The 288,358-nt window shown below is 41.9% G+C and overlaps 2 protein-coding genes across 8 annotated transcripts; both read right to left on the minus strand.

Moving 5' to 3' along the window:
* Positions 1 to 11,954: 11,954 nt before the first annotated feature.
* Positions 11,955 to 19,148, minus strand: FRRS1L (ferric chelate reductase 1 like). Its single transcript, XM_032181108.1, has 6 exons — positions 19,040 to 19,148; positions 18,074 to 18,247; positions 16,890 to 16,974; positions 16,270 to 16,408; positions 12,856 to 13,102; positions 11,955 to 12,396 (listed from the first exon to the last, which is right to left on the minus strand). The coding sequence occupies exons 1-6, from the start codon at positions 19,146 to 19,148 to the stop codon at positions 12,224 to 12,226; spliced, it is 927 nt and encodes a 308-aa protein (XP_032036999.1). The 3' UTR covers positions 11,955 to 12,223.
* A 24,777-nt stretch (positions 19,149 to 43,925) lies between these two features.
* On the minus strand, positions 43,926 to 215,985 carry EPB41L4B (erythrocyte membrane protein band 4.1 like 4B). Of its 7 annotated transcripts, none has more exons than XM_032181451.1 (26): positions 215,692 to 215,985; positions 166,895 to 166,999; positions 150,897 to 150,939; positions 148,746 to 148,824; positions 145,666 to 145,710; positions 144,856 to 144,908; positions 139,988 to 140,108; positions 139,304 to 139,391; positions 138,184 to 138,272; positions 137,785 to 137,854; positions 137,443 to 137,612; positions 137,237 to 137,346; positions 136,008 to 136,038; positions 135,224 to 135,257; positions 134,319 to 134,386; positions 117,699 to 117,880; positions 113,406 to 113,521; positions 105,931 to 106,056; positions 102,363 to 102,437; positions 94,846 to 94,913; positions 74,479 to 74,583; positions 70,794 to 70,932; positions 70,229 to 70,306; positions 50,911 to 50,979; positions 46,849 to 47,012; positions 43,926 to 45,192 (listed from the first exon to the last, which is right to left on the minus strand). In XM_032181451.1, the coding sequence occupies exons 1-26, from the start codon at positions 215,983 to 215,985 to the stop codon at positions 45,123 to 45,125; spliced, it is 2,592 nt and encodes an 863-aa protein (XP_032037342.1). In that variant the 3' UTR covers positions 43,926 to 45,122. The 7 variants fall into 7 exon arrangements, with proteins under 7 accessions (XP_032037342.1, XP_032037345.1, XP_032037344.1 ...); XM_032181454.1 differs by lacking the exon at positions 215,692 to 215,985 and adding an exon at positions 209,385 to 209,435; XM_032181453.1 differs by lacking the exon at positions 102,363 to 102,437.
* Between the last annotated feature and the right edge of the window lie 72,373 nt (positions 215,986 to 288,358).

Below are 288,358 nucleotides of genomic sequence, written 5' to 3' on the forward strand. Positions count from 1 at the left end.
GCAGGCACGTTTCCATCTGTGAGGACGACAGCTCATGTTTTACAGACAGTCCGAAAGCCTCAATAAACATGCTTGTTCTGAGTTAAGTTTGCTGAGTGCTGAGACCCCCGACAATCCAACAGTTTTCCTTTCACACCCCCCAAGCAGCCTTCACCCCGCTGCTGAAGCTAGCGGTGATGCCACCACAAAGCCTCCCTGGTGACCTTCCCCTTTCCTTCCGAATAAGAAATGCACGTCCCTCTCTACGACACATTGCAGAGGTGCATGCCCCTGAACATATAAAAAGTCCAATTGATTTACGAATTTAATATTTACATACAATTTTAACATTACATAACATCACGGTAGACCTGTGTCCACCAGGACCTCAGCCTTTCTGGTATGCTGTAGATACCCCCAGGCTGAAATTACTCCGAGCACAACCATTTCCAACATATAAAATAGGAAACTATTTCGCCATTTTTAAAGGCAGAGCAGTAAAGACAGCCGAGGAGTGCTGCAACCTATCTGTCCCATCGGCCCAGGAGGGAAAGACTCCGGTTTTTCCCACACTTGCTGTAATGTGTTGTGTCCTGCAGCTCTAGGTGGGGCAGGACCCAGCCAGTTTCTGCGAGCTTTTGGCTCGCAGTCCCTACTCTTCCATGCTGCAAGGGCTTTGCTGCCAGTTACACGCCCATTCCTGCTTGCAGAGGGCCCTCTCAGCTCACGCAGCTGTTTTCCTTTGCCAAGCAAACTGTGTGCCAGTTAAAAGGATTTTAATTTCATGCAACTGAGGCATTTAGAGACCTACGGGTACCTTGTTTGATCCTGATGGGAATGATGCATTACGAGCAGCTGTCCATAGGAGAGAGAAGCTTTTACTGCACCTGAAAATGATACTGTCACTCACAGCTCTTTGATCAAATACAACTACCTTCTGGCAGGGCGCTGAAATAGGTAACAAGCGCACATCGCTACCCCAGCCTTTTCTCTTTGGTTCCTGCAGACAGGAGGAAGCATGCCAAAAAGAGACTCTAATGGCTCATTATAATACATCTATTGCATTAAAGTTCAATTAGCAAGTGTCAGCCGAGATTTACAGAGGGGGAGAGTTGAGAATACAAATCTTTCCATTAGATACACAGAGATGCTGGCAAATCGAATCTTCATAGGCACATCGTTACTCCTTTGATTCTTCTTAACAGACACAGGCAGTCATGTTCTTCACAAACAGAAATTAATGTCACCTCTTTGACTTGAGTGAGGCTATAAATACTGACTTCCACAAGCTGAGGATTTGGCCCCTACTGTAGAAAGCCTTTCCTATCCAACTGTATTTCACTGTTCATTATAGACAACTAAATACACCAGAAATTTAAAACACAAAACAGAAAAATCAATGAGATAAAGATTGCTATCTCATGTGTATCTCACATATTGCAACACAAACACTTAAGAACAGGGAGATAAATATCAGGAAGCAATCTCTGAGGTGACAGCTCAGGGAGGATCTTCACAAAACACATCTAAAAGGTCTGAAAACTTAATTCCACAGCAGATTTCAAACAGTGCCTGCAGCCTGAACCGCTGGTCTTGTTTAAGGTTGAAGTACAATGTGATTTTAGATTCAATGGGAAACTAGGTATAAATTGCACTGACAATTTGTGTTTTTGGCATTCATATGGCCATAGGTATACAGTGCATCTCAGGAATAATGGAAAAGGAACTCTTCTGTGGCAATACAGAAAACATGTATGTGCCTAAAAGTACCCATGTGGTAAGTATCGATGGTCCTTGATGCTCTGTTATATAGAGTAATATAAAGTGAAACATTACCTAGCAAATAAGTAAGCTTCTCACTTCCATCTGCTGCTGCATTAGTGCCTATGACTGTGTGTGTGCTGAATTTAAGCTGTTTGAGTCTTCTCCCAAACAATTCCAGGCACCCACCCACAGTTCTTATTCACTCCTTGTGCAGCTGCAAGTTCCAGGCTGCCTTAAAAGTGCTACCAAAACATGGGATGCTGAGGTGGCCAGGAAGCACGGCAGACAGACAACAGCAAGTTAACAATGATTTATCCCTGTAATAACCACAGGAAACTATGCAATAGCTCAGTAACAAAGCCACCAGATGTCAGCACTAGCCTGTACACTTGGAAAATAAGTCTTGAGAAATCTTTGCTGTTTTTTTTTTTTAGCTCTGTATAGCTCAATATTTGTGATCACTCAGCTGGGGTTAATCTCATTTCATTAATTCACCGCAGTTTAATAGAAAAGTAATCTCTTCAGATGAGTGAAAAAAAATATTTAAACCACTACAGATTCAATAAGAGCAGGACCAAGGGAATAAAATATATGTAGCCCTTTAAGTTCATCATTTGGATGTAAACCTTGTATTTTTAGGTGACCAGCGCATACCTTTGTATTTTAGCCTACAGGAAAAAAGTTAATCTTTTATGCAGATTCACCAGATTGACTGTTAAAGAGGGATGACTCCAAATTAAATATGATTTACAAAATAGTGGTGAAAAGAAAATGAAAGCCAGCCCTTAGGAGCAGCAGGTCTGGAAATACCCAATGATTACAGCAGTGACTGACTGCATTGTGGAAACAACTTTGTTCAAGGGTTCTGTTAAAGTAAATGGCATTACCAGTGCGTAGCACTAGAACTATTCGGGGCAGAGTCTTGTTAAGTTAATGAGGGGAATCAAATGCACGGTGGTAAGGCACAGCAGTCAACAGCATCAACAAAAAGATGTGCATTCAGTTGGCCAGCACACAAAAACACTAATAATCTGGGATGGACAAGATCTAGAGCACTATCTCTCAGGGTTAGCCCACATGGCAGCTGTGTGCTTGGAACAAGAGCTGGATCTACACCAACCTGAGTGACAGAAGGGTATTTTGGCCTTGTCCAGTTTGTGACAAAATGCCTTAGTAATCATCAAACATTACATGGTGCAACGTGGAGTAAGATCTAGGACTGTTGATCATGACCACTTGGAGTGTGCACAAGCAGGAGATGCTAACGAGACCCACCCTTTCTTGCATTGCAGGCTGCAGCTTCAGGGTAGCAATACTGCATACACAAACAGAGCACACACCATAAAAGCACTGTATTTCTTGGTGCCTTGAGCCAATTCTTCTCAGCCTGTCAGCAAAGAGCTAAAATGCATACCCAAGCTTGAGAGATCTTGAAAATTGAAGTTTCCCGTTTTGAGAAACTTCTAGAGCTGCTGTTGCTTGCTGACTGCTGAGACTTCCTCCCCTCCCCGTTTCCAATCTCCAGCTTAATTTCATCGTCTTTTTTTTGCAAAAGCCTGTTCTCACCACTTCAGGAGCTGCTCTGGTTGGCCATGCAATGGGGCAGCGATGACAGCAGGACACCCCAATTTAAAATAGTTATCACGATTGAAGCTGCATCACACGGGTTACAAGCACACAGCAGAGGTCACCACAGGAACCCCTGCATTCTTTTTACTTCATTTGTTAAGATACAGATGATTGCTTTTACTTACAGCTTCACAGCAATTCTGATGGTGGAAAGAAAGAAAAAAAATTGTCTCCCACGTCTGTTAAGTTGCTGTTGTGACCAGTCTCACTGACTTGCGTGGAATTACGCAGGATAAATTCAAGCCCATGGCACAGGAAGGAATTATTAACACAGCACAGGGCAGCAGCAGAGACTTCAGCCTCACAGAGAACTTCTTTTTCTCCCTTTCACAAATGCCATACCACACATTTTCTTAGACTAAAAAAGCATTTATTATAACAGGTTTATAAATATCGTTGTATGTCACTGTCAAATGGCTAAGAAGGCTCACTTTAACACCAACATTTAGTATAAAACAGATGTTACAAAGCAGTATTTTAGGGCATGCATTGATTGTAAGATAGTCCCATAGGTCACCACAATTTCATTATCTATTCATCCAGTGTTATTTTTTCAAAAAGACTACTGCATGAATATAAATAAGTTTGATGATTACTTCTGGACTACAAAGCCCCAGCTCGGCACTCCCACCCAGCCAAAAGCTCACCGTCTTCAAATGGATGCTGGGTGTTGGCAGACAGAACTGAGCCTACAAAAAGGCAGAATACCAGCTAACACTATACTTACAAAGTGCTTATTTGTGTGTTTTATCTATGTATGTTAGATTGAAGTTTACTCTTGAGAGCACTGAATAAAATCAAAAGGTACAGCTGACATTTCAGCTTCACTTTACGTAACACAACACCAAGTGGCAAGAGTTAATGCACTTATGACAGTCTGCTTACTTGCAAAGAGGTTAAGGCAAACCAGACCTCAGGATATATTAATCAGAAATGCCAAGACATACCAGGCATCTGTCTTAACCTAAACAGAACTCACCACGCTTCAAATATGTTAACAAAATTTATCTCCCTAAATGAAGGCTGGGGGCATCACACAGAAGTATCACGGTCCCATTTTCCCAATGAAGTTAATAGGTTTGGAATTTCATCTTAGACTTTCCGTGTCAAAATTTGAGTGATACTTCCAGTTTAAGAGAAGATTATTGCGGTAGTTTTTTCAATTTGATTTTTATCACTGGTTTCATATCACCAGCTATGAAAAACTGAAAAAACAAAACATTGCTTTCCAAATATCTCTGAAGCAGATATAATATTTTGTGTTTAAACAATAAGCCTTTCTCCTCCTAGATTTGAAACATGACATCTGTGTCTTCTCTCCAATTATCCTAATATTCTATATGACATAATTTCTCTTACTTCTTGAACTGCCTTTTTTTTTTTTATCTTATTTTAAAAAAAAAAGAAGAAAATAATGGGAGGCTGATTTTTGTACCGAAGAAGTCAACAAAAGTTAGTACATGAAAAAATGAAAATATAATACCCTAGTAGGCAACATGTCAGGTTTGCATATATTTTTGGACAATGATACAGAAGAAAATATCACCTACAAGTAAGGGAACATGTAAGATTCTGTCTTTTTTGTTGTTGTTGTTGGAAAGTACAGCCTATTGTTTAGTTTTTAAACTGCCTTCTATACTTTTCAGATTTGCACACGTACACACTAATACATTTAAAAAATTTACTCTGCCTAAATATTAAGTCTGGGAAGAATAATTTTCATGAATATGAACTTTGCAGATCACTGTTGTGAAAAATCAGCAAGGATGTTTTTACTCCTTTGCACAGAATCTAGGTGATTTTTTCCTTTAGTTTAGTCCTCTACTATTATCATCTCATGAAATTGAACCAAAAGGTGTGAAGCTTAAGAGAGAGCTGTGAGACTAAATTCTAGTCCCTCTGATGGGACTCCAGACACCTCTGTGGGAGGTGTCCCTGACCGTGGCAGGGGGTTGGAGCCAGATGCTCCTTAAGGACCCTTCCAACCCGAGCCATTCTAGGATAAATTCAGTAATGCTCTGCAATTGCTAGTCGCCATGAAACGTTCACTGCCATGAGTAGGCTTTGAAGCCATAAAAGAATTGCAGCTGTTGGGTACTTTTGAAAAATCCAGTTCTTTAAAAATCCAATTTCTTTAAAATACCTTTAGAGAATGTTTCTTAAAAGTGCCATAGAAAATTTCACCTTGTAAGGACGTTCCTAAATACACTCTAAATGCAGATCAAAATTAGCCTATCCTGAGAAGCAGCCTTTCTACAAACATGGGTGGTGAAGCTCTACATATGCTCCAACCTCACATCAGTGAGAGAACATCCCTGCTTCAGTGAGAGACATGGAAGCAAGTTAGAAATTAGTACAATTCAAATTATTTAGCAATCCAAGAAAAGATAAAAATCTGCCCTTTTCCTTACAGCAGATTCTTTGCTATTGCCAATGCAATCACAGATTTTCAAAGAAAGTAATACCTGTTCAGTCTGCTTTTTCACATCTATTGACTCCACAAGCTGTATAAGTCCTCCTTAACATTTCAAAATTACACTGATTTTACCTCACTATCTGAGTCCAAATTAGAGAAGTTAAATTACAGAGTACACACAAATAGTTTTACCAAACTCAATGTAAAATTGAAAAAGTGACCCAATTGATTTTTTTCATACTAATAGAAGGTGAAGAAAAGGGAAGTTTACCTAGATCTTATTCTGTATCTGCAAAAAAATCAGACATATAAATTGCACAGAAATAGCTAGAAAGGAGAAAAAAAAAAAAAAAAAAAAAAAAAAAGAAGCGATGAAAAGTTGGCATATGGTAAATAAATATAAATGATTTTCTTTTGATTAATTTTTGTACTCAGGAAATTAAGATTTTCTTTACAGCCATCAACAGGCTTCCAGTTAGATCTCTATCTGAGCTGGGCAGGCTGTGGAAGGACTGCAGTAGGCATTATCACACTGTTACAGAAATAATGATAATGAAATTTTAATTAGGGGAAAGAGACAATGGACAAAGAAAGCTGTTAAGACTTAGAGCTCCCACCTTCTGAGACTTGAACTGTCACGGCCAAGCAGTTTGCAAAATGCCCAGTGAGCAGGTACGTGTGCAGCAGCCAACTGTTGCTGCTGTGCGGGTGGTCCTGATGTGTTTTTTCTAAATTTAAGGGCAAGATCAAGCCTCTAGCTCAAGCCTTGAAGTTCCCTGGGAGTACATATCTCAAGGTATGAATCTGACCATCTGCCCGCATCATCCCTTACACAGCTAGGACCTGTATAAAAGTTAAAGTCTTGTTCAAGTCAGATTCCGCACCTTTTCATATCCAGTAGTATTTTCATGTGATTTACATGTGGCAGAGCCAAAGTCATGCACGAACGGGAAGTTTGACGTAACCATCAACCCATCCTTCTCCTTCAGCCTTACTAACAAACTCTCCACTCTTCTATCTTGAAGCATTGGAGGTTGCCTCTGCCTCATCGTACAGCTCCACCTGTTCTTCACGCAGTGGCATCAGGGCTGAGATGGAGGATGCCAGTTCATGCAGGGTGTGCAGCACATGCACAATTCTGTGAAGCACCAAAACAACTGTAATATTGAAATGTTTCTACTCCTACCACAAATTTAAGGCTCTGGACCTTGTATAAAATATTAGCACTTTTAGAATAGGCATCTGTAGAAAAGAGTGATATTAGACCTTTCGTAATTCGCTCTGTGAAATATGTTCCTTTCTCCTAAAGCTACTACTGAATGCTTTTCTCTGGGGAAACCGTGTGGAGAAGTTAAAAAATTAAAATACACCTGCTACAGATCAGTGTGGTAAACCAAGGGGTCACAAAATGTAATTTAAATGCTGGTAAAAAGCTACCAGATATAAGTTCCAGTTCTGCCCCTAGAGAGCAGCACAGTGCAAACCTCCAGCACCACCCCCAAAAAAGAAAAGGTTAGAAATCAGAGTCTATTCCACAAAAGGAGAATTTACAATTTACTTCTCTTTAAAGGGGTTTTTAAATGTCTGGTGCATTAGAGGGACAGGAAAGTAAGGATAATTAAAAAGATTTGGGAGGATCCCTGCCTCTTTCCTCCCCCTACAGCTTACAGCAGTATTTACTTACAGGTAAGTGGAGTAATGTCCACAGCACAGATTTCTAACCATGACCTGGGTAATCATGAAGACAGCTGTGTTTCCATCCTCCTTATCCACTAACTCCTCTTCACAGCTGGGCTAAAACTTCTCAGGATCCAGGTGCTAAATCGCACGCGGCAGCTGTGGGAAGGAGTACAGGACATAGGCTAGCGACAAGGACAGATCTTTTCAGAGGAAAACTGGGCATTGGCACTCACAGTAGGAATATCATCCACAATTTGGCAAAAGAAGGTAGACATATTTAAGGGATTTGGTGTCAGATGGGCCATGCTGTTGGCTATTTCCACTTCACAATAGTCATTGAGTACATGGAGACAGGCGAAGAGCTTTTCTTCCTCGTCCAGCCCCAGGATATGGAGCCCCAAGCCAGCTTCAGAGCTACCATCAGTGTGCTGATGCGCACAACACTCCAGTTATTCTCTAATTCTTGTGTTAAAGACTGGAAAAGTCAGTGCCAAACACAACCTTTGGCAACGTTTAACCCAGCCTGGGGAGGTTCCATCAGATTAAGGCAGCTATAAATGCTTATTTTCTTGCTGTCCAAGAATTGCAAACACAATCCATCAATAAGGACACAGAGGCCTCAGAGGGATTTCAAAATGCCTAATCAATATATTCTCTTTCAAAAACAGAGCAATTCCCTTATAATTAGAGGATTTCGGATGAAAGCTTCACCCTGTATCCAGTGACATTTTAAAATCTGCTAGGCTTTCTTTGGAAGAAAAAAGCCAAATCAGCATCTAGAGGTATCTCAACTATACTTAAAAATAGTTATTTGAATCCACCGAAGGAAAACAAACTTTATAAAGGTCTGTTCTCTCTGCTTTTTTTACCCTTCCCCACCCTACTCTTCACTAATTTCACGCCTAACTTACTATTTGTAGTGGAGTACCTATCAGACTCCACAGTCAAAAATCAAAGCCCCTTTGTGAGAAGCACTGTCACAAAGGATCTCATTTCCTTATCAAATAGCTTATAAGCATGTATACATTACAGGCAAGGTGGACAGAGGGAGCGGAAGGTGGGATCGTGTTTAGTGTCACATGCAATGGTCACAACTGAATGTTGCTGCACGTGGAAAGAATAATATACTCAAGCTTGCTAATTAGTGCTTTGTGGTCTTTTCCAGTGCTATCATTCTAATTAATTATCTTTCTAATTAACATTCAAAATCAAATTTCCAAAGGCCACCATACTCTAAACGTTACTTTTCTAAACCTTATGTTTCTATATTAGGTCACCCTGCAGCAAGACACTCTCCCTCTCAAAATGAAAGCATTTTCTAAATGTGCTGCTGCTTGCTAGTAGGCACCATAAGGAATCTAGAAGTGGTTTAATTTGGAGAAGGAGCTTTCTTCTGAGGGAGACGTTTTACTTTGTTATATATTGGTACACATTAAATAGAGAAGTCAAAAAAAAAAAAGGAATTGAAATGCCATATTCACTTTAAAATTACTTTGAAGAAAGCTGCTTTTTAGTGATTTTGTACAGCAGGGATCAATCCTGCTTTTCAGTCTTAAGAAAGAAAACATGAAAAACAAAACACTTCCCATGACAAGTTAATGTGCCCACTCAAATGTTAAGACAGCAGGTACCACACAAAGTTAAGTACCATTGAATTAAAGCCTTTTCATTTCTCTTATTACATTTTTGTCCTCATACTTACTCCCAAATACTAATTTCTAAATACTTGCACATTCTTTGTACAAGATTTGTGTTCCTGTTTTTTCCACTCTGAAGAGTGACTCTCAAAGTACCACAATACAACTAACTTTTTTCACTGAAAAGAAAAAAAAAAAAAAAAAACACCTTACCCCAACTCCTGCTTCTAATTTGGTATTTTCAGCTCTCCTTAAGCTTTCTGCAAAGCATTTAGAGAAAGAATTGTAGCTTTTCTCAGAAGTATGAAGTAGTACCTAAAATTTTAGAACAGTTTACTGGGGAGTAGTAACAAAGCTAAACTCAATCATCAACTTAAATGCCAAATAACAGATTGCCTTGTTGCTTGTTGTGGACTTTTATTTCCTCCCATTTGATTAGAGACGCTTAATTAGTGCTAATTAGGTCCTTTGAAGTTTGGGTCAAAGATTTTTTTTTAGAAGTGCACATTTCTGCTTATAGTTCAAAAAGAGGAAAGTACAACAAAGCCACCAGGCAGCACACTTAAAAGTAACCCTTAAAAAAAAAAAAAAAAGAAAAAAAAAGGAAAGAAAAAAGAAAGAAACTGTATTTCTCTCCTAATTCAGCACATGGTACAGCTGGGGCCTGAAGCAGTTTCTGCTGTGCACTGGGTATCTCTGTAAGTGGCTGTGCTTCAGCTCTGAATTCGCTGTTGCTTTAGAGCCTGAACTTTCAACCTTGAAGCAGCTCTGACTCCCAGTGGGCTGCCTCGCAGTGGAAAGCAGCTCCACGTGTGTGTTGTACATTTACCGTGGTATCATTACTGTCATCTTTAACGTACCTCTGAGCCCGGGTCCAGCCAGGCTGCCTTGCATCCAGCACTGTGTTAAAGAAGTGAAGAGGAGCCCAAATGGGCTTCTATTGTACTTCAGTACCTTTCGATTATTAAATTAAGTCTTTTAGTGGGTAATCAGGGAAACGCCTGAAACTAAACCAGTAAATTACAAGGCCATAAACTAAAGCAACCCTGAAGCTACTTTAAATAGCTGCAATCTCTGCGAAGGAGCTGTGCTATCTCAGCTCCCGCAACTGCCTACACTTTAGCATAAAGGAGAAGTAATTTGCCCGAAAGATTTCTTCACTTCAGCTGGTTGCTTAATATAAAACTCATTAACCATGACTTCAGCTCTCTGCTTCAGCCGCTCTTATGCCCAAATTTTACAGCCATGATGGTCCAAAGCTTGACCTTCCCCATCAGGTGGTTTCCACTAAATATTTTATCAGATAATGAGTTGGTTTTTCAGTTTGCAAGAGGTAATTTATACTAAGTAAGCTACTGTATACACTTTTCAAGTTCATTTCCCTCTGAATTCCTCTCTCCCCTCCTGAACTCCAGGTCCAGCAATTTTAAGCAAACAACTCCTTAAAGACATCAATGCAAGTATTACATGTTACAAAGTAAGCTTTCTTTTAAAATGGGGGCAAGGGAGTTGTGATGGAGACAAATTCCTTTTCAAACCTATTTTTAAATACTTAAAGCATAGGTTTCAAGAATGCAGAGCCTAAAAAAAGTATGTCTATTAGCCTCAGTCTGTGAATAATGGTGCAAACCCAGCAAAGCCAGTTCCTTTTTTTACACTCTATGCAGCAACGAAAATACAAAGGAGGTCCACTGCGTATTTTAACAGCTCCTACATTACAGAGTCCTCAAGCACACGACATTAGAGAGAGTTTTGGTGCAATGATGCAAGTTGGGAAGTAAGCAAGCAACCTTATCCAAGCACATTCAGCTGCTCCATGGATGTGTCATACACTTCCTGCTAACGAAGTACAGAAAATCTCCACACAAACTCACATTTTTTCAGTTTTACATGGCTCATAAAATACATTCTGACACTTTCCAGTTTGATAAGATTTAGTGTTCATCTTTATAGCATTTATTGGTGATAAAATTTCTGGTGTATTTCCTCTTCAGACCATCTTTTTCTACAGTAACTTCATTTTAGCAATGATTTGATGAAATTAAAGATACCGATCCTTTTATTAATTCCCATCTCTCCTTACAAATAATCTCTTATATTTCCATTTCTTTATAAGCACGCATCAGCTGCCCATATTCATCTTTAACATGAACAGGATATACAGGCATACAACACAGGAAAAAAAAAAAAAACAGATTTCTCGGTACTACTGCACAACTACTTAAAAACATTATTTACATGTCAGCAATATCACTGTTTTGTCGTAAAAAGAGAAAAAAGGAGTTTATTCACTGGGAGGATATCCTATGGCTTGTTGGGAACTTCTCTGTGTTTTAAACTTGTTTTTCCTATGGATGGGGAATTTAAATAACTGCATTCTCCCTTCCCCTTATTTAAATAACTTCATATCTCACTCATAAAAGAAGTAGCCTTTATTTTCAGGAAGGGTGTTGAAACACTATTGTTATGAAGACGTTCATCGCTTCTTCTCTACTGAAGAAAAATCCTGTTCATGCTTGATTATGCAAGTTTAGTCTTGGAAAGTACCAGAGCAAGAAAACTTTGATAAATATTAAAAAAATAAATTAAAAAATGGGATTACTGAAGGTTAGGTTTTAAACTGCAGTGTCAGTATTCTGATCTTAAGTTCAGAAACCTGCACCTGGGAGTTGTTCTGTCTGCACCAGAATTACCAAACAGCACTGTAATGTTTTCCCAAATTTGCTTTCTGGGAGCAGTATGGAAGGCAATTTTGTTACTTGGTAAGACGTCCATCACTAGGCTCTCCTAAACACACACACAGACACCTCTCCCAAACACACACACACACGCGTGCACACACACACATTCATTTTACAAAAGTCTTTTCTTCTTTAAGCGAGTAGTCACAACACTGAAAACATTGTCCTACTTGTTCACTGATTATTCTTAAATGATTTGTCACCACTCTGCCGCTCAGAAATGGTCACTTCCTTCTTCTGAGAAGCTAACTATGTCCAAAAGCAGCGAGATGATGATGGTGGTGTGATATAAATCCCAATAAAAAACGCATCATCCATCCGTGTATCCGTCCATCCTGAGAAACTTTCACTGACAAATCCTTGCTACTTTCCAGAGGTCACGGGGTTCCCATCAATAAATAGAAGGTCAGTGCAACAATGAGGAGCAAGCAGAATGGAGAAGAGAAGGTCTGATAGGCAGCTGATGGCATGAAAATATCTTCGTACTTGTAAATACTGACCACACGCTCTGATACAGGTGGTGAGTCTATATCATGACGAGTTATAGAACCTTTAATAGGTAAGGGCAGAAAGAAATAATGTCAGGTGCATTTTTTTTTCTGTAACTTTGTCAAAGAAATAGGCAGAAAGACAAGTAATTTCCAAACCTAGAGGAGCATGCACTGTTACACTGTCAGTGAGTAGTTCTCTGATTTCTGAAATTAAACATCTGAATAAAATAAGTGAAATTCAAGTAAACAATAAACACTCCTCAAAGGAATTCAGAACTTCCAGCTGTGAATTATCCTTACTTAAATTTAGCTTTGGGGAGTGGGGATAATAGCTACATAGCCAAGAAAATGTGATATGGAGGAATCTGCCAGCTTGCTCACCTTCTTGCTTATTCGTTCGTAAGCCCGATGCTGCCATAATTTTAGTTCATTAAGAAAGGAGGGGATCTAGTAATAATGAGGAAAGGCATTATCATATTTTGGTACCTCAGCTGTTGGTAACACAGATATTGACTTACCCTGAATGGCTGGACCCCATGCAAACAGGTAGTACCAACTCAAGTGCAGATCTACGATCGTTTCCTCTCGGGGAACATACACGGGACGCTTGAACCGACAAGTTACACGATTGTTTTCAAAAACCCCTTCTTCATCTCTGGCAGGATTTCTCTGGATTTCCTTAGCCCACTGGCCAACATTATAGAAGTGCTGTATTCGGACTCTTCCGTTGTCATCATGAACACAAGCCATGACATCATCTCCTCCCTACATGGTAAAAACATTTAGGTAGAAGGAAAACAAAGAGCGTCACAGAGCATTTCCTCATTTATGTACATAATTTCAACTATTAAAAACAAAGACACAGGACTCTCGTTCACTTTTTCTTAGTTATATATACACAAATAGTCTTTTCCCAGCAATGTTTCTTCATTTAGACTGAACAGCACAGAGTAAACATTAATATATGCTTACCCTTACTGCCTCTGCATTTTCTTCTGGATCTTTCTAAGATCCATAACAACCTAACACACATAATCTATTTGTAGACATGGTATTGCCCTGACATCACACAATTAATTGACCGGTAGAAGGCTGTTTTCTTCTGTAACATGTCAAGTTCTGGGATCCTGCTTCAGGAAAACTGGCAGCCTTGAACCCTTGCTGTGTGCAAAACCCACTGCATCAACATCACGGACAGAAAAGCAATCTAACTTAGTAAGATAGAGGAGATGAATCTACTCAGTCTGGGCAAATAATAGCATCAAGTACAGTCTGTCTTTTCTAATCTCTTGTCATGTTCACTTACAAGAATATCACTTCTCAGCTATCTTAAGAGAAAACACAAAATGTTCAGCAAACAGTGACAGAATAGAGAATACCACACAAGACAAGGAAAGGCTAGTTGACGTGTGCTTCTCCCCATAACATACACGGCCACCAACCACAGAAAGGACAGAAAGAAGTGAGCCAATTATTCCTATAGGTCATTCACAGAAAGATTATACAGTTATTGGAACAGTTATTCACGGTAACTATCATAGTGGAGCGCTCAAGAATTAGCATTAATTTTAGGAGTGCTATCTTGTAGAAGCCCCTGTGTCAAGGTCCATCCAAACACCGTGCAAGTTTGATGTGTGGCATTTCACTGAATGCCAGTGCTGTGGGGATCTGCACCATGTTAAATGCAGGTCCTCATTCTACACCAAAAATCTCTGTGATAGGACACGCTGATGACACAATCAATGCTCGTGAGCACCATCTCTCAGTTCTTTGTTATAAGGAAAAAGGTGCAGTGCAACTATTCCTATGTAAATTTGTAAAAGACATGCCGAAAGTGAAGGGAAAAGGGAACAGCTAGGTAAAACACATGCTTGAACACTTTTTGCACCTCAGTACTGCTGCAGGCTACCTTTCCAGCTTCTGTCCTGAGCCTGTCACTGCTTTCCATAACTTATTTGCCACGTTTACATGTTGTACCTCTGAGCACCAATGCCTCATTTTTAAGTACAAAGAGTTTTCACAGCTTTTCACAAGGAAAGAAAAAAAATCATTTTGAACCTCAGCAGGCATGGAAGTCTACAAGTGCAAAAACGTAATGGTATTTGAGACAAAGAAATAGGTCATAGGACTTTTTAAAAATCTACTGAGAATCCAATGTACTTTTTTTTTCCCCTGAACTTCTCTATCCAGGCCACAGCATTTGGATTAGGGCCTCCAAGGTACAGCCCGTTTCTCACAGCCAAGCTGTTTCGATGGAAAGTCATTTTCCCAGTAAAGTCTGTGTATCCCAGGACACCAAATACTGCATTACACAGGATGGGTGAGGGATGTGACAGAAAGCTTGCCAAGGTAACACTAACAAATTGATAATCATACTCATAACTGATCATCTCTTTAAAGTCTGTCTAACTACTGAAGTTCAGTGTCTTTGCTTTAAAGCGGTGGCAAGGCAGATCTATTGCAGGTACATCAGAGTTACAAATTGGTAAATGATCTCTGACAGCTTGAGGCCAAAACTTTAAAGCTGCTGAGCTGCTCTGAAAATCCTATTGAATACTTGCACTTCTAGGCCTCTAAACTCCTCCCAAAATTTAGCTATAAAATTATTCCTCACATTAAACATGAACTGGTTCTTACAACATGAACTGCTCTTTATGACACAGAAGATTGCTATCCTTGCTGTGCTTATTTGCAGCATCATACTAAGGCATAGTTATTAATGAGTGAAAAGCACCTACCCTTGCATTTTCTATTTCTCATTTTGGGTCTGACAAAAGGTTGTTAAGTCAGTGCAAATCTTCACTTTGCTTTTTGTGGCTCCTAGCTCAGGACTTCTAAGCTGTCCTTTTTCAAACTACTGCTTCCATCTATACATAAAACACTCCTCTCTTCTAACTCGTGATATAGCACACAGACTCAGTATTTTCTGATATGCTCAGGAGCGTTTCTGTACAAGCACACCCACGTTATGAACTGCACTTTTATGCTAAACATTTTATAAAGAGCATAGTAAAACATGTGAAGGTGGTGAGGCACTGGCACAGGCTGCCAGAGAAGCTGTGGATGCCCCATCCCTGGAGGTGTTCAAGGCCAGGCTGGATGGGGCTTTGGGCAACCTGGTCTGGTGGGAGGTGTCCCTGCCCATGGCAGGGGGTTGGAACTAGATGGTCCTTAAGGTCCCCTCCAACCCAAACCATTCAGTGATTCTATGATGTTTATTGCTCAGTTATTTTTACAATCCATACATTATATATACATGCTCCTGTTTTGCTCAGTGAAACACAACGAAAAATAAGGCTTTTGAATGAAAAAGTAAGTAAAAGAATATGCATAAAACCACACACAGTAAAATCCATGAGAGATAGAAGAAGAAATCTTAACAAGATTGCTTTCTAGAGCATGTATATAACTGAGTAGCAGCCATTTATTCACACCTTTGTGGCTTTCCTGGAACAACACACAGGTACAAAAGAAGAAGAAAAAAAAACAAAATCCAAAGTTTAGCAGTGAAATCCATATTTGTACTTCTGAAAGATTTCCTAAAGAATAAAATTATTTGCTATTTAGTTTTGGATGTACCTTTTGGGCAAGTAACACTGAAATAAAATACAACAGGACATTCCCACAGGAGTTGGCTTATGTCTGAGGGCTTTTCTAATAAAAAGACCAAAAGCTAGTAACATTCGGACAGTCAGACCTAACCTAAAATGCTATTATAATATTTAGTTAAGAAGGGAAAGGACGTGTCAGTAAGGATGAGGGTTTTTTGGGAGGCAGCAGACCTGGCTCCTGCTCCCGGATGGCTACTGAATGGTGCTTTGTTGTCAGCAAGTCAGTTTCTCCTTATATGCTCTGTCTCCGACAGATAAAATATAAACCATTTGTGTGGTAGCATGTGAAAGTGTGTACATTGTCAACATAAAGAGTCTTACCATTTTCTTGTCTGAAGAAAACCCCACCGCCACCCAGCCATCGGTATCGGCACTCAGCTCAAACTCAACATCAGCTCCTATCCTCCGGTAACTCAGGAAATAGTCACAGGTCTCTGCATTACATCCAGGTTTACCATACCTAAAGGGAATGGGAATTGCATGTAACCTTTCTTTTCAATTTGCTGCTATGGAGTTGATTATATTTCTGCAAGAAAATCTAAAAGAATGTATTTTGGTATAATGACATTAAAACATTTATTATGCTATACTGAAGTAGTACTATTGTTTGCAACTATTACTTTTTTACAGTAAGAATATATAACATTTAATCATTATGGCAATAAATTAATTACGCATATCGTCACTCTGTAGTCCTTCGGAGGCCTTGTTTTGTAAATGCCTCATGAAAATGAAAGAAACATTAAACAGTCTAGTCTGTAGCCATGACGTATATACTTAAATAATTGTTTCTTCAAATAATGTAGTCCATAATCATAAAGTATGTTCTCAAATAATAGACTTCTTTTTTTTAATGAATATAGAAAATTGGCCAAGCTCTCAAATGCAATCAGTCAGCATTTGCAAACGTAAAGGTACCTGCATTTTTATCTCAGACTGACCTGAAGCATCCCTTAGTTTTTCCACAGTCATCCACTCTGATTTTTGCAAATGGATCCACAGGAGGTGCAGTAGGGAACGGGTAACCTGTATAATGAGAACAAACCATTACCAAATAAAATACAAGGCGTAAAAAGCAGTAACACTGAAGAGAAAGGGTTCCGATAGCATTTACTTTGCTAATAACTGAGCTGTATTGACACAGGACTACTTTGTCACAGGCAAAATCCCTCAACCAGAGGGTCCTGATACCAGTGTAACAGAGAGGAGTGAAAACAAAATTTTCTCAGGTTTGCAATGAAGAAGGATGCTGGAGCATGGCTTTGCTGCAGTGAGGGTGTGAGGTTTCTCACAGACAACGTCACGTTATGGCAGCATGAACACAGAGTGGGGCAGTCAGCTAATGAACAGGGATCTCCGCTGAGCTAGCTCGTCGTGCACTCCTAGACCCCTTGGGAAACCTGTCAGAGAACTAAGTCTGACTCCTTAGCCACAAATGATGGTAGTAAGAGTAAGTCCAGGGCACCAGCCTCAGAGCTGTAGGCATGGATGCCGAACAGACCTTATCGTAATTTTCCTTACGATACATTCTCCTTTCAAAACTAAATAAAATATTCACTGGATTAGAAGGTAGGAGTATCAAAATAGGGAACTGCCTGCGGTGATGGCCTGCAACCACCTGTGAACTAAGACACAGAAGAGCCAGACACTGAGGGATTCATGACTCTGGGCTCTACAATAATGCACTGAAGAGACACCGACACGCCTGCAAACAGGACCCTTCCCCTCCTGCCTTGTAGATGCTAGCTTTTGATCCATCCCCCTTGACATTTATATACATTATTCTACTTACCCAGCTGCAAAACAAAACACACCTAGCCACATGCAAACCCCATCACATGCAAGATCAGCTTAATAATTACAAAATACAAGCAGCGGGGCGGGACGGGGCTGTGCCCGAGGGCGCTGTGGGGGTCCCCGTGCTGTGGGGTCCCCGCGCCGTGGGGTCCCCGCAGGCGCCGCGCAGGCCGCGGCGGGCAGAAGATGGCGGCGGGCGCTGGCCTTCGTGCTGAACAACGCCGCCGCCGCCAGCCCCGCTCCCCACGGCTCCCCCATGCCCCGTCCCGTTTTGTCCCGTCCCGTTTTGTCCCGTTTTGTGCCGCCCCGTCCCGTCCCCGCAGCGCACCCTCCTCGGAGAGGTAGCGCAGGTCGTAGAACTCGCTGGCGAAGGTGCCGTACGAGGAGTCGTGGGGCGCCGCCTCGTCGCCCGGCTCCCCGCCGCCCGCCTCCCGCCGCCCTCCGCCGCCCTCGTCCGCCGGGCTGGCGGCGGAGCCGGCCGTGAGGAGCAGCAGCAGCACCGGCAGCAGCAGCGGCACCGGCACCGGCAGCAGCACCGGCAGCCGCCGGGCGCCGCGGCTCCGCTCCGCCATGGCGGCGGCGGCGGGGCGGGGAGGCGGCGGCGCCCGAGCGCGCCGTGAGGGGCGGCCGCCCCCGGCTCCTGCGCCACCGCCACCGCCACCACCACCGGCACCGGCAGCGGGGAGAGGGCAGCGAGGAGCCGGGAGCCGCCCCGGGGCTGGGGGGGCGATGGGGAAGGGGACGGGGAGGTCCCAAAAGCGCCCCCGCGGGAGGGAAAGGGGCGGCCCGGCGGGGAGATGCGGGGTGGGCGCGGGGTGGTGGGGTAGGGCTTGTGGTGTGGTGGTGTGTGGTGTGGTGTTGTGTGGTGTTATGGTGTTGTGGTGTGGTGTTACGGTGTTGTGGTGTGGTGTTATGTGGTGTTACGGTGTCCTGGTGTGGTGTGGAGTTGTGTTTTGTCGAGCGCTGTGGTGTTACGGTGTTGTGTCATCATCTTGTCTAGTGTGGTGTTTCCTTCTCTCCTATTTATGTCCATTTTTCCCATGATTTCTCAGACGGGATCGCAGAGCACCGCGGCTTAACGTCCATCCCAGGTAACACCAGCTGCTCCCCGTCCGGCCGCGCGTCCGTGCTTGGTCCCGTCTGCACGCCGCGTAACGCGATGGCATGAGTGTGGCGAGCCAGGCAGAAGGAGCAAAACCCTTCCTGGGTCTCCAGCGCCTTCCCCAGGCTCCTACAATCAGCCCTGGGCTCGTGGCTGGAAGTCTGGGGTCTGCTGGTGCTCCTGCTGTGCTACCTGTGGGTTCGTGGAGAAGCGACGGCTGTCCAGCCCCGTGCTCTTCTCCAGGGGCTGGGTTGCCGTCTTCTGGTGAGGACTGTAATCGTTTTGTTATCTCGTTATGCATGACGGTGCTTCCCCTTCTAAGAGGCTGAACGGAGACTCTGAAAAACATTGGGTTTGGGAGGGGGATACTGAAGAACATGCCGTGGTCAGCAGTGCTCAGAAAATTAAAAGACCCCTCAATTTGCATCGTTTGTTTTTTAATACCGATGACTGCACTGAGTTACTTTTTGGTGGTGTGCTGAGACTTCCCGAGATCTAGGCTGCATTAGGGGCGAGCTCATTCCTTCTGACTGAGCAGTCGCTTGTAGTCCCGGAGTATGCCCAGGTGCATCTAGCAGAGGATGTTAATTCCCACCTGCATGCTCCATCATCCGGTGGAGCAGTGTGTGATTTCTCACCCCAAACAGAGGAACGGCCACACAGGGGCAAAAAATAAGGTGCAAAAGCAATTTTTGACCACGTGCAAATTCAGCGTGTTCCATAGTAGCCTCTGTAAAAAGCCATGGGTGACCAACACCAAGCTCAAGTACAAAATAATGAGTCGCTTATTCCCCCCTCACTGAGCTTGGAAAACTTTACCAGGCCAATGCAAACAAGCAAACAAACAGCAATAGAAAAAAAAACCTTATAAATCAGGCTAACAGGAAAATGAGGCTGTGGCTTTTTCTTTCTGGCAATAATCAACTCTGATGAAGGCTCCGCATCTCCTTTTGGAAATAGCTACCCAACTGCTGTAATGCCTGTGAAGAAGCATTTGCTCAGCAAGGGAACAGCTGTCAGCTGCGTGCTGTTTTCCCCTCCTAGGAAACAGGCTTGAGAGCACTTTGATGCAGGCGACGCTTCACAGTAATAGTAAACACCTAGGATATTTATCATGTATTGCTTGCACCTACATGAAAGCTATCCTTTTAAATCTGACAGCTGAGGTACTGTCTTTGATTGGAGTGAGGCTGGACTCATTAGCTACGCTGAAGACATGGCTAAGAGCCTGACCCTGTTGCGTGTGCCTGCCTCCTGTTAAATCCTTAAATTAAAAATTAAAATAAGTCCTGATACTCTTTTTTTTTTTTTCCTGAAACCTCTTGTGTTCACCTGAAGGTTGTCCCTGTCACAGAAATGGTTTCCTTGTAGGAAGCGGCATCATATTTAGACTGCTGGAGCACTAATGATGACCCTCATTTTTTTTCACAGAGAAGAGCACAGCGGTGTTTGCAGCAAACAGGAATGTCCACAGTGCAACTAATAGCCCTGCCCGTGCAGCAGCACTTTGCAGGACAGATCCTGATGTGATCGAGTAATTAAGGCTGCCATTAAAAAAATACATATTAGCGGAGGGAGTCTAAACTGCAGCTTCATGAGCAGCTTTAATCCTTGAATGTCCAAGCTGCCTGAATGTCATTCTCTTCAGCTTGCATGTCCTGGTGACACCTTTCCTAGGCGGACACACACATGCCACAAGAGGAAGGCCTTGTGGCTCTCCAACACAGAACCATACAGTCACAATGTCCTGAGTTGGAAGGGACCCCCACGGGTCATCAAGTCCGACTCCTGGCTACACACAGGACTGCTATTGCTTTTCTGCTTCTGTGCATAATCTAGAGAGCTTTCGCCATTTGATAGTCCTCTTTTAAAAGGCTCAACCTCCTTACTCAGCTCTTGATAACTTAATACTATTCTCAATTCACCCCAAAAAGCAGAAGCTGTTTGAGTTCTTACTGCCCGGCCTCTTCCTCAGCATATCCACGCCTCAAAAAGAGCTCCTTAAACTTTAGAGCTTCTGGTTATTTCCACCAAATCAAGGCGTATTGAAAACCCAGTACGTACCCACCAGTGCTGAGTAACAAAACAGCTGATGGGACAGCAGCTTCCTTGCAATAGCTCGGCAATAATCCGAACTGGAATTTGTAACTCGTGCGCAGTTTCCTCAACCCCTTACCGCAGTCTTGTTCAATACGGTGAATGTGTTTACCGGTAACTTATCTGAGGCTTGCCTTTATTAAATAACAATACATATTTTTGTCAAGAAGTCACTCCTACCATGCTGTAGTTAACCACCCGTGACTATCCAGAGACATGCTTACAGTGCTAGTAACTTAGACCCAGATACAGGAGAAAATACATTAGCAATTCCTTGCAATCAGATCTTCTTCAAGATGATTGACAGAGGAAAAAATCTTGAACGCCAATTAATAAAGAATATCTTCTATGAGGAAAATAAAATATAAGTGATCCCCTTAGAAAAACAGAAAGCTACAGAGGAAAAAGAAGTGTGGTATTTCTGTAAGCTACTAAGCAAAGGGATGTGTGAGCTCTTTGGAGGCACGTTACTGCTTTACGTCTTCTGGAAAGGCAAGAAAATACCAACCCTGAATATGTTATCATCCAAATAAAAACAGCTTTAGATCATTAGATCATCTCTTGCTCAGCACTGGTAAATCTTTCTTTTTCTGCCTACACTGAATTATGTATCTGGTCTCGCTCCAAGGGCAATCATGCCTCTGCAGCCAATACTGCTCACAACAGCACTCTTTCTATAAAATTAATCTACTGTAGGAAAAAAGCAATGTCTCTATGTTCCTTTTTTTTTTCGAAAGCATAACATGCACCAATCTGGAGACTAAGTCCTGCAGTCTTAGACACTAAATCAGCGTGAATTTTGCTTCAGCAAGCGTTACGGGACCTTCACGAGGTATATTAAAATGGTGCAGCTTTTTTTTGTGCTAGTTTACATCAGGCAGCTCATTTATTTTCTCCCAAGACTATGTTTGTGTTTTGTTGTTGTTTTTTTTTTTTTTTTTTTACCTCTCTGGCACTCTTTGCTACCCCAGCGTGAATGAAGTGCTGGGAGGTAAAGCTGCCCTGAACGCCAGATCTGCCAGATGGTGGCACAATGTGCACCAGGAGGTTTTGGAGCAAAACTTTCCACATTTTTAAAAAGTCCTTGCTACAAAGAGGCTATTTATAGTGTTATTCTAATAAGGAGCCAAAACAGAGCAGCCTTTTATTAGAATTTGCAATAGAGGGCATTACGCTGAGGCCTCCCTGTGCATAAATACCATTTACTTATTGTGCAAAAATTGGCCCGGAGAGCTGAAAATTCAGCTTGTATTAGCAAAGAGCTCATTTAGGTAGGAATGTCTTAAAGAGTTTAAGCAGCACTGGCAGAATTCAATTAATTCCATGTGTGACAATGTCATTTCATCCTAATTAGTTAAGAATTCAGAAAGAAGAATTAAAAAAAAAAAAAAAAAAAAAAGCTCTCTCCTGAGACTCCAGAGAGTTATGGGGAAAGTTTTTAAAGTTCTGCAGGTTGGAAAACAAATGTTTAAAACAGCCTTTCTCCAGCCCAAACTGACTGCTCTGAGCGTAAAGAAGAGCAGTAATAATAATTAATAATAATCATAATAATAGTAGTAGTAGTAGTAGTAGTAGTAGTAATAGTAATAGTAATAATAATAATATAGCCTTGTCTTCCAGGTGAATATAAGTGGGCAAGAGACATCAGCAGAGAATTCATTCAGGTTTGCTTCTCTTGCATTCTGACCACGTACGCATCGTCCCCTTGTGAACAAAAGTTGCAGGAGAGGACACCTTGCCTCAAACAACCCAGGGATAAAATCCTGGGGCTGAGGGAACTTTCTGTCACATGGGGAACAAGGGGACACTGCCGAGGGATGTTGGTGTCCCACCATGAGCTCAGAGCCTGCAGGATTGAATCGGACAGTGGTTTCTTGGGGAGTTCAGGAGATCAGAGGCATCCTGTTCTGTATTCACCCACTGAACGTGTATAAACTGATTTTTATTCTATTTTGTTTCACGATGAAGCTGTCAGCCCGTTGCAGAATAGATGGAGCAAGACATGCACACACGTGACTGGAAAGCACCTGTAGGACTGCAAGGTTCAGGCTGCTCTGCATTTAAGCAGTAAGAAGGTAAAGGCTTCTCAGGGGGTTGGGGTGAGCTACATAGCACTGAAGGGAAATTACAGTACACATTCTTCCCTTTGTCTCCAGCTTCTCTCTTTGCATGTAATTCTCTGAAGTCATTATCTGTGCTCACGTGGAAGTCGGAGGGTCAGGTGCACAAGTGGATTTGCTGACTTCAAAATGATCTGTTCTTTTGTTCGTATTTAAAACAAAGGGGAGGCAGTCATACCAAAGGCTTTTGGTACAGTGGAGGTATGCTAATCGAGAAGAGTTAAGCCTCTCAGAAGCCTCGCTGCAGGCTTTATTAACATCCGCGAGGTGCATAAGAGTCTTTGAACCCTTGATGTGGGAGTGAACTAAGCGTAAAACAATTTACTCTGCTGTGAAAAAAATCCCAGAGGTCTACTAATGGCAGAATCACAGCCAGCAGCCTTGGAGAGCCTGAAGATACTGTTTGGAAATGTTTGTAAACAAAGTACAAAAAGAGACATTTTTAAATATTTTACTTAAGTTGTTATTACTATTTAAATTAGCCGAGTGTGGCTGTACTTCTCACAACGCCAGTGAAGTCAGACTTTAACGTAGCTTATTTCTCCAGAGATGTTAGAATATGGGAGTGTTTTGTAAAACACATATGCCACTCGGACTGTGCGTAAAAACATCATATCTGAGGGTTGACAGAGGAGAATTTGCCTCCTTCGGAAAGGATTGTAGCAACAGTTGCTTCTCTTGCTTCTGTTAACCCAAAAAGATCGCAGGGTTGATGAATGGTTGGCATTTTTTGCAAAGACCTTCATGTGACACCAGCAATAAATAACATTAAACTTATGTTTTCTTGTTTCTACGGTGCAGCTACATAATATATCCTCAGGTTACTCCAATGTTTTTCATACAGATGCTAACGAGGATAAACCTAATTAAAGAACAGGTATTTAACTGGCTTGTCTTCATTTGGCAGTGGGCGTGCACAGAGCAAAGGCTTCAAACAGCCCAAGGTGTACACTGTGCAGTAGCCCCCTCCCTTACGCTTCAAATTAATGAGAGCATACTACGAATTCAGAAACCATTTCAACGTGTTGTTAACTTGATGCTTTGATTTTGGCTCTAATGCTGTTGCTATGCCAATTTGAGAGAGGAAAGTAGCCTGTACAGCATTTACTGAAAACAGCGCTCATCAATGGGGGAAAAGGAAAACAGGGGGGAAAGATCCAGACATCAGTGTGGTAGTCAGAGAAAAATCTGAACTTTTCTGCTCTGATTTCCCATTTTCGTGCATGTTCACAGAGCCCTCTCCCTGACCTTGAAACCATTTGCGTTGTCAACACCCCCAAAATGTACCAGCAGGTAGCCAAAAGCTGAGGCTTTTGTACTGCTCCCCACAGGCAGCAGCAGTACTCTGGCACCCAGCAGCTTCACCAAACCCAGGCAGTGCTGGGGCAAGGTCCTTTCTCTCCCTGCAGCAGAAGGGCACGAACCCTCAACCCAAATGCTATAAAAGCAGGTGAGCTGGTGGTTGCACATCCCCAAGAGAGATGAGTTTGCCCATTCCCTAACCCCTCTTGCATGCCAGCCACACGCTGAAGAGAGAAAACCTGGAAAACTCAAATTTTTCAACACCCACATTTGTAGGAAAGTACCAGCACTATTTTCAAGTGATCAAACGGCTTTCTCTTTAATTTTGTTTAGGGAATCAGAATTTCTGATTCTAGCATTTTTCCTCGAACACATGGCGTAATACTGTTCTTACTATATCCAAATTTATTCCGTTTGCCATTGTCCACAGAGTTTAGTGTCATTAGAAAACTGAGTTTTGATACTTCACTTAGTTTTATTCACAGGGGGTTCTGGCTTTTCGCCCCCAGATTGGAGGAAGTTCTCAAAACACAATAAATTCCTGCTTCTGGCCAGCTTTGCCCTGAAGGCCAGGCCATGCTAAAGCTAAGGCTGCCTGCAGCCACCCCAGCCCTCCACCCTGCTACCCGTGCATGCACGGTGACTCAACGCGTAATGACACAGTCACACATCAGTTTTTCCACTGAACCTGTCCCATTTGACAGCTTGCGATGAATGAAAGAGTTGAGCAGTGTTTATTTTTACCTTAGTCTTTTCTATTCGAGCTCTACTTTTTGGGGCAAGGGAACGAGGAGACCTGCATAGGCTGGTGATGCAGTGTTGGCATTGCAGCTCCTGGGGAAGAAGGGAGCTCTTCCAGTTCTTCCACAGCACCGTATTTTTGACAGGGACTGCCATCCTGCTCCGTTTTGCAAAGGAACACTGTTACAGGTACTGCGAATGAAACGTTTAGCAGGACAGCTGGCCACAGGCTCCAGAGATACTCTCATGGACAACACAGGCTGTGCTGACAAATGCTAGCTTAACGAAGCATGGGCGTGCAAGCAGAATCACAAAACCAAACATTTATGGTGCTTCCCTGTTCCTTGATTAAGCAATCGACCCTCACACCCTTTCCCTGTTTCACTCACTGCTGTCCCTCTGCCATCAGAGGTGTGATCTCCTTGCGCTTCCCTCCTTCCAACCTTCCCCATGCTGGGGAGTTTGGGCAGGAGGCTGACAGAGGCCCTGAACGGAGGCTGGGTGGTCTCTGTAATCCCTCAGCACTTTTTTCTCCCCCCAAATTTCAGTGCTAGCTGGCCCTCTGCTACAAGCCCACCCATTCCCCTTCAGTGCTACTGGGATTACTGGAGGCATCAAGTCTTCCTCTAGCTGTTGACAGCCTCGATGGGCAGCAGCTTCTCACCCAGCAGAAACATTAAGCACGTAACTTTCCAGCGTAAGAGCCCTGTGGTGAAACCTTTGCTACATGAAGCAGAGCATTTGGATCCATTCATCCAGTGCTTTCATTTCTCCACTTTCTAAGAGACGATATGATAAACGTTTGGGGGTGTGTGCAGTGGAATGACTCTTTGGCTCTGTCTGCTCTTGAATGAGGACTCCCACTTCCTCTTGTCAGCTCCCATTTATGGATCAGTCCCACCAACCTCTGTGACAGGGGAGCAGTTCAATCACAGAGGATCTTATCATTCATTAGCACTGTCCAGGTTCATTTATTTCTTTGGCACGATGGGTGAGCAGGCGTGCTGGTTTCCTAACAGATGCGGGCTCCTGCAGTCCGTCCTTGCCTAGCTGTGCATCCTTCAGGTGAGCTGCTCACCTTACGTGACAGGGGCACATTGTCTGAAATGAATTGCAGGGCAGTAAAAAAGGAAAGACCTCCTGAGTGTGATTGTGTACAGGTCTGCAGGACATCGAAAGTGACTCCAGTTGTTCACTGCTTTGCTTTCGTCGTGTAATAAAAGAAAGTAGAAAGTGATGTCAGGACAACATTTACGGTATCCATCAGTCAAAAAAAAAAAAAAAAAAAAAAAAAAAAAAAAAAAAAAGGAGGCTTTGTAAGAAACCTTTTCTTATGATTATTCACACTCACATCTCACAGTGCTTAATTAGGACTCTGCCCATCCCATCTTCTTTCCCCCCAGATTACTGCTCAGTGGGTACCACAGGGGGAATGTCTTGAACCAAAATCATTATTCAAAAGCTATTGATGGTTCCTGCAACACGAGGCCCACAGATGAGATCAAGGCTTCGTTGTTCTAGGTGATACAACCACGCGGATGCCACGAGTGCCCACTGCAAGGGTGGCAGGGAAATGAGACCAGAGATCACAGCGATCTTTGAAATATTACCCCCGGCTGCTTGTTCGAGGATCCGCTAACCCAGCAGAGTTCCCCAGAGAGTGACATTACCAAAATCTCTTGGTGAGCTGACTCCACAGGCTAGAAAGGAAGAATAATATTTCAAATAAGTGGACTGACAGAGTTCAAAGGGATAATAAGCATTTAAATTCAACATGAAAGACATCTTCCTCTGCAGAGCTCTAGGATGGAATGCAGCCAGACAGATAAACTATTTAAAAGCCCCTTTAATCAAGACTATTAACAAAGAGATTTTTGTCTTAATTAAAAACATCCCCCATTCAATCACATTAAAGAGAAAGTGATACAAAATGTAATTTATTTTTCTATTTGAAAATTTTAAAAGAACAGTAAGAACATTTTTCCTTGCAGAGAATCACTGCCTCATTAAAAATTATCTTTGAGAGAAGATTAATTTAATCTATTCCACTGCTCACAGTTTCACTTCAAGTGAACTGTTGCATTTATATTTCAATAATAAAAAAAAAAAAGGTAGAAACCTGCTTTTTTGGATTCCCAAATGTTTAATTTTCTGACCATGAGCAATAATGAGAAAGGAAAATGTTTCTTTTCAGAAACCTCCTGGGGGTCTCAGAAACAGCTATAGAAAACAAGGCTAGCTCGCATGTACAGAACATTTTCTTTCTTTGCACTCTTGGAAAGAAACTGTGCTTCAAGGATCCTGTCCATGCTGTTTAAGCTGGAATATTACCATGCACTGGTATCCTGCAAAGCCTTTCAGCAAGCACCAGAAAGGAAATGGGGCTTCAGGGCTGAGGTCCAGATAGATTCTCCTTGCAAGGGCGAAGAACAAGAAGAAAATGAACAGGACCAGAGAAACCCCTGAAGATTGGCAGCACCAGCGAAACTTCACACAGAAGCACAGCTTCTGCGTGGAAATACGTAGTCCTTAGCAGGACAAGGGTTGCTGTTCACTTCATTTTCAGCCAGATTTGCAGACCTGTGTGGTTACAGAGGAAGAACAGCATATGGGACAGGCATGAAGCCACCCTGAGCCTCCCACACGGTGCTAAGTCTGCCAGCTAAGAAACCTAACCCCAGGCAGGGAAAAATATCACCATCTGACAGAGTTTTGCCCGTGTGAAGCAGCATTTCTCACAAGCTGTGAAGAGGTTCAGTGGGACAGCCGTGGTGACGCCGAGGCCAGATGCTGTTGGTATTACTAGATCTGCAGAGGCTGTAAGGGTCATTTGCTCATCAAGCTCCTGTTTCTTTGCCCTCCTCAGACTTTGAGGTAGCTTCTCTGCTGTGACTCAATCTTCCTTCCCTGGCTGTTATTGACTAAACAGGCAGAAGAAGGAGCATATGTGGTAATATATCAGATATAGCAAGGCAGTGACACATCTCATTTATTGTACAGCCAAGTCAAGGGGCTCTTTACCCCCTCATGATGGCCAAAGTGATCAAATACCCCACTACCTGAACTAAGAAGCCACATCAGAGCAGCAGAACAACCAAGCACCTCTTGGTGAAGTGGAATGGCCCCACACAACCACATGTCCATACAGCTGGGTTCTTCCACATCCTCCTCAGCTCCACCACACTTGGCCACTTTCAAGTGACAAACATCTCAGCTCTGCTGTCTTGTGGTGGTCGCACTAACTTTGTCCTGAGGTAGCTGTCCCACCTGGGCAGGAGCTGCACCATCAGCAGCCTGATGGACTCTTGCAAGAGTACAGTTTCTCCTTATACATAAAATATTATGTATGTATATATTGGCCTACAGACTGTATGGCTGCAGCAGGAAGGAGCATCCACATCGTCATGGCTATCTCAGCTTAAACTAACCTCTCAAGGTGGCTCAGTCCCCCTCATTTTGCCCTTCAGAAACCTGAGGACATACACTAATTTTCACCAGCCTCTGTTGCCTCATTTCTTAGAGGGGACGGAGCAGACCTGTGCCAGCTTATGGCAGCAGGCATCTGGCCCCTTCTACCCCGTGAGATGTCATAAAGCTTACTTGCTTTCTAAGCCCTGAGCATTGCCTTGTTCTGCTTTGTGTATTACAGACAACCTTTCCTCGAACATAACATTTCTGGAGATGCAGAAAAGGCAGAGTCTGCCCGAGGTATTTGCATGGTTCCCAGGCATTAAATCTATTTACCTGTTACTTGAAACTAAATCCATTTGAGGGTTGTTCGATGGCTTTAGTTAATTAACCAGTTTTTTATTTGATGCTGGTTACTCTTAAATTCAATGAAAAAAAGATTATTTTCAGTATTGTCTCTTCAGATAAGAAGCGATACCTGCGTTTCCTTATATAACCATCTCTTAGTAAGTAGCCCAGAAAGATTTGTTATTGCCTCTTGAAGCTAAAGAAATGTCAGAGGTATTAAAACATTGACATTTTGTTGCAGTTAGATTTGTGAGATAAACCAGACAGCTGCCTGAAGGCAAGCTACAAGATTACTCATCCGATTTTGTTGCTGCGATATGGCATTGTTGCATACAATTACCGTGACTCACTGCCGCTGTTGTCAAGCTCTACACCAACTGCCTTGCCCCATTTGTCATGGTTATAATGGACTCCACAGAGCCAGCACCAGAAACCCAGAGCTACTTGTAATGTTTGTTTTGATAATGAAATAAAGGGCTTCTCAGAATCCTTATTTCCTTCACCAATGCAAAGTGAAATGCTGCATGCGACCCGTTCAGCAGATGCTGAGAAAAACCCTACTAAATCCTTCAGGTGCAGAAGGTCTGGATAGCTCAGCCATGCCTAAATGCCCTAAGAAAATATTGATTTTAAAATAAATAAATAAATAAAAAATTTTTCTTCTTCTTTCTTTCCTTCCTTCCACCCCTCCCAGTCCCATTTTCATTTTATTACAGTCCTTTCCAAGAGCACTGAGTAGATGAGATGAAAATAGCTTGCCTGGTGCCAGGAGGTCGTCTGTCTGTGCACTCAAGATGCCTGTTCTTCTTGGTCACCTACTGTGACCTCTGACTATGTGCAGATGTAGCTCTGTCCTTCGGCTTTGTGTCGGTGCCTTTGCACTTCCCATCACCCCTATTTTTGATCTTGCTAATTTTAGACATTGAGAAGGCAGACAGCAGTCATTCCTCAAGACAAAGGCAGAAGCAGCACTGGTTTCTCTTCCTGTTGGCCAGGACAGCCTGCGGGGTGCCCTGGACTTACTTCACCAGTTCTCCAGGCTGCCTAACTCATTGCAGGTCACTGTGAGACAACTCACTAGCACATTTCTTCCCTTTCTCTGAATATATGTTTCAGAGACAATGAATACGTCTGGGAATCGCTTTCTTTTTCAGAGAAAGCAAACAGGATGAATAACTTTTTGACAGCTGTAAAAAACAAACAAACAAACAAACAAACAAACAAAAAAAACAGCTTTACCTGTCTCCATTTGGGGGTAAGAGATGTGCTCTAGCAGTACAGCAATGAGATTTGGCTGACAGTGTCATGACTTCTTCCCTAACCCGTGATCTGGCTGGGCAGGCAAAGCAGTGCAAAAGCAAAGGCCTGAGTAACATTAGGAAATACCATTCCTCAAATTCCCAGCTTTGAATTACAATGAATTTTAAGAACATAAAGCTTACCGCCAACATCTCTGCAGTCTTCTTAGTGCAGGGAAACTCTGCTCAAAATCCAGCAAGACATTACCTGCCTCCTCACTGGCTCTGTTCTTGGTCTTTGTGCTCCCACTGGGTTGTGCAAAGGTTCAGAACAGCACTGTAAAACTTAGAGGAACAGCAACAACATCAGCAGGGGGCCCTCCACATCAGTATACCATGCATGTTTCCTTTCTTTCAGCTGGAGGTGAGCACATCAGTTCAAAGCCAGATGTCCTCCCAAGAGCATGCTTGAATGCTGTGACAGCTAGTTGATAAGGGAGATGGGGAAACCCACAAAATGACAAAAACAACTCAGAAGCTGCCAACCTACTGAAAGATATTGATATTTTAATTGATTCAGGTTACACTTGATGATCTCTGGAGATCTTTTTCAACCAATGCCATTATGGCTATGTCATATTAAAACCACCTGAAATGTTAGAGGAGAAGCACTGGAAAAATCAATACAAATTTTTTCTAAGGCACCAAGCTGTTGATTACACAAGGACGCAAACCTAGCAGCATTACAGAGTGTGTAGCAGGAACACCATGCCAGAGAGAGGCAGCAACCTGTCTTCTCTGTGGCATCGCAGTCTAAGACCAGAGCAAACCATGCATAACACTGTCCTCTGCAGCTGGACCACTTCCAGCCACTGGTTCATTGAGAGAGCCGCCACCTCCATCCTGCCTAGGACACTACATGCATCTCAGTGCAAGTTTAGAAGCATTCTAGTAGCTTATTTCAGCAGTTCTTGTGTATACACATGTGCACTGCTTCCTTTCAGCCAGTTATGTCTACCAGACCTTTTTCTGCCCTGACCACAGCTTGAGTTATGCTGAGTCACAAATTGTGGTTTATTATATATTATTTTTTGCAAAGATTCCAGATTCCTACTCCTGTAAGCCTATGGATTGGTAGCAAAAGAGGCCATAGATATTTCTATCTCCATGTAAGTCATATATATTTCTATCTCCATGTAAGTCATATATATATATGACTTACATGGAGATAGAAATATATATAATATATATATATATATATTTCTATATATTTCTATATATTTCTATATATAGAAATATATTTCTATATATTTCTATATATGTGCAGGTAGTATTTTCTGGCATGACAAGACAGGAAGGAAACATTCTTGTATTCACCTGGATGTGTTTAGAGTCTTCCTTATCTTCTGAAAGGCTTATAGTCCAGCCCCCACAGGAGCATGGTACTTTTATCAAGCACATTTATCATTTACAAATTACCTCTCTTTGTGCCTGAGGTCCCCTGGCTACCTTTCCTGCATGGCACATTTCTGCCTTTGTCTTTGCACTTGCAAACCATGGTAGCTCTAAAGAAAAAAAAAAGCAAACTGTAACCCCCCCACTTTGTAGGACTGGTGCCTCACCTTTCAGCTTTTCACATGGAGCAGAGAGCTCTGCCTGCAAGAGAGCTTGATCTGTTTGCTTGTTTATCTTGCTCGATACACAGCCATTGTGCAGAAAATCTCAATGAAGTTTAACAATTCCAGTGAACCGTCACCTACCACCTCTGTGAACTACAAACCAACACAGTCTGAAAGTAAACCCTTTGGGCAGAAAGAAAAGGAAGTCAATAGATTAGAGAATGCAGGTATGACTATGAATAAAGCATTTTCCAGCAAGTTTGGAAAACCACCAAAGCAAATAGACAGAGTTATTCATTCCTGACGGGTATTGTATATGTTTCTTCCAGGTGTGTGCATGAGTGTTTATTCATGTGAGAGGAGTTACCCCACTTCTGCCCTTTTAGCGCCTCAGTTTTTAGGACTCCCACTAGTTTTCCTCTTTAAACTTTTCTGAACCACGCTGATTGCACAGCAGGATGACCTCCCCCAGTTAGTGCCAACCATCGGGTTTTCTTCATCACAATAAGCAAGAACTGCCTCAGCTTCAAATGATAGGGTTTCTTCAGAGCAGGGGCAATGATTTATTTCTCTCCTTAGCTCATGAAGAAGCCTGACAACTGCAGGGTGTACTCTGAGCTCACAGGAAAGAGGCTTAGACTCTCTTGGTCAAGAGCCCTCTCCCTGTCTCTCAAGAGCCCAAAGGCCAGGAAAGTCTATTCAGTAGGACTGCCCCAACTGTGAATTTCAGCCTGTTTTGTGAGTTATCCCGTGTTAATTGCCAGCCTGTGCCTTTAGAGGCATGCCCAGCACCTCAGCCTTAATGTGCCCTGTATATCCTATCCTTGCTGGTGCTATGTCTAGGCTCTTGGCAGCAGAGGTATCTCCAGAAAACAAGAGTCAAAACAGTATGTTGCTTTTTTATATCCCCCTGGTATCTACCCAACAGAAAGTCTGTCAGCCAACTGCAGCTTTCACATTTTTACAACTTCAAGACTTCTGTTCATGACGCTGGTAAACCAGAACTTTTCTAGGTTAGTTGTTTAGACATCATGTTATATATCAGTGCTGCCTCGTTTCAACTTTTTTGGTGACAGTCTGTTTGCTCCAGATTGGGCCAGAAGGCTCTAACTGAGCTGTTTCGAGGCAGATGTTTGCATTTGCCCAATGTCTTTCCATTGAAGGAAAGGGATGTCAATATCAGGATTTTCTTTAGATTTCACTACATCTTTATTGAAGAGTACTCACGTTTCTTTGGGTTCACTATCTAGTTGTTATTTGGACATTGGTACTTCCATTGCTAGGCTTTCTGAAGTGATCCCATTTCCACGTGGATGCTTTAGCTGAAAGCCCGTTGTATGAAGTTTCTTTCTGTTGCTCACATATACACTAAAATAAGAGAAATCCAGTAACACAAAAATAAGTTAAACGAGAGAGTAACTGCAAACCAAAAGCTATGTTTCATTGATTCAGAAGCAGAAAAAGGCCCACCCATGAAGTGGCCAAAGCTCTCCAGTGCCCGTGCAGACTTTGGCACAACTCTCTTGTCCTTTGCTCTCCCTGCTTCAAAAAGTCAGCGCTGGAGTCTGTCTGATGCCAATGCTTATCCCTGCCCGTGGCAGGGGGGTTGGAGTTAGATGATCTTTAAGGTCCCTTCCTTCCCAGGCCATTCTGTGGCTGGCACAGCCTCTGCTGTGCTCTCCTGGGGGACATGTACCACGTCACTGCCTAATTGCATCCTTTTCTGCTGGCCATGGAGAACGTCTCCTCATTTTTAACCTGGAGTTCAGCCAAATGGTTTTGAAGGACTTTGTCTAGAAACACAGTCTGTGGCCTAAAGAAGTCCTTTCTTTCCCTGCTCAGGTAGCTTCAGCCCCTACCAGGCTTTCACTTAGCTCTTGCTAAGGGTTTTATATCATGTTTGGTCTCTTACTGCTCCTCAGAAACATTCACAAAATGGAGAGGAGTGAGTTCCTCTTCCTGTGTTTGAGCTGCTCAAGCCTCCACAAGTTGTTTCATAGGAGCGCTCAGCCATTCCCCACCTCTCCCTTGCTGGAAAGCAGTCTCCTTCCCTCTCTCCCTCCCAAGACTATCTCACAGCAGCTTACTTCTTTCCTTTAATTTCCCAACCAAGCTCTCCTTCCACATGATGTCCCCTGGGAGGAGGACACCATGCTTCTGCCTCAACACCCCCATGTCCTCCACCCTCCTGCAGCTGGCGAGGTCCCCTTATGTCCTGAGCCATGCAAGCCCAACAGGTGAGGTTCAGTGCAGAGTCCTTACCCAGACCTGACCACGTCACCTGCAGGGAGGAAAGCAAACCACCCACCTTTCTCAGAGCAGGCTGCAGCCTCTAGGCTTCATTATGTGGTACTCTTTCCATCAGCAAGAAGGCACGCAGTAAGGCAGCAGAGCCTTGCTGATCAAATGGGGCTGGTGAGAGCATCTCACGATGTGAAGCCTTGGTACTGCACTCAGCTGCTTGAATTTACCCATTTATTTCGGGTGAGGCCTGGGAGAAAGCCACACAGTGCAGCAGAATGTGTGTTTAAGTGCCTTGCTGAGCACAGGTCAAAGTTTACCTAGAAGAAACAGGCAGGATTTGTGTGTGGAAAAAAAAAAAAAAAAAAAAAGAAAGAAAGAAAAAAATAACTGTCAGTGAGGCATGGAAATGAGAAATATATCAACAATAAATTAGCCAGAGATGAGCATTTGGGTTCATTTTTCATAGGCTTGCACATCTGGCTAATAATGAGACATGTTCTGCTGCAAGTTCTCTCTCTGTATATGAGCCTCTGTTAGGTGCTTAGGGGGGGAGGAATCCCCCCATCCCCCTCAATGCTTCATTTCCTGTTTTAATTTCATAATGGACAGTTTGTGTTTCCTACAAACAACGATGGGATCTGTTTTCTCTCCCGGGAGCCTGCTCGCTGCATTTGGTAGATGAGCAGGAGAGGGAAGCAGCCTTTAGGAGGAGATGGATGGCACAGCCCCATGCGCTGTCCACTGTGATGGGCATGGCAGCACCACAAAGAGCAGCAATCTGCCTCGAAGGGGAAGATTTCCTGTTTACCCCGAAGGGCAACAAGCTGTTTATAGAGGAACACTCTTCCATACTAATGAAAGGGCTTGCGGTCAGATTGCTGGCAGCTGAGCCCAGCCCCAGGCATCCGGCAGGGCCGTCAGGCAGTGCCAGCCTGGGATGCTCTGGGCAGCTGCAGGGGCTCAGGTCATTCCTCCATGAAGCCCATTCCCCCATCCCAGCCCTGCTGGGCTCCTGCAGATCTCCTCCAGGTGTCAGTGGTCCAGTCCCTTCCCCACTGCTTTCCTTCAAGCCATTCTGTGCCACAAAAGGACATGACTTTGAAGTCTGATGTCGTAGGAGTTGCCAAAAAGGCAGTCTCCGTCCTCCTGGGGTGGGAGCTGGTGGGATGAGATTCACACCTCTTGTTGGGCACAGGAAAGCAATAACTCCAAACAAAACCCGTGTATGTTCCTGTTTACTCATAAGGAAGTGTGAGGTGTGTGAGTGAGACGTTAAGCAGCCTGTGTTTCACGGGGTGGCTGCCAGGAGTGCACTCGGTAGCTGCTGGAGCCCACGGTTACATTCTGCAGAAGAGATATATGCATAATTCATATACTTTTAATTAAACGGTGGTATCTTGCAATATATTGCATTTATTTTAATTACATTTATCTCCTTACACTCTTCGACCTAGTGAAGCATCACTTTTTTTTTTTTTCCTTTCGGTTACAATCTGAGCATAAACAACACTAATTGGACGTTAGGACTAGACGTGCCAAAGGAGCTGTGCCAGGCTCTCCCCACCAGAGGCAGCAGTGCCAGAACAGGATGCCTGAGAGCTACTCAGGGAGCTGCCCTGAGGTGACCCAAAGCTGTAGGAGACCAGTCCTGCACATTCTAAAGCTCCTCTCCTGGGCATTTGGGGATTGCCTGAGCCGTTTCAGTGTTACAGAAAGCTTTCTTTCAGGAGTAGGATGTCCCTAGAAAGAGGAGCCTGGAGTTTTTGCTGCTCCATACATAGGTAATGCACCCATCTAGGAGATGTGTCCCCCTTGAAGACAAAGCTGCTGAAACCTACCAAGACACCCTCTTTTCTACTGAACTCATTGCTGATCTCCACGTGGTTTTATGACGGGCCCCATCAGGTGCAGTGAAGGCAGCAGCTTACCCTCAGCTCCCAGCATTTGGGTGTGCTGAGCTGGACAGGCACGGAGCAGCATCCTCAGGGACAGCTCTTGTGTGGGAAGGTGTTTCACACCACCACAGGTGGGACGCAGGGCTGGCAGTGCTGGGGTTTGAGTCACTGCGCTGACACAGCTCTCCCAGAGGGGGAACCAAAACCACGTTACTGGGGAAGGATGGGAGATGGATATCCCACAGGTGGATAAGGGTGTAAATTGCTTGGAAAAATCCTTCTGTCTGCCAAAAGTTGCTTTTTTTTTTTTTTTTTTCCTCTCCAGGAAGGTATTTATGGAGCAGATCCTCCTGAGAGTCATCATGCAGCACTTGCAGGGGAAGCAGGCGATCAGGCCCAGTCAGCATGGGTTTATGAAAGGCAGGTCATGCCTGACAAACCTGATCTCCTTCTATGACAGAGTGACGCGCTGGGTGGATGAGGGAAAGGCTGTGGATGTGGTCTACCTTGACTTCAGCAAGGCTTTTGACACCGTCTCCCACAGCATTCTCCTCAAGAAACTGTCTGCTCTTGGCTTGGACTGGCGCACGCTTCGTTGGGTTAGAAACTGGCTGGATAGCCGGGCCCAAAGAGTCGTGGTGAATGGAGCCAAGTCCAGTTGGAGGCCAGTCACTAGTGGCGTCCCCCAGGGCTCGGTGCTGGGGCCGGTCCTCTTTAATATCTTCATCGATGATCTGGACGAGGGCATCGAGTGCACCCTCAGTAAGTTCGCAGATGACACCAAGTTAGGTGCGTGTGTCGATCTGCTTGAGGGTAGGAAAGCTCTGCAGGAGGATCTGGATAGGCTGCACCGATGGGCTGAGGTCAACTGCATGAAGTTCAACAAGGCCAAGTGCCGGGTCCTGCACCTGGGGCGCAATAACCCCAAGCAGAGCTACAGGCTGGGAGAGGAATGGTTGGAGAGCTGCCAGGCAGAGAAGGACCTGGGAGTGATGGTGGATAGTCGGCTGAATAGGAGCCAGCAGTGTGCTCAGGTGGCCAAGAAGGCCAACGGCATCCTGGCTTGTATCAGGAACAGTGTGACCAGCAGGGCTAGGGAAGTGATCGTCCCCCTGTACTCAGCTCTGGTGAGGCCGCACCTCGAGTACTGTGTTCAGTTTTGGGCCCCTCGCTACAAGAAGGACATGGAGGTGCTTGAGCGGGTGCAGAGAAGGGCGACAAAGCTGGTGAGGGGCCTGGAGAACAAGTCCTACGAGGAGTGGCTGAGGGAGCTGGGCTTGTTCAGCCTGGAGAAGAGGAGGCTCAGGGGTGACCTTATCGCTCTTTATAGGTACCTCAAGGGAGGCTGTAGCGAGGTGGGGGTTGGCCTGTTCTCCCACGTGCCTGGTGACAGGACGAGGGGGAATGGGCTTAAGCTGAGCCAGGGGAGTTTTAGGTTAGATGTTAGGAAGAACTTCTTCACTGAAAGGGTTGTGAGGCACTGGAACAGGCTGCCCAGGGAAGTGGTGGAGTCACCATCCCTGGAGGTCTTTAAAAGACGTTTAGATGTAGAGCTTAGGGAAATGGTTTAGTGGGGACTGTTAGCGTTAGGTCAGAGGTTGGACTCGATGACCTTGAGGTCTCTTCCAACCTAGAAAATTCTGTGATTCTGTGATTTAACAATTTTGGTTTCTTAGCTGCTGCTCTACAGGCTGGATTTTTATTTATTTTCTCAGCACACATACATAAAGGAAAAAAAATACAGTTTCACTGAGACTTACTGGTATGTTTCTCGTGCGAGACCAGGTGGGCAAACCCAGAAGTTTGTTATTGATTTTATTGTGAGAGCAGTAGCTCAAGTTTAGCAGGTGAGAGGTTGTGCTCTTATTAGGAAAAAAAAAAATGTAAAAGAAGAAAAAGAAAGGAAGAGAAGGAGAAAAGCACCCAGCTTGTGCTGCCCTTGTGATTTATTACACATAATCTGCTGCAAGATTAACGCCAGCTGAGTTGCTGTGGGAAGAGAGCACTTACTTTGGAGCACCTGAAGGGGATTAACGAGTTGTCAATTTGGCTTTATGAAGAGATGAGATGCTCCTGTTCCTTTTCTGGGGTTCGAAGTTTGGCACAGTAGCACACAACAGTGTAGCTGATGACCTGATGAGAGGTCACCTCATGGTGGTTGTTGAGGTGGCCCAGGCAGCCTGGGAGCAGATCACTGCTGCAGGTGCAGGTGGAGGAGCACCTACTGATGGCCAAGGAAAGCAAGGGGCTTCAGAAAAGCCCAAGAGTTTCACTGGAGAGGAAACAAAGCCAGAAGTACTTGTGTGTGAGGGGAGGGATGCTGCTGGGGGGTGAAGGAAGCTGTGAAGGAGTAGAAGGGCACGTGTTGAGCAGAGGAGGGCTAGTGAGGCAGCATGGATGGATGTGAAGGGGCTGAGGAGCAGGTGGGTGGAAGAGAGACCTGTTCACGGTGCCTTGTGTTAACCAGCAAAGTTATCACAACCAGCCTGAACCAACATCAAGCCTCAGCTTGTCAGGCTGGAAACGAAAAAATGAACGGGCTCCTGGGCTGTGAAGCTAAACTCAGGCTGTCCCCAGCCCCAAACCCTCCCCTGGTGGTCCTGGAGGTGCCGATGTCCTCCAGCAGGGCAGCACGGGGCCCACTGCTGGGGGTGATCACTGTCTTCTCCCCCCCTAAAAAAAACCTTCCCCCCTCTTGCCAAACTACCCCATGACCTTGCCAAGCCTGGAGCTTGCAGGAGGGCCCAGCTCAGCTGGAGCAGGCAGCAATTAGTGCAGAAATCTCACTGTTTTATTTTGTTGTTTTGGAAAGCAGCAGGGCAAATAATTAAATTTAAAAAATAAACCTCGAGTTCTTTAAATCATTAGGCCCAGCGATGCTAAGCCTCAGTGACTAAGTATCTTTGAGGAAAAGAGTTTATGTTGCATTTTCCTTGCGTTTCCAAAAGAATTTTTGCTAATGAAAGGCAGCAGAAGAGCTATGCAGGAGGGTAACTGGCTCCCGGCTTGCAGAGCAGGATAATCAGTGCGTGAAGCAGTAAAGATCCACGTGGCTTTCATGCCTCGCTGCTGTGAGATGCTGTGCCAGATACTCTGATGGCAGAGCTGTGTGGCCACTGGAACGGCGTCCCACAGCAACAGTAGAAAGACTCACTTAAAAATACATAATTGGCATCAACTGCGTATGCAATGATGCAGTTCTGTATGTGTAGCTTTAGAATAAACTAAAAAGGCAAACATTTTAGGTAGTGCTTTGCTGTCAGTGCACACAGCATCGGATGGCGTGGGTTTTGCTGCTCTCTTTTGGGGCTTGTTCCACCAGCACAGGCACCTTTCTGCCCCTCTCTGTGGCAGGTTGTGTGCAGCACAGCCAGGCTGTTAGCTACTGTCTTATCTTCCCCCCGCCGAGTCAATCGTGCCTGCGTGATGACTGTTTTCTGCTCTAGAAAGCATGTCCCCTGAGAATTTATCTTAACGGCCTTGTGTCCAGTCCCATAGATCAGACATCTGATAGTAAAACCAGAAATTGTTCAGATTTGCATCTCTGAAGTCCTCACGCTTCTCCATCTCAATGAAGTTATACAGGAGTGTTTGCTGACCTCTTAGAAGACAGCTGCTCATTTCCCTGCACCCCAGGACACTATTTCTTTAGCGAAGACATGTATTAAGAGGAATTAATTAACTACGTTTGCTGGCTGGATAATCAATTTTCTTGGAATAAATTGAGCACTGATGGAAGAATGTTGATCTGTTGCTTTCCCTGCACAGAGATTAAAAATAGATGAATACCCAGCTGGAGAAATCGTGATGGGATCATATTCCTTCCCAATATAGAGTTTTGGCAACCTCAGAAAATGGGGTGAATGTTACTGGGATTTCATTTCATAAATGCACCGTGAAAGTGAATGTCAAAATGTCCTGATTTAGAGATCTTTGAACAAAAGGAAAGGGAAGTGTTTCATTCTGAAGCAACTTTTTATTTAGTCATTTAAAAACCAGCAAAATCAAGGGAAAATCTAAGTGAAATGTTTTAGTTGTGTGAAAACAAAAGCTATTTAAAATTCTATTTAATTAATTAACTATTTAACTACTTCTTATTATTAATTTAATAGTTAAATTAATTAACTATTTAACTACTTCTATTTAATTATTTAACTTCTTAAACATATTTATTTATTACGTGTTCCTTCATAAGTCAATTTAATAAATTGGGGTCTCCCAGCACTGTGTCAAGCAGATGCTTTCTCCCCACCCCTCCATTCCAGTAGTGATTTTGCCACCTGTTGAGCCCCAGCTCAAAGACCAGCAGCATGCCATGGTTCATGCTTCTTTACCTTGGTCCTGACAATGTTTCATCACTCTAGTTTTCATCAACGCGTGCCCCAGCTAATGACCCGACCGGCATGCTACAATGCAACCTGGTGTTTCCTTTATATATATGTATTGCCCCCATGCCTCCTAAGTCACTGATTTGACTACAAACTGCTCGGACTCTCGGGTTTATTTTTCATTTCATTTATTGCAGGCATGAATACAGGAACAGGTAAACAGCTGAGCCGTAAAAGTTTCTCTCCAGGAATGTTTTCAACAAAATGCCATCAAATACTGCCTGATGATACACGCTGCTACTAGGATGGAACAAAACGATGTGAGCAATCTTTCTTTAAAGCTGCTACCCACCAGTCAAAGCTGCAGCTGCCAAAGAAGCCTTCTCCTCCACTTGCTTGCTCCCTTCCCTCCTTCTCCCTGCAGGTTCTTTTACGGCACTTAACTTTACAAAACACAGTTGTGAGGCTGATCTTACATGCAATTACAGATCAGCACCAGTATATTTATTGCAAACTCCTTGAACATCAGGACATCAAAAAAAAAAAAAAAAAAGTTTTTTAAAAAAAAGAAAAAGGGAAAAGAAAGAAACAATATTTGATTGCATAATTACAAATAGTTTTTTGTAGCCAATGAACCAGAAATGTATTCAGGAAAAAGAAAAAAAAAATAAAGAAAGAAAAAAAAAAGAAAAACAGGATATTTGTAAACAGTTCAAACAAAACATGATGCTGCCTCCAGTGAAACATTTCACTGCATTGCCAGCTCTGTTTCAAATGGGCACGTAGGCAACCTGTTGCAAGAGAGTTGTGAAGCCATGAGCTGAAACTTCTGAGGAGTTAATTTTCAAACATTGCACTTTTCAGGGTCTGAGCACATTTGCAACGTGAAAAATCTGCACACACTGTGGGATCTGATAGAGATTTGGGATCTCAAACAGCATTTCTTAAGAAAACCTGGTTATCCCTTTTAAAACGAAATAGTGAAAACACCAGAACCGCACAAAACCAAACCACAACTGGTTGTCTCCTATGAGAGACTGCAACATGAGAAAATATTCAACTCCTTGCATAGCTATTTAAATGGCCAATAAATTTTGCTGGAATCACCCAAGCACGACAACATTGCGTTCTGCCACTTTGCAACTTCACACTTGAAAGCTGGGCTCTGCTGACGGGGTCGGAGCACCCTGGGGCACTACCCCAGGTGGGCTTTGCTGGCGTGGTGATAGCAGAGGGTTCACCACCAGCTGCTCCCAGACTGGACACAGCTCTAATGATGCCTCCAAGCTTCTGCCACCGTAAGCTCTCCCAGCTCTCTGCTCTCCCCGTAAGGGATAAAAGCTGTTCTGACAACAGGGTGTTTTTGGTGGTGTATTTACACCTAACGTGCAAGGCTTTTGCTGGCAGAGCTATGTCGATCACAAATCGTACCTCAAAGGACCCCTGGATGATGGAGCCGTGTTGGCAAGGGCTTGCAATGTAGACCTAACCAGAGGGACCGAGAGCAGGATTCATCTCACTTAACTTTAAGCAATACAAAGGTAGACTTTTAAGTCAGAGGCACCTCCAGAAGGCAGTCCCTCTCACCTCTCTTCAGGTGAGAGTTGGGCACGTAACGTTAGGTGAGATGAACCCTTTCCCAGGAGAGCTGAAAAGACAGAGTCCTTTCAGATACCCCTTTTTGTCACCAGCTCTGGAGACCATGCTTCAGAAGGCTGCTGTTTAAATGCGTTATCTTTACACGTGTCAATGTACATGATAATGATAGCCTGTGCTGGGCTTCATGCTGCCACAACTACATATGCAAGCTCATTAAAGCTAGCTCAGATACCTCTGCGCTATTATATAGACATACCTTCAGGCAGAGTATCCTTTAACACCTGTAAAGTTAAAGCCTGGGGGCAAATCTAGACTATGTGCCCCTCGGCTATGTTCACGTTGACGTTGTCTTGTTTGCAGTAGTTTTGGGTAACAGGTGTCCTGACACTGTAATTCCCAACCAGAGGCGAGGCAGGAGTATTTATTCAAAGGATGTGAAAACTGAGACGCTTAAGCGTGGCTGAAGAAAGTACATAGTAAGAAAGAACAACGTGATGGCATTCTGCAGTTAAAAGCCGAGTTCGGTATCAGTCAAACATTTTGAATAAAGCTCCATTAGACTGCAGAATAGGAAACAGTGGCAGCCAGTGGATAAGACACTAAAACAAGACAAGGCAACGTACGTGGGGTTGTTCTGTGGGACCCATCCCACCGGAACTGAGTGGCCACACGAGCCTTTCCCTCTCCATCTGGGGGCACCAAGGAGGGAGCACTCTGCCCTCTCCCAGCTATGCCAGAGCACACCCCAGCCATGGAGACCTGGCCACTGCAAAGTCACCTTGGTTCGTGTTTTTTTTTTTGTTTTGTTTTCCAGTTCTGAGCAGCTCAGCTTAATAATTTTTATACAACAGGAGTAAAATCCTGCATTCAAAATAATAAACTAATAGCTCGTTTAAGAGCCAGAAAATCAGATGGGCTGGTCTGAGTCAGGCATTCCGTTTCGCTAAAGGCTTTTGCATATGTGACCAGACTGCCCCAATGCAGGTAATCGGATGTCTGTCCCCAGACCTGAAGGCATATTGCAGGGTTCCTAATGTCCATTCCAAGGCAATCAGTACAACCAAAGGGTGTGCTCAGATCTGTTTTCTTCTTGATAATGACTTTGTGAAACAGCTGCCAATGCACATACAACTGGAGGCTGTCTAACAGCAGGCAGCAGACCAGATTTCAGCTAGGGTCAGTGTTGTGCCATTCCTAAACCTACTTGGCTTTCCTCTCCCAAAACAGCATCTCTGATTAGAATCTTCTTTTACTTATTCTTCCAATGCTCAGTTTTACTTGGGTGCAGACAAAAGGTGCTGTCGCTTCTACCTCTACCAGCACCTTCTGGGAGGCAGTGAGCAAAGAATAATGAGAAACAGAATATTTTCACCTCCTTTCTGATCTCTTCACAGGGATTTAAAGTTCCTAGTTAATTTTTAATAACCCTGGGTTGATGGAGAGGTACATGGATACATAAGGAACAGAAATGCCTTGGCACTGTAACTAAAAGACGGATGGTGTACAGGTTGTATCCGATTACCCAGCAAAGCCATCTGAGTGCTCTGAAATCTGCAATCCAGGTGTGTTTCTATAACTCCTTGTGCCCATTCCTCATGTCGAGCTACTTCATTACATTTTGCATTGCAGGTTTCTGCCTAACACTTGCGCTGTCTGTTTTGCCCCATCTTACGGCAACAGGAAAGGTTTGGGGTTGCCAGATTTGAACTGGGGAGCCTAATGCTATTTTCTTGTCTCAGTGAATATAAAATAGACAAGTCATTTTATACCTCTGACATTGCAATCCACAGTCCTATAATGCTCTCAAGATTATCTCATTTCAGCAAAAGAGCACAAGCTAACTCTGAAGGAAACTCAGTCTCACAGCAGTCACTTCCCAGCCTCCACACAAGCAAACGGGTTAAGCTGAGATAAAGCCATCGTAATCAGTACCAAATTAAGGACAATCTTTTATCTTAATACAAAACAGAGAACACAGTGTACAGAGTAACAGAAAAATAAACATCTTCAGCCATACAAAACGCACAAAAGCTTTCCTGTTGGAATAGTACCTTGTAGCTGACGGTCAGTTGGTGGTGGCGTTGTAGATAACCCTGCACTGCTGAACAGGGGGAAATGGAGAACTATATTTTTTTTAAATTGTTTTTAAATAGGAAACTGTTGGTCGCGTTACCTGCATGCCACAAACACACTCCTTGAGGTCCTGCTAACAGGGGAACACCCACCACCGAACCTTGTGCCTGAGACATTCCCACCACAAGCGCAGGCGGCCTGCGTGCGTGAAGCCAACCTTCAAGGCCTTGCCCCTAGGGATGTGCTGATTAGTAGTGTGAAAAATGGGTAGAGACACAGCTAGGCCACAAACTATTGTTATTTTTCCATGTGATCCATCCATTACTGCTGGTCAGGAAGGTGGTTTGTCTATCCAGGAGGGAAAACACCCTCTCTGTATAGGCTGTGCCCACGCTGATGCGGCTCTGCAAACCTCCAGCGCAGGGCAGAAGCCCTCTGAGTGTGGGCAGGCCCTCGTGCCTAGGCAACCTGGAGAAGTTAAAACTTCCCACTGAGTTAAAAAAAGTCAGTATCAAGCTAGAAAGTCAGTAGCAAACTACTTTAAACAACTGTTTTTTTTTTTTTTATCTTTAATGGAAATAAAGTAAGATTTAGTTTCAGGTTTAGGTCAAGACGGCGGACTAAAGGGAGCGTTGGGTGTGTATACCTGTACGGAGGGGTGTCCTCCCCCTTGCAGCTATTTATATCTCTGAGTAAAGGTTAAGGTTAGGAATTTAATAAGACAGCCATTCGTTTTTTCTGTGGAGACTAACAGTCCTGGGGTTAGGATGTAATAATCATTCTTCTGCTTTAAAAATGATTCTTTAACAAATAGCAGTAGCTCATTGCAATTTTCAGTTGTACAAAATGACATATTTTCTATGTTACTATCAAAATATTCTGCATAACATTAATTTCTGTGCACTTATTAACATATGTACAGAACAGTGTTTCCCAATAGAAATCAGTATGCTCCTTGCTGATCCTTTTTGCCCTAGATTTACCAAAACCAAACCTGAAATTAACTGTGTTAATAGTATAAAATCTCAGGAGAGACAAAGGATTGAAGGTTTATTTCCCAGCAGCAAACGAATAAAGGAACTCCTTCAAGTTAAAGTCTAGCCGAGACTTAATTTTAACCGACCATGGTGAATCCAGGCGAGTCAGGAATATCACACGTTTTCCCGATGCATTATGTTGAGTACACAGAAGCAGAGGAATGTAAACAGACAGAAGGCACATGAAAGGCCCCAATCCATTCTCCATCTGACGGAAGCGAGAATTTCATAATTCTGTCATCAAGAGTCTTTTCATCATTTTCTCTCTCTCAAGTTCACGCCTCAGAGTCTCAGCGCTGTGTAATTAATGCACAAACAGCCAATTATGGGAACAACAATAAGTCTCAAATTTCAATTTAAAATAATTAACATTTTCAAAATACCAAAGGAGGGGGAAAAAGGTCAAACTCAATTCAGTGAAAAGCTGATAACTGATGGCTGATTCAACAACAAGTACCGCTTGATATTTCTGAAGAGCAAACAGAAGCAAGAAAAAGGACACAAAAAGACCCACATGGCAAAACAGTTTATGTTTTAACCTCATCGCCATTAAAGGCTGCCGATTTCAAAGGAAGCTGGACTAGGACTCTAAAAATAAAACAAAGCAGCTACAGTAAATGCCAACAAACAAAAGACTGATGTTACAGCCCTCTGCTCCTCAGCATGGTTTGAGCTGGGGGGGACAGCTATGTAAACTGAATTTAGCACAGCCCTACTTCACCTGCACCCATCAGGGTGGAGAAGCACAGCCTGAATGTCCTCGCTCTCACATCGAATTGCTCTCGAGCCTGTGGGCTCTGCAGCACTGGGAGTGCCCTGGGCTGCTGATCCAATCTTTTTAATAAATAGCATGGGGAAGAAGACCAACTGCTGGCTGTATTGTTCTGGGAATTTAGCAGCTAATGCTTGGAAAGCAGTTTGCAGACATTTTGTTCATAGACAGGGCAGGGGTGGAATCACTCATTTGAGCTGGGGACATCCTGTGGAAGCTGAGCTCAGTACTGCAGCTTCAGAACTACACTTCCACCGTAACGATATATTTTTAGGTGAGTTAGCAATGTTGACCAAGTGTGCAAGTGCAGTTAAACCAACATCTGCCAAAATAGTTAACAAATGAAAGTGGGAATTGACTGTAAATCCAAAAGTAAAAAAGGCTAATGTATTATGATGCCAATGAATGATTTCTGTCTTCAGCATAAGCTTAGGACTTCTTGTGCTCCAGAAGTATTGAGTACATCCACTCCTGCATTTGTATTCAGTAAATTATCAGCTTGGGAAATTCAGCTTTGATTAAACTCTGGAATAAGAAGCCAACATGCAAAACCAGCAGGATGGGAGAATAGAAACTGAACGCAGCTGCTTGTGGAAAGATGGAATGGCATTTTATTTCTCTGAAAAACTATAAGAGAGGCCAATGTAGCCTGACATTACAAAACAAAACAAAACAAAACATACAAACACAAAAATGAAAAAACAATCAGTGTCTGCTTTTCATTTAGAAGAGCAGGTATTTCTCAACCTCAGCTTTCCCCCATGGACATTTAATTTCAAAAAACAAATTGCGACAGCGATTATTAAAGGAAAACCTTTGTGGTTCATGGGAAATGACTTGCCTGAGGAAAATCTGTAAAACCCTTTCTCTACAGGCCATTGGCTGTAGAAATGGTACACTGCTGGCTGCAGCTGTTAATTAATCTTTTTTTGTTGTTTTTGTTGTTTTTTTTTTTTTTTTTCTCAGAGCAAATAGGAAGTATAGCTATTTCTTTACAAAGCTCACTTATTCTGAAGTAGGTGTCAAGCAGCAACTCAAAATCTTTTGGTATCAGCAGAAAAGGCACTTTAGAAATATGGTGAATTATCCCCACTGTAATTATGATAGAAAAAGAGAAATCCGGCTGACTCCCTCACTGCACAGAGCATCATAGCATTGCTGTGAAAGAACTGCACAGTACCTGTCCGCCAGCGAAATCGGTTTATGTGACGTGTATATTGTCTGCACCGTTGGAGTCGGTATAGTCTCTGCCAGAGATCTCAGGACGGGCGATGGAGCTACCGGCGATAGCTTAGGCGACGACTGCACCGCACAGCACTGCAATTTGCTGTCCGTAAATTCTGCCTACAACAAAAAAAAATGCATACAGACACGGAAGGGAAAGGTATAGGTTAGCTTCTACTGCTCTTGTGTACTTTCACCACCCAATTCATTGCCAAACACTCAGTAGCAGCAAGCCCTAAAGAGAAAGTAGGCTGTAGCTAGAGCTGCCCAGTGCAACATCTGTGGGCACAGAGCAGGCTGCCCTGCTGGCAGCTGTGCCCGAGGACGAGCCTTATGGCTCTGTGAGATGAAAACGCCCTGTGTGGGACTGGCAGCATTCAGATGAAAGGCATAATCAGTCTGGAGAATGCTGCTTATGATTGCGTTTTCCCTAAAAACACAGCAGCATGCTGATGAGAAGGGTTTTCTGGACTGTTCTTCACAAGTTGTGTTCAATTTGCTTTGTGGGTCCTCTGACTACACTGCTTTGTGGCACACACTTGTAGTCTAGGTTTCAAAGTCCCCATCCCTCAGGAGGAATGCTCTCCAGCAGCAAGTGATGGGCAACGTTAAACCAAGGTTGGAAGTGCTGGTTACAGACAAATGGCCAAATCTTTCAGGTGAGGCAGGTCAGTACCACAGGATTACAGAGAAGATCAACCCTCCTATGTGGCTGGGAGGGAGGGGATAAGCCCTAAAAATAAATTAGCCCTGCTTTGTGTTTTGGCAAGCACCATTTCTCATGCCAAACCACAGTGGCTAGTGCCTACAGTGCTTGCATGGCCCTGACCTGGGAAGGGCACAGAGCAACTTCAGTTCGTCAGTGTGTTGGGACCACTAGGGGATGCTCCTGCTGGCACCAGCTCAATTTCTGTCGTGGCAGCTCTCCCTCCTGTTCAGACTTTGTGGCAGGGAGGAAGAATAGTCACTGTCATAAGGGAGCATATGATAGTGATACAGCTCTTTGAATAGCGACTTTTCTTTCTTAATTAGCTCTCAAAATTTGCAAGCCACATAGTATTAATCTAAACAAACAAACCAGTTTAGTCATTGGGACAATTATTTGAGCCCAGGAAGGAATGGCTGTGGTAGGTTTGCTCGCTTATTCTATTTTTTTAGCATGTCCCTGCTTGTGTTTCAACTAAAAGCATGTGATATGCTCCAAGACAAGCTCTGAAGCATTAGAAATTCCATTAATTCCACAAAATTAATCAAAATGGAAAACATAAAATCTACTAAAGAAAGCCTCCCTCTTCAACCTTGGTCAATTTTATGTGCAAATACTGGCTAATGCAGCCTGTTCAAACTTCTCTGTCATTCAGCTTTCAGAACTCAGCCTTACTGGCTACAGGGATATGGGGTTTAGTGTTCCTCGCACAGGATCCCCATCCTCTGAGGGCTGCCAGGTGATACTCATGGCAAGAGCATGAGACACCACCCTGTGAGGCTGAGGTAAATTCTCCCAGCCTCACTGAAATCAGCAGAACTATGGCAAATTACACTTGCTGAAGATTTGCCTTGAGTCCTCAAGTGTGTTTGCTCCAGATAATCGTTTTACTGTATATATCCAAAGCATCTTTTAATAACTGTTTACAGAGTATGTTTGAAAATATATATATTTAGTTGGTTTAAACAGATATAATTCCATTAATTTTAAGTTTATGTGACTTATTCCCACTGAGAATATGGTCATCAAGCCATGCCTTTTCTTTGTGGAAGTCTCTGAAACTCAGGGGGGTTCCTGGCACGAACCTTCTTTTTAAGCATTCCAGGAAAACAAGTTCTCTATTTTTTCCTCAACACCAGTGGACAAAGAGAAGCCCTCTGCTCAGTAAGATTTCAATGTCTTGCTCCAAGCAAAATAAATGAATAAATAAGTAAAAGTGAAGGGGGAGCAAGGAGGAAAAAAAAAAGGAAAGAAAAAAAAAGGAGTCTGAAATGCTGATAGCTGTGTGCGACTGGAGGACACTCGGAGATAGATCTTGCTAGGTGCAAGACCTAGCACTGATCTAGAGCTTTCCCTTACAGCTTCCCTCTGGGGTTCAGCTACCTCCAAGCCCATGGAAGAGCCCATGAATCAGGGTGGACTGAAACACTGCTGAGGAGGAGCACATTTCCTTGGGCTGGGACAGAGGAGCATGAAACACAGGACCAAAGTGTAATTAACATTCCTAATTGCTCTCCCATCCTCAAGCAGTCCTCCAGGTAGTGGCTGGTTTACCAGCTGGTTTACCAAAGATATTTGTACATAACTCACTTAAAGCAATGAATGGGATTTCATGATTAGGTTTTTATTGTAATGGTGTTTGAAATGTTTGTGATCTAGATTCTGCCACCCCTGCCCACGAAAAGGAGAGAAAGGGAGAATTTCTGAAAGCTAAGTTTGAACTTTCCTTCTTTTTTCCTGTGAGTATAACAAAAATTTCAGCATTTGAATTTGCCATGAAGTAACCACTTTCTACAGGATGGAAATAGCTGTGGAGAAAACATATCTGGGTAGCTTCTGTTTGGATTTTAAAGTTCTATGCCCACCAATGGAAAAAAATAATTAATATTGCTCTCCTATATCTTACTTTCATTATAATCATCATAGGGAGAAAAATAATTTCCTGACAATCATTACCCTTTAACAGGAAAGCTATTCTGGGCAAATCTTTTTGCTTACATAAAGCACTGTGATGAAAGATATGAACAGTGTAACTTTGGCTTAGGTTTTACAACAGACATACTATCTGGACTTGGGCAATCTAGTGAAAAGTTGCTGTGACATATTCCTTTTCGGATTCATTTATTAAAAGCTCAACAGTAGCACTGACTTATCCTGTGGAGCCTGACCAACTTTGGCTTTGAAATACTCAGGTGGAGAAAAGCAGCATTTAGATCCAATCTCACGATCAGGTTTATTGTGAAAGAAAAGCCTCGCCCTTCAATTCATTAAGTGCAGACAGTCACTGCACGTGGCCCAACAGAGACTGAAGTTGCTTGTCTCTGATCATATGCTAGATATAGATCAGAGATACCAGTAAAACTTAAGGTTAAAGGCTGATATGCTTCATTCTGTCAGTGTAATTTAAAAACAAAACAAAACAAAACAAAACAAAACAAACTAATAAACTATAAGCCAGTTGTTGCGGTTTACAATTAGAAGCTGGGAATTTTTCTTACAGACCAGAATCCATTCTCCCATTGGAAAGGACGGGAAAGGTTATAATTAATCCCACATCACATATTCCATTATATCAAGTCCTCCAAAAATCTTTCAGAAGGCTCTGAATTGCCTGAGTAGATCATTTTGTCACACTTATTACATAATGCTCCTACCCTTAAAGTAGGGCTTGGATTGGACTTTATTTTTGAGTGGTCAAATAATTGTTTCTGTTCACATGTAGTTTACTTTACTGAAAAAATCTAAATCCCAACTTCTGTGAAAGCTTAGTAAGAATTAAGTTCAATATTTGATTCAGATTATCAAGTAAACACAAGAGTTTATACAAGGATATCATTGTAGTCGTCAGCACACTAACCATAATTATTCCTTAAAATTCAGATGCAAATTCAATGAAAATCAGGCCCCTTTTTGTGATGGCACAGCAAGCAGTTTCAGGCAGCAGGCCATGCAGTCGCTAGACAGAGGACTGAGTCATTCCCACTCCATTGGAGTGACACTACGGAGCTTCACGAGTCCTGAACTGAACAGCATTTGGGGTCTGACTGCATTAGCAGTGAGCCTTGACCTTTAACTCTTAGTCCTCTGTCTAGTAAGCAGCAACGTCTGAATGCAGGCAAGTTAATTATTTGCATAATGGGAATATTTAACAGATTTTCACTCTAAATTCTGCTTGGAATTTATCTCTTTTTTTTTTTTTTTTTTTTTTTTTTTTTTGAGGACTACTTAACACATAAGTTTCTGAGACTGTTAAAAAAAAGTCACTTGGAAGTGCATTAAATACACAGTTTTTTAGTTGCACATTCTACTTACAGAAAACTGTGGTACTGTTGTAAAAGGATCGAAAAAAGGATTAGATGTATCAGCAGGGAATGTCTTTATCTTTAAAAAAGATAAAGAAAAAGATGTTACTTTCAGAGCATAAAAATGGAAAAGAAAAAAAAAAAAGCAGCAAAGCATTGCAACTATAGTGACATATCCAACAAATTAGAGCAGTTCAGCAGCCCTTGGACCAGACCAAAAAAGAACCCTCCAAAAATGCATACAGAAACCTGATGATGAATAGTCAAAGCATAAATATGAAAACCTAATAGACTGATTTTTACCATGTAATTAAATTTGTTGTGCAGGTTCTGAGCTGATTGCATACAATATACCTTCCAATTCTGTAAACAGTCACTGGATCATTACCTGCTTCCTTCAGCGAGCACTGCATTTAAAAATATGCAATATGAAGTGCAGAAGCAATTTTTTACAGTGCAGAAACTTCAGTTGAAGAGCTTTACATATGCTTTACATATACGCTTTACATATTTTACTCCCCCACATTTTCAGTTACACAGTTGTTGTGCAAGACAAACGATCACATAAGATGGGATCGAAAGATAACTCCATGCAAAATAAAAGATATGCATGGACAACTGTTTGCTTCAGGCAGCTGCTGGGACCTGTCTGTCTGTCTGTGTCAAGCGCTGGGCTGTGCTCAAGGATGAGCTCAGGAGGTTTTTATTACAGGACCTGGAGTGGACAGGTTAGACACCAGCACGTCCCTGCACGGAGAAGGCTCAGCCCAGAGCACTTCTTTATTGTCACTGCCCCAGGCCCTGCTGGAAGTCACTTCTGCCCTGAAAATTATTTCAAACGTCCATGGAAATTAAAGAAATATTCAAAGTGGCAACAACCTCTGCCCTGCTCCATTGCGAGTGATTCCTCTTTGGAATGCAGTCATTATTCATGCCTTCAAAGGGAGGACAAAATATCAAATGCAGGTTTTGAACCGCTCTTCATGCTTTCCATTTGGAAAAACACATTTTTCAGTGTACAGGTGTGTTTTTCACTTTATTATAGAAATCGCTGTGCATTTGTTATGCATGTATTCCAGCATAATTTGCTAACTACAGCTGTGTAACTGCTGTTGAATAACCAGGAAAGCTACCCTGAATGCCCTAAGCCCTTGTAAGCCAAAGCAAAACCTGAAATTATGACGTCAGATATAATTAAGTAAATATATAGTGTTTATTTTGCAAATAAAATAACAGAAACATATTTGGCTTATAAGGATGCCAAGGGAAATTAACAGCCATCTGTAGGCCTGCTTCTGCGAACACGTGGCATTAGTCTTGGCATTAATCGTTGGGCTTCTTAAACATGAGGAGTATAGATGGCAAAAATACAGCTCAGCATTTAAACACCTTTTTTAACAGAACAGACGTGGCTATAAATCAATCATACAGGTGCAAGCAAACAAACATCTGTGCAAGGGAGAAATTCATTTAAATCATAATTTTCTATGCAAACACTTAAAAGAAAATTTCACACTTTTTTATAGATGTATATTTCTGTCAGCAAAGTGTGTGTATACTATACTGCTGGTTGAATCTACTCATCACGTTGAAGCAATAGCTCCTTGCAAGTACAAACAATACAAAACATAAGCATGCTCCATCGCAAATCCCATCCTTTAACCAAAGGCAAAGCAACACCGGGATGGGAAGTTGGTTGTTCATATGCATTTTTGAGTCTGATATACCATGGCCAAACTTTTTTCTCATTTTGCAGATTGGGCTCATTAAGGAAATGAAGTGCAGTTCCTGAATATAGAAAAGGAAAAGGATGCAGAACAATTTTTGGCCCCCCTGGGATTTGGGATATTTCAGGACGCCAGCCGGCCCTGGCTGCACGCCGAGGCACGCAGTGGTGCAGAGCACCCTCTTGCAAAATCAGCGCTGCGGCCCGTGCGTGTGGCTGAGGCCAGCCTGCCTATCAAAACCCAGCAAAAAGCAGTTAATCTGGCTTAGTTATCAGCATGACTTCCTCTCCAGCAGGGCTGCGTTTATTTAATCTCAGGAACAAGGCAATCCCAACAAATGAAGGGCTCTGTGGGCTCTAAACCCACCAATTTCCGGCATCCGAATGAAACTGAAAACAGAAATTAAGGAACAGAGGGTGGAAAAAAAGCACGCTTGTTTTCCATTTAAGAGTGAGAAAGAGAAACCATCCCACTCAGCCTTTAGGATTTAGTCTTTCTTTTTCTTGTTTCCTTCTGAGAAGAGGCCGGTGCAGCTCAGATGGCACAATGGCGTTTGTTGGTTTGCCTGGGCCTGGTTGGCCCTGGCCTGGTCCTTGATAAGGCCACTACTGCTGTCTGCTCAGCACCAGTCCTTAACTATTCACAGCTTGGTTCTTTTCAGGAGGAAAAGAAAACCCTAATCTACGTAATTGCAGAAAAAAATCCATATATTCAAAAACACTTTTCAGACTGAGGCTAAGGTAGGACGGCAAGACAGTAAGGGAAAGCACCGGTTAGGCAACCGGCTTATGTAAAATTGCATATGGAAACCTCAGACTACTTCACCCATGAACATGCCTTGTCCTCCTTATCCTGCGTGTCCACCCTGGCCAGCAGTGTTGTGAGGCGAGCAGCAGCCAGCAGCACCTGCCAGCAGGAAGCAAACCCTGCCTGTTCATGCCCCACCACACAAGGACAGTGGTGTTGGGTGCGCGTGTCTTCCTGATCCTTGCTTTGTGGATGAATTTATTGCATGGTGTCAACATTCAGAGTAGCTCAGAAAGCAATACTATTCCCTGACCAGAACAGGAGGCCAAGACCGAAATGTTGCCACCTGAGGGCTGAGAATGGAAGAAGACCAGACCCATCTACCACAAACCTGCAGTTTCTCCACCCTTGGAGACCTTCAGGAGCTTCCAGGCTTCACTTGGGACTGTGAATGTAAGGGGATGAGAGAGAGGAGGTGGGCAGCTCCGTGTGTAGGACAGTCTCACGCAGCTGAACCGTAGCTGCCCAGACTAGCAAAACACAGTAGCTGCTAGAGGACTGTCAACTGATGGGCTGCTGAGGTATGCTGTCTGCTTCGGTATAAAGCAAACCAAGAGAAAACAGCTTTAAAGCACACAACTGGGCACAAAAATCCTCATGCTGGCAGATGGAGTGGCAACAGTGTCCACGCTGCAGAGTTGTGCTGCGCATTCCAGCAGCACCTCGTGTGCTGAGGGCTTGTTTCACAACCTCACATGCCTCTAGCTTGAAAGGTCAGGGTGCACTGCTGTAGCAGAACTATTTTGGACAAGTGTCTCCTTGTCTAGAATATTTGGCTTGGCAAGTTGAGAATTTACTAAGCCTAAAAGAACACTTGGATCAAGAAAGAAATAAAGGGAGGAAGGAAGGAAGGAAGGAAGGAAGGAAGGAAGGAAGGAAGGAAGGAAGGAAGGAAGGAAGGAAGGAAGGAAGGAAGGAAAAGGAAGAAGTTACATAAAAATTATCTGTGGATAATTTTCTGCTAGTACTCAAAAATTCTTGTTGCACTCAGCCATCCATGGGGCTGACACATTTTGGAGGTATCTGTCACAACCAGAAAGAACTAACAGCACTAGCTTTCCTTGATATTTATACTGCAGGGAAGATTGAAGGAGGGTGAAGGAAGAAAAGGGACAACATAATAAGAACTTTCTCCTTTTCATGTGTTTGCAAAAACATCTTCTGGACAGCATTTAAAATCTCAGTAAAAACACTTGTACACATTTTAAGTGGGTTAGAAGAAAAAAAAAAAAAAATGAAATGTTCTCATAAAAGCAAACTGAACTTGGAGAGACAAAGAAGGAGTATTCCCACCTGAAATGAAAACAGCAGGAGAATTGTGGAAAATGAGTTAGTAGTTGGAATGTGTTAATTGAAATAAAATGAGCTATTTCTGGTATTTCTATCAGAGGGGAATATTATAAATGTCCTTGCTGTTCCAAAAAAAATGACACTTCGGGGAACAGTGGGCTTAATTTGGGTATGTTCTTCTACATTTAGAGTACCCAGTGTATCCACTGCCCTGCCACAACAGCTTCTCCTTCTGCAAAGGTCTGATAAGCTGCTGTGCTGTTGACAGGCAAATGTTGTTCTTCACTTCACTTGGCTTCACCCCCATCCCATGCACCTTGACCTTACAATATGCTGGAGAAGCTGTGTGCTGTCATTGGGTTTACGCAAGACAAACACTTCACTAAGTTACTGTGCCTTGGAGCAGAAGCAGAGCTGCTAACACCTGAAATGGTGCCGTAAACACATCTCTCAGTATACACATACAGCCAGAGGAATATTCGGTGGTGCTTTATTTAAAAACGCATGCTATAAGTTAAATACCATCACATCCGTACAGCACAGAGGTGAGATTCATTTCGACTTGTCAAACTAGAAAAAATCAGCAGCTGAAACTCCTGGAGTAAACTGCATTAGCATTTCCCAGTCCTGATGAGTGATACAACTTAAAAACCATGAGTTATCTATTAGACCCACTTTCCAAAAGCAGTGATAGGATTCTGAACCCTGCAATTATTCAGTAAAGCTCCATTTCTGCTGTCATATCACTTTGGTGGCTGTTTCCATAATGAGGTGGAAAATGTGAAAACAAAGATTTTCTGGTATTTTTCACCACGCAATATGTTCATGGCCAAACAAACTATTTTGTGTGGAAGTAGTTCTTGGCTCCGATGACCACTCACATAACATTAACGCCAGCTCATTCCCTTTGTGTGTGGCAACAAAAATGACATGACAGGCAAGCATGCATAGTCGCTGCCTGGGTGCACAAGGCAAAAATCAGCCTAAACTATGAACTTGTGACAGGATGGAGATGTAAACCAGCAATACCATTGGCTAATCACTCTTGGAAAAGGCTGTGTGAACTAAATGCCCTGATGAACCAAACTTGGTGTGAATCCCATGCGTGCTGCATCCCAGGCCACCTTCTTCTCAAGGAAGGCAGGATGCTTTCTGCTTGTCGAAGTAATATCCAGGTGTCAGTGTCAGCAGATGGATTTAATTCACACACATTAAAGAGGGGCAGTTTTGCAGAAGTGTGCCATTGAAAACGCCCTAAGGCACCAAATGAGACATTTCAGAAGAGGATGAGAGTGCTCTGCCAATCTGGGAACACTCGGTGTTCATAAATCTCCCTGGCTGCTGTTGTTCCCTCTGTGGAGATGGAACTAGGATGTCTCCCTCCCAGCTCCACCTGGTCTTCAGGTCTCCCTTGATCATGCAAGTGCCATGTAGAGAGCCACACTCATCCCATGCTGTCTGAGCCAGGCTTGCTTGTGAATCCCTCAGATGACAAGTATTTTGTTCCTCTGCTTGTTGCAGTACACCAGCCCTTCTCTGAGTCTTGCTCGGCACTGAATCCACCTGTCCTCAAACGTGCCAGCCAGCAGACACCTCGTTCTTGATGTCTCAATGGGCCTCAGGCAATCCTGCTAATACTTTCCTCTTCTTCAGACGCTTTCCTTCCTCTTAGAGTCACCTTATGCAACCATTCCTACCAGGGAGGAGTTGTCAGGAGGTGGCTGTGTGGCTCCTTGGTTGTGCTCCAGCGATCTCTGGCTCCCACATGGATGCTTAAGGGAGTTCATGGGAGCGATGTACGTGGCTCAGCCTCTGCTGAAACCTTGCCTTGCTGTAGCTGTAGCATTTCATAGGTACTTAACATACAGTAGTTTGTGGCTATAGTATAAGGCATATGATATTTACAAGTAGGTCTACCTAAAACACAGTAGTGAAGATAAAATCCTGAATCTTCACGCCAACTTTTGTACTAACTTGGAGGGACAGCCCTGCAAATTGTGTAGGTGCTAGCATCCCTCTTATACTGCCCTGACAGACAGAACTCTGCCAATCCTTGCTCTAAGGATTGTAATTCTGAGCTGCTAGCACAGTGATTTCAGAAGTAGTGGAGCAGGGGGCAGAAATAACGTTATTAAGTCAGCACAGCAGCTCTACAGCACATCAGAAGGGAATGCATGTCCTGGGTTTGGCTTTACAATGTAGCTTAGACTTGAGAGTGTTTTGGAGAACACGTTTAATTCTTCAAAACAAGACAGAGTAAGGACAATTCAGATGTGGTGAAAGGAAAACAGTGTCCGTGCTGTCACAGTCCTAGGGATTTTCAGTACTCCTTTGCTGCTGCTGTGAAGGTGAACAAGCTTAAGCAGAACATAATCTCAGCATGGGCTGTCAGCCTAGTCACCATCCCCTGAGGAAAATGTGGTGAGGCAAAATGATGTCACAGTCTTGATGTGTTGGCTAAATGCATATTAAAGACTGCAGCATTTGCTTGGTCTTTGTTTAAAACACAGAAAGGAAACAAACAAAAAGCAGCAGGTACATTCACTGGATGTGGTGGGTTTTCTTCTCCAACATCGCTGCAGAATAAGTTAGTTGCATTGCTAGGACAGCTAACACAGTTACCTTTTTAGCCCCTTGGTCTTTACCAATGAAACCAACGATGTTCCAGGTGCCTAGATCATGTGCACAGCTAGCAAAATCAAGTGGCATCTTCTGCAGGTGTAGACTTTTGTCACAGAAGAAAGTCACTAAAGATGGATAACATGAAGAGGAGGAAAGGAGTACTGTGATTACTGCCAGATGAGAGTGCCCCAGGTAAGCCAAATATTTCCCAATTTGACAGCCAGCAGGAAGACTATACATAAATTTTGTACCAGATGGAAACTCACCACTAGCCACACCTAATTATTTCTAGGGACAGACACCGACAGCTCTTCATCCAATAACTGTTGGTTCACCATGCCTTATTAACACAGAGACTTCAGATCCAGGTACGTTTTGACACAGGCTGACTAACAACCACATAACATACATTAACATTTTCAAAAGCTTCGGGATCACATTCCTCTGTTGAAAAGTTATGACAGATTGACACAAACAGTGCACTGCCTGACTTCTGTCCAACACAAACAAATAGCTTGTCTTTCTACTGTGAGCAAACTCTACTGGTATAAGAGCAAAGTTGGCTGATAGTCCTAAAGTGTCTGGAAACTCAACCAATCATGGTCTTCTTGAATGTCAGGATAGTAAGGAATATTTTGTATTAATTTTCTGTCCTACTTTTATGGGCTATTGAGCTCTGTCAAAATCCCCAAGAGTTTATACAATTCATTATTCTACAGGAAGAGAATAGCATAGGTAGATTAAAGTCAGTGGAGCTACGGAACAAGTGTTATAATGACAAGCTGAACCACTTTCTAATATATCCATCCAGGAGGACAATTGTGCTTATTTTCAGCTTCAGCATGTGATCTGTCCCAGTGACTACCACAGTATTAATCTGTGCACGTGCCTAGAAACTTTGGTGACCCCCCTTGTGGGTTAGGATCTACTCAGATACACAGAGATGCTGACTCCTGCACTGTGCTGCTGCTTGCCAGTCTCACTACTCTAAAAGTCTGCTCTAAATTGTGCCTCTGTATGGCAATAAGACATTACCATCGCAGTAAGCCACCCTTTCCACATGAACACTGCTTCCTTAAATATCACAGATACAAAATTATTTGGTCCTAACACTGAGCTCAACTGGATCAGAAGCTAAAAGTCTGTTAAGAACCATGGTGTGGTTTAGGATCAGTGCATGAACAAATCCAATCCCATATCTAGCAAATCTTTTCTGATATATGTTACATATAAAAACCTATTTATTCATAACTTCATGCCCTTGGCTACTGAATCATTCATATTGACAGCCACTAAGCACTGAAATAAAGAACAGGTCCTGCCTTGTCTGCAAGTAAAATCTTGGGACAAGCATTCAAGCACAACAGCTCATTAAGCACATACATTTACGAATTCAAACACTTGCATTGTTACACTTTGTGAATTCAATGCCACAAAACACATCAGATGCCTCTGTGCCTGTTGAGTCCTTTATTAAACCAATCCAGCAACAAAGTGAATGTGTTGTTCCTTTTCTCGGCTTATTTCCATCTTTTCAAGAGCAGATCGGGATGCTGCCTTAAAATCCAGTCCTCCAGTCCCAGACACTGTGCTCAGGCATCTTCCATAACTAAAGAGATTAGTCCCAACCAAGGATAATCCCAATCGATTAGGCCTATTAGCACAGAGCTCACTCTCCCCCATCCTTAATTACAGCAGAAGTTTCTCCTTTGGACTGAGTGGAAAAGTACAGAGCTCTTCTGTTTGGGCCAGGAATGACGGCATTTTGAATGCCAGAAGGCTGCTGTACCATCTGAGCTGAGCCCTGCTTCCCTGAAAGTTGTTTGTTGGGCTGAGGATGCAGGGGATCCATTATTAAAGACATCTCTTTGAAAGCAACTGAAGGAGATTATAATGCTGCAGTGGACAGGAAAGGAAGAAGGAAATAGGAGCGAGGCCAAATGATGACAGTCCCGTCCCTGGAGGTCTGTTTGTGGCACTAGCTCAGGGGAAGAAGCACGCTGTGAATAAGTGTCACGAGCAGATCCTGGTCCCCAGGCAGGGATTCCTGCCCATCCCAGCAGGAGCTTGCAGGTGAGCCAAACGGGGAGCTGGGGGTTTCCTGCGAGGCGCGTTTCCAGCACTGCTGCCTCCAAGGGCCTTTCCCAGTACCACATTAGATGGGGACCAAAGCACACAGAGGTCTTGCAACCTCTGCTGATGTTATGGCCCCTGGGAAAATTGTGGTTAACTCATTCAATTCAGAAAAACCTTGAAGCCTTTCTAAATTGTAAGAGGAGCAGAGGATGTTCCTGTCAACCCCATTCAACCCCATAGTGAGGGAGTAATGAGGGGACTTATGATTACCTTTCTGAGCTTCTCCCCAAAAGCCTTGGGACAGCTGAAGTCTAAGACCTAGGATACTCTGCTTTCTTGGGGAGTTTTTTTTTTTTTTAATTTATTTATTACTTTGTGATTTTTTTTATTGCCTGCTTTAGGAGTGTGATGCCCGTGAGTTTGGGAATTAGCTGTTCGTGGTGCAGGAATATGCCCACTTCAGCCATACTGTAGATGGGAAGGAAAGCCTTAACCCGTACTGCCTAAGTGCCCATGTTCTTGGTGGGGGAGAAAGCACAGTTTCTCCAATCCTTTTTTTTTTTTTTTCTTTTCTTTTTTTACTTTTTTTTCCAAACCATAGCAACAAGACAGGAGGGATCTGAAGGGCAAACCTGCTTTAGAGGCACACACAAACGTGTGGCTCTGCTGATCACAGACACTTTGAAGAGGCTGAGCTTTGTCTGAAGTCTGGGCAGCTCAGCCACTGATGCAAGCACATGGGCTCTAGCTGGATGTGAACTCCAGAGCTTCATGGTTATTGGTCTTGACAGTTTGCTTGATTCGGATGCAACACAAGATGAGTGCCAAAGCGTACACAAATTCAGGTGGTCAGAAGCCCACTGTACTCTGCACATGAATTCCCAAATCCAGCATTGCCAACAGGGTTCCCAGCAGAGCACATGCACATGCCTTGGTGTGAGTGCCAGACAGCACGGGCACCTTCATTTTATACCATCTTGGCAACGTACAGCACTTTGCCAAAAGTGGCCAAGTGATGTTCCAGTGCATCAGAGCACTTCAAGACTCTAGCCAGTTCTTTGGCAGAGGACCAACAAATGACATGAGCTTGTTAAACATGTTTTGTAGAGATTCACTCTCCTGACCTCACTGGCTGTTCCTCCAAGAGAGGTGGGAGGTTGGTCTTGGGTTGCTGAACATGAGATGAATGTCCTGCCATAAAACAAGCCATAAATACACAGTTCTTCCGCAATGATGGTTCTGTGGCCAAGTTCCAGGGAATAACTCTAAAGAGCATGCTAGAACTGCTCTCTAGTCAGCAGGCTTGAACTGCTGTGATGTAGAGGACATCTACCCATGTAGAAATTTTCCTCCTCAGTCCAAAACAGCTTAGCATTTTGTTTTTCAGTGTGATGCAAATGGTAATGAAAAGAAGAGGACCCTTTCTGAGCTCAGTGGATTTCAATCCAGTTACCATGATAGTTGACTATCTGGATTTAAGCAAGTTTTCTTTCTTCCACAATTAAATGACAATTTTCTGCTATGATCCACAATACTTGGGATGAGGCACAGAAACTGTGCAGTTACCAGAAACATTCTGAGATTTAGGCAAACTCACATTTATCAGTTCCACTTCCCATTTATTTCTGTTATTGCCATTCCCTTGAGTTATGAGACTGTAGTAAAAGGCTCTGTACAAAGGCAAAGCAACAGATCTGCCCTGATGAAAATCTCACAAGTCAATGACTGGGTCTCTGTTTCATAGTTGTTTACTGGTAGACAGACTATAACAAATTAAATAGACAATATGCCTCAGTAGGAGACTTCCCCACTGTGGTAAATAACAGTAAAAAGCAGAGGACAGATCAATAGATGAGAGAAAGTCATTGATCACATAGGTCTTGGTGATGGCTCCTCAGAAGAGGCTGCTATTGGAGCTGCTTAGGAATTCTCATCAGAAAATGACCATTCATTCAAACTCAATTTGTTACAAAAGAATCAGTGCTGATTCAATTTTTTCTATACTTAAAAAATAATAATTAAAAAAGGTTTTTATCTCAGTATTTTGTAAGAGTAGGTAGAATAGGTATTAGTGCCTAATTTAGAAATGATGTTTTGTTTGGAAATGTGAGTTCATTGAAATTAATTAAGGAACATTACTGGAAACTGAGACACTTCAAAACTACTAAAATGAAAGCATTTCTAGGTGGCCTGATATTTCACTCTATGCTTCCAACCACTCTCTGATATTTGATTGAGGATGCTTTCCAAAATGCAGACTTTGGAAAGAAAACGTAGACAACTAGATTTTACTTTAACCACAGCAAAAGAAGAAAAGAAAGAAAGAAAGAAAAAAAAAAAAAAAAAAAAAAAAAAAAAAAGATTCCCTATCAGTTCTGATTATTTGAGTGGTAAATAAAAACAAAGTTTACTTGCTCTTTTTGCTGTTTTTACAAGTTGAGTCACCCACCAGACAGTCAAAAAAACAAAACAAAACAAAACAAAACAAAACAAAAAAAAACAGCTCGGAAAGCAGATGTTTTCATTTTCAGTTGGAGCTTGGAGGCATTCAATTGAAATTCCACAGAACAGCCAAGCAGTTAGCATCACACTTGCTATCGCACTGGAAAAATGTGAATTAGAATTACACATATATCAATTCATTAGTGTGTTTGAAAGAAAACAAATACACAATAGTTACTCACTGGAGTCTAAATGCAATTGTCACTAATCACAGTGAAGAAGAGAGATTAGGAACTTCACAGTCGCAGAGACAAAAGGAATGATGTGCTTCTCAGGCCAAAGGAAAGGTGATAATATGTCTTTATCAAAAGACTTTGAGACATAATAGCTGCATCACTATATTTGTCTCATTGAGAGTAAGCATAAAGAGATATACCTAGTTTCAAGCAGGCTTTTGCGTGGAGGCTGAACATTTTTCTATTACATGGATTACTGTAGAGTGGAAAAGTGGACTCAGGCTGTACATACAGAAGTTGATGCCCTATGTCTGAAAAGCCCTGCAATATCAATTGTTCACTTTCTCTCGTCTTAGGCAGGTGTTACACCTGCTAACTGCTGCTAAGGATATGAAGCACATTCTCTTGAAAAATAAAGCAAAAAGATGAAATAAAACAAACAAACAAAAAAATTGACCAAAAGTACAACTGAACACATCAAACACGATTAACAAAGTTATGCAGGTTCTAAAAGATTTGCTGAAGATGCCCCTTCTCAGCTTGCAGTCGGAGGTGGATGTCAGCCTATTTAAAATCGGGCTGCTTGCATTTGCCTGATCCCCTTTACTTATTCTGATGTTCCTTTCAAGCAATAAAGAAAGCTGCTACTGTGGTGGAATGATCACGTTTTTCATGGGGAGGCAGGAGAAAGAGATTGCAGGTAGCATTTCCTTTTCTTTTTTCTTTTTCTTTTTTTTTTTTTTTTTTTTGTTAAGCTGTGATAACCTTTGTGATGCTCAAGTTTTCATGGAATCACAGAATGTTTGAGGTTGGAAGGGAGCTCTGGAGGTCCCCTGCCTTTGTTCATTTTATGATTTCTACAGGCATGGGGCAGGCACATGGGATGCTAGGGGACAGTTATAACAGCATCTTAAAAAGTACAGAAATGACTAAAAATAGCTGTATATGGCAGATTTTATCACCTCTCCAGGAAAAAACTCCTGCCATCTTGATTCAAACTATCTTCTGACAACACATCTTTATCTGTCTTCATCTCAAATTTTATTAGAAGTTTGCCAGCGGGTCATTCAGTATTTAAAAGCAGTGAATTACAGAGTAGGCACAGTGCAGCATCACATGCCTGCACTTTTTTCCACTTAACACCTTCCCCTCGTTTTGGTACCTTTTCTTGCTCATGTACACATCCTATCCAATTTATCACAGTGTCCACTGGTGCATAGTCAGCAGTGAATTTCACCTTCTGGATATTTATTTTTATGCAGAATTCACTTTCAATTAGTTAAAGAAATAGGAAAGTGTTGAATCATCTGTCATACGTTTACAGAGCGCACCAAGTTGTTCCGTTGAGCAAAAGGGGCTAAAGGGAAAATAAACATTCATCGAGCCAATGAATTTAAATTCCTTAAACTAAGGGCAAAATAAAAGTAAATCTAAATGTTCACAGTTCATCTTTTAGCAATCTCTCGTTCTGCTTCTCGACTAAGTCAACGTGCCCTTCTGTAATGGGCAAATGGGAAGAAATTCCCAAACAGTTGGGAAGCAATCAAAGCATTTTGTATTTTTTAGAGAATGTTAAGCTAAGATCCAGCAGGCAGTCTCTGAGTCTGACTGCATTCCCAGACACTCGGTTATCTTGCATGCTAGTAATTCAATAGACTGCTTATGAGACCGGCATCCACCAGTAAAGCCCCATGCTCAAACTACGTGCAGAGCTACATATTAGTTGCAAATCCTATTTATAGTGCTTTATCCATGCAGACTATCAGAAGCAGCTATCAGGGAAACATCCAGTCCAAAATGCATTCACCCATTATTTTGGCTGCTTAGGCACCATGATTGCTTCTAAATGTGCTAAGTCCCCTCTCTGGTTATTAGCATGCTTTATATAACCTAAATGATGCTCAGGTAATTTGCATTTGCTTGAATCAGACACTGTGCTCCCAGGAGCCTGGCACTGCATGCAGCACTCAGTACTTCCCCTCTGCAATCCCCCATCAAACGTCTCATACTCAATTTGACTGAGCAGTACGCTGCACCCCTTTGAATTGTGTTCTTATCTGGTTGAACATGCAGTGCCTCTTTCTTTAGCAGAAAAAAAGGCTCTTTGCAATATCAATATTTCAATTTTCAGTATTCCTTGGGTTCCTATAGAGTTAGATTTATTGCCTGTTGCTACAAGCTTTTTGTATAAAAGTAGATTGCTTTAGCAATTGCTGCTCTTCGCTATTTCTTTATTTAATATGCAGTTAAAATGCAAAAAAAATGAAACTGGGAATAAATGTACATTTATCATGTTGCTTACTGCTTTGGGTTCTTATGTGTATGTGTAGCTGTACATATAACAGACAAACCACTCCTTTGTGCACATTGTTTTGCTAATAATTGGCTATTGCATGTAAGCTACCCTATCTGAATGTGCAAATATTGTAATTGAGAGTCTGGCTCAGAAAACAGCATTTTTGAACTCATTCCTTTGACTTCAGGTCATATTTATCGCTTCTGATGAATCTTGTAGTAAATCTTTTCTTTTCTTTTCTTTTCTTTTCTTTTCTTTTCTTTTCTTTTCTTTTCTTTTCTTTTCTTTTCTTTTCTTTTCTTTTCTTTTCTTTTCTTTTCTTTTCTTTTCTTTTCTTTTCTTTTCTTTTTTTCTTTTTAAATGAAGATATGAAAGTTTCTGATTTTGAAACACAACACATAGCCTACCTAAGTTTTAAGAAGACCTATTTTATCTTCAGTATGTAGTTCGCAGTAAGTAAAGCATTTATAAATTTGTCTCTGACTAAGATGTTTTACAGACCCCTGGGGATGGAGAGATACTTGATCTATATTTTCAGCCACTTGTAGTAGTTACATGCTAGATAGTGCTCTTATAAAATATTGCATTATAGACACCTGTTTAGAAATCAATGCCAAAAGGACTGACTGTGGAGCTATTTAAAAGTTTTATGTGTTTACCTGCCTTCCATTGAAACATTGCTTTGCATATGAGGTAAAAAGTTACTTAAAATGAAGGCAAGAAATACTGAACTCATTTCACACTCCATTGTTCTTTGGCTTATTGCAACCTTGTAAAATTGTCATAAAAGCTTAGCAACTAAAAATCCAGTCAACTCTTCTTTATCAATATAATAAATGTTAATGAGGAGTGAAATGATATTATTTACTTATCCTCCCCTATGTGCAGGAGGCACATATTTACTTATCCTCCCCTGTGATATAACTATCTGCTGAGAATTTGCAAGGATGTTATACTGCCCCCATCAAGTTACTAATACTTCTCACAATCTTACCTAGAGATGACTGCCTTTTGACCTGGATGCTTCATTTTATTTCCAAAAATGTAGGTGCTAAAGCATCAAATTCTGTATTCTTTCAAACTTAGTGTGATCACTTCCAATGAACAGGAGTGTTTACACTACTAATGCCACTACTGAAATTAAATATTTGTTTTCAACTCACCTTAAATAAAAATATCTAGGCCTACACTGATGGCCATGTATTTTTCATTTTTAAACTATTGTGCCAATAATTTGTACCTCTTCAATGTTGTATCTCGTTTTGAAAAAGCAAATAATTGTCTGCTTACTCTTCTCCACCAATAGATGGCAGGTGATGCTCTAGAAATTTCTCCAATGGATACAGCATGAAATAAGAACATATAGAGTTCGCAAGTATACAGCTGGTTGTAAATCAATGCTCTCTGATACCTTTTGAGATGTGATCATAGTTAAGTCCTATCCCATTCACTTTGTATTATAAACCATAGCCAAAGTTTAGAAATAAGTACATTTTATATATGACTGTTCATTCCTATTTATTTTGTCCTATTCCATTAGGTCAAACAGAAGTTTTCATACATTGCCTTTCTGTCTCGGTTGGGAAGGTACTTGTCAGCACCGTGTAGCAGCTGCCACATTCACTCAGGGTCTTGGGACTGAGCTTTCTGTAATCAAACAAGAAAGCTCTGCATTCATACCCATGTCACAGATCATGCTGGCTGTAAGCTGGAACAGAATAGCTGCAAGCTTAAGCTTTGATTTCCAGTTCCATAAAAGCTAGAAAGATGAGAGAAAGATGCAGTCTGATGGCAGAGCCTACTACAATGCTAAGTAGGCAGAGCCTACCGCAATGCTGACTAGTTTAAAAAAAAAAAAAAAAAAAAAAAAGAGTAAGGATGCTTATGATATGATACTGTATTTTTTCATGTATAACATATCGAAAACAAACAAACAAACAAACAAACAAACAATCCAGTTCCTTTCTGAAACACAGAATGCAGCAGGCATTAAACCTTGATAATATACATGCCAGGCACGGTGTTAAAAGTCACAATGAAGTGGTACAGAAAGACAGGGATTTTCTTCTGCATGTGCTATAATGATTTTAAGGACTGCATGTAATGCGTTGTAATCAATTAACTATAGGATTTACTTGAAAATTGAGTAGAGGCATGCATAAACCACATGGTTTGAAGAGTGCAAAGCACAGAAGGATACCTTTCACTTCTAGGCAATCTGCATTACTAAATATGCATTAGTTCTCCTGCAAAATGATTTTCTGCCTCGCCACTGCCCTGTTGCTATTGGCAGTCTAAGTATTGATGACTAAGTGACCATTAGCGCTCAGCTGGTTCTCGTATACATCACAGTAATTCCTCCAGGCTGACAGAATAGACAAATTTGCCTGCTCTGATCCCTGCATGGTAGCCTGGATGAATACTATTAGTCCAATCTATTCACTAATCCTTCCATTTTTATAAATTAATTTGATTTTGTGAGCTCCACTTCTAACTCTAACCCTTAGCGTGTTTTAAAGCTTCCACTGTACAGGCAACAGCAGCAAAACATGGATAAAACCCAAGGCCATCAAGAAGCATCAATGATCAAACACTGAACAACAAAGATCACGCAGCTGAGTCAGTGACTATTAATCACTCCCTGCCAGTGATGTTATAGAAGAGAAGGGAGGATGTCTGAAACTGCTTCGAATTAACAGCTCTGCAGTCAACGTGGGAAGTTTGGCAGCATATATCAGGACCAAAATAAAGTTGAGTTTAGGTGTGCAATTTAGGTGCCTTATTCCAGGCAACAAAGAGAAGTCAGCTGCCTGAATGCCCCTCAGCAGGAAACTCTGCCTAAGTAGGAACCTGAACTCCCAACCCTATCACCTCAGGCAAATGAGGCAGCATGAATGACCCCTTCAGATAATGCACATGTCACTGGAAAGGAAACAAATAAGGGTATAATTAACAAGCAACAAACCAACTGCCAGACCACAGTGTGCAAACCCAGCACACTACTGCTGAATTGCCAGTTAACATGAAGCTAAGCAGGATGTGATCTTGACCCTTAAATGACAGCACACGTTGCCACAACAGAATTTGTAAATATTCAAAGTGGCTCAAAGCTATGTATTTATGTATTTAGCTTGCTTTTGTTTGGAGCCTCACTCCCTTATGAGTAAACTTTTCATTCAAACCTCAATTGACAGCAACCTGTAGCCAGTGAAACTGCAGGGAAAGGTCTGTAAACAATAACTACTCTTTAGAGAACAAGCTGACCTTTATAGACATTAAACAAAACAAAAAGGGCTGATTGATGCTGTGCAGTACAAGCTCTCTGAAATATTAAAACCAAGAAAGTCATGGAAGGTTAGTTTATGAACACACAGTACGATATATTATGTCAGTGGGTGGTGGGGTAGGAAAGGGAAATGATGACTGGGTGAAGTTTTTAGGGAAACAAAACAAAACAAAACAACAACAACAAAAAAACACTATTCCCTTGTCTGGAAAAGGAAAACCATGTAATGTTCTCTTCTATTAAATGGAAACAAAACTCAAACCTATGTTGTCTAGGGCAGGTCAGCTGCTAAAGTCTCCACGCCTCATTTTCAAATATTCAGATTATTAAAGTTAACTATGGTGTAATGTTTTTTAGAATAAGAAATATATTCATAAACTCCAATTATATAATTACTATTATATATAATTAATATAATATATATATAATATATATATATAGTATATATATAATAATATACAATTATATAATTAGCCACAAACATGTTATTAATACTACGAAGAACAATGTAACCTATCTGTTTCAATCTGCCTGTGTCTTATCAGCCTGAACTACTGGCAAAGACTGCAGAATGTTGAACCCTGCATCTTTCTCTCTTTCCTCTGTTCCTTTTTAATTTTCTCTTCCCCCAGAAACATACAGGGGAAGGTAGTTTGACTCGAATACCTCTCTACCACTTTCTGGAATGGGATGGTTTCATGATCCAGCACATCAAGAAGGTCCCAGGTAAACCTTCCCTTTTCAGTAGACACTCCTCGTTTTGCTGTGGGATGTTCAGGTGCAAAAGCAGACTTGTCCCTCCTATATGGTAGATGCAGGAGCAGTAAGCATGGTAGTCTCAATGCAATTGCTAGTGCTGGAACAGCTCTCTCACCAAGGAGCCCCAGGGCTGGTGGATAGAAGGTGGATAGAAGGCCCCTTCAGTTTCAATTGCTGCATTTAAGAGATCCAACACCTGCATTATAAAAGTCTGGGGGTGCAAGGACTGGTCAGGAACAGGGTGGGTGGTGATAGGACTCTGATGGCAGGTGAAGAACACAAAACCTGCTTACTGAACCCCTGAAGTACACATCAAGTGCCGTTATGGACTTTGTGAAGAAACAACCCCACAGGCTTAAAACTGCACAAGAGAGAAAAGCCTTGCAGATCTCTCTGTTCCTCTAGGGACAGTGTTTTCCCAAACTGCAGCATGCCAGTGGCAAACTCTGAAGCTTCCTAGCTTCTGCCCAGTCCCATGCATCAAACCTGCCTTCATCAAACACCCACAGCTGCAGGTCTCTAGGCATAGTACACCCAGTGCCCCTACCATAACTCACTGCTTACGCAGGACTCGCTGGGAGCATGCCAAGAATACCAGGAGAATCGCTAATAAGCATGGTCTAGCATTGCAATTAACATCAGAGATCTAAAGACTAGGCATCCACAGAAATGGAGCTCATGGAAATGTGAGGCTCCTGGACTCTGCAGAGATGGCTACATGCTTTCAAAGCCCAAAAACTATAACTGGATATCCCCACCTGTTCTGCAAGCAGGGAGGAACCTAGGAGGTATACTTCTTTGCTTTGCCAGACCCGCAGGGGAAGCCACGTTGCTCTTCCAGCAGTGACAGGACACAAACCGTTACCTACAAACTCGTACCATAATTTCTCTGAAGTAAAAGGCACATCCCCACAACACCTTCCTGATACTGTAAACTAGGACATAACCACGTATTGAAAGCAGTGTCCAGAACAGGTACTTCAATACAGAAATATTTATGCCAAGAATGCTGTTATGACTCTGTTATGTATTATACACTTAAAATGCAGTTTCTAGAAGACAGCAAAAACAGCTTTCGACAGCAGAGCTATCTGGCATTAGAGCTATTTGAAATGCAGGATGACTTGGAGAAAGTTAAGGATCATACTGTGATCCTTCAAGTAATCTGCTGGAAATCTGAGGTGAAAGCCTGAGATCACTGAAATCAAGTGGCATTTTGATTTCAGTGGGACAGCATCTCTCTTCTGTTTTTAAGCAAAAAACACAAATCACATACCTTTAAAAAAAAAAAAAACAAGTTAATCGTCAACATTACAGACTATTTTGCTTTAATCTGAAGCAAAACACTGTGCTAATGAAACACGGAAGTGCAAGTACATGTCTTTGGGTTGCCTGTTGGATAAGGTCTGAACAAAACCTGTGCTGAGAAGGGACTTTCCAGACAACTCCCAAAAGCAAATCTATGATCACATCATGAATCTACGGTAAGGGGACAAAAGAGGCTGGTGAAAGCAGTGGAGCAAAGTGTAAGGTTATCCAGGTAGAAGAGAAATGAAAAGTCATCCAACAATAAAAAATCACATTCAAAAGCTCAGCCATAATTGTTGATGTGAATAGATTTTCTACGATGCAGAGTTTGACAGGTGCTCAGGATTATTGCATATCAAGGAAATTTATTTTATTCCCGTGCACCATCCAACCCACTGCATAGTAACCCATTCATTTCAGCTGCACAGAAATTATTGAAAACTTTTACACTTTTCTGGTTGCAAACTGAAATTATTTACCATAGGTGTGGCCTCTGTGAAATCCATCAGAAGGTCACCTGGCTCCAAAGCAAAAGTACTCCCAGCATCTGTGGAACTCTGAAAAGCAAAGGAGAAACACAATTTTGAAGAAAACATTTGGTTTCCTTAATTCTTGTTGTGTTTTTGTTGTTGTTGTTTGTTTGTTTGTTTTTTATTTGTTGTGGGTTTTGGTTTTATTCCTTAAAGCATAGATTGTCAAACAGATTTCAAATTTCATGCAATGTTAAATATGGGCACTCAGGAGAGATGAACAACAAAGCCATGCACCTTTGAAATCAAGGCAAAAATTAATTTAATGCTGGTCTATTGCCCCCCAAAGTTGATGAAAACCTATTATTGATTTTTGTTGGGTCTTGGAGTGGGCTCTGAATATTTCCTGGCTGCTGCACTTACAAAAAAAGTTATACATATTGTGACAACACTGGATTAAAACCTACTCTGAAATATGGAATTATTTCATCTAAGGAAAACATTACTTGCTACTCCCTCCCACTCTTCCTGAATACTCTCCCAACTGACATAAGATCAACTCTTTGCATATTACCTTGCCGCCAGGCGAAACCTGCGTTTGTCCTTCTGACGTCTGTGGTGTACAAGTTTTCTGTGACCCGGGAGATGCTGAAGACACAGAGGTTGATGCCGCTGCTGCTGCCGCCAGTGCTGGTGGAAGGTCATCTTCGTCACTGCGGTTGATAAAAGCAGACAGATCTTCTCATTAGCATGTATCACCCGACTTTGAACCCGACTTCTTCTGGAGGAGGCACCGGACATCTGTATGTCAGCTCAAGCGCTCTGGAATGAAATTCTGTCCCATCTGTAATGCAGTGTTTACAGCTAACTTGGCAAGTAAGTTGGATTTTTTAAGTCTTAAAGATCCCTCAAAAATCAGTTGGATAGTTAACCCTCATCTACAAATGGAAATCTTAAGGGCATGATGTGCAAGTAGTGTTTCTATGGAGCATGTATATGTGAATACATGAACTTATTTGATATTGCTCTACTTTAATGTTCATAATTTCTTCTACAGAGGTTGGCTGTATTGATAAGAACAGACCTCGTTAGATCCATCTACAGGACCGACTGCTTTACTGGCTTAAGACTACCCCTTAGTCTTAAGGGGATTTGGCACACAGTTGCTCCATGATATAATTTCCAAACTGGCTTTAAAGGACTTTGATCAACTTGAGGAGGAGCTCTGTAGAAACATTCTTGTGAGGGTATGGTCTTCATGTTCCATTTATTCAGTTTACAGAGAAAACATTTAAAACATTTAATTCAAACCCAGTTTGCACACTTCCCTTGGGCTTTAGGACATCCAGCTGAGCTCTTTCCATCTCACCTACCATCACCACTAAATGAAAGCCAGTAGAGAATATTGTACCTTCATTTACTTTTGTAGACCCCCATTGACTACAAATTATTGGGATCAGTCAGCCCTGGGTCAAAATTTTTCCAAATGCTAATTGAAATTGCATGGAGGTAAACAGAGTTACAATTTGGCATACACAACCTTTATTACTGGGAATGATGTGTAGAAAGGAAAGACTATAATTTGACAGTTTAAAGCATGGGGATTTTTTTTTTTTTCTGCTCAGAAAATGGCAAAAATTTTAACAGAGCCCTGCTTTTAAATGGCACAGAGCCCTGCCATGCCAGTTTGATAGACATTTCCAGAACACAACTGTGCTTGGTACCTGTACAGCGTGCCTGTGCAACACAATACTTCAAACCCACGTTACACAGAGGGTACACAGCCTTTCTCCGGATTGTTTGGATGTGTTGTAGGGTTTTGTTTTTTTTTTTTTGTTTGTGTGTGTGTGCGTGTGCGTGTGCGTGCGTGCTTTTTTGGGGGGGCATAAAGGTATGGACATTAATGACATCTTTTCCATGCTTCATTTTTTATCTCTTCTGGGTAAGGATAGAATTAATCACCACAGCATGTGGAATACACTGTTTTTATGCTGGAAAGAAAATGCAAAATCTTTCGGACCTACTAAGTAGATGTTTTATTAATCCAACAGGCCAGATTTTGGTTGTTGACCTAGTTAATCTTTCTTTCAGAAACACATTGCTGACATTTTTTCTCAGCTCTTGCTCCCCTCTCTCAGTAGGAACACATTGGCACCCTCCCCATCCTTGCTGGGAAAAGCTGTTCTGTTGCAGAGAAGGAAGTGGAAAATTGTCGAGAACCTGCCAGTTAGGAAAGGCTTCTTCATGTCTGGGAACCAAAATGTCAAGGTCCAGTCTTATCAGTCATCAAGCTATCAGCATGCTAGACTAAAGTCTGAGCATTGGCCTTCTTCACCGTATACCTTGAGGTATCTATTTTTGTTATTCTATGTCCATTTACCAACATATCTCCTTCATTAGTGGTCACCTTCTATTTACTGGTAAACACCTTACAGACTTTTTTTTTTTCTCTCAGACTCTTAAAAACTGATTTCTCAGTAGCCTCACTATTCTCAGCACCACCTTATCCTACTACCTTACTTGGATGGTTCCAGTGGAAATCTGATTTTGCATATATAATGTTACTAAGATATTTTTTACCTGAAAATTGTCTATGCAGTGTAACCCCGCTCTCTTTGCTACACAGAAGTATTTGAGGACCAATTTAACAACCTCCTTATGCTAAAGCTTAACTAGAGAACTTTTCAAGGTATGCATACAAAACACGTGACTATGCCTGCAATAGGACATGGATTTCTTGCCCATCCTTACACATCAGCCATCATATTCTCTTTATTATCTGCCACATGCATAACGTAATATAAGTGGTCCTCTATGTGCCACAGCTTTTTCCTTTGCTGGCTGCTATCTACAAAAATCTGTTTTATACAAAAATCTGAAAAATCAGATGCATCTTGAAATATGTAGGGGACTTCCTTCTCCTGGCTTCTAGAAAAAGAGGAAGTAGAAGTGGCATCTCACCCAAGAAAAGCATTCTGCTTTTTGAGCTCTGCTGGGCACAAGGAGTAAACAGGCTCTCAGGTCTTGAGAACCTGCTCCTACCAAATGCTGCCATGTTACCTGTCATGTTATCTTCAGGATTAACAGGCAGTAAGGGAACCTGGGTTCTCTTCCCAGCTTGAGTTGTCAATTCCCATCTCCTGTTGCATTTTTAAACCATGCTGGCTGATCTGTTGTGGTAAAAGAGTCATGTCATGGTCTGCTGACCAAGCTGTGGCTGTGTGTTCCCATATGTTAGCCTCGGTCTCTTGGACAAATGTCGATTTGGCTAAATGCTCGTTTTCCTCCTAGCTTCAATTTGATTCATTCTCCTGTTTCTTCTCCTAAATATTTTTGTCATTTTTTTTTCCTTTATGTTCTTGACAGTGAGACAAAATAATTGCTTATTGACATTTATTAGAATCTTTTTGGATGGAAGGAAAACTTCCACTAATTTTGCTATATATTTAGTGACACTAGAAAGTTAAATTGGTAGAGGTACTAATGGTTGCCATTCCACATAGAAACCACATATAATTCTTTCTTCGTTGCAAAATTGGTGTTCTTGTATTAGTAAGTTTATGTTGACACTCTCTTTTATTCCTTTCTAGTCAGCTTAGTCCCCTAGGTTCTGGTGGCCTTATCTGTTGGTTCATATGAAGGACAAACCAACAAACTGATTTCCACATTTATTCAGTATCTTGCATCTCCAGACTCTAAAATTAGATGAACTAGGTGTAAATGGGATGTTAAAGCTCTATAGGCATAGATTGATCTTGCCAGGACTAAGAGGCTTAACTTTGCTACCATAACTGTAGCATACTCAGCAATTTCTGCCAGCGACAAAATCACAGAGCGAAAGAGAGCGTGCACCCTTTCTAGGAGGGAACAGCTGACAGCACAGCTTGACCACCTAAAAGCTAAGGACTGTTTCCCTCATTTTGAAAATGGGCTTATAATGAAGCAGACAGAGCAGCTTGCTCCAACACACACCATGTCTTTGACATTTCATGTGGAAAAGGGATTTTTAATTTCTAACCTGTAATCTCAGAAAAAGAGGGTCTGCAATTCTGAGGTTAGTATCTGCATAGGGATGGCAAATTCACAAGTTTTAAAAGCTTAAAGATTCTCAGAGATGAAAGGAACAGTATCAGTGTAAGATCATTATCATGTAATTGCATCCATGCCTTTCAGAAAGAGCAGCTAGAGCAATAATTAGCATCCCCCTTCATTTTCAGCTGGAGCAGGCAAAAACACAGATAGTGCTATATGTTACTCACAAGCTGTACTGTCTGGTTAACTTCCTCACACGAGAAACTTTAATTTCCTGCTTTTCTGTAGGGCCAGTTGATGGCGTAGTTTCAGGTCGCACTGGAGCTGGACTTCTAAAAATAACAACAAAAATACATGTGACACAGTCTTTATTTGAACTACTTCAGGCATATCAGCAAAGTTCTTACTCATCAACACACGTTTATCTTGCAAATAGTCGAGTGCTCATTGAAGTTCATCCTTTTATTATCCATCCATTTATAGTCCAGTGGCCAGTGTGTATGAACAGAAAAGGATGTGTGAATTCACTCTCCTGTGCATGGCATGATCTTTATGAAAGCAGCAACTGATTAAAAATACAGAGCCCATGTGGAAGTGTCACTGGTTCCAAAGGACAACATTTTAATAACAGCCCAGCTATTCAGCCATGTCAGAAATACTTTCAACAGAACAAACAAAAAAAAAAAAAAAAAAAAAAAAAAAAAAAAAAAACTTTAACAAAAACTAATTTTATGAATTCTGAAATCTGCTCTGTTCAAAATAGTTTTCACCTGAAATTAAACATTATTTTTCTAATGAATAATGGATTTGATCCAAGAAAAAAATGTTTGTTAAAAATAAATGTAAAACTGAGACACATTTTAGATGCTCATGAATGTGGAAAACATCTGCAGAGCTTCAACAAAGGATAGAAATGGGAAGGAGGAGATCCATCTAAAAGGATCTTCTCTTCAACCATTTTCATTAGGGTTAACAAAGGCTTGAATACAAGATCTTCTTGACCTTGGGGGGAAAACATTTCAATCATGAGCCTAAATGACAGGAATATACAGGAATTATCTTAAATACTACTTTTATTTGAAGCAACATGTGATAATTAAGTGTACTCTATATGTATGAAAAATACTATAAACACAATACATATGCCAAACATAGAAGGAATAATCTGAAAGCATTGATTAATAATGTGTGAGCTGTATTCTGTCATCTAACCTGAAGTCAGATACTATGCCATGTAATTAAGCAGCCCAACTTATTGCTGGTGGGACTGCTCACACACTGAGGTACGTACCACAATTGGCAGAAGTGGGACAAACTCGTCTTTATTTTATATACTTGTGTTGAATTTTTCAAGTCCACCTGCATCATATGAGTCTCCTAAAGCCATAATAAAATAAGTACACAATCTTCACAATTGCAGTTCCCTCTGACACCCCTGTGGGTTTTAAAATTATTAACTATCTCTGATAACTTCTGAACTTGCTGTCCAGCTGGAACAGAGCTTATTGGGAAGGCGTAGCCATTGGACTCTATTTTCAGTTTTCCTATGTGTTTCTTGGTTGTTGGGGAGGTCACAGAGCATAGGTTTGAGGAATGGCAAGCATGAGAGTACAAAGGAAACACATACATCATAAACAAGACTCAACTAGTTCCACTTCCCAAGGAAAAACAACTTCTGTCAAGTGTTTTTCTGATTTTTGATCCCATTAATTTCACAAATCCAATTCAACAGCAGCACAAATCATATCTCATTGCCTCCCAAAATGCAATTTCAGAGTCAGCCATTTATATCTCAGATTTGCAATGAAACTATTGCAGAATAATTAAGCTGGATTTTCAGACTCCTTGATGAATTTCTTAGTCTGGCAATTAAGGGGTGGATAATGGAAGAAAAGAGCCCCAACCATCTTTTTTCTAATGTTGAAGTCAGTACATCTGATCTGGAAATCTGTGAATCAGCATCATGATGAAAGTCCCCAATGCCATCTTCATCAAGTCATGGTTCAGAATGGATGGCTGCTCTAGATAGGCTTTTAGTTTATATATTTATTTATTTTTGACAGCTTGTGCTAAACCAAAGGTAGTTTTTGACAACCGAAAAAAAATGGTAGTTCAATTTACTCAAAGTGATTTTCAGTTCAGGTTCTGACATAAGTAGGATAAATACGTTAAGACCGTTAAGACCTTTTTAATGACTGAATCTGATGGTCAAATCTCCAAGGGGTGTCAATGTGTGTAATTCCATTATTTTCAGCTCAGAAATATGTCAGCTGAAATTCTTGCTCTGAGTGAGCAGTCCCTACAATTCTCCAAAGGCGATAATTTCAAATTTTAAACCTTTCCATCATCTTAAGAAGGAACAAAAACAGTGGTATCAACTACACATGAGCTGAAAAATACGTGCTCAAAAAGTATAACAACCAATGCACTCATATTATCAGTGGGCTCAGAAAACAGCCCAATGTGTAACAGCAAAGACAGTAACAACTTTATTTCCAGTTCATTGCCACTTCATATTTCTGAAGATGGCATTATAATCCTCAATGAAAGTAAATGAGATATTTTAACAGAAATGAACATTTGAAATGATCATTTCTATTCCTTTGAAAATTTTCATTTTACAAAGCTTGTATATCTCCTTTGATTCTCATACATACAATTTTTAAACAAGGTAGGGGTAGGGGGTGGAACTTTTGAAGCAGTTATTTCAGCCCTCAAAGTCTTTTTTTAAAAAAAAAAAAAAAAAAAGACATTGTGCTACTTTATAACTAAAGCAGTTTATAATGGTCTCAAAACAACAGTTACAAAAGTGATTTATACACATGAAAAGTTTAAAAAAGTTTTAAGTATGAATTTGCCTTGAAAAAATTTTTCCCATGAAAAATTTCACTCAACTGTAATTAAAGGTGTTCGAGAATCAAATGACCTATTCCTTAAACCAACAAACAGATGAAAAACACATCCTCCTTTGAATGCTACAAATTTTCAAGCAAACAGTTATAGAAAAGCCAAGATACAGTACCACAGGACACACCTACTTCCTTTTAAGTGATTGTAACTACTCAGATAAGCTTGATTTATATCATTTATCATGACACTTAAGTATCCCACTCATTTATCTTGCACAAACAATACAACTGTAAGAACAAAAACCTCTCTCCTTTTATTATAAAATTTTGTCATCTTTTTTTGTTAGGTGCCGGATGCAGTGGCTAGCTAGCTAACTACTGGTGATACCATCAGGTCTCTGTGAGAGACATAAGCACCATTTAATTGCACATTTTGAGAAGCTATGGGTTAGCTAGTATGCAAACTTAAGCAGCATCCGAATGAAAAGAAGCAGTGGCAATGCCTCCACCCAAAAAGGCTGACTGAACCTAGTCTACCATAAGCACAAGATGAAATGTTAGGCTGGTTTTACCAATTGCAGAGAAGGCTTCCTGCCCTCATTAAAACCTTGCTAGTGTAGCCCTTTCTGTACCAGCCTAAAAAAAACCTGACAGCTCCTGTTTCATCTCCACTATATGCCCTCCCCAAACACTGTTCCTCAGTCTGAGTATATTCCGAGCTGTTGCTACCCTGACTTCAGCCACCAGATGCAAGAAGAGCTCAGATTCAACACAGAGCCTGATCTGTTTCAAAAAATGTCAGGCTTTTAATACCACATACACTCTTAAAAAACATCTCTCTTATATTCCTGAAAAAGAAGCATCTATAAAGCAGAATGACCTCTATTGTTGTCTTCTGAATACTACAGCCAGAATATATGAAAAGATAGGCTTCCTGAAGAGAAACCTCACAGTTATTTTGGCTATTTAAATGGAGTCATTATGTGCAGATATGACCATTTGTAGTGTTTGGTCCTACACGTAGCAAATTATGTGGGCTTGAACAAAACCTGAAATGCAGGAGGTTTGGGAGGACCCAGGCTGGGGGAAAAAAATAGGAAAAAAAAAGAAAAATTGCAGTGTGTTACAGTTCCTTTATAAGGTTCAGTTTCAGTGTCTTTAATTCGTATGAAACCTTTTCTCCTCTAACAGTATCTAATCACTACAGCATGAAAAGGAAGGCACTGAACTAAGACAGAGTTACTTAACGACTTGGCACCTCGCATAAAAATCTGTCACTCCCTGGTGAGAATGACAATAACAGCCATGAATGTCAGCATGTGGTGGTAGGTCACGAGAAACTGCCTCTGCCCGGGGAGCCCCAGCACACTTCTGCACAGCAGCCAGCACCACACGCCTTCCCGAACCAACTTGTGTCATGAGCCTTCACAGGAACAAGTCCTAAAGAGAGATCCCCAAAACAGAGCTGCTGAGAAATTCATTTTGTTCCCAAGGTAGCAGTCAACGGGGCTACTGAAACCAAAATTGCTTACAGAAGGAAGCACATTCTGGAACATTTCAAGGAACCAGAGGTCCACTGGATCTCCCTTGGGGACCTGATGTAGGTGCTCAGACAGAGGGACCTGGAGGGCACCACATCTTCCAATGACTTATGTGCCCTCCTCATCATCTGCCAAGCTAGCACCAAAGTCCACTGCGGGAGCCCCCTTTCTATATTTCTCTACAGAAATATACAGGTTTTATCCCTCTTTGCTTTCCATGTTCTGCTGCAAGAACTTCTGTTTGTCTGTTCTTTGCCACCTGGAATAAATCTCTCTCTCCCTCCATGCTCCCAGTCTCTGGACGAGAGGTGGAGGCTAAAAGCTCCATGATTTACAAAGATACAGCCACCTCCATGAAGGTTGACTTGCCTTCAGGTGCTAACTTACGGGGAAAATAAAATACTGGCTTATTTTTGGCTTCAAAGATTCCTTTGAGTGTAATATGGTAGTGAAATCCTGAGGAGAAAAATGATGGGTAAAGGGAAGAAGAGGAACAATGCTTGACAGATGTGTTCTCTTGTGTATCGAAGACATAGCCTAACAGGCTAAACAAGCACACAGAAGCACACAAATCTTCTCAGCCTGTGTTCTGTTTCATTCTTTAGTTTCTTTTCCAAAGTTATGTCCACCTGAAGTTAAGAGACAATAATATGTGTTCTTTCACTCTGGCAGGCAAACTTTTCTCAGAAGACAGGTCAGCCCTCCAGAAGATTATTTGGACACTTGAAAGCTGTTGTCAGCATCAAACTTTCTGAATAAAGTGTTTTTTTTTTTTTTTTTTTTTAAACTGGGATTGTATATACTTAGCCGAAATACTACAAAGCTCCTTGCTGCAGAGTAGCAGCCTAATCCAAAAACATCTTGTGGGCTTTTCCTTACCTTCTTTATTTGAGCTCTGTTTCTTTTATAGGACAAAATTCCCTCCCCTCCCTTGTCCTCATAATGAAAATGTATCTGCAGTCTAGATGAACTCGTGATGCTCCTGTGGTCCAACAGATGAATAAATGATGATAAAGAAACTGTTCTTTTCTCCAGCTCAGGAGCAAAACACCTAGGTTACCTGGTCAACACCCACAATCTAAACTCAAATAAATTACAAATTCTACCTCTCCGTACAGCAATCAGGACAGACATTAGAAACGCTGCTTGCAAAAGAGCCTAGGCACAGGTTAAGGGCACTGCCAGAGAAATGTACTTTGACTGGGGTATTCATCAAATTAACCTCATCTGGAAGGTCTGAGTTTTGCTCCTTTCTCTGTAGTTCTGAGATTAAGGATACAATTACAAACAATTCATCTGCATCTGACTTCAGGCAACAGGTCACAGAGGTTTTTAATACTGGCAATGAAGCTAAAGTACATACCCGAGTATCCTATCTGCAATCTTTAATGCAGACTGGTATGTAAAGGGTATGCAACAGTTCAGCTTGAAGTTATGAATTTGATGCAGAAATTTCTCGGTGAAGATTCTTGTCATGTCTTGTAAAAAGCCACAGTGGCTGATCTGTTAATGTCTCTGTAGGGGTGAGGTCAGGCTGATGCATGTTTAACTACTCACTTTGGTTTTGGTAAAACTGGTTGAAATTTCTCACGTGGAGAATGATTTTTATTTATTTATTTTTTGACTGACCGTTTAGTCCAACTCTGCCTACTTAAGTCCATTCTGATTCTAAGAAAACAAAACTTGATTGGATTCACTGAAGTTCAAGTCGGGGAAAACCAAGCACATAGTTTTTGATCAGCTTCAATTTTGACCTGCCTAACCATTCTTTTATATGTCTATTTGTCCAGGGAAATGTGTTCTTTCACTTGAGGACACAAACTGTCCATAATCGCTCAGGTGACTCGCCTATTTTCTACTCCCAAATGCCAACACAGACATCTCCTACTACAACTCTTGCTAGAACTTCAGCTCTGTGACGCTTACGAACTATATACTTAGAAACTATCCATGGTTAAAGCCCTGGACTTAAAGACATGGAGTCAGTTGGCAGTTTTTGTAAGAAATGCTGTTAGGTACAGTGTCGAGGAGAGCCTTGCGGGCCACAGCCTTCCCTATCAACTGAAATCCCTGAATAAAATTCCTAAATAAAATTCACTTTGTGGGTCTTGAAGTCTTGAGCAGTCGATAAGCAGACGTACAACAAATTCCTTTTCTATGAGAACATTTCTGCCACTCCAGAACCTTAGTTTTCCTTACAAAAAATGAAAGCTTTTTCTTTAGAAAAATATTTTCTTGAGTAATGATTCAAAAGAGTCCTAAGTCAGTGCCACTGACAGAAAAAGTCACTGTGTAGAGTACACTTTGTTGGATAAACTATAACAAACTCCCTGTATACACACTTATATGCTACCCTGACATTCACTGAAAGTCTAATATGGAGAGGTACTGAGATGCTAGCTTCAGATTGAAAACGTGTACAGATTATGGAAACATCTGTACACTTGGTACCTCGCTCATGTTGCCATATTCTGACAGCATGTTCAGAGAGACAAAGTTCTCTGAAAAAAATATGGTTCAAATTCACACTGCACTGTGCACTTCAGCAGGGTGTAAATTTGATACCAAGAGATAATAATTCAACTGTTAATACAGACAATTTCACTCTGCAGGTGAGAAAGGAAAGGGAAAAATGCAAGAATGCCCCCAGTATTTTGCATGGCATTCCTCCCTTGAAGATATATGGAGTTATATGTAAGAAATATAATCTCTTCAGTAAGAAAAAATGCAGGACAAAGGCACACCACACTGAAAGGCAGCTAAACTCAAAGCCTAGTGTATGTACCATGATGCATGATGCCATGGCAGGGAAATGTCATTCTGACGATTTGTATGAGCAAAGCTTACTCTGCAGTGGGTGCCTGTGATTTTACTTCTCCTCGTACAACTTGATATAATTTAATATTTTCCACTCTTCTTTTCTGGTGTGCAGCATCATCAAGCTGTGAGATAACATTTAATTTTATGTTACACGTTGAGCAGCTCCTAATGTAATTAGTCTTAATGTAACAGCATAATTTGGTTTTGGATGGAAAGATTTACAAAGAAAATTAGAATAAATGAATGCACAAAACACCAGCTGGTGCTTATACCTACTCCCACATAAGAAGAATATTTCTATTTGCAATCCTATGAAAGATGAGATAATTTGGATAACAAGGATCAACAAAGGGTGATGCAGCAGTTGGTCTAAACAGAAAGAAATCCGCAGACAAATCCTGAACCATGTGGGATGTAAAGCATGCCAGAGCTGGCAACAATCCAAAAGCATGTTACGAGGGAAAATAAACATTGCAGTCCATAAATGTACCACATGGAGCACAGCAGCAAGTGCTTGTCACAGCAGTGACAAGAACTGTAGTAATTCATCAGGCAATTTGAGGGCTTCAGTGGAAGAGGGCTCTTTGCTGACAACTGGGCACCTTCCTCATAAATACTGGAACTTGCACTTTCACATATGATCAGGATTTTGCATGAGAGGCTGTACAACCTCTGTCCTTGGAGTTTTTCAAAATTCAGCAACACAAAACCATGGCTGACCTGATCTAGTGTTGATCACTGTCCTGCTTTGAGCAGGAGCCTAGATTAGATGCGCTCCAGACTTCCTCTCCAATCACCAGTTCCATAATTCTGTGATAACTAAAATTTCTCAGAAACAACGTCCATTATTGCTATTCAATTTTTCAAAAGCTAACCTCAAAAGAGTACATCTTTAACTATCTAGACAGTCATGTGTGTAACAGTAAACAGCTGCTCACAGACTGAAGACTACCATTTAGCAGATGATGAAGAAGGTGTTGTTTACAACTACCAGTGCTTGAAGACCTTCAGCCAGACCACCAGAATCAGACATGTAACATACCTAAACTTCCCTAAGCTCCCAGAGACCACCAAGAAAAAAGTACACTGTCAGCAAAACCTCTCCAAATAATTCATATCTTACACATTTGACTTCAGTTGCTTATCAAACTTTGCTCAACTTTAGGCATTTTTGATAACATTTCCACTGTCTGACCTGTCTCAAGATGAAAATTTGGCTAGGCAAACAGGGTGTGCATGATGATAGCCACCATTTGGTCATATTTCAAAGTATGAGCAATTCCTAACATTTAGACAAATTTAGTTTAATTTTTCACACACTGAAATTCCTGAATCAAGTGCAGCTGAATTAATACCAGGAATTATATTCAGCTATGGAAGAGAATAAAATAAAGCTAAAGAGAACAAAATAAGAAATATGTAGACCTGTATGTTAAATGTAGCCAAACTCTGTGTATATGAACCTGTGTGCACAAGCACACATATATACACACTGTAGAAATACCTAGGTGGTCATAGCCAGAGAGAAAATTGATACTTAAAAGAGTTTTCAGGAGAGGTTCATTTATAGATACCAGGGAAGTTGTGCAGATGGTGCTTCTGTCTGGCAAAGCATTGAGCAAGGGAAGGAATAATGAAAGGAATTCTCTTGATGGGGTTCTGTGGTTAGCCATATACTTATTACATTTAACTGATGAAGCAGGCTGGCAATTAAGTGGGATATTTCTGGAGAGAAAGTTCAGGAAGTTATCTCACTGGCAGCCCATCCCTTTACTAAGAAGTGGGTGAGGCTTATAAAGAGGTGAAGAGGTGACTATGTGATCCACATTCACTTGATATGCTGCAGGCAAGAAACCTCTGTAGTGATGCCCATGAGATGGGACAGGCCCATGAGATGGGACAGATGAAGAGGAGAGTGCGCCCAGAGATGATATTCAGCTGGGTAACTACAATTTTCATTTTTATATTTCCTACAATATTTTATACTTCCTTCACTATACAAACGTTCTGGCAGACAGCCTGAACCCAAATCTCTCAAGGCTAAAATAATTGAATAAAAAATCCCAATTGGAGGCAGGTGATGAGAGCCTTTACCAAAAATACGCATAAGAACACACAGTAATCTCTGACCTCAATTACATTAGATATCTAATCAGGGAATTCTCCCTGAGCACCTCTCCCTTGACACTTCCATCTGGACACCGAGTTAGATGTCTGGGTGTAAGGAAGATTTCAAGAGATGAGACAATACCTCTATTACTTGCTCAAAATCTCTTCTGGCCCAATCAGCACTAAGACAGATCCTCCTCTACGAACACTAAAGAAGAGTATGTTCTGTTCAAAAGGCTTTTCTAGCTCTTGTAAAAGACAAATTCCTCTTGTTGGACTGACGTGACCACTGCCTTCCTTTGCCATGGGAGTGGCAGACTGGGCCCTTCCCAAAGAGTGATGCTCTCTCAATGAGTTTTTTGAATAGCTGAATAACTGAGAGCACACGAAATTCATCATCTGTAGAGACTCTGAGCTACCATAGCTCCTTCTCAACTGTCCTGATGGAGTTTTACTACTTCCTGTAGTAAAACTACAGATGGAGTAGATGTTGCCAAAGAACTTGGGGTGGGAGTGTTATTTTGCAATCTCTCATCAAATCTGCTCCAGCTTTGACTGAGTAAAATGAGATTGTACCTAACACTCTAAGTACAAGAAAGACATCCCAAAAGAAGTACTATAAAAGTCACTGCAAAATGCTAATTCCAAACTAGAGCAGTATTCTCAAAAACACATTTTTGCTACATGCCTTAACAAAGCATTACTCAATATGCAAAGTGGTAACTGCAAACTAGTTGTATTTCTTCTTAATTTGATATAGGCAATATAAAAGATAAACGAATACTCACAAATGCATAAATAACCCATTTTCCCAGGTATTTTGTCTTCCCTAATCCAACATCTTGCTCTGCCTTGCCCAAATTGCTTACGCCCCAGCTGTAGCTAGGCTGAACTTCTCTGTACATCTTATTTGGGTGTTGATGAAAACATGTGCTTTTAAGTCTGTTGCAACAGACCTGTAATAAGGACACCTCTAACTCTTCTTGGCAGGATTCCTGTGCCTTATCAAGATAACTCGGGGCTCTCCTACTTAACGCGCTTTTGAAATTCCCCTCCCACTGTTGCTTTCATTTGACTTTGTTCAGCTGAGAGCTGTGTCATGTGCAGCCTGGACGGATCCAGCTGTAGTAACAGCATAATTTCCCTCCTTACTGCCACTGTCCAGATCTGCTGCTTTGCTAGGGGTTATCAGCAAAACTGCAGAGTCAGCAAAGGGGATGCATGACTATGTCTCAATTCATAGTGCACTCTATCAGCCTTAACCAAAGAGTAAGGAAAGCATCAGCGAGGACACTGCAGCACTTACTGGGTTGACTCAGTCACTAGCTTTTCCCTCACTGAAACAGTTTTGGAGGGGAAAAAAAAAATAATTAAAAAAAAAAAAACAAAAAAAAAACATCCTGTCCAGAGGAGGGAGAGTTATACAGATGAGCAGCACTGCTCTTCAGAATCCAGGAGGAGAGGGAACTGTACTCTCCCTGTGGCCCATCATCCTCCTGCAGCTTAATCTGACGTATACAGGTTAGGTATTAACTGGAAGATCAGGAGACAAACGTTGTACTTCCATCCTGTGAACCTAACAACACAGCAAATTTCATAAGCCTTGTCCTCTGAAAGCAGAATAACTAGTGCAATTTCAGCATCAGCAGTTGTGTTTTTTTTCCCCATATATAATGACTTAGGTATATAAGGATCTGCAGTTTGCCAACAGACGCAGAACACAGGTGAATTAACCAACAGATGCATGACGACTTTGCATAAGCACAACATTTTACACCACTCTGAGGCCATACCCAACAAAATGACCACAGCCCTGCTTGTAGCAAAACTGGCTATACCACACATATATATGAGTAATTGCTAGCTGAACCAGAACTAATTCTACAAAGAGCTATAGCAATTGTTAGACAAATTGAGTTTGCCATGGCAGATGCTAAAATAATTGCTCAGGGGGATTGCAGGCCATATCTAAGCAGCTAAATCATTAGAAGTGTAATCTTCAGACTGGCAATGGATGAGCAGAGATGGTGGTAGCAAAGAGAGCACAGTTTTTTAATCAAACAAGCACTACTGCCCTTCTTCCTCACCTTCTATTTCCTTGTTTGCATGAAGAATTCAAGCTTCAGTTAATGATCAAATCTGCATGTTTGCTTACTAGCTAGCCTGAACAAATGTTGCAAGGTCTTGGGTCTGGAAAAAACAGAGCATTTAGCTAGTGTATTGTACAGTCATCAGAAATGAAATAGAGGAAGTCACTGGCCCTGCTATAAATCCCTTGCCAAAAGAGAAGAATATTGTTAAATAGCCGTGGCAGTTACTGCTTTCGACTGGCAATACGTTTCCTCAAACATTCACACAGGTGTTATCTACTGGCACAGACATCCACAGGAATGTCTGCATGGGTACTTGCAGGAATAAAAATAATTATATTCCATGTGGAGGACTGCTTTACAAAGGATACTTGTATATTTCTTGACTGAAGCAGAGAAAAACTCCCAGGTTACGTGTCTGACCAGTATTAATCAACCCTTGACTCTACTCACATGCAACTCCTAGCAGAGCAAAGTCTCATTTGTGTCTATCCAGGGCCTCAAAATAGAGGTTGCATATAGGAAGCTTGTGGCAAACAGGTCACATGCTGGCTGTCTGCAGCCATGCATATGTCCCTGCAGAATGAGGTACCACTTGAAGGAGAAAGAGAATTGGTTAGACACTACATTTACTTTGCATTATTATCCAAGATCTGAATGCAGGCTGTTAAAATGGGTCTGTTCCTTGTAATACACAATAAATGTTTGTTCATTGTCTTTTGTATTATAAAAACAAGGAGTTCTGTTTGAGGAACAGGAGTTGTGAAAACTCCTTTGCTAGACACTATGAAAATTCTTTTGCTTAATGTAACAAAAAAGAGAACCCCCTCCCCTTCTCTCCTTCTGCATCTCAGTTGCCTCTTTTGTTCAAAGACACTGCTGCAAAGTTCATGTAACCATCTCCTGATAAGTTGCTAAACTAGTGTATCAACATCCTGCATTCCTGTCTCACGCTGGGCCAACATGACCAAATAAAAAAAAGAAGTTGAACCACAACGCGGAGGAAGACTACGGCCTTCATCTTCACGACCACCAGAGGGACAGAGACGACCCCCTAGCAACAGTGCGCGCAGTCGCAGAATATACCAGGATGTGCTGCGTAATCCCGGAATTACCAAGATATAAAAAGGGACCCTGGCGGGGGTGAGGTGCGCGCCATTGGAGGAGCCGAGACTCCCCGGCCGCCCAGCGCTGTTTTGCTTGCTGTTGCTTACTCAATAAATTCCTTTCTATTATTAATGCAATGCTCTCTGAAAATTAATTAAGGGGGCAACTTATAACAAAATTTGGTGCCGTGACTCGGATGAAGGCAATCTGATTGAAAGACCTTCGGAGGGGGCGCCCCGCTGATTTCAGCGGCCTTCGCTAGGACTGCTTTCATTCAAATCCTTCACCGACGAACCCTAAATTCGGCAGCAAGCAAATAAAGCCGGCAACCCCTAGTAATCTTTGTGCACGAAGACCGAACGAAGACTCAGGAGTGAGTAAGTATAGGCCGGTGATCCGTTCGGTTGGGGTTGGGTATCCTGGAGCGTGTCGCTGTGAGACGTCCAATTGCGGACGAAGCGAGTGCGGACCCCTCGGTAGTGCGGTTCCCACATCCCGCGAGGGACTGGGCCACGAAAAGGGGGAAGCGATTTGTGTGTGTGTGTGAAGGCGCTCCAGAAGATGGGACAGAAGAAGAGTAAGCCTTCTGGTCCCATGGGCGGGGTAACATCTGATGTTAGGTTACCCCGGGATTAATGATTAAAAATTGGGAGGATTCCCCTTTTAGGCGGGGAAGGAATAAAGTAAAAATGATACATTATTGTGTTGAAGTTTGGGGTGGTAAACAGATTTGAGGAGACCACCTTTACTGGCCCGTATTTGGGTCCTTTGAAGATTGGGTTTGCCAGGCCCTAAATATTTATGTAAACTCAAAAGAACCTTTTAGTTTGGAAGAAAGTGAATATGCACATTTGTGGATCAGCTCGGAAACTCGAGCCAATTTATATCCTCTAAAAGAAAAAGGAGGGGATGGGAGGCACAAGAAAAACCGAGAATTAGAGATCCCAGCCCCACTGCCTCCCTATATTCCACCATCCCCACCTGCAGCCCCTCCGACTCCCGGGCTTCTTAATCTGCAACCCCAGGGGGATGCCAATAACAACTCTGATTCTAGCACTCAGGGATTAGTGACTAGGAATATGTGGCAGTCCCCATTAACTCCGGGGACGTCTGAGATTTTAAGAAAGAGACAGGAGGAGGGTAAGCGATCTTTAATGGCAACTGGCATAATGTTTGCAGCTGCTGAGGAATAATTCTAACTGGAATAATAACTGTACATTGTATATTGTATATATAAAAGCCCGGGCATTTTTGTTAAAGTGTTCTTTTATACATATGTTAATATGTAAATATAAGAACTGCCATTGAGGTGTATGTCTAAGGGAACAAAATTTGCCCAGGTATATTATCGGCTCATCAGGTTTAAATGTCCCCAGTGTAATTGTCTACAGGCAGTTAATTTACAGTGGTCTGTTTTTACTTGTGTATCTGTATATTGTGGATTTTGGAGGGATTGGGATTGACTAGTAAAGATCTTCTAGGAAAACGGTGGAATATTAACCACTGTAGATTACAATAGGAAAAGTTCAAAGCAAAGAAACCCCGAGGAAAAGCCTCCTAGGATGTATACTAACACATTGGAGGGATATAGTGGGCTGAGAGGGTACAGTGAGTAAAAGAGCCCTTATCAAATATTGTAATCAGTGGTGGCCACTTTATAAAGTAGAGGATGGAGCGGAGTGGCCCCTAAATGGAACTACTAATTATAACACCATACTACAGTCAATGTTGTTTTTGTGGAAAGAAGGAAAACAGGATGAAATGTTGTATATTGATGTTGTTTCAGCATCTTGGAGGGAAAAGGTACGGAATTAAGTTGGCCCCTGACTGAGCCTTTGATGTCGGCATTAGAAAAGTAAAGGCTAGAGAAAGATAAAGGAAGTGTTAAAAGGTTTGTGGAAAGTGTTAAAGGTATTCGAAGTTGAATGAGCAGGGAAAGGTGATGTAGGTATTATCTAAGTAACAGTCTAGAAGTTTTGGTATATTTGCATATTTGCTGTGGTGTTTGTTCAGTTTCCCAAGCATCAGGGAGGGGGGAACAGCCTGCTCCACCAGGGGCCTCTCCAGCGGCCGCAGGGGGGCTTCGGCTCCAGCGCCTGGAGTGCCTCCTCCCCCTCCTTCTGCACTGACTTTGGTGTCTGCGGGGGGGTTTCTCGCTCTCCCAGCTGCTGTTGAGCAGCAGGTTTTTGTTTGTTTGTTTGTTTGTTTGTTTGTTTTCGTGGATGTGCTCTCACAGAGGCACGGACTATGTTGCTATGGCTTGGCTCTGGGCAGCAGTGGGCCTCTTTAGGGCCAGATGAAATTGTCCCTTATCTACCACGGGGAGGTTTCTGTTTTTGTTTTGCTTTGTTTTTCACGGGGGCTGCCACTGCAGTTTCCCACCCCCACACCCCTCACACACCCTCAAACCTTGCCATCAAACCCAATACACTGGAGCAGCTAAATCATTACTGACTTGTAAAGCATCAGGGATTAAATTAACTAATGAAACCCTAAATGTGATGGGGGTAGAAGGGACTGGGATAACAGTGCCACTTTTGGGGGATACCAAGCTGAGACCAGGGGATAAAATGATCACTGGGCAATTATTGTATGTATCCAAGGCGGAAACTAACTTGTTGGGAAGGGATTTGATGATTAAATTGGGCATTCAACTAGTAAATTGTTAGACTGCAATAACAGTGTTATTAATGGAGTGCTCTCAGGCCCTGAGAGCAAACGTATATTCGCCTCTGACTGGAAAGACCCTGAAATGGGGGCGGAAGCAACAATATAGGTGGACAATTTTACCTCAGGGGTTTACAGGGCCACCTATCTATTTGGGTAAATTCTAAAAAAGATTTTGGGGCAATTACAACCTCCCAAGGAGGTATTATTGTTACAAATATGTGGATCATTTTAAGGAAAATCGATACTCCCTGATGGGAGAGAAATGCTGAACAAAGTGATAATGAGGCAAATAACTGTTTTACATCAGAAGAATCATTGGGAGGTGCAAGCAATGTGTGATGTTGTTCTAAGAAAGCATGTCTGTGTAGGAATATATACTTCAGGGAAGCACACATGCAGAGGATGTACTATATGTCAAAGGGTAAATAAAATGGTCTTCTGTAACCTATCTAGAGGGGGACGGGAGACAGGGCTTTGACCTTTCCAAAGTATACAGGTAGACTTTACTGAGTTACTTGTTTGTCCTAATTGACCACGTGACTGAATGGGTGTAAAGCTTTACTGCAAGGATTAAAGCAGGCCTTAGAGATTGAGTGGGATTTTCACAGCCCTTGGCACCCCTCCTCTTCTGGAAAGGTAGAGCGAATGAATGGTGAAATTAAGAAACAACTAACAAAACTTGTGCTGGAAACTAAGGCTTCTTGGGTAAAATGCTTACCTCTTGCACTGTTAAACATATGGACGCAGCCCAGAACTGATATAGGAATTTCTCCTTTTGAAATGCTATATGGTATGCCCTATGACTTGGAATTGCCACTTGATCACTCTCAATTCTAATTAAGACTTGGAAAGAGACTTTTTTAACACCACTATGGGGAAGGCCCCTATGTTGTTTTGCTTACCACAGAAACGGCTATTCGAACTGCGGAGAAAGGATGGACACATGCCAGCTGTGTGAAAGGACCAGTCCGGGAAGGTAAACGGGAGGCAGCTCCAGGCCCTGACGACTTGAAGCTGACACTAAGGCGGACTCGATAAGTATTGTGTATTATCTGTGTATCGTGGGAAGGGGAGGAGGCCCTGTTTCGGAGGCTCCCTATTAGGTTCCCCTGAAGAACACTGCTGCTGCCAAGAAGAACTGATACCTTGTAGTTCGCTGCAACCGAACTGACAAGCGAGGCAGAGAAGTGAAAACGGTGGGGGACTGAGGGGTCGACAATTTAGATGGGCTCCGACCACCTCCTACGATACATGGGAGTCAGTATCATCGTTTTGGTCAGCTATGGGTCTGCGCATCCCCACCAGCCTTTTAAATGGAGCTTAATCAGATGGGAGGATCAATTCATCATCCAGCAAACAACGACAGCGGGTGCTCCCAGTTTCCGCATCACATTATGTGACCTGGCGTCAGTGCAGCCATGCTTTAACCTATCAGGATTTTATTTCTGCCCAAGTTCTAACCCAGGAAAGGGGTACTGTAATTATCCAAACGCATATTATTGTGCATACTGGGGGTGTGAAACCATTGCTACGGACTGGACACTCGGGGCTGGTCGGAATAAATTCTTACAAGTGGGATATGGGCCGCAAGGTTGTAACTGACAAGTGGATCCCCGTTACAGGTGGCAAGGGCATGGTATAGGGTATACATGAACCTTCCACGGAAATAAAGAAATTTGCAAGGTTCTATATATAAATATAACAAACTTGGACGATACTAGCTGGGTACTAGGAAAATGTCAGATTTTACGAACACGGAACAGATAGGGGAGGACTCATACTAATAAAAAGGAGGATGCTGATGGGCCCCAGGCAGTAGGAACAAATGAGGTATTGTCAGAAAATGTCCAGGGAATCCAGCCTGTGGAAAATACTACAGTGCCAACCCTCGGCAGCCCTACAAGCTCAGGTAAAGCTGAGAATGATAACATAGTTGAGAATAACATATGGGGGGGTCATGAATGCCAGCTACCAATTATTAAACAAAACAAGCCCAAATGTAACAAAACACTGTTGATTATGCTTTAGTATAAGGCCTTCATATTATGATGCTATTGGGGATCCTGGGGAGCCCACCTGCACAAAGAACAGCCCTCTACATTGCAGTTGGGGAAAAGACATAAGGGTAAGACTAACACAAGTCACTGGAGGTGGTAGGTGTGTGGGCACGGTTCCTAGTGGGAAGTGTCACCTATGTAATACCATGGAGAATGGAAAACAATCAACCGAGTGGCTAATCCCAGCCAACAACGCTAGGTGGGTTTGTTCGTGAGTGGGCGTAACTCTTTGTCTATCACTAAAACTCTTTAATGCGTCTCGTGATTTTTGTATACAGGTGATAATTATACCAAGGATTCTATACCACCCTGAGGATTGTATGTATACCCAGCACACAGTGGCAAGTTATCATCTGGAAAGACGGGAACCATTCACGGCTCTAACTTTGGCCACCCTAATAATCCTGGGAGGAGCTGGAGTGGGGACCAGGGTAACCTCATTGGTTAAACAAAATCAAGAATTTACTTACCTGACCCAAACTGAACAATCCATCTCGGCCCTGGAAAATCTATCAGGTCACTTCAGAGGTAGTGTTACAAAATCGTAGGGGATTAGATTTGGTATTTTTCAACAGGACGGGCTGTTTGCAGCCCTGAAAGAGGAATGCTGTGTATGCTGATCACACTGGAGTGGTAAGAGATACAATGGCAAGACCCAGGGAAGGGTTGGAAAAAAGGAAACGGGAGAATGAAGCCCAACAGAGCTGGTACGAATCTTGGTTTAATTATTCACCTTGGCTTACTACTTTATTATCAACAATAGCAGGACCTTTGTTGTTATTAATAATAGCACTAACTTTTGGACCATGTATTTTTAATAAATTGATTGCGATTGTAAAGGGATGTTTAGAAGCGGCACATCTAATGCTCATACATGCCAAATACGAGCCAATAAGTACCAACAAAGGAATCAAGGAAACATTAGTTCTTAGTAGCCAGGCATTGCAGAGATTCAATGAACAAAATGAGTAACTAAAAGAAAAAGGAGGGATTGTAATACACAATAAATGTTTGTTCATTGTCTTTTGTATTATAAAAACAAGGAGTTCTGTTTGAGGAACAGGAGTTGTGAAAACTCCTTTGCTAGACACTATGAAAATTCTTTTGCTTAATGTAACAAAAAAGAGAACCCCCTCCCCTTCTCTCCTTCTGCATCTCAGTTGCCTCTTTTGTTCAAAGACACTGCTGCAAAGTTCATGTAACCATCTCCTGATAAGTTGCTAAACTAGTGTATCAACATCCTGCATTCCTGTCTCACGCTGGGCCAACATGACCAAATAAAAAAAAGAAGTTGAACCACAACGCGGAGGAAGACTACGGCCTTCATCTTCACGACCACCAGAGGGACAGAGACGACCCCCTAGCAACAGTGCGCGCAGTCGCAGAATATACCAGGATGTGCTGCGTAATCCCGGAATTACCAAGATATAAAAAGGGACCCTGGCGGGGGTGAGGTGCGCGCCATTGGAGGAGCCGAGACTCCCCGGCCGCCCAGCGCTGTTTTGCTTGCTGTTGCTTACTCAATAAATTCCTTTCTATTATTAATGCAATGCTCTCTGAAAATTAATTAAGGGGGCAACTTATAACATTCCTGAGCATTGATTACTTGTATATTTGCACCTCCAGAACACAGGCACAAAGCAATAAAATAATACAATTTCATTTGGCACGACTGACTGTAGAGGAAACAATGCTTGACATAAACTAGATAAAAATAAATATTAGACACGACTACACCAGACTGCTGCATACCAAGACCTCCAGAGTGTTTTTTATGAGTTCATAAGCTTGGATGTATGCAATAGAGCAGAGTAAAATGAGTTTTGCAGCCAGGTTGCCAACCTTACTCATGCTGAATAGTAGTTCACCTCACACAGGACACAACTTGTTTACAACTCAGCATCTATCAATCTATTACCAAATATGAAAGAGAAATGTTTTCCTACAGATGTTATGCAGAAGGTCAGCAAAGGTCAGTAAGGAAAACGAGTCTTTAGCCATCTTCTAAATCTCACAGGGGTTTGCAAACCAGGTCCTCCCAATCTGCTTCTGGAAGTGACAGTAATTCAACAAAGGGTGTAATGGCAAAGACATTTCACAATACACATTTCTATTAAACAAAGAAACAGGTCACTGGATAACATACATGAAGAATTTTCTCATTGGCCCTAAGAAAGTTGTGTACAGATCTAGAAATGGCAAGGGCACAGGAGGAGAATTGGAGATTTTAAATATCAAGTAGACTTTGCAGCCCCTTGGACAAACAAATGGGAAAATCAGTGTCTGCCAGGTTAGAAGATAAAGCTCTGCAAGATGACCTGAGATGACAGATGTGGGGAACCAGGAACTACACTGCTCATCCAGCCTTTTCTATAAGATGTTTAAATGTCTTATTTTAGTTATAAGAGCCACGACTAAAAAGTTATAACTAAAAATGAGATGACTAGTGCTCTGGTATATGTACTACATACAGAAAAACATATATAAACATATATTGAGTGCACTAGCATAATTAGCTGACTAACAGTGATATTGCCATGCTTTAAATCCATTATCTTTTTTTTTTCTTTCTTTTTTTTTTTTTCCTCAAGCTGCTCTTTTCTTTCTGAAACTAAAGACGGCCAAAGCAATGGCACTACCATGCATTTAGAGGCAGGCAATTTTCAAATAACCATGCTGTAAACTCCACTCTAATCACTTGCTGAAAGACACCATACTGTGCTATTCAAATAATATTTAAATACAACTAATAGGCCCCTTCCGTTCAAAAAAAAAAAAAAAAAAAAAAAAAAAAAGAAGACTGATATCTGCTACCAACAGAATACAAGTACAATCCAAAGTAGTCACCCCTGCCTGGTAAGAGATAGAAATGAGACATGTTGCTCAAGGCTGTATACCAAATGCCTTTTTCCTATGCTTCTTATGCAGAAGTGAGAAAGAAAAACAAATCCAAAGATATTCCATTTTGGACATCTAACACTTTCCTGATCCAAAAGTTATGAAAATTGGTTTATTTTCCAAGCTTTTCTAAGTTTATCACTAGACCTGATTTTTTTTAATTTTATTTTTACCTTGCTCTTATCAATTGTTTAAACATATACACTCATCCTGATTTTTAGAGTTGAGCTTTTATTAATTCTTCAACTACAGCTGCTCCATGTGTGTAAGATAAGTCCCCTTCTGACAGACAATTTCTCCTCAGGTCATTGCTTGGTGAACTTATGAACTTTACACCGCAGTTTGGGGATGAATGAATGGACTTTTAACATGTGTTTGAGATAATGTTTGGAAAATGGCTCACTATATCAAGTATTTATTTGATATTTTCCCTACGGACAAGAAGCAACAGACCTTACATTAGGGTCCTGCAGGCTGGAGGTCTTACTGGGATTTACAAAAGAGGTCTCTTCTTTCACAGCCTGTTAAAAGAAGGAGCCAAAGTTTAGTACAACATCCATACACTTAGGATTGTATATATGTTTATTTAAAAATATTCCTGTAAGTACCCCGTGATACTACAATATCCAAACGTCCACTCTGCCCCGATTTTAAAAGCACGTATTATTATTTTTTTTTTATCATCTCCCACTGCTGAGATTCACTGTGATAAGCTATAATGTACAATGTATAGAGAGCAACAGTGATCAGAAGAGCTTGGGCTGGGATAAAGGAGGAGAAGCAAAGGAATACTGTTATTGTGTTTCACCCAGAAGGCATCTGAGTTGAAATAATAAAAATCAACCTGGGCAAACATGCTGATATTTGAGTTTTTCTTTTAATTGGAGTAAAACAAATATTTATGTAGTCTAAGCAAAATCATGCCAACTCTCACAGCTTTTCATTCAGTCTTTGAAAAATTTTTTGAAAAAAATGGGATCCCCTACATACAATCACACTGCACATGCAATTCACAGAAAATCTCACCCACTCTACTCCCTGCTAAATTACAGAGTCCCGTCTCTCCCATACCATTTGTCTATAGAGTAGAAAATACTACTATTGCAGAATGACTTACATGAAAATTACATGATTACCAAGGAAACACCCAATTCAGGCAGGTGTTGTTAGATTATACTCTTCAACTGAGATGCAGGGTTCCACAACCCACGTGTAAATGCCCATGTCAGGGCAACACTGCACCCCTCTACAGAAAATACTGGCTGAAGACACAAGAGCTCTCCAAATCAGTAATGGACTTGGCAGGCTCTGACATTTCCATTCTGCTAAATGGATAGATGGATCTGATAGAGGCCTACAACACAGTCATTCTTCAGCTTTCAACATCTGAACCAAAATAACTTGAGGACACTGGTTGAGATCAAATTCCATTAAACGTGTCAGTCTCATCCTCTTCAAAAAGGATGAGACAGGTTCTTTCACATCAAATCAAAGGACTTTACAGGCATGTAAAAAATTGTAAATTTGAGAAGACTTTCCATTCAACACAAATTGATATATTCCATTTTAGGGTACTCACAAGAAAAAGAAAGGAAATCAAGGCCTGAGTTTCTTCTTTACATTACTGATGAACTACAAAATACCAAGAGGATGCTCACTGCTTGGGGAAATCACACAAGTTGTGACAGTTTTAGGCCCATTTCCCCCTTGTGCTGGGGTGCACAAACCCCCATTGCCACTTCACAGGTCATTATTTACCAGAGCATCAGCCATGGTGGGAACAGGCAGTGCAAGCTGGTACACACAATTAACTATATGGACAATTAAACTGGGGCCACAAGGAGCCTGGCAGAAAGCGAATTCACTCCTGGGACACCTACAGCCCAGGCAAGTACCTGAGGTGATGGGCTGAGGAGTATTTTGACTTAAGTCCCTCTTAGCCCTCCCTGTTAGAGTTTCTGCACCTTGTATATTAATACTGAAATTGTCATCAGTATCATCAGCAGGTCTGTCTCCAGAAAGGAGAACAGGACCCATAATAGGTACTGGAGAAGCTCTACCCCAGCACAGTGCTCTTACATATTTGGATTTAATCTCCTCGTCCAGAAGTTTCCTAAATCTTGGGAGAATGATTTAAACATTAAGGAGTCAGATGAAGGGGTGCCACAATTACAACATTGTCACCATTGTAACTCAGCCACTAAATGTTTTACAGTTGAAGTGCTCAGTGAATTAGCATCATGTCCTGAATAATTTCAAGACAAGGAGTGTGATTTTTTAATTTTAAGAAATTTGTAATTGTAAGAAATTTAGCTCAGTTCTAGAAAATGTTGTTGTTGTTGTTGTTTGGCTGTTTCTTTTGTTTCCTACTGGCCACCTAGTAGCTCTGCCTAGACTAATATTTAGTCACAATCTAGTGCTCTCTTGGAAAGAAAGAAAGATGTTTTGTTTTTTTTTTAAGGAATTGAGAGAAAGCATTGAAAATCACATTTTGTTGGCATAGATGAGCACTTAAGTAATTTTTCTTTGTTCTGGAGAAATTACAATGCTTTTTATAAAGCTGTTGGGTTTCTGAAAGCTGTAAACATGAATCCAGCTGTCAGAAACTTAATACACAGTGTCTTTTCGCACACTGATGTCTTAGCAACATTTTATTGTTAAGCCTGACAAGCTAGCTGCTTATTATGCATCAAATTGGCTATCTTTTAAAACCCTAATTTTTACTTTATTTCAATTTTCACCAAATTAATTGAGCTGCATTTTAAGATGCACTTGAACACAACAACAGAAAGGAGAACATGGGGATGGAAGATGCAATGCAGAGGCTGCAACCAAGAATGGAATGATTAAAATTCCACCTACTTAAACACCATGAGATCTCATTAGCCAGTTGAGAGGGCTTCATTGTATTATTCCCTAATAACTGGACCTTGGTTTCTTTTCAGTTCTGTGACTACATTATCATTCTGTTTTGACTTGTATGCATTAGAAGGTTAAGTCTGCTTCTCAAGAAGTGGTATACTCCTCAACGGCATGGCCAGCATCCCAAGTAACTTCCCTTTGTATTAATTTTCTCAATTATTACTCGTGGTTTAGAGAACAGAAAAGACTGGTGTACCTACAAATAAGAACTACAAGACTAGTGAGCAAGTAATCTCACTATAAACTGGGGGCTTTCAGCAAATAACACTCAAAGACCATGCAAAGACATCCTCCACCTTACTGAAAAGATGTGACCCATAACATAAAACAAGAGTTAACACTTGTACACAACACACACACACACTCTCACAATAACGTGCCTAGATGCTCTGAGCTCATGTGCTAGAGGCAGGATTTGGATTTCCACAGCACTGTGCTACTCCACCATGAGTAGGTCTCCATCACCCACAGAAAGCCCAGCACTGAGATGTGTTAAAGGACAAGAGGCAGTGCCATGGAGCTGCTCAGACTCCCCTAGCCAAGGCAGATTCTCCTTCACCCAGAGGTTGCTGCTCTGAGAGGAAGAGGTCTCAGGGCATGTGGGGCATGGCAGACCTGCAAACATCATTTACACAGAATCAGATTAATTTGATAATTACCCAAAGAGAAACAAGCTGGCTCTTCTGGCTACCAGATTTCAAGGCAAACGAAATTAAGTGTTGAGCCATGCAATCCATCCACTAAATATCATTCGCCTTTTCTACTCTCTTATCTGCACTAGGCCCAGAGCAAAAAAAAAAAAAAAAAGTTCAAATTTAATATGCCATAAACTTTCTTGGTAGCAGTAGAAACTAAGCTAAAGCATTCCTTTCTCAGTCTAGAGACAAGAAACACGCACAGACGGAAACACCATTGTACGGGTTCTCTTCATAGGTGACTGCTAAGAAACATTAGTTTCAACAAAAGATGAAGAGGATAAAAACATTTGAGTAACACCAAATTGTGCTCACGGCTCTCTAAGCAATCTACATACAGGCTGCCAGGCTGGCCCTGACAGTTTTCAGCCTGCTTTTCAATTGAGCTGAGCACTCAGCAGCTCTGATGCTGTCCCGGCAGCCAGATCCTTTGGAGCCTTAGAGAGGGAAAGGGACATTCCAGGGACACCACCTCGGATGCTGCTGAATTCTCTAGCAGGAGTGGGAATGCTTTTGTCCCAAAGGAACAATTGTATGTATGAATTCATAAGCCCCAGTGGCTGGATTTGCCTAGTGAAGAGTAGCTCCTTCTATTTTCTTGTGAAGGAAGAGCTAGCCCTAGAAAGATGGGCAACAGGACCTCAAAATGGGATTTGGCTGCACTGGGTGTATGCTGAGTAGGACAATGTAGAAAGACCAAACTTTGGCTGCAGCCTTCCACGTAACCCACATATCAATTAATTGGCTTCTGCGCAGCCAATTAATTCTGGCTGGGACTTTGGGCTGATGAGCCTCCAACAAAGCACCGCATAACACGGGTTCCAGTCTTCAAAGTTCAACCAAATGTCCAGGGGAGCTAGTGCACTGTGTGTCCCTCTTCCACCACAAGGGAAATCTCTGCAGCTTTCATCTAATCCACAACAGGATTAATTTGAATCAACAAAAAAAGGCTTAATGAAGAAACTGATTGCTGCAGCCAAGAGTGAGGGTCAGATTCTTGTCCGAGAAAGAAAGAGACTGAAAGGATCTTATGAAACACACAATGTCTCTTACTTAGCAATTTCACAAAGTTCTTAGTGACAGAAAGGAGGGAGGAATGTCACAGCTTTCACATTTGGAGATCTTCAAAGGTAAAGAAGCAATGGTCTCGGTGCAGTGGTCTGGAAGCATTTCACCTTGTTGGCCCTTTCTACTTGTGTGATGATGCTAAGCAGGCCTGATGCCTAACAGGTTTTTCAGCTCTTTATCAACATTTTTGTCATTTGTCAAACACGTTGATTGTTGGCTGTTCTCATTAGATAATATGGGCTAAGCAACACATCACTGGGAAAAACATCCTGCCAAGGTAAAACTACCTTGGTGATTTAATATGTCAAACGAATCATTTCAGGCAGAAAAACACAATGTTTAAGTCTCTTGGGAATGGACCACTGATTTTTGTGTTTTGTTTTATTTTGTTTTTTTTCCCCCTGAGCAGTGCCTAGCACCACACATCTCCCGGGCTATGGCAGGGCTCCAGCACATCACCACAATTAACAGCACTCGTCTGATCACGTACTGGCACTAACAGACGTGCCAGTGAGAAGACGTAACCCACATCTCAACGTGTTGTCACAGTCTTGTGACACTGCTGCTGCATTTGCCTCCAGCATCCCGGGGAATAAATTAAAGATTTCCCTCTTTCAGACATCCTGTTTATTTAAATCCTCCCTGCCCTCCTCAGCAAAGCTGAGGCATCTTTTCCTCTATCTTTGAGGTAACATGGCTGACACACTTACAGTGAGCTTCCGTGTATCATATATTGGTCATCCTGGCCGACACGCATTCAAAAACGTGTATTTTTATACCCCTGACACCTTTTCTTTCCTGTAGCCTTGCTTTTAAAGCTGAGCAAACCTGTTTCCCTTCAGAGACTGAAGGCAGGGAATGTGAAGCCGAGCCATTTTTAAATTCCATTGTTATGAACAATTATCAGCAACGTGATGTGCACTGGCTGTTGTTCGAGCTGAGAGTCCCAGCGCAGTTGCTTCTCTTTACTTAGCCTGAAATCTGCCGGAGAGTTTATTGCTCATCCACCTGGGTGACTAACAGCAAGGGCTTCGGCGAGGCACCGCGTACATCAGGAGCTGCACAAGCTTCCCCCACAGCGTGAACACCTCAGCTGTGACCTGCTGCACGCACATGATCCCGGTCCTGATCTCCACACAAAGACTGACAAATCGTGGGGCTGCTCTGTGCCATGAATAAGGATGAGCAGAGGGAGGGAGGAAGGAGAGGGCAGCAAACAAGATCTAACTCGTGATGGAAAGAGGTTAAAATGTTGGAAAAGCTGATGGTTTTGACGTACTTAAGTCAACATCTAGTGAAAGCTGAGAACTCCTCTGGGAACCCAGAAGAATTTGTTTAAGTCCTATTATAAGAAAGATCGCCCAAGATTATAAATCCTCAAGTGTCTCCCCCTTACCTACTCTATTTTCATTCATGTCCTGATTAGGGCTGGAATCCAGATCCCCTTACGTGAATAAAGCTCCAAAGACTCAGCTTATATAAAGACAGTGAATTTTTTCTAGGAGCACAGGGCAAACACACCCAGACTTTCACGCTGACAAGGCCTTACACTTACATCTTTCCTTAAAGGGCAAAGCACAATGAAAATGGAAAAGAATCATCAAAAATGTAGCCAGGGAAGACTAGCACCGTGAGTCACCTCACTTATGCACCCTTTCTGCCATAAATAATGCATAGGTCCCAGTCTCATTTACATTTGTAGCCAAGGCTTGCATCTACGCGGAGCGTATAGGCTGCAGGGTGACACCTGTACCCACACACGTCCCGAGACATTTTCTGCATGATGGAACCTGAGACAGCACAAGCAACCTGCACTTCTTCATGTATTTGCAAAACTTAAGGCAAAACTACATTATCATCGGTCTGTACCTGTTTCTAGGACACGGAGGAAAAAAAGAGATGGCTATCGATGCTGACCTAAAAATTTACATGTGTATAAGCTTGTGAAGAAAGGTGGTGTGTGAAAGGGGCCAGAGGAGTGACTGTCCCTTTGTTCAATGTAAATATCCCTTTCCTGACAGAGAATTAAGGCAGGGGAATCAACTGCTGAAGAACCCAAACCTGGCTGAACCCAAGGATACCCCACCTTGGCCAAGAGTTTCCCTTGGGGCTGATAAAGCAGGAGCAGAGATGTAGGGCATTGGCCAGTATGTACTGTGTGTGAGAACAGGAGGAGGAAATCCCAAAGAAAAGGCAGAGCAAACAACCTGAGGAAGAGCTGGGAGGGAAGCCTAGAGCCCAGCTCCTACGGTCAGTACTGCTTTGAGCAGTAAGCCAGGAAGCTCTTGTTGTGCTGATGGGAGTAGGATTCTGCACACTCTCTATAAATAACTCCACATATCCAAACTACCTTTTCCCACCAGTTTTCTCTTAGAAAGCAACCCACAGTGCTCAGTGAGGAACAGCTTAGTATGGAAGGGGCAATGTCACCTCTGTTTTTGTCTTCCACAACTGCACTGTAAAAACGTGTCTTAAAAATTAGCTTGGCCTTCCTTGTCTGCAGAGGAGGATGCAAGGCATGCAAAAACCAGCTGTGGTAGAAATCTCTGAGAAACAGGAGCTCAAGTCCTTCACGATGATAACCTGCTAGACTTACACCAACACAAGGATTTTGGAAAGCCTGGGTAACAGGTGGAGAATACAAACACCACTTGCAGAAGACGAACAACTAAAACACAACACACATTTTCTGCCAAAAGAAAAAGCCCTGCTGAGATAGTTGAACATTTGATCAAGAGCCTGTGCTTAATTCCAAGGATAATTAGGATTTGCCCAGAGCCCAAGTGGGTATAAATAGCAACTAAAACCTGCTGGTATCTTTTGCCCATCAGTTGGACCATGAACCATTTGGCAAAAGGGACTCTTTGTGATACTAACAAGTCATCTGATCAACCACAGCATATCAGCACTGACTCATGCAAGCTGCAAAGGGGTTTTAAATGCCAGGGAGAGCTGGTCTTTTGTATTCTGGCAGCTCCTCATTGCTGCTTTATACCACTCGCCCTCAAATGAAGTCTGGAATAAATGAAAAAAAAAAAAGTATGAAAAAAAAAGTAAAAATGTCAGGCGCTTTGCAGTGTTTAGTGCTCCCCTGGAGCTTAATTATGTGGGAACTGTGATATGCAGTCTGTCAGCTGGAAGGTGGCAGACCCCCGTGGCACAGTTTGAAGGGTGTGTTGTGAAATGCTACTGGTTTGCTCCAGACCTAGAGATACCTACAGCATGGCATGCCCCGTGCGAACGGTAGATTCCCACAGTCACGTGTGGGTTCCTCTCGTTTCTCACCTGTGGTGTCTGCAGCAGTGTGCTCCTGGATTCGGTTCCAAGCATCCCCATGCACGCTGTAGTTTGATTCTCCAGCTAGCAGAACGGCACATAAATATTTCCATCTTCACCAAATAAACAAACTCGCTCCTGTTAGTTTCCTGCTGCTCCATAACTCTGAACCACATGCGGGGCTCAGTGATTGGCACCATAAACTTACAAATTTTCAGTCTCTAAGTCAGCACTATTGCCATGGGAGATGGTGCATTGCCCCCTAGGAATGTGATAAACAGCTCTTCACCATAATTCTGAAATGAGGCACTGCAAAGACCATCTTGCAGTATTTTCAAATGTATTGCATAATTTTCCCTGTTTTTATATTTGAGACCATGAGTATTGGAATCATTAATTTCTAAGGCTCTCTCTTGTGTTGATGTCTAGTTGCCAAAAAGAAAGAAAACTACATAAAATTTCCTGCCTCTGTTTTTATTTTCCACTCACAAACATTTACTCCATTCTCAGTATTAACAAGGAACATTTTCTTCTACTACATGCAGGAGATGCCTTTATAATCTTGTCACATCCTGATGTTAGTAGCATATGGTACTGAAAATATTCCCATTGCTTAGAAGAGAGAGCTGGTACAAATATTTCAAGCAACAGTTTGGCAATTTTGGGTCTGATCCTACAGTGCACCAATATTTTTGTCACACTTTTACACCTAAATATATAATGAAGATGCCCTTGTGAAACTTCATAAAAGATGGGTCAAACCACAGACTTTTGGGGACGTTCAAAAAATATATTAGTAGATATTCTATCCAGCCATTAAGAAAACATTTTATCTCAAACATTTTGTGCATAAGACAGAGTCTGGTTCTTTCTTCTTCCTTTTACAAGGTAGAGGGGAGCAAATCCTCAGCTTCTTGTGGTACCGTGAAATGAAGATCTATGCCCTACATGAGGAAAATCAGCCTGTCTTGCATTACAGCAACTGAAATACAGACTGTCCTTTGTAGAACCTAGATATACTTCTTGCCCTGGCTGCCCTGTATGTTGAAATATGACAATACAGAAGACAAGAGAAGAGAAATTGGAGAAGCAAGCTTTTAAGAATAAGGCCAGAAGACAGGACTTCTCAAGGATTTACAGGAGTCAAAAGACAGTGCTGTGCAGAGGGCAGCAGGGTTAGTCCTCCAGAGGTACTGGGCAGCAACAGGTACCAGATATGGTCAAACAGGGGCATGATCACAGCCCTGAAGGAATACATGGAGTTCAATGACTGCCATGGAGAAACTATTTCTTAGCCGCTCCCTCGAAAGGATGCTCCAAGTGTCTCTGGGCACTGTAATGCCATTGCCACTCCCTTTTCCCTGAAGGTGACTGAATTGCCACTGGGAAATGGTTTAGCTACTGGTATCCAGTTAGTTTTTCATGGAGGGGGGAGTAGAGGAGATTACTGGATGATTTTATGGCATGCTGGTAAGGTGGTTTATCGGGACCTTCATGTAGCCCCCTTTACCCTCCTGCTTTCTAGGTGATAGATGGTAGGTTTCTTCTCCCTCCTTCACAGTCTACCCTTTTGTCTATCATTCCCAGCACTTGTCTAGCTACAGCATCTGACTGTAACAGCTCACCACTGCCTCATCTCTGCCTACTTATTTTTGCAATGCAGCTGGGAAGGGTAATCATTCTCACTCACATGTGACAGGAGGGGTGTGAACTCATCTTGGAAGCACAGGCAATTTTGTGGCTAAGCAGGGAGCTGAATGAGGATTTCCAAGACCAAGGTGACATCCTAACTTACTGGCTACCACTTTAAACCATGCTTCTTTAGCACTGAAAGCTAGAGGGATTTCAAGTTGAACTGTATGCCATTATATTTGCACAAGATGTGCCATCCTGTAGCAGTCATCCTTCCCCTCCTTCCTCCTGAAATCATAAGGCTTTTCTCAAGGGGGCAAGCATACAGACATGTACTTAATCCAACCTGACTGCTAGAGCCTTATGCAAAACAACACAGGTGAAGGAGAAGGAGAAAAGGGATGCTCAGCTTGCTCCAAAACTTATTTACAACATAGCAGCAGCTGAAGAACACAGTTATGGCATGATGAAAAAGCAACCCGGGATGTTCTCTTGGAAAACCTCAGGGTAAAAATTAAGGCAGGGCAGGTGAATTGAGAGATGCATATGCTTAGCACATTTCCTTCTTGCCTCGGTAATGCTGTACTCTGAATGCAGCGGCATGCACAGCTTCCAGTCTTTAACTATCCAATCAAACGTGATCATTAAGCAAATTTGGGGGAAAATACAAGCATGAGAAATATACCATGACTTCCTATAGATAAAGGACCTACAGGAAAAACAGAGGGCAAATCCAAGAGCAATCAGACAAGAGACAGGCTGCATAAAACAGCTGGTATAACACAGAACTCAGAAAGAGGTGATAGAACTGCTTTAAGAAGAAGAAGAAAAAAAAAAAGGAACAAAAAAACCTCTCCTTCCCTCACATACTGCCAGATTTATGGTTTCTGTTCTTGAAATCTAGCGCAGTCAGAGCAACCAAATTTTGATACTTCCTTAGGTCTATCTAAACCAGATGTAATTTAGTTCTCAGATGAAAGATCTGCCAGGGAAGGGAACAACAAATGCACAAATATGATTGTTAACAAAATCCTTCGCAGGGCAAGTTGACCTGCTATGTTATTGTGAAAGGAAACAAAGCAATGGCAACACCAACATAATCTGTATTCAAAGAGAATAGTATGCACAAGGATACCACAGAAGCTTGGGATAAGCCATATCAATCCTTCTGTCTCTACTTTTGTTCCTGAAGCATTCTGTCTGGCTTTACCTTTGGCACAAATAGCATTATCTTCTGTCTGCTAATTATACTTGCAAAGAATCAAGGATTTTAGGTTTCACTTAGATGTACCTCTGACTGGGAAATCATTTTGTTACAGTCTTGCTATCCAGCAGGAGTTTTCAGTTGCATGACAATATTGCAAAACTTGCTGTGGTGTTTTTAAAACATGATCTGTCTAAACACTGACCAAGCAGTGAAAATAGCAGCTTGAAATTTAGTAAAAGGCACTCAGACAAGTAAGAAAGCAATAGAGTAGCTAACATTTCACATTAGACATCTGAAGTTAATACCCTAAAAAATAATAAATAAATAAATAAATAAAAGCTTCATTTGGGTGCATAAATATTATCTTTATAACATCCTTAACAATAGTTTCCATGGGTGGTGGGCAGCCTCAGAAAACCCCAGAGGTTCCTGCTTCTCAGCTGCAAAGTAAGCAACAGCTAGAGTGAGAGAACCAAAATGTGGAGATTTCCTGGGGCTTTCTCTCCTATTTCCACAGCCTCTCTTAGCTGTATTAATCTCATCAGTTAGGACAAATTTCTTGTTTCCATCATATGGATCATGGTGACATACCTGAAGAAAGTGTAGAGCAGCTAGAGAAAGCTAGGTCAGTGTGGTCACCCTGATAAAATAAGGTGTTTCTTCAGGAACAATATGGTTTTGAAAAATTGCTGTAAACTATGCCAAAATTAGGAATTGGAAACATCAAACACAGATTACCTGGGTGCCTACTCTAAAAGCAGCTTCTACTTGAGCTTTAAGGATGTTGCACTTCATGTGATCAGGTACAGAGGAAGGTGACACAGGGGCATGAAGGGTCTTTTCAGGTACCTTTTTCTCTTCACCCTGTATTTTATGTAAAAGACAAGCACAGTGAAATATGTTAGATGCAGGTGTTAACAAGATGGCCAAAGGTCAGACTTCTAGGTGTAATAACTTGATTCGCCAATACCGGATAAAAGTTAGATGTTAATACCCTGATAAATACATTTCACAATAAAAATTCTCAAAATATTTAATGACTTGATTCCCTTATCCAGACCAAAAATAAATAAATAAATAAAAATCAGAGAAGTCTGAGCAACAGAAGCAAGAAACTGGTGCACAGTGCTAAGAAGCATGGAAAAAGCTCAGCCAGGCTCTGGAGTGGTTGCCAAACCTGTGATCATGCCGAGGAAGCAAAGCACTGTCTTCAAAACATCCCAGGCAGGTAGAAGTGGGAAAGTTTCACAGCACTAAACTATGGTGAACATCGCTTTCTTACACCCCTCTAAGAATGTAAAGGGGCTTTGCAAATTTAACCAGAGGGATTTGAAGCGATCTCCATTAATTGCAAGCCACACAAAATCTCCTTTATCAAAACCAGAAAAACCCAGGAAGTTTAAACATTGCTGCTGCTGCTTCCGCTTGATGTCAACCCCTTGCCTACTCAATGATCTGGATCAGAAATCTAAAGCCTCGGGACAGCTAGCTTAGTGACCTGTTCAAACATGACCTAAAGGTTTTGTGCCTTGAACAAACAACATCCAGCAGAAATGCCAGCATGAATAAACTTCCCATGCAGAAAAGAAAAAAAAAAGAAAAAAAAAGAAAAGAAAAGGACAATGTAATACTAATGCATAAACAAACAGTGTATGGATGAGACCAGGCTTGTAAATGCAACCTTTTAACCTACCAAACTGTGGTTTCTCATATATTTTTAGAGAAGAATTGAACAATGGCATAACAGTCATTGCTAACTTTCCTATTCCTTCTGGAAATGAGACCTGAATTACAACCGAATGATGGCTTAGGTTATGCATTCATTTTCCTCTTGCATCGCTGCAGAGAGTGAGCAGCTGCATATGCCTGGACAGAACAGACATATAAAGCTGTCATTCGGATCTCACTGTGCTTCCTGCTAACCTGTCCAGCTGGAACAGGTACAAGGCATCAGTAAACCAGGCTCAGAGTACCCTTGAGGTTAAACTCTAGCAAAGTCGTTCAAGACAGAACTGGCACATTTTTACCTATTAATTTGCCATACGATTTGCCCTTAAACTTCAAAACCCGTCTTCTTCATCCTTCCTTCTGCACTCCCCTATGGCTATCCACTGGCTGAGGGTAGCTAAAATGTTTCTGACTCTTCTCTCAGGTCTGAGAACAATCACAGACAAAAAGGGGGACACTTTCTGAAAGTTGAGAAAATCACAACTGGAATTACGTTGCCGGAGACTATTCTGCAAACACTACAAGGGGAAGACAAGAAGTTCTGCAGAAGTTCTCTGCAGAACTCTGTTGAGACTGCAAGACATTTCTTCCGTGTACGCACAGTTGGTCCAGCAGGCTCCTGCATCCAAAATGTCATAGCCGCCAGGTATGATTCTGAACAACTTTCTGCTAACGGATTGACCATCCTGAGATTTTTTTTGTCCTCTTTATTCTTTTTTTTTTTTTTTTTTTTTTCTGTAATAATTCTTATATGTTTATTTGCCAAGCCACATTTACTATTTTTAATGGAAGATATTTTTGGACATTTATTTCTCTCCACATTCTTCCTAAGGGAAAAAGAAAATACTTAAAATGAAAAGTGACAGCTTCTGACTGGAGCAACTTATGGAACTGTAGCCATCTATTTAGTCTTGAATACAACTACAGTTCTGGCAAGCATCTGAAAAAGGAAAAAAAAAAAAAAAAGACATATTCATTCGTCAGGTGTTTTTTTTTCTGGGCTACTGATGAAACTATGAAGTGGAGATAATCAAAAGGAAAAAAAATGAGCTGTAATGAAAGCACAACCTTTCCTCAAGGTACAGCCTTGTAGCCACAGTACACTCCTATACTCTTCAAAAGAGCTGTCATTATTGTCAACTTTTAATAGCTTTGATTTCTAACAGCAGAAAGAATAATGCACTAAGCAATGGCATTTCCAAAGGCTATGCAAAATCACACCTTTGTTTTAACACTGGATACTAATTAAATAGCATTCCAGCCAAGCAAGATTAAGCAACTGCATTTCACTAGCTAAATCAAGTTAACCGATGCTTGTTTAGGACACTAACTTGTTTCATAACTTGAAAAGTTCCTGTCCACATTAATATTTTTCAGTCCTTATGTTCTTCTCCTCCTGCCCAATTTCCCCACGTTGACCAAGAGAAAGACAAAGGCCCTCAGGGCTGCCCTGAAGCTGGGAATCCCCCAAAGGTCAAAACCTCCTGCAGTTCTCACGATCACATCAGACAATTTCACCTAGTTGGGTCTGTCACCACGTGGAATCTGATGCATGAGTCTCACACTGAGATTCTCATAACCAGAGAGGTTCAAATGTTTGGTGGGAAATGGAAAGGAATGGAAAACCTTGGTGGAAAATGGAAAGACGCTGCTGCAACCGCAGGAGGTTACAGCCTTTTAAGAAACCATTCCTGGGCACTCGGTTCTGCATCAGCCCTTGTTTGGGTCATCCTACAAGGGTTTCAACCTTCAAGCAAGCAAACTTGCTTTGCTTGCACCCTGCCAGAAGCAGCGGCAGCTCTGGTGGCTGATCACACGTGAAGAGCAGACACTGCTGCAGTCGGCTCCTTGGCCTTGTCCTGCTCCCCGGATGCTGAGCCAGCAGCCCAAGGCCCCCACCTCTCCTGGCCCCCTGAGGAAATGTGACTGCATGCAAATGCCACATGGGGCTTGGGACTGCTCGACTTGACCCAGATCTCCTCTAGCGTCTGAACGTATCTGAAAAGGCAAATGCTTCTTTGTGTAAAAGAGTTTCTGCCACAGTGCAGCACACCTGAATTATCACTGAATTCAGCTCTCACACAGCTGATTAGCTCAGACTATTAAACATACATTTGCAATGGCACCAAAGATCCAGACTTAAAATGAACTCCAATCACAGAATAAAGTAGTATCTCATTACTTCAAACTATTAGCGTTTCTAAGCATCTATAGAAGTTCCTATTGTTCCTTAATGTCGCTAATCTATACATATAACCCCATTCCTCTCCTAATTCAACTTCTGAAGTGTAATTGTCATTGAGAAGGAACAAAAAAATTCATAATTACACAAAACCACATGGTACCTTCTACAGTTCATTTTGCTAGTTCATTAGAATATCAAAGATCTAAAACCTGACTGCATTATGGAGTCTCTATACACTACTGCTGCAAGAATGAGAGCTGTAATGTACTTTATTTTTCTTTTTATAAAGAAACCTCACGTTTCCAGAATTCTTATTGCCTGCAATGATGAGTGAAGCACACAGATAGCAGCTGGGTATTCAGATGTTGTACCAGGTTGGCAGGTATTAAAGTTTTATTTTCATTTATAAAGTAAGAGCACTCAGTGAGGAACTTATTAGAAGACTAAATACAGCATAGTGTTAATGAAACTTCCAATTCTATCATTTTTTTATTACGTATTTCTGAAAAATCTGAGATGCTGATTTCAAGTGACTATCTGAGAGTCAAACTTACATTTGAAATAAATGATCTTCTTGCTTAAAATTGCAATCTAAAGTCATCCTAAAAGGTTTAGAAATGAGAAAAAAAGTCCATATCAAGTGTTAAGATACCTGACGACACTCCAATTTTCCAACTCCAGTTCTTCTGGCACTATAAAATAGCAATGTGTCATATCACTTTCACCACTAAAGCAGAACTTTACTTTTTCCAGAGAGGGAAAACACTGGAGAATTGAATTAAATGGGTTTGACAGAAGTAGGATGAATAAGCTCATATATATATATACATAGAATACTAGATGCCTTTTTTTCTTTTTTATAATTGAGGTCTTAGATTTGCTTTACTCTTCCCAAATATTTACTTTAAATTCAATTACACTCCCTGATACTAGAATTGAAGGCAGATTTGTACAGTGTTAGATAATGATGACACTAGCTTTGGTTTGCAAAGCTAACTGAATATTAAGTACACATACAGAATACTAAAATAGTTGCATGAAACACAGCAATACCATTCTTGTACTGAACATTTCCATTCCTTCTGTTCTGAAAGGTTCATGCTTTGCTCCACATCAAACTTTTTACCAAGAGCAAGAATCATGATCTTTTGTCTCTGCCGATTTGTCAATGCTCACTTCTTAGCCAAACAGTGGATTTAATGTGTATTAAACCCACTGGCTGGAGACTTGTGAAGAATCAATGAATCACCTACACTTGCCAACATGCTTGAAAATCTAATCATGAAAATCACTTCCTTCTCACTAGGTGATTTATATAACAATTTCTATGTGATAACTAACAATTATGAACAGACATCATCGTGGTAAGACCTGTATGTATGATTATGTGTTAATTTTATTTGAGATAAAGTCTGCAAACAGAAGCTGATTTTTTTTTTTTTTATTAGAACAATATGTTTGGAAAAAGAAACAAAGCAGAAAAAAAATCAACTTTAAGCTGTCAGATACACTAGACCTTCTCCAGGTCAACTGCCATTTGGTCTAATGAAAGATACAACTCCCAATAAATCTTGTCTTGCTTATATCCTTGAAGCAAACCTTTGACTCCCGGTATCACATGTATTTTATAAAATGCTGTTGCTCAATGTTATTAGACTTTGCCCCTGTCAGTACCAGGCTTTATGACAGCCTTACTGGGCTACAGTAGCTGGGTTTCCCAGAGTATGTCCTCTCTGACCCATGTAGTAAAGAGAAGAGTCAGTGGGACACAAATTTTGAACAGTGTGCAAGGCCTCAATATTGAAGCTTGTCAGGCTTCCCCTGCCTGGACCTTTCCTGACCTGCCTGCTCTTTGTTTTACTACACCTAGCTGTAGCAACAATCATTTTATACAGACAACAGTAAGACAAGCAGTCGTTCGTTGTAGAAAGAGATATTTATGGCTACCGTAATGATGTAGTATAAAGCAATACAGGCCTGGTATGGAAACAGAGGCCTTGCGAGGTGGAGGCACAGGACGTGGTGAGGAGAAGCGCAGGCATGGGATGATAACAGAAGGGGCGCAGGCTGGTGCTGGAGACCCCCTGGTTATAAACAACCCACCAATGGCCAGTTAAAGAAATGCACTTGGAAACCTGGAGCTGGACAAAACTGGGTTTAGGGGTAATGAAGAGAACAGAGACAAAGTAGTAGCACGTGTAAAAGCCACCACATACAGTAAATTTGGATGCAATGTGAAGCTGCAGATCAGTGAAGAAAGAGCAAGGTGTAAAACTGTGTTAGCAAAAACACAACGAAGGCCCCCAGCAGATCCTAGAACAAGGAAGAAACCATCAACATGAATATCGCACCCCCCCTGCTGAAGTACTTACCATAGCACCCCTTCTCCCCACTACCAGCATAAAGGGGCACAGAGGATGGGTGAGCATAACACCAGTGAAAGGGGTAGAAACAATTTGAGCTGTATCATAATTCTTTCTTTTTCAGTAATAAATACATCTGGACTAATAATGATTAGGGTCCAAAGATTTCAGAAATTGTAATTATAAATATTTGGCTTTATATTATATATATATGTATATACACACATACACACACATGGAGCAGTGAGGATAGGAGACATTTATTCCACGAAAATGCTTCCAAAAAGGAAAATCAGAAATACATTAACAGCTGCAACACTTAAGTCTATCTTTTCTGGAAATTAAGAAGTCCACCAGTACCAAAGGGCATAAGATGCATGTTGAAATTGACTTTTATCATTTAGTAGGTGGACAGACACATCCACTGTACCAAACAGCTCTGGAAAAGAGATTGGACACATCCATTCATCATTCCCATGAGATGGAGTTTGCTGTAGCGGACAATCAAATTAATTAACTGCTGAATCCAATTTACCCAATTTCTTGTTAATTCTCCTCTGGGTGGATTATTAGGCCCGACAAATTCCAGCCCCAAAGCACTTTGCTTGAAAAAATAATAATTAGCAATAGGAAGAGAGGGAATGAAAGTTGAGACTCCACAATAGACATGGAAATCATTGCTTTATTTTCAGAAATAGAGCAAATGAAGCAGCTTTGTAAGTGCTTCACTGGTTTTGTTTAAGCATAATATTTCAGGGGACACAAAAGTGTGGAATAAACAGGACTTAGTAGAATAGAAATTGGTGGTGTGGTATAGATCTGTTACAGCTTCATTTTTTTTGCCAGACACTAGACACGGTGAGCACTCATTAAAACCTGTTTGCTGCTGGACTCAGTAGCTAGTTAACTACCACAACCAAAGCAGCTTTAAGAAGGCCACACTCTCAGCTGAAAAACCTTGCCACAGTTCAAGGATTGCTGTTCAATCCTATCTAACTTGCGCTGCTGCCTTTGTGCTAGGTGATGCTCAATGGCATTTCAGCCCAGGCAACCCAACATTTACAGCAAGTCCCTCTTTCATTGCAGAAGGCATCTGCAGAGGCTGCTCAACACTCTGCTCAAAGACCCGTGGTTTGTTTGTTTTAGCTTTATAAGCTCTGTGTACACATTTCACTATGACTGAGGTCAGAAAGTGGTGCTTGAAGAAGAAACCACGAGAATTCAGAATTATTTGTTGGTCACAACAACCCACTGCCTGTAATGTGAGGGCTTGGTTGCTAGTTGGTGCTTTCCAGTGGTGAATCTCGGTAAATTCAAGAGCACATACAACTGTGCGATGGCTCAGAACAGCAATTTTCATAAATTTTGAGGGACAAGCCTCCTTTGCATAGTCTGGCTCTATCCAGAATCAGCTGAAGGCACTTCACAGCACAGGCTCAGTGGATTTTGCCTCACATGAATACAAGGAGCCACTGATCTGGTGTCCTCTGGTCTCTGGTAGAAGCAGCAGGACATGGATGTTTTGCCATCCCAGCAATAGTCCACTTATGAAACACCCACTAACATCAGGTGCCAGGGGAGTTAACACAAACTCTTTGTGTACAGAAACAACTTTTTTTTTTTTATTTTAATAATATTAAGTGTTATATTTTTACAGCTCTGGGCTGCCTAGATGACTAAGTGTTCACAACCAAATTAAAACTACACCAAGCATTGTAGCAGCGGCTTCTGAAATTTTAAAAGGCAAAGAAGGAAGTTCTAAATCTGAAAACCAAACCTCACTTGCATGAGGAGATGGTGAGAGGTGATTAAAAAGCAAGACATTTACAGATTAATGTTGACTTGAATTGAAGGTGAAAAGCAGCAGCTTCTGAATATGAAGTGATAAGGGGGCTCCCTGACATACACATGTAAAAATATATATGTATATGCTATACCTTGTTCATGCTGACGTGCAGGGGTGGCCATGGTCCAACTACCTTCACACTCTCCGTTTCTATTTTCTTCAGATGAGAAGTTTCATCAAAAAGAAGGGGAAGTCCTGAGCTCAATTCTAAAAAGATGCCCGAAAGAAAGAAAGAAGGAAAGAAAGAAGGAAAGAAAGAAAAGAAGATAAAACAGTCTGAAGGGAGGCTACAGAAGAACAGCAGAGCAAATCACTCAACCACGTTTGAAGAGACAGTGATCAGCAAACCATCTTCCCTGTAAGAACATCCAAAACGTTTCATAATTATGCCTGTTGGGTCATTTTTCCTTGTTCTATTTAGCAAATGATTCCTCCCCCTGCCCATTCTCTCCCATCCCTATGTTTCAGCAGGCCTTTTGCCAGCTTAGGGCTAGATATTTCTTTCCCCCACTCCCTTATATTCTAAAACTCAGCTGACACCAGAGGGATTATTTATGCAGCCAAGGTGCCACTCTCAGAACATGTGATGTGTAAAGAGATCAGAGTATAGCTTTTGGCTCCTCTCAGACATCTTTATTTATATGCCAGCCTCCTTAAGACTGTTGTCAGGAATTTGCTATGCTTTGTCAACAGAGATTTTGAGCACACCACTGACACAGAAAGACAAGGTAAAATATTTTTGAGACAGCCTTGAAAGATCTCTGCCAACGTCTTAGGGATGGTGTGGCATACATATGTATATTTGCAAATATTCTGAGAAAAATGAGCTTCATTACATGATAATTTAATGAATCCTTGCTGCCTCCTGCATTTCTTTTTTCCATAGATTCTAAGTGATAATAGCTGGAAACAGTTTGGTAGTCTCTGGAGTCTGATTCAAAGACCACTGAAATCAATAAAAACTTTGCACTGCCTGCAGTTTTGTTTGGATCAGGTTCTTAAGCTGTCCTAAGAATATTAAATATTGCTCACTCAAGATCTAATTCTACAGCTGTTTAAATATACATTAAGGCTTTTGCTGACTAGAGACAAACTGCAAATGCCAGCTTACAGGGATATAAGTAAAAAGCTCGTTTTGGCATTGGTGAAATATAATCAGAGGTAATAATGTCCTAGAAGGGGTTACAGCATCAGCATTGACCTCCCATTGGTGGCCTCTCATCACAAGCTGGTGATGGCAGAGTTCAGCACTTCTGGCATTATGGTTCCTTCCATAGATATGAGACTGTGCTCGGTGGTACCAGGGAATAAATTACCCCACCCATAAGACTGTAGTCCCAAAGACAAGACACAATGATATTTGATTTTATCTTTTTTTAAAGAAACACAGACATTCTATTTCCTGTCAAGAAGGAACATAGAAGGGGAAAAAGTGCATTATTTGAATTATTCAAATGCTGTGATTTAAAACTGACTAGTTAGATTTGTGTTGTTGTTGTTGCTTGAAGGGAGAGCTTCAGAAACCAAGCTGTTTTAGCCTTTTGACTCAACTTTGCAAACAGATATATTAAAAGAAAATGCAAAAAGATGAAGTCCTAAAAAAAAAAAAAAAAAAGCATACATTTACTGAGTCAGCATTAAGACTTGGCAAAACCAGGCTTTCATTTCAAGAAAGGATCTGGCAGCATTGTGTGGTTGGTTTTTTTTTTTTCAAAGCACTATTCCAGCCTGAAACTCAGGCTATATTAAACCATTCTCTGCTCAGGGTCACACAAGGAATTTTGCATCAAGCGGGTCAGGAATAAAAGATTTTTATTTTTTTTTAAGTGATAACCTGCAAGCTCAACCTAGATTCTGAGAGGCAAGCTGGGCCCCTTCTTTCCATTTGTCATCTTCTGCCATAAAAATTCTGCAAGCTATACAACATGCTTGTTGGCAGCTGTTTTCTGCAATAGCCCCAGCTGCTGCTGGTGGGTCTGCTCATGTGCACGTGGTAATCCATGTACAACGTTGCTGTGCTGATTTAGGCTTAGGGAGCAGTGCTGGCACTGCAATGCTATCTGCTGCTGAACACAGTGGTCCCTGGTAGAGTGACTGAAAATACATGGGGGAAATACATGCTAGCTTTAAGGTGATGGGCAGCACAGCAAATACAATAATTAGGCTGAATGCATGAAAACATCTTCTGCTGATCTGCCTTCATGAACACACATGTCAGATTTATTTCACCTGATTTCATTTCTTCCAGTAATCGAAGTAGACAAATGACTTGGAATGTGAAAAATCAGGCAGATCTGGCCTGGGTTTGTTTTCTGTAATGAAGTCCCATGCTGTGTGCTTGCTGCAAAACATGCAGCAGTATTTAAAAGGAACCGTGGCTGAGCATACTGTGATTTTCACCTCTCCTTCTCAGAGTCCTGTGAATTGGCACTGGGATTTTATCAGAGCATATGTAAGTGGAGGAAATGGAGGCATCCTTCTCCCTCTCTCAACCACATGCCAGGTACCAGCAGGTGGGTCTCTCGAAGTTCCACTTCGCATTCATTTAAAATCATCTCTAAGCTCATGGATGGCTCCTGCCTTTAGGAACTGGAGTTCCTACATGCCCATGGTCCCTTGGAAAACCAATAGGTAGCCAAACTGACGTGCACAACCTCACCCCCGCCAGCCTCACTGGGAGGTTTCCATCTGGATAGCATATTGCCCACATGGACCTTTTGGCTTTCCAGGCATCTCCACTTGAGATATTTCGGTCACAAGCACCCTCTTCTTGACACTGGACTCAGGCTGGTGACCCTGTCCTTCCTAGAAACACTTTCCCAACAGGGGCCCTTTCACCCAGCCTCCAGTCAGACACTGACACCTGCCCCTATGTTGCCACAGTCCTTATCCAGACCTCTGACAGCATCTCCTTTCCTGGGTGTTTCTGGTCCCACACTGTGGTCCCAGAGAACTGGCTGACAGCCAGGGTGCTGGAGGTCAGCCTCCAAAGGGCACCCAGAGCTGCCAACACAAGCTGCAATGATGACATTCTTATTTTGGCCTGAAAGTTTCCCTAACAGATGCCTATCTCAGGGTGATTTACAACTAAAAAGGCAAAAAATGGATAAAGGAAAAACTTAGCATCCCCCTGAGGCGAGGAAAATAATAGATCACACTTATTTGTCCATCTTCAGAAATTCTTACACAGTTCCAGCATCTCATGCACTGCAGAGTGCAGAGATTATAAATTTGGAGAGCAAGAAACAGGATTGCTCAATGGCAGGGATGTTTCTCTTCCAGCTTCCGTGTAAACCTACAAACACCTGGCCAAGCTATGTACCTTTAAAAAGTCTGTACATGTTCAGCAGCAGAGACGTATGCCCAATCTACCCAAGGCTGTAGTAGAAATAAGCAGGTTTCTCTCCTCTTCTCTTTGTACATGCCAAAGATATCTCCACACAGCAAACAAACATACTCCAGTGATGGCAGGTGGGGCTGAGTGGGAATTGTCACCATTACTGACAGCTAACCTGGTGCCAACCACTGGGACTGAAAATAGCACAGCAAAGCAAGTCTTTCCGATGCAGCACAGGGAAAGACACCACCTGACTCAAAAGGGAAGACCATAAGCATTGTAGAAGACAGTAAGCCCCTAGGGATGATAAAAAGTGCTTCTGATAGACACCTCTGTATGTCTTTTAGCCAATCTAAACCAGTTCTTGTAACACAGCTTCTCAGGTGTTTTTGAGTTTCTGTTCATTGAGCTGAGCCCTGACATTTGGGAAAGCATTTTTGCCATGCTTATTAAAATCTATGGAGTCTGCAGAACTGCTTTCTTAAAGCGTCCAGAGAGCCTGTTGCACTGGACTGGACTCCAGCCTCAGTGTGATTTTTCTTCAGCGACTTCTCCTTCATAGCTGTGGACACCAGTACCAAAACAGAGAGCAAGATGGTGTTTGTCCAGCACTTCAAAATTTCTACTGCTTCTGCCCAGACATGAAAGCAAGAGCCAGATCCAAACAAGGGCTGAAGGCCAGCTGGGCAGATCAGCAAAAGACAATGGCAACAAGGATAGGTTTTTGATATTATACAAATAATAGTAACAATGAAAAAATAGCCTGTGCCAAGAAGCTGGAGACTCAGTATCTGTGACTAATTGGGTATTTGTTCAGCTGTGGAACACCAGTCTACCAAACCCCACAATCCCATAGCCAAGCCAGGAAACTGTAAAATCTTGTCTCATTTGCACATACTACCAGACTAGAAAATAATCACAGGAAGTATATTCAAAAAAGAAAAGAAAAAAAGAAAAAGTGATGTTTTCCTTTCCTTTCTTTCCTTGCCAGAGACAAATCCAAAACCAGCCCAGTTATTGACATGACATTCACTGCAGTAGACTTACTATTTGGATTTGGAACTCCAGAAACAATGTCTTTGCTGTCGGGAGCAAGGGCGCTGTAATTAGAGTGGTGGTGGTGATGACGGTGGTGGTGGTGGTGCCTTGCAGGTATTTTTGCGCTATATGGTGTCCCACCATTCTCCTCAATGTTGAACTGATGCAGATCACTGTTGTTCAAGGGATAGCTACAAAATAAATTCAGTTCAAATTAGATTGGGAAACAGTAGGATAAACTGTACTTTTGGAAAGACTGCAAACTTCCTTGGGAAAAAATGCATTTTTTTGTAAATATATATGTTTTTTTTAATGAAGCATATCCCAAATCTTTACACTTTTCTGTTAACAGGAGAGTCACAGGGTGAGGAAAAAGGATGCCTCTGCTTGTTTGACATGACTTTAACGTCAGAATTCTCTTTGATTTTACACTCTGAGCAACTTCTACTAAACTGTTACACAGAGTCAAATTCTAACTGACCTACAAAATGATTCCCCAAAACATCAAAATTTGTACTGCACAAATTTGCAGTTTCACCTGCAGTAGGAAAATGATCAGGCAACAAACAACAATTCCTGTAAAGCGAAACCATCAGAAGAGGAGACCAAGGAACAGTCCCAGAATAACTTCATATTCCTGGACTCCAAAACAATGGTGCAAAGGCTCTATGAAAAATCTGTGAGCTGGGAAAAAATGGAGAAAGTTCCCACTGGAAATAGAAGGTTTTTACAAGTATCAACATACAAAATAACACTTGGTCAAAAGGGAATCATACCTCTGTTGGTAAATATATGTATTTTTTGTTTATGTTTAGTTAGGAGATTAAGTGTTGTTGTAGATCTACAATATATGGAGAACTGGAGACACTGAAATTTTAATTCATATCTAACTCAGATGTGTCACATGACACTATAGATTTTATTCAATAGTTTTAACTGATGTTGTTTCAGTTTATTGTTTGATATGATGAGAAACATATGGAAATATTTTCTCTCCATGTCAGTAACCAAAAAAGACTGACATAATTTTACATAGATACTGCAAATGACTCAAATGTGCTCTCCTCGAAGGAATGCTTATAATGTTTATAATGTTTATAATGTTTTAACTAATTATGCAGTATTGCATTAGACAGTAGTTGCAGTAAATCAATTAATTAAAAATAAAAAAAATAAAAATAAAAAAGAATTCCCTTCCCATTTGCTAAAGAAATTATCTCTTCACCCACATGGGTTTTCAGTTTGCTCTTATTACTAACAGTAGCTGCAAACCTGACAACATGGAATAAAGACAAACAGAATAATTAAAGAAGCAAGGAATAAATTGTACCTAGCTCCTCACTACATATGTTCTCTGCAGATTAGTTACTGATTCAAAGCAAAATTAACCAGTCATGTGCACATAAACACATCTGCATCATTTCCAGAAATATGCTGAAGCGTGCAACTCAGTACATCATTAATAACCGCTGTCTTCTCAACAACAACTTCTGACAACAAGAGGTTTCTGACTGGGCAGTAATTGAATAACACTTGTATGCGGGTTACTTTCTGAAAGCAGGGGGTGGGGAGGGGAAGGCTTTGTTGATTAATCTTGGCAGGTTCCCGGTGTGGAGCAAGGACTGCCAATAAGGGCACTTCTGATGCATTATTTGCCTTAAGGAAACAATACAAATAGGGGTCGGATACACTGGGAACAGGTTTGGTGAGCTCGGATAATCCAGGACAGTCTCCTGAAACTGAACCGTATCTTCACTCTTATAATCAGATCAAGCAACTGCCTACTGGGGAAAAAATGGTACAGGCTAATCAGATTGCACACTAATTGTAACAGCTCACCTGCACTCTCCTTCAAGCTCTTTGGATTGAAGTGACATTTTTTTGACTGAGAGGAGAGCTCCAGAGACACAGAATGCCACGTACTCGGAAATTGCTTTCATCTCACCTGCTGGCAAGGTTGGTTTAGCAGATTTTTGACCCCTTTTCTTTTTTCCCCCAAATGAATGAGATCACACCAAATCCTTCCATTGACTTCTCACATTGCCACAGGCATGAGGTAGTTTCCATGCTAAAATGTGAATGACCTGAACAACTGAGTGAGCCAAAAGAGCTGTGGCATGACGCCGGACTTGCACCAAGTTCTCCAGATGTATTTCTTGACTGTGTGGACAGGAGTACTCACACCACATAAAATGCAGTGTGACCATTATTTCAAAGAAGTAACAAGCCCAGCAAAGCTGACATTTGGGTGTACACTGAAATCCTCAAGGGCAGTAAGTCATAAAGCTGCAGGCAGGATGCCAGCGCCCAGGGAGTGCACTCTGAGGGGCAGTCTCCTAACAAAACTGCTGGCCTGCCCAAAAGTCACCTGCACTCTTCCAGGGCTGGTAAAAACTGAGAGATATGGAGACAAACTCATCTTGGAGCTTGTTTCTCTCTTCTGATGAGTATGGGGTTGGGCAAGAAAGGCTCTCACACACATATCCTCCTCCCCACCTAAGAGCTGTGCACAGAGTCACTGTTAGACTGACAAGTTACCGCACAATCAAACAGCAGTGCTTGCAGCAGCTTCAGAGCCAGGCTACCAGAATAGCTGACAGTATCCAAACAAAGATACAATGAGCAGTCCAAATCCCTATTCTTTGTACTCTGTACTGTTTAATTTAGGAGCATATTGTGTGCGTCTTGGTGCAGCTTCTACAAGATGGCGTTGTTGGCATCATCATGGAATCATTTTGCAGTGGTGTCACATCTATTTTCTCTAAGTTTACTGTTCTCCCACTGTCTTAAATTTAGATTCTTGAGACTTGTTACCTCAGTGCGTCTTTCTGCCATGAACTTTTTTTGTTGCTTGTTTCTGTCTGGTTTATCTGAATGCATAACATGCACATATGTCCTTCCCAACCCATGGATGCAAATAAATCACGAATTTCTTTCAGTCAGCTTTCTGATCATATTCCATGCCCCCCAGGCATTCATACTTGCTCCCCAGACATCAAGTAATGCTCTCAAACTACGTACAATTGTGGGCAGGTATTGATTTTCATCTTTTCTCTTGTATGTGTCTTTTGGCCCTCCTAGTTTACCAATGTTTCACCCCTGCTTTACCTTTTAGTTGTCAATAGGCTGTTCTGCAGGCTTCTTATTTTACTTACCTGTCTAGTTTTCTCGTCAAGCTCCAGCTCCTTCCTATATAACCAAATCCTGCCCTTCAAAGAAGAAGAGGCAGGGCCCTATGGCCAATTCTCAAAAGGAAGAAAACATTTCTTCCTTCTCCATCCTGCACTCTGGCAATGCACTCAGCCTGGGGCAGCTGAACCTTCCAAAAAGACAGTCAGAGTCCACAGACACTTGGTGTTGCCTTCAGCCTCAAACTTCGTCAATCACTTTCTTCTGACCAAAAAGGCAGCCTATTGAGGAACAGGGCAAACAGCACACATCTTCCAATTAATTTTTCAAAAAATTTTTTTAAAATTTTATTTTCATTACTAGCCCTCTAACAATTTTACAGTCCTCATCCTTTGTTCTAAAAGATATTTTCAGAGGGCATTCTGACACCTCACGTGCATCACATCCTCCTGATGCCTTACTGAACCATGCCTCTAGTGTACAACCCACAGGCATAACTGTGCTAGGGGGTCATATTAAAATGGAGAATAGAAAGGTATTCAGAAGGAATTCAGAAGACAGAATTCTTCCCCTCTCTCCCCAAAAGTGGAGTAAGCAGGCCTATGTTACCCCAGCTGACTGCTTGAACTGAATCTTAAAATCCTTCACTAGCAGAGACTCCAGGGCCTCCCTGTACAACCTATTTCAGTGTCTCTCCACGCCTGCACTTACTTTTCCGTTTAACCTAAGTCACCTTTGCTGCAGTCTAGGCCCGTTATTTCTTCCCCCGTCCATCACAGATAGAGCAAGCAGGTTATTTGCTGCCACAAAAACCTGCCTTTCTGAAAACAGTTTTTCACATCTCCCTTAGGAGTCTGAAACCCTGAATTCTTCAATTGCCCCTCACACACACCACATTTTCTACAGCTCTGATGGTCCTCCCCACCCCGTCCTGCACACCCACCCCTCCTGAGATGCGGGGCCTTCCAGTCGGGGCCCTACAACGCCCTGCGGAGAGGAAAGGCTGCCTGCCATGCCCCATGGGGCCTGTTTCTGTTTATGCACTGCAACATGACATTTGCTTTTTCCTAAATAGCCTGGGACTGTTGACTCATGTTCAACTTCTGATCCTCAAGAATGCCAAATCCTTTCCAAAACCAGCCAGGTTTCTACGCCCCCCAAACTGGGCTGTGATGCAGCTTACTAGGAACTATGAGGTCTCATTCCTCCCTAGCTGCGTCCTAAATTTCCACATGCACTAAGATCATAACCCATTCTGGGCTTTTCTCACTCATCCACGACAGCACCTCCCATTTTGGTGTAACCCATGGCAGATAAATATATATATGTTTAAATAATTGCCTTCCCAAGCCATGCTTCCAGCTCATACCCTCCTTTTCCTGCATAACATAACCACAAAGAGCTGCATAAACATCTTTCGCCTGCATCCCTGAGCAGGCCTGCACCCTGTCCATGTCCTCTTCCTGTAGGTATCTCCAGCCTGTCTGAAGACATTTGGAGAGGAAATAGCAAGACTTTCTTCTCTCCCCTCCTTGCGGAGGCTGCTGGAGCAACAGCAGAGAGCAGGCTCGAACCACTGTGCCCTTCAGATGCCCCTGCCTTGACTCCAGACCCGCCCTGCAGTAGCTGAGCAGAGGTTTAAGAAAATCCCAGGCTTCTACCTACGGGTGTGACTCTTGTTAAATAACCTTCAACAAATACCACACCCACCTCTGTCCCTTGCTTTGAACACCTCCGTTGCACAAAACCACTGCAATCTTCCAGTATTTAAAAATCCTCAAATTTTACACAAACATCTCCACAACCTTCTCAATCCTGCCCTATCCACAGCTCAGAGCAAGCCTGATGGGGGTTTCTGCAGCTTCAAGCTGCTCAAATCCACGCTGCAGTCTTTGTACTGAACGTGTTGGTAGGCTCCCCCCCACACACACTTCTCCCCTGACAGGAGACATTTCACCCCTCACCGTACTGTAACAATACCTTCAACATCCAAACAGGCTTCAGATGTGCTCCCAAATGGCAGTCAGGGGGATTACTGAAGTGCACATGTGTGTTTATTAATGTGTGCCTGTGGAGGAGAGACTCCCAGAAGTCTAACAAAAGCAGTCAGTGCACATTCAGCTTCAGCACGGCAGCTGGGGGGATGAGAATTAGCAGCTAGGTTAAGCCAAACACTCACTTTTTGGCTTTAGTCTCTGCGTTTTGGGGGGGAGAGGGTGAAGAAAAGGAGACTTTGGACTTATTCCCTGCCCATGCTTCAAAACAAATTCAGAATAAAACAAGTTAACTGTTAGCAAAACTCACTGCTAGAAGGACTAAAAGAAGGACTGCTTATAAAAGATAAAGGATGGAGTTTTGCTTTTGCAGCCAAGGACTGGGACATATAGAAAAAATGTTTGTTTTTAAGTGAGGGACGACCGGGATGCCTACAAGCACACCTATATATATATTTATATTATATATATATATAATTTTTCCTCTGCACCATGTAACCAAGAACTCTTTGCCAGACAAAAGCTGACACCCTAAACCATGAGAAGTGTAACTGAAGCTGACAGAACTGTCACACTCCCGTGCTCTGCCCTGACACCACTGGATGACAGGAGAGCTGCCCACGTGCATCCTTTAGGGAAGGCCTGGGAAGATGCACTGCAGATTGCTCTCCCTGCTGCCAGAGAGGACCAGCAGTCCTCATCTATTCCTAGGGACACCGCAGAAAGTCATTTATTCCTAGCATCACGTAAGCAGAGTGGACAGACAGCATCTTTCTGCCAGCCTTGGGAGGAAGAAGAAAATGGCCATGGGGAAGTGGGTGTTCAGAAACAGCAAGGAGAAGAGAAAAAAAATCTTCTGTAGGAAATAAAAGTTTAAGCAGCAGCTTCCTGCACTACTGAACTAAGTATTGAGCTGCTGAACTAAGCCTTGAAACAGGACTAGATCCAGCTTCCAGTCAATCTGGAATTCTCTGCAAGAGGAGCAGAGCCTGCGGCAAAGCATGTTCTCATAAAATACCGAGAAACAAATCTCAACTCGACACATCCATTGTCCTCACAGATTTCACCTTATCTGCATAAAGATCATTAAAAAAAAAAATACTGCCTTGCAAAACTGTCATGCAAAATATGCCCACCGGGGAACTGAACTTGCTTTTCTTCATTTACAAATGGTTTTAATTAATGATAACGATAGCTAATGATATTTAATCACCTGTCAAAAAGAAATAATTCATTGTCCCAGACGTCCTTGCAGATGAGAAGAACTCCAGAAAGCAGACAGAAGATTTCAAGGAGGTGAAATCCCCCCCAAGTCAGTGCTGCCTTCCCCTGGTAGTCAGGCACAGACAGCTTGGGAAGCCAGCAAACCAACCCAGGTAACCACAGCAGCACAGGCACGGGGGAACCCGAGACAGCCTGCAGCTGATCTCAGGGTGCTAACCCAGGACACGGCCTTTCCTGCCGTATAAGCCATTAAATAACACGAGCAGCCACCACGGGATGCGACAGAAAAAACTGCTGGTCTAACAGGTGGGAGCCTAAGCAGCTTCCAAATATTACAGTGTGTGCCCTGGAAGAGTGCTGAATTGCACAGGTAGTTAAGGGAGGGCTCTGTGAGAAATGGCCCAACTTCACAGGGCACTGATGGGATTGGGGACCTTTCAGGGAGAACAGTCCTGCAAGGCCAGCACTGCCTAAGATGCTATCATTAATACCACATTAGGTCCAAATTACCTAAGAAGCCTTGAGAAATTTGAATAAATATACCTTTATACTCAGAAAACTGGGAGCAATGCAGGAAAAAAGCAGAGTAACAGCGGACAAGGAAAGAAAATGGTGCAATTTGCATGCATCAGGGAAGAAGCAGTATGGGAAAAGGGAGAGGAGGGGAGAGAAAAGGGACCAGGCACACGTAAGTAAGCTGCTGCTCAGTATGCTTGGCTGGCCAAGCCCTAACCACTGTGGTCTGGCCCATCTTAATTAACTGTGTCTTCTGTAGGATGGATGCACACAGGAGTGGCTGGCTGTGCTGTCCGTGTTGCTGTGCTGCTCTTGGTGTCTGCAGGTACTGGTGAAGGCACTGCTCTCCTCTGCTGCATGGCCGGCTGAGTAGGTACCCTGTGCACATATTTGCTTGGGAACCGGGAACTGCAGCAGTCTCACACCCAGCAGGTTAGGAAGGAGAAATTGCCTCAGCCTTAATGTCCATGGACTTGGCTCCCCCTAACAACAGCCCCCATCTTACAAAATCTCTGTTCCTGCAAAGCTGAAATACTTTGAAAAACTGTTTTAAATGAGATTAATCAAACTTTCAAATTACTCAGATTTTGAATGTTTCCAGAAAGAAACACAAAGGAACATGGGGTCTCCTGAATGTGCAGTAACTTGCTGTAACTTTAAACTCTAGCAAGAACAAACCTGACACTATTGCCACACAGAAGACGTCGCTTTAGATGTTTGCCATTTTAACACGTTATCAGAACAGCTACTGAACAGGTACAGCATATAGCAAGCAATAACTCCTTATAAAGAGGTAAAATCAACACAAAAGCAATCACTCAGCACAGCAAGGGCATTCTCAGACTTGCAACCTGCCCTATCTCCATTTTCATGTAACACTTGAGCAACTCATCTGAATTACAGCAAGAAACTTTTCATTTTGTCTTAAAAGCAATTTTCAGAGTACTTTTAAAGTCAGAAAATGAGAGTAAGACAAAAAGACATTGAATAAAACAGTAGAATTTGAAAACAACTGATAACGAAGCCCTTCTGGGCTTAAAATTTTGACAAAGTCGTCCAGTTTTACTTCAAAGTTCCTTGAAGACTTTCTTCAGATCAGCCGTACTCATTGATCAGCGAGCTCCAGGTGCTGAAGACACAGATGCTGAAGTCTCAAAGCTCCCTTGCCTCTTCCCATCCTCATTGCTACGTGATTACTGTTTCTCCAGTGCCAACTAAATTGTGTAATGTTTTCTCCTTCCCTAAGGTTCTAAAAAAAATGCAGAAATTGATAAATGGTAGGCAAACCATCGTGATTACTAGCACAGATTGTTATGGGCTGAGTGGAGAAAATGAAATATTTATAAAGAAGTAGCTTATTATCTGGAGTTTCAATTGCATTAGATCAGTACTTCCTACTACTAACTAGGTGTGGCTACTTACTCCATTTCATTCAGGAGGCAGGAAGCGAGGGATGTTTTTCATCATCTCATTGAAAAATTACTTTTTTTTTTTTTTTTAATAATCCTTCAACATATGACATGGTTAATCCAGAAATTACAGGTTTCCCAACTGCTTCTACTTGAAACATCCGTTCTTGCTTAATTCGACGCATCTTCAGTTTCTGACATTGTGAGCTGCAGTTTTTGTTGTTTGGTACTTTACAGCTGAAGGTCATTAAGCTATTACTACAGCAACAAGAAGAAAAGACGACGAAGAAGGAAAAACACAAGCACATAAACTTAGAAGATTGGAAGTACAGAAAAAAGAAGTAGGAAAGTAATTGTGGTGGCAATGGAAAACAGAAGTCTAGGGGCATTTCCACTGCTTCTCCAGTAGTCTTAGCTCAACATTTATCTTATTTTTAAATTGGAAGATTCCTCAGGTCTCAGAAGGTCTGATGACTAAGAAGTATTCATGATGACTGCCTGATAGAGAGAAAATGAACTGGACTTCTTCATATGAAGAAATCATACAATTTTCTTTGTATTTCTTCACTGCATATGGACATGCAACAAATCACGGAAGATAAGATGCTAACAAATCAAAAGTAGTCCCACAGAGTCAAGAGAAAGCCAAGAATTAATATGGGGCTAAGATAACAGGCTGGTGGACCATCCTGTCTCCACCAATCTACCTTCTGTGCTAAGTCTGCCAAGATTATCTGGGAAAAAAAAAAAAGTCACCATCTTTAGGAAAGATAGAGAAGCTGTATTAAAAAAAACACCTTTCTCCCCAGTTCAAAATTGAAAATTATATGCTGAGATTCAAAGCAGTATGAAAGTTATTACAGAAGACGTGCCTGCATTTTCAATAGCAACCTACTGATATGTGAAGCAGAAAGCACGCAACAAAGCTTGGTTTGAGAACTTCATAACTAAATTCAGATTAGCGCTCATGAAACCAACTGAGAAGAAGTTGTTTTGCTATAAAGGACAGTCATGAAGCAGTCATTAGTAGGTAGCTGAGAGCGGAATGTAACCTGCAGAAGGTTTATTACTGGAAGTGACTCATATTAAGGGAGGAACTCCAGCTGAATCAAGCTTTTATCTGTTTTTGTGACGCAGCGGCAATGAGAGAAACAGCACATACATCAGAAAGGAAGCCTATTTGGCCAGTCACTTCAGGGTACAGGAGGACGTGGATTTTCAGTAAAAAAAGCAGTAGAAGTCAAGCAAGGTCTTTATCATTTCACACACTTTATAATGACAGGAGACAAACAGGCAGATGGGCGTGGTCTGCACATTCCCTTTACATTATGTTTTTTCTTACCTACGTTGACTAGCATTGCTTTTGTCCAAAAGCTGCATTTTCCCATGTGTCTGGTGCCTGCAGTACAGAGTTTGAGATAGTTTCAAAAAATACCATTCCTACTGATGTCCATTAATGAGAGTTGGACTGCTTTTCTCAGTTCTCCTTTGCCAGGGTAAGAGGGAAAGCACTTATCTGTCCAGAGATCTGGTGTGTCAGGTGAGATGGATGTGCCTTCTTTTCCCCTTCAAGGTCGGTAGCTGTAGCCTGCCTACTTGATACACAAACTGGTGGGAAACCTCTGAGAACAGATGACAGCAACACTGAATTGTCATGCTCCTTCCCCGCAGGTCTCCATCTAGACAGCTTTGACGCCTGAGAAGCAAGTGATACACTTATCTTCATTTTTTTTCCCTGTCTTAGAAGTTCCCCAACTCATTCCTCGTCAGCAGTGGAAGGTCCATTTTCAAAATCAGTTGCAAGCTCTAATATTATTTCTCTCGCAGGCTGAGGAGAGATCTTCTGCAACACTCATCCAGCACGAAGGAAAAATGACATTTTACATCACAAGGCCATAATATATGCTTTGTTTCTGTCCACAAAATGAGCAGGAAATCCTTGTTTTGGTCAATCTGCACACGGGTTCACTGACAAAATGTTCCAGAAGGACGCACTGAGTCTTTTCCTTAAATGTGCAACCCCCACATTGCCCGCTTTGGCAATACATTACAAAAACTGATCCCTTTGTTCATTTTGCCCGTGACTCACATCAGCTGGAGAAAAATAGCTGAAAATGAAAGTTTGAGGGAAAAACCCACGCTAAAACAATTCAAAACCGTTGTCACTTTCAGTATTGTATTTCAGCACTCAATGTTAGTCATTAGTTTGCATGCCAGGGCCTGGCTGGGGCTGAAGAGGGATGTATTTCAGCCCAGGTTACAGATGTGGTGTTGTCAGCTTTTCAGTTCCCCCCCCAGCTGCTGGGGCAGGGCATGTAGGATTACAGAGTTACAATTAGTGAAAAACAAACAAACAAACAAACAAAAACCACTTTAAAACAAAATACACAAAGTGGAGCTGGCCCTGAGCTACACTGGGGAAGAGCTGGGTTCCAGCCTTGGTAATGCAGGAGACATGCATGCACAGAGATGATCCCAGGAACCCTCAGACAGGATGAATAAAGCAATTCTGCATCCCGGCACACACCACACTACAGAGCAGTGCCATTTCTCCAGCGCCTAGCACTGTACTCACGTAGCTTCCCTCCCTTAGATGACAGGAGGATGGTGTTTATCACCTGTAATCAGATTACAGAAGAGTTTCAGTGTACACTGGACTTGTAAAAAAAAAAAAAAGAAAAGGTTTGAAACTTGCACAAGGAACAGACTTCAGAACTGGGCGGGGGAATTCTGCACGTACTCCTGAGAACGTGCTTCGTTTGGATTCGTGCACTGGTACTTCCTTCAGGCAGTGCATGAGGCAATTTCCCCGTATATTTACAGTACATACAGAATTTGTTGATTTCCCTGGGCCTGTATAACGTGCTGTTTTGTACAAAGTAAAAATCACGTGGCATTTCCTCATGAGAAACCACTAGTTAAAATAAATCAGCACAATGGAAAACCACTCACCTACCAGGGCTGTCAAGTCTCTGTACTGAGTTTGTGCATCTATAAACTACCAGTGGCATCCTGTAGCAGCATTAATCTAAGATGAAGTTATTGATTTACACCACCAGGGTTTTCCCAGTCTTATTGTCAACAAAAGGTGCTACTACATTTAACAGCTGAGCTTACCAAACATTTTCCACCCTTCTACTCTCTCCCCTTTCCCCACGCAATTTGGTTTTCACCTTCAAAGAGGTTTGCCTTGCTTCCAACAAACACTGCGTTCCTGAAATCACAAGAGCCACATTAGTCACTGGTTCAAAAACATACTTTGTAAGTACCAAGCGTGCTCATTTTAGAAGGGGGGGAAGAAAAGAGCTTCTAGGTTGTTTTAGATTTAAAGCAACTCATTTGTACCACCGAGTTCACTGCAGGAGCACCCAGCTCCACCCTTGTCCAGATGTAAGCTGCACAAGTCAGAGCAATGCCTGGGGTCGGAGAGGAGACAGCCAGAAATGCTACCTTGTCCCAGCCACATCTCAGCCCACTTGTTGCAAGAAGCCAACTATGACAACAGCAAGGAAGGAGAGTGAATCTGAGCTGTCCTTACCTATCTGAACGCTCGGTGACATTGCTGTTGCAGATTTCTGCAGACAGCAAGGAGGATGTGGAATAGAAAAGTACAAGGGGAGTGAGCACACGAGCTCCTTCTCCAGAGAAGCAGTAGGACAGTGCTTCCCTCAAGGTGACATGCACAAACTGCAGAACACAGGTCCCACAGGATGCTCTTCACCCATGTGCAGACCTCCTGCACGAGGCATTTTAACGCTTGAAGACTGATCAGGCTCTGAGCTGGTTTTCCTTCAGATCTCTCAGGGAGATCAGTGCACCTTCAGCAATAAGCCAAACCACAGATAACGCACAATGAGGAGGAACACTGACAACAAAGCACACAGAAGCAAATGAAGTTATTTGACAAAAACAATAGTGCATTACGAATGTAGGTGTGTGAATCATGAAGCAATAAATACTCCACCTAACTAACGTGAGTATTCAAACAAAAACAAAACAAAACAAAAAACACTACCAAAAACCTCCAGAGGGCATTCAGACATTCAGAGCTGCTAAACCAGGCTCTTGTTCCAATGGCTCCAGCAAAGTTTCTCTTGCTTCCTTTCTCAAATAAAATGCTGGTGACAGAGAGGAAGGCTGACCTCAGGAAACTGAAGGCAGCCTCTGTGATTACCCACCTTAGGCTTACTGTGGCATTTTCACATCTCGGTGCACAATTGCTTTCTTGTTTTCCTCCCCAACATTAGTAGCACAGACGTTATCTGTAGCGATGCAGACGCTACAAGCGCAGCATTAGTGATTCCAGGGCAAAACAGGTACAAATTGGTGGTGTATTGCATCTGTGCACCCTCCCCCAAAATCTTTCAAAAATAAATAATGCGTCATAACCAAACCAAGAAGATTGAGAATTTTTATTTGTACTTAGCACATACAGTAAAGATCAAAACAAATATTAAAAGATAGCATTTGTAAACAAATGTACTTTACAAAAAAAAGTATACACTATCAAATTTGCTCTGAAAAAAAATTCATGGTTATAGCTGTTTATAAATTTATATTTATCAAAATCAAGTTTAAAAACTACTTCATTTTAAAATATCCCAAATAAAGATTTATTTGTTCCAACAACTTCAGAGAGACCACAGATGTAAGGCCAAATTAAAACAAACACATTAATGAAGATGGCACTATGATTCCCAGTTTAAAAAAAAGAAATCGCCACTGATCAACATAACAACCAGCCAACCTATTTAAAAAGCTAGGTCTGTAAAATATATATTCAACTTTCCAAATGTCTAACTTAAAAAAATAGAGCTATTCAAGGACTGGATTGTCCTTGTCTTGTAGTATATGAATTATGAGCTGTGTTTTTGAGTCCACTCAGAGAAAAGTTATTGGTAAGTAGTTTTACGCAATGGTATAGATGACTTCCATAATCACATTAAAAATAACGAGACAGCAGCACCCTTTTAGCAAGGATCCGTTTTAACATTCTTGCATTTATAGCAGCAGGTATGGTTTTGGGGGAAGCTATTAACATAATCACTAAGTCAAAAAGTGACACAAGTATTCCAGAAAGTTTATTATAGGGTTCTTTCCCTATGGTCGTTTTCGAAGTTAGGCAAGCACCTCTAATTCTGCTGCAGAACGCAAAAATTAAAAACAAAAGACACCCAAACCTATGACTACCTCAGTAGGCTCCCTTTGTTGGTGGTCCTTAAGCCATTTGGAAATGTGAATTCTGTTGTTTTTCTTTTTTTACCCTCCAACCTCTTATTTGCACATCAAGTATAAAAATGTTTTTCAAACTTCATTTATGAATTTGACTCAAAAGAAACAAGATAACAAAAATAATTAAGGCACGATGAATGGCTGACCTTCAACAGCAGGCAGAGGATCACAGATTCACAAAGCATGGAAGAATGGATATCCCCAGAAATATTTCTGATCCGGGGACACTGAAAACTCTTACCAACTTTCACAAAAGGTTTTTCAAGATTTTTTTTTTTGTTTGTTAACAAAGATACGAAAAATACTTTTCCCAAGACTGTCCATGAACACCAAACAAGGATGGATGTACATATAAAGACACACACTTTATGCACAATACACTTTGAACGGACTGCAGACAGACAAGGACCATGGAATGCAATGATCGTCTAAGATGGCAGATGAAATGAAGGTGACTTTTTCAGAGAGTCGTCATGAGTTTATCTTGGTACACCATACTTTGGACTTCTCCTAAATTCTTCTGGTTCTGTTCTTGGATATATCGTAAACTGCTGTCCTCTCCACTTGTGGGGGGTTTCCAATATGGCCTGTCATCATGATAGGGTGGCCTGTACCATTTGCACAGTTATTGGTTAGTGAGAGATGGAAGCAAACTTATGAGTGCTACACAGTAACATGAGCTCATCCAGCAAGTGCTAAGCATGCATACGTTGTGATGGACGGCTATCACGAAAGGAAGGAACTGGTGACAGGCCTATAGGACTGGTAAGAACCTACTGAAACAACCAGGAATATCAAATTCATTTCAGAAGGCTTTGAAGCAGGGCTCAGCCATTTAAAACCTCTCTCAAGTATTATAGACAAGCGTCAGGCATCAATGCTCCTGAATCCCAGAGGGAGGAGAAGGCCATAGGAAAACTAAATGAGTACAACAAACAAGTAAAATGAAATATATCCTGCAAAAAGTTGACCTCATTAAAATATATCCCTGAGGACTGAAAAACTAAGACAATCCTATCAAGAATGAAAATTGTTCTTATGTACATACTTCCATCCACTCAACACTGGTGCAGTTAATTACACGGAAGTAGCCTGCACATTACAGCTTTGTTCTGTTAAGAGCCTAAAGGTAGTGCCTGGCGTCTTTAGGTAGTACAGCCTTTTCTCTATGACTATGTACTGAAACTTGCAAAATGCTATGATTTCTTTTTCCTTATTTGTTCATTACCTATTGATACTTAGAGATATTAACCCCAACTAATCTTACGGTCCCTCCTGGATCATTTTGAAAAGCAAACAAAAAACCACTATTCTGAGCAGGATGTAGGAAATCACAATATTTAAGATTCTCTTACTACCAAACTGAAGTTGCACTTCTTAGTTTTGTTGTTGTTGTTTTGTTTTGTCTTTAAACGTAGCAGAAATAGAGCCAGGCTTTTCTTTTACCTGTTTTTAAGGTATTCTAAAGTTCTGTTATAACAATTATTAAATTGAATGAATTTTCTTGCAAGATGGAATATTGTTAACTGCAACCAAATCACTTAACTGAAAGGATTTTACTCTTAAAACTATGAAAACTGAAACATAATTCCACAAGTTATTAAACAAATGTTTTATAAAAATATGTGTAAACATTGTTATATATATAAATCCATATAAATATATAAACATGGTATTGCGCATTTATAACTTTGTTTCAACCCATGGTCCATTCTAGATTTGCAGGACCAGCAGAAAAAAATCTCATGCATCTGTAGCTTAATCTCAAATTCACAGTCAGATTAAGTATTGTGAAATCAAGCTACTCCTGATGTTAGACGTGCAGCTCCACTACTTTGACTCTGAGATAAAATAACTTAAAGCTTCCACTTTAACCACATGTTTAAACACTTTTACCTGACTGGAACAAAAAATCGAAGCACCTTTTCTCCTGAGTTTGCAGGACGGCTTTTAAGTATGTTTTTTAGACTTACAAGCCTAGCTATAAAAGAGCCATTGTTCATATTTCACTGGCCTTAATCTTTGTCCAGGCAGCTGAAGTGGGAGATTGTCTATACACTTCACAATACGTTATTGTGCTTATTTCAATATCACTCTGCTCCAGGGTGAACTATTTTGCTTTAAAATGTGTCTTACGTGAAAAAAATCTTTAGAAAAAAATTCAGCATAACCTCAAATGACTTTAAAATCATTAACCTCCATCAGCAGTTGATCGTGGGTAATTTGAAATTGGAAATTTTAAATGACAAAAAATGGACATGTAAACCTTAAAACCAGGAAAAACCTTGAACATGAAGTACAGGCAAAGTTAATTATCTGATTTAAACATTCTTCTGTTTCTAACAATTTTAATATCTGATTTACTGCTTTATGTGAGGAATTCTGAGATGACAATGAGTGCTTCTCTGCCTAATCAGTACTTCTATTAAAATATCTGCCCCTTTCCTGATTCTCAAACTGAGGCCAAATTGTCTTTTCATCCATTTTAAGCCTATCTTTACCTCCAGAGTCACTCACACTAAGAACAAAACATAGCAGTTCTGATGTAAGCATGTAAGATTAAAATGTAAAATGAATAGAAATGAAGATTAAGGCTTTTTTGGTCAAGACAATTAATTATTTACCTAAAAACCTGAACAATGTAAGAAAGTTTCTTTCTATTAGGATAAAATAGCAGCTATCACACATACATGCGCAGTCACATATCCACCATCAGGTGTGTGCCTTCACCTGCCCATTCCACCAAACTCATTGGATTGAATTTCTTCCAAAAATTTTTCACTTCATTTCTCTTGTTACTAAACTATCAAAACAGCACAACAACATGAACAGGAATATTTGTGTCAAATAATTCTCAAAAAATACATGTTCTAAGTAATTCCACCAGTTATCTGTAAAGTGCCTGATACATTATTCAATGTACACTTTATTTCTCCATAATACATTTCTTGCAAAAGATGAAAGAAGTGCTGTAATGCAAGAATCTGTTCACTCAATCACCTTTCTAACTTCTGTTTGCTTTTCATGTGCAGAAAATCACCTGATATGCTCACCAAAGCTTCATATCAACAGATTTAGATAAATTAAGAAGTAATAATCTTTTCCATGAAGTGAGGCTTGCTTACCTTACATTCACAGGGGTGTGTGGATGCCAGTGTGGCTGAGCAGGATGTATATTAGGATGATACTGTGGCTGCAAGGGAAAACATTAAACCTGGTTAATGAAATCATATAAGAACTCCTTAGTAATTTCAACTTTTTATTTTCCTGGAGCCACGAGGAACACGCTACCTGTGAGCCCTGTAAGCCCCACTGTTTCAGACCTTCTCCCATGCCATTTGGCATATACGTGAGACCTCTTAGTGATGAGCTTGCTCATTAGGACACGTTCATGGACAAACGCAGAGAAAATTGCTTTTCTGTTTGAGAGATAACCTGACACATCTAGCGCTTCTCATAAAAAGCACACCAGAGGAATGTCATCTTTAATCAAAGGTGGTGAGTGAGAAAGGTTATTATGGCAGCTGCCTTCAGAAGGTCACCAATCTTTGGTGACAGCATTTCTCTCTCATATCCAACAAAAACACGCCACAAACAATTGACCAGCAATGAACTCTTTTAGGTGTTGCTATGGTGAAGATAATCACAACTCTGAGCTTGTGAGGGCTCCTCCAGTGTGAGATGCTGCTCTCCACAAAAGTGTTGCTCACAGAGCAGTCTCTTGGGGTCCACCACATGCACAGTCCCATAGGCTCTAACCTGTGATTTCACAGAAAGCAAAGGGAAAGAGGGTGGCCAGTGGAGTGTATTCAGCTAGCAGAGCATCCAAGCACACAGGGGACGCAAAGCAGAACAGCCCACTTCACTTGCCCCTGAACTCCCCCCCAGTCTGATGCTGCTTGTTTCTGAACTCACCCCAGAGGAAGGAAAGGGGAGCGGGATGCTTGCCCTAATTACAGATGGAAGAAATATTTTTCCCTAAATAAGAGAACTACAACTTAATATTCTCCTCCAAAATTGTTATGCTTACCTGGTAATTATGAACTTCAGGAGTATTTTTAGCACTAAGGGAAGGAAAAAATAACCTATGTAATCAAGACTGACAAAACCCAAAGATATACAAAACAAATGCCTTTTAGATTAGTACTAAAAAAAAAATGTCCAATGGAAGATCCATTCCTGGCTGAATTCTGCTAGGTCTGCTTAAGATCTGTCAGTTATAAGAAGAAGCATTATTCTTATTCGTATTTAACTCAATTGTGCAGCCAAAACAGTTTACTTGCACTAACAAATTATTAATTTTTATCAAAACTTCCAGGTCAGTTTCCCATACGTCAGGGTTCTATGCTTCAAGGAAGCATTACAGTTAAGTAAAATCCACACACTTAAGGACATAATGGTCCTTACTAACAATAACAAACTAACTTACTAACAAACTAACAATAGTTAGTCCAAGATATAAGCCACAGCAATTATGCTGCAAAACTCTGTTCTTCATTTTACATTCATGAAGCAGGAACAAGTAATGCCAGATAACTTAGCATAATGTAACAATAAGCAGAAAGGAAATACGCTTTACTTTAATCTGATCTCAAACACAAAAGGAAAAAATAAATAAAAAACATGGAAGTGCTTAAAGTCTCCGAGGCAGTCCCCAAGGAGAATCTGGTGCTGCATAATGACAGATCCCCAAGCAATTCATCCTACACCAGGGAATTTGTGTCAATAAATCCTTACGTAGAAATGGTGTTTAGAATCTTTTTTTGCCTGGCAACAGCAACTGATAGGTAAAGAGAACCTGGACAGTTACTTACCACAGTTGTGCTGCTTTCACAGGATTGTTTGCTTAAAAATCAAACAAACAAAAAAAATGTAAGGCATGTGAAACATCAGTCATTTTACAGCTATTGTCATTGCGACGTCACGCTACAGCTTAAGGGAATACTCGTACAGACATTTGCATGAATTTGTCAGAACCCAGAACAGTTATGAAACCATCCACATGTACCACATAATTGACTCTCATGTAACAAATAAAACCATCTCACAAATTCAGTAAGTTTGTAAGGCCTTAAAATAGAGACATAATAACGCGGAAGGGAGGAGCTGGTAGCCTCTAGAAAGCATTCATGCTTGCTGTCCTTTCTCCCTGCCTTTGTACATGAGGAGGAAGTAAACATGCCCCCGTAATACCACAAGGACTTTTAATTGAACTGAGGTTCATATTCTAGGAACGCATAGGAATCCAAAGACATCCCAAGGGACTATCAGCTCACTCTGCTCCAAACAGCAACTATACCTCCAGCCTAAAGTAATTTAGAGAGGGATGTCTTGCAGTGCTCCTTCCTAGGTTTTTCTACAAGGAATAAAAATCTCATCTTAAGCTATGATGTAAAAATGACAGAGCCATAAAGAGAAATCAATTTCTTGTCATTGCATTCAAATTCAGCATGCTTCAAGTCCCAGTGAAAGGTGGTTAAGTTCAGGGTCTGGAATCATAGAATTGTACAATAATCAAGTTGGAAGGGATCCACAAGGATCGAGTCCAACTCCTGGGTCCCCAAAGGACGGCCCCCACCCCCAGAAAAAACAAACAGATCATGTAGAGTCAGCAAAACACAGTGAAACTCAAAAACCCTAAAACCGTCTGGCTAGATAAGCAAGTCAGTGAGATTTTTGGACACCACTCCACCCTTGATGACAAGTACACTTTTCCAAAGAGCACGTTAGCATGTTACACGCTTTCTCTCATTTGAGTTTGATGCAACCTTTCCTCTCTCCTCTACTGAGCAACAAAAGGAACCACAGATACCTCATTCTCCAAAGATGGGGGAATAGAAGAATTAAGCATAGTCAGAGATTAAAACCAGTAGATATGAATGACAGACTCTGACCGGGGAGGAAAAAACATGTCAGTTCTGATTTTTAAGTGGTCTGACATTGTGTTTTTCTGTTTATATTTTGATGCAGATTTTATGGCTGTAATATGACATTTGTATCATGAATTAACACCTGCAAGTTCAGCAAACACATCTACACTTGCCTTTAAACGTTGAATGCCTTCGAGAAGGGTATCGCTTGCTGGGCCGTCTTTCAAACGTGCTAGTTCTGCGTAACCTTGTCCCATGTGTGGCTTGATACTCCGTCCGCCCACTTAAAATACAAAAATAAAGTTAACTGCTGCCTTTTGCTGGATGCCGTACCTGCTCCTCTGTAAAACAAGTATCTTGTTGTTACTTTGCTAAATACCTGAATCTGAAGCGTGATCCCAGCCTTATGAAGTCAGATCTACTAGATTTACTATTTGCTGGGGCTCGTAGTCTGAAGAAAGCATGGTGCTCCACTGCACACTTCCACAAATGTTTGCACGTTTTGGCACTGTCTAACCGGAAAACAAATGTGTGCTCTTGCTCTCTGCCCTAAATGCAGAAACAAAAGCTTTGGAAGTTGGCATGCATGATATTAGTTACTGCTTGTGGTAAGAGAAATGCAGCCTGGTCCAACAGTGTGCTGAGCCTCCCTTGTGTTCTTATCAGTCCAAGCACTCTCTGCACGTTGTTGGATCAGGCCAAAGAAAGTGAAGAAATTTACCTGTTCATCATCTTCTACAACCACAAGTGTTAGTTTGCTCTTTTTAAAGTCCATTTTTGTGATTTTAGGCCTAAACACACAGGAAACAAACAGAAAATTAATGGAAAAAATATAATTTTGTGATCTAGGACAATCCCCCAAACTCTCTGAGGGATTTGCAATCCTGAAAAACCTCAGAATACAACAATGCTTTTGTTATGAAGCCCTGGAAATGCAACTATATTTTAACAAGTATTTCACATTATTTGCTAGCTGTACTTCTAACCAGGCCAATTTAACTTCTGATCTATTTTCAACTTGTAGATTCAATCTTCATTACAAAATATAGTCAAGACCTCTTAATGTAAAGAAGAATTACAACATTTTAACAGAGAGGAATATAAAACAAAAGTAGATTACCAAAAGAACAGGCCTATTTTATTTGCTCCTTCAAAGATCAGTATGCCTGTTGGCGTCAGTCCAAGAGCATATTCACAACCATCTCTTCCCTACAAGCAAGCACAGAATCAATAATCAATATGCAGTTAGTAGTGTAAATCTTCTATATGGTGTATCAAAATTCAGAGGTTTTAAACTTTATAATTAAGTTTGCATTTTTTAATGTTACAGAGCAGAAGAATACACAATTGTGTCAGGTGTAAACCAGAGAGCTTTGGCAGCAGACGGCTGCAGGGCACCCTTTGTGAGAGGAGGCCTTGTGCTGCCTCAGACAGCTTTGATACCCAAGGAGCTCTTAAACAGCTCCCACATGTTTAAGAGCAAGCTGTAGCTGCCAGGGGAAGTTGGCATAAAAGGGAAAATTTGAGGAACATGGGAAAAGACATGTCGAAAGGGACATGACTGGAGATGCACTCCTGGGAAGAGCCTGTCCACACAGGAGGGCCTATGGTACATCTGAGGGCCCACGGCCACTTCATACCTTGGCAGGGACACTGCTGAGAAACTATGGCCTATAAGTGATCCACACCAGGGCAGGTCTAACCCTGAGGAGCTGTGGCCCACAGGCACCTCACGCTGGGGAAGGGATAGCCCCCAGGGACTGCAGCCCACAGAGAACCCCCCGGGGTAGGGATGGCCTTGAGGGAACATAAGCCTGTGGGCAACCCACGCAGCAGTAACAAGCACAGCTCAGCAAAGAGAAGTGAGAAAGAAATAATAAGCAGCACAAATAAACTGTTATGCAGATGACCCCCAACCTTATGGCTTGCCTTGGGAGGGACTGAGTGTAACCTGCAGGAAAAAGGGGGAGTTGATGCTAGGAAGAAGGGAGAGTAGTGCTGGACTGAAGGCGAGTCTAGGGAATGAGTAGGGAACGTGTTTGAGCTTCTATATTTGGTTTATTAGCTTATTTTTTTCCCCCTGGTACCCAAATCGGTAATTAAAATTTTATGTTAATTGACAGTATATTAAATTAAGTGACATTGCCTGAATTCAGACAATTTTGCCTGGATTGCCAACGGCATCTCCATTCAATTTTCTGGCCCCATCTTAGTAAAATAAAATACAAGATGTGTCTTACCTTAACTACATGCATATCTACACCATACATTTCTAGCCATTTTGCTTTATTCAAGTAGCATAATTCAGCCTGCGCTGGGCTCTTTCCCCTAAGAATATAAAAATTAGTTTAAAATACGAAGTTTTTGTCTGTTTTAGAGATTTTAAAATTTGTTTCCCTGCTCCTTTTCTTCAAGCCTTCAATCTTAATGACACTAAAGGAATTTCAAGGATATCTTATGCTTTTACCTTCTTCTCTCCAAGTGAAAATAGATCAGAGAGACAAAAACTTAAAAAGGTCTAAAACTGCCAATAAGGATGAGAGCTCAGGTAAGACAGGATCACTGAAATGTACCATATTTACTAAAGCACAGAAAAAGTTTTTGCTACTATCCTGAACACAGAACTGTGTGTGTGCATGAAAGAGAAAGGATTGTTTCCAACAGTAAAAAAAAAAAAAAAAAAAAGACTGCTTGAACTGTTACAAAATGACCTAATGAAAAGACAAACAAAAACCCTCAACCCCACCAACCTTCCCTGAACTAAAAACTAATTATTTCTGGGGAGGAGGTTTCTGTCTAGTATACTTCTCAACTCACGTAACTGCTGTTTTATGTTTGCTAAGGGGACACTTGTAGACTTTATAGACTTTGGAAGAAAATAAAACATTCTGTTGCTAGACACCACTCCCACACAGGTACCCTACCTGCACTCTTTCCATTTCTGGAAAATGTCAAATTCCATTGCTTCAGTCTGGTTTGGTGCAAACCTGAATTCAGACACTAGTTCTGGTGTGTGCTCTGGGTGTTCACACTCTCCCAGCTCAGCTGTAATGAATCAGTTGGAAAGTTAAAAAAAAAAAAAAAGAAAAAAACAGGATGATCAGAAACACTAAATTTAATAATTGCCACAAAGATAGTTATAGTTCATCTGTTTAAGTATGTTGTAGAAGAACACACTTTTGCACATATTTTATATTAAAAACAATCATAAAACCCACCACAAACTCAAAACACTTCTTACAGCAAAATGAAATAAACTTATTTACAAGAGCAGTTTAAGCTCTTGGTAAGCAATTCTAACATTTAAGAACTGCAGCCACTTCTCTGGATTTTTACGTATTTAAAGGAAATAAAGTTTCTATTAAAAGAAAAAAAAAATCAATGCACTACTGTTTCAGAAAAGGTTACTTTGAAATTTCCTCTGGCTGCAATGACATCATAATTCTCATTCCAAACATTCCCCATTCTGCTGCTTGCTTTGTTACATTAGGGTAGCCATCCAAACACAAAGACAATGCCCATTCTCAAGTAACTACTGGTAAGGTTTGTTTGTTTTAAACCACGATGGTGACGTAATATTCATATGAAGTAATTTTTAAGGAAAGCAATGCTGAAGTATCTCCATAATTGAGGTATCACTTTCTACTTACTTAGGTAGGGCCTGCTATAGTTTTTTTTTCTAGGAGCAGAACTCTTGCAAGCTCTGCTGAGCTCAGGAGGAGATGCAGGTGTTAAGCATCTCAGAGACTTGTACCCTTAGCTGTGTTGTGCCTGAGACATGCCTTGCTCCGGGAACTTCTCAGCCTCACAGACACTGCAATGCCACCGCTTCAGGTCTGAGACACAACCATCAGTGGCAAATACACTCTTCAGCAATACCACATCACCTGACATTTGCTGTGATTCCAAACCAGTGCTTTTTAAGTCTCTGCCTCTTTAGGAAAATATAGAGGGAAATGAAAGCCCTTGAAGAAAACATTTTCAGTGTTCCAGGGCAGTTTTACACAGCATTTGCAAAAACTTCTAACCAAGATTCATAAATCATTAATTCAGCCGCTTTTCTGGATTTTGAAATATTTAAAGGAAATAAAGTTTCTTAAGTTTCCAAAATACCTAGCAGGATACATTAAAACATATGAATTTACATGTAAAATGTGATCCCTTAATCAAAAACGTACTAGGTGTTTGAGTACTCGAGCTATGCTCAAACATTTAGCCCTGGCTTCGACATTTGGCATTCCTGAGGATATTAAACAGAGTTCACTGATCTTCATTTGTAACACATTTTTTTCCCCTTTCCTTTTCACCAGTATCCTTCCACGGTTAGTTCCAGTATTCTTATCTATACATCTTCATCAGATATCTCAGCTTTGCTGCTGCGTTATCTAAGTTGGAAGCCTATTTAACACAGATGGTGCTAAGAATTACTGGCAGTCCAATCTCCAGTATGTAAGAGGGGAGCTACAAACACATCAGTAAGGACTTCAAAGGAAAAAAGAGGAAAAAAAAAAGAGAGTAAGAAACCAAGTCTGATGTGTTGACAACCATCTAGGAAAAACATGGGCGATTCCTCTACCATTTAACTGAGAGAAAGCTGAGAATGAAAGCTGATTATGCCATAAGGAGGACATGTAAAGATGAGAACCACTGTTCAAAAGTATCATGAGCACGTAGGACAAAATATGCCAGGAGGTGCTAAGGCAGAAGCAAGGAAGCAAAGGCGTTACTATTTCATTTAACAAGGAAAAAACACAACCAGCCTTGTTTCTCAATAGCCGCACTTACTATTTACTCATTTTCTGGCAAATAAATTGTCATCCTTCTGATCTGTAGAGCTCTAAGAAATGGTCTTGAGAACAACAGCTAGTAAGAAAGAGCCTGCTAGGCAGCAGCTGTGTGGAAAGGGACTTTGGGGTCCTGGTGGACACTAAACTCAGTATGGGTGAACAGTGTGCTGCCCCTGCCAGGAAAGCCACCGAGACCCTGGGTTGCACCAGTACGGGCATCACCAGCAGAGACAGTGAAGTCCCACTCTTAATTATCCCACTCTGCACTTGTCAGGCCACGCTTGGAGCACTGTGTTCAGTTTTGGTCCCCGCTATCCCAAAGAGGTGTGGGCAGGCTGAAAAAGGCCCAAACTGGGACGATCAGAGGACTGGAAAGCCTGCCATATGAGGATAGACTCAGGGAACCGTGTTTGTTCAGCCAGGAGAAAAGAAGGCTCAGAGAAGAGACCATCACTATGTTCCAGCACCTAAAGAGTAGCAAATGAAGATGACAGACTCCCTTTTTACCAGGAGACAGGTGGAAAAGACAAGAGGCAAGACGAATTGTACCAGGGGGCATCCTGACTGCATCCTGACTTACAAGAGTAAAAATATTTTACAGTGAGAACAATGAATCTTTGGCATAACCTCCCCAAAGATGTGGTGGATTCTCCAACATCTGGCTCAGGAGCCCTAATATTTTTCAAAACATGGGGACAGCAGAGGACCCATCACTTTCTTTGGGGTTTTATGACAGAACATCATACTTTGGCGTGCCCCATCCTCTTTTCCTCTCTTTATTGGGGATGTGGCGGTTACATAGCATGTTTATATTCACTATCCATGTTCTTAAGTAAATAACTGCATGAACTGGAGACAACTTTCAAAAAGAAGTTTCTAGAAGTTTCTGAAAAGTGCAAAAACATGTTCATAGTAAATACACTGTCGATTCGTTTATACAGAGGGAAAAAAGTTTACAGTGTTTATATGAAGAGATCTGATGATGGTCTTTCAATTCTAAATTGAAAGCTGGAAAGCTGAGAAAAAAGTTTTTCCTTTTGAGTTTAATTACTACTTTCAAAAGCATACCTGATTAAATACAAAACCCGTACAAGACTAATGAGGTAGTTAAAAACTTATTCTACCAGTGATAACTCAAGTATTTTTTGTTTATAACCGTTATGTGGCTAACCCCTAATTAAAGCATGTGATTATGCATCTGCTTTCCAAGTTATGCCATACTGCAAATCAGTGTCGTTTTCCAGAGAATTCCTTCACAGGGCTGGCAACAAAGCAATGATTTATGTTTGAAAGAGGATTCATGCAAAATGCCAGCCTGCGAAACTGTTGTTTGAAACAAAGGAAGAATTAACATAGCATAACAATCTCCTTGATAAAGAAAACATAATGAAACTGAAAGATGTCCTATAAATAGAAGAGGGCTCTTTTTCAGAGGTTTTAGAGTACCTATTCCTAAATAGCCTTTTAGCTTCTTCCTTACCTTGAGGACAGCCAAACTAAGCAGAAAGATTGGATTGTTCAGGGTAAAGGTAACCTACTGGGGAGGGAATAAGCGCTTGACATTTCTTTAGACTCTTCTGCTGAATTAAAAGATTCCAGCATCAATAAAAATGCAATAAATGTTACAGAAAAATGCTAATTATAGCATAAGCCAGCAGAGATAATAAATCGGTTGTAGTAGGTAAAAGAATTTTGGAAAAAATTATTGCAATGATGTCAAAATAGTAGAAAACAAAAATAGATTGCAGAAAAATATAAAAATACCACCACAACTCCGGTATGTTCCCACATACAGTGTCCAGAAGTCGTAGGTTTTATACCTAATTGGAGACATTATAAATACCTATATTCCACAAATGGATGATGGATGGCTATTGTATTACATTTACTTAGTAATCACAGGTGTTAATTACTATCCAAAATGTTGAGGCGTCAACCTATCATTCTTTGCTTGGTTGTCCTTGCTTAGACCAGGGGTGAGGATACTGTTGTTTTCATCTGTGAAAATGGAAGCAATGAATCAAATACAGGCTCCAGATTTTCTCCACCTCAAAACCACAAATGGCGTTTGCCTGCAGCAGTTCTTTGCACACCTAGCTGTCAGAGCTGTCCCAGGCAGGTGCAAATGGAAAGCCAGACATAACCTTCTGCCTCAAGATTTATACCTGTTGCTGTTTGGAAATGAATTCCCAGTTTTAACTGTCAAGTCCATCTAGAATCAGAGTCATTTTCATTGCTCTGTTGAACTAAGAGACTCTGCCTCTTAGTAGCATGACTCCATGTGTCATTGCCAGCCACCAGCAGAACAAGAACAGTATTTCTCACTTCAGTTCATTTTGCTGCTGATAAGTGTAGAATGATCCAGATCATGACACTTTCTTTTAGAAAAAATGAACTTGAAGCTTCATTACACAAGTTTTCTCCCTACCTGCAAAACAAACTGCCTCAAATGAACCTTAGTTCTCATCCTTCCATGTACTTCTCTCCTCCCCAGTACCTGCCTTTCGCTCCCTTGTGCTACAACCATCTCCTGTTCCACATACTGCTTAGGATCTCTCCCAAGCATGGGCCAGACAAAAGGAAGCCCATATTGAAGGCTACACCTGCAGGGGCTGGCGTACCATAAAGCGTGTACTCCTGGGCCAGCTTCAGGCTCAGCAAATAACACTGCACACACACTGTGGCTTCTCCTTCAGTAGGGAGCTATTTGTGGTTTCCCTTCTGTGCTCAGCCCCTGGTTTCCATGAAACCTTTGTTCTCTCATGCTTTTGAGGCTCTTTTCCCTTGTCAAATGTGTATGGCATATGTTGTATGGCATATATTGTTCAGGAGTTATGAGTGGAGGGAAGACACAAAAGCCATCTCCCTGAAATTCTTCTCCTCACATAAAGAAATGGCATCAATGTATTATCAATGAGAAAACAGTAGTAACCAAGTGTGAGAAGAAACCTGTAGGTGAACATTTTAAATACATTAAGGCAAATCACTTTCAAAAGGCTGCATACCTTGAAGACACAGAGCTGCTAGTTCAACAGCAGTTTCATACGGGCATTTCAGTCTTTAAAAAAGAAAAGAAAAAACAAGCTATAAAAACAATGTTGTTTTTTTTTTTTTCCTAAGTGATTTCTTGCCAAACAGCTAAAAAGCAGTCTGACAGATGAAAGGGACACACAAACTTCCACAAGATCTCCTAAACCACAAGCTATTAATGATATAAAACGTCTAAAATTAATTTTTACTTGCATATGATTATTTTCTCATTTGGTAAAGTCTCAGTAGTGCCGAACACATGATACAGTCTACTATAAAACAAGCTTGACTAATAGAGACAACCATGTTGGTTTTCATTATTTTTAATTAAAAACAATAAAGATCAGATATGAATTTATTGGCCAGGGTGAGACTATAAACATACAAAATATTTTCTGAAGCATTCACTTGTACAAAGAGTGATGCACTTCATCATCTTTTCCTCTTCCAGTTTTCTTGTCAGACTGAAAAATACGGCAAGCTTATGCTACATTTTAAAGTCATAAAAATCAGGAGAGTCTTTGCCCTATTTATATATTTCTATCACCTGCTCAATCCACAGAAGGTGTTTACCCATTTTAGTTTTCAGTTATATTTACACAAAGTCATACGTTTCTGTATCCTAAAGGGAAGAAATGCTTATAGAACTGTACACCACATTTATAATCTGTGCATGAATCCCGTAAAGAATGGAAAAGATCACACAAAGTAAATTTTTATGTCATTAAGAGATTAACTATTATAAATACTTTAAATTACAGCTGCAAGAGCGAAGAGGTACTTACTTCCCTGAAAGAATGTCTTGTCGGAGCTGTAATACAAACAGGTACCTGACAAATAAAAATTGAAAAAGTCAGAACTATATAACAGTGTCACCCTTCTAGCCCCAAAAGCTGGAAAAATACCCCAACTCATTGAGTAGTCACAACATTTTCATTACTTTCCTCTTAAACAAAAGGGCCTTTGGGATCATTCAGACATACCTTGCCACCTTCAAAGTTCCTTAAACTTTTGCTACACTTGAAGAAGGGACTCTTATTCACCTACTGCTTGTGCCCAGTATATCGTCCACTTCCAGGTCACAAACACTGTGCTCCACTCCAAGCACACAAAGGAGCAACCTAAAAGTTACTGACAATCCAATGTTTTCCTGAACTGGTTCAGGCAAGAAGTAAACTATGGCATTTAGACACAAAACACAGATAAAGGCATGAAGACTTCTGGGGTTACCTCCTCAAACATAAATACAGAACATGGAAGAAATCAAAGCTGGGCTAAAGGAAAAGTTGAGACCAAATGTTCACTTTAAATGACAGAAGAGCTCTGAATAACAGAAACCTGAATTCCAAGGAGCCCACACATTTATTTTGAAGGCCAAGTAGGTATTTACAGCCTGCAAACTGTAGTATTTTAAGCTCCTGTTAATCTCCAGCTCTAGGCATGCTTCATGTTTCACAGCCACTCAGAGCTGAGGTCTGAGGCATGCAGAAGTGCCCGAGGCCACACGAGAGCTCTGTACAGGACAGGACGGCACAAGCAGGCTCTGCACTGCTCTGCATGCTGAGGGTGAGGCTTGCAATGATGAGCACAGCAAGACAAGAAGGCATGAAGCACTGCTGTCAACCAGGTAAAGGAGAACCTCTCCTATCTTTACACAGGATGCTAGAAAGACAAAGCGCTTTGCATCACCGAGGACGTGCTGTGAATGCGGTGAAGAATCAATGGTTGGAAACAGACAGGAGAACAGAACTGAAAAGGAAGATTAAAAAGATTTCTTGTGATACACTAAAGCAGAATGAGATTTATCCACATTAGCTCTGTGTCACATTTCTGATTCATGTACTTGGCTAATACCTGACATGCCAAACCTGGGTATTTGCACGCGTAGATTAACGACAGACAAGTGCATTTCCTGTTCCTATTGTTTCTCCCTGATGATCTGCTGTCCCATGAACTCATCTGATTTTGCAAGAAAAATCCGAGCAGTGTTTCTCATCAGCGCCAGCTCAGTGTGCAGCACTGCAGCTCTGCTCTGGTTGCGATGGCTTCTGCTCCTTTTCTGTATGCAGACGGACAAGCATCTGCACCTCACCTGTTGGTATTCCAGGGCAGCATACCTTAAAAATCCTCCACGGCGCGCATGTACAGACACATTCCTCTGTTGTTTTTCTATCTTAACTAACTTAACCAGGTCCCATAAAAGTGACAGCAGATAACATCCAAAACGTGCTGGATTTCAGTTGTTTTTAAATCAAGAAAGGACAGAGTGGGGCAAAGGGTTTCACCACTTCCACATTACTGTGATAATTATGAGAGTGCAATGTTTACAGCTGCAATAGGAACTGGATATCCTACTAAAAACATCTGTGCAGGGAACCCCTTAACAACTACCCCCAGTTTCATGGTTACTGTTGTTAATGATCATTTTTCTTCCTCCTCTTCCTCCCATTCCACTTCCACTTGGAAAAATTCTGACTATATAGTTGTTAATCTTTACTTTTTACTCAACATGATACGTGTGATACATGGAAAATATGACCCTGCCAGCATAAAGATTCTAAAAAAAAAAAAAAGAAAAACAGCAGCATTCAAAATTACTTTCCCTCAATATAGAAGAAAAACTACAGCTATTTTTTCAGAGTAAAATCAATTTCTAACTCATTTTCATCTTTCATCCACAGTTTTGCAGTGGTATCTGTCAAACTTATAATTTAAAAATGTATATGTTCGTAGCACTGAAAATTTAGGTGATTAAAGTGCTTTTCCAATTAAAATAGTCTTCCAAAATGTTACCTTTCAGCAATAATTAGATCACAAAGAATCAGATGTTAATACTTTCAGAGGAAATGTCTTACTCGATCATGCAGCTCAGAAATCCACCACTCACAGTAACTAGGATTGTAAGCTTCAGAGGATTATGCAAGAAATCTTGTGGTAGACAGTAATGGAATAATTTGACCACAGGGGAAATTTAATACTTGTCAGACATACCCCAATGTATGAAGACATATCAATTTTCAGAAAACACATATTGTCCCTACTAATTTAACTGCATTTTCTCATTAGAGAAGCCCAAAAGTCATCTTGGGTTTTGAACTAAGATCTTAACACTCAATCATGTAATTGGCAGGGAGTTCTGTAGGTTAATTATGTGTTGTATAGGAATATGCCCTTCCTTTGGATCACCACTGCTGCACTAAATTGATAATGGATACTAAGGCCTCCATAGCGGTCTCATAATAGGTGACAATTAGCTCTTTGATCTTCTTGTCTTAGGCAGTGACAAAAATAATTGGTCAACAGAGCAGATAGGACAAGAGACAATAAACATAGGCCAGCAGACCCAAGTTTCCTGTAAACATCACAGGGACATGAACTAGAACAATCAACAATCCTTGAACATCCTAAGTTTGACTGGGAGCACTGTGATTATTACCAAGCAAACGAGAAGATATAGAAAGTGCCCCACTGTGAGAAACAGATCCAAAAACGATACAGGAACATTAAGGTAGATGATTGCCACACCAAGATGACAGAAGGATGGCACCTCCAGGTGCTCCTTTCCCAGTTTTCAGAATATCTTCCAGATCACACCTGGGTACTGTGAACCCAGCAAGGGGTAGTGCTCACAGCCCAGAAAACAGCCTACCAGATTTAAGCAAAAGATCCCTGGGTATTTTAAGATGTCTTTACGCAACGCAGCATTTATACCTTCTGAACCATGTGGGAATGTGAAAGAGATTCAATCATCCACACAGGCAACTCAAGCAGTCTGTTCTTCCCATAATTCTGCTGCTTTTGCACCATTATTAAACCACCTCTGAGTCTCAGGGCAAGGCGTCATTGAACCATGCGTAGTTCCTACCTTGTAAACTCCTCATGAAGGTTGTTCGGTTCTGATGAATAGTACTTAATTCGAAAATGCAACGTGTACGGAGGTCCAACTGTATACGCAGAGATTTTAAATGGGAAAAAAAAAAAAAGTTTAAACTAGTTGTGGTTCTGCTAAAGCACAGCAATAGTCACCACCCCACAACCAAAGAAACCCCAAATGAAGTACGCTTTCAAATTCTTCAAAGAAGCAAGTATTTCACGTCATTAAATTTTAAGATGCATGCAAAAATACAATAGAGGACTACCATGCCTTATGATACTCTAATCGTTACATTATTCAACCAACAGTACATTTGGGAAACCCATTTTTATTCAGAGACACGTGCCCTGTAACATGCTATGAATGACAGCAAGTTCCAGGTACACAGCCAGTTGCTGAGGGGTGGGCAGATGGGAGGGAATGAGAGGGGAAAGAGCGATGCTTCTTGCTACTGGGCACAAACAACTAAAAAATAATCAAATACATCAGTTTTGTTACATTATCAACATACATCACTACTAACATGAGACTGACCAACGCATCCTGATCTGCCTCTGTCTCATCTTCTAGACTGAAAGCCTGCAAGTATCTGAAGTGCTGGAAAAATGACTTTTTCACCTTTTTAATCTTTTCTGTAACAAAACACCAACACAGTATGTATGTGCCTATTACCCATCTATTTTACTGAAAGACTTGCAGCCAAAACTCTAATTATTAGAGCTTTGACTTTGTCTCCAAGGACAGCTCCAAGAAGACAGGTTACAGTACTCCAGGCTGACAACTGGGCGCCACTGGTAGGTTTGGATCAGCAAGGTAATGACTCTTATCTGCTCGCTGCCAGGGGGCAAACCAGAGCAGTGAGCAACATCCATCCTGAAAGGGGAACTCTTCTCGGAGCACCTGCTGAATTCACGGTAATGGAATGCATCCTGTTGTGAGGCAGAGCTTTACAACACTCATCACACTGCTTTACTCTTCAGGGCTCCTCACGTCAGGGCTCAGCCAATTTGTTTTCAGTGCAGGCACTTCACAAATTAAACTCAGACAAAATACTGCAACTAAGCTGGTCAAAGGTGTTACAGAACTGTAGATTCTCTACATTTTAAGACAGATCAAGAAGACAAAGCTATTTAAGAAAGTGCACCTGCAAAACACTGAGCCACTTATGGAAAAACAATCTGTGATGTGGTTAGAGAAGGCCACCCAACACGAAATTACCCATAACAGGTATCTTTATTACTTATTCTAGCAGAATGACACCCACATGCTGTGGGGTGAAAACAAAACATCTTAAAGGCCTTTGAAGAAGAGCTTCACTATTCACAAATAAATAAATAACAAGATATATATATGTGTGTGTGTGTGTGTATCTGTATCTATATAGATATCCTGATGCTTATTAGAAAGAAAGGCAAAGCATCACTGAAGCAATCAAGACCCACCTTTGTGAGGTCCTGTAATCTGGTCAACAACTCCCTTGCAGAACACTGCATTTTAATCTTACAGAAACAATATTATCAATTGGCCTACAGCTGTTGCCAAGTGGAGCATATTAACCAAACAGGTTAGTGCTGATCCTGCTCTGCACCCAAGCCTGCAACTAGATTATTAGAGCTCCAGGAACAACTTGTGCACCTTAGCAAATATCCACAGAAAACTCAATGGTGAAGCCAACCCCTCTGCTCAAAACTCCCTTTGATGAAACACCAGATATTTCTGCTAGTTTTAACATAATGCACACAAAAAAAGACAATCAGTGTTACAGAATAAAATATCTTCCATTTACTCGTTAAAAGAAAAAAAAATCACAAAGCCTGTTATGGATCAGAAACAGTGACAGAAACCAAGATCTGTGTCCAGGCAACCTGATTTCACAGATCAGACTAAAATTACCTGGCAACCTACTCTATCTCAAACAAACAGGACATGTTTAATGAGGGTGCAGAAGACTGGTCTATTACTTGTAAGTGCTCTTGCATTTTGACATACAGACACAGCCAGCCAATTAGCCATTAAATTAAATCTATTTTCTAAGAAATATTCAGTCTGTTAAAGGCCATATTTACACAATCACATTGAAATACTCCAAGTTCAAACTCTTAAGGAAGTAACAAAATAAACAGACATAGACATGGCACTTACTTTTTATTTGCTTCTTAATGAATTTAGAATGGTCCAACCAATGCTAAAAAAAGAAAGAAAAAAGAAAAATCAGTGTTTAAAAGCAGTTCTATTCCAGGATTTTGCCATCACAAGAAACTAATTACAGTAAAATTCAACAGTAATATTGCCATGTCTATTTGCTAAACTTCTGTGCATTTGCAGAAGTGTTTATTTGCACATTTACCAGCTGACAGGCATCTTTTTTTTCAAGATGGAAAGCCTGAATTTTATATACATCTGTACTGCCTGGGAAGTTTCACTCCTTTTGAGAGGAGAAAGCTCAACGTCCAAAACCTTAAAACAGCGGCATGTAAGGAAAATACACTTTTGTGCCCAGGTTCATCAACTGCCCTGAGAATAACAGGCCCAATCCTTGGATTTCATTCTCCTTTCAGCTCCTTTATTTCATAGAAACACTCTAGATCCTGTATTGTCCTGCCTTCTATTGCTCAATAGCCATGGTTTTCAAGATAAGGATGAACCCCCACTAATAGCATTTAGGGAAAATTGGGTTATATTCGCCCCCCAAGCTGTTAAATAGGCACACCTGTGATGACAAAAAAAGTATGTCTCCCACTAAAATTCATACACTCTCTCATCAGTGTAAGTTGTACCTACAGAAGACACGCTCTCTAGTGTAAATGCAGTTTAAATCTTTGACTGCACCATCTCCTGCTGTGAGGTTTGATCTGAAGAAACCCCATATAAATACTGCTACCACACAAGGTAATAAAACACCATCTGGACTTCCATGAAATAAACATTCTTCTTTTTATATATGCATATATTAATTTTAAAATAATAAAGTAGGTACCATTGAACAAAATCTTGGCAGAGAAAAACCTTCATTTTTCCCTGTAAGAGCATTTGCATTTTCAGAAAAAAAGAGAAATAACTCCTAATTACTTCTTTAACACAGCCTTATTATGGCTAAATATCTGTGGAAAAAAAAATGTTAGATAGAAATGCAGGAATTGATTATGTCCTAAACAAAGACAAAAATTATTTAACAGGATAAATGGGTATAGCTTGAAAGTTTGCCAGCTTGTGATCCCTAAGGTAAATAAATCTCCAAAAATAAAAAAAAAAAAAAGAGGGAGAGAAACCATAAATATTGTGAAAGTGCTTTTATTTACACTAGACTTGCTAGACCTCCTTAGGTGAGGCTGCCAATTAATTGATCCTTACAATCTGAGAAATCACTACCAGAGTGGAAATAAACATTACAGCAGCTCATAAAAGTATATTCCTTAGAGTTGCAAGCAATTTATTTTGTTACTACTTTGCTCTCTTATGAAGAATTATACAAGGAACTACATCAGTTTACAGAAGCTTTACTAAATGGCAAATTTCTGATAAGGAAAAATAATCAAAAAAATAAAAAAAAAAAAAAAAAAGAAAAAAATCAGCAGAAATGATACAAGTCTGTTACTTTCACACCTCCAGGGCAAATTAGTTCTGTATACTTCAAACACCTAACTGCAAAATTGCCTCTCTTCACTCCTCATTTTGGCTGAAGATAAACAAGTCACAAAGCCAATGTATACTGGTTCAATTAAAAGAAAAGTTTAGCTTCATGTTAATAAAAACCACGAAAAACATCTGTGCTACAGGAGAAAATCTCCCATACCTTTTCATCTACGGCTCGTTAGTACTGTGTTCAGAAATCAGCACCACCCAGTCCAACTACAATAATTTCTAATGAAGCAGTAGCTAATAAAACCATCCTAATCTGCGAATGTGGTGCTCTAGGTATACCAGAACTCACGTAGCAGCAAGTTTCCAATTATTAATCATAAATGTAAATACTGTAAAGGAGGCTTACAAACAGTTAACAAGACTCTAGGAACTACTCACTCAGACCATGAAATGAGACCACAGCCTAGGCAGGATACCATCTGCAATGGGCCACTCATTCTCTGTACCCCAGCAGTCAAAGAGCCAGACTGCTCCAGGAGATGAAACACAGCAAGCATTAACACCATCTTTCTTCAGAAGTGAAACCATTTTACCCATGTCACATTACGGTGGTGACAGGGCCACCACACAGGTCACAAAGTAAAAACACAGAGGTAGGCCATCGACTGGCAGTATGCTTGGCCTAGTGTCCCCAGGCCTGGCAGTTTATGAAGATTTGTGAACTAATGCTGAGTAAAGTCAGATATTTTGTGCAACTTCTGTGAGAAATCGGGCTGAATTTCAACATTCCTTTGTCTCAGATACTGGAGAATCATGTCAGCTTTCCAAATGTCCCCCTGAGTTCTAGTAATTTTGCCATCCTATTCTTCCTTTTCACCTCAATTGCCTAGACGGTTGTTGTAAGCAGGAACCCAGTATGCATGTCAAGAAAAGCTAATGCACTGATCTGTGAGGCAATGAAGGCTACAAGTGAGAGGTCTGAAGGCTTGAATACTTTGAGGGCATAGCAAGTGATCTCAAAAACACTTCTTAATGAAGCAGAAGAAAACCTCCAAACACTGAGTTGAAGATTTCATGGCATTCTAACTAAAGCCAAAAGGGTCCGTGCTGGCCTATATACTATACCAGTTACTGACTTCAGAACAGGAAAATAAAGTGGATTCAGAAGTCTCACCAGGAACTGAATAGAAACAGAGGGAACTTTTGTTCTCTCATCAACTGTATCCGTACCTTTGCCTACCTTGTGCTCTGGCTAAACAACTGCATGGTATTGCAGGGTACAAACTCAAGGAGACACAACTTTGGATCTCACAGTGTAGGATCGAGGCTGATGATATACAATACATTCACCAAATCCAGACTGGACTCAAAAGCTCGAGTGCAGAACAAAGAGAAGGAAATGGATTAATTGATTTAAGACTACGTTACAACATGAAGATCGCACCTAAGCTCCTTTACCCATGGTAAGGGAAAAAAAAAAACAAACAAAACAACAAAATCAAAACATGGTCAAACTGCAGGTATTCAAGTTTCATGATTATTCTGATTCTGTCAGGTACACTAAAACTTCAGTTGCTGGATTAGCCCCCTTACATTCTGTTTAATCCCAATACATTTTCTTTCTTTAGTCAAATGAATAATGTTTTATATTAGTTAGTACCATAGGAAACAGTAGTCACTGGTTGAGATTCAAGTGCTGAATTTTTAAAGAAAGGATTAGCAATTTCTACCAGGCAGCCATACAAATGGAAAATACATACCATTCAGTTCCACATTATTATTTTTTTAAAGATTTATTAAAATACTGGTAGCACAGACTTATCTCAGCACATTCCCCAATTGATCATTCACTTCATCTAACTGAAGATGAAAAAATAAATATTTCAACACTTCTTAAGTGATAGCAACCAATTTTTTCTCAAAACCTAATAGTCATACAGGAAGGTAAAGATGTATTTGTGTCAATATATAGCAGATAATCTGTAGTTACTGGAGCAGTCTGCATAAGGACCACAGTGACTGCTAAAAATTAACTGAAAGAGGGAGTATCAGTGGTTGACACAAACCCATCACACACCTGTGCTTTGCAAATTCCACTGGCTCCCCACTTGCTTCATAAAAGAATGAAAAGTCCTGGTCTTGATCTATAACAGAGGTGACCTGTAAAGGAAAAAAATTGGGTTTGACCCTTTCTGGTTGGCTTGCTTTGCTAGTTTAAAATGCACGAACACCTGGAATAGACTGTTTTCCCTTATGCTTATTTATATACTTAACTATCAAAACCAGAAAGCCCTTTCTTACTGGAAGTCTTATTTGCTGTCTGAAAAAAATATTGTTAAATGCTTTCTCAAGTCATTTCTGAAGGAACTGAAGGAAATTCAGAAAATAAATCTTTTCTGAAGGAAAAGAAGGAACCAGAACTGTTAAATGCTCGTGTTCAGAAGAGAAGGTGTTCTAAATAAAAGCTGGCAAGTTTAAACCAGAAATCAATTATCCCTTCTAACATCTTCTTACTGCCTGATTTCTTAGGCACCTGAAACCTACCAAGCTACCTGCTATTACCCATGTGGCTTTCTAAAGCAGAGAGGATAAATTTGTCATATATGGGAGAAGGGAATCACCCACACCTCACCCAACTCCCCCCCATCCAAAAAAAAAAGAGAAATAAAGTCCAATAAAAACCCTATCCAGTAAATCAGAGTTTGGGTCCACACATTAAGAACATAGGAACTAACAAAAGATAATTAACCCTTTCTCTTTCCTTCTGAAGGTCAACTTTGAAATATTATTCTCGTAGTAACAGAAATCTGAACCAGAATTAGGGTTGCACAGAAAATCAGGGACTAGACAAGCATGGAATTAGAAAGAGTGTAAGCTCCTGTGAGTTCAAAGCTGAGATGAGATAGCTCCTTACACCCCATATAAACTTTCCAGGATAGGTCAAAGAAGCTATGTTGCACTTGAAATTGCAGACAGAGCAAAATAACTTTCAGATAAATTGCTCAGGTACAACTTCAAGATTTAAGATTTAATGAACACCCAGGCCAACAGTGGTTAATAGCTTTATTAGAAAACTTGGTGACGGGACAGAATGCCCCATACAGGGTTACTGATGGCTACAGAGAGCACTGCTACACAGGCACCTTGCCAACCAGGGGACCTCAACCAGCTAAAGAAATTATTTTAATGAGGATTTTGTGAGATCAAAGCAGACGATTACAGCACCCTGTAGCCACTGGGGAAGAAGGCTGGGGGTGCATGCAGTACTGTGACTGGCTGAGGGGCAGGTCTGTAGAAAAAAGCCCAGGGCGTCCACGGTGGTGCCTGAAGGAGGAAGCCCTGGAGACGCCCAGCCTGAGCTGTGCCAGCATACTGGGAGGGCAGGGCCAGCTGGTGAGCTCCCCAGTCTGTACCAGAAAGCATTTAGGTTATGGGGCAGCTGGACCCCAGGCTACGCGAGGGGAGGTGGAAGGCAGGGCAGCCTGTCTGTGGCAAGTTAAATGGTGTGGGTGAACACCAGGAAAGGAGCCCTTGTTCCCCAGCCCTCCTTCTGCTTTCACAGCAGGGCATTTTCCAGGCTTCCAACTTTAGTTGCTGTAAGAGCAGGCATGCTGCGAGCCCCCCCGGCACTGAGCCTGCCTGGGGGGAGGGCCCTGAGGCACGGGATGGGAGCGGCCATGCGCTGAGCGGCCATGTGCTGAGCAGCAGGGCTGGGGCTGCACACAGCCAAGGGGATGGCAGCTCTGAAGGCACCAGGCTGGCTGCGCCTCACCCCTTTGGGGATATGGTGGGGCACTGCTGTAGGCCTTGCTGAAGCCATGGGCTTCATGGAGTTCGCTGCTCTTCCCTCGTCCTGCTAGGCATTCATGCCTTCAGAGCATGGGCTTGGGCACAGGGGCAAAGAGCCCAAGCAATGTAGCACCTTCCATTTTGGGCTCTACGAGCCTCCCCTGTGGCTGGCTTACCACTTGACGAGCCTCAGGGCTTTCTGGTGACAGCTAAGCTTGGCTGGAAGGAGGACCACCAGAAGTGGCTGCTCACCTTTTGTGTGGCACAGGAGAAAACAGATTGCTGTGGCAAAAAGGAGAAGCCATGCGCCATGAAGAGGATGTGGAGGAGAAATAGAGCCTGTGACAAAGGAGCAGTACCCTGCAATGTGACTGATGATATGGAGCCCATGGAGGTAGATCCACCTCAGGATGAAGAAGAACCGGTGAAGACCTGCACCACCACAGATAACATGGCACAACACCAATGTGCCAGAACTCCCTGCTGGGCGGCCACATCAATGGTACCGCAGGAACACCTGAACTACGCCATATCTGCAGCATGGCCTCCATGCCCAGAAGCAGCTGGCAGAGGACATCCGCAGATATCTTGCAGGTTTGTCTGCAAGTTCTCCTAGCAGTCAGTGATTCCTTTGTTGCTGGGAGAGCTTGCAGGCTTGCCTGCAGGATGTCCTTCCTTCCCACTGCTGCACTGGGGTTACAGGAGCTTCCCCCACCGTCCCCCCAAGAGGGCCACTGTGGGCCTTGGGTCCTGAAGTCAGGGGGGTATCTCAGTCTGAGGACAAGAAGGCTACCCAACGGGTGCTGGAAGACAAAGACACACTGTCCATGGCAGTGCACAAAGAACAGGAGCAGATCAGTCAACACAGTTAGGGAGACAGCTGCTCCCCTGAACCAACAGAAGACTTCGGGTCTGCCTGGAAGAATTACTAGAATGCATTGAGGTCCATTGAAGACACTTCATTAGGAGTTCTTCCCAAGACTGGGCAATAAATAATAAAAATAATAATAAATAATAAATAATAATAATAATAATAAAACAGTAAAAAAAAAAAAAAACTTTCTTACTTGTCATTTTGCAACTGCATCTGGACTCCTACATCCCCTTTTGCTCTCCCCAGTGCAGCAAAGATACCACTGTGTGCAGTGTGGGCCCAGCCCAGGGCACTGAAAATAGCGATGGCCTGGGACACACAGCAGGCAAGGGCAGGCTGAGGGAACTCTTTTGGTCAGCGTTAAGGAGAGAAGGCTCCTTAAGGAGAGAAGGCCCATTAAGGGGTGGACCTGATGGCTGACGATAGTTGCCTACTGGGAGGGTATAGAGAAGGTCTTAAGTCTTCTCAGAGGTGCAGAGTGTCAGAAAGATGAGTGGCACCAGGCCCACACTTGTAGGTAGAAACAGCTAGATGAAAGGAGAAGACTATCCCTACAGGAGCCTGCAGACAGAAGAGGTATAGAGAGAGGCTGTGGAGTCCTTGTCCTGCTGGGTATCTGACCTTGACCAAACAAGGCTGGACGTTCCCAGATGTCACCTTGTACTTCATGTGCTGCTCAGTGATCTGGCAGATGCAGCCCCTAGTCTTCCCAGATAACGAGGGGAGGGTGCTCAGTTGGTTAATTCTAAAAAAATTTGCCTGGACTGCAAATACCATGAATAGAGGCAATCTCCCTCCAAATTAAAAACCAAAAACTTTGCAACAGCTGTTGCTACTGATAATGATACAGAGGTAAGCTAAGAAAATATTTAAACACAAGCTACGTTCAGAGGAAAAAGATTTTCTATTCCTGCAATGAAAGGAAGGTGTTTGCAGCATGCCAGTAATTTTCAGTTTTCCTCTATGCCAGCTCCTAAAAATGTTCCAGTGGAGATGAAGATTCTCATACAGTTAATTCAAGCTGGCTGCCAATAGCCTTGCTTTCCTCTTAGTTCACTTCTGTGAAATCCTAAGAAACAGCCTATGGTACCTTGGGAGTCTGCAGCTCTGGGCTGAAAAAGTACTCTAATATCATCGTCAGAAAGGAACTCAAAAAATCTAATGATTACCTTTATCTCAAAGGCAATACAAATGCCTAAATTTCATGCTTGGGAAGAACACAGAAAGCTGAGGAAGAGATTAGTTCCTGTTCCAGCAGTCCTGTTTTCTGACCAGAGTGTGTTGAAGCCTATTTGATCTGTAGATCACTTTCTCAGGGCTTTTGTAGAGTCAGGAGAACTGTGCCTTTCCACAGAAAAAGCAGAGGATGACAGGAAGGCCAGCAAAAAAGCCATTTGAGGAAACCAGTAAAAGCATAAGTAAGTCACTTGTGCAATTACCATGATGTTGGAAACAATTTGAGAGGGAGAGAAAGTTTTGTAATGCCATCTCCTGCATGAACATTCATGAAAACTTATTTCACTTTTTACCATTTCCATTATGCAAAAAAGCTTCTGAATAAACTTATAAAAGGATGTGGATGGGGGTGCCGCTTTTTAATGCAAAATAGCACTTAAAAGCTTTGGCCCTGTCAAAGCACTGTTTTCTGTTTGTTTTAAGTATCTGACTCATTCAATCAAGAAGTCATTCAGATCAAGAAGTCAACATTCGGCATCCAGATTCCCCTATTCCACCCCCTAATGTAAGCAACCTTTTAATGTAGTTACTAGTTTCAACTGACTCTTCCAAAAAGCCCACTGCAGGCAATTCCATATGGCTGCAAAAGGAAGACAAGGAACCCTACAAATATTATTGTAAGGTAAAAAAATGATGAGTGATGCAAACCTGCCAGTATGAACTAACAATGTGAGGCACTCAGGTGTCCTGTGCAATCCCTGCAGGTTTCCCTGTCTCCCTAGAGACACAGTGACCACTATTACCAGGAGACAGTAAGCTCTGTCTTTTCTTCACCTCCATGGTTGGACTCTCTCAGCTCCAGCTTGTACTCTAGTAAAAGGATCCCCTTTTTCGTGAAAAGATCCTCAGATGCTTCAGCTGTTCTCATCCCTTGCCCTTTTAGAGTTCTTGGTAAGAGCAGCAACTTGATGCACTTTAAACCAAGAAGTCCTTTTGTCCTAGCTTGCCTTCTGAAAGCATCAAACATCCCATCCATGACAAGGCTGGCAGTCCATTATTCTGTTGCAAGCACGGTCTGCTGTTCTTCTCAAGTATCCACTTGATCTTCACGGGACACACTCTGCTGACCCTTGAATGCTTTTGTGAATCCACTCAAGTGCATGTATCTTTTCCCAATGACCAAGCATAGAATCAGTCCATTTTTGCCATAGCATACGTAGGTTTATTCTTTTTTTTTTTTTTTTTTTTTTTTTTTTTTGTGGACTCCAGTGTTATGGTCCTCCTGCCTTGATTAAGAAAAAAAAAAATAAAATTGTTTTCTTTACTTTCACCCCTGTCCTTAAATACATGAAACAACACGAATGTTCTATGGCATCCACTCTGTGAAAGAATTAAGCCTCAACCATAAAGCTTTTTTATTTTATTTATTTTGCCAATTGTAACTACTGTGCAGAACAGAGCAGGAATTAGTGTAATGCGTTTAAGTGAAATGTGCTCAAGACCAGCCACTTGGGTCTCCACAAGCACTGGAATTTTCTTGAGCACAAGCTATGTGGAGCTGCAAAGCATCCAGTCACACTTTACACCTCCAGGCTTTTGTAAGGCTCAGAGCAAAACATCCCTACGTACTTACTGACCTTCAGAGCAGGTTTGACGCCTACAACACCCTCAGCTGTGACCATGAATTAAAACACAGTGGTAAGGAAGTGTTAAGTAAAGCCTTATCTACAAAATACTTTCCTAAATTTTGTGAACACAAAAATTTGGAGGTCTTTTTTTTTTTTTTTTTCCAGGGAAGACTCACTTAAGACTAGAGCACAAAGGTGTCAGTACCATCACTTAAGACTCCAGTTCATCACTAAAAAAAATTAATACCTGTGCTATCTTAAACTGAAATTGGTCATAAAGACACCTTTTACACTAGAATAGCGTACAGTGAACTCGAAAGCAAAAAGCTCGCAGTGACACCAAAGGCAACAGGATGACACACCCCTTGGTTCCTGCTAGGGTCACAGAACCACAATTATTTGCAACCAAACTAAGAAATTCTGTTAAATTCAAAATTATTTCTTTCAGATGCATCTGTAGCATAGAGTTTCACTTTGATTTAATACTACGCAAAGTCAGAAAAGATTTGTAAAACATCTGGTTTTAGCCTGAATAAAATAATACTTCCTACAGTTCAAAACACCACAAAAATTTCTTTGCGGAAACTCCTTCTCATCTGCCCTTTGATCTTGGTTTTGCAGAACATTTATCTTGTTTTCAGAGTATCTAGTAATTCTTAGTCCAAATGAATTGTAAAGCCAGATAGACTAACAGCTAGCTTATAATGAAAGAAAACTGTAATCCTCTAATGAGAAAAGGCTGCTACAGAGGCCTTGCACATGCCCATTTCGTACTCCTGAAAATGCATTTAGGGTCATCCTGTGTACGGATTACTTGAAGATTTTTTTTCATGGCTCTTTACTGAAATTCAACAAAATTGATCACACGTGTATTTCAAATCCTGTCATGGCAATGTTTTAATTATCACCACGCACACTAAGACAAAGAACTGAAAAGTCCCAGGCACAGAATTATTTCTGGACACCAAGCAGCATATCGGAATTCAATATCACCAAGCAGCAGCATTCATGAAAGCCTGGCACATCCCAGCCCGAGTCTGCTCAGAGCCATCTCAGGAGCATCTGGATACGTGACTTGGTTTATCTGCAGCCCAGATAAACTACACATGAATAATGGAGAGCCACCTGAGCATCCTTCAAGACCATTATCCTATCCTAATTCATATAACATATGATAACCTGCTTCAGCCCAAGCAGGATTTTGCTTTGCAGAGCTGAGGTGACAGGAGCAGAACTTACAACTGAATGTCAACACAGATCCTCACTATCACACAAAACAGTTGTGTATGCAAGATTATTCCCTCTTTTCTTGGCAGTGAAATGTCATATCCTATGCTTGTCTGGTATAGCATAGCTCTCATTAGATTTATTAGAGAAATGTTGAAAGCTGATGCTGCTCAATCCCAGCAACAAAAAGGAAGTCATCTTTAATTCTGAAGCTTGTGCCCAAGCACTTCTCACATCCTGAAAAAAAATAAACTGAAACAGTTTGTAACAAACAGACAACAAATCTGACTAAATCTGTGAAACAGAACAAGGGAAACCACTTCAACTTCTGTTCCAACCATGCACAAAGGTAAAATAAAAGCAAAATCTGTTCACTGTCCTGGAAACACTGGGCACTTGACTTTTATACACATAAAAAGAGGTGGAGAAGCATCACTAATAGACAGTGTGACAACCACCAGCCCTGCATGGCTGCTTCTCAAGCCTTTACCATGGATGTGGACTTCAGCCTTCCTGGAAAACCAAGAACTGGAGACGCTCCGGGAATTCTTCGTGTTTTGGAGCCTGTCAAAATGTTCACAGGCTGCAATACAGCCCTGGACAGCTGCAGCTGGAAGTAGTTACTCATCAGATGTTCAGTATCTCTACGGAGACAGCCAGGCTGCGTTTGCACAGTTACTGAGTTGGCATTCATATCATTGCCACTATTAGCAGTTGATGCACTGAGTATTATGTGATATTGTTACCTGCACAGCTTCTGGGACCCTCCAGCTGCGACCTGCATTTGTTGCTCTGGGCTACCACCCACACACACACACAGCCCGCAACCACCAGTCCCAGAGAGCTCATAATCCAGAGGAACAAGAGATTCAGGGAGAGGAAACAGTCACAGATTAATTTGATAGCTTATTCAGGGAGAAATGGCATGTTTATGACAGAAGCAGAAAAGGAAACCTTCTGCATTGCTGAAGTATTTACCAGTCTCGCTTTTTCCCAATATTCAATGTATTGAACGCTGAGGCTTCTCCTATTTTTTTTTCCCCTGCTTAACACAGAGTCAGTTACACTGTTAAGCAGTACATAAGGAAAAGGCTCCTAGATAGCACGCTTGAGGTTAATTGAGTTTGAGTTGCTCTTTTCTCCTAACATCCCTCAGACACTTGAAAAAAAATAAAGTGTTAATATCAAAAGCAAGCAATTGAAAAAAAAACCTCCTGATTTGAATGACAACAAACACTTTAATTAAAATTTATATACAGCAGAAGTAGCCACGATGCACCTAATATCTCCAGGGCTCTGAGCTGAAAGCTGCTGGAACATCCAGGAGCCTAGTTCACAGTGAAACACAGAAAACAAAGGCATTGAGAGATTATTTGTTGTTGTCCAACTTGCTTTATTCTCACACTTCAGTGTTGAAAAACTGTATGGTGAAGCATACATGATCCTGACCCTCCCAGAAGAATCAGGACTCCAGAGCATCTATACAGATGAGGATCTCAGTGTCTGGATCAGTGGGTCCTAACACACTGTTGATGGTTAGGGCCAGTCTGGGCTATACAGTCCTTGCCCCTTCTTTTCCTTCCATTGTCTTACTTGGAATACTGCTTTCATCAGAGCCACTCTTCTCCATCTCCTCCCTCCGCTGCCTTCTCACCTCTCACGGTAAATGAATCGAAATCCTATTTAGGAACAAGTCAATATTCAGGAAACAGTGCAGCCTGCCAGGACAGCTCACTGCCATCCAGCCCTGGCTCTCACCTCTTCACGGAGCTCTGTCCTGCCTCGTAGCCACGAGCACCTGCAGGAGGCACAGGCTGTCCTTGCACAAAGTCTTGCTGCACACATTGTAAATCCAGCACTGCCCAGTGTGCCAGATACACTGTGTGTGTGCGAGCATGTCCTCACCATGGAGTGCCCACAAACCGTGATACATCTACACCCACAGCTGGGAAAGGCTGTCCCGTACCACCCTTCCTTAAGCCAAGGACAAGGGGTCTTTGTGATGTTAGAGACTGGACATAAAGGAGTTAAATGTTCACTTAGAGATACCTTTAGGAAAAGGTATTTTAATGCTTTTGCTTCCGTTCACTCCCAACTCAAGTTTCACACCTCAAGGATTATAGCAGCCCACTTGGAAATAATGAACAGCGTTTAAAGCTGTATCATTTTTTCTTCCTCCTCGATTACTCTACAGATGTTCTTGTCATCAGAAACAGGAGCAGGAGGGAAACAGAAGGAAATTCCAGGCTAATCAACAATAGCCATCCTTCTGTTGGATTTCCTGTAACACATGGGGAGGGCATCCATGTTTTGCCATCACGGGACAGACAACAAGGACTAAGAATACAACTGTAGGAGCGGAGAGATCTGTATCCTGAGAGAACCTTACAATATGGTGCAGCTCACATGGAGTGGTAAACCACCCAGAAGCTCTTTTTCTTATGATAATTTGGAGTAAGAGACAAAGGAAGAACAAGCCTGAACATGAAATTAATAAACATTAGCTAGCAGCAGTCTAAAATAAATGTCAGGAACCCAAAACAACCACGGAATGTGTTTCACATGACCAGTTTCTGGAAAAAAAATAAATCAATAAACCACTTCCTCATGGCAACTCTGCTTCTGCAGTGAGATCTCACGAGATTTTGCTATTGCTATTTCCAGCCTTGAATCAAGCTTTCAAGCCTTCCTGCTTTGTTAGAACCCTCCCCACTAAAAGTGATTGAAAACCCAATAAACTTTTCCACTAAACCACTGCAGAGACCTTCTACATTTGAGTGACACCCTTCAACTACCCCAACTACATATGGACTGAGCGAGCGTGCCACTGTCAAGATGCATATGAGATGTTAATAAAGTTTAATTTCTTTAAGAAATATAAATAGCAGTTCCAATATTTTCTTTCCACCCCCCAATGTGTCATCTCCTGAGCATCCCACTTTGGAGATGGCCTAGAAGACCCAGACACAGCGAGTTATCTCCCATCTGACCACTAGAAGGGCTGCAGAGCACTACGTCTCGGGAGTTACGTTACTGAATTTGGTAGGAAAGAGTTGGTTTAAAGCCATTGTAATGCAACTACAGTAAGGTGCAGTTTAGTTCTTCATTACAACTTATAAATTGTAATTAGTCAAGGTAGTGGGCAACAGCAGGCAACGCACCCGTGTCATGTTTTAAAATTTCTCACTTTTTAATAAAGACTTTCTGCTACATGAAGTTTTCCCACACACCAACAGAACTTAACAACCCCTCTCCTCCCCGAGTATTTCTGCTTCTGGAGTTAACACCAGGTAACTTTAATTCAGCAGTACACAAAGATTTGCTTTAGAATAAAATCTTTCACAGCTCTTTAGATTGGATGATTCTCTCCATCCTATTATCCATGGATATCTTCAAACAGCACAAGATGCAAACTGATGCAGAAGTCACTGAATAGGCTCTAGAGTATCTTTTTATTGCTGACATCTTTCCCAACTTCATGTGTTTGTTTTTTTTTGTGTGTGTGTGTTTTTTTTGTTTTTGTTTTTGTTTGTTTTGTTTTGTTTTTTTTGTTTGTTTTTTTGCATTGAGGGTGTTATTTTTATATATTAAGAATAAGCTGTTCAAACATTAGAGTTTCCCCCCACTTTTTTTTTTTTAAGCAGACAAGCTCTCATAATGATTTTCTTTTCCAAATCAGTTATCAACACTGCTTGGTCTGACTTGTTGGCAAAGTTACTAAGAAACACACGGCACTGAAAAGCTGTTGGCCTTGGAGCACAGAAGCGATCTCCACCATTCAAAGGCCATTCTGTGTTCTCTTACTTACAATGGTGGCTTAAAGATGTTTAGCACTCAACAATACATAATAAAGACAAAGCCTTAGAGCCTCCAGGAGTTTACACAACTTTAATCTCCCACTCTTGCAATTGCCACTGTGTGGCTTGGCTGGCACTAAGCAGAGGCACACGAAGGCTATGCATTAATTGCTATGCAAATGAAATGAGCAGGTCACAAGTTCAAAACAGACCATGAAAGGCTTTTAAAAGCATGGAACCTCTTTGTACAGAGTGCTGGGGACGATAGAAGCTTGTGCCTTGAATCCCTCTAAGCTCTCCACTCTGCTCAGCTTCAGCCAGGCAAAACCCCAAAAGCAAATGAGAGCTTCTAGCCTTGCACTTGTGGAGGTGACGACCTTATCACCCATCCGGATCCAGGAAAACATAACCCAAAGCCCTGCAAACACTGTTGGCTTTTTCATGTCCCCAAAAGCTGGTCGTAGCTCTTATCCTTCTGTAACAGTAGACGTCATGATTTACTTTTACATCCCCACCCCAACCTGATGACTGAAAGAAACAGCACGCAGACAAAGCTAAGTTCTAAAACACTTGCACGTACAGGCACACTTTGCACTGAACACCAGGGATAGAGCTATCTATGGAAGAGAATACTTGTTCACATTTCTGCTTCATCCTTCTTACCATTCAAAAGAGCCTCCAGTTTTGCGAACATTCAAGAAAAAGCATTTTTCACTTCTTCAGCCAGGTCTTCTGGCTCCAGTCTGCTCTCTTTCTTGCTAGGAAAAGATGTTTAGCTCTCCCTTTCACCTTTCTTTCTTCCCAAACATTACTGAATTCCTTATATGTAACTACTCTTAACAATCAAGTTCCCAATTAGGTGATTTGACAGTCAGCTACAGTGTCACCCTTTTCTCTTCTAATGAGCAGGCACTGCTCTGTTAGCTGTGTCCTAATGATCAGCTCCATCACAAAAGGCTATACATTTCATGTAATACACATTTTTTGAGGAACACAGGTGCACAAACTTACTAAGAACCTCCATCCCATTATGGACATACTTCATTCAGAAATTATTTTCCAGTGAAAAATACATACACCCTTAAATTAACCGGGATATTAGGTTAATTTTTATACAGTTAATCTACTAACTTCTTCCCCAAAAGCAAGGATTCCCTTTCTCAGTATCAATTCATTATTGTATCCAGACAAATTTGCTATTTGTTGCTCAAAGCTGTAGGTTAACACCCATACCATGACAGTGCAGTTGGTAAAACACTGATCTAATTGAATCCCATTGACCCATGCTTGTTAGAGAATAAAGCCAAGAATTCTGAGACAATAATAGTTAAAATCTGCTTTTAACAAGATGTCAATGTTTTTGCTGTTATCCCATTCTTTTGTTTTAATGTCACAGAATACATCTTTATTCTCTTGCTTTCTGAAAAATGTTTACATACTAACCAGATAACCTAAAAGCAAACACATTTTCCAAGTCTGCACACTGTCTATCCACAATCCAGGCTGTACTCACACCGATACCTCAGCATGTAAGGTGAATGAAGAAAATAATTTATAGCAATACAGTTTATGTAAGGTTGCGGTCCTTTAACCTAATCTCTCTGCATTTTAAATACTGTACTTCCCACCCCTCCTTTTACCTAGATGGTGGGCGTCACTGGATAGGGAACAGAAGGAAAGCTTTTCTCTCCTATCGCAAACAGTTTACAGAGCAACACAATCTTTGCATGGAACAGCTAGGATAGGAGTATCACAAAACCTTTGCTTGTAAGGTATTTAACTCATTTATAATACCACGAGGCTACTAAATGAAGCATGTTTTCCTTTACCCACAATCGTTGCTTTTTCATATTTAGCATGATGAAGTCATCAGGCACGTATCACAAAATAACATATGCCTAACTTTGAAGATTTAACTTTATTTGCAAGATCCACACACAACATCAATTGTTTCAGCAATATATCCCCTAATGCCTACACATCTCTGTGAAACTGCACTGAGAACACTTTTAGAATACGCAACACAACCTACGGCAGAACATAAAAAATAACTAAATTTATACTTACTGTAATCTGGGAGGCATCCATGAACTGTAGGCCAAAGTAATCAGTTTCCACAAGGTCCAAATGATATACAATCTGGTCAAATAGCTCCTGTCCCTTCGCATGTTTCTGTAACAGAAAAGAAAGTGTTTTTGGTTTGTTTGTTTTGTGACTGTGTGTATTGGGGAGACAGGTGTGTGGGATTTTTGTTGTGGTTTAAGTTTAAATATGGGGAGAAGCATTGCACAATGGAAAATAGTATCTAAATAGTAATCCTAGGTATTCTGAAGAACCACATGGACTTTTTTTTTTCCCCCAAGAAATAAGTGACATGTTTCATGTGCCGCTATTCCAACAGCATCCAACTTTATTCTCAAAGAAAACAGTCAAATTTCACTGTAACTCAGAGTACAGGAGAGAAACAGAACACTTACAGGACGTTCAATCTTTCAAATCATGGAGCAAAAAATACCCCAGGAAGCCAAATTCTCCACTAAACACTTGCTTGACACACTGCCCGAAATCTGCTGGCTGTTATCACATGTTGACTGTAGTCATGCAGTGCCACATACCACCACTTCAGCTGCAAAATACATTCTGGACAGCTTGAATACTTAAAGAGCACCACGAGGGAAATTAATGGGATTTGATAAGAATCCTTCAATCACGTTGCTAATTGCAATCGCATTTATAGCCTTCAAATGGAGCAAAGAATTATAGCTTTTTGGTTTTATTTAGCATGACACTTGTAACACACAGGCATGGAAACGAAGCTAACCCAAATCATAGACTATGGTACTAGCAAGAAAGTAAGCTGATCTTAAAGCTCAGCTGCAATCTGCACATCTACTTGTTCAGAGTACAGAATTGAAGCACCCAGTGCTTCAATTTTCAATGCTAGAAGAAGTGGAGCATGGAGGTTACAGGTGGGTAGGAGGAAGAGAGTATAACAAGCTAATTTTTCTGCAAGCACTGTTGTGTTACGCAGGAAAAGAAGTTTACAAATTCCTGAGGGGGAAAAAAAAAAAAAAAAAAAAAAAACCAACAAAAAAGCTTGGCTACGAATGAGATTAACATAAACCCCAGAAGGAGACAGAAGCTACAGCTCTATTTTATACAGGAACGTACAGCACACAGGTCTGGAAACAATTCTCTGCCTGCTGTTCCTCCTTCCACTTTGAGGATTTTTTTAAATTTTTATTTTAAATGCTCTAACTTATTAGGCATTCCCACTTCATCCCAAATCCTAGCAGAATTTACCAATTTCAGCTGAGATCTATGTAACTTCCAGTTTCTTTAATTTGGCCTTCTGTGCAGTAGCAGCATTAATCATAACACAAAGAAACTCCTGTCCAGGCTTCCAGACTATCTAAAATCTATCTTCTCCAGTGAGAGACAAAATGAAGAGTTTCAGCTCTATTTTTTTCTGAGGTCAATCAAGCTTAAATAAAATTTATTAATTATACCTAAGTAGCAACTCCTTTGGACTAACAGTGTAGAACACAGAAATCAAATTGATAAGGTTCTCATTTCAGGAAGAGCATTAGGAGTGCCATTAAAGTTGCATAAAAACTTAGACAAGCATTAAGCCATCATCAGAAGATACCGGTTTATTATTTTAGGGCATGGAGAACAGGAGGTCAATAATAGAGAGTCTTAGTCAAAGTTCAAGAAACCACCGGAGGCAGACAAGATGACAGCTTCTTAAAGCAATATATGGCTAGGAAGTTAGGAATTTTCGATGTCCAATCATTGTTATAAACCATTGCTTTTTTATTAAATTGATATTTTTATTAAAAAAAAATATCCAGAATGTTTACTCATACACGGTAAATTCAGCTCTTTTTAAAAGATGCCAAAGGACAACAGAATTAAGACCAATTCCACTCAAATGAGGGAGAAAAAAACCCTCTGAAGCAATAAAAAAGGCAAGACACGAGGAATTCACAGAACTGGGGATATACGGATTTGATGCCCTATGATCACTACTCCTGGTTGCTTGCTCTATGGCTACCTGCATGTTTGCCTTAAAATGCCACACGCCCAATAGAAACCAGAGTGCACCCTCCACCTTCTGTACCCAAATAGTAGTTAATGTTCAACGTATGTTACACGGAGAACAGCTCAGCATTGCACAGGCAGACTGTAAAGTGCCCTGTTACATACATAGCTTACAGGAGGTTATAACATTTAACCTGTCACTAAGTGACATTTCCCAGCAACTCGCACCGTGTAGATAATCAAGCTGCCGCAGCCAAACTGCTGACAAAAAGCCCTGGTTTTGAGATGTTCCGCTCAGGGGAAAGATAAAAGGAGCTCCTCCCCACTACTGACCGTAAAGGATGACCTGTTGGAGTCTGACCACAGGCTGATAAATCGGTACCTGTGGGCTGAATGAAGTGGATGGCATTGACAAAATGGAAGCGGTTTTCCTCAGGAATTGCTGAGGCGCACATGCAGAAGCATAGCCTCTAACAGAAAGGACATTCGGATTATGAGAAACTTTACATTTTCACAGTCTTGTCCTCCCTCCCTTCCTTCTAGATAACAGAAGATAAAAAAAAAAAATGCTTCCTCTACCGAAACCTTGTGTCAAGTGAGGAATATGAAACTGACTTCAAACAAAATTTCCACAGAAGATATCATCAGCTGGAATTCAACAAAGCACACTTACTCCACACAGCTTCACCTAGTGGATATTTTTTGAAGACACTTGTTAAAAAAAAAAAAAAAAGCACTTAAGCTAAGAATATTTTATAGCCCTACCTTGCTAGACAGATGGTTCATAACTTTCAGATGTAGAGTATCTGCATAACCCACATCTCAAGAAAGGAGTAGTAGTAACAAACAACATACACAGACTATTACATGGAGTTATTACCTTGTTATGAAAGTTACTATAATTGGAAAGAGTGATGTAATGCGAGTTACAAAACCATTATTATTATTTTTTTTAAAACTAAATCATTGCCAGTTTCTGCTGGAGCCTTCCTTGGCTCCCAGGAGAACTTGTGCGAGCACCATAACACCACACAGACAAGCACCGGGGGGCATTTCAAATGTTGAGCTTACAAACAAGCTCCACCTGCAGCAGAAGGTAAAACTGAGCTAGCGTGAGGCAGTCCCCTGCATTCCCTTTTGCCTCTTTGTCCTTGAGGAAACACAGAAAGACTGAACTACATTTTCAGGTTGGGAAGCTCTGTAATAAGGCACTACTAGATGAAGAAAAGGAAAAAAAGAAGAAAGTTGCTCACATCAGCCAGCTACATGAGCTGTTCATGCCTCAGAGTCATGCCAGCTACATCCTGGCAGCACTCCTCAAATAACCCCTTGTTCCCCCATCATATTTTCTTTGGGACCATGAACGATGGGATCAAAGAAAGTTCTTAGTTTAATGAGGATTTATCATCGGGTCCTCCTGCAGGAGCTCAAATCGGTGCAGGCATAAAGCCCCTTGTAAAGCCATGGTGACAGCAGCGTGGCCCACAGGTGGAGCAGGCCTGAATTTTTAGCTGCCAAAGGCTTCCAGTCTCAGGGAACCGGGGAATTCTTGTCAGCTAACGCCTGACAAAACAAAGATTAGCTTCTCCAATGAGAAGCTCTTCCAGAGTTGACAAGTGAACAGGCAAGAGGTTTTAGCACGCTTTTGGTGGGCAAGAAGGAAAGGGCAAGTTCATCAGCCAAAGACATTTTACATCCACCGGCTCAGTCCAAACAGGCTGTTCAGTGTTGATTTTAGCTATGCCAGAATTATCTGAAAGGTTCTGCCAAAAGGCATTAAAAGGGGATACAGAAGCCAGAAAATTTCCCCAGTCTGGTGCAGATGTGGTGCAAGAACATCACTGGTCAGTCTAGGAGTCCACGCAGCAAGGTAGCTGCCGTGCCTACCTTCCCAAACCTGAAGTGCTCTGCAAAGGAACAAAAAGTAGCCTGTAGCAACCAAGTAGGGTGCATTACGTGGGCACAAGTGGAGTGGATAACAATTGTTGAGTCACACCAGAGTTCAGATTGCAGCACTACAAACTAAGGATTAACAGATTTCAGAAATAGCTGAAGTTGTGCTTGGGAAAGCGACCTGTCAAACAGGCCAAGTGTACATGAAATAGCCTGCAAGCAAAGGAAAAAAAAATGAAAAAAAGGTAAATACACCACTGCAAAGAAAAAAGTCAAAGCCAGTTAGCTGTAATCTCTCCCAGACTGAATGCTGAGTAGTAGCAGGAGCGAGTACACAGGACAAATTTAATTTCTTTCCCTAAAGAAAGCACAACGTTATGTATTCTGTAACACATGAAATATTTTTGCAGAGTGGGCTGCTGTGATCTCATGGTCACAGACAACCAGGTTTTAGCTTCTGGCAAGTTAGTAAAGGAGCATTTGTAGCTAGCAATCCTCTGCTCCACAGGCCTGATCCTGCTCTGCAGCAATCAGTGCCTCTCCCTGGCATCTCCTGGAACAGGGTAGCTCATTATGTTCTGCTCAGGACTCTTACACCTCAAGTGTTATTAACTCATTTCTCACTTTTCAGCTGTATTCCTAAAGCTTTACCAGCTCTGCCGGCTGTATTATTTAGTATTAGATTACACTAAATTATACATACTATATTATATATTGCTTTGCCTTTTAACAGCCACTGGCAATGCTGTCTCCTAGCATTTTGGACATGTTACAGGCAAAACATGTGTAAAGCCATTTGGGTTGCTTATTAACCTTGACTTCTGGTGCTTGTTATCATCTGTCCTTTAACTCTCTTCTCCACAGTCAAGCCCTCAGTTTCTCAACAGACACCACCTTCTGCACCCTCTAAGCTTCGTCCCTTAGGGGCTACAGGGAAGTAGCCACAACAAACTCAGTGTTAAGACTAAAAGAAAAACAAATTTATTAACACATCTTATTTCCGTGGGTGCCCTAACTTGCTTGAGCTCCTTGAAAACATTAGGTTATTTTCTTACCAGTCGACCACTGACTTCAGTTTTCAGTCCTGGCTCCAAGCTCAGTTGAAAATATGCCACTCTTCAAATGACCATTAAGCCTCTCACCCTGTCATGCCAGCACCAGCTGCATTACTTCAGAGCCTGCTGATGCATGTAAATTATGTTTAAATATGGTACAGACCATAGAAACCAGCAGCATTCCTGAACGTGCCCAGAAGAAAATGCAACTGATGATGCATGTGAAGTTTCAGGTGAAGGCAAACCAAACTGATTCTAGCTGCTTTGAGAAATTAGCTAGAAATAAAATTTAAAACCCTCCAAGCCTCCCATAGCCTCCCCTCTATAACCAAAACAAAGAACCCCCTCTGCCCCTCCACCACCACAAATGCCAAATCCATACATGCACCACCAAAAACCCAACCAGAAGAAAAAATCGCCTCAGCGGTGGTTGCTTACTTATTACCTTGAATGCACAAACGTTTTGCTCCCAGTCATTCCTGTCAATAAACCCAAACTGAAACTGCAGTTTTCTGGGCAAAAGCAGCTTATGAAAAATAAACGAATGACAACAGCCAAGCTATTTCCTTCAGGTTGTCAGGAGGCTCAGCTAAAGAAACAGCATTTGAGTACATCCTCCCTGCTGGAAGACTGGGTTTCTGTGGCAAAGATGCCAGTTAGAACTCACAAACAGATATTAAGAAAAAAATCCCCAAACAGTGGGTACAATAAACCTCATTATTGTTACCTGCCAGTATTTCTGTACAGCACTCAACCCCACCTCTCCACCAGTAGTTACTGGTAAGAAGAACTACCGTTCAATCCCTGCTAAAGACAGTGGAAATAGGGATTAACGACTGCAAGAGGCAAACAGCACCTCTGTTCTGCTTATACAGGATGGCAAGGATTCAAGGGAGAAAGTCTGTAGAAGTGGTGCGAAGGAAAAGCTGACCAAGAACAAATAAATAGATCACTGTATCTGATATGTGCCAGGCAAGGTGCTACACAAAACCAAGCGGCTTCTAGTTGCATCATACCACCTTTGACCATGCTAACATGGCATAGGCTGATAGGAGAGATTTGGCCAGAGCTCTTAACCTGCTATGTGAGGGTAATCTTGTGAATTAAAAAAAAAAAAAAAAAAAAGTGAAAAACAAACCCAGCAAACCCAAAACATAAAGAATAAAGGGTGGGGAAAAAAGATGCTATTTTCCTACTCTGCAGTAGGAATGAAGAAAGGAATAGGAAAAAAAAAAAAAAAAAAAGGAATTGAATTATTCATAAAGTACAAACTCAATGAGATGAATCAGAGATTAGAATGTCAGCATGGCACTGTAGAAAAGCCACAGGAAAAAAAGACATCAGAGAGGGAATTACCTCAGGCACGTAACTCACTGAAAAGTCCAAACACATGCCAACTGGCCTGCTGGAAAGATGTCACACGCAGATCAACACTTAGAAATGTTATACAATTTCAGGAAAGTCAGGCAAGGTCTGAGAGAGAGGATTTGAGGTCTGAGGATAGGGTTTCCTTTGCCAGTTCACACATCCCTGCTTTCCAACCACTTCTTTCCCACCTCTCAAACACATCCTGCCTCTTCCCACAGTGGGCAAGTACAACAGCACGCGGGCCAGCTTCATTAAATAGTCTGTACTGATGCTAATTTTTACTGAAAGCAAAAGTGGTTTTCAAAATATGCATTTTTTACCAACTGGGTTTTACAGCACAGCCGTTCAAAAACTAGGTACAGCATACCTAGAGCTTCAGAAGTCCATGCTGCTGGTGAAAAGGAGCAAACTATCACCTCCCAAGGCTTACGTTATCTAGAGGGTGCATGTGACAGAAATTTTGGTAGAGGGCAGACCACAGGAGTAGCCTCTGTGTAAGAGGTCAGGGGCTGGCCTGTGCTAGACATGGTTTGAGCCATCTCTGCAATAGAGCCACTGCAGACCACAGCTGAGCCTGTGGTGCCTCTGGGAAAATGTATTTCAGAAAAGGCAGAACATGCCCGACAGGTGTCGGGTGAGGGAATAGAGGAAGAACAGCAGAGGGAACCCCGGAGTCAGAGGAGGAGATGCAGGCCCTGGAGCAAATATCCCTTGTGGATCATGGAGGACCCGTGCTGGAACAGACAGATATTTCTGAAGGACTGCAACCTGTGGAGAGGACACGCACTGGAGCAAAGGAAAGAAGTGTGAGGAGGAAGGAGAGGCAGAGAGGTTTCTGTCCTGACCACGGCCTCCCATCTCCCATGGGAGGAGCGAACGAGTGGCTGGGTGGGTGCTAGGCTCTTGGCCAAGGCTAACCCAACACACAGGGGAGACCCTTACACAGGGCACTTCTATGTTTCTGTCAAGTTGGAGGTCATCTGAAGGGACGGCAGTCTGAAGAACCTCAACTCTCTCCAAACGCCACATGAAAGGCGAGCAGATCCTCTAAGTGCAATTACTGTTGGCAACCCTAATACCAGGGCTGACATTTTTATTGTATTGGACTCAGGTGAAAGTGACAATTTCTGTTAACTGTCCCTACCGCCTAAATGTACCACAGGCAACACAGACCTCTTCACAGGGCTTCAGTGCTAAGTGTTAGCATTGCTGCACGTCTAAATGGGATCTTCGGGCAACAGCCAAGAAGTACAAAAAGCCCCACAACAAAATAAAACTGTAATTTTAAGGTCTATATGTGAGCGTGGTCTATTGTTATTTCAGATACGGACAAGTTTCCCCATCACATTTCTACACTCAGAGATACAGCAAAAACAGTTATTTGTACGGAAAGAAGGTTTTCACCCCTAGACTGCCAGCTCCCTCTCCTGACCCACTTGAAATACTACATACTCCTCAGGCTGAAAAACACAGCTGCAGAAACACAAAGTAGCTGGGATGCAGAAAAAAAAAAATGCCGAGAACTTCTTAACTACTTTATTCCACTTGAGATCCAGTTCTCAGTTCCGGAGTCCCAGAAGACAACAGAAGTTGATACGAGCTATGGGTGTTGGACTGGCAGCCACTTCTCAGGGAAGATAGCACTAAATGTAACGTTTTGCTTCTCCTGCATGAATTGCTTTTTACCCTACTGCACAGGGCATATAGGGGCCGTTTTGATGGAGTGCTAGAGGAGATTCTAGATAATGACTTTAAACTGCATCTGAACAGTAACCCAGAACACCAATGTAAGCTCAATTGACCTAGAAGAGACCAAGGAGAAGAGGCAAAGCCCTACTAGAAGCGAATCCCTAGAGAGTTCAGCAAAGAATCTCCACTTTCTTATGCTAATGGCAGTACCAAAGTTTCAAAAGACATCTTAGCTTCCTTCTCCATCTGCATTTGAATGCTCCATGAATAGAAGTGGTTTTTAAATCGATACAGTTGTACAAACAGAATTTTCCACATGGACACATTTCTTTCATACGCGTTTTACCTGTATTTGTGCCTGGCTTAATTGCTTCAGATTTTTGTTTTTAAGTAGGACGTTTATGACTGCTACAACAAGAAAAATTACCTGTAAGGCTCTACCAGCAACATTCCTCTGGCACAGACACAGCCGAGGTGACCAGCAGCAGTGCCCAGTTTGGACACAAGCGAGAAGGACTTTATATAAGGAAGCCTGCAGGGTCCCTGATGGGCTTGTGGCCAGTAATGATACAGGTTTTGTTTCCATTTCCTAGCCTAGAAGTTTGTCAGCGTAACAAGGAAGTGCCTGCAAGGGGAGGTTACATCAGGATAGCATCACTACTGATTTAAGCTATCCATGCTTTTAAACACACTCCGCCTGTCCTCCCTACACAACCATTCGCTTACAGGTCACGCTGCACAGCCTGGCCAAAAGCTGTTTCCTGAGTGCGGTGTAAGGGGCAATAAGGAGGCCACAAAGCTGTGCTGCAGCTGGGACGAAACACCTGGAAGGGCTGTTCTGAGAACAGGCATCTTGCACAATGCCTTGCTGTTCCTTGCTTTTAATGTACAGAGCAGGAATCCCACCCCAAATGTGCTGACCTGGAAAAGCCAAAAGATGTGTATTCTGTTACAAATAGCACAACATTTATGCTGCACTACCTTTTTTTTTTTTAGCAAGCTGCTATGGACTACTTCAGAAATAGTCCAGAAATCCTCTGTATTAAAGAGATCCTTTGCTTTACCTCCCATATGTAGTAAGAGGATAAAGAATCCCATCACGACAGAGCAGCAATTATACCTGTCTGGATAAAATTAAAAGTTCCTTATGACCACTCCTCTCCTCCCACATAATAATGTGCGCTGTTTATGTTCACATAGTTCATACAATTGTTTCCATGTTTGTTTGTTTCTTGTAAAACTGAGATACATACCATTTGTGTTGCGTTTCATAGCAGCAAATTAACTCCATACACACGCTAGCATTAACTACCTATTCCCTTACCTGGCACAAAGTTTTACAAAGTGCTAAACCTTCCATATAAATCATATTAATCGTTGATCACCCTGACAGCTCCAGCCAATTAACAAAGGTGAGAGACACAAAATGTAGAGGCAGCGACCACAAAGGGAGCCTAGAACTTGAGGACAAAGCTCTATGGTGGCCCTGCCTCAGAAGCTCACCAGATTTGATACGCAAAGACAAACCCTTTTAGAAGCTATCTATTTATTCAGATAGCCAACAGACTTCAAACAGCACTTTTCACTTTGTTCTTTCATACATCAAGTTGCAGGACCTCTCCAAAGAATCAGTTCATATTGTTTGCCTCTCTGAAGAGAACCAGAAATCCAGAGACTGAGAAAAGTCTGCAAGAAAAACTTACTGACTAGTTTATAATCTGCAATTTAAAAAAAGAGCCAGACCAGGGAAGTCTGCCACTAAAAACAGTTCATTTGGCGGGCAGCTTAGAAGACATGATTCTTTTTAAACACAAACATAATTAGCCAAATCCATACAATTTAGGAAGATCGCTACAAATTAAATTTCTTTCTACCAAGACAGAAGATGCAATAGGAACAGCCATGTGGTTTATATTTAAAAATTACTACAATTAAAAAAATAATTAGACAATAGCTCAATCTTACAGAAGTCACCCCTCTCAGATGCTATCATTGCTCAGAGAACAATGAGACATTGCTAATGCCAGATGTAGGCTGACTGTATTGAAAAGAAGATCAGCCTCCTAACCTCCTCTCTGCTGAGAAGGAATTATGTAAAACAAGATAAATTCTCATCGTGACACAGAATTTAACTTCTTGCTCTGTCAAACGTTCAGATCTGATGGGGAAAAGTACACCTTACAGCGCTGCAACAGGCAGTTTGTATTCATTTTGCAGAATGAAAAGTGACTGATGTGTGTTTTTTGTTGGTGGTGGTTTGTTTTTTTCTTTAATTAAAGAAAAAACACATTTTAAATTAGGAGTCCTAAGACTGTCCACATGAGGAAGAGAACGATTGGGTTACAGCTAAAATTGATTTCGTATATCTCATGTCAACTAACAGATCCTCCTATTAAGTAAAAGGCTAAACACGCAAAAGAAGTGATTCTTAGCACCGCATCTGGTCCCATAGTTAGAATGAGGAAAAAAATACCAACCAGAATCTAGAAAAGTGATGTTTTTGATTCTTTTTGAAAAAGAATCAGATACAGAGGAGAGGAAGCACAAACCTGTGAAAGTGTCAGCCTTTTTCCCCTATTACGCTCCCTGCAAACTACAATTTTTGTTGCCCATTTGGACAGAATATGATAACCATTGTATTCCATCCCTTCCAAACAGTATAGATAGATCAGAAGTAATTAAAAAAAGCCACCAGAAATACAGTTTGATTTGAAAAATTTTAGTAATTTGCAGGAAGCTTTGAGTTTTATTTTTTCACTTTTCAGTTTGGCTGCCCAGGCTGCCTTCATGCCATTAAATGGATTACAAATATTTACATGTCAGGGGAAATAAAACAGAATCAAAAACACTATTGTGGAAATTAAACCTTAACACTATAATGGAGTTTAAAAAAAATATCAGCTTTTCAGCTTGCTTATTTTACACACGTGTATCATCAGCACCTTATCAAGAACTTACAGTTGTTTCGGAACGCCAGGCAAACACAGGAAAACTTCACTATTGTAACTGGACAGAAATTCAGCAGAATTTGCTAAGTCGGTAATGCACCAAGTTTCCTGTTACAGGTTAATAGGACATTCCTTGCAGTTGTCTCTTTCTGCCTAGGTATTTGATCTCAACAGAACCGCCCCACTGCAGAAGGAGATCAGGTTCAAGATCATCTAAGGAACCTGAAGGTGCCCAAGTCCATGGGACCTGGTAAGATGCGTCCATGGGACCTGAAAGAACTGGTGGATGTGGTTGCTAAACCTCTCTCCATCATAGCTGAGAAGTTGTAGTGGTCTGGTGAAGTTCCCACCAACTGGAAATTGGCCCCCACTTTTTACAAGGGAAAAAGGAAGACCCAGGGAACTACAGGCCAGTCAATGTCACTTCTATGCCCAGCAAGATCATGGAAGATGCTCCTGGAAATTATGCTAAGGCACGTGGAAAATAAGGACGTGATTGGTGACAGCCATCATGGCTTCACTAAGGGCAGATCGTGCCTGACAAATTTGGTGGTCTTCTATGACAGGGCTACAGCACTGGTGTATAGGGGGAGAGCAGCTGACATCATCTACCTGGACTTGTGCAAGGCATTTGACACTGTCCACCATGATATTGTTGTCTCCAAACTAGAGAGACATGGATTTGATGGACGGATCACTCTGTTGGTAAGGAATTGGCTGGATGGTTGCACTCAAAGAGTCGTAGTCAACAGCTCAATGTCCAGGTGGAGATCAGTAATGAGTGGTGTTCCTCAGGGGTCTGCGTTGGGACCGGTGCTGATAAAAACATCTTTGTCAGTGACACGGACAGTGAAATTGAGTGCACCCTCAGCAATTTTGCTGCTGTCACCAAGCTGTGTGGTGCAGTCGACATGCTGGAGGGAAAGGATGCCATCCAGAAGGACCTGGGCAGGCTTGTGAGGTGGGCCTGTGTGAACCTCGTGAGCTTCAACAAGGCCAAGTGCAAGGTCCTGTACCTGGGCTGAGGCAATCCCAAGCACAAGTACAGGGTGTGTGGAGAATGGATTGAGAGCAGCCCTGAGGGTGTTAGCGGAGGAAAAGCTCAGCATGAGCTGTCAATGTGTACTTGCAGCCCAGAAAGCAAATCACATTCTGGGGCACATCAAAAGCAGCGTGGCCAGCAGGGCGAGGGAGGGGACTCTCCCCCTCTGCTCTTGTGAGCCCCCACCTGGAGCCCTGTGTTCAGATCTGGGACCCCCAGCACAAGGAGGATGTGGGCCTGTTGGAGCAAGTCCAGAGGGGAGGGCTGCAAGGATGACGAGAGCGCTGGACCACCTCTCCTGTGAAGACAGGCTGAGGGAGTTGGGGTTGTTCAGCCTGGAGAAGAGAAGGCTCCGGGGAGACCTTACAACAGCCTTCCACTACCTAAAAGGGGCCTACAGGAAAGGCGGGGAGGGACTGTGTCAGGGAGTGGAGTGATAGGATGAGGAGAAATGTTTTTAAAATGAAAGAAGATAGGTTTAGATTAGATGTTAAGAAGAAATTCTTCACTCAGAGGGTGGTGAGGCACTGGCACAGGCTGCCCAGAGAAGCTGTGGGTGCCCCATCCCTGGAGGTGCTAAAGGCCAGGCTGGATGGGACTTTGGGCAACCTGGTCTGGTGGGAGGTGTCCCTGCCCATGGCAGGGGTTGGAACTGGATGATCTTCAAGGTTCCTTCCAACCCACACTATTCTGTGAGTCACTATCCTTTACAACTTCTGTGGAAATCTTTTTCCTCAGAGGCTAGAGCTCAAGCCAAATCAGATCAAACACTGCCCAGTTCAGTCACGCACTGCTGACCCACAACCACCTCAGCTGTTTAGAATGACAATTTGTTCTTTTATTTTTTAGTTCTGGTGAAAAAACTGGCAAGAAGTCCACCAATTGCCTTCTCACAATATGAAGATATCAGCCATGCTGTGCGTGTTCAGGTTCATTTCCAAAGCCACTATAATACAAAGTGCCACTTAAAAGCAGGCTTTTAGTTGGATGCATAATGATCTAGTTAAAAATGAAATCACTATGGTGACCCCAAAAAAAGACTGTAGCATCAGTTCATTGCAGTTGCAAGACAGCCTCTATGTAAATATCAACAAAAATATCCCTTTATAAAGCAGATTAGAGAAAAAATCTGTAAGGGAGCTGTCTCACGATAATTTTATTTCACAATTAAAGGGGACACAGGAACATATTACCACAAGCTCACAATATTTCAACGAAATAATCAAACCTAAACACCACCAGCACTAATACAAAGCATTCTGAAAATCTGAAAAAGCAACTAAGTCACTGCAAGATCAGATTTTAACTGTCTTAATTCCTACTCAAACATATTTTATTAACAGAAACAAAGCTTCTGATTTTTAGACTTGCACACATGGTCAACGGGGCCAACTGAAGACCTGGATTCTGCTGGAGCAAAGTTAGAGAAGCTGAACTCTGGCCATGCAACAGCTTTGCTGCCTAATAGCCTTTAAATGACACCGACAACTCAGCAGACTTCAAAGTCACACACATGCAGCCAGCAGAGCCTTTAACTGCAACCAGATACAGCACCGTAGCAATGACGCAGGAAGAAGTGTCAGCTCCGTTGTTCAGCTGTGTTGATTCAGAAAAAGCATGTGATGAAGTTTATACAGGCTGAGCAACAAAGCACATATGACTGTGGGTATAGCCAGAGAGTCTGTAGATTAAGACAGACTTCGTTTTTCGCATCTGTTTAGAAAATATGACATGCTGAGGGAAAACAAGCAATTCAGATGGAGATGGTGGTAAGCTGAATGCTCAATCACTCACCAGTCGTGCACACTGAAGGTCTTAAATTATGCCCTCTTTTAAAATCTTGAATGAAAGACCAACAAGTGTTGTTTAACTTGACTCTTTGGTCTCTCACGATGTCACTGCATCCAAGCTGGGACATAGCCTAGATGGGTGGGTAAAATTGTGGGTAAAAAATGGCAGCAATTAATGGTTTGTATGCTACCTGGACACCAGTTGTATGTGGAGCTCCTCAGGGATCTTTCCTGGAACCTGTCTTGCTTGACTCCATCTACCACATGGAGAAAGAAATGGAGCATCTTCACTGATTTTTCTTGGAAGACACCAAGCTGGGGTGTGCAGTCAACTTAGGACACTGAGAAACTTAGAGTCCAGGAAGAGGCCACAGTGATGTTCAGGGGCTGGACCACATACTTAAATCAAAAGAGGCTCAGAACTAGGCACACTTAATCTGGAGAAGAGAAAGGTTTGGGGGAGTTAAGATAGGTCTCAAAGGCCTGCTCAGGTTGTTATTGAAAAGTCCGAGCCAGATAGTACGCAGATAATAGTAGTAGGTAAGAGACCATGAACATCAACTGAAATAGCAAAGGTTCCAGTGGATATATGGGAAAGAGTTATGCTATGAGGATAATTAAACATTGGAGTGGGGTGCCCAAGGAAGGCATACACTCTCCATGTTTGGAGGTTTCCGAGGTGTGACTGGATAAAGCCCTGAACAACCAGGTCTGAATTCAGTGATGACCCTGCTTTGAGCAGCAGGTTGGACTGAAGAGACTGCTTAGGTCTCTCCCTACCTACCAAGCTCTGATTTGATTAACCTTATTGTTTCCATTTCAGTTTTACCTATGACTTGCTGGAATTTTAACAGCCTTACACCTCCTACACATTTATACAACAGTTTCAACACATTGGACTAGTGTATACCCTAATGCTACCTACATTTAAAAATTGTTTTTGCACCTGTTTTAAACCAATGTGGAATTTGCATCCTTTTGTTTGAAGGGGAACGGGGTCAGGCTTTGTTTTTAACTCCAGACAAAACCACTGCTGAACTGTTCCACAAACATCTCCAGGCTTGACTCTCACCTCACAACAAGAACAATTCATCTATGACTAGAGTTAAAACTAATATTCAGGGGGAAAAGCAGCAGACTACATGGCCCTGACACACACAAAAAAGGTTTGGATGCAGAATGCTTCATCTTTTGTCTAACTCTTGGACGCTCACACTCCCTCACAGACTTCACAATCTTGACGTAGGCATCTGAGCCTCTCATACACTGTGTGCAGATCATTAGGTCTTCAGTATGAGATTCACAACAGCTGGTTGGGCACTCTTACTGTCCTAGCTCAGGACAAGGTTATTTTAAATCTTATCTGAAACCTGCCACACTCATTGTTACACTGAAAGGCAATACTCTCCACTCACCATACTCTGAGGAGACAAGTTCAGTGCTGTGTGATAAAACCCTCTTTCACTCCCCAAGAAAAGGATGGCTCCTTTTTCACCCGAAAGAGAAAATCCTTCCCCTCCACCCCATATGCTCATAGGAAAAAATGACCATTCTGTTATTCAGTAACTACAGGCAATTAAAAAAAAAAAAAATGTTTACTGCCACAGACACAATCAACCCACCTGCATATAGATTATTCGGGATGGTTATAGGATGTGACAGTACTCTCTCCCTCCTGCTAAAGTATTATATATAAAATGAAAGTGCCAAGACTCAATGGGACACAGAGTCAGTAGGGAGTGCATGCATGCCTACAAGCAACACCAAATGCATTCCAGCCCCATTTTTTCAACAGACAGGAGCTCCAAAACCTCCTCGTGTACTTGAAATTGTCGTTCTTCACCCTGGGTGCTCCCTCATTCCCAACAAACCCATTCTTTCTCCATCCCCCCCCCAAATAACAGAAGCACAAAGTTTGCAGAAAACAATATTACACATAGTATTTAGAATTGTAAAAGCATTTATAGAGCTTTATGTTTCTTTAAATATAGGTTTTGATTTATTACCTCCCAATTCATAGAATCACAGAATGGTAGGGGTTGGAAGGGATCTTAAAGATCATTTAATTCTACCACCCCTGCCATGGGCAGGGACACCTCCCACTAGACCAGGTTGTCTAAAGCAACCAGGTTTGTCAGATTTGTCAGGCACAATCTGTCCTTTGGTGACAGCCAGCATGGCTTCGCTATCACCTCCTTATTTTCCATGAGCCTTAGCATAGTTTCCAGGAGGATCTGCTCCATAATTTGGCCAGGCACAGAGGTGAGACCTGTTGGACTGTAGTTCCCTGGGTCCTCTTTTTTCCCCTTTTTAAAATGGGGGTTATATTTCTCCTTTTCCAGTTCATGGGAACTTCACCAGACTACCTGACACAGCTTCTCAAACATGATGGGGAGAAGTTTAACAACTACATCCACCAGTTCCTTCAGGACTCGTGGATGCATCTTACCAGGTCCCATGGACTTGGGTACCTTCAGGTTCCTTAGATGGTCTTGAACCTATCTCCTCTTACACAGGGTAGGTGGTTCATCATTCTTCCAGTCCCTGCTTTTGCCTTCTGAGGCCCAGGCCATGGGGCTGTCACATAGCTCTTCTCAGCAACAACTGCAAGTCAATGCCTTCCCACTTCCCCTCAATCCCAAATTTAAGCTTCCTGCAAGTCAGACATAATATTGACGGTTTATTTGTTACACACAAAGTCAGGAAAGGCTTGTAACTCATACAAAATTAATGCCATTTTGTTTACAACACATCATTTAGAAGGAAAGCATTTTCTAATAATACAATCCAGTTGTCTTCTAGCTTTCACCACAGCTAAAAGCAGCTGGTTGTTTTGAATTTGCAGGATAAACCCTAAACTACAGTAAATATGTAATTGTAGGAATTTTCTGAAACACAAGATAATGGTAGACATCAAGCTCTAATTCAAACAATCTTCTCCGCTATTCTACTCTAAAGCACCTATTTAGTTGAGTATACATGCATGAAAAATGGGAACCTAACTACACAAAGCAAGCATTTTTAAAAAGATCCATTGCTGTAATACAGCCAGTTCCCACAATACATGGCATCAAAGAACAATTTTCAGGAAGGCACAGATCTAACCAACTTGTTGTTGAACACCTAAGTATTGACAGTGTTGTCTGTCATATTCCGAAGTGTCGCCAATTGTCTTCAAGACCCTGGAAGGGATACACAGATGAAGCAATGAGTTACAGCTTTTTTTTTTTTTTTTTTTTTTTACCTCAGGATGCTGACCACTAAAGCCTGGTAGAGCATCCCTCTGCAAGATAACTCCCATTCCACTTCTCTACTGGAGAGGTCATGCTACAGCTGATTCATTCTGGAGTGAGTGCTAAACATTGGAAAGATTTCTCAGGAAGCTGAGCATAGGAGGTCTAAAAAGTAACCACAGCAGAACAACTCTGTTAAAAGTGCTGTGGCTAAGTTCCCTATGTTGTTAAACCTTAGTATTAAGAACTAGATTAAATGCATCGTTTTCCCTTGCATAATGACACTGCTTCACCATGCATAAGATGAAAAAAGATTAAAGGGGCACACCAAAGACGCTACTCAAAATAGAAATCTCTGAAAAAAAAAAAAAAATATATATATATATATATATATCTCTACCAATGGTCCTGAATCTAGTTCAGCAAGACAAGAAGTGAGCATAGTGAAAAATACCACTGCATACTGTATGTAACAGTGATGTTTACATCATATTTAAGAGATGAGAATTTACACAACTGGCAAACATCTTCCTTACCTTTGAAGATATCAGCAGGTACGCTGTACTATTTACAAAGCTTCATAAGGAAGCTAGAACTGCCTGATATACAAGTAACACGGTGTAATGGAAGAGACTGCATATCATTTTTATCACGTGCTAAAATCTCATTTTTTTTTGTCTTAACAGTTATAGATAGCATCTTTACTTTCTGCACTTTGTAGTGGCTCTGACACCGATCTCATTTTCTTTTTCAGCATGTTGATACACTCATTAAATCTTACTTAGGTGCTTTCAGGTATTAGGGTTTACTAGCCTCCAACCTAATTTTGTTCATGTTGTGATATTGATGAAAATACTCCTTTTGTATTAAACATGACAGGCAGATCAACTACCTGGCAAAGAAAACATACAATGCCAGGAGTACACATCTGACATCTCATACACTATTGATCCAGAAACTGAAGAATCAAAAAACCAGACTGCTGTGAAGTAGAAGAAAGGCTTCACCAGCAAGCATTGAAAGCTGCAAACTACACAAAACATTTAAGAGTCAAAAGAAGACAGCAAAGAAATTGAGGAAGAGGAACCATGCTGGGAGGGTAAATTTTGACATTATATAATTGGGGAATGAAGCTTGGGGAAGAGCCAGTATGAAGAATGACAGGAAACCCAACTGTTGTCTTCTACAAATGTGGGACCCACAGAGGTTGCTAGTATTATTACTAACACAGACCTTCCTCCATTAGATGGTATATATGCTTTGCTGAGCCTTACAAAATCTGTTTAAGGTCATGAATTCATCTTGCTGCCTGATCCTGCGGTGCCCATCCCTCAACAGTGCCTAGCTGGGCATTAGTAATGTGTTCTAGATGCTCATCATCCAGGCCTTGCACAGCTGTAAAACTTGAGAGGAGGCATTCCATCTAACTTTTGCCTAAACACAGCTATTGTAGGTTCAAACTACTTCAGAACTTCTTTAATTACAATAAATAAATAAATAAATAAATAAATAAAAATTAAAACTAAACCTGGAGGACCCAGACTGAAAAAGATGTCATTAAAAAATAAAGCAGACAAGCTATTTATGGAAAAAATTATTTAAACTGTTTTTTTTTCCCCCCCAAAACCAAACAGAACTCTTGCACGTATAAATAACTGTGCTGGAGAACAGATTGTAAGACAAGTATCAAGGTACAGTAGGGAAATCTGTTGGGCAATCAGCTGGCAGAAGGCCCTGAGTCAACAGCCCATACCCAAAGGACTGCCCGAGCAATACGCTGCCCAGGCAAACAGCTCCAGAAAATTGTGTAACAAACTCCAAAGGGCCAGTGCCTCAAATGTAGGGAAAGAAAGCAGAGCTCTCACGCAACACACCGCCCCTACTACGGCTTTTTAACACTACGGCTTTTTAGCACAAACTCAAAAGCAACTCACTCGCGTATTGTGCTTCAGGTTTCCAACGCATGCCTACTACAGAAAAGTTATTCTAAAATTACTATCAGTGCCAGACAAAAATAGCAGCTATGGAGCTACGGCATACTACTCCTGAAAGATAGTAATTAAGCAGCAACTGAGATGACGGTAAAGAGATAATCAGTAGTATACTAATCAGTATAAAGGATTAGTTAATATTAAACATATTGAGCAGACATTTGGACTGCACTGCTGCAGCGAGCCATTTTTAATCTGCAAAAACTAAAATCTGTCTTCTGCTGTGAATACACAGTCTTTATTAGCTCTTGAAGCCACAGCTAGGGATTACTAAACATACCCTAAGAATTCACAAGCTCTCTGCTGCTTTTAAACTTTCTTGCTGCCTGTTATACTGATCTTGAACTTTATGTGAGAGAACTGCTGATTTAGTGCCATACGAGGAGTTTAAGGAGAAACTGCTTCCCAGCTTCCAAAGGAGCGAGACGTGTGCCTGGCTGTGCATGTGGAGAAACCCATGCACTCTTAACATCCTGCTTTCTCAGTCTTTTTCAGTTAAAAGTCTGATTTGAAGGAATGGTGTAAGAGCACTAAGGATTCCCAAACCGAACTCAAGAACTCCTTGACTTGGAGGATGTTTCTCAACATTACAGGCAAGATTTTCAAGAAACTAAAAAAAAAAAAAAAAAAAAAAGGGCATGTAATAGAACCGTGTTTAGCCTCCAGTCAATAGGAAGAAAAGCCAGACTGCAACCCTGAGACCAGAAAGATTACTGTGCTCCCTTAAGGCAAAGCCCAGAAGACGGCTGATGCCAATGCTCAACAAAGCATTCTTGCTCAAAGGGACACAGATTATGTGTGTGTTTTTTCCCCCCCCCTCACCTCTCTCCTTATGCACTAGAGATGCATTGAATATCTGCAAAGCATGTTAGAAGTATCTCCATTGAATTCATATAGGTTACACATCCATACATACACACTCACAAATGAGACAAAGGAAAACCAAACCAAAACATAAAAGTTACCAGAAGACAAATGGCTCCATGATATCCTCTGTCTTGCTGGCTCAGGGTAAGGACAGATAGTACAGCCAGCTCCTGAAAGCCTCCAAAGGTAGGGATTTCACGGTTTCTCTAAGTAACCTGCCCTAATGCTACACTGTTTTCCCTGTGGAGATGTTTATGGTTTTTTTTTGTGTGACATCCAGTGTGAACTTCTTAAACTGAAAACAGTTTTGTCTTGTTACATCATCTGCCACTACCAATACACGCTTGAACTTCCCTTTTCTACTAGCTTACCTATAGAATCACAGAATCATCTAGATTGAAACAGCCCTTCAACACCATGTCCTGATCATCAGCTGAACCTACTAAGTCCCATCACTAAATCATGAGCTGCATCCACGCGTCACTTACATACCCTCCAGGAGTGGAGACTCCACCACTTCCCTGGGCATCCTGTTCTGATGCTTGACCACCCTCTGACGAAATTCTTCCTGAAGTCCTCTTCCTGAAACCTCCCCTGGTGCAACTCGTGGCCGTTTCCTTGATTCTTATCACTTGTTGAAAGTTGTGCTGAGGAAAAGGATCTGGTATTGGTAGATACTAAGCTGAAGATGATCCAGTAGTGTGTCCAGGTGGCCAAAAAGGCCAATGGCATCCTGGCTTGTATCAGGAATAATGTAGCCAGCAGGACCAGGGAGATGACTGTCCTCTCACTACAAGACAGACATGGAGGCCCTGGTGCATGTCCATAGAAAAGCTACAAAGCTGGTGAAGGGTCTGGAACAAGTCTTGCGAGGGAACTGGGGCTGTTTGGTCTGGAGAAGAGGATGCTCAGGGGAGACCTTATTGCTCTCTACAGCTACCCGAAAGGAAGTTGTGGGGAGCTGGGGGTTGGCCTCTTCTCACAGGTAACTAGTGATAGGACTAGAGGGAATGGGCTCAAGTTGTGCCAGGGGAGGTTTAGGTTAGAAATTTGGAGACATTTCTTCTCAGAAAGAGCAGTCAGGCATTGGAATGGGTTGCCCAGAGAGGTGGTGGAGTCAGATTTATATCTGACTTCAAAAATCAAAAAGTTACATTTTCTCTAAGTCCCTTCTTGATTACCCTCCCAGTGATTCTAGTGCATCAACTTAAGTAAGCTGAAGTCCACAGTCCTGATTTTGCTGCTTTGCTTCCCAGCCTTCTCCAAATCCTGAGCTCAGACATCTCAGGATCATGTCAACTCAGGATCTACTAAGTTTCTCCCTTCTTTGTGGTCAAATAGATCAAACAAGACAAATTCCTAGCAACCTAGTAACACTCTATTTGACATCTACACCTTCTACAAGCCTCCAACACCGCCCGCCCAAACAAGATTCATGGCCCTCCAAACAAGATGTCTACATAGCTGAAAGCCTCTGTGAAGAGGATGGGGAGAAGACCTCTAGTTGCTTGCAGAAAGCAGTAACCACAACTTCCTCCTCATCAAGCAATCTGTAAAAACCCCTACACAACCTCACTACTGGCCAAATACACACACACGCTCTAAACCAAACCTCTGACAAAATTAGGTATCACATTCTGTTCCAAAAAAAGTCCTGGATGATTTATTTATTTATTCTCAGTTTACCTTAGAGGGGCATCCATTTGTCTAGGAAATAGGTTGAGGATATGTGGTGGTTTTACCGTGCTGGGCAGCTAAACCCCACAACCGCTCTCTCACTCCCCCTCCTTTAGATAAGGAGGGGGAGAAGTAAAGCAAAGAACAACTCACGGGTTGAGATAAGGATAATTTAATTAAAGGGAAACAATTATAATAATTAAATAAAGACTACCATGAACTAAACAATTTAACTAAGGGGAAATAAAAGGGAAAGGGGAAAAAGGGAGGAAAACAAACAAACAAAATAAATGAAAGCTATATGGAAGTGCAGAGGAAAGAAATTACTCTCTACTTCCCACAAATGAGCGATGATTGACCACGTCCTTGAAGCAAGGCCTCAACGCACGCAGCCGGTGTTCGAGAGGAGGACCGACGTCTTCTCAACGAGAGCCCACCCCTCCCCTCTTCTTCCTGTTTCCACCTTTTATTGCTGAGTGTGACACCACATGGTATGGAATATCCCTTTGATTGGTTTAGGTCAGCTGCCCTAGTGATGTTTCTCTCCTCACTTTTTTGCCCACCCCTTAGGAGGGTTAGAGAAAGGCCCAATGCTGTTCCACTGCTGCTCAGCAGCAGACACAACACTGGTGTGATAACACTGCTGTTCCAGCTACAAGTACAGAGTACGGCACTGAATGGGCTGCTGCCGGGAAAGTTAACATTCCAGCCAGACCCAGTACAGGATAACTGCATTTACAATGTTTATGGATATACTATTGCTTCCAGCCTATTACTTAAATAAAACGCCAAAACTCTTTAGTGCTATTTTCTCCAGCTCCTGGCACTTACCAGAATAGGACTATAGGAGGGGGCTGCCCTCTCTTCATAATTAGAATGTATTATTTCTAATAATTCTTAGTATTTTGGGGGTCACCGGAAAGTATTTGGCTTCTCCTCCTAGAAGAAAGTATGTAATAGACGATACCCCCATGGACAATAACATTTCATGTATTTCCACTGGAAAGATTGCCTTCAAGGCTTCCACAGGGATTGAAGTCTCCCAGTGAGAATCCAAATGGTCACAGTGCAGAATATATAACATCTATCTTAATCCTTCCCTCAGTTATCTTATCTCAATAGTTGTTCTTTCTTTTCCAGCACACCAATTGATCCAAAGGTTGAAAGAAAAGCTACAGGTGAAGTATAGTTCAATATTAATAAGTTCAAAACAAACTTCCCTAAATACTCTTATAAGCAAGCTAAAGAATTATGATCTAAATATAGAACAACGTGGGGGCTCATCTGGTTGCAAAATTGCCCTCAGAAGACAGCAGTCATCAGCAACTCCCCATCGAGCTGCTAAATAACCATCAGAAGGGCATTTTAAGTTATTTCCTGGACCTGACTCTTTCCAAGAGATTAATTAGTGGTTTGGATGACAGAATGGGTACAGTTTAAACATTTATAGATGGCCTCCAGATAGCTCCTATTTCAAATGACTTTGGAAAACATGTCCAAAATAAAACATTCTGAACCGACAATTAAAAGCTAGCATCACTGACTTCTTAATATAAAGCAAGTATCAACCAAAAGAGCCTTAAACAAATATAGCATACGATGCAATAAAAAGAAACACTGACTACAAAACACTATACAAGGGAGATAAATCAATGAAGCACTACGGTAGAGGAGAATGGGGTGCTCACCCTCCATTGAAAACTGCACACAGCCAATACCAGATTGCTGCCAACAGAAGCAAGTCCCATTTCTAGGAGGAGTCTTATCCTAGACATTTAGTGAGGTCTGGAAAGCAATTACTGTTTCTTGGTGCTAATAACACATCACAGTTGGAATTCAATACCCAGTTTGGAGCACCATGCTTTAAACTACTGACAGATAAAGACAAAGTATCCAAGAGAGAGCAAGGTTAATAGCTTTAGCAAGTAAGGATTATAAGGCTTATAAGGCACAGTAAAAGGGTTGTTTGGATGTTTGTCTCAAAAATGCAAACAGAAAGAGCCCCAAATCTCACCCTGCCCACCACGTAAGAACTTACAGCCCAATCACAAGAGCCTAAACATGGTCTTTCAATATACACAAGCGTGTTATGAAGAGGACAGCAATCTGATGTTCTGGATGGAACAAGAAGGTTTAAATTTACAGCTGAGTTTAATTGGATTAGAAGAAAACTTTAATAGAAAGAACAGTAAGACAAAGGGACAAGACACCAAAGGATGTTATGGGATCCCTTGCCTTTGATGATCCGTAAGAGCAAGACTGACAAGAGGTCCAAAGAGACTTGACTCAGCCCTAGTATCACAGACAAACATGCACCAGCACTTGCATTTCTGTGGTACAAAATGCCTTTGCAGTTTCAAGTCCCAGGTATTCTCAGGAGTTTGGCTATTCTTTAATTTAACACATGCTCATGTCAGGAACAGAATCAGTGTAGATGAGCTTGGAAGGACCTCTGGAGGTGATCTGGACCAATCCCTAGTGTAGGTGGCCCAGGACCACGTCAGACAGCTTTTGAGCATCTCTGAGCATGGAGACTCCATCACCTTTCTAAGCAACTTGTTTCAATGCTCTGTCACCCTCACATAAAAAAAAAAAAAAACACCCACAACCAGCCTTTTCCTTATGTTCAGACAGAATCTTTGTGTTTCTGTATGTGCCTGTTATCTCTTGTCCTGGGACTGGGCAGCAGTGAAACAAACCTTCTTTATACCCATCCTCTAGGTATTTGTACATGCTGATGAGGCATCACCAAACCTTGTCTTCTCTAGGCTAAGCAGTTCCAGCTCGCTCAGCCTTTCCTCGTAAGAGAGATGCTGCAGTCCCTTAATCAGCTTTGGGGTCTTTTGCTGGAGTCTCCCAAGTAGTTCCAGGTCTCTCTTGTACTGGGGAGCCCAGAAGTAGACACAGCATTTGAGCTGCAGCCTCACCAGTGTGTTGTAGAAGGCAAGGATCACCTCCGTTGACCTGCCAGCAATGTTTTGCCTAACGCAGCCAAGAACACCAGTAAGCCTTCTTAGCAGCAAGGACACACTGCTGACTCATGTTCAACTTGGTGCCCACCAGCATCCCCAGGGCCTTTTCTGCAAGGCTGCCTTCCAGCTGGGTGGCCTCCAGCATGTCCTGGCACATGGGGTCATTACTCCTCAGGTGCAGGGAACAGGAGGTGACAGGAACAAAAAAGGTGAGACTTCTTACCAAATAACTAAGAATGAACCAGTCTGTGACTCCTGACAAAAATAAAAGATTTAGCGTTTTCTAGATCCTGTCTCGCTACTAACGCTGTAAGGAGAATTTGAGAGAAGGGTATGTATTTGTGCAAGAGTTGAATTTGCACAAAATGCAAAGAAGGTCCTGAGAGTTCAAGCCCCTGAAGTGTCATCCACACGTACATGAGCACGAACAATGCCACACGGTATTTGGGCACCTTGTCAATTGAACAGGAAGAAGTCTGAAACACTCTTCTCTTCTTGCTTATTCCTCTTCTTAATTTCCATTGCACAACTTTTATTTTGTCATCATTTTTAGTAGCTCAACTTTACAGTAAATAGTAGAACGTCTTTACAGGATTGACTTGAGCAATCTGTTTCCCTACTGTCTTATTTTCTACTTTGCCCTTTCAATATTCTCTTCTGTATATTTCACCTTCTACCAAATCTTTCTTCTGTTCTCCACATCATTTCAACAGCTCTCAATAGTGCTCTTCAGAGCTATGAACTAGTTATAGATCACATCTGTAATGCCTTGCTACAACTTACACTTCAAGATCTTGTCACGCCTGTTCTTCAAGGTGCACGCACACCTCCAAGCTAAATGAAATATATTTAAATCAAGTCTGAAATTACTACTTGATAAACAGCGCTGCGCTTGTACAGTGTCTCAGATGTGACTCATCTCTACCAGAGAGCTGATATACATGCATGCCAAGATCAAACACAACAAAACAAATGCTTTCAAGAGTAAAAAGAGAAACACACGCAGAGGTTGGTATTTACAAGGCAGAGCAAAGGAGCATGTGCCCAACCGAAATTAAATGACATTTGGGCACACACCGCCTCCCTCCAAGCAACATAACCTTCAGCTATACTTCAGGTTCAAATAGGTGGATAAATAAATCACGGTAACAACTTACAGAAATAACTCAACGCTGGGAGGCAGACTTCAGATTTTAAAGCCTAGATTTCACTCTGGCTTCAGTCCCTCCTTCTTCCAACTTGTTAAACAGCTGTCTGCAACGCGTGGGGATGTAAACAACATGCAGCACAGGCAGAGGTCTGTACTGCTTGCAATTAAGCCTGCACGGAGTCCAAATAACATCAGTGGGAACACAGGTTATAAAATGCTCTGTTTGCTCCCAATATCACCCCTTGTAACAGCGGTCTTTATTCCGGGTCACTGAGCATGTCTATCCGCTTCCAAGCACGGAAGCAAGTTCTCAGTTATCACCCCACTGTTTCAACACCCAAAACTCAGATGAAGAAAATCAGGTTTGCAATGATTCTTTCTACATTAGTTTTTCCTGTGTACTACTCTCTGCTCAGAGCAAGCTATGACTGGCATGAGTCTGCTTTACCCCAGATTATTTAATAGCACTGAGTTCATACCTCTTCCAACATACAAGGAATGTTTCTTGACAACACAGGTCAGATAATGCTGGAACATGGGTTCAGCTTCCACCTGACACAGCCCTGCTTTATTACAGGCAGCCAGGTTGGCTTCTCCGTGCTCAAAATGCTCTAAGTTTACTAAACTGGTAATCTATTATTTGGGATTTCAGCACCTTTATCGTCAGCAAAGTATTCCATACCCTTCTGTTTATTTGGGGGAGAAAAGACATTTAACTCTGCTAGGTATGTCGTCTTTTCTATGGCTCTTTAATTACCTCAATGATTACCTCATAAGTGAAAGTCAAAAAATGTTATTCAACTGCCTTTCAACCACATGCTATCAGCTTTCAGGAAAAGATTCACTGTGTTCACAAAACAGACCAACATGTTTATATTTCCATGGAAGGTAAAAAATAAGTGTCCTTTATTCCAGGAGTGGAACTTCTTAATATCTTTGGGTAAGCCAAGAAATTCACCAAAATTAGGTTTCTTCAAAATTACATTAAAAACAAGCAAGCCCTGCTGACATGTAATGTCATTTAGGAGGAGAAAAGAGAACGACCAGGACTCAAAGCAGATGTCAGCAGTAAGAGCCACAGCGTGAATGTCTGCCTTGAAATCGCACACGCGCGCACGCACACTGACACACGCGTGAGCGCACAAGAACAAACAACATTCCAGTCTCATTCAAGCTGAAATTAAGATTCCATACCTAAGGGTTAGTATGAAAGCATGCATTAATTCGCCTTTTTTTTTTTTTTTTTTTTTGAGGGGGAGGGAAAGACAACTATTTAAGCAGCTAGTCCAAGGAAACAGAATAATTAATATTCCGTTAGGGAGATCCCTCTTTTCATTCATCTACTGAACAAGTCATATATACCTGTGTTACGTAACAGGACTGAGGAATGCGCTCTAAAAAAATGCAAACTTTTTTTTGGAAGGTTTCAGCAAAATTGTATTTATATGGATGGAGACAGAAGTGTTTGTACTACCTCCTTTAGAGTGGATCGTAACACGAGCACACAGAAAGCACGCTGTCACAGTTCGACAGAAGTAGAACACCACCAGAAATCTTCAGCTTAGCCTGAAAAATAGCAAGACCTATCCTCTAAGTACATATATAGCTTCTAAAACCACATTTCATTACCACAGGCAAGCCTAGTACCTGTGCAAATTATTATTATTTTTTTTTTTCCTCAAAGGCACCATCTGTGATGACCAGAGGTGGTGATAACCAGTTAGGGTTATAAACTGATAAACTGATTTTATGTGGACATTGCTGTGATTTTTTTTTTCGTTCTCCATGACTGTTTGCATACATGAGCATTTAGCCACGAAATAAAACCAAGTCCACATCGCAACTGGCATAAAAATCATTACATGCCTCTTATGCTCTGGATAGAAAACTGTTATGAAATGCACTATGATGTGAAAAGGTGGATAGCAAACTGTTTTGGATATAGGGTTAGAATTGCAAAGTTTACCTAGCAGTTTCTATGTCTCCCAGAAGGCAGGCAGACAGAAGACAAGGGAATGCAAACCTCATTCTGGTTTCAGCGCTCTCTCTGTTCTGAATCTGCACTCACCTCAGCTTGCATCACATGCTCCCCCACTTTTGGGAAGAGCAGAATATAGTGCTACTTTGTATGCAAGGAAAAACCACCCCACCATTACCTGTCTTCAGTAACTGGCTTTCCACAGAGAAATCACATCTCTCTGGATTCCACTTCTCCCAGGCAAGCACCTCACACTTGTCATACAGCATCTAACTGGCATTGCCCATGGAGAGTGCTCACCTGTGCAGAGCACATACCCCGGAGCTTCTCAGTCACCCCAGATGTGTGATATGGCACATGAAGTTAGCTTAGTCTCTGCTGTCTTACTTTCCTTGCTAATGCCTCATCTCAGTGTCAACTGTGCTGAAAAAACGGGGGCAGAAGAGGAACGCAAGCCAAGTAAAACTCACACAGTCCGAATAACCACGGGTTGTGTAAGATCTGTTCCCTTCCATTCTGCCTACTCCCATCCCACTTGTGGCAACAAATAGTAAATCCTAAAAGATGCAATATAAGAATATGTTGGGTCTTAGCTACCTTTAGCCACCTAAATATGAGCAAAAGAACTGGGCTCCCAAATTTGAGCAACTGCTAAATTCCTTCGAGGAAAGAAACACCCAGCACGAACCAACTGCCCTGCAGATATCCAGTGTGCTTTTTGCACTTTTTTTTTTTGTTGTTTTTAATTTTAAATGCAGACAGAAGCTGCCAGGCCTTCTTTTTGAAATGGAAGAGATCACCTCTATTAGCAGTCTCCTCAAACAAACGAGGAACAAAGTCCTCATTTGCTCAATGCCTTTTCCTACCAACAAAACGAATGGAGCTAAATATACCCCAGGCCTAGAAGTGACTCAGGGAAGAACAGGAGTACGACCAGCACTCTTGTCTAACTGAACCCAAACCAGCATGCTAAGCAACTGGAGAGGGAAGGAAAAGGAGGCAAAAGGATCACGACATCTCCTTAAGCCAGTCAGCTAAAGGAGACAGGCACAGAGAAGACGGAGAAAGTCGGAAGGTTAACACCTGTTTTAGAGCACAAAGCATGATATTTCCTGTGCAGTGAAACAGATCTACACCAAACCTGAACTACGGAAGAGAAATTTGTTATGGGTAGTTGAATATCATCTGCCAAGACAGTCCACCAGACCCTTTGTTTGCTCTGTGCAGGTGAAAGGCCTATTGAAATATTGTTTGCACTGCCTGCTTGCCTCCTGACAAGGGTGGAGCACTAGAATAAGCAGGTCCCAGCTTGTTGGCACCACAATCAGCTCAGAAATACTGATCTCGCTCTGGTTCTGTCTGGAAATTTTAGTCATGTCTTCCTGAGTTTCAAGCACAGCGCTGTGAAGTCATGCTGCTCTCGGGGACCAGCACTGAAATAGGATCTGAAACGTGGTTTCAAGGCGGGGAATGAGGCAGTGTCAGGCTACGCACATGATGCTGCTGGGTGAAAAGAATATGATCTCAGTATTTCCAAAGTGTGTATCATCAAAAATGGACCCAAGAAGGTAAAAATACCCACGACGAACTACTACAATTTACCAACATTAGCAATGACACACTTTCGCAATCAGCCTCTATTTAAAAAGCAGTCTAAATCGCACTCATTAGTATCAAGACTGATAGCATGCAACCAGATCAACTTGTTTAGATTCCTTAATTAAGCGACCACATCACAACCTTTCCACGCGTGCCTTTTTCCCTGTCTCCCACCTCCTCACCCCATACCTCTGGGAAAAAAAATCAAACCATCATGCAGCAATTAAACACTCTCCCAGGGTCACAAGTATCTATCCGAAGCTTTCAGTAGGAATGAACACTGGCCTTATAGGCATTTCTAAGGCCCATTTATGCTACAGCTGGATCGCTTCTTTCCTAGTTCACTTGCTCCCAATAGAGGCTTCATTCTCAATTCAAATGAAGAATTTCTCCAGCAACCACACACACAGGACTTCCTCGAGCCCTGCCTCCTTAGGTTTAATAGCACCTTTTAAATGGGCTATGTTTTAATTACTATATAACAATATACATATCACTTTGGAAGACCTGTGCAAAGTAAACAAGCATTTGAATTGAATACATAAATAATGTAGCCAAGAAGGATGTTTTAGCAATTGAATAGAATTTGTAATGTTGATTCATTTCATCTTTGATACATTTTCCTGGTGAAAACCTTGTAACAACATGAACTAAAAGAACATAATCTCTTAAACATCAGGAATAAAACAAACTCCGTTGACCTCAATCTGTTCCCATCAACTTCCTTTATCTGAAAATTGGCACTCGTGCTAAAAGGACAACATAAATAACAGCATTTAATGCTTGGTGTTTTCCGGATAAGCTACTACTACTTTTCAAAATCACTCTGGGAGAATTGTATTTGTTAAAGTAATCATCTTATGCAGATAACGCACCCTACCAAATACTTCTCTTCTTGCTCACTTTGGGCAGCCAGAATTCTTCATCAGTCATCTGTTTATTAACAAAATAACAGCGTAATCCATTTCTTTTTAAAATGCAAAGTCCAGGCAGGTGCTTGTGAAAAACCTTTGTTACTAGATCTCACACTTACCATATGGGGCAGGGGGTACAAGGCAAAAATCAGGATTGAAACACATCACAGATGTCTATCTTGCAGCATTTGCTGTTAGCAAAGCGTAACATTCAGCGTGATTAGTTCAGAAGCGCGAGTCATGCTTCATTTTGTGACACTGGCAGCAGTACAGTGAGGTGATCATTGTCAGAGAGCTTGTGATCCAGAGCTGTTAAAGGTGTGCACATGCTGCAGCCAGCCAACAAAGTCACATTCTTATTGCCTTTGTCCTTCCCCTCATTTTAATGCTCTTTCGTTCATGTGACTTGTAAAATTAACACAAGGTTCCCAGCCTCTGCACCACACCTTCCACAGCAAAGGCTCTATTCTTGTTAGCTTCCAGAAGCCTCATGTCAACCGTGACTTAAAAACTAATGTTAAGAGTAAAATTTAAAAGAAAAATAAAGCCTACATTACAAGTACAAGCATGACAGCTGAACCCAGCTCACACAAAGAAAAGGTCCTCTGGCTGTCTATTGCAGAATCTCTGTACCAAAGGCAACCAGAAATTATCAGACTATTACTTGACCACAGGAGATGATTATCCTAGGAACAGCCACAATTTCCCCCCACACCCATCGAAGAAGCCTTTTCTTTTGGGAATGCATGTCTGCCTTGGACCACAAGCCTCCTTCTTCCACATCTGTCTTCAAACTAAGCAAGCTGCAAAACCAAAAAGCAACACTTCATTTTAAAAAAATAATTTATTACCTTTGCAAGCTCAGGTTTGCTTTCACATGAGAGCTTGCCCAGCGCTGTGCTAGGTACTGCTACCAGTTTATTCCTCTGCTGATTTAGAAATAAGCTTTTATCACTCCACATGTTTTTAGGTCCCGGAGCTGTACTTGGAGCTTCCTTTGCCCAAAGCAAGCACAAAATGCACCAGCCTACAATTAGAATAGGAAGTCAGGAAACAGTCATTAAAAATTCACGTGAAGAGCACAACATCTTCAGGAAGAGAATGTAAAAAACAAAAAAATTGTCAAGTGTCATGGGTATGGTTTGTCATCGCAGCCCATCCCCAAATGAGTCATGGTAACTCAAAACAGAGATCATTAGATAGTCACAAAGCATACATAATGAAGTTTTATTGGGACAACAGGTGCACTTTAGCATTATTAGAGCAAAACCACCAAGTTACTGCATTCCGTGAACATAAGATCACTGAGGAAAGAAGTAATTTCATTCAAATTTACCAAGCATTTATGCATTAAAAAGAAAAAGCCTTGCAGAACCCCATCATCTCACATTTGCACCTATTTCTATGCAAGTTAGCAAACACTTCCGAATTCTTACGGCTTGGGAAAATCCACATTTGATAATCTTAGGTTGCTTTTCTCCTGAAGGCATGGAGCAAATTGAAGGCATGTCATTTTTCTGTCAAGACTGCTGCGTGAGCACGCGAATTCTTCATGTGAAAGAGAAGAATGACTATGCTGAGCCACACAGTTTGTAGCATTCTTACTACTCTAGACAAATTGCAATAAATTGCACAGGCTTCCAGTAGAGTTAATGCAATCGCTCCCTTTAAAACAACTATAAGAGTACATCTTTGTTTAGAAAAAATGCAAATCATCACAGCGCTTTACATGGATTGCTATAAGCTCTTCAGTTTCTAACGTCGGTATTTTGCCATTAATCTTTTCATGTGTTAATGCTTAACATTCCATTTAACTAAATCCAAGTATCACTAAGGTTATAAAAACCAGTTTAACCCACCTTTTGAATTTTCTTTTAAACTGCACTTCAAGACACTGTCTTGGTCACTAGAAGGCCTAAACAGAACAACTCATCAAATCTTTCCCAATGCTAGATGAACTCTGTACAACCAAGTGCCAGCTGCTCAGAGCATCACAAAAGTGTGACTGAACCACACTTTAGTTGCCAAGTGGCCATTTGGTGACTTTCTGTCCCTTTGGAAAACATTATGCTATGAGCTCAGTATACCAGACCACAGGGAGCATTTCAAAATCAGCAGGCATAATAGGAAGCATGCAGAACTGTGGTGTGAGGAGGAAGACAATCACTGGGGACGACAGGTGAGCTCTGTAAGAGCCATAAGAGCACAAAAATCCAGCTATTGGCCTGTACATTGATAGTCTTGAATATGTCAGCCAGCAGAGCTGAAGCTGATGCAAAATGATTATCAGATTAAAATAGCTGGCTCTTACATCAGCATCATGGAAGTTGCAAAGACAGCCACAGCAAACACTTATCAAGACTGCAACATCCATGTCTTTTAAATACTGCTCGGGAACACATGAGAAGAGAAGGAATCACACTACAACAAATAAATAGTGGTGATAACCCACCTCTCATCCTTACTAATGAGAAGAATTAAGAAATGGTGAACTAGTCTGAAAAGCTGCTTTATTTAAATTATATCATTTGAGAAAGGGCACGATCCAAAATTCCTTCTTTTGAGCATATTCTTTGAAATCTGTTCAATCTGTTACCCACGTAAAAAGCCATTAACAGTTCAGGTTAAATGTCATGCTGATAGCAAATTTTAGACTCAGATGATACTATGATCATTTACTGTGTCAACTTCATGCTGAAAGTATTAAAAAGAAGGATGAAGTCTAGCTTGAACTGGGTTGAGTTTAATTTTTGAAGCAAATTGAATTTAAAAGATGATCAGCTTAAGGACAGAAGGAAAAAAAAAAAAAAAGAGCTTGCTTCTCCTCCCAGATTTCTGGTAAACTTAGTGTTTCGACATAACATTCAACTGACAACATGCAATGCCACAGCACTTACAGGAATGTAGCTTTTCAGACTGAGACTGTCCTTGAAAAAGCATTTAAAGATGATGCAATTAAAATACTGGAAGCAATCTGAATTTCACTGTACTTTTCTACTCTGTAGGGCCTAGCAGACACCACTTTTAGCATGGGTTTTTTGAATACAAGAGGGCCAATACAGATCTATCAAGAAGTGCACTGAGATTTTGTTGAGATAAATCAGTTCCCTACCCTTTAATGTGTGGTTATTACAAATTACATATATAAGGAAAGGTTGGACTTGGTGCTTAGGGACATGGTTTAGCGGGCGACATTGGTTGTATGGTGTAGTGGAATGGTTGGACCAGATGATCTTGGAGGTCTTTTCCAACCTGAATGATTCTGTGATTCTAAGTTTATGTATGTGATACCTTTATGGATTACTTACTACATGTATAAGTTTATATGCATACACACAGGTATATAAACAAGGTTGTAAACACAAACAGCACGGCAGACTCCTTTGTCATCACTACCCCAAATACCACCCCAACCAGTATGTCTGAACTACAAACTCTGAATCTAACAGCTGGAGAGAAACCAGCCTGCAAAGTGACAATTGATAAGCACATACTACTTCACTGAGACAGGTAAATCTGTAAATAAAGTATATTAAAGCATTTATGTGATATGAAAGATATGAGTATTGCATTTAAGCTTCCTGTTTTCCGCTGGCAGAATGAACTAGTAATTTGTGTGTTTAGACAACTCATAGGCAGAAATGAGTGCATACACATGGTCAAAACCAGATGGACTTAGTTCCTCCCCCACCAGCTCAGCAGAAACATTTATCAAGTCTCAAAGCAAACAGAGAACTTAATTTGGAATTGCCTCCCTTCCCCCAGCCCTCCACCCTGTTAACCTACAAAGCACCAAGCATTTGGGCAGGGCAGCACCAAATCAGACTTCATCCACCGACTTGAAAAGTTCATGACAAACGTTTCAGCTTTCTGTGATTACAAGTGCACAGCTTTAACAAACCACCAGTATATACTTAGAATACCTATAATTTATTGGTTGCAGCATAGACAGAATCACATTTTAGTAAGCTATCAGGTTTGTCTGTGCTTTTGCACTGTTCTTAGCCAAATTCTTTGTGGTCAGCTCCATGGAAAAAGCTGTAAGCTTTTAATTTCGGCTTACAGGGCATACCACAAGGAAAGCTCGTCTTTTCCACCCTCCAAGCTTCTCGCTAGATAGTCACTTCAATCCAATGCAGAGAGCATTAAAGCAAAGGAACTTTGTACTATAACACTGTGATACCTTTAGTCAACCTCCGTTATTTGAGTAAGGTGAAATTCTGCTTCTAGAACAAAGTCCAGATAAAAAGGTACTACAGCTAAACTAATTTCCTCAATCTCATGCTACTCGGGAGGCTTTGTGACATCTACACTGCATGTCTTATGTTTTTTTAGTTTATCAGTCCGATAAAGAGCCCATTTCTCTAAGAGATAGTGCTTGAGATCTCGTTTTGGCTAGTAGAAAAATCCAGTTTGTTCCTGAGGTACATTTGCAGAGGCCTCCCAGACAATATTTCCTAAAGAAGGATACAATGGATGCGGAACAAACAGCCCAAAATCGTACCAAGAAGTCAGCAGGGCAAGCAACTGCTGTTGCCAGCTCCTCTGAGCCAGAAGAGTGCTCGGCTCCTGTGACATTGGGCACGCTACAGGCGTCGAGCTGCTCAGCTGAGCGCTCAGCTCACGGCAGCACAGGACGAAGGATGTGGGGACTCCTCATGGGTGAAGCACACTACGAGAGCAGACTTCTTGAAGATGAAGGCCCAGGCTGGCCAATCTTGCTGGAGCTGTTGAACAGAGCTCAACCCTGCACGCAGAGCAGGCTCCCAGGAGGCTGCTAGAGATCACCCCTCCTCAGCACAAAACACGCTTTTACCTCAGGCGCTGCAGTGCAGTACTTCATGGTTTAATCTCATCTGGGTCTTCAGCAGGCAGGCTAAGATACAAGCGCACATCCTTCTACAAGTTGAGTCACAAAGCAAGATAGCTGGAGGCTGTGACACCGCAGGCAAGCCCGGGTAATCGCTTTGCAGCTGTTTATCAAAGCCTCAAGTCTTTCTGTCCAGGAGGGGATTACAGACACTGTCACCTTACTACCCAGACTGTAAAACACCTCCAAAGAAGCCTTGGCAGCACCACAAGAGAAGTTGCCAATGCCTACAACTTAAAAATAAATGAGTCTTAAACTTGAAACCTTCACCCAAGAAAGCTGCTCAATACATTCACCCTTTGGCTTTGCAGACCAGGAACTCCAGCTCCCTCCCGTCACCCTACAGCTGCACAGTGTCACACAGAGGGAGGGCTCCAGTGCAATAATGCCCTGCACCTCAGATGCATGCAGGCATGTGTAGACAAGCAAGGAAGCACCAGGAGACCTGGGGACTCCTCTCAAGCATTTTACTGATTCCTCTTCCACCACCCCACCCCCCAAAAAAAGAAAAAAAGCAAAACTGTGTTCAAAAAAAAGAATGTGTTTATTCAAATGTTTAGAATAGTAGTCATTCCAGTTGAAATCTGCCTAATATAACGTGTGGATTTGGAACTAAAATGCATATTTTCCACTGGAACTTTCTTACCGTGATTCAGAACTGTCCATTTGTGATTTCAAGACATAAATAATCCTCTACCTGCGTCTTAAAAAAAAAGTGTTGTTTTAGATCACATTCTTAAGCCACATTTCTTTCAACAAATATGACAATTTTTAATCTGGAAAATTTGCCATGAAGTCAAACACGGTTTAATTTCCAAGTGAGAAACCACAAAAAAAAAAAATCAGGATTTAGATATATTTCAATCCAAGTTTGGATTATTTCCGCTTCTCGCAATCAATAGTGGCTATTTGTATTGGCAACAAGACTCATTTCTTGAATATCCACAAATAAAGTTTTACAATTAAACTCAGACAACTTCAATTTTGTGGATCACTGATAGGTTAGGAATTGCAGCCAGTCTCATAGGGCTAAGGGGGATAGGAAAAGTACTCCATCACAAGATATCCGTATCAAGAAATGACCATAAAAAAATCTATTCAGCCCTGGTTCAGCTTGAAATTCCACATGTGGAGCCTAGAAAACAAAAGTCCTTCTCTTAAATTCCTAGAATCTCTCTAATTTCAGTATCAGCTACATTATTCTCATCAATTCTGTCTCCCTATTATATTCCAAAAAATAAAAACTAGAGACAGCTGGGTCCAGTCAGGATTAAATTAAATGACAGCAGCCTAATTTAAACTACTCAATGGTTTCAAAAAAAAAATTAAGTCTCATAAAACAAGCCTAATTTCTTCCTCCAAGAGACTATACATTTATTTAATACTGACAATAAGGAGCCTCAGAATAATAGGCTTCTGCTAGACATCTGACTCGGGCACTGATCAGCTCCAGCAGATCTAGCTTGAGCTACTTGCTACCACTTCCATCACCGAGTCCCACTGCTGCAGCACCACAGCATTTCTTGGTCACGTCACCCTAATCTAGGTGGCTGCTGGGGCAGGTGAGGAACACTCGCATGACCAAGCTGCAAGAGCACTAAGTACATGAATGAACCATTCCTAAAGTGAGTGTTTATACCCTCAAGCCTCAATTCAACAACACAGTGGCTTTTATAACACTTTCGCCTTGAAGAGCTCCCATGCCCTCTGTCAGGTTTGCCTTCTATCGCTTAGTCCCTTACTTACGTGGTACCTTTAACAAAAAATGTTTCTGACATTCAATGCTGTAAAAGCACTTTTTAAAAAAAATTATTATGAGAGTGAAACATACCTGGATCTGCTCCCTGACCTGGCTTTCAACACAGACTCACAAACAGCTGAAAGGGCGGCTGCCTGCCTGCAGCACAAGGATGGGAAGAAGAAGCCAGGAACTTTGAGCTCGTATTGCTCAGGAAACACCTGTATTCTCAAAGCACAGCCTACGAGACAACCGGACAGAAAGAAGCTTTCCTAAAATAGATGTGTGTAGTCCACAAAAGGTAGATTAAAAAAAAAAAGGGGGGGGGGGGGGGGGAATTAAAATGATTAGGAAGGGAAAGGAGGAAAGCACCCAGCCAGCAGCACTGTCAGTTACTGTGAAGAGTCCACATACAACATGAAGCAGTAACTGCTTCTCCTTAAAGACTCTTAAAAGCAGAAAAACTATTGAGATCCAAGGAGATGTTGCTGCTAAAAAGTGACAATTGGGACACCTTGCAAGGAGTTCTAGAGACTGAGCAGGGAAGGAGAACGGATTAAGTGTTCATAATGACCCTTTCTGACCTGAAATAAATCTGCAGTTCAGCAGCTATTCCTTTACAAGCCATCCATATGACTAACTCCCCAGTATAATTTAAAGAGCCATAAGCCAAAGGATATTGAGGAAGGGCACTCAGTTAACTTCCATTTAACATCATCATAACAGCCTTAACAAGAGATGTTAGACGTAGGAACAAATGAGAACAAGACAGCTGGAACCTCTGCTAGCCACTTATCCAAAGTGAATTTTCTTTGTTTAGCAGATGAGATAGCCCTGTTGGAAATAGGGAATAAAGATGGAAACAGGTAGGACGAATCTTATTAGTGATTTTCTGCAAGTCTTTCTTTACAACGTAATTCCCTTTTTAAGAAATAATTGCTTGTAAAAACAAAAAGCAAGAGCAACGTGGTCCTGTTAGTATATATAAGCATGCATTCATTTAGTCAAGCCATAGGGAAACAGTCTTCCCACCTACTTACTCAGATACAAAAAGTCCAAAAATAATGGGTCCCATAAATCCTAGCTACCTTAAACATCAATGCTGGTTTTTTCCTACCACCAGGAACCAGTCGCATAAGGGCTTTTTAGATACAAACGTCGCTTTGAATAACATCATAAATTCATTTAGATCTGCGACCAAGCTGCATGCTTGCCTCCCAGCAGTAACTATGGTGCCTGTTTCCACATTTATAACCTATCCTTTAGCTATAAAACCACTCCAAGCTTATTAGCACTGCAGGTTATGTCCGCGTATAGGACAGAAATAGAAGTATACTCCAGAGCACACGTTTCCTTACCAACCCTGCACCCAACAGCTGCCTGCCTGCCTGGTTCATCTCTCCAAGAGCTTGCACTAACATCCCCACTTCTGTACGGGTTACCTGACTCTTACAGAACACACTTCTCAAGCAAAACGGGTTGACACTCTTGGAAGCAGACACAGCGATCTCGTCTTGTCATTTCGGAGCTGTGCTGAATTTGCATTTCGCCTGCGGGGACGTTTCTTAGCACAACAAACTCCTGCTGGATGGCACAGGGTCAGTCAACCATCTAGCAGTTTATTTCAATCAGCGTTTTCACTTGCACAAAACCCCCAGAAACAAGAGAACTTCATTCTCCACCTCTCTCGTATGAGCTCCCCAGCGCAGACTACTGCCCTACTTTACAGGCTGGTACAGAAAGTTTGCAGTTTTCTTACTTCTAAGGCTCATAAAGAGAACTGCAGTCACCATTTAAACTGCTCAAAATTCCCCACTTAGCATTTAATTAAAGCCTACTGCTACGCTGCTTAAAGCTGAAGCATGCAAGAAGGGAAGAAGTTTGCTTTAAAAAAGAAAATTTATGTGCATCCAACAAAAAGCTTGTGAGAGAGATACAACAGGTGACAGAATGGGATGGGAAACATGGCACTGCTGGAGCTGCCACAAGTCAGCCAGGCACCCCAGTCCTGACAGCATCAGCCCCGTGGTGGTGAGGTCAGCACGCACCTGATAAAGTGGAATGGATGCTCTTCAGCTAAATATTGCCCCATCTTCTTCACAAGCTAGCTGTTTGACTGCTTCGCGGCTCAAAACAGTTTTTCTGAACACCCTGCTGAAGATCTGGGTTATTACTTACAAGCTTGGTTTGCCTTAAATTCAGAACAAACTTAAGATGTCAGTGAGCAGAAAGATGCCCCAGAAATCCAGAAAACGAAAGAAGCAGTTTATTTTGAGGTCTGTCCTTCCAGATACCACGTGCACTTCAGCCTGCCCATTTTCACACCCACAAACAGCTACCAAAAGTCACAGTGAAGTAACAGAGGCTCTTCAGAATATTTTCTCTTACTAGAAAGCTACAAGCCCTCAGCTTACTGAAACAACTGGGACAATTCCCCACTCCTATCAGTACACAAGTGGGGTGAAACTGGCAGTAGGAACAGGGAAAAGTCCTTTTGACATAACCTTTTGATTATCAGTATTTTACATCGATGATAAAAACATCATTTTTCCTCACAACAATTTTCAGACTGATCATGCTGGAAATACCATCAGATGATCTGCTTCTCTCTTGCTAACATAAGATGAAATTCTTCTATTAGTCAGTATCTAACATCTTAAAACGTAGGGGGAGAAATCAAGATCCCCTTTCCTAGCCACAACCATATTCTTGAAGAAAAGACAAAAGCTCCACCAAACCAAACCAGCTAAGCTGCTTTTTAAAATATACTTTATGATCAAACGATAGCCCAAAAATATGGTGGGTGCTTAATGTGAAAATACATCAAAATCTGAGCACAAACTGTAAAACGAGAACATCTGCTGGCAAATTTCAATAGCAGCAAACAAAACACGCTTGTTCTTGTTTCACGGCATTGAATTTTTCTATTCGCACTCCCATCCAAGAAATGCAGCATTCAGCTTCAACCTATTTTTGCTAATACACAGACAACTGCTCAAACTTCTCTCCCCCCCCTCCACATTTTGCAATCATCTTTACTTTTTAAAGCCACAAATGAAGCATTGGAAAGGCTTTACCACAGGACGAATTTATAATGCGAAGCTCACATCAACATTTTGCAGAGGAAGAAAGCAATTTTAAGCAATAACAACAACAGAGGGGTTGGCTCAGAGGATTCAAGAAGAAAAAGAAGAGTGAATAACCTCAACTTCTTTCTAATTCTGAATTTAAGAAAATTAAAAAACATTTGTTGTGCAGAGTATTTCCTTATATACTGAACTCCTGAAATATAGGACTGCTTCTGGGCTTACAAAACTCTGTAGTCCAAACAATTTTTCCCCCATTTTTTTTTTTTTGTTTTTAATCTGTTTGCAACAAGTGGCTTGTACTATGGCAAGTGTTTTGCTGTGAAATGCCATCATATAAGAGGGGGGTGAAGGGAAACAGAGGTGTACAGGCAGAAAATAGCTTAAACCATCCAGCTACTCCAGCCTGAAGCCAGGACACGGCAGAAGCACCTCACTAAAGCCAATACCAAACAACTGAGCTGTCCTTTAAAGGGAATTGGTGATCTCTGCTGAGTGAGCAGGTCCCCCAACAAAACCAACACCTTGAAATAAACAGAGGCCAAGAGCAGCACTCCAAGCACGGCCCAAATGGCACAAGGCAGCCATGGGACACGTCAGCAGCCCCTGCAGCTGGGTGTTGGGGCCCTGGTGGATGGCAGGTGCCACCGGCATGCTCGGTAGCAGCAGGGCTGGGAATGCTCCTCCTCGGAGAAAGGGGATGTTGATAACGTCAGAAAACAGCAATAAAGAGAGGGCTGCAGGCTGAACAGCTGGGGAAAAAGAAAATAAACCAAGCCCAGTCCATGCAATAGCAGGAAGAGGGAGGGGAGAGGCATCTGGGGCATGGCAAACAAGTTGTGTTGCTGCTCTGTTAAACCAGCTCTTCCCTTCCCCAGAGCCACAGCAGGACACCCAAGCTCATACACACAAATATATAAGCACCCCAAGATCACGAGGTGAGAGAGGGCAAGTGGATACTGCCCACTGCACAGTACCCTTCCAGCGTGCTGCCTCTCTCCTTGCAGTACGCCCTGTTTTTAAGAAGAATATCACTCGCTACTTATTCGCTTAATTCAAGGAGATAACAGACTCATCATTCATCACGTCTCAAAGCAAAGCACTCATGGAAAGTTCATTATTCAGGGAGAATTCCTACTCAGTAAGTAGCCTGCATATAAAACCTACATTCTGAGGATTTGCATCTCCGCTGAATGGTGAGCTTTGTTGCAACACAATGATTGTACACAGCACTGGGGATTTCAGTTCTGCTTATAAAAATGGGACTTTCGGGGTTTGGTCTCTTTATATAAATGCGAGCCCTCAATTTCGAGTCATGTATCACAGTTTCGGGAATGACTAACAAGGTAGGAAATAGATTGAAATGACAGAAAACAGCCGTGACCAATTCTGGATGGGTACATGGGAGAAAGGAAAGACTTCATAGAACTGTTCCCTTTTCTCAGAAAACGGAGAAAATAGTCACTTGCAAAGTCAAAGCGGGTAATATTTGGACATTATGCAATTTTGTTCAGACTTAACACCAACCAAAAAGGTGTGATGCAGTCAGCATGCGTATTTTGTCCATCAATATTAATGCAAGAATTTGTCTGCAGCCTGGGATATTTTTAAGGCTCAACACACGTTGTTTATTGTCTAATATATAACATACAAGACCCCACATACTGAAAAGTTTAAACTGGAAAAATGGGAAGCCAGGACTACTAAGCGCCAAAAGTCCCCCAAGTCTACATTTTTGTAATATATTTGTATATTTATACCAAATGTATAAAAAACACTGAAGAAAATAGCACATATGACCAATTACTAGTACTACAATGAAAATAATGCTTTTCACATTTTTTCTAGCAGCCACAACAGGATTTATGCTTGGGTAAGTTAACCTTTGAAATAACACTGCAGCCTACGATAATTTAATTACAGGTCACAATCCCCGAGTCATAAAACAATGCTTTTCTAATTGGGTGTTTGATACTGCTGCGTTCATACGAGTCCAGGTTCACTTAGACTCTGCACACGTTTATGCAGAGTTATTTATGAAATTTCACATGCGCTAAATAGGATCCTCCATTCCAGTCTCTATTTATACATATTATATATATATATAAATTGCACCACATGTATGAAAAATCACAAAATACAATAACATCTCGAGTCAACGCATTTCTCAGTACACTAAAGAGACATTAGGTATTTGTTTGGATAAACTGCCCAGGGTTTCTTAACAAGGGAGTAAAGGAATCTCAGTCTGAATAGATCAAGAGCATAAGCAGACGAGATAAATTAACTCAATCTTTTTCATGCTTCATAGCTGGAGTCTGAATCTGGCCTTTCCAGAAATATTTCAAAGTCATCTCATCATAACACAGGTAATGGTCCAGGACATAGTTATCTTGATACATAGAAATAAATGGAAATAGCAAGTCAAATGAACAGCAGATGGTCACTCTGAACACTTCATTAGCTTCCAACCTTTTATTTCTAAGGCAGAAGGAAAAAAGAGCATTTGCCATAGCCTGCATTGGAAAACATCCTAAAAATTACTTTTTCCTGAAGTAACATACAATGCTAACCCAGCAACACTGTATGGACAGTTAACAGCTGTTGACTTCATCATTCTTGCATAAATAAAGTTACTTACTCTTCTCCTTACATTTTACTTTGCAAAGCATCTCTGAATTCAGCCACAAATACTTTCACCTTTCTTCTGTCGACCTCCTTCTCCCACCGTATGACTTTTCACATTCATTTTTGTAACCTGCTAAGCAGCCATGCCTTTTCATTCCTGCCTTAAGCGAGGAGGTTTAACCTTTGAATCAAGACTTGTTTCCCTGATCGCTACCGGTGTTCCCCTGATGTCAGCTCTACAGACGCGAGTGCTCAGGACTGTCGCCCACCCACAGTATCTGTGCACTGACAGGGCACTCGGCTGGTCAGGCTGCCTGAATAAATAGGCTGCTGAGCCAGCCACAGACCTTCAGACCCCTTTCTACAGCTGTAGAAATGCATTTTTGTGGGGAGGACCAGGACAGGAGACTTTTAAATTTGTGACAACTGAGGAGAACCAGAGAACAATGTGAACAGTAGGAGGAAACGGGACAGAGAACAATGCTCAAGCACCCAAACAGAAGGAAGCCAACCTCCAGTGTGGGCTCTGTCACGTCCCTCCCAGAAGAGAGGCTCCATGGTAAGCTTTCACAGCTTCTGTAGCTGCTGCTGGGATGCAAACAACACTGCTGTTACAGGCTGGGAAACCGGGAGAATGTGCGGGGAACAACAAAGTCTGTTCTTATTAGGAAGGAAATCCAGTGGGTATCACGCTAGTGACACATACATGTATGATACCCACAGAAAAAGTACAGAGAATTGCTCAGTGAGGAGCCTGCTAAGGAGAAGGGTGGGTGGAAATGGTTGGGAATTCAAGAAGAGAAACTCTGAACAGAAAATGGACCTATGCTTAGAGGAGAGGCACGAAACAAAATTAGTTTCTCAGAGAAAGTTACGGGAAAAAAATAATTTACATATGGTCTTGCAAGTAGAAGCACATGGAATCACATGAGGAACAAAAGCATGGACAGAAAAGCAGTGGGAGAGAGATGGTCCCCCAGCTAATATCTGTCCCATCTGTCTTCTGTTTTCTGTACTGCCCAGAAACAATTTTCCCTTCAATGTTCTGGCCCCTGAACAGCTTCTCCCTGGGGACTCTTACCTTTCCGCTTCCCAGAACATAAAATTGCTCCCATTCAAACCCATCAAGCCCATGAGAGAAAACGCTACAGCTTCTACTGTGTAGGTTTGCTTCTTCCTCCCAGCTGAAGAGTTGCTGCTTCTTGGGCATACCCAGAATGACCTCATTTCACTCTGCATCACGTATTTAATTGTCAACTTCATACTTCTCTCTCAAGCTCTAACTCTGTTCTTCATCCATTCTGAGCCTGTTTCTTCCTGTACTGCATCCTGCAAATGAGTTCTCTGCTTGCTCCTTTGTACGGTCTGCACTTCCAAAGTCACTTTGCTCCTATTTCCTCCCTCGTGGGAACTTTTTACATGCCCAGACTTTTTTCTCCTTTTCAGCACCACTACTAAGAGCCCGAAGCTGCAGGTTTGCTATCCAGCAGTCTGGTCAAGAACACAAACACAGGGGAAAAAAAAAACATTAGATATAGGATATTTGCAAATAAACTTGTATTTTCTAACTGATCTTAAAGTTTCCTTCTTATTGACCTTCTTTATTCAGATCCATGGTGGCCTTCAGAGTCTCCCCAGTGAAAGAAGCCCAGTGCCAACAGCCGTCACTAAAAGGCATTTGTGTGTTAACCAGCAAGAAGTCCAGCCACACTGACATTTTACACAACTTTCCTAAGCATAGCCATGTTCTGATCTGTTGTAAAAGGGCTTCCAAAATAATGCATGAAACAACCAAGCCTCCTCTCAGAAGTCTCTCCTCTTCAAAAAGGAAACTCTCCATCTCAGAACTGGTACCGGGTGCTCATCCTTCCATCCTTGCAGCACACGACTCGTCACTGAGCTTCTCTCACTGGCTGTCAGCTCTCCCTTTACAACAGCGATCCTGTTCTCTTATCTGTGTTGCACTGAAGAATGGTATTAGCTTCCATAAATAACTAACGGCGCTCACAAACAAAATTTATTTAACATATGTCAAAACAAAGCACTGTTCATTGCGTCCCTGTTTTACTACACACTGCTGAAACGCATTTTATCCGCTGTGGATTTACCGAGGCTGTTTGGTGAACTTGCCAAGGGCCTCAAAACCCCTCCTCTCTCTCAAGAAGCGAACACATCATGCATTTCTGAGGCATTACTGCAGTCACACGTGTACACCACGTTTTTGGGGCTGCACATGTCCCTAACTTTTAGTACGTAATCCTACTATGAATATTTTCCACACACTGTGTATACACAGCGACACGTCAAAGTATATGGTGTGCGCACAAGGTAATTAAAGGCTACTGCCAGAAGACAACACGTCAAGCTCTGGCTACAGTTACTTGATCGGAGCTTTAATGTAATGAGAAGGTGTTGCAGCGTGAGTGACAGAAGGACGATACCCAGCCACGTCTCAAAACCAAGCTTGATCAGTTTACAGAGGGGATTACAGGAGCTGGTGCCCGCAGTGGTCCACCAAAACGAGAAGACCTTTCCAGTCCTGCAAATATGCTTTCAACTTTTTCCAGCAAGCACTCTCATTTTAGGCTGTTGAAAGGTACCTTCAGCATAAAGAAGTATATTATCATCTTTGCAAATGAAAAAAGCTTTAGAGAATTGATTAAAAAAAAAAAACTGTTACCCGCCTGATATAAAATATATATTTGGGTGGTGGATAAATCCTCAGCTAGGAGACTCCAAATAATGCCTTGAATTTAAGTGTCTAGGGCTTTTATTCCTGAAATGTTGTTGGGAAATAACATGATGTAAAAGAAAGATCAAGTTGTATCCCTCTGCAACATTTACTGCTGTTCCCAAGTCACCATTAATGGTCAGTATATTTAAGATCAAGATGATTACTCAGTAGTTAATTGAACATTTACATTTGATCTAAGCACAGAGGCCAGCGAACAGATTTTGTTATGCTTGTTAGTCCAACTAGAGAAGGCTATAACGCATAGAAGATTACAGAGATTAAAAAAGGCTATTGAAAAACATTTACTATCCCTATCGTGAAGTGTTTCCATAGCAGCCGAAACAATTACTAAAACAGATACACCAAAAGGAAAGCAAAGAAATAATACAAAAGCAATCCACCTGAAAACAATTGGGAGATTTGAAGAGTTGTATTTAACTTGTTCATTAACTTGGTCATTAAACATCACCCACTTTCTAATACATCACACAGACCTTTGCAACGACATCCATGGCAGCACAGAAATTTATGACAGCAAGGACACTGTTAGAAAGGAGCATTTATTACAGCGCTTTGACTTCTGTGGCTTTACATCACAGAAAATGTAAAGTTTCCTACATCTGCTTTGCAGGATGGGGATTTCTACAGTAGAGTAAGTTTACCATTTGTTCCCTCTTTTACCCCACTTAATTATACAAAACCAAGAACACACTACATGTGTTCAGTTCCCTTCTACCCCAAATCTTATCATGGAGCACTGTTCTCAGTGGCATTAAATAAAAGAGCATCAATTCCTGCTACTCTGGACCATCTCACTGAAGACTCATCTTTCATAGCCTCCCTTTATGCTTTCACAAGACGCGCTGAATTAAAAATCAGAAGCTCAATTTTTGGAAATGCCAACATCCACGTTTTAAAGACATCACAAATTTGGGATTTTTTTGGCCTCACCTTAGAGTCATCTGTGAACTTTTCCATTTAGGTATTAACTAGCAGGCGGCATCATCATCACTGCGTAAATGCCAATGCTCCAATGCTCCTTCCCTGTTTTTTTTTTTTTTTTTTTTTTTTTTTTTTTTTTTTTTTTTTTTTAAGAACACAGCGCTGTCTGCAACCTGTTTTTCTTTCATTAAAGTCCTGAGTCCTTGAGCAAAACAGGGGAAGGACTGTGTTAACAGCAGGCAGCAAGTGGCCTTCCATCTACCCACTGCCGAGTTACAAGATCTAACCAAACAGCAGCCCCCTGTAGACATGAACATGCAACAAGAAACACCAAGTATGTTCTTGGTGGTGAAAAGCCACCCAGTGCTTTATTCTGTTTAGGGAGAACGCTTTCAAAGCACACCAGTGTTGCCTTAAGAGTGACCAACGAGCCACTGCTCTGAAGCAATCCTTGAAATTTTGCGTGAGAAGCTGAGTGCAGGAACTATCGTGCAGGGTTAGCCGCAGAACAGCTTTATGTTTACATTTGTATGGGAAGAGCCGGGGAGCAAACAAGCTCGGGAAAGGCGGAGAACACCCACAAGTGAAAGCGCACAGCATCTCAGGAGGGCAGGCTACCAGGTGGAGCGGTTTGAGGGCAGTGGAGGCCCCGTGCACGGGCAGTGGAAAAGAGCAAAGTGCAGATATCCCACGAGGAAGTGGGAGTGGAAATGCAGGGGAACGAGAAAGGCGACTCCGCTCACACTGCCTCTCTGCAGCCCGCAGGAGAAGGAGCTAAGGCAGGGCTCGCAGGTGGCAGCAGATCTCTGCTTCTGTTTATACCAGGAGCAGCCACGAGCTCGCCAGCTGTACAGTTCCTAGTGCAGGTGGCAGAGAAGTGAATGTTAACCCCAAAGACAGTGCCTGCCTACACGGGCACGGTTTGTTTTCCCAGCAATGCCACCAGCCCCCACGCCGGAGCAGAACCTGATACACCTAGCCAGGACAAAAGTCCCAGGGTTTTAGTTTTACTTGAATACAAAACAGAAACAACTGAGCTTCTTCCTGCACGTACAGCTATGTTTTCAAGCAGTCACGTCTCGTGTCATTCCTCCATGCAAACACACAGACCCTGCAGTCTTTTAAACACCTAAGAAACCTTTAAATTAATTCCTACAAAGTTCCAGATAGCAACCTAAGAAGTCTTAGTTACAAAAGTATCACGTCCTAGTATCAGCGCCTTCCTTTTACGGCTGGAAAGGCAAGCAGGGTGTAGTGTTAACAGGTAGCAGAAAGAGCACATTTCACAGATGCCAGGATCTCCTGAAATAAGCGCTTGCGAGCGTGAGCAGCAGCACAGCGAAGTCCTCAGCAATTATCCACATACTTGACTTCTCGGGTAAGCTGTCTCCATGATGATGGAGAGACCACACTCACCCCCTTTCCAAAACAAATGAGCCGAAACGGAGAAAAACAACCATGCACTTTTTTTTCCCCCGTGTTCAATTTCACAGAAAAGACACTATCCAGCTCGTTCAGCTTAACCAGTGCCGTACCACAGCTTCTGCGTATGCAAGCACGCTCTGCTTCAGGCCCTAATCCCATAACAACTGGTGCTTCAGAGCTCGGGGAAACATTACTGATCAACTTCTATAAATGGTGCAACGCCTCTTTCTGTTTTCCTGACTGTCAGTGTGGGTGTTACTTTCTATGAAAGAAAGGGAAGAAGCAGGAGGCACAGATATATAATTCAACAGAGCTGTTTTCAATCCTCAAGGCACTGCTAGCTGTTTCGCACCCCAGAGTCCTCCACCAGCCTAGGGATTTAGGATTTTTGGACAAACAAAACAACTTCTTACCCAGTCTTTGGATAAAGAACCACAACTACCAAGCGTGCACCTCGGTCCGACCCCACTGACAGCCGGGGCTTAGTGTGGACATCACAACTCAAGCCAAGTGTGCTCCGTGTCTCCTGTGCTGGACCAAGCAGGTGCCTGCACACGTGTTCAGTACTCAAGGACCACCATTACCTCATTTTCTCAGGTTTCAAACCCACGGGCTGCGTAGCAATAGCCGAACCCAGACAAATCAGGGCGAGTATAACCTTACACGAAGTATTTACCGAGCTTATCTACATAGACTTCTATAAGTATATCCTCGGCAGGCCGATAACATTCAAGCCCTTTCTAAAACAGGCTTGTGCTGAGATGTTAGAAGGACTACAGCACGTCGCGGAGGAGAGATGAGAAGAGGGGGGAGAAAACACGGGCATCTCCAGCACCTGGGAGCGAGAGATGTGGTCTGCAAGGGAAGGAGGGCTGAGCCGGAGGCGAGTATCTCTAGGTGGCTCTATTCGCATGCTCCCCCGTTCACTTGTAAGAGTGTTACTCCATCTCTCCGCTTTCTTTCTTTTTTTTTTTTTTTTTTTCTTTTTTTTTTTTTTTTTTGCTGAATTTCCACGGTTCAGCCGGACGAGGCGAACACCCCCAGCTCATGCATTGCTCGGCCGGCACCCCGCACCACTCCGGAGGGCGATTTACCCCCAGGTCCTCAGTTACTCGCAACTTCTCCCCCCGCAGCCCAGCCTTTACGGGCTGACACACCGAGCCGGGGGGGGGGACGGGGGACGGGGGACACCCCCTGCACGCAGGGGGCTGGCGGGGGTCGCGCTACTCACCGGCAGCTCCACGCTGACCTCGGTGCCGTCCAGCAGCAGGACGCGGCACTGCAGCACCGGCTTGCAGCCGCCGGCGGCGGGGATGTGCACGGGGGCTCCGGCGCCGTGCGAGCCCCCCGCGGGGTGCGGCGATGAGGGAAAGCCTCCGGAGCCCGGAGCGGAGACAGCAGCAGCAGCAGCGGCTCCTCGCAGCCCCCCGTCCCGCTCGTCCCCCTCGAGCCCCCCCCGGCCGGCCCCTCGCCCGTAGCGCTGCATGGAGCGGCGGCCAAAGGTCCTGCGCAGGAACCGCAGCATCCTGGGGGCGCCCTGCCCGGCCGCTCACACCCCCGAGCCCGCAGCCCGGCGCCCGGCCCCGCGGCGGCGCCTCCCTCGCACGGCGTCGCAGCAGCGCCGCCCGCCGGGGGCACGGAGCCGGGAGCCCGCTCCGCCCTCTGCAGGGCACGGCTGGGCTCGGTGCTGCTCCTCCTCCTCCTCCTCCTCCTCCTCTCCTTCCTCCTCCTCCTCCTGCTGCTGCGGGCAGGGGGAGCCGCTGAGGCAGGCGGCGAGCGGCCACCTGTGGCGGGCAAGGGGAAGGGAAGGAGGAGAGGGAGGAGGGGGACAGCGCCCGCCGCTGTCCCGCCTCAGCCCCAAGCCCGGCTCCGCCGTCAGGGCAGCGGAGCGGAGCGCAGCCCTCCCCTGCCCAGCCGAGCCGAGCCGCCGCTCGCCCGGCAACTGCCCCGCCACAGCCCCGGGGGTGGCGCCTGCGCGATGGCTGCCCCTCGCCGCCGCCCCTGAGGGGAGGGAAGGGAAGGGGACAGGGCGGCCCCGGCTCACCTGCGGCCCCCGCGGGGCGCTGAGGGGAGCGAGGCTTGGTGGTGTGAGCTGACAGCTCCTCCTGCACCTGCTGCTGCTGCTGCTGCCGCCCTTTCCGCAGGGAAAAGCAGGGAAAGTTCCTGGTCCCTGGCTGCCGATGTGCACAGTCCATAACAGATACTTACAATAAACTTCCCTTCCCTTCCCTTCCCTTCCCTTCCCTTCCCTTCCCTTCCCTTCCCTTCCCTTCCCTTCCCTTCCCTTCCCTTCCCTTCCCTTCCCTTCCCTTCCCTTCCCTTCCCTTCCCTTCCCTTCCCTTCCCTTCCCTTCCCTTCCCTTCCCTTCCCTTCCCTTCCCTTCCCTTCCCTTCCCTTCCCTTCCCTTCCCTTCCCTTCCCTTCCCCCTTAGGGTTCTTCCACTGCTTTGAACATTTTGTCCCACAAATCTCATTTGCACGCCATAGGCAGCCCAAAGGATCTCGAGCGCTGGCAGCTCAGCAGAAATGCTGTTGTCCCTTGAGGGAGCTGCAGCAGTACCAGTGCAAAGGAAGGAGGGCTGGTGTCGCTTGGGTCTGGCCTTGCAGGAAACTCGTCAAGGCTTCTGCAGTGCTAAAAGTCACAGGATCACAGAATCATCTAGGTTGGAAGAGACCTCAAGATCGAGTCCAACCTCTGACCTAACACTAACCAGTCCTCCACTAAACCATATCCCTAAGCTCTACATCTAAACATCTTTTGAAGACCTCCAGGGATGGTGACTCCACCACTTCCCTGGGCAGCCCCTTCCAATCACTAACAACCCTTTCAGTAAATAAGTTCTTCCTAATATCCAACCTAAACCTCCCGTGGCACAACTTTAGCCCGTTCCCCCTCGTCCTGTCTCCAGGCACGTGGAAAAATAGACTAACCCCCACCTCGCTACAGCCTCCTCTAATGTACCTGTAGAGTGTGGTAAGGTTGTGAGACTTCAGCCCTTTGTCTCTTTCAAAGTTTGTCATGAAAACAGAAGTCTGCTGTTTTAAAATACATAAAACCTTGGTTGACTTGCATTAGCAGACACGTGATACAGGCCAGTGGCAGTCCTGGAGAGTCAACGCTGTATTTACAGCCATGGGTGGAGATGCTGAGATCCCATTAAATCTCCCATTAACCGTTAGGAGATAAAACTCATAGTAAAGGATCTTTGGAAAGAGCTGGAAATAAATAAAGCTGGTTCCATGTTACCCAGCCTCTCTTGGAGTAAAACAATCTACCATTATTTTCTATCATGTTACCAGCAGAGCTAACTTTAGCTGTGAAACAAGAGCCTTGAACGATTGCAGGTACTGAGCACAACACATCTATTGTAAGACAAGAGGTGTTTAAACAAGTATTTGAATTCTAGTTTGTCTTTTTACAGCCCACCTGTCTACATCATCTCTTCATTTTCATCTGGGCAAGCCCTAAAGTGGTGTGGTTTGCTGCTACATCTGTCATGCCATCCCTCCTCAGAGCAACTGCTGCTTGCTCGCTTTCCAATGAGAGACACAAGCAGAAACTTGTGGATCCTTCTCTGGTCCTTGGCCATGCTGTAGTTACGTGCACTGCTTTTAAATTTATGTTCAAACAACCCTTCACTGCAACATCTGCCTCCCACAGAGATTTCCAGTCTCTCCTGGTAGTCACGATCCGATCCCTGTCACGGAAAGGTAATGACCTAGGTGAACCATTTGTACTAACGCGTATGGCAGTTCTGGCAGCATTCCCTGCAATTAACCAGCCTTATCAATATTTTTGCCATTATGCTACCCCACGTGCGACTGGGAGAGTACTCATCAAACTCCTCACTGGCATTTGTGTACTGGCAGCAAGATGAGGGATCCGTGACCATTGGTGACACCTGCTAGCCATGGCTCAATACCTAAAGGAAAAAAGATGCAGTGTCGTAAGCACTTGATTCTGGCCCTTTCATTCAGATTTCTGTTTTTGTTCAAATATTTTCTGACTGCTTTTTAAAATCTTCTTAACAGAGGCAGCCACTTAATGGGGATGGTGAGCACAGTCCCATGGAATGAGTTCTCCTGCAGTGGGTACGTGTGCTCTGTCTCGAAACTAGAGAGCTCTTGCTCATTTTACCTTCTGCTACTGCAGTCACGTTTGTAGGTTTTTCCTGGCCTGCTAGACTTTAACCATCTGCAAGGGAGTGCTCTAAATTTAATTTGTGTGCAGCTAGAGTTTCTCTTTCTTTGGTTTTGAATAAATGTTACATTTTTACTAACTTAAACAGGCTTCTATTTTGCAAGTTTCTGCCAGAATATATTTTGTTACAGCCATTATTAAAGGAAACTTGCATAAAAGGACTCAAACAAAGTGCAAGTATTGCTGTAAACTTATATGTCTATGTTAATAAAACTAGGGGAAAAGAAACTTGAGAGGGTGTGACATACATTTACTTAGACTTTCAGATATTAATTTTTGTTTTCTAAAAGTATACATTAAATGAAATTATTTTGTAAAAAAAAAAATATTAAAAGGGATACCTTTCAGCATGAACATGCAGTGGATTATGACATTCATGTAGCACGTGGCAGTCATGTTTGCTTTCTCTAAAAGCAGGTCAGCTGTTTGAGCAAACCTAATTTCACCATCATTCAGGACTGCTCTAGATACAGATACAAATAAAGAATAAAATGCAAAGGTAATTCTGAGCTACACGGCTAAGGATAATTTGCATTTATATGCTATCTTTCAGCTAGAGAAATCCCAACACAGTTCCAGGAAGGAAAAAAAAAAAAAAAAAAAAAAAGGAAAGAAAGAAAATTATACGTAGAACTATTTCACCAAGCCTGAAATGCAGCAGCTGTTTAACAGCAGAGAAGAACACCCATATCTCCCATACAATTGTAATGGAAATACAATTTTACATAGGCAGAAAGTTATTATGCAAATCATATAGCCATGATGCCAGGGCTAGTAGATGTATTCCCGCAAGAGGTACCACATGGTCATAGATAGTCAGGGGTTTCCTTGATAATATATCAACCATCTCCTCCAAGTGTTACAAAAGAACCACATAAGGAAATAAATTCAAATTTCCCCATTTGGAATAATGTTACAGTATACACACAGTGTACAGTGTTACATTAGGCATGCATTTCAGCATTTATTGCTGTTCTTGTAATCCATATATTCTGAGGAAAAAATCTTTTTTCCTGTCACAATAAATAAAAAAGCAACTCATTCCAGAATAAGTGCATCTATGTAAAGAGCTGTTGTAGCATATCCAGGGACATTTGTAAAGATGTAAGAGCAAAAATTTTTCCTTAGAATATCTACAGAAAGAAAATGCAGTGCCTCCCATCTGACTACTAAGCAGGTTCAATATTACTTATTAAGTCCTACTCCAGACGCACCCTTTTCCTTTAGTGAGTATTTTATCAGGTTTGTACTGACCTGAGGTCATAGAAAATATTTATATTCAAACCTAGGTTTAAAGCATGAAAGAAAAAGTTTTCAATGCTATGTTAAATCACAGAGGTATCAGATGTGCAGCTGAAAAAAGTAATAATAAAAAAGAGAGGCATCTTTCCAGGGATTAACAGTTTTTATTTTACTCTTAGGGGAGCCATGAAGATATCACTCATTAATATTACCTATAAACAAACATCATATGCTGAAACACTAATGTCTCCTTGAAATATTTTTAACCACAATTATCAATTATGTCTTTTAATTATATCAACACTGAAAGAGATACCCATGGCTTGCAGGAATTAATATCTAAATTTTTCAACAAGGATCCTTTGACTGACATAGCAATGCTGAATGTTACTTTGCTTAGTTGTGATGGGGCAATGAATCCACTGTGAAAACCACTGGAGACCTTCAATATGTGTTGAAAATCATCCTAGAAATAAAACAAAGGTAAAGGTTATAATGAGTAAACATCACATTAGATTTAGGTAATTAAAAGAAGCTTAAGTCAGATGCTTGAGAGTTTTTTCTCCACAGGCAGGACACTTGGCTGGCAGCAGAAAGCATTATCGTCTCCTCATGTGGAGACTCGGGCTCTTCATCTCTTGGACTGTTTCAGAGAGGCAGAGAACAAAGGGGCAGAAAGGACAGGGCAGTTGCCAGAGGAGGAACCTGCTGGAGGCAAATTAGTCAATAAATGGAAAACAGAGGGAAGAACAGTAAGTAGTGCTAAGAGAACGATAACAAGAAAGCAGGAAGAAAAAGTCAGGACTGAAGGACAGAAACATTGGTGCTGATAGTTTAAATTTAAACACACAAACCAAAACAAAATTTTTATTTCAAATTTTTAAACTTACATTAGTTACCACAGTTTTCCTGAGGTGCCAGGGATGTGGAGCCAAAATGTTGAATTATTACAAAGGTGCTTCACAAAGTAGAAGTGTTCTGTCACTCTTGGTTTATATTAAGTGCATTCTCCTAGACAGCAAACAGCTCATTTTAGAATGCTTAAAATATATTAATTAAAATGTATCCTATATCTGTCTGATAACCTGAGTATAAAATGAAGTAAATAACAGGATCAATTTCCCACTGAACAAGTATCTGCACCACGAGGGAAACCTGCATTGATGTTCAAAAGAGGAAAGTCTAACAAGGACTGAATCACTGATTCAGCCCATGGCTTTTCATTTCTGTCGTGTGGCATACTGATGGGGAAGCACACAGTCCTCTCCCGCGTGTATATCGGCTTTAGATTCTGAGGGTGATTGTAAGACACTAATCCAAGTTTATTTTACAGTGAAACTATCCTCAGTAGGATTGGAGAGCAGTATCTCTTTTTAATATACGACCCGGAGGGGAAAAATATTTTCAAGATGTTAAATGACTTAACAGCTACTAGATCACTTTAGCTTTCTGACAGCTGTTTTCCTACAATGATATATATATATAGATTTAATAAAAAGCACAGCTCCAGCTGAAAGAAATCTTTTCTGAATCCTTCTTTTCTCCTCCCTTTCCCTTCCCTCATCACATATTGATGTGTGCCTATAATGTCAAAAGAATTTGCTTCTTGCCCAACTTTTTCCTGTTCCCACCCCCCCATGTGCACAATGTCCCATATCTTCTTGCCATGAAGGCATCAGGATGCCCTCGTGTTCTTCCAAGCCTGTTTTCTTTCTCTTGTCAGATAAAATCATTTTGGTTTAACAGCATTTTATTCTCTTTAGCCCCTCTGTCAGTTGATGGCAATGTAAAGCGAAGAGGTGCTTAGACCACAGAAACAACCACAATGCTGCTGAGGGTAGGGAAGAATTCTGTTCACAGGAAGGGTCTTGTCCTTATCCTAAGAGCTGCCTGTGCTAGTGGCAACTGACCAGGTAGAGACAATGGGCAAAACTTTTGGCAGGTTTGCAGAAGTCCTTTCCAAAATATAAAAATAAAAATAAGGCAATGTAGACAGGCTGAAGCACGGAGAAGGATCATAAAGCTCCTCCTTACATTACTGGAAGAAAATTTGTATTGTATAAATTTCAAACAAAAGCAGTGAGTCCCAAACACACAGAAAAAATAATTTATTTTTCTCATCTCTCAAAAGTCAGTGATGCAGAAAGATGTGTTTTCTCCAAACAAACAAACAAACAAACGAACATGGAAAGGTATTTGATGAAAGACTGATTCTGCTTAGAAGACATGGTTGCATAATGACCTAACAGCAAAGTGCTGGGTACCACATCTTCATCAGGACAAGTTAAAAAATAATAATAATAATAAAAAAAGGTGATTAAAGGAATAGGTATCTTATCTAAGTGTCCCGATACTTAATTATACTAAAATATTTTTATGTTATTGTTATAAGAAAGCTTGATCTTATATTGCTGAAGAGACAGAAGCAACTACTTTGTTTAACTAAATTTCCCTTAAATACAGTCCAAATTAGAGCACACAAGAAACCTATCTAAAAGTTAAGTCACTTTGAAAGCAAATGAGACTAATAAAGAGAGTGCTGCCTGAAACAAACAAATCCAACTCACACACCTTTATTTGTCATTAGAACAATAACCCCAATAGGTACTGTCTCCGAAGTGCTTTGCATGCTCTCAGCCACACCTGAACTCAGTTGACCAGGCACAGATGCGTTTCAGATACCGTGGCCTGACTCCTCTGCAAGTTTGAACATAGAAACTCTCCTTGCAATGCAGCACAGAAAACATTTGTCTTAAACACTGATGGGTGGGACCAATTCCAGACGTGGCAAAGTCACTTGGTGGCTTTAGGTGAAACTTTTGGAGAGTCAAAGAGAATTCCTTTCTTGTTCCCTGGTGTGAAGCCATGCGGAGAGAAGCTTGCTGGGCTAGACAGGATTTTTTACCCTGGCAACTCATGAAAGAATAAGGCATGTGTCATCCAAATTATTAATATATAGTGAAAATAATTGTAAGCGTATTTAAATGTAAGGTCTTTTATATTGTGCTAAACCTCTTTAGCAATTAAGTAAAAAAATACAAGCCAGAAATAAAGAAAATGTTAGCAGCCATACTTCGCTGTAATCCCTTCTCCTGTTGAAAGCGCAGCAGATGTTCGATTCCCATGTTTGCATCTTTGGAGACAGGCGTAAAAAATTGTGTTAGCAGGCAGGCAACCGTAAGTATTCACTGTTTAGATATTTAAGTATTCTCACCATCACAGATGAACAAAATGAAATGGGAAGATTGCCTGGGCTGTAAACTTTTGTCCGTCAAGGTTGCTCTGCATGGAGCAATGCAGGGGATCAGTGAAAGACAGGAAACATTTCTAGCCTCCTTGCTAGAAAGGGACTGGAGATGGAGTGCGGGTCACTGGCTGCTTCCCTCCTGCCATCCACTGAGGTGAGGGGGCCTTTCGAGGAGACATAGGGAGGAAAGGGGGACCTCAACTCCATCTGGCAGGTGATCTGATCCCCAGAAAGTGTATGGGAGTGTGCTACTGTCTCAGCCTGGGCACTTGCTGTGCAAAACTTAGCCCACAACCATCAAGCCACCAATTAGGGGCTCCTAGCTTGCATGTGTTTAGGCAGGGATCCTGCTTCATGGACAACTGGAGACAATACGCGTTGTTTGGCATGGGTGGAAAAAGGATTTTGGTATGCTTCTGGTATGTATGTCTCTTGAATGAGCAGAAATGGACTGCTTGCTTTGGAACTCTCATGCCTTCATAGGCTTTGCTGGGAGATGAAATTATATATCAAAAAAGCGGTGGTTTGTGGTTTTTCAATGTCTTTCAAAACTGCTGAGCAGGTTTATACAGTTATCCAGAAAAGGTAAACAGAAAGTTACTGAATTACATTTACATGTAGACATCGAGATAAAGGTACTATAATGAAAATCTTGAATTCACCATCTTGTACATGTTTGCAGCTGATGATGTGTATTCTCAGCAATTAGTGTTATATTGCATTTAAATGCTGGAGTAAGGAGACTCAGTCACAGAGCATGAGATCTGAAAAAAGTACACCCAGCCACCAAAGCTACTAAAAAGAATTCAAAACTGAAGTGTGGACAAACGTTGGTCATGGTGATCCAGTCTTAACTGGTGGCAAGGGCTGGATGCAGCTGTGGGACGCGCTGTGAAGCCGGGCTTGTTACCTGCCCGGAGTGTGGGAACACCAGGGGTGCATTTGCATAATGGAGCAAGCTAATATTAGGAGCGGCTGGGCTCCCAAACAGGATTTTACCAAGAGTTCCTTCGCTGTGGGAGGAAGACTCAACTCTCAGCTTAAAAAAAAAAAAAAAAAAAGAGAGAGAGAGAGAGAGAGAGAGAGAGAGGAGAGTTTTCTTGTTCATGCACAAATTGTTGTAAAAAAAAACCAGCTTATTCTAATCTTGGGTTTTGGCTGAACGTGTCCAGCCCTATTGGCCAGTCATACACTTTCTGTGAAAGACCTGCATAGACATGGTGAGAAAAAAATGGTATTTTAATTTCCTAGGGTGGCAGAAGAATTGGGACTGTGCATAGTGTTAGCTAGTGCCCAGATCCCCCTGCAGCCGCGTGCTCTCCCTGAATGTCCTGCTGTGCCTCTCTCACACATCGCCCTTCCCTTGAACTCTGGAACTAAACATGCACTTTACTCTTTCCCTGTCCCGTTCATGAAAATTTGAGTTCTTCATATGGGTGAAAATTCTGAATTTTTCAAGCATCTTGAACAAAAAAAATCTTATTTTAGAGGCTTCAGATAACTCAGACAGGAGTGCAGCCAAGCTAGAACAGAGACGTAGTTCTCTGGAAAACTGTTGCTTATCCAGCTATGTAACAAGGGCCATCTGCATCTTGCAGTGAGGTAACTCCCCACTTTCCAAGATAAAATGTTTAGCTGAGGTGTTTATGCAGTTCCTAAAGCATACCTACACCTGCCTGGAGGCACATCTACACAGACTACAGTATTGTTTACATGAAACCAAGAAAGGGAACCCAGAGTGCCACGGCCTCCTCTGGTAAAAAGTCAGACCAAAAAAATCCCACTCTCTCGTGACCGATATCCCTTGAGGCCTGTCCTCAGGCTAAAAAACCTCCACAGATAAGATAAGCCTGGCAGCCATCCCAAACTGGAGCTCTGCCCAGCCAACTGGGAGGGCTGCAGGCTGCCCATGGACAACACCTCCCTCTGTCAGATGCAAAGCAAGTGTCAGAAGAGCTCCCTGGCTGATTCTGCTGCTGGCTTGGGGGAAAGGGTGAACAGGGAGGCAGCTACAGACAAGGTCACAAATAACCTTCCTGCGGAGTGCAACCACCGACTGCCACCCATGAGACACCAGCACTGAGCTCTCCACAGTGGGCCTACGTCCTTAGGTATGGGCAACTGGGCTGCTGATGGCTGTGAGTGGACTTAAAGTCTAGTCCCAAGAAAAGTGCACCCTACAGGCTGATGTGTGGCAGAGCTAATGTCCATGGTACCAAGGATGATGGTCTGCACGTGTTTTTTTGGGTTGAATCTTTCTACAGCCTTCTCTAGGCAGGCATAATTAATAGTGCAATTATAGATCTCAACTACCAGGTAGTTGAGATCTATAGGTACCCGTGGGCACCTTTGTTTTTCTGAGCTTGAGCTCTGACAACACACAAAATACATAATATAAAACAAACCCAAAAGAAGATGTAAAACCCCACATCACTGCTGGACTTTGTACAGTTTAATTAAATGCCTAATTGGATTAACAAACAATAATTTGGATTATTGGATTTGCCACACAATAGGTTTTGAATGCATGACAAATCCTAACAAGTGCAAATATTCTGTTAAGTGGGGCAGCAAATGGAGCTCTCTTTTTCTTCCAAGATATTGGAAATATCTTCCTGATCCCTTATTAAAAACACACAAATGAGAAAAGGGAGCAAGGTGTTTCTCAGGAGAACTTAAAAAAAAAAAAAAAAAAAAAGTACTTCTCAAGAACTTTGCTGTAAGATCATAATTATTAGTAGCATTGAGTAATTTGCTGCGCCTGACTTCAGCAGCCTGATTTCTCAGGCTGCACCAAGCACCTCTCCTTTGAGACGCGTGTCCAGGTATACTATGTCGGGTATCCAAACTGAGAAGCAGCAGCAAACATTTACATTCATTAGTCTCGGTCTGTTCTGACTCTGTATCAGCAGCTCTGAACAGTCATGCTTAAAATTTAAAAGAATAGGTTGTTTCATCTTGAGACTACCTGGGAGCCAAGGTGTCTGTGATGGAAGCAGGGAACAAGCAGCATGGATTTAGCTAGATTAGCGGCTTCCGATCTTTCCAGACAATAATCTTTCTTAGCTGTTGAAAGAAAAACTGCTTTAGATGTCTGACATTTTGCAAACATGGTTAAAATTTAAAGAATGGAAACACAGTGAGGAAGTCTGGCACTTGTCAGAGTGCAAAACCCCGAAGCCAGCTGGATGTCGGTTTCCTAAAGAATCACCTAGGAACTGGCAATGCTGCAAGCTGATTTCCACCATAGAAGCTTGCTCAAAATGTCACCAAAATATGATTCCCAGTAATTATTTCTAGCACCGGACAAGTATCATTGTTCCTGACCAGCAGTGTGAAAGTAACACAAAGTGAATATGTGGAATTCTGTCTAAAACAAACAGCTTCACAGTATTTGCTCAGCTAAAGAGGAGCATTGTTTCTGTGAATACTCGCTGCAAGAGAAGTCTGAGCACAATATTTCAATAATAGCTTAAATAATCCTTGGCCAGAGAGCAACAGGCTGGCGTTAAGAGCCAGACTGATTAAATCTTCCTCAGAGAAGAATACGGAGTCGCGAGCCCAACCGCTGCTCCAGCCTGATTAACTGTGGGGGCTGCTCCTTCCTGGTGCTCCTGGGGGACGCCAGGAGGGAGCGGAGCAGAGCCCCAGTCCCCAGCCATGGCTGCAGTTGAACCTACACCTCCGTCTGTCCCAGAAACCCTGAGGTGGACTGGAAGGGTCCCTGCCAAGGGCATATTCTCCCTGCTGTATCGCTGTGACTGTCTGCCTCTGGTGGTCTGAAGGACCAGAGGCACAGCATGGACCTGAATTACCTTCTGCTGTCAGAGCTGAAGTACTGGTCCCATCCAGCCCAACATCCTGCCTCTACTGCAGGCACCTTTCTTCATTCTTCTACTCAGTTGTTCAGTGCAGGAAATTCCTTCCTGGCCCAAGAGTTCAAAAGGAAATTAAAATAAAGACGTGAGAGTCACAGAGAGAGTTATCACCCCCTGCCTGCTGCAGGGTGGAAGGCAAAAGGCAGTGTCCAGACAGACTTACACCTGCGTGACGCTGTATTTGAATAGGTCTGTGCTATTCAAGAGTGGGGCTGGATGCCCAAAGCTGAGCTGGCTGGCTTCCCAGCCTGTGGAGAAGAGTGGCACGAAGCCTGAGCGCATTTGAGGAGCCGGAGACACAAGCAGGGCGATGCTCGCTGTGGGGCAGCTCACTGCAGAGGCACCACTTGTGTCCCTCCCAGAAACTGTCTCGGCCTCCCTGTGCAAGTAACAAGGCAGAGAGCAAACCCCAGCATGCAGCCCTGCCACAAAATGTAACTCCTGCCCACATGCAGAGAAAAAGGTGTTTGGATGTGCTGCTGTCAGCTCGTAATACCTGCCATCGCAGTGCAGGAGTCGTTCAGTTTCCTACCTGTGATGCTCAAGATTTCCCCCTGAGTGAAACGTGTGTGTACATACACACACATGAGCACACGTATGAGCTGCTCTTTTAACATCTGTGCTTTCTGGAAGTGGGTTGTGTTTATTTATGTATGTACCTGTGGGTTCCACTACACCTGGAAAAAAGGGACGGGAAAGGACGTTCAGCACTCAGTTCTCAGTACTGCAAACTACCCCACTGCCTAGCTTTGTAACTCATTTTGAGATAGCTCTCAGTAAATCAAAGTAGCTTGCTGCCTGCAAAATGAAGGAAAACGAGGTCGGCAGCGAGTGAAGGTGCTGCACACTCGCATACTTAGGAAGGAGAACACCTAAATGTAATTCTGTCTACCCAAGACCCAAGCCCTGCAATGCTTATCTTTGGAGGCTTGCAGGATAACAATCTGCAGTGTGTGCACACAGATCCTGAGTTATTTGGGCAAGTCTGGGAGCACCACAATAGCCAGCTTAAACAAATAATCTACTCGTTCTTAGTGCTTTCTTTCATTAAAGCATTTTACAAACCCTGCCTTAATTAAAGTTCACAGCACTCCTATGAGTTAGCAAAACGTTATTATCCCAATTTTACAGATGGAGAAGTTGCAACAGAGAGGTGAAATGCTTTGCTTGAGGCCGCAGAAGGAGACTATTTCGGGGGCAGGATTAGCAGTCGGGAGTTTTGGGCTCGATGCACCACAGCCAGCCTCTGACAGCAGCGCATGGGAGTGCAGAGCAGCTCTGGGAACACTGGCACCCTTTCGGGGCCTCTGAAACCCCCTGTGCTGGCTCCAAGGTGTCCAAGGAGCTGATCTAGGCGTTAACATCTCCTGTTATCCCATGCTCTGCTTATCTCCCAGAACTGCGCCGTGCCAGCTGGGTAACAAGGAGGAGGAGGAAATCAGCAACATGACCTTGGTGTGCTGCTGGATTCGGGGGCGGCTTGGCACTTGGTCCCCAAGCCATGCTTGGGTGGTTAGCAAGCTGATACAAACCCCTACCCAAACAGCATGGTGTGCCATTTGCAACCCATCTGGAGTGGTGTAGGGTGCAAACTTCTACTCTGAGTCATGCGGCAGGGACCTGAAGCTGGGTCTCTCACCTCTGGAGCCACCACCCTAGCCAGAAGGCTCAGCTGGGTGCAGCTGACACTCCCACACCTTCCATTTTCATGTAAAAGTTCAGAAGGTTTCATTTTTCCCCATAAGAAAGGACAGACCCTTTCTACTTTAAAATATAAAATAAAATCACCACAAAGCAGGATTATCACTCAGAAACAATTCCAAAACTGAACGGAAGATGTTTGTGCTGTAATGCACCTCAGGAGATCAGTCCCTAGTCCGACCTCTTGCTGAAAGCAGGGTCAGCTCTGAGATCAGACCAGGTTGCTCAGGTTTCATACAGTCTCAAAAACTTCCAAGGATGGAGATTGCACAACAGCCCAGGGTAATCTGCTCCAGTGCCTGATTTTCCTCACACTTATTTCCTCCCCCCCCTCCTTATGTGCAGTCGGAACCAGTTGGATTATTGTCCTTGAAAGAAATGTGTCATTTCATCTGGTGGTGGCCACCCCAAGTAATTTTTTCCTTTGCTTGAAACTCTGCTTTAAAATTTAAAGAGTCCAGAAAGTTTTCACATAGATTTTAGCACAATAGCACACTGTCAAGATCTTATGCTGCAGGCTCATGATTACATCAGAAATCTGATAAGAACATATCTTTTTCTTTGTGGCAGAAAGCATCAGCTTTTTAAAGACTCAAGCGTTATTTCATTATTTTTTTTTCTACTCATTTTAATGAGACACTGCTTTCAGATCCCTGTAACAGAACACAGATCAGAGGTCTCTAAAGCTCTCAGGTTTACATCACGTCTTAATACCCTAAGGCATAGGTATCATGATTGTGATTTACTGCTGAGATTCACCTATTATATTCATGTTGCATCAGTAATATTAGTCACCTGTTACTTCTGTTACTTTCTGGAAATTCTTTTATAGAAACATAATTTTCAACATTTCTTGTGGAGTTCTTTCTATATTTACTTTCTTGACATAGGGGAAAAAAAAAAAGTAAAAAAAAAAAAAGTAGGACGGGTTCCAATCTTCTCAAGGAATTACAGCAGTGCTGCTTTGCTGCTGCAGTTCTCTTTTGCAAATTTGCAAGCCCTGAATTAACAAAGGGACAGATGGTCAAGGTGTGGATCATTTTTAGTGGTTATACCTACACCAAAGCTGGGAACTCAGTGCTTTGTGGTCTCAGGTAAGTGAAAGGGGAGCGTGGGTCTCATTTGGCCCTGTCTGTTGTAACAAGCTTTCCCCTGAGTCTGTGTCAGAATAACCCTAAGCACCAAACTGGTTGTGCCAACAACTGTATATTGAAGAGCTGTGAAATATTCTGTTTCATTTGCTTTGTCCTATGTACAGGCGTCACTGTACCTGCCTGCCCCGAGGCAGAGCTGAGGCTTAGTCCCAGGCACACACCATGCAGCAGAGCATGCACAATGCTGCACCCACATCCACCCATGGGAAGACCTCACCTACCTGAGATGTTAAATGCTGGTGTTTGGAGAAGTGATGAAGGGAGACAGATTGACTTATTTAGTCCAAGGATGCTTGCCTTTGGCTGGTGAGCAAGGGAAAGGTGGCACCAGAAATCAATAGACTGGAGTGTAAGTGTGAGCAGTTGGGTGCAACTGATGGGGCAGGGGGGCAGTGATGACAGGCTATTCTGCCATTGATCCCTTCTGGGAGTGTTAATAAAAGGATATGTTCCATGGAATGAAATATGCAGGAATATTGCCCTAAAGCTTTTGTGCCTACAGATACTGCTGTTTGTTCATGTCCCTTCAGGTCCCTACACCTCAGACACTGCAAATGAAAGAGTAGCATCCAGTGGCCACGCTTACTGCTGATCTCTGGACACCCAGTGTGAGATATCCAAGCCCCTGCTCTGCTTTTCTCCTCCCTTGTGAGTTCCTTGCTTCCCTCACTATCCCTCCTTCTTTCAGCTTTCATCTCATCTGTGCTGTACCAGCAGGAGAGAGCTGCTCAAGGCATCTTCCTCTGCCTTGCCTGGAGGGTGAATCGGGGAAGACTGATTAGACCGATGTACTGATATTCATGCTATATATTCCAAGTTTTACAGTGAGCCAGCCATATGAGCACTTTTGTCCCTCTGCAGCTAGCATTTCATTGAAAATGAATACAGAAATTCTTACCTGTTTCTGTGCACATACCTCCTTCAGACAAAACAGCTGAGGGGAGCCTACATCCCTTTAAAAGCAGGCAGTTGTTCTCTTGAAATGACATTCTTGTAAAGGGGACATGCAATCCTATTATTTTGCTGTCCTTCTAGAATGAAATGATATTGAATTAAATACTGAGAAGAAAAAAATCAATAGAGTTCTGTGGAGTTTCCCCTAAATATAGCCTGGAGGATCTCATTTGTGACAGAACCCTCAGCTGCAGCCCCTGACATCTCACTCCAGAGCCCTAACAGCACGCAAACCATGGGAACAACCTCACCAAGGCTCACAAATGGAGCAGTGCAGCACAGTAGCCAGGACCCAGCAGCCTGCAGCCTTCTGTGATAGGAGAGTTTTGTATAGCAGCTTGTGAAAAATGTGCTGCCTGTGCTCCTGACAACTCGCATAGCCTCAAAAGGAGAGCTGCTGCATTGAGAAGATTTGGGAAGCAGCATCAAGCTGTCAGGCAGGGAGGTGTGGAGGGCTTTCCCCAAACACAGCTCAACATGAATTTCTGCTGTGATGACGTGTGCTGTGCTCGAGGCCAGATTTTGACTACTGAAAGTGTCCATCTGCTGTGAACAGACTCCTTGAAGCCCGTGGGAGTCCATACGGGGTAATGTGTTACCCACCATGAGCAAATGCGTCACAGTGTGGTTCAAATAATATTGAAGGGCCCAAATCCCAGAAACAGATTTCCAGCTGCTAGGGACTGCATCAGAAGTGTCCCAGGTGTCAATAGTATAGGCTGCATGTGTGGAATTGCCCAAGTGGTATCAGGGCCTTAAAAAGTAATTTTATTAGGGCAAGAATTGCCTGTGCCCTTGTGAGAATAATTGCATATGCAGCCTGTGCTTGAATCACAACAGTAGACGCAAAGTATTGAATCTGGAAGGACTGCAAGTATATTTTCTTGCTGTACCCTATTTTCATAGGCCAAATACCTTCTATAGCAGAAATACACAAAGCAAGTGGCAAAACCCTATACCTTCTACTTTGTGTATTTCTAGAAACATTGCAGTCTCCAAAGGTTTGTTCCACAACCGATAGTTAAGTGCACTCTCAATCTGTAAGAGATATTGAAAGCAAGCAAATTATACACTAGCATGTCTTATTTGTCTCCCCACAAATAGAAAGGAAAGTAATTTCTTGCAGTAAGCAAATACAGTGGAGATTGAATCCTACTGCTATTTTATGAAAAGTATTATTTGGACCCTACATTATTTTCACATCAGAAGTGAAATATTATCAGTTAGGAAAGGGGAGTTACAGAAGGAGGTGCTCACACCTGTAAATCCAAAATGCTGGGGCACAGTAGAATATATTGGGCACTTTTGATCTTTGAAGTTATAGATTATCTTCCTCAGTCTGAGAAAAGTGTGTGTGGAGAGATAGCTATCAGCTCTTCAATTTTACAGAACAACACCCCTAATACTAATATGCTTGTAGTTCTGAACACAAGGTTAGAGAAAAGTGATCTTCTTTTCTAAAATTACCTCCTACTTTGTACCCATTAGAAAGTGGAAAGTACCAGCTGCCTTTGGTGTTTAACAGGAAGACTCAGAAGTAAATGAGAAGGTATGAAGGACACATTTCATGGATATTTAATACTTCCCCAGCTAGGAGCAGACTGGAAAAGCAGAGGCCAGAACTGAAGGCGTGTTCCTTGAAGACCCAACCTCCTGCAACAATACATTATTTGCATTAATTATGTTTATGGCCATTACATCTGGCACTGTGGCCTGGGCTTCTCTAAGAACATGGGAGATGCCCCATATCAAAAGTTTTGCTTTGTGTGCCTCAGTGCTTTGGTCTTTCTGCCTTTGAGCAGAGTGCCCTATTAAAAGGTGTTCAATATACACCTTCTTCAGGGCTGGTTTAACAGCAGAGGCACTCTGTTTAAAATTTTTAACATTCTACAACCTGGAAGTGATTATATGCTTAAAAGTATTTAAATGACATTTGAAATGTTGAGTTGCATTCTGAAATCTAAAATTTTCAAGTTGTGGTTAGTTATACATGCCAAAAATAGCTTTTCAAGAATGTTCAACCAAATGCTTTGTTTTTATCCTAGAATGTAGACATAGAGCAAACCAACAAAAGTTCAGGCTTAGTTGGGAAGTTATTGTTTACCCAAAATTTTCATATACCTAAAAAAGAAAAAAAAAAGTCATCTTGAAGTGACTTTGCTCTGGAACTTTCTTTGTTTTTTTTTCCTTCTTTCCATGGGTAACTGTGAAGCTTTGCTATACTGGTGAATTCCCCGTTACACACTATGTGCACTAGTCTGCAACATGGAACTACCTGGGACTTTCTGTCCCAAGAAAAACAAGTATCATACTCCTTCACCTGCTTAACAGCAAGTTCAATTAATTGATTAATTAATTAAATAAAATCGGTAATTGAGTCCACTGACTGAAGACCGTCTAAAAGGAGAGACTGTGCCGACACATGATACCTTTAGGAATCCTTTATCAAATCAGATGAATTATTATTTTCTTAACATTTGAGAGACTATTTCCATAGCTGTTCTCAGGCTGAAAGTGAATAAAGTGTAACCATTTTTGCTACTACCAGGAACAGCATAATTATTCTCCATCAATTTCATATACTCATGAATATGCATACACTACTACTTTCTTAGCAAAATGGAAGAAATGTGAGAAAACTAACTTTTGCCTCCAGAAAATATTAAATATTTCACTTGCAGGAATCCACGAAGACATATTTTCTTTTCTTTCCTGGATTCCACTGAAAACAGAAATTGATTTCCTGAACTCTCTTCAGAGAACAGGAGTTTGGCAAGGCTTCAGAGCTTGCCTGTCTAATAATAATGCACACATACAGAATGCGTACATGTATATATACATACAATGAGGTACCATAGCTTTGAAAAGCTGCTGGAGGCATATCCAGCATTTTACTGAGGCCTACACAACCTAGCACTGAGAATAGTTGCCTGAGCTATCAGGAAGCAAGAAAGAGAGCAAGTCCTGCTGGGGGAGCAAAACCACCAGCGGCACGATCCGCCAATTAGTTCTCATTGCTGATGAATACTAAGGAGTCCTTGGCAGTCCTACACGCAGTTGTGTTAGGGAGCATCAAAGTGGCCTCAGGACGAATGGATTCCTCATTCTTTTTATTTCTTCCTGTTCGCCAGGTTCCTCCCCTGCTCCCCACTGCCAAGGGATGTGTACTAGGGAGGGAGAAACTTCATCTGCTGTATCAGGTGTTTCAGGCTACAGCATCCCCGGCAGAGGCTGGCACTGCCTACCTGACCGGCTTACCAACCAGCAGGATGCCGAGCATGTTTTCAGTGCTGCTGGTGACATGAGCACAGGCAGAAGAGTTTCTGCTGACTGCCTCGCTTGTTTCAAAATGAGCCTGCAAAATTTATTAGATGTAGCCATCTGCCTCTCAGCCATTCTCCTACACTACCCATGACAGTGACTGACAAGAGAGAAACAATGAATTTACAGCAGTGGGTGAGAATCAATTACATTTTTTGTTCCCTGTTCCAGAGCTGCTGTAGCTCTTCTGATAGAATTTGGAGTATCTGCTAACAAACCTTGCCTGGACTTTCAAGTGGACAAGCATTCACACTCAGTTTTGCTTCACTCCCTACAAGAGCAAGTGAAGAAGAGCCTGCAAAAGAGTTAAGGGTTTGCAATCATTAATTTAAATATGAAGAGGAAGCTACCTCAGTAACAGCCCTGTGGTTATGTTTTGTTGTATTTTTAAAAGGAATCCTTTCAAAGGCCATTCAAATCTTGCCAAGATATATCCATAGATTTCAAAAGGTTTTGAATATGGCTGTGAGTATATGTTCTTTGAACAAGGAATTTTCATTAACTGATTTCAGCCTTGAACATGTGTAGTTTTTGTTTTGTTTTGTTTTGTCACATATAATTTTCATGGCAAAATGGCTTCAGGATGTCAATACTCATTTTGAGGATATTTATTCCATTACTAGTGAAAACTAAAACATCACACTCTTTTTTCCCAATATTTACCTGTTGTGCAAATCAGATCTATGCAAAAAATATATTGTCAGAAAAAGAAATTAAATTTCTTTGACTCAATTATTTTGAGTCAAAATTGCAAAAGAGATGTATTAGTCGTGTTCCTTCCATTCCAGATCTAAAAAAGTAACCATTATGTCCCAAACCTTGGCTACTTTTCAAACTATACCAGTTAATCTAACAAAGAGTAGTACTTTGACCTGTAAACTTGGGGTGAAAAAGGAGGAATCCTACTGAAGTTACTCAGTGATTTAAGGCAGAAGCATAGTTAATTTGTTTCAGCCAGTCTAAGAGATGAAAGAAACAGAGGGAAAGAAATTGCTGCCGTTTCTAGTTTGCAACCTGCAGTATATTCTGTGCATATTCTTGGTAGGTATTTATGGAAGGAGCCATTTTCAGGCAGAGAGAAGCACCAGTGGTACCTCAGTAGGGAAAAGCACCTTCAGGCTGGCTGCTGTGGGAGGTGAGCATTGAGGAGCTCAAGCGCCTACACTTGCACTGCTTGAATGCTTGGTTGCACACAGAAGATCTGCTAAACTGGATCAGCCTCTCTCATTAGCCTGCCTTTCTTTACCAAGGGCTCATCTTCACCTGAGGATGGCCATGCTGCACTGAGCTGCATGGGGTTTCTCCTCCTGCAGCACCTGACCACCATACAACCAGCCTTCTCAGGGTTTTGTTTCACATACCACTGTCTGTTCAGCTGCTCCTCTCCATTTTAGTATCCTGTGTGGCTAGCCTCTGTGCTCACTCATATTTCTGAAGACCCAAGCCCAGGGCAGGGCAGTGTCCAGGATCACTGCATGACGCATGCTGGAGCTGACAGGTGCTGTAGAAGTCAGCGTGCCAACAGGGAAGCTTGCAAAGTAGTGAAAAGAAAACATTTCTGGTGGGGTGTGCCTTAAACCGTGCTGCTCTCAGGGCAGAGCGCCAGGAGCTGCTGCTCTCTGGAAAAATTGCAAAAAAAAATTGGAAAATTCTCTGTTCTCTTCTGTAGTTAGATGCCTAGAGTCTTCCTACTTTCCTCCCTTCAGTATTTTTTTTTTTTTTATTGGTTTGGGTAGGTCAATAGCCAGCTCATATAGCCAGGTGGCAAAATGCTGATCCTTGCTCCAGACATCTCAGCACCTTCCACCTCCTCAAGGAAAATGTGACTTGGAGTGCTCACACTTCTGTAGAAGCTCCTCTTTTCATGGCACTGCTAAAGACTAAGAATAAGAGAGAAAGAGAGCATGGGTGACCCAGGGACAGTGTGGGGACATTGAGGCAGAGGCACATCAGGGAGTGTTTAGAAGCAGAACATGAAGACCCTGAAGAATACAAGCTTGGGAGATGCTAGTGTATTCAAAATGAAACAGCTACATCAATTTTGGGGAAAGGGAAAGCTACAGAAACAGTTTATCTATTGTTCGTGAGTAGCTTTTGGTATCAGGAAGTACAAATTAAATACAGTGAAACCAATAAGTATTTGCACAGTGTTAGGTTAGGTCACCACAGCAAATGAGAAAGAAACATTTTGTTGTACTGAGCCATGCGACGGGGAAATTGTATCCCTAAGTCTAAAAGACACAAACAAATGATTTATAAAAGAAAGAGGAGAAAATACCATGTTATCTGCTGGAATTGCTGCAAGGTCATGAAAGCAATTTACAGAAATAGCCACAACTCACCAAGAAATACCATCTGCACCATTCATTCCATAGCAGAAGAAAACTGGCGTGGACAGAGCATCAAGTTGAAAGCACTGAGTGCATCACCTGCCTTCTTCTGCCCTGCGGCCTAGCAAAGCACTCTTCATGTCCACTGAAATCAAGAGCTGAGATCAATTAACACTCACCTGAACACTTTGGCAGCTTGCAAAATTAGATACCATGGGACTTTTTATTTTCATGTTTTACCCATGCTGCACAGGTTACCTGCCACTCTTGCATGAGAGCAACCTGCAGAAAGCTGAGGCAGAAGTATTTCTGGTACACTCTGGAGCATTCCCACTGTGGCTCCAGCAATCTGTATTTTGTTTTTATAAAAGCACCTCTCACTGTTGTATCTTTGCACTCTCCAAGAGGTAATCTCTGAGAGTAAATACATGTCTGCTGCTCTGAGTTGCCCAGATTGGATTTGTCTTTTAATTCCATGTTCTGGTGGGATTGCTTATGTAACGGGCTTTTTCTCTTCGGTAAACTAAGGTTATAATTCCATGGTATGAAGAATTAGGCAAACATTTCATATCATAAAACTACAGCCCGTGGGCGTGATGGGCTTTGGGCCAGCATCTCTGAATAGACAAATGTTTTTTGTCATTTTGAAGAGTTAGGAAATCAGACAGATCACACAGAGATGATAAGTAGTAAATGTGTTTCATTAAAAAATGTTTTCTCAAGACAGTTTCAACAAAAATATTGAATATTGGAAATATTGTTATTATACCTCTTTCAGCATCACAAATTTAGGCCAGAGGGTCTGTTTTTTCAGGAGTAAGGAGTGGCGGATGGAAACAAATGGATAAAGAGCTTCCCAAAAATTCCAAATGAGTATTTATTTCTTAGATAAACAATTTAACATACACGTTGATGAAGAAGATGATTGGCCAGAGGAAAATAAACAAACAAACAAAAAACCCAAACCATACAATTTTCATTTAAAAAAAAAAAAAAAGAAGCTTTGCATGCCCAATATTGATAGAGACACATATGTGTAATGTCATTTTTGTGTCCTGTTTGGGGCAACTTACCAAGGAGTGACAAAAAACACCCATTGGCAATCTGGTAAGCTTCCCTCTCTGATTCTTCTCAGAAGAGCTCATTAGGTGGGCCAAAAAGGTCAATACACTTAAGAGAGCATCATCTTGCTATAGGTCTGGGCATTGCCTGAAGAGTCTGAATGGGAGCAGCTCCTCGCTAAAAGAGGGATGCCACATAAGTCCTGGAAGGATATTTTCTTCTAGTTTATCAATTTCCTTTTACCTTGGGCACAAATGGTGAAATCAGCATGAGCCAGACAATTCCACTTGCAGAAACACTGCTCTGGCCATTTGCCCTGCAAATTCAGACCTTGGGTTCAGGGCAGAGGGTCTCTGTGGCTTTCATCTCCCTGATGGTTTTGACACCAGACATCCCACTTGTTTTGGACCAGGGCTGGTAGAGCACTTGGCATAGTGAGCCAGCTTTACCTCCCAGAAAGCCAAGCCAAAGGGGCACAAGCATGCTTTGAGCAGTGTGAATGTCTCTTTTAGAGTAGGGAGACGCACCACTGGCAGTGCTTGGTCACCCATTTGGGACACCAAGGTAGAGGCTGAGCTCAGCCTGGCAGGGCAACCATGACTTGGGAGGTAATGCCAGATTCCTGCATTTTCATCCTGGCTCTGGCAGGTTTGCTGTGAGGCCACAGGCTGGTCATTTCTGTCCTTTTGCCTTCCTTTGCCCACCTGAGAGAGCTAAAAGTCAGGCTCTAAGGATTAGTTATTCAATAAATTACAGTGTACTTTGCATATGAAGCACATGATTTAGGCATTCCTGTGGCTGTGGCCTGCACTGTCATTAAAAGCCCAGCAGTGGTTGTATGACAACAGGTGAGCGTATTTTGGCAGCCCCAGTTTCACAGATGCATCAGGTTGCAAACAGAATTTAATGCGATTTCAAATACACTGTTTGAAAATGTTACAAGCTCTCCCATTTGTTTGGATTAGCATAAGCTCTCTGCTCTTCCTCCCCTCATCTCATTTCCCGCATGTTTAAACTGCAAATACAGCTGAATTTAAATGTAATCCTCATGTCTTACCAACTCATTTTCACCAAAAAAAAGCACATCATTAAGAAAAAGTAGTGTACAGGGGACTAGCCCCCTAGTTCCAAATATGATGCAGGTTTGCTACAGCTAAAAGCAAAAACTGTGCTAGTGATTGCTAGTGATTTACATTTATCCCCTCAATACAATCAATTGGCATCAAAGAGCTTGCAGATGCAGAAGAATCTAGGTTCAGGTTTATCAAAGCATTTCTGTAATTTTGGGATGCCTTGGCTCATAAACACTCATTACATGTAAGCAGACCCGCTGCCTGAAGAAAACGTGCAGTTTAATCTATTATTGATTATTTTTACAATCTTCAAAAGCATCCAGAGTCTGTCTCAGGGCAGAAATGGAGAAGCTGAGCATGCAGTGCTTAGCCTGGGGAGCTGCTGGTGCAAATTCCACCTGCGAAGTACCACGAGGTTGATCCAAACACGGTGAGCCTAGGAGAGGAGAGAGGATGTTACGGTGTACCCCTATCCATGATCGCAAGCAGTGTGCAGTAAAACAACATAGCTGGGGGAGTGTCAGGGGCCTGAACATACTCGTCACCAGGAAGCTGTACAGACAACCCTGGAAAACAGCCTAGCTGTGGCACGCTCTGTCCCAGCACAGCTTTGGGAACCACAGCCAGGTAACACCAACCAGACTGGACAGTGATTTACGGAGTGAGTGACTGCAACACAGGAAAATAAAAATCACTTTTCAGGATGGCTTCTTCCCAGAAGGAAGATGTAAGCACTAAAATCTTTAGAAAAACTCTCTATTTCCTAGAATTCAGCCACTCATATTCCTTTCACTTTCTGCCCGCCCTGCCTTGGAGAAGACTGGAAGAGATAGATAGTCACTGGAAGCAGAGGAATGTGTAGTTTGATCAGGACCAGCTGTCTTAGTAAAGGAAGAAAGAAGCAAGGCACCGAGAGTGGCCTGGTGCAGCTCTCATGCTATGGTGAGGTGGACTTTTAAGGGTCAGGGAAACCTTTGGCATACCCCTGAGACGTCAGAGAGGCCATACTGAGTCACACTGCGGATCAGTCTGGCCCACTGTCGAGCCTCTGACCATGGTCACAGTGGACGTGTAAGCAAGAGCACCCAAACGGGTTACGCATGCTTTTCCGGAATATTCTTCCAGCCTTTCAGAATTTGTGGCTCCTGATCCAGAAATGTTGTTCTGGTATTTAAAAGCCTGTGGTGGATGTTTGTGAATTTACACAGTTGCTTTTGATCTAATGTGAATATTTTTCCCCAAAGAACATTTTCTTTTGTCCAGCTCTGGCCAGGCCACTCTCTAGTGTCACCAGGTCCTGGTGGGATGCCAGGCTTACAGGAGACAAGCAAGAGTCATGGCCCACCTTCCTTTCCACATCGCTTGGTGAAACTCTAGCACATCCATCCTCAGATGTGTCCTTTCCTGGGCCGGAGACTCCTGGGCTTTTTTTTTTTTTCTCATTTATTTATTTTTTTCTGGTTATATTATCTTGTATTGTCCAGGTCGAATTTTATTACTATATCCTCCAGATAAGGCTACTGCCTGCATGATAGAGTCTTTGCCTCCTACTATAAGATTAGCTGCAAATTTAATTTGGCAGCTATTCATCCCCTCTCGATACCTACCATTAACAACAATAAAAGTAGAATTCAACAACCAAGATTCCCAGCACCCTTCGGGTACCTGTCCTTATTTCGGTATAAGGTTGTTGATTGTTTGGGTTTACCTATTTACAGTCCTCCAAGTAGTGTTCAGAGTACAGAGCGGCTCCCTGACGTGCTATTAATCACCTTCTCTGAAACGACTGTAGAAAAGATATTGGGCTGTGAGCCAGTACTTTCAGGATCATGTTAACGACTTGCTGTCGTGTTTCAATCACTTGGGCTGGGCGAAGTAACCCAAGATGTCCCTCCCTCAGGGTATTAAGTAAAGATTGTAGCTCCTGTGATAAGGGAGGATTCTGACAAACATTAATCTGCAGGGAGCTGCTGGGTGGGAAAGAAGGGGTGAGAGCATCTCCAAACATCCTTTCCTCGACAACAGGGTGCTTTGTGTAGGCACACGAACACTTGGTGAGGAATCCCATGTCCCCAGCATCCTGATATCCCAGATATCAGGGTGCTTTTGGGTGGTTTTCAGCACCCAAAGCTTTCAGTTGATGCAGAATTAGAAAATCCTCAATTAGACAACAGAAGGCATATTATCCTGTCTCCTTTCATCAGCTTGGTATCCATCAACTACAGCTGGCACAAACCAATTATCCCTGTGGCAACCGCAGCTTTTGACAGCTCTTGACACAGACCATTTTCGACTTGCAGGCACCCCCGTGCTGTCTTTGTGCTTTTGCAGCTGATCGATGGCTGTGCTGAGCACCTCCTTTTCTTTGGGGGAGAACTTCTGGACCTCTGCAGCGATGACAGTCAGTGGCGGAGCAGTGTAGAAGTTGGCCATTATGCTCAGGAGTAAGGAGGTGTCCATCAGATTTAGGCTGATGCTCCAGCTTCCTTACAGTGTCTGTCATTCCCGGCAGCCCAGTGCTGCCAGGATTGGTGATGTACACCCTCAGGTAAGCAGCCCTCCAGCTGTAGAGCAGGACTACAACACACATCCCACCATACAGGCTCTGGGAGACAGGAGATTGTCTCTGGCTGCCTACAAAGCACAGTGATCGTCTACAGGAGCAGCACGCAGAGGCAGCAGAAACCTGTTGCAACATGTGAGAGGAGGGAAAGAATGATACTGAGAGGTCTTTTGAGGCAGCAGCACCATTTCATGGCTAATTAGAGGGCAGGAGGCATTTCCTGGGCTAGTGACCCAACTGGCTCTGCTTCATGGCAATGAGCTGTAGGTGACCAGGAGCTCGGATGCTAGGTTGGGTGCCTCTGCCCTGCTCAAGACCAATGCCAGCATCCCAGCCACTGCTTCCTGTGCAAGGATGCTTGTGGCTAAAAGACAAATTAAACATTTTCCTCAGTTTGATCCACTTATCCTTCTCCAAGAACACAAGCCAAAATCTGTTGACTTAAACGGGCTTTGCACTGGCTTCCTAATTTATTGGAATGATGCACAGATTAAATGGTCCTAAGTGCCCTAATTTATAAAAAAACATTACTTATTTTCCATCTGTGTTTCATTCTGCAACTGTTCTAATGGAAACGCGAAGCATGTAGTAGAACACAGTTACTACCTAAGAACAAAAAGCTATATATTTCTTTGCAACACCTCCCCACAGAATTTTAGTCCAAATCTCCTCTCATGGAAATCAGTGAGTATTTTAGAAGTGAGATAGGAGTATCCAGAGCAGGGTCTCTCAACACTTTTCAGTTACCTCAATAAACTACAGCTTTGGGTTGTAAAACTAGGTTTCTTCTTAGCTTTGCATATTTTTCTCCCTCCTTTGAGCATGGACTTTTTTGCCATTGTTTCTGGATAAACCCACAATATGGAGGTTGTAAAGAAATCAGTATACACATTGGCAAAGAGTTAATGGTCTGACTTCACCTTTTTTTTTTTTTTTTTTTTTTTTTTTTTGAAGTACCAGTCTGTGGACTAGGAGAAAAATATGGCAGGGGGGTTGGAGTTAAGGACCTTTCCAACCCAAGCCATTAATTCTATGAATGTGCTCAAATTCCTGGAGTTAAAAGGAGATGCCTAAGAACTTGAGGTTGATATCCTCTACGTTGCATTAGGGAGTGTTTTCTGAAAAGATCTTTTAGGGAAGTTTTTCCCCAGGTGCCTCCAGGTATATTTAACTGGAATGACCTTTTAAGAATAGTCTCTTCTGCAAGAAGATACCATTTATAAAATTCTGGTTTTAAATTATATGAACTTTTGCAAAGTCTTAAGGCACCATGGAATATTTGGATACCTCTTTAAGACACTGGTGAAATTAGTCTCTACAATTTTAGCCACCGGAGGGCTCCCCAATTTTTTAATTATTTTAGTAGGACATGCAGTATGGAAGAAAGGAAGCGGGAACAAAATCAGGGTGGTCACTACCACATCAAAGGTAAATCAGTCACTACCACAGTCTCTATAAACACCACATTGTACGCAAACTCCAGGTATTCAGATGTGTATTCCTCAATTAAAATACTAGAAAAAAAAATAATATTTTTTGGTAGAATAAGGGCTGGCTAACAAGCAAGACTGGGTGTAACTGGCTAGTTGGATATATTTAAAAAAAAAAAAAAGTATAAGAAAATTTAAAGTTTTGGGCCTCGGTAACCTCACACAATCAGGCAAATTCCCCACAGGTTTTATCTTAAAGAATAATTTATCTAAAATTAATATCTCATCTCCTTTCAGACAGATCTTGGAGTAGTGTATGAGCGTAGGGGGGTGGCCATGCTCTCCGAGTGTTTTCAAGAGATGGCTAATGGGGCAGGGTGTTTGAAAGCATGCTCTGATGGGGGCCTTAGTTCACTATGGAAAACAGCAGCAAGATGACTGACAAGCTCTTCAGAGACAGCTGGCTAGAGAAAATCTTTAATGCTTTTTTAATACTTATCTACATTTCGACACTGAAGATGGTTTCTCATGGCCAGATCAGGCTGCAGCATGGAACAGAGCCTACTGCTGTGTCCTGCTCTGGCCATTGTGTTCTGAGAACCCAACTACCCACCTTCCAAGATCCTATTTTTCACTCAAGGAAACACTTTCCTTTAAATGGAAGAAAGAAAAGAGAGTGAAGTGAAGAGCGGAGAGATCCCAAGATGAAGCTGTATTGAGTGTGGCTGGAGAACCAGGCACATCCTGTTTTTCCAGCTGTGGAGATGTTCTAGACTGTGCAAGGCACAGACTTCTGCAGTTGCACATATTGCAACAACCTCGTGGTTATATAGGCAATACTGAGCTGGCACTGACATGTTTCACCACATTCTGGATGCATAGTCCATCCAAGACACTAACTGGAAGTTTGGCTGAAGCTTCACAGACTTGAGCCACAAAAAGAGAAGCAGAATCTTCCCAAATAATGATACTCATCCATGCTCACTGTGGTCAAGGGACTTGCTGGTTGCCCCACCTTGTTTGTGGCACATCTCATCAGAGACCTGGTGATGTGCCTCTTGCCAGAGCTCTCTGTGCTTGTGGTCCCCACAGAAGGAGACCAATAACCCTTTATAATGAAACATTTGCTGGTGTACTCAGGAGGACACGTGATGGACCTGCCTTTCCCACCAGCAACCATTTTGTCAGAACTAGCCTTGAACGACTTCTAAATACAGCATTGCAAACCTCTCTATCCTATGGACCTGATGGTTGTGGTACCTTGATGCAGAGCCACCCTTTGTCTGGATCTCACTAAGGTGAGCAGTAGTTTCAGACCCTTTAACAGGAATATTTGCCGCTAGTATAATATTAACCCAGATGAAGGGCTGGTAAAATATTTAAATAACAGACATTCCTCTACTCTTTGGCTTCCCAGTTGGCACAAACCACTGCCATGGTTTGGAATCTGATCAAACATGTTTCATAGGTACAAAGAGCCTAATTTATAAAGAAGGATTAATCCTTTTACAAGACCAGGCTGGCTGGAATTTCTCTTTCCCTTCTTCATGCTGTAAGGCTCTCAAAACATTTTTCTTCAGAGAGCTTTTGTGGAGAATTTTTCCACCAACAAGACTTAGAGCCTTTTGAGGCCGTGCACTTTAATTCAGAGGCCTGGAGGCTGAAAATTCCTATTTATCCACAAGGCAAGCATTGCTTTGCCTTTGGCATTGTAAACATCTTTGCAGTTCAGCATTTCTGTTCAGCATTTCTCAGACTTGACCCATAGGAGTGCAGGAAAAGCCAGAGGTGGCCCTGGGACCAGAAGAGATGATGAGCAAAAGTGCAAGGTCATGCCAAATGTAGTGCGGCTACCTAGAGCTGGTGCAAAAGAAATTCCCTCAGGACATGGGAAGCAAAGTGAACAGAAGCCAGAGGAGCAAGTGGTGGCCTTCACCTCACATAATGGAGGTAGGCTTACCTGTGTGTCCCATGGTGATGAAGGCCACTCTTCAATTACAGGTGGTATGGAACAGCACTGCTTTTTGTTTTAAATGTGCTGCCCTATCATTTCACTTCAGTGAGAAACTGTGAATTACCATTTCCTATGCATCTTCCACCTTTTCAGAGTGTGAAAGCTTCTGTAACATTTCCCTCACCTCTCTGTCAAGAATCCTCATAAATTTTGTATGTCCTCACCAACGCTGAGAAAACACAACTGCAGTTTTAACGGGGAAAGTCTGCACTTTGGGACTAGAGTTTGGGATTGATTGCTTCCTCTTACCTGGCTTATCTTTTTCCTCAAATTACCATTTCTCACTTGAAATGGGAGCTAGCTGACTTCAGAATAAAGCCGTGTTAAGCCGGTATGCTCACGTACAGAGGCACCATCCATGTGCTGCAAGCTCTTTTGTCTCAAAAACCAGAGACGGGGTAGGAGAGAGGAAACAACCTCAGAAACCTGTGAGAGACAATTTGCTGGAGTGAGCTGTGGAAGGTACTGTGGATCTCAACCTATCTGTTGCAGAACTCTCTCCAGACAGGCTTGCACCCCTTGCACAAGCTGGGCTCCCTGCTGCAACACCTCACCATACAATACCTCCTGCACTGCACCTCAGGCACGGAGGTGGAAATCCCTGTGTTTGCCCCATCCTGGCACTGGTGGCTGACTGGCAGCAGCCACCTTACCTTATGATGAGAGGTAAAATCACCCTGTTGTGCCTCAGAAAAAGCTGTTTGCTGTAGCTAAGTCTGAGTCTGTGCTTTGAAGATGCCCTTTTCGTTCACTCTGGAAGCAAACACAGTTGTCACCAAAAAAAAAAAAAAAAAAAAAAAAATGTCAAACTGACTCTGCTACCTGAAAGGGGAAGTTTTCGCCTCATCAGAGGAAACCGCCTACCCATCTTGCCCTGTTGTTCTGGGACAAGCCTCGTGTCCCACTTCATTCCTCATTTTAGTCATCACTACAGCAGCACCGCAAACACACAGGCACCGGGAACCACCTTCCAGACACATGTGTTGATCATTAGCTAAATATATTAATTTAAACAACAATTTGGCATTAGAGCTGTCATGGAACTTTAAAATCATTAAGTGTTCAATTATTTCCTAGAAAAGCTTTGAAGTGGTGCTTTTAAATTCAGCTCTCCAGCTGCTATCAGTGAGCTGCAGAATAGGACATTTGCATACCCCTGGCTTGGCTGCTGGCAGACTTCCTGTCTATTATTTTATTGGGTCTAGATGCAGATTGTGGCAATAATGTAAAGGTTTGTCAAAGTGTTTTTTTACTGTTTGGTTTTAAATTTACATTACAAACACCTTTTAAAAAAGATTCGCTTAATCTCAGCTTGGCCTGTTGCCTGGGAATTTTTTTTGTGTGGTGTTTAATATTAAATATAGCTCTTGAAGATTTCTTTATTTGCTGAAGTGTTTGTAATTATTTCTGTTTTCATCACAGTTTGAAATTTGTTATTTCACGAATACACAGGTTAGGATGAGACTCTTTCTATGTTTCATGCAAAATTCACCATCATTGTGTTAATCGCTGAAGAGCTATTTCTAATGCATTAAGCCTGCAGAAGACGAGAAAGGGAGAACTGAAAGGTTTCTGTAAGAATGCCTCAAGAAATGGCAGAAACACGATACAGCTTTCAAACACAGACAAGGCTTCATTCTTCCTGTCTTGTTTGATAAAAAAAGCGAACCACATAGTGAATGCTGTAGCTTCGTGTTACTCCTGTCAAATCTTTAGTAAGTGGGTGTCCAGGGAATTAGATCATAAGCAGAGGGAATGTTCCTCCCATTTGAAAGGTTTCTCATTGTGATTATTAATTTAACCATTGAGTTTAAGAAGGCAAAATAGGCTGTTTTCAAAGGGATTCAATAAAGTGAGATCTGCCTGACCCTTTGCAGGCTATTATGAGAGACACTTATCCTATGTATCAATGGAAATATCCAGAGAGAATACATGTAATATAATTATTCATAAAAGAGATCTAAATCACTGAGCAGTTACACATCACTTAGGCTGAAAATATCTTCAATTAAGGTGGGAATGAAGTAATATTGCATTTTATGAAAGTTCTCATCCATAAACCTGACACATGCCAGCTCCCATTTAATAACGTATTTTACTTCTAATAATTCTCTCTCTCTCTCTTTTTTTTTTTTTTTCCTGGTTCAAGAAATGTAGAAAAGGGCTCAACTGCTCACAGAAGTGAAATATGGTTTTAGGAGGAATTTAAGGTCTTGTGTTTCAGAGCGCAGCAAAATCCCTAGCTGAGGAAGCTGAGATGCATTTTCCCGTGTTTAAAGGAGCACCATCATCACTGGGATGCATCATCACAGGACACCAGAGATGGGACAAGAGGGAATATTTGTTAAAACCAGCCTGCAGCAGGTGAGCTGGCGAGAAGAGGCTCCTGAATCCTGCTCTGTGTGCGTGGCAGGGACGCGCTGCACATCTTCCCACCCCCAGCACCTGGGTCTCAGTGTCTGCAGCACGGAGAGGAGCCAGGCTGGGAAGGCAACCAAGAACACCAAGCAGCAATTCCCACGGCGAGCCTCACTCAATCCAACCACACACAAGCACTCCTCAGTCAGGAAACAGAGAGGCTGCAGCTCCTGACAGGCAGCACTAACAGCAGTGTAATCAGAGGAAAAAGCAAAGCCATGGAGCAGCTGCAACCACAAGGCTGCAAAAGGAGCAGTGTGGACAGCAGCAGCAAGACACCTGGATTTCCATGTCAGTATTTCTCCTTCCACTCTTTCCCTCAGTGAAAGGGTGCAAACTGGAATTCAGACTTTTGGGTGCCTAGTGCCATTTCAGGCACCCTAAGTTTGCAGAGAGGTCCACACAGCATGGACAGATCCCCGGCAACTCTGCTCCTTTGGAGGAGCAGCTGGAAGCCAGGTAGGCAGCAGAAACATCTCAGGAGGTATTATACCCCCAGGTTAGGCAACTGACTCCCACCCCAGCTGGCATTGCATCAGTGGCTCACCAAGGCCAAGAACTGAAGGGACCTCTGGCTTTGAACAGCCTTTGAAAAAAGTCAAGAAAATAAGTGTGCTTGAATAAGCTCAAGGAACTCCCAAGAGATGCACAAATCTAGAATTAAAAGAATGAAAGGTAAAATCTAACAAATTATTGTCAAAAAATAAGTCTCACTACTCCAACTTTAGATTTCATAAACACACACACATGCAAATAGTGTATAAATATATTTGTAAAAAGAAATAAAAATAAAAATAAAAAATCTAATGTATTTTTACAACAAAATAGTACGTTAACATGTTGTAAGAAATAACACTTTAAATCAGTTGGGTACTCTTTGAAAGTGAAATACAACCAATTCCACATTGCAAAAACTTTCACTGAGGTGTTTTCTGATGCACCTGATCAGTGTTGTCTTTCCAGGAGACACCCTGGTGGTTTGGCAAGCTGTGTGGCAGGAATGCTTTTGTTGACTATTGTTCTGACCATTTCTTTATGTATTGTGGTATGATGACCCCACACACAGCTTGGTCTCACTCAGCTCACAGGAACAAAATTACTTTGTAGTCCCAAAAACAGTGCTGGGAAGTTCATTAGGGTTTTAAGATATATAAACAGTGGAAGTGGAACTTAAGCTGTTCTTGCTGTGTTGCTTAAGCACATATTCACATTGCTACTCTCTGTTGATTATTACCCACTTGAATCTTGTTGTTATTTCATAATACAACAGTTTTCCCCATGCTCACTAAAACAAACAAACAAACAAAACAATGGAAGCAAGAGGGACTAAAGAAGTTGCAAATTAGTACTCAAGAAAGCCTAAAAGGAAAGAAGGCATAGCAATAATCTGTCCTCTCTCTCCCAGGATGCACTTCAGCAGAGAAATAGTCTGACCCTCTGCATAAATAAACTGCCCAGAAAGCCTTAAGTTTAACTCTATTATATACAGACAAGATACCAGGCTTCAGGAATGTGATGAGTTCTTAAAGAGGCCCTGTTTGCAACAGGTCAAAAATAGGAAGAATAGATTTTAGGCAGAATAAATTCACACTAAGTGTTTTATGGGAATTTATGTTGCATTTAGTATGACACCTGTAATGAAGCTAACCAAAAAAGTAAATAAAAGTAAGTTTTTTTTCTCATCAAAATGAAATGCTCAAACATGACTCAAGTGAGAAGATCATTAATTATCAAGTCAAGGTTTCCCAGAAATTTTAAATAGAGTAAAAGTTCAATTTTTTTTTTCCTTTGGTTACAATTTATAATGACTTTTCATGCTAAAATGTCAGGACTGCCCTTGGAAAAGATGTCCAGGCTCCCAGCAAGCTCTTCCGTTGTACTCTTCATTTATATTTCCAGTCTTCTGTGCTAAACAAACACAATTATCTTTATTGACTGTGCTCTCATTGGTATGACCAGAGTTGACTTCAGCTGTTCATGAGCCACTTAGAAAGTGTAAGTTGTCTCTGAGCAGAGGCAATGGCTTTCCTCAGTCTATCATTGCACCTAATCTTCATGAAGGCAGAAGAAGCAATTTCAGTGTTATGTTTCTTAAATAACTTTAGGAAGCTTTATGACCTGCAAATGTACAGTCGCTTCTTTTTTTTTTTTAATGCAGCCTCCGGATACATCGGTAACAGATATACCCATATTTATTGATGTGCAAACTTCCTTTAACATACTCCTAGGCACCGCCTGCCAGCCCCCTCCATCTCTGCTCTCACTTACCTTCACGTGGCTTGGAACAAACAGTCCTGATTTCTCTGGAGCTGTGGGATATGGTAAATGAAGTGTGAACGTGATTTTGCACTGAATGTTAGAGTCTATAAAAGTAATGACCTAATGCACAGTGTTTGCTTATACCTTAGAAATACCATAAACCTTCACACAGATAAATGGCAAAAGCTTGCAAGGACTGAGGTTTGTGTGTTGCAACACGCATTTCTAGAGAGCAAGGGCATGGAAATGGGGTTGCCTTAAGACCAGGCAGCAAGAAGTATGGAGAAGTATGAGGACAAGCACGACGTGCCATATGAGCTGTGGCCTGAGTGCGTTTCAAGAGCATTACCTCAGCTGCAGACACAGGCAGCACAGGTACGTTGCACATCTGACCTGCCTGCAAGCACCACAGGCAGAGGGTGTCCGCCTGCGGCCTCTGGGCCTCTGCAGGCAGCCAGAGCGACTGCTGCCCTTCCTAGCAGCCTCCCAGGGGGTTCTGGACAAAGCATCCAGATACTCCGAATCCTGCTCAGTTTGTGACTGGACACACGTGGGTCAATTCAGGCAAGTGTAACCCTACAGAGCTGGAAACCAAATGTAGGCCTTGCCTCCCGTCTGCTGGCAGAAAGTGGTGAAGGCAGCTGCGCCCACGCTCCTGCATCACTGACTGGGGCGAGGAGGAGCCTCAGCCTCAGCTTCTGAGTCTGGCAGCTCTCACCTAGGGCTCAAAGGACCAAAAGCTGAAATGTAGTAGCTAGTTTTTCATGTCCAGAGCACACTCAGAAGTTCCCACATGAGCTTGCATATCATTCCTTTAGGTTTGACTCAAACTCCTACACAAACACATAACATTCATTATACGTAGCAGGAGAGTGCAATCCTGTAACTGATTTTATGGTAAAGGAGAGAATTAATAGGAACACTAAAACAACTCTTAAAAATCTTACAAAGCAAAAGAAGATTAAAAAGTTTCAGCGATAACACCAATGCAATTCTCATTTAACAATATAAGAATGAAGAAATTACCTGTAAAGGACAATGAATGGTTTGCTGCACTCTAGAAAGTCTTGATAATGGAAGATTTTGTTAAATTTTCTTACATTTTCTGTATAGAATGCTACTCAGGCTTTTAGTGGAAATAAGAGTTTACCCTGAGTTTGCTCTGATCCAGCTAGCAGTATCTCCTGTTGGTGTGGCATGTTTGCTAGGTATTTTCCACTGAAAACTCACAGCAGTGTTTTCTACCTTTACATTTAGAAGTTTTAGGGAAAAATGCAATGTCCTGTAAAATGGTACCACCAGATTTCTGACTGCATTGTAGTTCACTCAGTTAGCAGTGAAGTGTATTTGCTTGAGGCTGGTGACTACTGACATTAATTTATTACCTCTTGGCAGATTTGTTCACACTATCATGGAGTGCACAGGAATGCCCGTTTTACATTTTCTGAGAGACTGCATTTTTGTTTCAGCATACCTATACGTGCTGTCAGGTACCCAGAGCCAGCTGGAATTTTCTTTCACATCAAGCATTTTCCTTTGTTCCTTTATTTATAAAAAAATGAGGTCCGAGGAAGACCAGGCAGGTACTCATCACCACATTGCTGCCTCCTGTTGAGTCCCCACCGTAACAGTTCCAGGTCTCAGTACTGCTTCAGTCCCTGCATTTTTCCCCAGGTACTGGGGAAAGCAGGAGCAAAGACTGGTGCCTGGTGCAGCTCAGAGCTTTTGTGACCTGTTCTAACCTCCAGTATACATATCACCAGGAGGTGGGCTGCTGACAGGTCACGTGTAGAGAAGGTACTTGGAGCAATCTTCATTTTAAATTAATTTTTTTTTTTTCTTCCCGTAATTACCAATTACCATAACAAAGAAACTGAAGGGGCTGATCTGATTTGTATTGAGAACAGTTTTGTTTCCACCTTTTTTCTCCTGTCTTGGGAGTAAAACATGAAAAGTACCAGGGAAGAACTTTCTAATAAATTAATGAGTTATAACTAAGCATTTGAAGGACTACCTATATATCTATGTGTACATATATACATAGGAAAGCACAGAAAATCTTGAAGCTGAGAGGTAATATTTGATTTACGTTACAATTAAACTTCCCACTGAAAAGTGGCATGCTATGTTGTCTTCCCTTCCTGTGTTTTGCCATCATAACTTCTCTTACCCTCAGTTGCCTGCCCCTGCCATCCAAGTTAATAAACAAAACTCTGGCATTCCCCAGAGAATCCTAACCCTTTTATCCCTTGACTCAGTGCAGGCGCAGGGACACTTGCACATTGTGACTCTTTTCAGGTTTTATCCCACTTATTATAATGGGAGTAATGTCAAACTCCTAAAAGTACAGATGAGATAATACCTGCCTCTTCTTGTGCTTAGCTTCTGATCAAGGCTGTCCCTGCTTCCCACCCTGACTCCTCCTAGGACCTATCTAAAGAAGCCCACGCTCTGTGTAGCTGCTGTGTGCTGCACCCTGCCACCAGCTGTGGTTTTCTGGAAGTGTTGCATCCATCATGCAGAGCACACAGTAACCACACAAGTCATGCGTGGGAAAAATGACATTGCTGGGCACGATCAGCTTCCTGGGTGGTGCTACTGACCTGGGCTCTCTGTAGGATCAGAAGGATCCTTGGAGCTCCTGGTGACTCTACCAAGTCGAGCACAGTCCAGAAATATCGAATCCTTACGCTGTAACAGCCCTCCAAGTCTAGATAGATTTTTCAAGAAGAAGAAAGAAAAGGATATACCTGGAGAAACACAAGCATATCTGCAGTTTTTGTAACCTGCAGTTCTGCTGGTTTCCTTCTTTCTCCCTCATCCCATCAAGCTGCATCAAGGATTTTTTTTTTCCCCTTTTCTATTACTGACTTTTCCATCTTAGTACTTAGGCCATTTTATGCTTCTGAACCAGTTGCCTTTTTTCTAACACTCAATGTAACTTCAAAGCATTCAATTAGGCTTTTGTCCCTACTTCCTTCTATACCTTGCCAGCTCATCGTGTTTGTTCAATGCTTTTCTAACTTTTCCCTGATGCCCCACTCTTCCCTGCTGTTTCTTATATCCACAGTGCCCTCCTGGCAAATTAATGGCCTCCATGCACCTTACTTTTCCACCCCCCTCCAATTGTTACAAAGCCACTTGCTTTAGGATATATTCCAGTAACAGAAAGTGTCTTCTTTGCTCCTCAGCATTATACCTCTTGGGCTTCCTTCAATCAAAATGTGTCTAGGGGAAAAAGCTTCTATTCCCTGCTCTGTGTGCTTTAGTCAGTAAAGCTCCAACCTGCACCTGTTTAAAGAAGCTTAAGTAATTCTTACATGCGCATCAAGAGCACAGTTTTTCATAGAAATGTACACAAAGTTGGTAGGTAGCCCTGCATTTGCATTATTGGGAAAGTGAGCGTAAAGGGATGAGTGATAAATACTTACTGCCCTGTAACAAACTCTGGCTAATGTAGGATTTACCCTTTTTCTGCACTAATGTGCCTGTGTTGACCACCTGAGAATGAAAATTTGACTGGGTGGGTATATTTGTACCAAACTCTGTCTTCTTGCCTGTCTGCACATGCTCATTCTGAGACAGCTAACTTCTGTAAAATAAGTTGGGAAAATAGGGGAAACGCCAGTTTGTTCTGCACAAAGGATTAAAAAGGGGGAAAAAAGTTTTTTTTTTTTTTTTTTTTTTTTTTTTTTTTACAGTCTTTGTCAATTCAACCCTGTTTTCTTTTAAAGGTTCTCATTAACTAGTAACCACATTTGAAAGTAATCTAATTAAGAAACATTCATAAAAGAGGAGGAGAGAGACGGCTTTGAAACAGTTGGTAATTGTTAATGTTTTTTTTACAAGCACATTCTAAGTCTGCTTCATTTGCCACAGCTGCAGAGTTGCAATGAACTGCTTTGACTTTTATATATGAAGCAATCTTACCTTCTACTCTTTCATAGGTGGTGAACAATCTATTTTCATTTATATTGGTGCCTAACCAGCAGTCTATCTGCATGGTCAAGTGGCTGTTCCTTTTTCACTTCATAGCTACATACGTTTTAGTTATGAGCAAGATGGCCTTTCTGAGATTTGAGACCAAGAACTTGCAGAGATATTGTGAAATTAAGCACTTTATCTGCTTTAGACAAAGGGGATTTGGGTCTTACCCTGAAGCCTACATTTCTGTGTTTCTGCAGTTCTTTATTGCTTTTACTGTTCTTCCCAGGCTGCTTACACTTTGATTTCTCAAATAATTCCACTCTTCTTCTCAGTTATTCTCCGGTCGTCTTTCTCCTGTGTCCTATTCTCTGTGCTTACCAGCTACCAGCCCTATCCTCTCCCACCTGGTCTTGGAGTCTTCTTTGGGGCACAACACTCAGGAATGTGATTAAAGGGAAAATTATGTATTTGTGATGACAGCTGGAAGTCACCTGTTTTGCAAATGCTATGTCTGTTTGATGTCACATCAAGATCACCATCACATTTATGTAGGGTTTTTTTTTGTCAGTTTTGTTTGTGTGTTAGAATGCGTCTTGTGCAGAGTTTGGAAGATGTTATAAAACCACCCTAAATCAGATCTTGTGAGACAGTAGGTCCATTTGTGAGAGTGACTGGGCTCTCTATTTCTGGTAGTCCTTTAGTGACTCCATGTTAAATTAGATGGACTCATCAAGACACTCTATACATCTTTTGAAAGAATTTCTGATATTTACAGCCACTTTACTTTAGTAGTAGATTGTTCTATTTTAGGGACAACATTTCAGTATTTTCCAAGATTTGTTTCTCATCTCCTTTCAGCAGCAGCCTGGAGTTGGAAACAAAAAATCTCTCTGTAGGGGAAACACAGCAAAAGGAATTTCTTACCCATCCCTTGTGTATAGCATCTAAGCAAAATCTGAAAAAGCAGTTGGAAGAATGCTGTTTGCTCTTCTGTGGTCTAACCCAAACATATCTACCAAATTGGCTACCAAAATAGATAGTGTTCTCATGCAGTATATATGAAAAAATAGTGGTATATAGTTATTCTGTAAGATTATCCCAAGGAAGAGCTTCAGTTAGAAGAAACAGAAACTTTCCATGGAAAGGTTCTTTAACTCAGTATATTCATCTAGAAGGTTTAACAAGACGAGAATTGATTCAGGCTGGTGAAGGACTGAAATTCGTACCAACCAGTGCTCATTGATTAAAACATTCCTGTGAGATGCATAAGACCTCTTACCTACTTTCAGAGTGGTAAATAATTAGCTGAATATATAAAATAGGATATTTACTGTAGGAAGGGAAAGCTACTTCCTCAGAAATTTGGTTGTCCAAGAAGCTGTCTGAGTCATGGGAAGCACAGTCTGACTTATTTGTGTTACCATCACGTTCAGCTGATTTCTGTCCACAGAGTGATTTCCAGAATATTGTTTGTTCTCAGGTGGAGGTGCTCATACTTTCTTATCTATGTTTTCTTTCCTAAGGAAGCTGCATTTCTTTTCCCTCTGTTCACAATGGAAAGTTTCAAGCTCTCAATTTTTTTAAACAAAGTAAAGCTCCTCAGTTTTCTGGCCTGAACAAAGTTGTATCTATGTAAATGTCTAAAACTACAAGAATGCTGTATTTTGCTGATGTACCACTGTACAAGGCTGAATCTATCAAACCTGAATACTGTGACTATCATGACTATCTTTTTTACAGATGTGCTTGAAATGGGATTTCTATCGTTTTTATAATACTTAGGATATTTTACTCTTTGCTATTCCCCATTACTCAAAGCATTTTTACATACCACTTTCCATTCATTCTCTGGCCAGGATGAAATTTACTGATAATGAGAATAAAGACATCACAGTTCTTCTTACTGCTGCTGCTCCCAGCTCCACATGTGGCCCTGGGACGTATGTCCAGTGAGAGAGATCTTTTAGCCAGTACACACTCAGATGCATGCCGAGATATTGAGAGCATAAATGAGAGAATCTGTTTGAAAACAAGCTGTAGTAAACTCATTTCTGGGAGAAAACAAAAGAAAACAAAAACAAACAAACAAAAAAACCACCACCCTGCAATCCTGGGGACAAACACCTTCCAAGAGTTAATCTGTCTTTGGCCTTGATGCATTTGGTAGGTATTCTCTTACTTGTCTAAGTTCTCCATACTGTGGCAAATCTATTAGCTGAATCCTTGTTGTCAATGTTAGCATGACTAGACTTAGGCATGAAGCAAAGCAAAATGAGTCGCTGACATTCAGACACTGACCTATCATCCAAAAATGTGCCTCTCCCTCAGTCTGATTTGTAGTCGTCACGCAATTCAGAGGTAAATAGCACCTGTGGTGAATACTGAATCCAGCCAGCAGGAGCAAAGAGTGTTTATTAAATCAGCATATTTGCTGAGGTTGTTCCAGCAAAACCAGATAAATGAGTTCAGTTGTCCTACGTGAGCCCTCTCTTGAGGTTCTGCCTTCGATGGAGCATACGTGCTCCTAAAGCACTGAATTATTATGATGGACCTAAAGCACTGAATTATTATGATGGACCTATATGATTTGTTGAATTTGAAAATGAATATTTAACTGTATTGTCAGTTGATAGTTACAGCACAGACAGATCTAATTTTGACAATGGGAACTGAAAACAAATAATGGATGGTTTGATTTGTTTCATAAAGCTGCCATCTTAAACAGCATTTGTGTTTTCATTTTCATAACAGAGGAAAAAGCCATGCCATGCTGGGGTGGAAGTCTCCATTCACTATTTCACAGATATAACATGAAGAATGCTAAAGCAAGAGCACATCTCACTAGGCAGTAGCTTTGTGCATAAACCTTACCCCACTTAGCAGCAAAAATCATGGTTCTGTATCTGAGCACTTAGCAGCAGGCAGCAGTTTTCTATGTGTTTTAACATGGAAGTGAGGTTTGAAGAGATACATGTCATACCTGCTTGTACACACATACACACACACACACCACTGTAAGAACTGATTTATTTTCTAAACACTGTATTTAAAACAAGAAAGCAGAACTGTGGCATGACTATGAGGTGGCTGAGCCAACAGCATACCAAGAAAGCAGTAGAATATCTTAATTCTCAGTTTGATTTTCATTCACCGTAGTAGACTCTTGAGTGACTTTTGTCAAATTGCTTCATTTTCCTATAGCTCATATTATTCATCTCTAACAGCCAGGATAAAGAGGTCTTTAAATACCCTTTTACAGGGTGAGGTAAAGATTTGCTGCAAGTCTGACTACACATTTCTTCATTAAGAAATAAGTTATTTTTTCAAAGGCTTTTTTTTTTTTTTTTTTTTTTCCCCAAAATAAGCATTTAAAGCATGTAAAAAATGTCTTTTCCTGTCAAGAAACAGAAAAAGTGGTTTCAGAAATATTCAAGACTTCTATAGTGCTGGAGTTCTAAGGATCAGGCTACAAGTTCTTTTCTGGACCAAGGTTTTATGCAGTGCAGGACAAGTAACAGGAGGTTCCCTCATTTCTTTGAGGTTATAATTCTTGTTTTATTTTTGAAATTAAAGATGATGTCTACAGCAGTAATTAAGTGCCACTGTAGGATGTGCACAGGGATGAAGGTGGCTACCCCAGGGTACTCAGAGATCAAGTAGCAAAGCTAATTGCCTTCATCAGTGAGTGCAATTTGACATCTCCAGTGAGAGCCCACCTGTGGTTTAAAGGTCAGCAGTTTAGCAAGGTGTCACGATGGAGAGCAAACAATGTTGTTTTCATTGTGCTGCTCTGTAACTCCCATGTCGTTGCTGCTGGGCACCTTTGTGCCATTCTGGTTGCTGTATGTCAACTCATGCAGCAGGGTTTAGAGTGATGGTGGGCATGCAAATGTGAGGAGTGAGTAAGGTGACCAAGGGCACAAGAAGGTGGGGACAGGTGAAAGGCAACTAAATTAAGGAATGACAGAGAGAAGGGGGAAAGGGAACAGGAAACCTATGCAAGAAAAGAATTCAGGTTGTTGTTCTCCTAATTAGGATGTGGAGCTCACTGCCACAAGAGCTCAGTGAGTCATTCACAAGATAATAGAGTTGTTGTAGGTGGCAGATTTTGGAAGAGATACAAAACCTGTTTCAGACCACAATCCAATTCTAGATTGCTAAAGGGCTGCACCTAACACAGCTGCAGGTTGCTCCAGGTCTACACACCAAAACTATGGCTACTTCATCTAGGACATGACCCTAAACCAGAAACTTGGCTGGACTGATCCAGCCAGATCGCTTGCAGAGGATGTAGTAATAGCATTTTAGGCAGCCAGGGTAAAATTTGGGTGAGTAACAGAATCAGCTTTTATCATTACTTGCAATGAAACCCAGGTGACTCATATACCCTCAAAAATTTATTTCCATGGTACTCTCAGTGTCATTTTTGACTGCGAAAGGTTCAAGTGAATCATTTATGAACATATTTTAGCAGCTCATCCAAGGGATGTTCCTCTAAGCCAGGTTTCTTGATGAGACAAAAATGGAAAATGAAAAACTGCATTCTGATCAAACTAAAGCTTTATCCAAAATTTCACCTGAGCCCAGAAAAAATTAGTTCAAAGTTCTCCTCTGGACTGGAGCCAGTGATTCAAACCTAATGCCTCTGCCTGTCAGAAAGGATAACATATAATTACCTACCTCACCAGGGCATCGCAAAAATTAGTTACTATTTGCATAGAGTGGTTGAATAATTTAGAAGTCTCTATCTCTGCTTTTGTGAAAGAATGTCTTTCTAAAGTGAAATAAAGTATTAGTAATCTCACAGTGGTAGTAGGGGAGAAGCCAGTCTCCAGAGCACAGCTTGAATAATGCAGTGATGCTGAAAAGAAGGCAGGTGCTGGGGAATAGGTGGGACACATCATGCAGGAAGGCTGGGCAGCCTGCTCCTCCAGCAGGCATCCTCTCATGGGATGTGGGACCACCTGTTTGTTGTTCAAATGCAAGGTGGCTTCCATCTAGTGAAGATGCACTACACAGCATTTGATAAGACAGAACTAGTAATTAAAGAAAGCCTCAGGATTGTTTTTTTTTTTTTCTTTTCAGCTGAAGTGTCCTTCACTTTCCCTCATCACAGCTTTCCCTCATTCGCTGGTATCCATGTCTAGCCTATGACAACCCTCCTTTGCCTTTGCAAGTCTCAAGGAATGTACTGTGCATGAACTGCAACGAGAAGATGTGCATCCTCTGCTCACCACAGAATTTTGTGCTGCTTTTCTCTCACATGGCAAAACTGCAATGAGAAGAAAGCTGTAATTTGGCTTTGCTATTTAGATTGCATTTATCAGAACAGTTCGTTTGCATTTGCAACTCTCACCCTTGATTGCATCTGGCATTTTCAGTCCATTATGCTTGAAAACTTCTTTCCTGTTGTTTGCAAGATAGGAGAAATGGGGTGTACTGAGCTCCCAAAAATTTCAAGGGAAAGGACACTTCTGTCCACATACTTCTTCAATTTACCATTAGTTTGCTCTTCCATCAGCTTTATTGGATGTAACACATCAAGACTGAGCATAGCTATGCAACAGAGACCTGCTCCAACTACTTTTTAATTGCTCTGCTGCAGTGTCAGCAACTGTGTTCAGGTCCCTACACTGTATGCACTGTACAGAGGTATGCCAAGGGCACCATTTCTGTCTTCACTCCCTCAAGAGAGGGACTTTCTTGTTTCGGTGTGTCCTGGATGTGCAGCACCTATGTTATGAATTGAATTATCTAAAACTGTGGTATCCATGTTTCCTCCATCTTTAAAGAAGGTGGCCCCTAGTCTACACAGGGTGTTGTCACCACTGTTTTTGTTCAGGCAAGACATATTACATGGGGTTGCAAGAGGAAACAGAATGATGGCCAGAATCCTAGAAAACTTATAGTATAGTTTTTTTTAATTTGCTTATTATTACCTGAGTGTTCATCAGCTACCTAAACACCCTTAAATCTCTAAGTAAAGTGTGGAGGAAGGGAAGAGGAGATCAGAATAGGAATACCCTGAACACAGGGTGTTGAGGAGTCTTCCTGAGGTCTGAAGATGCCTACTCAATCTCCTCGGCTTGCACTGTCCACTCAGGCATGGCCCTTCATGATTTGACCTGAAGAGCTGCTTGGGTCTTTAAAAGAGATAAATTACAGTAAGTGTATATATTTCATTTTTACTTCCCAGGGAGGAGTCACAGATATAGTTAGGATTGGTCATAACAGCATCATTTGTCTGTGTCACAACATCCTTCTGGCCAGAAGTTTCCTGACAGAGGCAGGCATGTATCATCATATACCATAGTGCAGTGAAGCATCCCCATATGAGCAGCTTTATCTCATGCACACAGTCAGTGTGCTTGAACAGTTGTATTTGTGCTCTGCTCTCCAAGCCAGGATTTCTGGAAGAAATTAAAAGGTGAATAAAACAGAAAAGCAAAAGAGGACACAAGGAAGAGAAAAAATGAGACGTATGCGAACCCTGCCAACCACTGGGGAATGTTCTTTCCTATTTGCATAAGTATTAGTTTTATTATTTTAACTATCACTTCTCTCTCTCTCCTTAGCTTTGTTTGGAGTTATGATTAATTAACATAAAATGCTACAGAATATGAATTGCAGCAGAATTCCACAGCTGTGGTGACCAAGACACACACACACACAGGCAACTTCTCACTGTCAGTGTCACTGGCATTTCTGGGAAAAGATTCAGAAATAATTTTAACCTACATAGCTTTCATGTATAACAGGAACTAAAGAAAAATGGATTACACTAAAAGAAAAAGATGGCTTTCTCTACACACCCAGTCTTTCAACAGTTTGTTTCCGTTATTTATATAATGAAAGACAACAGTTCCAACAGAGAGGGCAATGTACTATGAATTTTCCACTTCTGCATATATACCCCCTGTGGCAAATTTCTTAGCAATGACAAAGGAGCTACTAAAAACCAGCAACTTTTTGTATAGATTTTTTTGAAATTCGAAGTATCAGTTATAACTAAAATCCCTTTGAACTTTATTAAGAATTTCCAGCAACCATTTTTTCTTCAGTTCCCTTCTTATATCAGCCCAGAGGAATAAATTAGAAGCAGCTGCCTTACACATGTAAATGTCCATGAGCACTCACACGAGAGCCCTGGCTCTGCAGGAATATAAACAACGGACGATGCTGTTGCAAAGAGATCTGTGTGAGTGCCTTTCAAAAACCAACAGCAGCTGAATGTGTTCTCACGAACAAGTATTTGAAACAAAATTACACAACTTTGAGGTCTTTTCTTGTGAACCTCTGTTGGTTACACATATGTGTGGCTGGTGAAAAGGAACGTGGAAGCCCTAAATGTTTCATGTCATGCCAGGTCCCTTTATTCTCCTTTTTATTTCTGATAGGAGATGTTCCTTATTTATTTATTTATTATTTAGTTTTCCCTTTTCCAAGCCATTTCCTCCCTCTTCTTTCCATCTTTCTATCTGCAAGTGAAAAATGCACTCATTTAAAGCTATCAGATCTCCATTTCTCCATTAAAAGTGTATTAAAAAATGCACACCAGAATTATTGTGTACATAATGCAGTTCCCATTACATTACAAAGTATCAGCAACAAGAAATGTTGTCATCAATGCTGTCTTATATTCATTAAGCAAATACTGCTGGAGAGGGTGCTGAGATTTTCTTCATTTTTCTATTACATGATCCATCGGACTTTATTTTCTTTTGATTATGGAAACAACTGAACATTACACCTATAAGTTCTAGTCGCTTGCTTCATCATTTACTTTTAATAGGTTTCGGTAGCAAAGAGAAAATTAAACCAGTGAAATCATGTAACAGAAAATGAGGAATATCTGATGGTGCGCATACAGCAAGTACTGAGGGAGGGTAACTCATTTCAAGCTATGTATATAGGGCATTTTCACCAGTTTAGTTCCTGGGCATATAGGTTACTACTTACATTTTATGGACACAAAAATGGCCACCTTGCTGGAAAAGAGTTAACCAGATTATAGAGGGAGCAGAAGTCTGTTGTCAGTGGGACATTCAGCTGAGAAGATGCCTTTGATTCCAGAGGAGAAGTGGGCCTTCAGGTCTGTTACTGTACTTTATGACGTAAAGTACGGTACTTTTAGTAAGTACAGTTCTTTTAGTATACCTAAAAGAACAATTCCTGCTCATCTCTGGGGTTTTGTTTACTGAGGCAAGGAAGTAAGAAGCCTTCTCTCACAACAGTGCTCTAGACGGCAGATGGAGCTTCTGCCCCGTAGCCTTTGGTCAGTGTCTAAGGAACTGGCAAACTCGAAGCAGCAGGATGCAAAATTGGCTGATTGTAGGTGGCTTGCTGCTTCTCAGTCAGGCTAGAATAGATGCTATTAACTAAGGAATATAGGAAGGATAGGCACATCGGTTTCTCTTTTAAGGGAGAGGTTCCTGTAAATTAGGTGCTGCAAAGGTCACATTCAGCTTTTGTGCTGTTCCTAGTAGCCCCTAGAGCCACACTGGCAGCACAAAACTACCTTAAAAGTGTTTGCAAGTGAAATGTAGGTGGCTTGGGAGTAGTTGCAGCAACATAAAGAAACCTAACTCTAAATGAAAGCCAGGCACAAGAAGACATCCATGAAAAAGCTCTGCAGGTAGTGAAAGGGTTCTTTCTTTGCACCGCAGCAGCTGGAGATGAACTACCACCGCTTAGTTGCTTCCAGGGCTAAGAGAGCCCAGTTAATCTGAGCTGCCCTCCGTCCACATCCCAGATGGAGGTATTGTGCTGTAAGAAATTGCGATGTTCTGTAGGGGAGAAAATAATTCAGCCACAGATTGACCTGTCTCTGTAACAGGAACTACATTCTGAATTTTCCCTCTAAAACTGTCAGCGTTTTAAGATTTACCCAGAATCATTAAATGAGCATCTTTTGGGCTTGTAGCTAGGAGGAAGAGGATCCTACCTGCTTTGTGCAGAGGGCACGCTAGGCTTTTTGTTGCTGGCAAATGTCTTGCCAAAGAGAAGGACACGTCAAAGTGACAGAGCTGAAGCCAATCCCCGGTGCAGAAAAACATGCCGTAAACTAAGTCCCATTAGTTCCCCTCTTCAGAAGACAGCAAAGAGGAGTTTGTGCTAAAGCAGCTTGCTACCGTAAATCTTGGATTGCCAATCTCCCTTTCAAGCCTCTCTGGGAAAAGAAGCTGCATTTTCAGTGCTGCTGACTAAGAGACAGGAAGAACAACTCACGAATAAGCAGCCTCATGCTGCTGCCAACATTTTTGTCCATCCCACTGGCGTAAGGAAGATTGCTTTGAAAACCCACAGAGACCTTGCTCATCAATAGAGTGTGACCAGGGTAACTGAGACATCTGAATGCCTCACTGCAACCTGGCCTTGGAGAATCGTAATGTTTTGAGATCAAGGAGGAGCAGTGCATGTGTTGTGGGATTTCCTGCCCTGCCCTCAGATGTCCCAGGAGCTCCCTCCCTCAGTGAGGAACATTTCTACAGGAGGTATTAAGGGACCATCTATTCACACGGCTTCTTTATGACACTGCCACACTTTGTAGTTTGGGAGAGATCATGTCATTTGTTTATTTTCCCATTAGAGAGTTATTCATGCAGATTATTGTGCTCATGTAAGAAAAGGAAGCGCACAGTTCAGACTGCATGTGCACCCTTTTCTCTGCAGTTGGTGTGCACAAAAGAAATTTGTACACAAACAACACCACTGTTTCTTTTAATCACACATGACCACAAGCTGCTTCCCAAATGCTGACTTTAAAAGCAGCTTGTGAATGTGGAAAAATATACAGTAAACAGCACAGGCAGCTTTACTGGGAAGGCTGTGGCTGTCTAGAGGAGTCTCCCATCATCACTCCAGGGCAGGGAGAGACTTCCCTAGCATCTAACAGAGAAAAAGACTTCACCACAGTCTCCTCTCTTCTGCCTTCCTCCCTTCTTGCAACTGCATCAGCATCCTGCCTCCCACTCTGTTGCTATGTGAGCTGCAGTCAGAGGTTATCTGTGTGGTAATACTCAGCTAGTTATGGATAGCAGCACTACTTTTACAGCGTAACGCGGCATAAATGAGCAAAATAAATTGAGGATGAACATATGTTGCTGCAGGACTGTGGGGTCCTTCCCAGAGCAGCACAGCATTGTTGCTTGGCCAGATGGCTTGTGCCACGTCTAATTGCTTTCCCCAGACATGCATTGCTGGCCAGACTTCACTGGCAGCATGAGCACATCCATCCACTTGGCCTACAAGAACATGTGTGCCCATGTGTCCCTACCCTAGGCTTTTGGTTTCCTACCGAGTTACAAGACCCTGGGATGCTCTTCCCATACCCTGTCCCCTATCCTGGTACAACAGCCATTCCTACTGACCCCTGTGCTGTAGGGCCAGTGCCTGTACTGTATAATACTTGAGAATTAGGGCTCTGGCTGCAGTCTCAGGAGATACAGGTGGCTGTGATTTAAGGGCTTATTGCCCAATGTCAGCTACCTCTACCAGACATTGCTGTCCCAGCGGCAGAAGCAGCGTATCCTTTCCAGGACCCTGCAGTTCGAAACTGCAAACTGACACAAACCGCTGCTGATTTTTTCAGCTTGCTTGCAGATTTCGAGCAGCAAACAGCAGTGGGTGAGGAGCAGAGGCACTGCTCGATCTGCTGCCTTTGTCGGCATGCAGTAACTCTTGGCAGATGGCTGGGCATGGCACCACCTTAAGCTCCCCTCCAGCATCAATCCCAGCCCCGTGATAGCAGCAGATGCACAATGAAATCATGGAAGTTGTTTTGTTAAAAACTGACAAAGTAACATGTGCAATGTAGAGACCTGGAGCATCCAGTGACTGATTTTAGACCTCAGGCTTTCAGTGTGACCTACAAAGGTGTGTTGGCTCAAGGCACAACGGATGGCCTGATGTTTTCTCTTCTGAATTCTGGAAGACCAGCAGATTCCTAGAAATCACTGATGTGCATGTTTCATTTTGTTTCTACATGCCCCGTTGATCTTTCAGTTTTGCTTATGTCTGTCCATTTGCATTCCTTCATCCAGATTTTTTTTTTTCCCACAGTTTCTTATGTATGTTCGTGTCAAACACAGCATAATAGAGCTTGATTGATCCACTGACAACTATTCATAATAAAAATCACATAATATTGTCTGACATGTTATAAGTCACAGATAGCAAAGAATAATTTACTGCTTTCACTCTCAGAGCAAGAAATTTAAGGATACTTTGGCAGTCCTGCTGTAAGGCTGTGTGTCACCTCAGAGACCTTCAGAGGCCACTGAGTTACGAATAGATGTTAATTTGTGAGACTTGAACAGGCTTTATGTAGCAGTTTATCACATAGCATTACTGCAGTCAGCAGTAATTTTGCCTATAAACAGGTGCTACTTCCCATTCTTGAGGGATTTCTATGGTGGGAGGAAGAATATTTAAAATAGATACTCATAATTTTGCAATTATCTCAGAAATCAAGTTAAAACGCAGTTTTAAGGGTAACTTTTTACAGACAACTGATTTTGCATTAAGGTGTCTCTTCCTTTCATGCATATATTGTTTTTGAACTGTGGGATATGGCATTGTTTTCTGAGGTAACTGAGATTTGGGAATTGAACTCCTTGCTGTGTAAGTTTCCAAATCCTCCTCTCCATTTCCCCATCCTGCTTACACTGCAGGCTGTCTTCTTCAGCAGGTCACAATCTAAAAATCAGATAATACATTTCGGTGGTGCAAAGCCGTAGCACCACAAAATTCAGATACAATCCTGATGGTGTGAAGAAGTGCTAATTCCTTTTCAAAAGAAGTTAGATTTTACCCCAAACAAAAAATATTGAGCTTGTAAATACATTCTAAGAGAAATAAGCCTTTGTGCCCCAGGAGTGTGCCCCAGGCTGTCATTATCTAGAGAGACAAGGGAGTTACATCTTTCCCATTGCACAAAGACCACAAAGTCTTTTCTGTGAGATGCTTTTTACAACACTTTTCTGTGGGGCATCGGTAGACCTCTTCCACCCATTCCCTCTTGAGTGCCACTCTTGTACTTTCCAGGATAGGTGTTGAGCTGACCTCAGACTTCAAAAAGTAACCTTGCGAAGTGCACCACAGTGAGGTGAAGTTGGAAGGAAACTTGTCTTCTGTACATTGCTCAGCAAGAGCAGTACTGTGAGAGCAAAAAGCCAGACAGGAGTCATTATGGCTGAGCATTATTCAAAGAGTGAAGTAAAGCTGGAGAGATAGCCAAGAAGTGAAGTCACGCTGTGCGGCACAAGGTCACCTTCTAACCAAAGCCTTACATGACACCTTTGCCAATATGTCCCATCCAGGTGAGGTACTTCTCCACTTAGCCATCATATCAAAGGCGTTTTTTCTTGAGTCCCATGCAGGTTAGGTGTTAAAAAACCTTTTACACAGAATGAACTCAACTAAGCTGGTCCTGGACTGCTAACATGACAGAGCTTTTCAAAGAAATATTTCTAGCATTTCTGTCTTTTGGAAATGGCTAAGCTGCATCAGCTGAAATTGTGTCCCTCCTTTCTCCACACAACTAAACATGAACAAGATAGTCTCAGGCATCCTCGCTGCATAGAAAAAACTCATCCCAGTATTTACTGTCTGAAAGGGCTGAAATCATTTTTTTTTATGAACACTGTCAAGAACCTAACCATGCTATGAACCTCCCCTGATGATAAATGCTAAATAAAAAGTCTTTCAAGCAAGAATGGTCTATGAACTTGTCTCCCCTGCAATTAGGATGAAGAGTCAACACAGCAATGTATAATGTATTTTGCCCTGCTATTTCTCCTTTTCTTCTGTGCTTAGGTCTACCTGTGGTTTAGATTGAGAGCAGCGTGGGGTTAGTGGTACGCTGGCCAAAGCTGTCCTTGTATTTCAGGCAATACCATCTGTGCCTCCTCCTCATCTCTACTAATAATTTTTGGCCTTGGTTTATGGCTGAGCAGAAAGGGCCTCACCAGAACTGATACATCACTTCTGCTGCTCTCAGCAGCACCGTGCTACATCTATGACTTGCCTAAAGAGTCAGTTTGGTGCCACCTCCCACCCAGGTCCTTCCAAGATCACAGGTCCTCACTGAAGACCATAACCAGCAGTAATCCTGCATTTTATTCCCTTTTACAATTAGTTAAGCTACCAAAACAATTCAGATTTCACAGGTCTTTCTGAAACCCCCTGACACAGCAAGCAAGGAAGCTTTTTTAAAAATATGCTCACTGTAGTTGTGCTGCTCAATGCTCACCAGCTGTTGGAGGCAAAGAAATCTGTAAATCTGTGTGCCTGTAGCTTCAGGCCACATGGCTTAGCTCAGCAGTCAGTTTTCCAAACCACAATTATAACAATTACTAACACTCATTGCTATTATCTGTCACCAGACATTAATTTGGGGGCAGAGCTTGTACATTAGCGTTTCTTGGAGGATGCTAATGATGTAATGGTAGGGGAGGGGAACCTTTTGATGCCGCAGTAAATGTAGAAAGGGAGAGAAATTTAAAAAAAAGTCATAAACCAATAAAAAAATCAAACAAACTAATACAATCAAGTGGAACAAAAATCACTTTAAGTGGCTTTATATTTGCATTCACCATTAAGAGCTCATTTATGTAATTATTGTTTGTAATATTTTATTGAGTGTTTTGCAAGGGAAAAGCTACTGATTTTTGTTGCTTAAAAGGAAGAGAATAAAGCAATAAAAATATGAATGTTCCTGTAAACAGAAATGAGTGGGAAGCTTCCAGAAATATTTCACAATTCTGAAGGCTGGGGCCTTCAAAATTTATTTACCAGTAATTGGTCAGAAGCTAAAACTCACTCTGCTCATCCATGAGAAGGAATAAGTTTACAAAAAAAAAAAAATCTCCTTTGCCTCAGAGATATATTCTCTATTATATAAGCATCTGTAAATATGAGAAGTGGGCAAGATTTTGGGAAGCACTGGGTTCCTAAAGAAACTGATTATGCATGTAGGAGGGCCTTTCTAATATCTGAATAGTTTGTAAACTATTTCTGTGGGTTTCAGCTTACTGTGATACCTCTGCAGTCCTCACCAGGCACGTATCTGAATCCCAAATGTCCTGAAAAAGAGACTCTAACTGTCTTTCCCAATCTGTGGCACTGCACGTTTTGTAATTTATCTGCATTTTAGAAATCCTTAGCATACATTTTAAGTAAACTTATTTCCCCAGAACAGACTCCAGGGGTGAGATAAGTACATAGAAATTGTACTAGATCCAGGGCAGGTCTGCTTCTGGCCACACTGGTCACCTTTTCACAGTGACAAATGGTACCAGTTTGAGGTTTCGGGCTCCTGAAATACAGGGAGGTTTCTTGTACCAGTATGAAGTTCTTGCCACACGCTTGTAGAAAGTCAGCATGTATTTTACTATTTTGAAACAACATTGGTAAACTAGGCCTAGATCAAACATTTGTACTCTTCCAGCAAGTCATAGTGCAGGTCAATCTGTCAGTCATGTCCTCCTTCCCCAATTTATTATACCTTTTGATTGCCAGATACGAGTGACTTGAAAACAGAGGCTCCTTAAATGGTTTTATTGCTCTTCTTGTAAGTAATCAATTACTCCTAAATTGTTTAATGAAGATACAATTTTTATGTCTCTTTTATAGTCTCTTGCAGCTCTGTCCAACTGTTCAAAGTATACAGCTTCCCTATAAATCCCTCTCCTCCTACCCTTGCAAGCAGCACAAAATGATCTTCAGCCAGCAGCTGAGATTGCTTCCAGCATGGAGTAATCTTGATACAGCAGCGGGCTTTGATCATCAGCTCTGATCCAGGCACTCCTAGCAGTCCCTGTGTGCTTGGGAACTGCTGCATTTCAGATGATGAGCCCCATTAGTGTCAACATGCTCAGCAGCCCCTGACTGCAACAGGGACAGTAATGCTGTGACAGCAAGAAGATATTGATATTTTGGTTAGGCATGAACAGAACATGCTTGCTGAAAGATAATTGGTGAAATAGTCATAAACCAGCATGCTATCAGTAATGGGAAGATGAAACACTGAAATTTATACTGTTAGGATGTGACCCCCTGCAAACAAGGTCACAGCTCAAATGGCCCAGTTCTGCCAAGTGCCATCGAAGTCACAGTAACCTCATATTGACATTAAGGGTGCCATTTCTATGTCAGTTTAAGATGATTGAAAATTGCACTGCTGCTGAATTAGACATCATATTCCTCTTCTGGCTTGTGTTTTCAGGTCCCTGTGCCTGCCTTCCTGTAACACAAGCAGAAAGGCAGGAAAACACAAATGGGACCCCAGGGGCATTTGGCACAGAGCTATCTCCAGGCTGCCTGCTGAGGGGGCAGCCTGGGAGGACAGAAGTTGTCCCCCTTCTGTGGTCCAGGAATGGATCACGTACACAGAGAAAAATCTAGCTGGAGGCTTTTGAGCTGGTATTAACACAAAGTGGGGGACGCACTGCGGGAGCAGCACAAATCTCCTTTGAGCGGTGAGTGCTCCTGTGTTTCCTAGAGGACTCTGGATGGGCAGAAGTGGTCTTAGCAAAACAGCAGCGATGCAACAGCAGCAGGTGGGTGCTGAACTTGACTACTGGAAATAAAAGAGAGCTGGCTAAACTGGATGGCGGAAACTCAGCCATCTCGTGGGTTTCCCTGTGGAAATTTCACCATAGGAAAATCCAGGCTACACTTAGGAAGTGTGATGCTAAATTATTATAAAAAAGAAATTAAGCTACCTCCTTCCCAAGTGCTGACCCAGGAACATGTCCAGTTACCACCCTCCTTCTATTGCAAAACCTCAGGCCAGAGCCACATCTCCCCAGCTCATCTGTGCCATGCTTTCTGCTCTCCCTGCCTCGTGTCCCTGCCTAGCTCCCACACCCAGAGAATGAAGCACTTGTGGGAGCTAAATCCTGGCAAAGGGTCATGCAAGAACAAGCACCCTACCATGAATGTAGGGTGCCTCAATCACAAGCGACCGAGTTAACAGGTTCAAGTGGCACAGAAACAGATTAGGGTCCTCAGTGTTGATGACACCAAGTTCGGATTTGTTACTGGCAGCACATCCAAGCCTTGGGAGAAGATAGCCCCTTCTGTCCTCTCCTCTTGATGAAAAGATTTGGTATTTAAGACACCACCACCAGTGTTTGGACTTCCTCTACAAAATAATAAGAAAAAAAGATGTGCAATATCCATAGTCTAGAAGATTTTCACACAGACTGAAACAACAGCTCAGATTCTCATTGCACATTGACGTATGTTGCAGGAGTCATTGAGCTTGCTGGTACCTGGCCTACTCTGCTGCTATGTGGACTTCATGAGCTTGCTAAGCCTGCTTGCAATACATTTCAACGAGAAATGAGGAGAAACAGGAAAGCAGCTGCAGATGCATGGAAAGGTTGAAAGCCACAGCTGCAACACAGTCTCTGATGTTGTTTCTCAATCCAAGGCATTCATTATCTCATTCTGCACAACAACATTTTTCCTACTCCTACCTGCTGCTGCAACCACCGCCTCGTTCATCATCCAATTACTGCACAGTCTTTAGGAAAGGATATTTGTGAGATAATCCATCTTTCTTCATACACATAATAAAAAGTAAATTAATGCCTACATTAATAAAGTAGCTACAGTATTTTAAATCCCTTTTCTTATTGTTAGTGTAAATCATGAATCCTCCCTGCCCAAATTATACCACTGAGCATAATTCTTACTCAGAACTTATCCTGGTGGGTTTTTGTTTTGGTTTTTGTTTTTAATTTATAGCAACTTACTTTCTCCTTCTAGCATGCCCTCATCTATTGTACTGGCTGAAGATACCAGTTAGGAACAAAATATACATTTCAGATTTTGGAAGTCACGTTGCTACTTCAAAATTTAAGCAAAGGGTTTATAAAGTTAAACATATCAAGACAGTGGTTTAGCACTACATATTTCTTCTTTAAAGATCATGCAATAATTTGTCATCAGCCTCCAGATTTCCATACCAACAGCTGGAATTACTTTCAGTATTACTTCCTGACTAGTGTTGTGAATGATGACTACAGAAATCCTGTGACATTCAGAACTTTGTCACAGTGAAAATTAATCTTCATATTAGGAACATGGAAGCAAGCAAACGTGAATGTTAATGTAATTAAAAACCTGCCAGTTGGGAAATGCTGGGCATGAGGCTTGAACTTATGACTAACATCACTTTTTCACAGCTGTGATGCACGTATGTATAGAGAAGAGAATTGCACTGAATTCTAAAATATTTAACATTTGCAGATATATATCATGCTCTCTTGGAGTGATTTGGTGTAATTCCAGGGAAAGCTGCTAAAACCACTTCTTGTACTTAGGATATTTTACTTGCCTTTGCTTCTACACAGTGCATGACTATCGGTCTAATGCTAGAGCTGAGGGCAAACCATAAAAATCTGGAAGTGTAGACTGGTTTTCTCATCATTTTCATTTTGTAACTCAGCAGATTTTCCTTCTATGCCTGTGGCCAGCAGGCAAAACTAGTACAGTAAAAGAAAGCTTTTCAGACATATTGATCTAATTTTAATTATAAGAATTCAATTTCTGGTAAAAATTCTTCTAGTATAAGGTTGTAATAACTAAACTCACTTAACTGGGCTAGTGAAATCCAGAGAACAATAAAATTTTCATTTGTGCACCATTCCTTATGGGCACAAGGAAGTAGGACATAGTTGTCTCACAGAATGTAAGATATTCAGATGGTGAAATACTTGCAGCATGCAGCATCTGGGATCAAATTTCTTTCCAGGGTAAGGGTTTCAGAGCCAATTGTTGCATACCCAGCCAACCAAGCCCAGCCCTTGGAGTGACATATGCCTGGGAGAACCTGACATGTTGGCTCCTTTCCATTTTATTTCAGGTATAAATGAGTTCATTGGCAGCTGAAGACATTCAACATTCAGTTTCCCTGGGAATGTACATTAAATTCAAAAACAAACTATCTTCTATTGACCATCTTTCAAGGTCAAAGGCATGCTGTCCCCAGTGTTAAATGCGTGACTGTACCCGATATTGCTTTCCTTTCCCCACAGACCACAGGGTGGGTTAAACACCAAAGTGGCAACTACACATCTAGATGCTGAGGTGGGCCCAAGATATTCATCAGGTCAAGGCTGGGAAAAGTGTTTCTCTGAAACACTTGCTTCCAGCTTTGATGACAGGAGAGAGAGGACCGAGGACTGCCCAACAAGCCTCGTCACCTGTTCAGCTCACTCAACAGGCATTAACATATTCCAGTGGGATGTGCTAAAATGAAAACACCCTTCATCTCTTCTTTTAATGCAGTATGATGTGGGATCCTTCATTCTGCCTCCATTCTTCCTTTTCCAGTAAAGTACAGGAATGGGCTTCACCAGCCTGATGGCCTTGTGAGGCAGTTTATCCCCTGCTTAATGGATTTACCTTACCTGCAATGGGTTTCAGCACATCTCCACCGAAGGGTTACATGAGTTGAGCTTGTTCTTTTTTTCTTCAGTTCATTAACCCAATAATGAAGATGAAGCTGAAGTACAAGGACTGTTAGTGAGCTGGTCATGGGTAAAGTGGAACACCTATTAAAACCCCAACTAATCGCCAAAGGTAGGATTTCTAGTTACAGAACTATTAATTTAAGCATTTTGCCATGCTTCTAAGGTCCGTTTTTTTTTTCATGTACATAATAAGAATGAATCTATTAATCTTCAATGTGAATATCTCCAGAAGGAAATGAACAGGAACATTTTAATTTTCAATCAGCATTTCTGGTGGCTGAACACAATTAAGTACCATCATATAAAATATCTGTGATAGCTTAAGGGTGCAGAATGAAACTACATGAATAAATAAAAGAGTCAGTGAATGAATCATAGAAACTTACATCTAAACTGCAGAGTTCTTCTTTAAAAGAATAAATCAGGATTAACCTGAGCACATGTATATATTTGTGTTTACATACATATGTGCTCAACTTGCACTTAAAATTCCCTTGGAAACATCCTGTTTTCTTTCACCTTGAGGAACAAAAGCCCAGGAAAGAAACAATGACAAAGAAATGAGAGAGATGTTGCTGATGGAGAGGAGCATCAGGAGGTGGATGACCGCTGCCTGAGTGTGAGGCAAGAGCAGGGCACTTCAGGGAAATCAGATCAAGATTGGATGGGATTCATCAAATCAACACATGGATCAAAGGCAAATGGCAAGGCTTGAAAATATTTCTGCACATAGATAGGGCCAACTGGAAAAAAAAAAATATATATATATATATAAATATAAATATATATATATGCTATAGGGGGTAGGAGAACAGAAGCAAAAAAAGAGATTAAAGAGCAAAGGTTTAGGCATCACAGCAAATATTTTTGTATGTGTGAATAAAGGGTAGGGTTGATTTTCTAGTATTTGAGCACTTGGATTATTTTCTGTTTCTGAAGTATTTTGGTGCATTGTATCTATTCTATCCACATTCCCACAAGCACATGTATCTACTGCACAAAGAAATGAACTGCTGAAAGAGAAAAAGTACCAGCTGAAAAAATGTTAATGAATTTCTCAGGACTGAGAAACAACGAGTAACAACAAGCAAAATAAATATAAGCTACTGAAAAAAATATTTTGTAACTATACTAACTTTTTCATTGAAATCTTTTTTTCCAGTTATTTATTACAAAATAGAGTATGAAGTAGTTTGTTTTGTTTTGTTTAGTTTTGGGGGGGGGGGGGGGGGGGGGGGGGAATGGGAGAGAAATGTCCTGAAAGTTAAATCATAACCAAAATTGTAATAAAAAAGATGAAAAATGTACAAACAGACCATACTTAAAATTGTTTATTACACTTTGGAATTTGGTACCCTCAGGAATTTGTTTGTCCCGTATTTCTTCTTTCCTGATACTAGATCTGCATTTCATTTTTCCTTCCTGTCAAACCTATTTCACTCACAGTCTTTGTAGTTTAAACACTCTCTCAGTGGCAGCAATTGTAATTCTCTACTGCCTCCTCACCTGCTCCCTTTTGGGTATAGGTCTTACCTCCAACAATATAAAGCCAAATGTGCTTGAAGATTGCTTCACAAGATCTATGGGAGCTTTAGTTTTTTTATTAAAGGTTTGTTTATTCTACTGATGTACTGTTTCAACAGTGTGAAAATGAAATTCACACATTCAAAAATCAGTAAAACACCCACTAACAATATTTTAGTCATTAAAAACTTGTTTATAATAGACTATACAAAATAACTATTCACTTTCTTTTAAATAGTACAAGGATGCTTGGATTTACAAGTCTATGGCATTGATTGAATTAACTAAGGAGTGATATTTCTATAAACAAACAAGATACTGATGTTACAGCTGAACAATAAGTCAAGAATTCCTGTTCAAGTTTTAGTAGTGCAGGAAAAGAAATCAAAGAAATGTTATGCTTTATGGCATATACAGCAAAGGAAGGCAAAATTTTCCGTACTTAAAAAGGGAATCTGCTAATTCCTGGCTGGAACATACGCACATATATAATATGTGCAGAAGTGGCAAAGTTTAATACTTAATGAACTTAAGATCAAGATATTTTTATATATCCTGTTAATGGCATTAATTTATCATTTGTTACTTTTTTATCTACTATTCACTTTTTGCGTACTAATGGATGATGTTATCTACCAGTCTACTGCATATATTTGTCTGGGCAAGACTTTGATGGGCATTAGATATCAGCAGTGTGGAACAGGAGAGACTTTACTACTGAAAATGGAAGCAAAGTTCCTCCAAACTCTCTGCAAGTTGACAGGAAACTTCAACATTGTACTGTGGTCATCCTCTGTCAGAACATACCATCCTCATGTTATGGGATATGATGGGAAAGGTAGGGGAAAAAAAAAAAAAAAGTAAAAGAGAAACAAGCGTCACTACCATTTCTGATGAGAATATCTTATTTTGCTAGTTTTTGCTGCTGGCTATTCCTTTGCAAACTTATCTCCCATCAAGGCTTTCTGGGTAGAAGAGACTTCCCTGGAGTAAGTCTGCTGGAAGTGTTCCTTATTTCAGTGGACAACGTGCTCAGGAAAAGGAGCAGAAATGGGGCATATTTTTCCAGCCCACAGCAAGATTAAGAGTTTCCTAGATAAAGTATTTTTCTTAATATACTTCCAGCAGTTAACATTTTTCTAAGTGTTGCATTGTTTGAAAGGAAAATAAATGCTATACTTACTTTCTGCAGAAGTCAGCCACCTGTGGAGCTCTGCAACCCTGACTCACCAAGCACAGACTTGTCCAACCTTGCAGTGATATCCTGTGAGTTAAGACTCCTGCAGAAGTCAAAACGGCTTTGGAGTACAGTGTGATGCATCTCCACAGATGTCATCAAAACCAACAGCCTGTGCATCTCAGCAAGTCCTTGACAGCACACTTTGGGGCCTTAAGTGTGGGAAAGGAGCCAACAATAAGCTCTTGGTGTGGTCTCCTCTCCACTGTTACTTACCCGTGAGGAAGAAATTCTTTGTCTCATAGTTGTCTTAGTTTTTGTTTCTCTAGCTGGCAAGCTGATATAATGTCCAGTGTGAGTAAGATCTGAATATTTGGACTGGCTGACTATCTGTATCTGGATGGCAAGAGGAGCAGAAGAATTGTCCCATATTGCCCCTTCATGTACAAGATTTAGCAAAACCATATCCACAGTCCCATATCAGAGCCCATGACAATGGGTACCTGGTATTTCCTGAAAGTTGAGGGGAAAACCCCATCTCCCATTGTTTTGCACACTATTGCTGAGCATACACAAAAAATGGGCATTGTAAGGAGAAGAGGATTTTGCAACACTCAGGCCACTGTAGTGCAGCAAGCAGCTTGCAGCAAATGCAGTTGTCTGAAACAAATTGTTCTGGAGGACTCACATCCATCTCCCTCCAGACAAAGTCTGATGGTGAAATTGTATTTTCCTTATGATGGCAGATGGGAGAAATATGGATATACTGCTATAATTTTCACAAGGATATGACAATTATTAATACTTTGTCCGTAGTACTTTACATTTACAAATCTCTGTACAAACTGTGTTTAATTAATGACAAGTCCTTAAATACATTGGGGTTGAACTAATGCAGCTTAGAATGACGGATGCGTGCAGACAGAAGAATCGTTAACCTTAATGAATCATGTTTGAGACAGTGGATGGAATACGAATTAGAAATACACCTGCAAGTGTGAGACAGGATGGTAAGAGGAAAGTTTAGTCATTTGACACAAGCTGTTTTGTAGTCCTCCAGCTTGTGACTGTTTTCCTGGTGAATTGATAGACATGAGGTAAGCTGAGTGCTAGCTGAGGTTGCAATGCGCAGCAACAAGAAGAGACGCAGAGCTTGCTCATGGTGTCACAGGCACTGGTTTTATTTGTACACCACCAGTACTGCCAGAGGACTTATTTACTGATTATGGATGGTCTTAGCAAATACAGAATCAAGACTGTGAGTAACCAGCAAATCACAGTCACTTTCAGGCTTCTGAAAAGGAGCACAGTGTAGGATTAAAATTGTGCTCATTAATTACTGATGTCAGTAACACAGCAGAGCCTTAATAAAATACCTGGATGAAGACCATCACCACTTTGAGTAGATCACCTTCATGATTCTGTGGTGTGAAATTACTTGTGCAGAAACAGTCACTTCCCCAGTCAAGCCAAGAGTGGACCAACACTTCAAGAGTTTTGAGCACCAGCACTTGTTAGCCACAGCCACTGCATTCTCATAGAAGCCTTGCAATACGCTCACTGTTTGCCCTGTGTTGCTTTTCGGAAATACCAGACACTATCTCAACATAATCTATTTACAATTGCATTTTGAATATCTCTAGAGTGACTGGCAGAGAGATCAATATTTTGATAGAAGGGACTTTTCAATATTAAAAAATCAGTCTAAGCACTCTACATTTAAATTTTCCTTTAATATATTGCTGTTGAACTTCCTCTGTCTGCTCCAGTATTTATAAGTAGCACCATTATTCCATGTCCAGATAAGCACCATTCATTTTCCATTAAATTTTCTCATCCTCTTAACCCCTTGGATTGCAGGAACACCAACTTCAGAGGTTGCTAGAAGAGGCCACAGCAGATGAACAGTTTGCACGAGCATCTATTACCTGCCCTTGAGCTAGCAGGGTGCCTGGAGGGCTCCTCCCAGCCTCACTGATTTGGCTTGCTTATCTCCACTGAGGCAAAAACTGGGTCTGAACAACACGTTTTATGGACTCAAGAATTCCTGCAATGACATGAAAGTCCTGATAAGGTTATAAAAAACCACTTTTGGTATACAAAAAGAAACGGCCTATGCCAGGACAGCAAGGTGCAGGTAGATCTCCTAATTTTACTGAACAGTGAGGCTAGCTTAGGCATTCCTGTGTACCAAACCCATCACCAACCATAGCGGAGAGCATCTTAATATCACCCTTATTTCTAAAAATATCTGCCATATTAACACAGTGTTTATTCTTTCAGTCGTATGGATATTTACATCCACACTGTATGGATATTTATTTACATCCACACAGGCTAGCTTCCCCCTGCAGAGACAAATGACAGAGGACGCGGTCCTTGCTGTAAGTATAGGTAGCCTGGTAGCTATGGTAGCGAGCCTTTGCGAGAGGGAGCCCTGCTTCTCAAATAACACTGCACAGGTCACGTAGAGCAAAATAAACACAGATTTGTTTACTGGTAACCTGCTGTGATAAACAGAAATGGAAAGGATTAGGTGCTCCTTTGGGAAATATGTCTCTTCTCTATATTAATTAGACTGGCAGCAGCTCATTAATGCTGTGTCAGCTTGTGTTTATAGTTTTCACAGACAAAAAGAGAAGTGATATGACAGCAATGAAGGTAGATATACTTATTTGTTTGTTTGGTACGTGTTTCAGTAGGTATGCAAATAAATAAATCAAGATACCCTCAGAATTATGAGGCAAAGCAGGAGAACTGAAATGAAATCATAACAGAAAGTTGTCAAACCTTTAAGTTTTGTTTCTTTGACGAGTGCATAACACACACAACATATTATTTGTGGAATCAGAAAGATTCCAGAACTAGACAACTCACCTCCAGGCTCAGTTTTCCCCAAATAGAATTGTGTTTAAGTGATTAAATATATATTGGGTCTTACGAGGGGTCTAGCCCTGTGAACAGCCACACTGCTTGCTCTTTTTGCTCAGTTGTAAAAAATGCTATAAAATAACCTGCACTGGTCCCCTGCGAGACACTTCCCAGGGTAAAGCACCTAAGTCCATTCCCCAGCAGGGCAGGGATGGCCCAGCACAAGTTCAGCTGTAACACATACCTTAACTTGTACCAACATGAGCAAGAAACACTGGGTTGGGTGTTATAGATAACATGACAGCAAAATGTTCTGTTTAGGAGAATGAGATACCAAGGAAAGGGCTAACAAAGTGTCCTGCATTCAAAATAGAAAAAAAAACTAGTGTTTTATCAAACCTCTGTTCTGGTATCTGTACAAAAACCTGGTCTTGCTCAATTTTGTGCACAATTATGACAGCAGCTCCACCAGGACCCTTAGGACATTAGTGGAAAAAGTTTGTATGCAAAAGAGCATGACACCACAAAAAAAGTCCTTTCCTTCATCCTTTCTGGTTAGTCATTTAACTCTTCTCAAAGTCCCTTGTCTTCTATTTTCTCCTTTTTCCCCTTACTCTGTCTTGTTCTGGATGGGGCTACCAGGGATCTCTGCACTCTGAAAGAGATTTGGCAGCTACTTCACTCACTAAGTTTGGCTCTTCAGGCAAAAAATGCAATCTGTAATTTTATAGCAGCCTGCCCTGTTTGGGACATTAATCATGTGTTGTCTGTGGGAGTTTGAACTTGGTGCTTTATCATAGATCCAACTCTAAAAATAAAAGCATCGGTAATAAAAGCACCCAGGCCAGCTGGGATGTGCTGCAGAGTTTAGCTGCTGGAGGTACTGTTAGGAGCTGCTGGGACCCAAATCCATCACCCTGATATGTCTTTGGCACGTTTCGAGGTGCTGTGGTGAGTCACTGCCACTCCAAGGCTGCAAATACTTTGTCAGCCACCTAGGGTTAGTCAGAGAGAAACCAAGGGATAAGGCTGTCTGTCCCCAGATGCTGTCATTAAATAGGTCATGTCCCCGAGAACACTGCTGCAGAAGGGCAGACAGGCCCTGAGGAGACTCTGGGAGCCCTGGTGACCTACTTAGATGATGGTCCACAACTTCATATAGCCTGCTTCTTCCCCTTTGCCATCCTTCTGCCACCTCCACCCTGCATCAGAGGGTTCCCCATGGCTGGAGACACGACCCAAAAGCAGCACCTGTGAAGGACCAGGGCCCCAGAGGCTCCGTGGCCCTGTGTTTTGCCATGAAGGTGACATCTGTCCTGCAGCACAAAGCACCAGAGCCCACCACCCTAACAGCCCACATCCTTGGTACCAAGAACAGGCTGGGACTCAAAGAAGAGCACCCAGGGTGGTGGATACCCAAATCTCTGGAAATCCCATGCAACTCAGCTTCCTATAGAAATGACACTTCCCTAGAAATACTCATAGTACTGTGGCAAATTATACTGCTCCCTTTTAGAAAGGCTGTGAAATGCAATATTGTAGGGTGTGTGTTTGCACACATATACTAATAATGTAAAACAGATGCTTAAAACCCACGATTTGATAGCACAGAAACATTTATAATGTTCCCTGCTTAGAAAAAAAGGCAAGCTTTTCTCTTTTAGTAATTAAATGCATGTCTGGCTGCATTCCTATACATTGATAGCATCTACTGTTCACAACAATAAACAGCTGGGTTAAATAGACACATGAAATTAAATAGGAAATGATTTCTCTGCAGTTCACATTTTCTACTATTACCTATCACATGCAGCAAGGAGGCTTTCAAGAATCCTGTATATGTTGCTGGTACTGTGTTATATTTTACAATTTTGAAAGCCTTTTCCAAGTTCTTTGTTATTTTAAGCAGATTCAGAAACAATACAGCAATGTAGTGATAATGAATATTTACCATTTCCATAGCTGGTTTCTTTTGCTGAGCTCCAACTGCTTCGTTTCAATTTTACTTATAGCTAAGTGGATATTCTGGCATAGATTTAAAAAGTAATAAATAAATACATAATTATCTGACCATACCTCAAGCAGCTGTGTCCAGTTCTCCTAGCTGTGGACCAACACTTATTGCAAATAAGCATATTGAATTTTCAACAAAAGCTTTCTTGCATTAGGTTGGCATATGTATGGGTCCACATATAGGATGTGGAAAAAAGGAAACTTGAAGGGATGGTCAGAGAACACCCACTGGAAAGTGAAACAGTACTCATCTAGCTAAAACCTCAGAAAAAAAATCCAAATATTTCAAAGTTGAAAACTCGAGAAGTCAGATCACTTCAGGGATAACACACCATCAATGACAATTACATCCTGAGTAGATTCGTTAAGGAGAACGCCTATGGAAGAACACTTGTCCCATCTTCTTAGACGCAGAACAATCTGGTCATCAGGCAATAATCAGGCTGACAGTAATCACTCCAGCTTGCTGAGGGGACTTTTCGTAGTGCCGTGTGAAAGCAGCAGCCTTCTGGTGCTCGCCATTTAGCCTCACCGTTGTCAGGGTGACTGGAAAAGAACTGCACATAGACTGGGACAAAACATTTTTTTTTTTAAAAAAAAGGTAAAACTTTTTTTTTCTCATAAAAAAATAATAAATCAGTTTTACAGAAACCAAATATTGTTTTGAAGTCATACCAATCATGCTAAAAATTACTGGACTACTTGAAATAAAATGAAGTGTTTGATTTTATCTGGTTGTGAGAGAATACCAAATTTAGGGCAAAGCTGAAGTCTTAAATGGCAACATGCTTAAAAATGGATTGCTTTATTCCAGTCAGCTATAGATGAGAGAGAAAAGGAAATGCACTGAATGGAGGAAAAGGGGAAAAACAACAGATAATGGTATTTTTAAGTGATTTATGAGCTAGGCTGCTCTTCAGATCTCATGGCTCCTGGTCTGCAGGGTTGTTACACCACGACCAGCATGGGCAGATCCTGCACAGCAAGTTTCACAGGAATCCAGCTGCAGATCAGGTGCTACCACACTGCTGCCCCAGGGGCTGGGCCTCCTACCCTGTGGCTGAGCTAATCCAAGGTGACTCATGGTAAAAGCTCTAATGACCCCACACCTTCCTAGAAAGGCATTTCCTTGACTTCAGGTACTAAATTAGAGCAAAGATGTCGTGTTAAGTCCTGACGCTGTTGTACGTGGATTTCAGTGAGTCATGCATGCGGACAGGACCCTGTTTTATCCCTGACCAGTGGCAAAGAGGAAGAGGAAGGGCCTTCCATTTTCGTGTTCATATATGAAAAAGCTAAGACACAATACTTCTGTGATATATCACCTAGAACTGTGCGATATATAATGAAAGAAGAGAACTAATTTGTTTTCTAATCCAAAATGCTGCTAATATGTTAAAAAATAAGCTTTCAAAGTGAAATGGTGAATTCTAACCATGGTAGAAATAACATCATCAGTGAAATTTAAAATTGCTCTGCTTCTCTACCTCGCAGTGACGAACCGGCTTCCTGATTGTCACTATCACATTTCCTAAGCTTTTCTGAGAACTCTGGTTTTATTCCCCACCCAGGATAGACCAGACTATGGGGCTGCTGCTTTTAAAACACAAATTGTCATCTCTGATTAAAAAAAAAGATCTGTGGGAAACCAGCCAAGCAAGCCATGCAGGGGAAGAAGAGTCCTTCTGCCCTGGTCCATCTTACGACTGACGCTGCTGCTGAATAAGCCCTCAAAGTCTGTTTTTTTTTCTCCCTGCCTTTGCTGAAGAAGCAAGCAAGCCAGACCTTTCAGCAGTGGCCATTAACTGCTGGCTCATTTCTGACAGGGTGCTGAGTTTGAGCCCCTGATGTCCGGCCTGCACATGTACAGCACGGGAGGCTGGTAGCAAGAGTTGCTCCTGCTGTGCCGAGACCTCGTGTGGGTAGAGGTGCTGGTGCCAGCAGCAGGACACAGGTAGTCATGCAGTGTTCAGCTTCCATCTTCTGCCATGCTCCTCTTGATAGAAATGATGATAGTTCCTCTCGGACTCGAAGTGACACTGTGAAAATAGTATTTGCCAGGTCCCAAGAACTGTAGTCATAAATGCCACGTAAAGGCCCACAAAGCAAAGAATAACTCATTTTTCACAAAGGAACTTGTACAGCATTTGGTAAATAGCTCATTAAACAACAACAGCAAAAAAAAACCAACAAAAATTGAGTGCCTGCTCATAAACTGTGTACCATCCATTCTGTGAACTGGTAAAAGTGTTGTGGGAATAACGCTGTGCAGTCATGCAACAAAAGGTGGTCATTGTCAACAATGGGGAAACACTGCCCCCCACTTTCTACCTTTATATTTCTTCACTTGGCCACTATAATGGCCCTTTAACACTGCCTACTCTATATGTTTGCTTTATATTTTTTCATTTTTGATCTCTTTTCTCAGGTAACAAGTGACAGGATGCAATGACACAATCTTAAGTTGCACCAGGGGAGGTTTAGATTGGACTGTAGGAAGAATTTTTTCACAGAGAGGGTGGTGAAGCATTGGGACTGGATGCCCAGGTAAGTGGTGTATTCTCCACCCCTGGAGGTGTTTAAGAGACGTGTGGACATGTCATTAAGGGACATGGTTTCATGATGAGACTCGGTAGGTCACATTGGTGGTTGATGGACTTGATGAACTTGAAGGTCTCTTCCAGCCTAGATAATTCTATGATTTTCTGCCTCAGCCAGGACACATAAACAATGCTGCTCCCTGGAGGCATAAATACTTCAAGAAGACATTTTTCACCAAAGCGGGAGAGCAACAAGAACAGAGAAATGGTGCAAATCTGTGGGGTACCTATACATGGCGGCAGTCCTACCAGGCACCTGTTGGTATTGTCCACAGGTAATATGTGACTGCTGAGGGCTGAAAACATGTCCAGTCCCTGGGGAACTATGAAGAAGTAATTATGGATAAGGAGGACAGGGAAAGAGACTCATGTTTGGCCAAAGCAAACTCAGGTTACTTAAAGCACATGTTTTCACTTTATGGCTAAATCTCCTCATGGAAAATGTGTTCTGTGATGACAGAAAAAGTGAAATTGCTATCTGCCAGTATCCAATACAGCCAACAATATTTTCCCATCCAAGCACCAAAACTGCTTTTGTGCCACATACACTTGAGCAGCTGGCAATGGCAACAGAGCAGCAAGCCCCTTCAGTGCTTTGACACATGGTTAACTGAAAACACAACAAAAAGAAACAGTGAGAAGACAGCAAGTGGTTAGAAACTGGCAAGCCATTGAGCACCAGTCTGGGCCTAGACCCCAGGTCCTCCATAAATCTGGGACAAGCAGGTCTGTAATTTGGTTTGCTCAGTGCAGGAATGCAAAGTTCAGCTTTCTTCCCATGCTCAAGGTACCCAGCTAACCGACAATGAAATCAGCCTCAACCCAATGAACAGAGAAAGAGCTCCACAGGGACTTGTGCCAGGGGCTGCAAGAATGTGCTGCTTCTGCCTGATGAAGTTCTCAGCTGCAGGGCAGGAGAACTGAAGTTTGCACTTCACAGGCAGCTGTGGCCCTGCTCTTGCTGTGAATGATCAGGAGGCCACAGATGACATTGCTGTCACCTCTGTCTCTCTGTCACTGGTGGTCATGGAAAACGTGCAGGATGAAGGCAGGTGGAGACTCCAGAAAAACAGCGTTTGAAAAGCCCGTAGGTGAAGAAATGGCATGTAGCTCTTACCAGTATAGATGGTGGGCACAGCTTGCATGTAATCCTTATTTAAAAAATGTTTCCAGTTCTGGGGGCAATCTTCATAGGATAAGCTTTCCTGGCCCGTCTCTTTGTGATAAATGTTAAGCTGGTTTCTTTGGATTTTTTTTGCATGGTGTCCCAGTGACATTTGTACCAATGTTGGCATTCTTGATAACAAATCTCTCTGAAGTTTCTTGTTTGCTTCTGCCACTGACATCTCATCTCAGCAGTCAGGAACGAGTGCGTGTCTGTGCACGGATATAATCAAAGTGCCTTCAAGCACAGGGTGAACTTCCAAAGATGCTTCTTTCTCCACTTTTTAGCTCTCTGATCATTTTTATTTTCCTTTTATCCTTCTATCAGTTCCCCTAGTGACTTTATGTGAATTTGTTAGAAATAATCTAAAGTGGTTTGGTCTGGAAAAAGACAATCTGCAAAAGGCATAGCATAAAAAAAGAAAAATGACATTATTTTTTTCTTACACGTGGGAGAGGAAAATAAGAACAGCTTCTACCTTTAAATGATGATACAACCTGTTGCTTCTTCTGTGCTTTCGCAGGTATCAAAAATGCCCGAGGATTGCATTTCACTGCTCAAGGAGGTGTACAGGGTGTTAAGAAGGATAAGGGGATATGGGAGGTATTTTAGTTTCCCATATCCTTTGATTTAGTATATCCCATTTTTCAGCATCCTGCTGCAACATAGGTTTTTCTAACAGAATGAGGAGAAACACTCTTGAGCACAGTTCAGCTTTTCAGCCTAAATCCCTTCCTAGACATGAATACAAATTTTAGTTATACCTGGGATTTCAAGCACTGTTAAGGAGAAATCTTCTGTTGACACAGAAACAGAAGAGAAACTCTGCATTTGGGTAAAAAAAAATAAATAAATTAAAAAAAAAAAAAAATGCAGCTTACTTGAAGAGCCAGAATAATAGAAGCTTTCAAAATACTCTGTTCCTAGTCTCTTGTAAGCTTCATCTGGATCTGCACTTCAAAGACTGCTTGTATATCTCCTACTCTTCCATGCTTGTGAAGTCTCCCAGTGCTGAGGCTATTTGGGAAGGGGTGGCTTGCAAACTCAACGTCCTCTGACCACCACCCCAGATAAATAAGCTGTCCTGCACAAATCCAAGGCTGTGTTTTTGGAAACCCCTGGTCAACACATCAGTTTGCTGTGTGACTGTGGGGGGGATTCAATTGCTTAAAACACAGACTTCTGCCACCTGTTGAGATGTGATAGAGCACCCAAAGTGCTCCAGCAGAGACAGGACTCACAGGACATGACTCAAAACTCACAGGGACACCCATAGTCATGGGGGAATGGCTTTCCAGAATTCATTTCCAAATGCACTAGGCAATGCTTTCTGTATTAACACGGGATGTTTGTCTCCAGTATTTTTATTTCAGGTGCTCCTCATTTTGGGCTAGGTTTAATCCCACTTTGATTTATGGATGTCTGAGAAATAAGCACCTATCTCTAAGGTACTTGTCTTGGTCCCTACAGTCCATGTAGCCTCTCTGTGCCCAGTGAACATGGACAGGGGGTGTCAACAGACATTCCACTCCCTTCATAGCATCAGAAGGATGAATCTTTATCTGAAGCTGGTGGTCACTCCTCAGTAGCTGCAGGAGAAACTCAGATAATTTACTGAGACTGGACCCTCACTTCAAGAAGCTTAAAATGAAATTAAAAGTATCCCACGCTTCAAATCAGAGGTAAGAAAACTTCCTGTGCTTTATTTTTTTTTTTATTGAGTCTTAATGTTTCTACAAGTTGCAACAGAAGTCTCACTCTTCGAAGGCAACGTGTGTCCTTCTCTTCTGATTGCTGTGTGCTTTGGGAAAGTTGGTGGTTCTTTTACCCATTACTTTGCTAACTTCATTATAAGCACTAATAGCAAATTCTGATATACCACTATAAAATCTTCCAGCCCATTAGTTAAGGGAGGTGCGTTTAAATCTCTATGAGCACAAACAACACAACGCTGTCTCTGCAGGCGTTGATTACACTTTGTATGAGGAAGGGAACATTAGGTCTTCACATCCTGGAATGATATAAAGAGTTTAATTTAAAAAACTCATCTATGAAGTGAACACCTACTTTCTGTTTCTTGAGATGCAAATTACTTATAGTGAGCAACAGTAACAGCTGTTTATTTAAAATGGTCATTCTGGCATGCTTCTTGTGATTTTAAAGGTTTTCCAAACTATTACTAAGTGAGTTAAAACACCCAGAGGGTAGGGAAGCCTTTAAGCTTCCATGTCTGTCTTTGTTTACCAGCAGAGTGAGAAGCTGCTGAGCAATGTTGGAACCCAAGGGCTATTTTTAAGAGATATAGAGAGCTCAGGTACACAGTTAAGCTATCATGATCTGGTAAGTTATCTTCTGTTGGCTGAGCTGCTTCCCATCTGCAGGCATGCTCCTAGTCAGAAAAAAATGGAAAGTAACACAATTTGTCTTTGCACCTTGTCACTGCAGGTAGATGTGCCGGGGAGACACATCCAGCCGGAAACTGCAGCTTGGCTGACACACAGGTGCTATCTGAGCAGGCATCTGAAGTCTTAACTTCCCTGGGTTGGTGTTATCTGAACATGCATCTGAAGTCTTAACATCCCTGGATCACGAGAAGCTGTGCAAATCAGCTGAGCTCCCTGTCAGCATTTAAAGGGGGCTCTGGCTTCCCAGCATGGTGAGACACCAAATTCTGCTACTGAATATTTACGCTTTTTAATTGAAATTGGATCCACAATTCATGCTGGTGACCAGAGCTGGCATAAAAGGAACATTTGCATCATAAAATTATGACCCTGCCCTCAGCAATTCACAGTGCTGTAATGTTCATAGGTACCCCAGAAAGCCTTTTAGCCCATCTTTAAGCTCTGAGGAAAGATCACAGAGCGCTGCTGTTAGTTGTCTGTCTGCTGGATGATTCTCAGTGAAAGACAATAAATAAAAACGTCCCAAGTAATCACTCCAAATAATCATTACTAAAATAAGAGTCAAGATGACGTGATTATTCATAATACATCAATTTCAAAAAGAAAGAATAAAAGCATTTAGCCAAATATTTTCCATTTTGTGAATTGGCTAGAATTCACTCCTACACAACGTATAACAACAGCTACCCACACTAAGTGGCTTCGGCCCATCAATTTCATCAAGGTTTTAGGTCACCTGAGTAAGTATATTTCAATTTATATTTTCTACCACACACACCTTTCCTTTTCTCCCCCAACTGTGTCTACTGAAAGTTTCAATTTGAGACATCCATATGCTTACGTTCGTGGTAGGTGGTAGGGTGAAAGGCAACGTGCAACAAAAAGCTTTCACTTGTCTGTGATTTCATCTGCATGCAGAAAGCCAGCACACACATTATGCTATGCTTCTGTAGACTCCAGCTCTGTGGCAAAGACCCTTAGCCACATGGCACAAAGGTCTAAAGCTAAACAAGGGAATTGTTACCCAACAGGAATGGGAAGGAGTCTGTGCTGGGTGACACACCATCCACTTTGGTGAAGGTTTTGTAACTCCACAGAGCTAGGTAGAGAAGAAACTCTCACATTTACAATTCAGTCAGAGGTGGAAGCACAGTACAGTGCCAGATTATTTGTAAGAAAGGGAATTTTATAGTATCTGCCAAGTGAATTTGGAAGGATACGACTCGGCTCAATTCACTTAGTTACCCCGGTGGCCTACCATCTGGTCACTTTTGCAATTTATATATCACTAATTCTTAACTATAAAGTGTTTGTTCTAGGAAGCAGAAGAAGAGAAGAAACCGCGTTTGGTGCTCCCATACTGACAGATGTGCATCACCCCTTTTCACATTTGGTAGATAGATGGAAATAGATAGACTCAATGCATAAACTCTCCTCTTTGTCCAGTAACAGACTTAATCATCCCTTGAGGTAAATATCGATCCAAACTTTGTCCTACTCCCTCTTTGCTTCCTGGATGAATACATCCTGACATTGCCCTCAGCATGTCAAAAATTTGCCTGATGCAGTAATTCATTCAGACAGTCTATTATCTGATGAAAGCCTTCTTAAAAATACACCATAAAAATAAACACCGACAGTCAGTAATTGATTATGGCGAGCAATTTTCACTCCAAGAGCAACTATCCACTCAACTACAACCCTTTACAACACACTCCCTGGCCATAGGAGTTGGTTCCCAGTGTTCTCTCCAGCAGGAGCTCTACAACGTTTATCAAAGCAAATAAATGGGAGGAGATATAAAGCAGCTAATAGCTTATACATGTGAAACTGTTTCCAAATTTCCACCAACAGGAATGTTTCCAAAAAGGTCTTCTCAGGAAAGTAGGGCTGCCATTTATTTAATATAATTATCTCAGAGTGGATCTCGATTTGCTACATTGATAAATGCTGTATTGGCAAGTGACTTGAAAAACTAGCAGACAAAAACATAATACTTTACAGGAAACTATTAATAACAATGAAAACCCCTCCAAAATAAAAAATGGTGTAGCTGTAAGATGTGCAAACCTGCTGTCATTTGGAATGAATGAACCCAGGAATACCTACATAAAAACTGGGTAGGCCTGTCAGTAAAATTAGTGTGGTGGATTATAAAAATAATTTTGGGTGATTATTATTGATATCAATATTAAGGGAAATTAAATAAGGGATTATTAAGGGAAATAAATATTAAGAGAAAAATGTCAGGGAAAGCATGAAGTACAGTGTAGGGAGGCAACCAGTGTCAGATACTGGAAATATGGCAAAGCCAATAAATTAGCTTCTTAAATATTCACTTCATGGTCCTCTCCATGGGCTGCAGGGGCTCCAGCACCCAGAGCACCTCCTCACCTCCTTCTTCTCTTACCTTAGTGCTCACACTGCTCTTTCTCATTTGTTTTCCTCTTCTCCTCTGCCTGTCCAGTACTCTTTCTGAAGTATGCTTTCCCAGAGCCACATGTGGCCAATGTTCTCAGTTGTGCCCTGCTGTGGGTCCACTGGAGCTGGCTGGAATCATCTGTGTCCAGAACAGGGCAGCCTCAGTATGCCCAGTTCACACCAATGTTGGTTTTACGTAATATTTTCAAAAACTGAAGCTCAGTTTAACAAACTAACCAGTAAATGTAAGCCAGTAGGTTGTAGTATTGCCTCTCTTTAAAATAGTACTAGTCTCTAGGACACACTGTATGGAGAATATCAGCTTGTTCTTCCTTGCTGACCTTCATTGTCATTAATAGCTATAATGCAAAACAGCCATTCAGCAGCCTTATACCACTATTTACACAACTCAGCTTAAAAAGAGTTTAGGTTATCATCATCTGCTTTTTGATTAACCTTACTGC

Source organism: Aythya fuligula, chromosome 2 (genome assembly GCF_009819795.1).
Source record: "Aythya fuligula isolate bAytFul2 chromosome 2, bAytFul2.pri, whole genome shotgun sequence".
Taxonomy (NCBI): domain Eukaryota; kingdom Metazoa; phylum Chordata; class Aves; order Anseriformes; family Anatidae; genus Aythya; species Aythya fuligula.

Bases quoted from the DNA above. Each gene is read 5' to 3' on its own strand.
- EPB41L4B (XM_032181451.1), bottom strand. From the start codon at position 215,985: ATGCTGCGGTTCCTGCGCAGGACCTTTGGCCGCCGCTCCATGCAGCGC. The intron at 138,273-139,303 runs GTAAGACACATC...GCTTGCTTGTAG, and splicing joins TAGATATGCATGTAGTTAAG to GGAAGAGATGGTTGTGAATA. The intron at 70,933-74,478 runs GTGAGTAACATA...TATCAACCGCAG, and splicing joins TTAACCAGACAGTACAGCTT to TGACGAAGATGACCTTCCAC.
- FRRS1L (XM_032181108.1), bottom strand. From the start codon at position 19,148: ATGCATAACGAGATAACAAAACGATTACAGTCCTCACCAGAAGACGGC. The intron at 18,248-19,039 runs GTAGCACAGCAG...CGCTGCTGCTGC, and splicing joins GCTTCTCCACGAACCCACAG to CGGTGCTGCTGCTGCTCCTC. The intron at 16,975-18,073 runs GTGCGCTGCGGG...CTCATTATACAG, and splicing joins GCGCTACCTCTCCGAGGAGG to GTTACCCGTTCCCTACTGCA.